The following is a 288,358-nucleotide window of genomic DNA, read 5'->3' as shown; positions in this document are numbered from 1 at the left end:
GCTTTGCCCCACTATTAGTCTTCCTGTGAAGGAGAGTTGCTTTCCTTTCCACTTGTCAAATTTTTGCTCTTATCTTCTGGAGGGTCCACTCAAATTTGCTTTTTAGTGAGGTCCCTACCCTAAAGGGCACTCCAAGTATCTGATAATCTGTCCAGGTGGCATGCAATTTGACAACACTCTATTTGTCCAATCCAGTCCCCGGTCTTGGCCCCCATGCAAGCCACAGTGCTTTAGTTGGCCCCCAGGCAAAAGCCACAGTTCTTCAGTTTTGCTGTTGTTGACTCTTGAGTTTGATAAGATTGCGAATTCATTGAAGGTCTCGATAAACCTGCTTACATTTGTTTCAGAAGATTTTAAGAAGCTTGTGTCATCGTCCCCAAAGAACTGGGTGCAAAACTTAGAGTTCTCCGACAAACTCATGCCCTTGATCTATCCTCTGTTCATTCCTCTGTTCATTTGATAATCCAACTAACAGAGCAGGGGTGCCATGGTGACAACAAACAATAGGGGGGCTAGAGGGCATCTATCTCAGGGGTCGCACTACTAAGAAACCCTATGTATCATGTGTGTTCAAGGGGTATTTAAAAAACTCAGCTAAAATTTTTCTTCCCACTAAAATCACTACTCTTTACTTATGGACTAAGTGATTTTTTTTGAAAGTTAAATTTAAAAATCCCTCCTGTTATTGTAATTCTCTTAAAAATTTTTGAAAATTTGAATTAAAATATCCCTCCTTTTGAATGCACGTGGTACACTAAAATTTTGTGAGCTGAACCCCCCGAGGCATCCCTACCTTATAGATCTCTGTAGTTTGAACTTCTAATAGTGGTAGCCATTGACTGAGATGGTTGCCCATGCCTTTGTTAAAAGCATTTTGGTAAGTTTGCAAAATCTTGCCCCAAACCCGAGTGCGTGCATTGTTTGGAGTATGAAGTCCCAGCTTACTATGTCATATGGCTCCTCAAGGTTCATGTTTAGCAGAACATATCTTTCTCCATTTCCCATTGCGTAGTCCAGTGCCAGCGTGGCATTTAGTACTGCATCTTTGATTTTTCTTCCTGCCACAAATTCGTATTAAGATGGGTGGATTAGTCTACTCAAGAGGTGTTTGATCCGGTTTGCAAGCAATTTCACTAGGATCTTGTATATGTTGTTTAACATTGTCAGTGGCCTCCATTGACTGGGGTGGAGCTTGTTGTGGCCTTTAAGAATTAGTTTGATAACTCCTGTATTTATACTGCATGGCATTTCCTCCAATTGATAGACCCATTGTATTAGCTTAACTATTTCATGCCTACATGTGTCCCAATAGAGTTGGAAGAATTCTACCGATATCCTGTTCGGCCCGGGAGCTTTGTCTCTAGGCATCTACATCACTGTATATTTGATCTCATCCTCAGAGAAGGGTCTCTACAACATTGACTCCTCATGCTCACCTATACGCCTTTACAGGCTAGATAGAAAGGCATCCATTCTCCCCTCGTAATTGCCTGGAAGTGCAAGCTTGGAGCCAGCTTCTTTGGCAAGGTGTGATGTAAAGACACCTCCTATTTCTGCCTCCCCATGTACCATGGAGTTGTTCTCGTCTACTATTGTTGTTATGCATTCCCTTTGTTTTTTATCCCTGATGGCATTAAAGAAGGAGGATGGTTTGTCCCCTTCCTCTATCCACTTCATTCTTAATTGGATTCTAGCAGCCTTTAGTCTCTTGTGCTCTTGGGCTCTTAGGTGGTGCTATGTTGCATAGAGAAGCACTGCCAGACTTGCATCTTCAAGCGACTCCTATAGAGCCTACAGAAGGAAAATTTTGGCTTGGGCCATAATCCCATTCAACCTCCTTGCAATCCTTGCTTTGTTTCTGCCAAAGTGTTTTGTTGCTTGGGTGACTGCCCTTATGCAGTTTTTCCATCTCCTAAGCGGGTTAGTAGGCTTGGCTACTTCCATGCCCCAAGCACTTTTCATCCTCTTGTCAAATCCCTTAGCTCCCAGCATAGAAACATTTAATTTAAATGGCAAAGGGCCCTTGGTCGTCGAATGCATGCCCAACAGTTCGACTCTGATGATCAGAGGGAAATGGTCTGATGCAAACAATTCGAACATGACTTTTTCTTGCATGCAGGGGGAAACCCAGTCTCCTTCCTTACTCAGGTAAATCCTGTCTAGGCGTGTAGCAGGCCAAGAGTTATCTCCATGCTTATTGTGCCATGTGAATACCCTCAAGTGTTGCAATGTGTCAAAGACCACCCAATCTACTATTTTGTTGAATGTCTCTAGCTATTTCCAAGCAAGCTTCTCCTACTAAGGCATATCTGTGCTGACATGTGATCTATCCTAGATACTAGTTACACTATTCCAATCACCCAAAAGTATTGCATTATTACTTGCAGTTGCTACCTTCAATCTATCCCAAAGCTCGGCTCTTTGGGGGCCTGCATTGGGAGCATATACTGACATAGCAGCAAAATCTATGTCCTGACTTATGACTTCTTCCATCACAAACTCTCCTCTCGAATCTGCAAAGGTGGATTGAATCTGCAACACATCCTTGATTAGGAGTGCTGTGCTTGCTTTACCCGTGCGGCAGGGCAATTGCTGACAGTGTAATATCCTTGAATCTTCATGCTTTCTAGCCCTTTGGCTCCAACTTTGAGTTCTTGCAATGCAACTACATGAGGTCTATGGTCTCTTATCACTCGATAAACTTCTACTTGCTTCCATGAGGCACAGATGCCTCTCACGTTCCAAGAGATGAGGCTATTCTAGGCCTTCGTGGGGGTTCATTCCCCTTGGGCACCAACTCAATATGTAATATGTTACTACCCTCATCCAAAATCCAAGATATGGGGGGGCAAGGTCCATATATTATATGCATGGATTTTTCCTTAAAATTTTTCAAATATGCAAGGGAAAAATATGAAAATTTCATGTCACCCTTCCCACAAAATATAAGGTATATACCTTGAAAAATATACAAGATTTTAAGATTTTTACATATTTTTCATAATATGTGAGGCCCAAGGGGGGGGGTATTTTGGATGAGGGGGGGGTAAAACAAAAATTACACTAAAATATCAAACCCATCTCCTTTCAAATTAATGTAACTTTTTCATATGTTACCCAAATTTCAAGGTGTAAAGACATATTTGAAGCTCTTTTAGTGTAGCACACAAACATGTTAATTTGAATAATTTCTACTCATGGCATATTGTTAAATTCATCTCATACTCAAGATTTTGATAGTTTTCTTAATAAAGGGAGTTGGCGCCCTAGGTTCATTCCACTCCTCATCATCTTCAGAGTCTTGATCCATCTCGTCTACCAGTGGGGCATACAGATTGATGAAAGGGGTTCCTTTCCCTTGATTGACCTGAGGGAGTCCATTCTCCTTGGTGCTTTCTCCGCATTTTTGTGTTGAGCAGTGTTAGCGAGTGCTCACACCGCTCTTGCTAGTGACTGCGACTTGAGGGAGTCCATTCTCCTTGGCGCTTTCTCCGCGTTTTTGTGTTGAGCAGTGTTAGTGAGTGCTCACACCGCTCTTGCTAGTGACTGGTCTGCTTCCCCCCTTAGGGGGCTTCTTTTGCTTGCCATGTGTGTCCTCCTTGTTCGAAATGAGGTTTTGAGCCTGGTCCAAAGTTGCGCCTTCAGTTGGGGCCGGTTCCTCCCGCCAAGGGAGCTAGGAAGGGTTCTGCTGATTGTCCTTGTGCTTGCTTGTCGTAGGTGATTTCACTCTTGTTCCCTTTGGGGGGTTCTGTACTATGTGCTTTTCCCATTTCCTCCTTCTCTGTAGTAGCCTTTTCGAGGCATTCCTGTGCGAAGTGCTTGCTCTGCTTGTAGAAATAGCAAGCATCCGAGAAGATGCCAAAGCGGACTTCAATGAACAACTTCCAACCATTCAGGAGTGATAGGTCCAATGCCTCTGGAACTTCTTTCCTCTTATCCCAGAGGATGCATGCTTTCGGGGAGGCCCGTTTCGGTTGTATCAGTGGAAGGTATAATATCTTCCACAGGGCTCCGGCGATTGAGCTAAGTTCGAGTAGTAGGAGCTCGTTAAGGCTCGATAAGTGAATCCAGACTAGGCATTCGTGCTAACACCTCCTCTGAGGTAAACCCTGCGCTCCAGGGAATGGCATAGACCAGGTTCCCTCTAAAGCCAAGCCACTCCCTCTCACCTGCAGAGAGAACTATGGCTTGGAAAAAGCCCCTGTCGACAAATTAGAAATCCACCAGAGCTTTCCCTTGGTAAGTTGCTTGAAACCATTTGGGGAACTCGTCCTCTGAGAAGAGGATGAGGGGGCAATCTTGGTGACCTTGTTCAATTCAGGCTTTGATTGGAGGATGCTCACCATGGCATTTGTGAACCAGCTTGTTCCTCCTTCCACGCACTTCCACTCCACTCCATTCTTGTTATCGGAAGGTGAATGAAAATCAAAACTGTCCATGACTACCTCACTGAAAGCATCATCGTATTGATCGGTTCCGCTGTCCATAGTCTCCAGGTAGTCAATCAACTCAGGAGGGTAAGTGAGATTATCTCTCAAATAAGCCCAGACAAAGAAGTGATCCAGCTTCATCATCATAAGAAAGCCTTTATTGAAGTCCTCTTTCATTATGTTCTTCACCTTGTCAAAGGTGGGTTCTAGCCACTTTGAGTACACCTCTTCCACATACTTGTCCTCTAGACCGCCTCCCTTAGATTTCACAAAGTGGAGTGGATCAAGCTACACCATTTCACCATTTCTCTTTTTAGTGGAGTTGTAGTAGTTGATATTATTGACTTCGGATAGGCGATACTCTAAGAGATTGATTCGAAGGTTGCTGTGGTGCATTAATGTGACTGAATTGGGATAGTTGGTGAGAGACCAATCTTGTGGGCCCATAACTCGATCCATGATCTTAAGGGAAGGGAAGTGCATAGCACCAAAGTCGATGTAGTTCCACTTGTTATTTGGCCCGCCATCAACGCTATTAAAGTATCGGGTATATACTCGACCGCCCACCCTGTTAGGGTTCGCTTCCAGTATTTCGTAGTTAGTAAAGCCCAAACTATCCAGTATGAGGGCTGCATACAGACCAGCCATACCAGCGCCGATGATGCCTATCTTCTAATCAGTAAAATTGGATGAAGGTCCGATACACGTTCTACAAGATACATAGACAGTGTCAATGTCATTCGCCCAAAACATGAATTTTGTCAACTTTGTAGAATTCTATATGGATAGCTTCCAAATTTTAAAGATGCATTATATGAAACGGGTCGATTCATGATCAATAGTTCAAATGAATGATATCTTTTAAAATAATATGAAACTCAAACCTAGAGGCTCGACTTTTTCTGGCTATTGAGACTCCTTGTGTATCTCACTATTTTCTTGACGAACGTTGCTCGACTGAATGTGGTATCTTGGGCAGTACCAATAGCAGCCATAGCAGCCATAGCAACCATAGCAGACTAGGTCCTAAGGGCAGAGGGAGAGAAATGGAAACCCAAAAAACGATCGGCCATATGGGACGTTGGCAATGGCTAGCTCCTGGAGTTAGATCAGACTCAGTCAAGGAAGTGGATGATGATCTCATCCTTGCGGGCTCAGTTGATGGATTCGGTGAATCATCACGTTTCCTACAAAGACCATCCATGGCTTTAGGGAGGGTAGAGTGCACTATCCACAACACTAGACTAGATAGGCCTAAGGCAAGTATATAATGAAGGCAAGTAGAAAGGATGTGCTGAGCCAATTGAAAGTAAAGCTTTGAAATTCAAGTTCAAAGTGAGGTGTATTTATTGGTGAGTGCACGTTCCGCAATGACTCACTAGGCTGCCTGTAGTCTATGACACACCGTCACACGGTCCAATGTGAACAATATGAAGATAAGGCTTAGAAGTGACAAGTGAGTCTCTTTATTGATGAGATTGATGCTCTACAAAGACGTAGCAATGATATGCACTGTTATGCAATGTGAATGAAATGAAGATCAAGCATAGAAAGTGAGTTGCTCTCCAACCATTCAGTAAGGTAGTACACACCAGTGGCAGTGGCACTCAATGCCACTACCACTAGTGTGTATTGAGTGCCACTGCCAGTGGTGTGTACTACCTTACTGAATGGTTGCTAATAGTGATGCTTAGTGACACCACTTGAAATTGAGGTGAAAATATCACATTGTGTGCCCAAGGCGATTGCACAACCTCACCCTTAGATCACGAAAACCTTTACTGTCCTACCCTTACTGAAACAATCACCATCAACTTCCGTGGGATATAATTCCAAGACAAATCTTACATTGAAGATGACAATGCCTCCCAAAAGCGACAAAGATCTACATGGGGAATACATGGTCTACCTTCAATCTAATCCCCCCTATCTTGCCACCTTCTCTTCTAATCTTCTCACATCTCTCCCTAACTACTGTAAGATCCTCCGTACCTTTCTTGAAATCCATGCTAACCCATATTCATCTAATCTCCCCTATCTTGCCACTTTCTCTTCTAATCTTCTCACATCTCTCCCTAACTCCAGTAACATCCTCCGTACCTTTCTTGGAATCCATGCTAACCCATATTCCTTGCCATGCCTCTTCACCCATGCCTCTCAACGCTACCTCCTAAACCAAGAATCTAACTCCTACCATCCAAAAACATCCAAAATTTTCCCATCACTTGAAAACCTTTCCCTAGAGGACTATCAAGTGCTAAATCCATTTGCCCTTCTCTTCCTCCACTTTTCACCAACAACCCTGCTTTCCCCTTCTCTAACTCACTACTACTTCCACCTCATGTTTGTCCCCCATAACCTCTTCCTCTCCCCCAAGACCACATATATCTCATATCTGAATTGAATTTCCAATGGAAGGTGCCATCAATGAGCTTCACGAATTGGATAATCCAAATTGAACACCCACATGAGGGTTGAATAAGGATACAATCAAGATTCCAATGCTTGGTAATCCCATACGTGATTTTTAAAAGCAATTCCCAAATATGCAATCAAGAGGGGGATGGGATATGCACGTTTGCTAAGCGCATATCACTCTAGACATAAGTACCAAATTGGAGCCACAACCAGATTGGCATAGACCAAAACTGCTCAAAGAAAAGTACCTCCTTGAGTATTTACAAGCTCCATCTTCCTTTTGAACACATCCCACATTTGATGTGGTACCCCATCACTATCGATGGGATGCCAATCAACATGATCTAGACAAGGAAGATGCTCCTCACAATTAGCCCCTGATCAATAGATACTCCAAGGTCAAATGGACAAGCCAAGAAACATGCATAAGAGCCTTGGACAAACATGCATCATAGATGCAAGGTATTTATGACAAATCACTAAAGGAGAAGTAATCTTGGAGGTGTCCCTCATGATTGATAATCATCTACCCACGCTCAATTTCAACCTAAATCAACAAATAGATGCTCAAACAACCAGTTGCCTCTTTCAAAGAGCCATATCTCTTGAAAGGTGGTATTTGTGTTTGTTTGAAGAAATGGTTGACACTGGCTATTTAAAAATTGAGCAAACAAATCTATGGTGTTCGTGGGTTACAAGGAGAAGATCAACAACAAGCTCGATCCATCTCTCATCGACGCGATCTTTACCATACTCATTGGGTAAAAACTACCGTAGCACAACATCATCTATAGACTCAACCATAATCTAAGGATGGGTAATCAAATTGGTCCGAGGGAGTTGTTAACCCTATGGCAACAAAAACCAAAAGTGCAGTCTAGAGCAATGACGATGAGATCATTGTGTGTGTAGAGTAGGGCAAAGCTCCAGTTGTAATATCTTGAGCTTGAAAGATGGTATGATGAATCTTAAAGAATGACGATAGCCGAAATCCTCTCTAGAAATATTCAATCATACTTGCAAAATCATGATCTAGAGAGAGAAATACTAAAACTAGATAGAGAAAGACTAAAAGCCTACACTTTTTGAGGGCCCCCACTTTGTGGAGGGACTCAAAAGGTCCCCCCACTTTGTGTAGGGTCTCATGAGGGTCCCCCACTTTGTATGGAGACTCATGAGGCTTCCCCACTTTGTGTAGAGACCCAAGAGGTCCCCCAAAAAAGTGGAGGGACTCTTGTCTTAGAGGTTCCCTACAGAAGAGGTCCCACCCTAAAGGTACCTACGGATTATGTAGACACCAACATGTATAAATCTCTCTCAATGGAATGAATCTCCCACTCTTTGGGGTTCATTGTTCAAGCTCACTATTGTGTTCATGTGATTGATCTCCATTCCATCCATGCTCCCTTACACTTCTGTGTTCTAGTACGCCCTTACCCTTGCACTTGCTACCCTTTTACTTCTTGTTCCCATCCCCTTCTTGCTCCTCCCTCCTCCTCCTCCTCCTCCTCCTCTCTTTCTCATCCCTCATCCTCCTCCTCTCTTCTTCCTCCCCCTTCTCCTCCTCCCTTCTGCCTCCTTCCTCCTCCTCCTCCTCCTCCCTCCTTCCTTGTCCCTCCTCCTCAACCCTTACCCCTTGAAATTGCAAAGCAGACTAGCTCTCCACTCCTCAACCCTAGACTCCTCCTAAACCCTACAACCCTCTCTAAACCCTGAAACTCCTAGATACCTCTCTCAACACTATCCCCATTCTTAACCTTGCAATCCCCTTCTAAACCCTTGAACTCGCGTGGAGGTGAGAGCCTCCATCCATCATTGTGATCAAGCCCTCTTTCCCACCCACGCGCGTATGAAAACTACTTTCCATGCTTTAGCCAACACCTCTTATCGGAATATGACCCGAGGACCTATGCTACACTTGTGAACACCTATGCTACATTAGCAACGACATGAATGTAGTTGACCAACAACCTCAAAACTTAGACTTAAGAGAGACAGTGAAAACTCCTCTATTTTAAAATTTACATATTTGTTAACCTCTCCTCTATAAATGTACATGTTTTAATGTTAAATTTAAATATTCCGTTTGTATATTCACATAAATTAGTCATATTTGATAAATATTTTTTTCAACTCTCAATTATGTATATGACATGTAAGTCATTGAATTAAAAAATTCCCAAAGGGTTAGTGTAGATCGAGAGTGGAAGAGAAGGACTATGAAAGTACAATGAGGTTTGAAGCTAAGGGGAGGGGTAGATCTGAGGAAGGGAGAAAAGGGTAAGAGGGGGTAAGATGAGAGGTTGCAAGGTTAGATCATGTTATGACACATTGATAGCATTGAGGGAGCATGGACATAAGGATCAAGAATGTGAACACAAAAGTGAACTGCACATTGAAGCCAAGAGTGTGAGCTTCTTTCCATTGAGAGACATATATACATGTTCTTGAGTTTGGTCTCTACACAAAGTGTAGGAGACTTCTCAATATTCTCTACACAAATGAATGGGACTTCTCAATAGTCTCTACACACAATGTAGGGGACTTTTCAATAGTCTCTACACAAAATTGGACTACCGATTGTCTCTATATAAAATGCAAGGAACTTCTCAAAGTGTAGGATTCTAGTCTTTCTCTTACATGATTTTGCAAGTATGTCTATACCTTTTCTAGATAATATTTTGGCTATCCCTATCCTATTAGATCCATAAAATTACTTTTGAGATCTATTTATTCGAAGTAGAGATGTGCTGCCATTTCACACACTCAATGATCTCACATTAGTTGCTCTTGACTATGCTTTTGACACTCTCCCAAATTGATTTGATTACCCATCCTTGGGTATGCAATGCAGTCCTTGTACTCTCAAAGAAGGAAAATTAAAGTATTCTCCTCGTTGGGGGTGAGGTCATCTACTATGAACTCTCTCCTGATTTCGTGGCAATTCTTCCACCTGAAATTGTTTTTGTGCCAAACCTGTCTCCATGCTTGTAGGACTTTTAAGAAAAAAACCCATGCTTTAATTATATATGTATCACTAAGAGGATTTTGTTTTAAAAAAACAAAAAACCCATATTGATCTTGTAGCCCCATAAAAGTTCCCTTTCTAGAGAATAGAATTTGACCCTTTATTTGTTCGTAGACATACCATAGAGATTTCCAAAGATGACTCACAGGGCTCAGGATTGCAAATAGCAGAGAGTTGTGGATAATTTTTCTATTTGGGAACTCTCAAGGGTCTGACATAGTTGAAATTCATAAGAAGGAGATTTGCCCAATCCAAATAAGGTTGTAGAATTGCTTTGATCACCCAGCTAGTTTGTACTCTAGTTGTTGGATGCCCCAGTCCTCCCTTAGTTTTTGGTCTTGTATAAAAAGACCATAGGATCATAAAAGACATTTGTACAACCTAATAAATTTTTCCAAACTAGTTTCTGATGGGCACCAGCAGGATAGATTAAAAATAGATAAAGGGTAAATAGGACGATTCAATACAACCCTTCTTCCAGCTAGCTTGGCACTTGTGATTTTGACACTTGTTACCAAAGCATTAATGAACGTAAACCATTTGGCATGCTTTTTGAGAAAAGTCTTCTGTCTACATTTTTCGTCCTTCTCCATTAACAAATAAGATATTCCATGACTCCCCTAATTAGATCTCCTCCCTTGGCTTTTCGGGCTAGCTGCATGGGAACCTCAAAACATCTAGCATGTTCTTGTAAAAAATTCTCCCTTTCCTATGTCAGGTTGACTTCCACATGGGGACGAGAGAGCTTGGATCTTGTGGGATCAAGCTAGTAAGAAGCTAGGTCTTATGGAATTTCACCTCCCAAATGGCTCCATTCACATGCAAATGATTCATTTTGGTTTGGTTTTTTAATGCTTGCTTCTAATCTTAACTAGAGGAGCCATTAGGTGAGGGTAATTCATTTATGACATCTCTCCCAATCACTCTACCCTTGACGTGGGAATCATGAGGATTCTTAGTGATTGTGGATGCTTTTGAATTATCTCTTTAATAACTACGTTGGATTGAGTTGAGACGACCTAGGGATTAAAATAGAGTCAATTGGTGTACATCAATTGCTCTCGTCAATTTGTTAGAATAGGGAGAATGTGCTCCACTTCCTTATTGTCTACTTGAATTCTAAAAATGCTTATGGAATGCACATGAGTTGAGTGTAAGTAGGATGTATGCTTGTTAGGGGGATACAAGGATATGCTAAAGTGGCAATGAGCTATCATCATGGCGCATTGGTTCTACATATGGATTAGAGATAAGTTCAATTTGGTGGCTCACGACAAGAATGAGTTAGCCAAAATCTAGGCTGGCTAGTAGAATGGGTTGAGGACATAGAGCTGACAAAGAAGTTCTGCAATCCAATCTAAATCACACCCTAGATTTGTAGCTATATGTAGGATTTAGATCGATCATGGATGCTCTTGTGTTCAAGACAATTGTATTGATTGATAGCAGGGATCTCAACTTTGCTATTCTACCTACGACAAAGCTTTATATATATTGATAGATGATATAAAGAAAGTTATTTTTTTCAAAGGGGAAACAATCATGGGTTCTGCAAGCTATAAGCTCCAATTGATACTTATATATTTACATAAGCAGAGGTAGATGCTTGCATAATCATTTCCATTCATTTAGATATGCTTGATCTCAAAATGTTTGCACATGCCCTGTCAATATACGATATCATTTCCCATAAGTACATAACATTGCAAAATATGTTCACACATGTTTTCATAGAAGTAAAGCGATTTACTTCTATGAAAACATGACTAAACCTAGCTTGATGGTTCCATATGTAGATATGTTTATTTTCCAATTGTGCGAGCACATATTCTTTTACTTGATTATCTTGTTGTATGCACAAAATAATTGAATATTTTACAATCTTAAGGTCACACGCAGTTTTATGTGTAAGTAGCTAGTTTATACTTTAAAATACAATTGATATACCTAATTTCAAGAAAATATTTGATTTGAACCTTTGGGACATTGACGAGTGGCTACATCCTTTGCCTAAAATCCTTATGATCACATCATTCTTCAAAATTCCACAATAAAAGTATCTCTACTCCTACACCCTTGTTACGCTAGTGGGCAAAAAAAAGAGTGGCAAGCAAGGTAGGCTCTCAAATAAGGGTGTTATGAGATGCATTGTAGCAGGAGGGGGAAGGGGAAGTTAGGAGTAGCAATGTGAAGCTGAACTAGGTGAGGGTGGTTCATTTGACCTAGATTTTAAAAAATCTCTCCTTAATGGCTCTATCCTTGACTTGGGGAATCATGTGGATTCTTAGCACTTGTGGATGCTTTTGAATAACTATCTTGGGTTAGGTAAGTTGAGAAGACCTAGGGGTAAAAAGGGAGTCGATTATGTACATCTATTGCTCTGTTTAGTTTGTTAGAAAGAGTTGCTATCGTAGTTTGTATCATATTAAGAGGTAGGCGAATAATAAGCATCAAAGAACACAAAAGTGATAAAGTTCTTTTTTCATCACTCTCTCCACATCAATCTTCCCCTTCACTGTTACTTTCTCTCAGGGAAATTCACACTGTATGATTCGGCCCCTAGCATCAAGACTCACTCATCCTCACTAATACCCTTTATGCCTAGGTGAATACGTGGGAACAAGCCAAAAACGTGTGAGGTGGATCAAAATTTGGATTTGGAATCACAATTCTCATGGGGTTTTTCATGGTTGGCCACCTGCATCATAACTTACTCCATCTCTTATGAATACACTATGCCTTTCTCAAGGCAAGCATCATTTCTAGCGAGCATCTAGCATTGTGGATGCCCCGCTCTTGCATATAATTTCTTATGACAAATGTGAGCTAATATTATGGTTAAGTGTAGGCTGCAACACATGCACGCACGTACGCGTGCATATAATTTGTTAAGACAAATGTGAGCATTATGGTTAAGTGTAGGCTGCAATAGGGAGGTCAAAGGCTAGCATTAGTAGTGATGGATAAGGTCACACACACACACACACATGCACGCATGCATGCACATGCACATGTACGCACGCATGCACACACACACATGTGCGCACGCGCACGCGCATAAACATAGATATGGAGATACAGATAGAGACAAAGACAGAGATAGATATAGATATAGATATAGATATAGGTATAGATAGATAGATAGGTAGATGGATGGATGGATGGATATATATATATATATATATATATATAAATATATAAATGAGAGAGAGAGAGAGAGAGAGAGAGAGAGAGAGGTACGCACCCATGCACACACACAGTAGTACCACCTTGTTGTAAGTTCTATCGTTCCTTACTAAGAGCATTTTATGATATAGGACATACCCATCACATCTCCATAACCTTTGAATTCCTAAACAAAGTGTTAGTGCCACTTAGTTGTAGGTCCCTTTCTCATTCTTGAGATGAGCCACATCTACATAACGAACATGAGTTATGGTAAGAGCATTTATAGGTCCAAAATATGTACCCATCACATCCTCTACCAACTAAATCTTAAGATGAGATTGAAAAAATCTATTTTTGAACACTATAATATTGTTCACTTGAATCAACAAGAGGGCACGAAAGGGAAGGTGGAGCCATCTTGTGAATTGCTACACTTTTTGAATGTATGGTGTATAGGTGGGTACTTCTTGTATCTATATAAAATTAGAGTGTGGAACTTAAAAGTCATGGTTGATGCTAAAACATTCTCTAGTTGTTAAAGATGTATCGCTGTAGAGCATGGGTCGTAACTTTAGAGTATGGGGAAATCGTTGCTTATGTTTACCTTGAAAGTCTTCGAAAAAGGCAAGTGGAGGGGATAGGCAAGATGTGGGCAAAGAAGAGGTTACCATGGAGGCAAAATTCTCTGTGGCTTGAGTATGAATCTTGTTGTATAGGGTGCCTCTCCTTTTCGGGTTAGGGTGTGTACAGACTTGAGCATTGTCGGCACAGCCCACAGATCATGGATGGGCCCGAAGAGCTCCAAGCGACGTGTGAAAAATTGGGTGGAGGGTGAGAATGTGCAAATGCGCAAGGCGAGAAAGTGGACGTAGAAAGGCAACGGTGGAAGTGTTGGACAAGAGACAAATCTTAAAAGGAGAATTCCTCTTTTCAAGGTTTGGACAAAAAAACATGAATTCATTCTTACTACTTTTTCGAACTCAACAAGAAAATCAAGGTAGCTCTTACCTAGAAGAAGCATACGTGGCAGTCTTCCTCTTCATTCTGTGCTTGTCCTCTTCTTCTTCGACCTTTCCATGTCCTCTTCCCTTCTATCGCATTCCACCTTTCTTGCTCGCTCCTCCTGCTCTTCCCAACAATCATCTCCCTCTTCCTCCTCCTGCTCTTCATTCTCCTTCCTTTCTTCGTTCCCCAAGAAAGATTTCAGAGAGCATCAGCTTCTCTCCCCTGCAAACCGTCGCGTCTTGATCTTGCCGGCCATGACTCGCGCTTGGAGCACTGCAGCATCAAGAACAATGGCACTTTCAGAGCGAACAAGCTAGCAAGCAAGCCAGTCTAAAGAGTTTTGGAAAATTTCGTGTGTCTGACCGGAAGATGAAGGAGATGGTCGTTCGATGAATCACACAATTTGACACTGATTTCTAGAGATACTTTACAGGAACGCTGTCGCCTCTTCGCAGCGGTTCTTTGCCAGCGGATGAGAGGTATTGAAGAGAAACACACAGCTTACACAAGCAATTTATTCAAAAGTATCGCGCCTCCTTTTCCTCATGTGTCTCTTCTCGCTCTCGTTCCATTTCTGTCTTCCCCGCTGGGGAGTCTACAGATTGTGCTTTCGCAGCGTCTATGGATGCATTTGAGTTATGTTCATGGATGGAGCTTCGCGCCTCCTCTGCTGCAGTCTCCCCGTTTCTTCTGAGCCCACTCAAATCCACAAGTTTGCATCCTTGCCCGCGGCTTCGCCCCACGGTGGCTATTTCCATCGAATCGAACCTTTTAATGCTACACTACTTTCTACATATCAAATTCATCGGCCGCTCGTCAGGAAATCGATTAGCTGCAAATATATGGGCGAATCGAGGAAACAGAAATTTGCAATGGTCCACCATTTACTGTGTTCGACTAAACGCGTTACAATCTGGCCCCTGCCGAAAGTTTGCGATTATTCAGGATGCCTCAACAGAAATCAGAAGCGTCTTTACGCCGATCGTAAGGATCTTTCGTTTCAACAAGAAGGGTCCGCAGACTTGGAATTTGAGATTTTGAAGTTCATGGAAAATTCTGATAAGCCCGTCTCCTTTCCTACGAAATCGGAGCTGCTTAGGGCAGGTCGCACAGACCTAGTTAATGCTATTCTTGCAAAGGGGGGTTGGCTCACAGCGGGATGGGACTTGGAGTGTGACAGCGAGGAAAAGACGGCTATTGTTCAGCCTGAGGTTGGCATTTCCTTTGAGATGTGGACTATATTTTTTTCCCCTCATTTAGTTTGAAGAGGTTCATGATAATGTGCTGCTTCTTGGCTGTGTAGGATGCGTCGATAGTGGGGAGTGTTGCCAAACAAACCCCAAACAATCTTGTGGGAGCACCGAAATTAATCAACGGAGATGGCAAAAGCATGCTTACCGATCAGGATAGACAAGTTTCCAAAGAGTACTGCCAGTCACGAACGCATCTGTCTGTTTGGTTGTATGGTTGAAATTCTATATAAATTTTCTAAGAGTGTCAAACTTTAATAACTTTGTTGGCACGTAAGCCATTGTAGGTGCTGTTTTGAATATAACGTTTTCGTTCAATTTCCTGGGGCAGAAGAAAAGATGCGTGCGAACTTTCAGCAAATGAAGCTAGCGGATCTTTTTATCCCACTACAGCCATGCTGCGAGAGGAGCAAGATTCGATTTCAGGCAATTTGGGATCAGAACCTCAAGGCGGTCCTCCTCATGGATTGGCATTAGTAGACAGAAAGAGAGGGTGGGAACAGTTTGCAAAGTTGTTTGGTCTGGCAAAGTCCTTGAGAAAGGTATGCAATTAATATAAGTTGTACTGATCCGTCATTTGAATAGGAGACGTGATTTCTTGCTGAGAAGTTTTGGTACTTGTAAGAGACGACGTAAGAATATCTGCTCATTTCTGTTCGGGTTAAATGCTCCATGTGTGTGAAGCCAGAGCATGGTGGGGAAACAGCTATTTCAGATAACCATGCAATTGAAGAGGAAGGTGTGTACAGAAGGAACCCTATCCTAAAAGGAAAGAACACACCTGATTCATTTCTTTTGAGAAATGGCTGTGGGTCACATAAGCGACCAAGAGGTGAATGCACCCGGCAGTGCGTAGGACATTTCCAGCATGAATGACGTTGCAATAAATGCTTTCATTAAAGACACTATCCACTCTCACAGTCATGATTGACAATGCAGGAGGAAGGAAAAACTCAGACGCTTCAACACCTGTAAAGAGCAGAAGTAAGAAAAAGAAGAGGAGGAAAACGTTGGAGGATGAAGGCACAGTCTTCAACACGAACCAAGCATTTGACAGGATAAACGAGAAAGTTGATAGAAGGAAGGAATGGTTGCTGAAGGTCAAATCTAGCTCTCAGGAGGCACCATATGGGTTGCAGTATGAGGAAACTAGTGTTCCCATCACTACGCGTATTCATGGTCTGGAATCCAAGCTAATTGAAACCCTAAGTATGCTTCAGTATGGAAGGCGAGCTTTAACTCACAATGACAGGGTGAACCAGGTATAGCAGACAATGCAATGGCCCCAGAGCAGTCTTGATTCCTGAATTCAGCCTATGTAGTCCTCCTTAGTTCTGATTACAGACATATATGTTATGTTTTCAAAGAGTCAAGCTGTTTTGACAAAATTCATTAATTTGGTTACTTTTTTAAAGTTCGTTGCACTAGATTAAAATTTGTTGCAAGATATGCATGCATTGTTTTCCTTGTTGCTTAGACATGCACTGGTTAGGGTCTTAGCATTTGATGTTGGACCTCTTTAAAGAGGTTATGGGCAGTAGTGTCCCACACGACTGGTACCTTACTGGAAGAACTCTAAGACTCCCACCTTAGGTCCTGTAAATGGGACCAACCAAATACACGGACCGTAGACCGATCAAATGACTACTTAACATACAATGTCCTTAGTGCCTTGGGTTTGGGCATATGACGTGATAGATATCAAAAGCTGCTCGATCTGTCTAAGGTTGTGCTCCATCCTCTCGAAGGCTTCTCGATCCTCTCCACAATCTTCTCTATGGCTGCTCTCAGCTTTCTTTTGCTGGCCCGCCCACACGCTGCTTCCTTTATGCTAGTTGCATTTTCGTGGAGTCTCTTGTTACTAATACCTTCTCTTGGAGTTCAACGCAGTTTTAAGCGTTGGTGAGGCCAGTGGAGATGTCATAGTACTAGTCCGCACCATACTTGATAAGAGTTTATGGTTAAAAAAAAAAAAAAAGCCTTGTAGATGACACCATAGCTGTTTTTAGAGAATGAGTTCAGACATGTTTCTGGAGTCATCTGTTAGAAAATCGGGCATGTATCACTCTTGACCTTGATAGCATGCTAACTAATAGTCGGGTGCCTATGCAGTGGAACAAATGCAAACCAAAGGAAGAACTTTGAACCAAAGGTGAGTCTTAAGTAGATCCAATTTGTAGAGACATGTGTCACTCTCAAAGACACTCAGATCTGAGACACTGAACAGTCAATCTCATGCACAGTACCTCACAGAAGTACTCATAATGTGTAGTAAACCTGCTGCCAAAAGACCTCAGTTTGAAGCCTGAAGATACCTTCCAAATCTGCCTTACACCTGCTCAGCTGCGTGCTCTCAGTGGCGTCTGCGAAAGTACAGCAATCCCCCCAATGGAGGCTGTATTTATAGGAGAGAGGAGGGCTGAATTGCGAGCTGCTATCCTTGTGATTTGATCTCGCTTAGATCTTCCCAAGCTTCTGCTAAAGGAAACACAACTCATCAGCTGATGGTAATGATTTCCCTTTCAAATTCTAGAACGAGAGTCCCATCACAATCCAATGGTGGCAAGATTTTCTGAATCATAACCCTTTCAAGTAGTTCACATGAAACACGTTGTGCATCTTGGATGTAGAAGGAAGGTCCAAACTTGAAGGCCATGTTACCAATCCTTTTTAGAATAAGAAAAGGCCCGTATTACCACGGTGCCAGCTCTCACTCTCGATCTTCGAGGATTGAATAACAATAGGGGTTAAGCCATAGGTAAACATACCCTCCCTCTTGAACTTCTTCTCCTATCAGCCAGAATTTCATTTTTTGCTGTGCCTCCCTTGTGTGCTCTTTATATATCCCTCATCTATCCAATCTTACAGATTTAAATTAGTATCCCTCGTGTTTTAGTTGAAAGGCTACAACTGCGACTGCTATATCCCTCAGGTCCACCATCACTGGTTGAAGTGATTCATACACATACAATGCAACGGTTCTGTTAGAAACATGACATCAGATGTAGGTAGTCTATCCACTTAGTTTGCTGATCTGATACATGGTCTCTTAGATAACCTTCAACCCATTGGTTAATCTGTTCTGTTTGTCCATGGCAAAAAGCTTTACTCAAGCTTAACTTTGGAGTGAAGTTTGTCCATCAACTTGGTCCGAAGTTTGTCCATCAATTCCCGCCAAAAGTGGGATACAAATGTGTTGTCCTTTGCATCTCACTGGGTAGACCATGAAGTTGGAACAGTTCTTCGGGAAAATCTCCGCTATTTGAGCAGCTCCATGGGTGGTTTATATGGCATGAATTGGGCATATTTAGTGAGAGGTCTACAACCATAAAAATACCATTATACTCCCCAAGCTAGTAGGTAATGAAGGAATAAAGTCCATACTGATTCTGCTCCATTTGTGTTTAGGGATTGATAAATACTGAAATTATACGCTTAGACATGTGAAACCATTTCTTTTACTTGTCAATTAACTGTTTTTGACTAATAAAATACTTCAGAATGTGGTTATATAAATGTGCTATCCTAATAGCCTACATACTTTGGTCATTAAAGGCCACTGTTTAGTAGCATTAAATACTTACTCATGTCCATGCCTCACCATTTGAACAATTTAGGTTAATAAGCCCATGACATGTTACAATGGTAAGGCCTTCCTTAAAAACTCTAATTTCTAGGATACTTACCCAAATCTTATGCTTAGGGATTCATTTTCAAACTGTGGAAGATCTCTACCAATTAGGGTGCATGACATGAAACTCCTCGTTAGATTTTTGAAGCATTTCCCTTCGGAACCCCTCAAAAGCATTTCTAGAAGCGTCTCTGGTGACTATGCTTACATTTTGGGTATCATCAGGTTAGGATCCATCTCGATCATGTGTCCAAGATGCTGAAAGATTCATTACCAATTTAGAGTAATCCCCTTCGGGCTAACAAGTGCTTCCACTACGTTCAAGATATGTATGGATCCAGAGAAAGTTAAAGCTATTCTAGAGTGGTCTCATCCTACAAAAGCTTTAAAAGTAAATGATCCAAATAAATCTTTTGTACTTGAAACTTATACAAGTAATAGAACTGTGGGAGCCCTTTTGATCCAAGGTGGACAACTGGTGTCTTGTGAAAGCAAGAAACTAGGCCCAGCTCAGGAAAATTATTCAATGACCTGCGAGCTTCGAGTGACAGGCTAGGGCAAACTTTGATTTTGCTCCTGAGTTATCGCAAACCCCCTAGCTGAGACCATGGAGCTCAGCTCAGCCAGGAGTAGGAAAGGATAGGCTAGGGCGAAAGAGGAGAGGCAGCAAAGCAGCTGAGAGGGATGGCTGAGAGAGGAGAGCCAGCAGCACGCACACACACAAAGAGAGAGAGAGAGAGAGAGAGAGAGAGAGAGAGAGAGACGCTGGCTACACTTCCAAACAGCAAAGGGATCTCCTAAGGTCACTCAAACAAATGTAAAGTTTGTACCAACCTCCAAACTCACCCTTGAGCTGGGGGATTAGGGTAGCTACAGAAGCCTTGGCATCCCATACCACCAAGACATACCCCTCAGGTGCACCTACATTCACAATCCTTGGGCTATAGAGTACTGCTTAGGTTTAATGATCATTAGCCTCAAGTGAGTGCCGGCCTAGGTTATATAACCTCAACCCCTTGCTTTAATTAGCCAAGCTTACCCTAACTCATCTCCCACTTGACATCGTCAATATATACCAGCAATTGAGCTGATGTGGTACCTTTCTAGCTAACTGGGGTAAGCTTAGCCAACCAGAGGGTTAACATTTACCTCTAGGGAGATATTCTTTTCATCTCCAGGAGGAGACAGATACTCAGCAGTTTCCATTTTCTTCCCCCTCCAAACTCTCCGTATTTATCCATTGAGGATGAGATGTGCATGAAGGTGAGTTTGAGAGGCTGATGTAGAGGCAAGGAGAAGAGAAGGGCAAGCTAAGCAGTATGCGACTTTTACCCAGCAGTGCTTGGAACAGTAAACACCAATGTGGGCTCTTTTGAGCGACGGAGTGAGCCATGATGTCGAAGAAATAGCTTTCACTTATTACAACGGCAAACCTGATCTGGTAGCCATTCTCTCATCGTGGATAGGTCAGCTTAACTGCTATACCAAATGGGATGCACGCGCGCGCGCGTGTGTGTGTGATGAATAGGGCATTGGCTCTTTTCTGGAGTCCTTCCCTTTTGTAAAATGATTGTTACATAATGTGATGTTCATAGTTTCACAAAAAAAAAAGTGTGTGTGTATAGAGTTTGGCAATGTTTTGTTGTTTCAGGCCTTTGGTTATTTGACTGATCCTGTAGTATCAATATATACTGCTTTTCAATGGACATATAAATGCCTTGGTGCCACCTTATATTGTATCTGGTTGTTTGTTCAATTGTGGACTTGTACTGGATTAAGACCTTAATAAAATTCTGAGGATAGAGGTGAGTTTTTAGAAAGGTGGCACTTCTGTTACTTTGGCTTTGGTTGGCCTTTGTGCATGACATTTGCTGTGTTCACATTGATGTTAGTCAACTCCATCTGCTAGGAGGGTGGTGCTGGCTTCATTCACTTTATGCAGTCATAAATGCTCTTATGTGTTTTCTTACTTGCTCCATATGAGTTGTGCATTGACTGTATGCTGGATTTGCTAAGAAGAAATGTAAAGCTGAGTAGTCACATGGGTTCGGTTCTCATTGGTACTTGAAAATGGTAGGCAAGTATTATCCTTGCACTAGAGCAGGTGTTTGAAGGATAACCTTGCTGGTAAACTGTTGGTACTTGATGTCACGAAATCGCAGGTACATGACCTAACACTTATTGAGCTCGAAAAAGCTTCAGATGCATTGGAGTTTCGTGAAACTGAGCTTATGTGCATACGCAAAGAGCTTCGTACCACGCGTGCCCAACTAGCTGCATTGGAGGGGAAGTTTGCTCTTGAGCTAATGTATGGAAGACTCCTGTTTGCAAAATTTTTGATTTCTGCTCTGTATTCATATTTTGAGGTGTCCAAAGTTCCTCTGTGTAAGAATAATTGTCTTGTACTAATCTGTTCAATTGGTATATGTGTCATAGAGAGGCTCAAAAAATAATAGAGGAGAAGGATCAGAGGCTCGCTGAAACTACTAGTGTTTTAAAAAATATGCGTACTGCCCGTATTGTTTGGCCAAGGCCTGCTTCAGAAGTTCTTTTGGCTGGCTCTTTTGATGGATGGACCAGTCAGGTAAAGTGGCTAATTTCCTTCTTTTCAATATTCTGGATTTTAGCTTTCTATATTTACAGTGTGTGTACAATTTTCATCCTTTCGCCTGCTGCACTGCCAGATATTTTCCCGCTCGAAGGTTTCAGAATAGTTTTGCTGTTTTGAAAAGCCTTTTTTTTTGGTGTGGAACAAAGAGTAAGGGTCCAGTTTGGGGTCTTGTTTTCAGCCTCTCTCTCTCTCTCTCTCTCTCTCTCTCTCTCTCTCTCTTCACCACATGTGCACGTGCTCCCTTGGCAACTACGTCCCTTCATTTCATGGTGGTTGAAGGAAACTTCGTGAAGGTGCTTGTTTGCTGAAGATCTTTTCTGGCTTACAACCTCTTGATGGACATATCTCAAACATCATCAATTCTAAGGGATTAGTCTTATCCTTTAAGGAAAGGCACCCAGAATTACTTTAGGGGGCTGTTTATTCCAACAGAGCATTGGTATTCTCACGGGCACCAACTTTGCTCTATCTTAGCAAACAGAAGAGATGGGAGAGCGCTCTCCGTTGCAAGCCTCCGACAAAAAACCCCAACAACTGAGGCACAGAAAATCTCAATCCATGACCTCTCATAATCATGCCGATGAGGTGGGAGATGAAAGTCAATCCCAAACCCTCATTACAGTATAATAAACAACCCTTCCCCTTTCTTCTTTCCCCAACACACACACTCAAAAAAGAAGAAAAAAATCTGCTCAGACCTGCATAGGGGGAACCATGATTTCTTCCGTCGAGACGTGCCTAAGGAGCCGAAATTTCCCTCCAGCATGCAAACTATGAAGTGAAAGCTTAAACAGTCAAACTGCTTGGAGGGAGAAAAGGGAGGGCGAAAACTGTTCCTTGAAGTTCTGCAGGCAAACTGGCTCCGATTGAAGCGCTCTTCAGACACCCCTATCCAATGCATTGACAGGAGTGGCAGCGCCCTCTGTTGTCGGTAGCCAGGGGGCTGATTGGTGAGAAGATGAGAGAAGCTGCTTCAAAAACACCTGACGAGCAGGCAGGGCAGAATGAAGAAAGGACAAAAAGTGGGGGAGGGGGGGGGGGGGACTGAACAGGTAGCTCAGTACCACACCAGTTCGAATGCCAAGGAGTGGCACGATGGAGCAAGGTTAGGGTTGTCGAACATACATTTCATGAAGCTTCTATCGTTTTACGTGTGAATTTGACTTTATGCAATGATGATCTCTTCTGAGACTTGGTTTTAATAAAGAATCCAACATAATGAACTCTCTCTCTCTCTCTCGGGGGTGACCGCGATCAATTATCAAACTATAGAACCATTATGGTATGTTCCACTCTAGCCAAGCTATATAGTACAATAGCAGAGGCAAAGTTGAGTATTTGGGCAGAAAAGGAAAAGAAGAGGGCAGTGGGACAAGCGGGTTTCAGGCCCAAACACTCTACGGTGGATCACCTAGTCACCCTCCGAGTTTTGATGGAGGAAAGCCGCCTCAAGGGGAAGCCACTCTTTTGTTGTTTTATTGACTTTAAAAAGGCATTTGATACAGTGCCCAGAGACGTGCTATGGGAGAGAATGCAATGCATAGAAGTGCCCGAGGAGATAAGGTTCGCTGTCTTTAGACTTTATGAGAAAGTAAAATGCCAGCTGAAATGTAAGGATGGGATGTCACAAGAATTCTACAGTGATATGGGGGTCAAACAAGGATGCCCGCTCTCACCCACCTTGTTTGGATTGTGCATTGATAGACTTGAGAAATTGGTGCACAAAGAAGCATGTAAAAGAGAATTGTCCAGTCTTAACCTAGTAGGTTTTGGGATTTGGTTGCTTCTTTATGCAGATGATGTGGTTGTTTTCATTGATAGTGAGAGCAAGATGCAACAAATGATGGATATACTCGGCATATTCTGTTCGGAAAGTGGGCTGGCTGTTAATGTTACCAAAACTAAACTCATGACAGTCAAAACTATACAGCCAAGCAACCCCCCCTCAATCTCATACATGGGTCAACCAGTTGATACAGTGCACTCATTCAAATACCTAGGCATTGAAATTCCAGCCAATAATAAATGGAGCAGCTGTGTGCAACGGAGACTTGATGCAGGATGGGGAAAGTATTACCAATTTGAAAATGACTGCAGTAATAGCAATACAAGAAGATGGCATGTACGAAACATGACTTTTGGGGCATATGTGATACAGACAGTGCTCTATGGAGTGTAGAGGTGTGGGGTGGGAGTATATCATCCTCGAAATGGAATGATTTGGAAAAAATGCAGAAATCTTTTATTAGGAGACACCTTGGCATCAAGGCTACTACACCCTACTCTCTGCTACCTCTAGAGACAGGATGCTTACCCATAGAGTTACATGCTTTAAAGAAGGTACTTAGATACATTACAAAGGTCAAAGGCATGGATGCTGAAAGCCTGCCAAAGAGGGCATGGGGAGAAAGTCAAAAGCCCCAAAAGACAAACAAGAGCAAGATTTTGACATCTGGATGGGCACTAGATCTGAGAAATTGGTTCAGGAAGTGGGAGGTAGAGGAGTACTTGAACTACTCACCAGAGGAGGTAGATGAAGATGCTTTTCATCGTGACCTGTTGAATGCACTACACAGGAAATGGCAAACAGCTAAAAATAGAGATAAGTTCGAGTACTACTGCACATTTATCAACCCCCAATATTGGCCCACTTATACGGCAGAGGAGTCAGCCACACAGAAGTACATTTGCACACCTATGGCAATGCATAAGCGGAGGGCTTTGGCTTCACTTCGCACCCAATCACACCAGCTGCAAATTGAAATAGGAGGATGGAAAGACATGCCAAGAGAGAGCAGAATATGCCAATTATGTGACCAGGGTATGCCAGAAACATAAGAACACATGGTAATGATATGCCCTTACTATGCACACATTAGGAAAAAGTTCAGCTCTCTTCTTGAGGGACATAACAGATTGGCTGATTTGCTACATAAGGCGTCACCCTCAGCTTTAGGAACATTTGTATCTAAGCTTTTCAAGCACAGAAACTCACCTAGACATAAAGGTAGTTTCTCTTATTACCCTCCCCTTTGAGGGAGGAGTCTTTATGTATGTAAGGTTTTGTATTGTTTCAGGTCCCATAGGCCGATTTTTGGTCTTCAGAGGACTTTTGCAATTGAGGGGTATCTGAACCATAGTTCTCCCACCAAGCAATGGGAGAAAGACACTCTCTATCTGAAGCAGCAGAGGGCTCACCAAATGCACCCACTTGGCCAAGATACATTGACAATTGATCCTTCATCAAAGTCCTCTCTGCAGCATCCTTTCCCACTCTATCTAGAGTCTGCCTCCAACCTCTCATCACTTCAGCATCTTGTTGTGGATTCTTACCAAACCATTTCGGATTAAGAAGAAAGGCTGTGGCATGGAGAGGAGAATGAGCATATCCCATCTCAACTCTGCAATTTCTCATATTTCTTAATACGCATTGTCTCCATTGCTTTCTTCGGCTAGGACCTCTTTTATATTCCCAAGCATTTGATCAATACCTTCATAGATCACACCAAGACATGCATCATCCTTGTCCAGCAATTGTAACATGTGCATGATAGGCCAGCACACCCTCATATACTTCTCCACTTCATCCCAAAACGAGGTTGACAGTGTGGTGTTTTGAATCTTCAAGGCTTCATTGCATATGAAGTTTAATGCAAATCTAGTATCACCGGGCTTCAACAACTTCAATTTTGAAAATTTGGACAGCATACCCCTTGGTGCCTCATAAATGGAGTTGAATCGCTGCACCTCCTTGCCATGACAGATTGCCAGCTCATGATCCATCCATGCCAGGGCTTAGAGGTCCTTCAGCAACAAGTTCAAACAATGGGCAGCACACGGGGTCCAAAAGACATGTTTGAGCTCTTGCTCCACAAGGCGACCAACTAGCTTGTAGTTCGAGGCATTATCAGTAACAACTTGAACTACATGTTCAACACCCACCTCCAAGATAGTCTCTTTTAATGCAGCTGCAATGTATTCTCCTATTTTTGCATCTCCACTGGTATCTATGAATACAATTCCTCGTGCACTGCAAATCATAATGTTTAGAAGAGGTCTCCTTGCAGTGGTGGTCCAGCCATTAGAAACAATAGAGTATCCATAGTATGGCCAAGTAGATTCAACCGTGGATAGGCTCCTTGACACTCTTGCTCCTTGTTCAAAAGAGACGTACGGAGCTTCTCAAGTTGGAGGCTTATATCCCCTTCTAAATGAAGCAATTGCTCTTACCATGCCTGTGAAATATGGTGACCGTGCAAGAGCAAATGGCAATCCATTGGCATATAAGCAACGAGCCATAGAGTCATCAACCTCCTCCCTTGAATCATTGTTGAATACAATGGGCATGATAATGCCTTTGGATCGGCACTCGAATTGGGACTAGCAGGACCCTTGTGCTTCCTACTAGAAGATTCATGATCTTCACGTGCCATTGCTACCTTCTCATCTAGTGGCACCTTGTTGCAAACTTGGGACACCCATGTTCTTTATTCCTAGAAGATGGGCACGCACACGAGAGTATGAGCCGCAAGTTTTTTCACATCCATTTGCACGATCACTTCTTGCTGCCTCCTTCGCCAAAGCTGCCCTTTAATGTAACATATTTCCAAAGTGGCTCGGGATCTTGTGCAAACCGTGGTATCATGGCACTTGAAAAACACCTTACTGTGATGAATCTGGCAAACACCTTCTTTGCCTCTTACCTTAAGCCCAAGGTCTTGCTAGCCTGGATCCAAGACCTCGAGTATTTCTTTTAGGGGGACGAGTACGAAGACAAGGCGAAGATCCGGTTTGCCGTCCTGCACATGCAAGACTGTGCTTTACTCTTGTGGGCAGCTATGGTCAACACTGGACAGCAAGCCCACACCTGGAAGCGCTTCAAGAAGAACTTGATGAGGCACTTCCTGCCTAAGGAGTTTAAGAGAGATACAATGGTGCAGTGGGACATCCTCTGCCAACGCCAAGAAGAGAAAGTCAGTGAGTATGTTGATCATTTTTGGGATACTTTGTTAAAAGTTCAAGCATTCAGTAGGAAGGATAATAAAGAGCAGCAAAGGAAGTTCTTTGCTGGCCTACGGTATGTCGTTCAGCATGAGGTGGACATTGCCACTCCTACTTCTCTCGAAGACACCATCAACATCGCCTTGAAGGTGGAGAAGAAACAGTCTTTCTCCAACAAGCGGAATGGCAACAACAACAAGCGGAAGTCCCAGGGAACCTCTTCCAAGGAACAAAAGGGTAAGGAGACAGCAAAGGACGCACCAAAAGAGCAAAAGTCAGCCAGCCAGCCTCCTTCGAAGAAAGCAGCCCACACTTTCAGCTCATTGTCTTCACAACAGAAGCAAAAGTATTACTCCGAAGGGCGGTGTTTCAAGTGTGGTGAGCGAGGCCACAACTTCTACGAATGCCCTCAAGCTGCCAAAAACAGCAGCAACAAAGAAGCAGCCCCCAAAAAGCCAGTTTTGGTAGTTAACAAGGTGGAAGCACCTCCAAACGACACCCATAGTTTGTTGAAAACATGGGGTCAGGTAAAGGATCAATCCGCTTTGTTTTTGTTCGATAGTGGAGCTACTCATAACTTTATTTCTCATGAGATGGCACTGCAAGCTTCGGGTACACATCCAGGGGTACTTGGATCATCTACCCTTCATGGTGGCACCACTTCAAGGATCAGATGTAATTCTCGGCATGCCCTCACTACAGCTCTTGTACTTATCATTCCTGACTTAAGGAAACCATTCCTAGTAGCAGCTGATGCTAGTGGCGATTGCCTTGGGGCTTCTCTTACCCAGGATGGTCATGCTTTGGCCTTTGAAAGCCGACGGCTAAGGGATGCTGAACTTCAATATGATATCTATGAAAAAGAACTCTTAGCTGTAATTCATGCTCTCAAACTTTGGAAACATTATCTTTTAATGATAGATTTTCTTGTAAAAACTGATCATGAAAGTCTTAAATATTTTCTAACTCAACCTCTGATCAGAGAGAGACATATGAAATGGTCTACCTTTCTGCAATCATTTCATTTTCAGATACAATATACTCCTGGAAAAGAGAATGTAATGGCTGATGCCCTTTCTCATAGACCACGGCTTCACCATATTTCAGTTCCCTATCATGATGAGCTAACAGCCCTTAAAGAATTTTGAGGGAGATGCTGATTTTGCTCAGCCATGGGCACATTTGAAAGATGGAGGCACCCATCATGCCTACCACATCAGGGATGGCTATTTATTCATGGAGAACAAACTATGTATCACAAAGTAGCTTAGATCTAAAGTGATGGAGGAAAGCCATAACCCACCCTATGCTGGTCATAGGGGTATTGTGGCCACTTTTTCAGCCATGGATAAATTTTTCTACTGGCCTAACATGAAAAAGGACACTGCTGCCTACATTTCAGCTTGTCTCGCATGTCAAAAAGCTAAGTATGAGAGAGGAAAACCCAAGGGTTTCCTTCAGCCCCTACCCATTCCTGAGAGACCATGGGAACACATCACCATGGACTTCATTACAGGAATTCCCAGGACCAATCAAAATCATGACATGATTTGGGTGATAGTAGATCGATTCAGCAAGCAAGCTTACTTTATTGCTTGCAGAAAGAATCTGAAGCTGCCCATTTATTTATTAGACACATCTTTAGACACCACGGCATGCCCAAGTCTATAGTATCAGATAGAGACTCAAAGTTCACTAGTAACTTCTAGCAGGCTTTGTTTGAGAACCTTGGAACTCTTCTAAGTTTCTCCTTAGGTTTTCATCCTCAAACGGATGGCCAAACTGAAGTTACGAATAGTACACTCTTGGATTTGCTGAAATTTTATGTGCATGACCAGCAAACCTTTTGGGAGAAATCCCTTCCTCTTGTGGAGTTTGCTTATAACAACACAATTCATTCCTCGACTGGAAAAGCTCCTTTCGAAATTGTATATGGTAGATCTTTACCAACTCCACTCATGCAAACAAAAGAGAAAATTTTTGCCGTTGATCAATTCGTGGAGGATTATGACTCTGCTTATGCCACGGTTCAAGCAGCCATTCAAAAGGCACAGGAGAAACAAAGAGCAGCTGCAAATAAAAGACGGAGGGCGTTTGCAGTGAAAGAAGACCAATGGGTCTTATTGAAATTTGAGAAAGCCCGGTTAAAAACCAAAGTAGGCAAAAAGCGCATCTACTTCAAGCTATCCTTTCGATATTATGGTCCTTTTCAGGTGTTGCAGGTAATAAATGATGTCTCAGTCCGATTGAGACTTCCAGAGCATTGGAAGATCCACGATGTCTTCCACGTAAGCTTGGTGAAACCCTTCATTGGGGAACCACCTCAAGAGCCCACACTGGACGATGCACCTGAAGTAGAGGACACTGAGATCTTGTTGATCCCATAGCAAATTATTCTGCATAACCTCACTACGGGACGTCGAGGCACGACTCGCAAGATGTACCTTTCGAAGTTCATAGGGCTCCCATCCACCGATGCCCAATGGGTGGACAGAGCTACATTTCAGGAGTGTCCTGAAATCCTGGATGCTTATGAGGAAGCATTTCAGTTGAGGACAACCGAATGAAAGACGGAGGGAATGTCATCCTGCTTCAACATGTATCCACTTGCTTGGTACTATTTCTTTTTGTTTTTCAATAGTATGCTTATTAAGAAATGAAATGTTTTCCTACTGTTCAGTTACGGACAATGGGGACTAGGTCTAGCATTTGAGGGTGGACCCCCTTGCTTGGGGTTATGGGCATTAGTGACCCACAAGAGTGATGGCCTCTCTTTGAGAGGGACATTTGGAAACCACACCCCACCTGAGGACCCAAACATGGGACCAATCAAATGCACAGATTGCATACTAACCTAGGAACCATTCAAGAGAATGTTCCCTGAGCTTTGGGTGTGGGCCTGGCAGCATGCCAAGAGTAATGGAGATACAAGATAAGACGACAAACAAATGAGTTCAGTATGGCTCAATTATGACCTTAGAGTACGTCAATAGATAGTCCAAGCTGTTAGGAACCCGTGGGTGCGATCAGAATTGAAATCTGACAACTTTGAAATTTTAGGGTTTTTGGGAGTGACACGTGGCAGACTGCCATGTGGAATCTGAGCTGGCAGGTCAGTCCACCTGTCCCACACATGTAACAGCATGCATGGCAAGTGGCAGGGCATGCAAGCCAAGTGTCTGGCCCCAAATTTGGTAGATTTGGGGCAGGTTGTGGGCTGTCCTCTTTGGGACTGCAGCCCACCAAAAATCTGGGACAAGTGTCCACCTTCCACTCTAAGCCGGGGGGGGGGCTGAGCCTATAAAAGAAGGCCTCTCCCCTTCATTCCCTACATGAAAAATTCGTCACTTTTCTTCTCTCTCCTTTTGGTTGATGCAGCAGAACCTCTCGAGCTCCTTGGGTGCAGCCAGCTTCTCCCCAGGCCATTCTCTCACCTCAGCAGCACTTTCTCTCTGTACAGCAGCACATTCTCTCTCTACAGTTCCAGCCCTTCCTCTCCAGAAATCTGCCCCCTCTCAGCTCTTTTGGAACAGCAGCAGCATCCTCTCTCCTTCTCCTAGCTTGGAGCAGCCACAGCCCCTTTCTCTCTCCTGCTGCAGTCTTTCTCTCTACTGCAGAATTTCTCTCTCTACTGTTCCAGCCCATTCCCCTTGCAGAAATCTGCCTTTCTGTGCACCTCTGGAACAGCAGCAGCTTTTCTCTTACATCCCCTCCCTTGGGATCAGCATTGGCACTCTCTCTCTACAGCTATCACTCCATAAAGGCTTTCTCTCTCTAGCCTACAGGCTGTTTTTCTAAGCAGCCCCATTTCCACACTCTCCTCACCCAAGGTAGCTTCAGCGGCATCAAGGACTTCATCTACAAAAGGGTCAAGTCACGAAGGGAGCCTGTATTGTCAAGTTTATCTCATTTGCAGCACTATTTCATGTTGTTTCTACTATCTTTCTAGAAACTAGTGCTTGCCTCTAATGTTGGATGTAAGTGGTGATTGTTGCAGGCTTCTTCCTTGTGGATTGGGCAAGCCAAGAGTTGAAACCTGAGCTTGGAGTCCTCCTTTTTGTTGTCTACCTTGCACATATGCTCTTGAGTCTTGTATCTAGGTCCTAGGTTTTCACTGAGTTCATCAGTTTGGAAGGTGCATAGCACCTTGGTCTTGTATCTCCATTTTCTAGAATAAAGTGAGCCTGGATAAGGGGGGGGGCCGTCTTGGCCCCTCAATCATATTGCAATTTCCAATGATGTCACTTAGTGTTTAAGCTGTTTAAGTCTTAATTCCAGCTTTATTGCAAACTCTTAAGTTCAAGTATATGTGTTTGGCAACTCGCAATCATTTCATTCAAATGCCTCTGCAAAATCCGTTGTCTGAATTGATAGAAAGCACCGAGTACTTTACAGAAAATATCACTTCTCTTGGCACACAATGCATACACAAGCATTGTAGATTATCATCATTGGTGCCATCGTTCATGTAGAGGGGGGAAAGAAAGAGCAGAAAGAAGAATTCTGTAGAGAGAGAGAGAGAGAGAGAGAGAGAGAGAGAGAGAGAGAGAGAGAGAGAGAAGACTGGTATTCTAAGAGATAGAGTGCTCTAGCGAGATAAAGACCTGCACTTGCACAACGACAGAAGCCAACGTCAATCCACAGTCATTGAACGAAATAGAAGCCTGCGCCACTAATAGCAATTGTTAGACTCCACAAGCACATTGAACGTCTGTCGAAACCCAATAGTGGCTTGACCATGGAATGTAGAATTGCATCGCTCATCGAATGAAGCAAGGGCATGTAAACTACGAAGCAAGCACATGATCAGGTACGATACTTGAGTGGATTCATACTCGGTGATGGAGTGCGGCACATTGCTAAACAAAGGCGCTTATAAAGATGCTTGCATGCATTCGAATTGTCTACACACGCATGCAAACCATCAAAATCTTGGTGGATTGTTTCGTTAGAACAACATAGGGTGGTGGGCGATTGTTCATCGTTAGCGTCTCTACTGATTCTATTGCTCGTCACCACAAGCTTTATATGCAATAGATCAATACCATCATTCATCACCACAAGGTCCGTCTAAAGATCTATGTTGTGTCTTCAGGCTTCTTCATCTCCACAAGAGCATTGTCAGAGAGTGATGGCCACAGACGAGCCACCGACCAATCCTTGGTGGAGACCACTAGCCAGGTTTGGGTAGACCAGTGCTACACGTAAGAGCTGGCAAACTTTCCAAGGCGTTTCCACGTTTCGGAAACGTCAAGATTTAGGAAACATAGGGAAACGGTGTTCCCCTATTTGTCGTAACGTTTCTTGCAACTTTGGTGCGTGCGCACACACACACACTCACACACGTTTTTTCTTCTTCTTCTTCCTTTTTTTTTTCATTCTTTTTATTTTTTGGGCTTGGCATTTTATGGCTTAGTAAGCACTGGGTTTACTCTTGAATGTGAAACTAGATAGCGGCTTATGCTTGGGTACTGATGAGATGAGAACGTAGGAACTTAGTCTTCTTTCTTACTCTCTACTTTTTTATGTATGTTCTAACCCCCGCCTTCCATGTATATATACAAAATGCCGTACCTTGTAAATATAAAAGATACACGAATCAGAATAACTCAAATGAAAGTGTCCTAGTTTAGGAACTGAGAGCCCTTCCCTCACATGCCCAACTTGCTAAATATCCTTGCCCCAGTGGATGTCTCTTATTTTCTGTCTTTGCATGTAATGCAATTTCACTGAAGCTCTTCAATTCAGCAATTCTAAGGTTTCTAGAAGTATTGCATCCAAATGCTTAAAGGCACTTCATAGGCTGCTCCGTTCACAAGTTTGGGAAGGGCCTTTGTCGAACATGATTTTACTGTGGTGGAAGCAATTGACTGTGTTTTTAGTCAACTCAAGTGGCCAGGCTGGTTTAGATGTTTCTTGTCAGATGGCAGGCCTTTATGCTCTGCTGTTTGTTTATTCGCCTTGTCTTTTGTCTTTTTCTAGCTATCCAACTTGTGCCAGGTTCAGTGCTAGCTACATCAGATATAAGGTGTCAAAAGGTTTTGCTGCTGGTAGTTTCTAATTCAAATATTGATGTCTTAGCTTGCTTGGAGTTCTAAAAAATTCAAACGGTGAATGATTACTGGCTCATAGATCTTATTTAACCTGCTTTATTTATTGATATTATCAGATAAGCACATTGAAAGTGTTTAGGATCTAGACTCTGGTTGTCGTGTGTTTTGACTTTTTTACAGATAAAGATGCAGAAGTCAAGTGCTGGTGTGTTTGTGACAGCTTTGCAATTGTACCCTGGCCGCTATGAGGTGAGCTAGTTTGATCAGGTTGAATGTTTTTGTTTACTTCATCACGAGAAAATTTGAGATGTTGAGTATGTAACAGATCAAGTTTATTGTAAATGGCGAATGGAGAGTGGATCCAAGTCGGCCGATCATCCATGCTAATGGCTTTGAGAACAATGTGCTCACAATAGTTTGAAAGGTGATTGGAAAGCGTGCATGGTTTATACATCTAATTATCATCTTACCTTATATCGAAAGCAAGTGTTTGTACACTTTGAGAACAGTATACTGACAGTGTTCTCATTTGAACAGGTGGCTACAATGTGCTTCCAGATAAGATGGTGAACTGTCATAGTTGCTGTATAGACTATAATTCTATTTATAAATCAAGATTGTCATTTTGATGGAGCTAATCAGTCAGTAAATTTGAATGAATGTGAATTTTTATCTTGAATATGAACTACTTTCTCTTTTCCCTTTTGATGGAAATAATATCAATAAACCTGTTTGAAACCTCTCCATAATATAGACGCCTGTGTGTGACCTGTCTAATAATTCAAAGGTGTTCTTTATTACGGGAAATGCAACATTTTATGTAATTGATGGATCAAGGAACCTTAGAGAATCTTTCTTAGTTGATGACACATTGAGCGCCTATGTTCTCCAATCCTCTTAAGTATTGTAAATGGTCTACAATACCTAGGAGATAACTTTGGACATTCACTTGTCTTTAGAGATTCTGAAGATCCAAGTACCTTGAGGTAGACTTTCTCATTTACTTCAAACTCCAACTTTCTACGGTGGGGGTTTGCATAACTTCATATTCTGTCTTGAGCTCTTCTTATGCTATCTTTAGCTAACTTAAGCGTTTGATTCATATCTTCAAGAAAGTCTTTGGCTGCTTGAATCTTCTCTTTTTCGAGTCCCATTGTCATTGGGGCTCTTGGTTGAAATCCATACATCATCATGAATGGCCTAAAACCTGTAGCTGAATGTTTGGCACTGTTATATGCAAATTCTAATATGGGCAGATATTGTTCCCAATTAGTTTGCCGTTTACTTACATATGCTCGAAGCATATCCTCAATGATCTGATTGACCCTTTCAGTTTGACCATCACTCTAATCCGCGGAGCTCATATTCAATGAAGTCTCTAACTTCTTAAACATAGCCCTCCAAAAATGGCTGTTAAATTTGCTATCCCGATCGCTAACAATACCGGATGGTAGCCCATACAATCTATAGATATGCTCCACAAATAGCCTAGCTAATTCTAGAGTTTTAACATCTTTACTCTGCTGACAGGAATAAAATGAGCCATCTTAGTCAATCGATCCACAATTACCCACATAGAGTTGTGCCTCCTCTTACAAAGTGTTTGATATTAAGCTCTCAGGTGCAGATTTTTTATAGTCATGAGTCAGGTGGTTTTATTTGAGCTTTTGTCTTAGGATCCCCTGATTCTTGTGGATGGAAGGAAATACCTATGTGGTGTCTGTTGTCATATTGCATGCTTTGTTAGACACTTGTTCATGCTCTTAGCTTCTGATTTTGCTTCATTATATATAGAGTTTTTTAAAATTCAGCAGGTTTTCCTAATATGGTTTAAAGGCATTATTGTGCCCTACCATGAATAAAAGTAGACATTCATCTGCGGGGGTGATAGAGGGGTTGGCAATGGGTTTGCCTTGCTGTCTACCTATGGGTAGTTAAAAAGCATTTCAAAGTTCTATTCCCCTTATTTGTCGGCTTGCTATGGGTGATATGGGTGTCCCTTGGTTGCTAAGGGCGAGGCACTTTGCATAAGGGTTGTTGAGTTTGGTAGTGTCTTGTAGTGCCTCTTTGTACCTTGCATGTGCCCATTCGCGTACTCCCTTTTGAATCTTGGCTTGAGAAAAGGTAAAAGAGGAAGAGGGAGTTTCAACACCTAGCAACTTGGAATGTTTTAAACTTCATACTTTGAAAAACTAAATTAATTGAAGTGCTAGAAATGCCAATGAATGTGGATGCGACTAGTTTGGACTTCAGACAGTTAATTGGATGACATTGACCAAGAAGGGGCGGCACAAGTCATTTTAAAATGGCCTTGGAGAAAGCTCTCAAGGCATTGCAATTGAAAGGAAGACAACTCCTAAACTCTTCTACTTTAAGGATGTAGGGCATAGGCTATACAAGCTAGAAGAGATGTTCAGAATGAGCCAGGTAGTTTCATTAACAGTTTGCATGTTGGGGTCAAGTGAGCCATGTTATGCCACCAATTGCATAGAAGTCATAGTTCTAGTTATGGTGGGGGACAAAGCTCAATGCAATATGTGATGCACGATTATTGTTGGAAAAAATGAGATTACAGGGTAATTGATATTTTTCAAGATGAAATGCCCAAATAAGGTGATTGATCTTACATTGCTAATTGCTAGGTCTAAATGATCTCACAACAGATGCTTGCTAGTACTTCTATAAATGAGACTTACATTAAGCATTGATGCTACCAAACTGAATAGCCAATCTAATTCAACTATAGAAACTCAACAGAGTTTTTTTTGCAATGCTAAGCCTCACATCCGTTTGATGAAAATTGCTAAAATGTGGTGGATTGCTTATGTAGTATAATTAGTTATAACAAGTCAACAATTTCCAAGTAAAGGCTAATTTGTTGATCCTTGACATGCTTCATCAATGGTCTTATGTGCTTAACATTGGAAGAATTTGTTGACAATAGGAGCTATACAAGGTGGAATCCATTGCCACTCAATTTTTTCTAGAGACAAATGTGGGGTATGGTATGAAGTGGTGAAACGCATGCATGATGGAATGTATAGATTGGTTGCATCCCAAGAATAATGCATACGTCCAACTTTAATTAGTAAAGGTCAACCAAAACTTATAGAGGAACAGCTTTCATAACAATGTCTCTTTTATTCTCCAAAGGTGTAATTAATGCCCATGTTCTCCAAAGATGGAATAGTTACATCCCAAGATAACATAATGGGAAGGAGAGCTATAAGTTTCGTGTCGAATCAAACCTCATGCAAATGCTATGTTATATTATACAAACCACAATGTGGCTTCCTATATCTTGGGTAAAGTTTTATATTTGTCTCTCGCCACCTTTGGGAATCTCTAGAAATGTAGTCTTGGCCGCACTATAGATGGGAACTCATTTCTAGCAAAATTCATGGTATGAGCTTTCTACTTGGTTAACTTGGTCATTGCCTATAACATAATCAAGCACCATCTAAAATACAACAAGCACATGCTCTTCTAAGTATCTACTATGTCACACACTAAAACTTAAATGGTCCATCATATAAATAATCCTTGTGAAAACTGATCTGATTAGCCTTGAAAAAGCACCACATGTCCTATGCAAGCCCTATAATGAAGAATGGCTACTTGGTCATTGCCTATAACATAATTGAGAACCGTCTAAAATGCAACAAGCACATGGTCTTCTAAGTATCTACTATGTCACACGCTAAAACTTAAATTATCCATCATGTAAATACTCCTTGTGAAAGATGATTAGCCTCGAAAAAGCACCACAGGTCCTATGCAAGCCCTATAATGAATAATGTCTACTTGGTCAACTTGGTCATTGCCTATAACATAATCGAACACCATTTAAAATGCAACAAGCACAAGGTCTTCTAAGTATCTACTATGTCACACGCTCAAATTTAAATGATCCATCATATAAATAATCCTTGTGAGAGAAAATTAATCTGATTAGCCTTGAAAAAGCACTGCATGTCCTATGCAAGCCCTATAATGAATATTCCAATTCTAAAGAGAATACTTTGCAGTCTCCACTTAAGATACACAACGCTAGCAAAGTGGAGACGTACCTTTTCAATCTAAATATGTGTCTATTGCAATGTTAGGATGCTAAAGGAAGAAGGAAGCTTCTCTCTTTTGCTAGTCCTTAAATGATACATCATGCCTTGCTGGTGTACATGTGTGTTATGAGCTAGGTGGTGGTGAATCTAAGCATCATATATACAATCTTGATGGAGTGCATGAAGAACCCAATACTCTTTGGGATAGCCTTTGTAGAAGTCTAACCTTAATTAGTACTTTTAGAGAACCAAAGTTTCCACCTCGTCTTCGTGATTGAACCCTACCAAGAGAATAGATCACCAAGGTTTCTAGATCTATATGTAAAGATAAAGCCTAAGTTCATCAATCTACTTGAAAATTATGATGTGAAATGCTCTCTAAGTGATGGTTCTTTTCCATTGAACTTCTCTCTCTCTCTCTCTCTCTCTCTCTCATGCCCCTATTACCCCTCTTTACAACTATGCGCATTGTGCAATTTACATTGCACTCTATAAGATGCAAGTAGAGTTTGTAGGAGCATTTGAGCCAAGTAGTAGGTTGATAGAAGCAGATAATGATTGTGAATCTTGAAGGATATGTGTCACCATAGCATTATAGATGATAACAGTGTTGGATTAATTTTCATGTTGAATCTATCTTAGAAGCGTTCTGTGATTGGACACTGTGATTGGACATTCAAAAAGTAATAAACTACATAATCACCTACATGTGAGTTAAACTCGTGCTAAGTGTGAACCAAGGATTGAACACCATGATCTGGTTGAGATCTATCATGTGGGTGAATGGTAAAGCTCTTCACTAGTACAAGAGAGTGTGTAATTCCATTGAGCATCACTTAGGTATGAGTTGAGTGTGTTGTATTTGAGTAAGGTGTCCTTATGAAAGAGCCATGCAGAGACACTGTAGGGACAGTGTAGTCTTGGCCCTGTAGTCTTGGTCCAACTCCTGCGACTCTCAAATCTCATGCTCGATCTATACATTTCTTTAGAGCAATAGTTGATGCTTTTGAAAATTCTTTGGTTACAAAGAGTAGGGAATTAGTGGAGGAAGCTTGAGAGCTTGGACTGCGTGCATGACATCCATGAGGGGGATCCTCGGGGAGAGAGCTCCAATGTGAACCATAAGAGATGTCGATGTGTTGATGTTTTTGAGTGTGAGGTGGGTTTCTCAATGAACAGAGGGTTCGTCGAGTAAGTGGGGTTGTATGCAAGGTTTTGGTGAGGGATTTGCTAGCGGGGGCTAATGAGAGGCTGTATACATCCTGTGAGGGCAGGAGGTGAGTTCACTCCGCTAGAAGGTCCTCGGTCTGAGCCGCCTGCTAGGACGTATGCGGACCCAGTCACAAGGAAGCTTACAGTATCCTTCTGGAAGATGTGGCAAGGTGTGAAGCTAAACCGACAAAGCAAGACGGGACCTAAGCACCATACGGTGTGTAGATTGGCATTTGGGGCTATCAAGCTTGAGGTCGAATAGTAGGCGAGTGCAAGGGTCAACCTTTTGTGGGTGAGCTTCATGAGCTTATTGCTTATGCGTGATATTCCTGAGGAGGGATATTCCGTTAGATTCATGGGTAAGGATTTTTGCTACTTCGTTGTGTTTCTGAAGAGGTTCATAATGGTATCTTGCGGATATCTTTCCTGTTTGCAGAGGCAACTATCTTGGTTATCCCTTGGAGTCTGGCGTTTAGTGTTGAAGAGTTTCTGTATAGGGATTGTTTGTGTGGATTGAATTTCTGAGAATGCTTGCATGGCTTGGAAAGTCTATGGATATCGTGGCAAATGCCTAGGATAGGGTTCTGGTGGTGTGTCTATGAAGAAGGACTTTGGACTGAAAAGAGTCTGGATACTGTGGGATTGCAGCCAAGAAATTCCTGATTTTGTTGAGGTTCAGTTGTTGGATGATGTTACAGTCACCTAGAATTTTATTTATGGACCTTTTTTGGATGCTTGTTACCTAAGCCAAAAAATTGGTCATTATGCACGTTCTTGTCAGAAAAAATTGGTGCATGGAGATGATATGCTTGAAGGATAGTCGGATGGTCAGATTAAGCACGCAAAGGATTCTGAGGACTCTCAGGTGGGAAAGGATAATCATGCTAAGGAAATTGATGTCCGGCACAATGGTGCCAGTAGGCAGCAGGCAGGGTGACGAAGGCTAGACAAAGGGTATGGGAGCTGATAAGGTCAGGAGTGATAACATACATGTCGATGTGAATCTATCAGTCTCCCTCACCACATGATGAAGTACTTTCAGTGGTGGATTTTCCTATGTTAGGGGGACAAAGTGTGAGGGCGCAAATCTAGAAAGGAGGAGGACTCTCAGACAGGACAGACGAGAAGGTGGTCTGTAGATGAGGGAAGACACTGAAAGAAGGCTAAGAGGATGGCTTGCTCGAAGGTTGGTGGGAAATTTCATAGGCAAGCAGCTCTCGTTCGAAACCAAAGCAAGGAGATTCAGATGAAGGTGATTAGTGGTGGTGTGATCGGATGATGGAATGGAGGAGAGTTGCCGGATGCTAACCACAAGAAGCGCCTCTTGGAGGAGAGAGCTCCGAATATCCAAGTGCAGGACACGTCAGTGCAAGGACTAGAACGGATTCAGCTCCACTTTGAATCAAGTGAGGACCATTCTCACTCAAATTGGGGGTTGGGTCAAAATTGTGGGAAGACTTGTGCTTAATAAGGGCCTTGTTGATTGTGTTGAGGTGGATGCTGACTAGGGTACTTTACTTGGAATAATAAGAAAAAGGGTGAAGAGTACAAAGCCAGGAGGTTAGATACATTCTATGTTTCTGTCACTCTGCTTCAACAACATGTACCCACTTGTTGGGTAACTTTTCTTTTAGATTTAGATTTGATATGTTTTGCAAAAGAATAAAAATGTTTTTCCTACTGTTCAGTTAGGTACATGGGGGCAAGGTCGAGCATTTGAAGGTGGATCCCCTTTGTTCGGGTTACGGGCATTAGTGTCCCACAGAGTTATGACCTCCTTTAGGAGGGACATTGGAAATCACACTCCACCTAAGTACCCAATTTATGGGACCAATCAAATGTAGAGATTGTATATTAACCTAGCAACAATTTAGGACAATGTCTCTAGGCTTTGGGTGTGAGCCTGGAAGCATGCCAAAGAGACATGGGGATACAAGATGAGACGACAAACTAATGAGCTCAGTTATGGCTCTTTTGTGACTTAAGAGTATATCATTCGATAGTACAAGCTGTTAGGTATCCGATCGTGAAATCAGAATTGAATTCTGACCACTTTGTATTTTTAGGGTCTTTGGGTGACGTGGCATGTTGATGTGGCATGCTGACATGGCAGCCTTGACATGTGGCATAGCCATATGCCAGCACATGGGACACATGGCAGCCTATGGGACAAGTGGAGAGCCATGCATGGAGCATGGCACCACTTGTCACTGCAACCCCATGCAGCCCACCAAAATCTGCTGCCAAGTGTCCCTCCTTCTATCCTTGGCGGAGAGCGAGGGGGGGCTTAGCCTATAAAAGAGGGCCTTCCCCCTCCCATTCTTGCATAGAAATTTTTAGCCTCTCTCCCTCTCTCCCTTCATGCAGCAGTCCCTCCTGCACCCTTTGGGACCAGCCAACTCCTCTCCAGGCCTTTCTCTCTCTTGCTGTAGGCTTCATCTCTCCTCTGCTAGTCTTTTTCTCTCTACTATGCAAAAATTCTCTCTCTATAGTTTAGGCTCTTTCCCTTTGTAGAAGTCAACCTCTTCTCTGCACTTTTGAGACAACAACATCTCTTTCCCATATGCTAGCTTGGGAGCAGCCATGACACTCTCTTTCTAAAAGCATCACTCCTTTTAGATTTTCTCTCTCTAGCTTAAAGGCCTCTTTTCTGAGCTCTTCTCACTCTAGCCTCTTGTTCTCACTCTTCCCATCCAAGGGGGTTGCAAAAGCATGAAAGACTCCATCTCAGAAGGAGTCAAGTCATGAGGGGAGTCTGTAATTTCAAGTTTGTCTCATTTGCAGCACATTTTCATGTTGGTATTACTCTCTTTCTGGATAACTAGTCTTGCAACTAATGTTGAATGGAAGTGGTAATTGTTGCAAGCTTCTTCCTTGAGGATTGGGATGTCTAGGAGCTGAATCCGTTCTAGTCTCAGCCATGGAGTCATTCTCTCTACTGTTTATCTCTTTCTACAGTGTTCCTAAGTCTTCCGTCTAGATCAAAGTCATCAATTGAGTTCAAAGTTTGGGAGGTGCATTGCACCTTGGTCTTGTATCTCTTTTTCAAGAAATAAAGTGGCCTGGATGGGGGGGCATCTTAGCCCCTTAACCCACGTGTACTGTTTGCAAGTTTTGCAAATTTCAATTGTGTATATATCTTTATTGCTATTCATATTCAGCAAATTGTCAAGCTTTGCAAGATCTCACATTCTCATGCAATCTCTTCCAGTATGCATCCATGAGTACCTTATAAAAATCTAAATAAAAAGATTGTAACTCCCTATCTCCAAGTTGTTAGAAAGCACTGAGTAGTTTACAGTTTCAGAAGAGGGTAAGTGGTTGAGAGCTCCAATGATAGTAGGGTGATGCTTGATTTTGTATTATCGGATCATTGCTTGGTTTCTTGGTCATTCTTAGTTCTTAGGGAAATAGGCAGGTCGTTCGGATGTTCCCTATAAGTTCAATAAAAGATTTTGAAGAGGAAAGACTTTAGTGATGAGGTGACTAGGGTGTGAAGGGAGGCCTCTAGCGATTAGGATGACCTATGTATCCGATAGGATAAGGCCATCTGAGTTGCTATGTATCGCCTCTGTATTCAGGGAAGACTTGGCTTGTATTATGGGATCCGAGGGTGTGTAGGATGAACAATGGAGGAATGACATGAATGATCTTTTGAGGATTTTATTTGCGAGAGTGGATACGGGGCAAAGGATGGGGTTGTCAAGAGCTTTCTCTGATCCACAGCTTTGGGAAGCATTAGGCTCATTGGAGTGTGACAAATCCATGTTTTATGTTGAGTTTTGGGAGATTATGAAATGAGATTGTGTGGTGGCGATGGCCAAATGTGCTATGGCAAGGGCCATCTTTTTGAAGATGTTAATGTGGTCTAGTCAAGCTATTCACTAAGAGACAAAATAGGCTCAAAGTAGGAGCCTAGAGACCTATTACCATGCTGAACACTTCTTACAAAATAATTGCTAAGGCCTTGGCTTGCAAGATTAGAGATATATGCATGAAGGTGGTGGACAGAGAACAAAATGGGTTTGGGAAAGCTAGAGATATCTTTGAGAATGTCTTTAATGTCTTCTTGAACTTGGACTATATTGCCAAGACTGGTTAGAGATGTATACTGTTTGGTTTTGATTTTGATCAAGCATATGATAGGATCCATTGGGATTATATCTTGGCTATTTTAGATACTCAAGGATTCGGTGAAGTTTTTTGCAGAATGGTTAAGACCTTGTTTTTGAATGCTGTTGCTGTTCTATGCTTGAATGGTGGGGTGGTTGGGAGGTTTGGTAATTTCCTTCCATTGGCACCCCTATTATTTTCCCTTTGTACTGTGCCCTTAATTCATCTGAGTAAGCAAGGGGTATCCAACTATGAGATTCAAGGGGTAATGCTCCCATCTGGTAGTCATTTCTATCCTCAATTATTTGCTGATGATATGGTTTCTCTATCCTTGGAGGAGTAGCGCAGTGTGACCAAGCTATGCGATGCCTTGGATAAGTTCTTCCATGCATCAGGTTCTATTTGTAGCTGGGAGGAAACTTTTGGTCTCAAGACCAATTATGGTGGTGTTGGTCTCACTTTGAGACACATATTTTTTAGGTTCAAGGAGAGAACATGGAAAAAAATTCATGCTTGGTATGGGGTAGCCATGAGATGGAAGGCCTAGGTATTATAGTCAAGCATGTGTTATCAGCCACCACAACCACATGTTTGGCCTCTATATGAAGATTCAGACAGAGTCACTAGGAGGATATTGAAAAAATTCTTCAAGGCTTTGTATGGGCTGAAGAGGGGGAGAAAAGGAAATGGCACTAAAGCCTTTGGAAGGCCATGAAGGCCCCCAAAGTAATAGTGCATTAAGTGTCCTTGATGTGAATAAGAGCGTTGAGATATTGAGTGAGCTAACTGTGAATTCACCACTGTCATCTTTGTCATTATAAAGGGCATATCATAAACTATCAAAAAGCATTTGAGATTTCAAATTTAGGGTTGCTAATAACTTTATTTTGATCTTGTCGTCGCCGATTTGAGCTATAGCAATAGTGTCAATTGATCCCTTTTGTCATTAATGGGATTTCATAATCCATATCCTGGATGTGTTTACCGATTGAACTCCATATTTGTCCACTTTGATAGTGACATTTCTGCATGCTAGCTAGGCCTTAAATTGTTATGTTGTACGAAAGTTGTTAAATAGGATTCAAAGTCAAGCTCCAAAATCTTTTGAACGCATCCAAGGAGCAAGAATTCTATGATTTGATCAATTCAAATTGTAGAAAGGAGCATGTGGCTATGTGCGTGCACATGCACGCATGCGCGCTCGTGCGTGTGAGAGAGAGAGAGAGAGAGAGAGAGAGAGAGAGAGAGAGAGAGAGAGAGAGAGAGAGAGAGAGAGAATGTGTGTATGTATGTATGTATGCATGTGCGTGCATGCGCACGTGCACACATGCAAGTTTATGTGTATGCATGTGCACGTGTGTGTTTGCATGCGTGCGTGCATGCATGTGTGTGTGTGTACATACATACATACGTCGTAGCAGCCAAGGGAAGGAGCGGGTCCTAAAGTCATGGTGCTAAAAGTAGGCCTGAAACCCAATCAAATCAAGTATATCCATTAATCACAAGATTTTTGTTATCTTACAATGGATATACAAGTGTGTGTTTGACCTAGCAACAATCTATCCTACTATACTACTGGATCAATTTCCAATGTATAAGTAAACCAAATGCAGATATATGCTATTTCCCTTTACACATCACCAAGGAGAGTAAACCATTACTATTCAACCCCTTCTTACAAAGTGTCAACTTGAATACTCACATTCATATTAATAAACTCTAAAATATACAACAATAATCACGACTAGTCTCCAACAATCAATTCAATCCTAGTTTACAACAGTTGGAGATAATCTGCCATAAAGTATGTCCCGAAGTTGCCAATGCCGTATCTTCATTTTCCAAAACCATGCTAAAGATTTATCAATGCAAATCTGATGGAGAGGTATGCCAACTCACTTGGCGCTATCACAATCCTAGATAAACTTTTGATCCTCTTAAAAAACTTCAAATTTCTCATCTTTTAAAGGAAAATTCTTCATTCTCTAAAGGAAAAAAGTGGGGGGCTCTAAAAGATTCCGATGAAAGGCTATTAAACACTGCAATATGCATGTGATTTATCTCTTTCTACCCTCCATTAACTCTTTGTCACACCAAGATTACAATAAGGTAATAAAGTTCTAATAGTAAATAACCCAAGATCATCTTAAGTGTAAAACAATGTTATAATGATCTAGATGGCAATTTCCCTTTATAGTAAAGTTTCAGAGTTTAAACCACAAAAGTAGGGGAGTTTAAACAAAATTTCAAAGGAAAATCTGTTGTTACCTAGTGCAAAAATCCTTTGGACTTAGCAATCCGCACCATGTACCGTGTTACTAGGATGTTCTCTTGCCAAGACCAATTAGTAGTATGCTGGGCAATCATCAATGCCAAGACTTCTAGCTTCAGTCTATGAAATCATAGCGGTTACAAAGACTTAATCGTTTGAGCTTATTAAACTGAAGATGATCTATCAATGCCATAGCTTAAGGAGAGTCACACAAAAGAATCCGTCCCCCATCCAGAAGAACCTACTACACTTCTTGAAAGTTCACTGAGCAGCTGCAAAGTAGTTATGAAACGTATATATCCTATCCTGCGAGCTAACATGGGGAACCATAAATTGTTAGGAACTAGGACTGATCAGGCGGGTCCTAAAGATGTGCAAGTAGATCCTAGGGCGCCAACTCCCTTTAGTAAGAAAACCCATCAAAATCTTGAGTATGAGATGAATTTAACAATATGCTACAAGTAGAAATTATTCAAATTCACGTGGTTGTGTTCTACATGAAAAGAGCTTCAAATATGTCTTTACACCTTGAAATTTGGGTAACACATGAAAAAGTTACATTAATTTGAAAGGAGATGGGTTTTCATATTTTAGTGTATTTTTTGTTTTACCCCCCCCATCCAAAAGACCCCCCCCGGTATATACCTTATATTTTGAGGGTGGGGGGACATGAAAATTTCATATTTTTCCCTTGCATTTGAAATTTTTAAAGGAAATCCATGCATATTATATATGGACCTTGTCCCCCCATAACCTAGATTTTGGACGAGGGTAAGTAGCATATTACATATTGAGTTGGCGCCCCACGAAGTAGATACACTGGTAGTGTCCTCATTAGAACCGCTCTGAATGATGACCCTATGTGATCCCTTCCCTAGTTTGATCGCATCCGTATGGCCTTTGTCTTTAAATTGAGATTGTTAAGGATGGTGTAAATTGCACCACACCTATAGGGCATTAGGGGAAAACCCTAACCCTAAGGGATTCACATGTATATATTCATGTTTATGTTCAATACAACATAGTGTACATGTACCTAGATCGTGTGCACTCCTCTCTCTCTCTCTCTCTTTCTGTCCCCCCCTCTCTCACTTCTGGTATCATGGTTTCAGAGCTATAAAAATGAATGCCCAACTCCATGAACTGAGAAGACCCCTCTACGGATGGAATCTTCCTCGATTTCAAAGCATCTTGGAGACTCGATGGAATCTCACTGATTTTGAGGAATCTTTTTCTCCCCACATGAGCTACATGTGGCATCACCATATTTGGACATGTGGCTTGTCTTATCTTCTAGGGTCACCTTACCTTTGGTTGATCACACTTGTACCACGTGATATGCCATCCACCATGTCACCACGTAAGCAGCCAGATCAACTGACCCCAGAGACTGCCACATCAACAATCTGATAACTACCACATCATCATGCAATGCCATGTCATCAATTGATTGTGTAGTGTCACATCATCAATTAAAATCAACAAGTCCACATCATCACTTTTGCCACATCAATAGTGGCTTCCAATTGCCACATCATCATGACACGTGGTAATGCCACATCATCTACCCAATCAACATACCACCTCAGCATGCCATGTGGCAGAGTGCCAATTAAGCACAGTTGCATCTTCACAAACATAGTGCATTTTTGCATGTGACCTTAGCCTGCCACCTCACCATAGGGCACCTCATCATTTTGACCACCCTCTTGTGATCAAAGTTTGGCCTATTCTTTCGGGAGCCATAACTTTTCATCCAGGTGGAATTTGGAGGTGATCCAAAAAGCAAAAATGATCGCCAGATTGGGCTTTACGCATTGAGCACCTCAAATCCCCTTAGATCTACCATCTAAAATTTCCACAGGTCATCATCATCAAATCCTCATCATCGAAACCACCTCCTTATCCATTGTAGCACACCCAACACATAAAATGAACGAATTAAAATTCATTTTGCTAAATTTGATGCTTTGACATGTAGTCTAGCTATAGACTAGTACTGTAATAGAGGAGATCCAACTCCACCAAGCCAAGTAAGACATTTCCATATTACCCAAGTAGTTCCCCCCAACGTTAGTCTCTTCAGTTTTATCATCGGTGTATACACTCACACATTTGACAACAATTTAGTTCTCTTGGGATTCGGTAGTTCATCGTGATTGGTGGTGCTTGGTAGAGTTATCCCTTTCTTAGATTCAGGATTGTTGCATTCTTCTTACACACACAAGCCACCCATGTAAAGTCACACATTGTTGACTATTTTCTGGCATTGGTTCCCATACACATACACATCAGCCTTGTATAGCCTCTTGGCTACTCCTGACACTCAGTTGACATCATCATTTCACTATAGGTTTGAGCCTTGGCACACAGTTATTCTTTTAACATGACTTGGTTTTGATAGATTTAGCATAATCCCCCAGTGGCAGCTTTCATATAGTGTTCTCATGGGTAGACACTCTCACAAGTACACAGGTAAGCCTCTTGGATAGAGCACCGGACCACCTCTAGCATGGAGTTATTCACATCATGTAGTTGATGATACAACAGCCATGACTCTAGACAAGATTTGTGAGGGAAAAGAGATTTGACCATTCATTGCCATAGGGTATCTATCAGTCTACGACAATGACTCTAGCGTGATTGTTCTTGAGACATCAGATGTACATGTTCCACATGTTACCATGGATCAGCCCACACATTTTAATCATGCACATTTCTTGGTAAGCCCTCAGCACAAGGCACATCTGGTAGTATGCCCTCAGCACAAGACATACTTGATGGTAAGCCCTCAACATGAGGCAATCCCATCTACATCAGTGCAAATTGATTGTAGTGATGTATAGCCATTACATTCATGCATGGATATGACTCCATATACTATCACATCAGATGCATATACATAGCAGGAGTTTAGCTATGATCATGCAGTTTTACAGTAGGTAAGTCCTTCAGTACAAGGCACTCACATCTCCAGTTGCATGCGAAGATATATGCCACACCTCATTCAGGTCTTTAGGTGATTTCATTATAGCATCGATCACTAATGCTTTCACCTTTGAATGGAGCATATCACATCCTTGGATACAATTTTCACGAGTAGTTCAGATCAGTAGATCAGTCTATAGGACATTTTGGCATCAACTCAGACATGCCACATTGTACCACCCTTTGATCTAGTTACCACCACCTCTTTCAATCAGTAGATCATTCCTTTGCCTGAGGATATTTATGTATCAATGCAATCCTACCCTAGTGCAATAGACATCATTAGGTTCAACCATAACGCAACTTGGAGAACCTCAGTGTTTCAGTGTGCACTTATGGTTGTAGTATACAGTTCATACTTGGTGCAGATAAGAGGGGGTGTTAAGAATGGTGTAAATTGCACCATACTGATAGGGCATTAGGGGCAAATCCTAACCCTAACCCTAAGGGGTTCACATGTATATATTCATATTTATGTTCAATACAACATAGTGTATAGGTAGCTATATTGTGTGCACTCCTCTCTCTCTCTCTCTCGCTCCCTTTCTCAGTTCCACTATCAGAGATGTGGTTCCTTTTTCTCTCTTGGCCTATTTATGGAGTTCCTTGCCTATATCCCTAGCATGGGCCCTCGTGATCACATTCAATGATACTGAGGACACACCCTGTGTCTTAATACTCAGTAAATTATGCTAGTCTTAGGAGCAGGGGCCATTCTATGTTCCCTTCTCATGGGTCAGTCCTTGTATAGATGGTCCACCCCGTAGTTTGAACATAAAGGAGCATTTGAGTTAGTAGCGAATGTTCTAGGCATGGGTTGGTCATCCTTATAGGGATAGTCCTTAAGGAAGTAAGGTCCTTGGCACTTGTAACAAGCTATTGGTTGGTTGATTGTTGCCTTGTAAGGACACTTACTTGCTCTTGATGTGAGCCTTGATAGGTATAGCATTGAATGGTAGGCCTGTGGTTGATGGTGTTCATATCCCTGGCTCGTTGCATGGTGGAGCCGTTTGTTGATACACCAAAATATATTGTATGTCTTGCATAATATAGTGGCTTATCTGGCTAGACTAATACACAAAACTCTCATACGGCAAGGAATCGGATGCTAAGATGGAATAATCTAGATCTTCCTACTCACTAAATGGCTCATCAATAATCACCTGATTTACAAGTCTAACCCAAGGTGGTGGTGGTTAATAGCCTAGGATGGGTGGTGGAAATGGGAGGTTTTGATGTTCTAAGCCCTAGTGGGCCTTGGTTGGCCAAGTAGCTCCTTTTATAGCTACTTGTACATGATTATATTGGTTTGGTAGTGTAACCAAGGTTAAGGGTTAACTTTGTTGATACATGGGCTGGGGGATAGCCTTAGGTTACTGACATTGCTATGCCTCATGATTTCCCCATCTTGCACACTAGGCATATTAAAGTGCTGGCCTAACCCTAAGGCCAGGGAACTCATTCATAGGGTGATTGCCCGTGTAGGGTGATTGCCCGTGCAGAGGCCACACCACACATTGTCTCATCTTGGGAACAAGTGAGGATTACTGGGACCTTCTCTTGCCAACCCTTTTTTAAGGTGTTGGGGCACTTGGTTCAATAGATCGGTGGCCACTTCATCTATGCTTGCACCCTTGGCAAGTGGAGTTGCCTCCTATGGTCCCCTGCTCCTGTCTCCTCAATCTGATGAGAGGATCTCTATGCCGGACTACCTTGTGAATAAAAACTACCAGGCATCTCTGATCTGGGTATAGGAGTCTAGAGAGGGCCTCGAATCCGTCTCTGAAAAGGGAATGGTATCGTCCACAAATCTCATAGTAGACTGAGCAACGAAAGAAAAAGTGCTCCTCTGACTCCACCTTATGGCACTCACACAATGTGCAGATACGACTCTCCCTAGGTATCCCCTCTACTCATCTGCTCTCAATACGAAATCGGTGCAATGACACACGTAACTGTCCAAGGATAATCCTGAGTGAATGTAATAGGTGGATCTGGGTGTATCTCGGTGGACCCTCCGTTGAAATGTGCAAGCAGTGGTCCTAATAGAAACAGAGCTTCACAGGGAGCTCTGCCAGTGCTAGCCAGGTCCTTCACATCCAACCTATGGATTGCAAAACCAAATTGGCTTCATAGCTTCCACTACATCAGATACCCTCCTCCAAAATGCCAGGTTATTAACCAACGCCTTCACGTCTCCAAATTCACTAGGCCCTTCCTCACCTTCCATCATGTCCAATACAGTCTTAATTTGTAGTTAATGATTCTAAAAACACAATTTCTTGTTTATCCCCATTGGTGGGTGACCCTAGGATTTGGGTTTCCCCCCATTTTAGCATCATCCGAGATCGAGGACTCCATGTGTATGGGACCATGAATTGAATAAGAGCACAAGGTCAAGATCCCAGATGGAATTGACAATGTGGTATGTGATGGGCTGGTTAAAATATTATTTGAAGCACTCTCTTCCAGATGTAGGTCAACTCCTATCACCCTACTAGACCTCAGGTGCATGTGTTGCTCACTTAATCTGGTTGTTTCAATCAGAATCAATCATTGAGTCTTCCTAGCCCTAAAGCAGCACTCATTGCTACATTGGCCTTAAAGCGGTAACTTCTTGATTCCTTGCATTATCAGGTCACTGCATTGCATTATAATGGAGTGACTTCTTAACACAATGATTTCTTATAGCCATGACTCTTAGCATAGTGACTTAAATAACGTGAGCAGTGACTAGTAAAGTGGCAACATCTTAATGCAATGGGTTTGTAATGTAATGGATGAATATATCAGCAACTCCTTCATTAGATGAATATGGTAGTGACTCCTTATTGCAGCCACTTCAGAGTTGCTACATCAACCATAAAGCAGTGGGTTGACTTTTGATGTGATAGTTATGAGCTCATTTAATTCCACGTGTTAATTAGGTGAGGTTCATGGGGCTAGCTGGCCAGTTCTCAAATAATGCGATCAGCCACACTGCTTTATAACTTAGCGACTCTTGCAATCGCTACGTTAAGCTTAACATAGCAACACACTTTGGCTATGTCATTGACTAGTTTTTGGTGCTCCATGTGAAATTTTAAGTTTTTATGCTAGGTTTGTGAGCATGAGGGGTGCTATCCTACCTAATCTACCTACTCAAATTTAAAAAAACATAAAAAACAACTACTCAAAAACAACAAATGAGGGATTTTCAAGGGGGTGGTTGTGAACTCACTCACACCTCATCAAAATCTGATTCAAACTCCATATTTTAGTGTTTTTAGTGAGGTTTGACACTACACACACCTTAGCAATCACTCAAAGAAACAACTCATATGATTTGACAACAAAAAATGCTCTAAAACAAGCTCAAATTGTGTACCATTCTTTATCTCTTCGGAGCTAACCTTGTATACCATTCTACATTTGTAGACTTGAAAATGCATGAAGCTTGCATTCATGACTTACATACATCAACAAAAAATTGCATGGATCCTTAGGTCTTTAATGCCAATTGCATGGGTTACATCCATTTGAGTTTTGTAGAAGTTCTTTGCCACCAGTATCCCAAACCGTGGATGGGCAATTTGACTAAAGTATTGACTTGATAGAGACCACTGCTTAAAGGTATCAAAGGAGAGATTCATCAATCCACCAACCTATGTATGGATCCACCTCCCCCACCTTATTTGAGAATCTCATTGGACAATTCCATGTTTCATCACACTGGCTACGTATTAAGAGTGTTTGAGTTGTGGGCATACCTTGAGAGGGTTGCATTTGTACTTTTTGTGATAAATAGGAGATATAGTCAAAGAAACATTTTGCTTTGAAATGGATCTATACTATAATATCAGTGGTTCTTAACATTGTCTATCTAGGGATGGGTTTTGGCCCATCTCCAGCCTCTTGTCTTACCTAGATCAACCATGTTTGGCATCTTTTATTTATGAGAATATACAACATATACACCACCTACTTTGGGCGCATAGCTGAGGTTAGGGCACTCATCTAGACTCCACCCAAAGTGTGATTATTGTGTATCTCTAATCAAATAACACAAACCAACATACCTTAAGGAGGTGATGTAGTCGAGGCTCGGAGTGAGAGACACAAGAAAGCATCGATACACATATCAGGCTTGCGGATAGTCCCTCCATGTTCACCAAACTAGATGCATGACTTATAGGAGTGACAGTGGCACTTATCCACACAAGGCCATAGCTAGGAGACCCACATTAAACCATATGTATTTGATTATCACAACACTCTATCATGGGCTTTATGTCACCTTAACTCCACACATCATCAAGTTCTCCCACAGGCTTGACTCTTCCACTAACATCCCAAGGACCTCTTGTTGAGATATCGTGCTCCACTCATGATATGCCAGGGTGACCGTTGTGCATTTATGTCACCGACTTATTAGCTGCAGATGTGGTTGTACACCGCCCATGAATAATAGCTGGATGACAACTATCTTTATGTACTCTAGTTAGTGGCTTAGTTAGTATGCCACCTTAGTTAGCTGAGTTTGGTTTGAGACCCACATATAGGGTTCACCTATTCTTTTGTACTTAGAGCTCTTTTGGCTTTCACAACTAAGAAGAGGAAAACTATTTTTAGCCTCCACCTTTGTGTATATTCCCCCATTATGTATGTGAGAAAGCTGCAAGTGAGACTCCTTCCTTCTCTCCCACTCTCTTCACATGGTGTCAGAGCTCGGTTCATGGTAAGGAGCTTAAGAAAGCAAACCAAGTTTGCGGTGTCCTAGTAAGAGGATCAGTGTTGCTTTCCTTTTTCTTCAAGTTTGGGAGCAAATCTCTACAGGTAGCACAGTTGGAAAGTGCAAGAGTGCACTATCTGAGATTGATTGGGACGCCCTTTGCGGTGTGGCGAGAGGGCAATATATGCTATTTTGGGGCCCGTTTTAGTAGCGGAAGTTTTCTACAGGCACTCGAGAAAGTTTCCTGTTTTTGCTGTGCGACCATTGTTCTACAGGTCAGTGAAAAGTTATCATAGAAATTACATCGTATGCATGTGCGCAGAGATATTAGGAGTGACAGAATCATTCTTATTGCCTGTTGATGCATAATCGTCATTAGGAAGTGACTGTGTGGTCAAATACCACTCTCGTCAGTTTTGCAGATTTGCCCTTGTGAGACAGAAGTGTTTCTTTGCAGTGATAGAATATTTTGTAGTGTTCTGTAATGGCGTATTGTCACTAAAAAGCTTGACAAGAACAACTTCCAAGCATGGAAGTTTAGAATGACGAATTTCCTTAAGGGAAAGGGCTATCGGGAGTTCATTACTGGAGCTGAACAAGAACCAGTTATTCCTAATGTTCCCAATCAACAAGAGTTGCAGGCATTTAAAGGATGGCATGAGAGAGCCAGAAAAGTTATGTATTGGCTGTTTATTAGTATTTTAGATTCTATGATTGTGCATATTCAGGATGCAAGCATGCCGAAGGAGGCATGGGATACTTTGACAAAAATGTATAGCACAAATATGCAAGCTAGGAAAATGCAGCTCAAGTAGGAGTTGCATAATGTGCAGAGAGAAAATATGAGCATCAATGACTACCACATGAAGGTGAAGAAGATTGCAGTTGCACTTGCTTCTATTGGGTCGCCAATGGAAGATGGTGATTTAGTTTCTGTGACCTTGAATGGTCAAGGAAAGGATTATGCACAATTCCAGACATCCATTGCCGTCTGTGAGAATTTTCTTGATTTTGAGGAGTTGATTGCTCTTTTAATTTCTGAAGAGCAGAGAATGGTGGTGCATCTTCTTTCGGAGAAACTTCAAAAGAAGCTATCTTCTACTCAAATGCTAGAAGAGGTAGAGGCAGAGGAAGAGTAGGCTGATTTGGAGGCCATGGCAAAAATCAGAATATGTAGCCAATTTAAGAAAACCAGTCCTATCGAGGAGGATGTGGTAACTTTAGAGGCAGGGGGAGCCAAAGAGGTCGTGGTGGATGGCAAAGAGGCCAAAATGCAAACAACAATGTTGAATGCTACTACTGTGGTAAAATGGGTCATATGGTTAAAGACTGCTATAAAAAGTAGAATGACATCATGATTGGAAAATTGCAGCAAGGCGATTATGCATCCTCTTGATAAAGCTCAATTATGGAGGCTCACAAGGAGAAAATCGAAGAGGTGAAGGCATGGTTGAAGATGGAGATCGACATGACCAACCTTCGCCTACTTCACTAATTTCTTGGCATCAAAATTTGGAAAGAGTAGAATGGGACATTCATGTTGTAGGAGTAAATACTGCCTGGAGATATTGAGAGATATCAAGTGGAGAATTGCAAGGTGGCAATCACTTTAACAAAGATTAGGGTAAAGTTGAGCACTAAAGATGATGCTCAACCAGTAGACTTGCCCCATTGTTTTTTCTTGACTACTCATCAAGAGTTTACTGTACTAGCCAATGCTCATCCCAACATCACCTTTCAAGTTAGGTTGCTCTATGAGTTTGCATCTATACCAAGGAAGATGCGTTGGAGGCATGCCTTTGTGTGCTCTAATAGTTGAAGGGAACCATAGGAGATGGGATCAACTTGTGAGTGGGAATAGACTTACTATGCCTGTGTTGTGATTCAGGTTAGCTCGAAGATGTGGACACATGGTGATCCACTTTTGTAAACTGCTTTGTGCTAGAAATTTGGGGATATCTCTTGGCTCAATCAAAAGAAAACTATAGTGACTATGTCTTTGATGGAAGAAGATTACCAATCGATGTATATGGTGCATTTGCAAGTCTTTATGGCTTAGATGGATTCTGCAAAACATGAAGGTCTTCAAAATTGATGAAGCAATTAATATCTATTGCGACAATTGAAGTTGCATAGCAATCACTACTGAAATGATTTTAAGGGCCTATGGAAGCCTTCACTTTTCAACAGACTTGGAAAGCGAAATATACTGATGCATAATGCTCCCTAGTGAAATTCCTTTCTAACTTCTTGAAATTGCCCTGAATGCCTAAATGTTTGCCAATGAAGCTACATGCAATAACACTATCGATTCAGTCATCCAACACTACTTTATACCAAACTGTTTGAACTCTAGAGAGGCATGGTACTTGTTCTTCATATTGAGGAGGTTGGGCTCTTCAATAGTCAATATCGTAGCAACCATGCCCTTCATAGCTTAGTTTTATCTAATAAAAATTATTAAGGTCCCAAGGGCCAAGTTAAGTGTTGGCCATGCAATGGTGTCCTCACTTTCCAAGTGTTTGGGAATAGAGCACACTTGCACTTTTCGTACTGTGTTAAGGCTGTGAGTTGTCTCACTTGGGATAAACTAAGGGGCCTTTCCTACCAACAATTAGGTTATGTAATGTGTTAAACTAAAGATAACCTTAATAAGGGAATTCCATTCCCATTGGTACCCACTATGTTATGTATACTAAGTGGTCTCGAGTAAAACTTTCTAGCGTTTTCCCATACAAAATGGTTTATTTCATCGTTCGAAACTCCGTTTTCTAAGATTAAGGTCACAATGGATTCCTTTTTTCAAGGCCTTTCAAACTAGTACCCATGCTTACAGATTCTCAAGATTAATGGAAACCAAGGGCGGGTTCACACCACCCGTCGAGTTATCATCCAAAAAGGAAATGTGCGCTTGTAATCCTACGTGGTCCAATAGGCAACGAGGGGCCGTACATGGAGAGGACAAAAAGAGATGATTGGCCTTGAGAGGCTGCCCAACTACTTGGGTGACGGGAGAGAAAACCAGGGAGGTCGTACATGGAGAACAATAGGCGATGAGGGGCCGTACATGGAGAGGACAAAAAGAGATGATTGGCCTTGAGAGGCTGCCCAACTGCTTGGGCGACGGGAGAGAAAACCACGGAGATGCGCTGGTTGGGGATTGATCCCCTTACGCCAGGCAAAATGTGGGGTTGATGCAAAAATTAATAGGAAGTCTTTATTTAAATGATGTCCAAGTGGTGTGAGCGATATCACTCAGTGCCATCTTCCTCTACATGTTCTTTCTCCTGGCCGGGCACATGGTGTGAGCCCACTGCTGGAGCCATGTGAATGTGCTTCAAAAGCAAGCAAGGAAGCAAGATGTCGCTTTGGACAGATTTTGGGGAAAGAGAAGAGCATTGGATTGGGAGCAAGATTTTTGTCTCGCAGCACACACGTCCACTTGGCATGAGTGACACGTGTCCAGTAGCAATAATCAAGCCGGATTAGGCGGGTTACTTATAGTTTGTTGCCGTGTTTTCACTTGCATTGCGAGCAAAATTTGCAGGTTTGTTTCCTTCCTTTCCCTTATTCCCGTTCACTTTTTGCTTTCTTAGATCTTGCACAGGCGGGCAGTACAGAATTTTGGGGGTGCAAGTTGGAAACTGGAGGAAAGAGAGGACTGTACCTTTCAAGACTCTTGTTCAAAGTTGTTTTTGGCTGGAATGAAGGTGGCAACTACCTGAAGCAACAGGGGAAGACGAGAGAGAAAGAGAGAGAGAGAGAGAGGGGGGGAGGAGAGGGGGGAGGGGGGCGAGGGAGGGATTGAGAAAGGGAGAGGGAAGGGGAAGAGATTCCGTCTGAGCTCAGGCCACAGCAAATTTTGACTGCATGATTGTGGCGATCCTGCCAATTTTCCCCAGGTACGCTCCCATGGCTGCAGGTGGAGGTGGAAGAGGCAAGCCAAAGGATGCTAAGTCTGTCTCCCGCTCGCAGAAGGCTGGCCTTCAGTTTCCAGTCGGCCGGATTGCAAGATTTTTAAAGAAAGGCAGATATTCTGAGCGTGTTGGAGCTGGAGCTCCTGTATACATGGCTGCTGTGATGGAATATCTGGCTGCAGAGGTAGCATTTCGAATTTGAAACTTCCCTGCTGACTTCCTATAAGCTTAAATGCTTGTGATTGCTTGCTACCTTGTCTGCAAGAAGGCTTTACCAAGTCTCGCGCTCACAACACGCTTGCTGGCGACCGTTTAGAGTGAAAGTTTCACGTGTAAGGGTGCGCTGCAGATCTTGGAGCTTGCTGGGAATGCTGCACGAGACAACAAGAAGAATAGGATTATTCCTCGCCATATTCAGCTTGCAGTGAGAAACGATGAGGAGCTTAGCAAGCTGCTTGGCAATGTGGTCATTGCAAATGGGGGAGTATTACCGAACATTCATGCAACTCTATTACCCAAGAAGTCTGGAAAGGCCAAGGGGGAAGCTGGAGGTGCCTCTCAGGAATTTTGAGCTCAGTATACTTGTGTGATGAGTGGCTTTGAGCTCCCTATCAATATCCTGGGATTGCTAACCTTCCTTTTTTTGGGCTTGTGTCAGCGATCTGTTCACTTCAAACTTTTTCGGTGATATTCTGTGCCTCCAATGGAATGATTTGAAAAGTGCTTAGATATTGTTCGTTTTCTGTTCTCTTGTTTGGGATTAGGCTGACACTCAGCTTGTCTCCAACTGTTGCAGGGCCCTGGGTGGCAAGCACAGTGTAAGTCAAATTAATCACTAAGCTCTCTGTTGCCTTGTTTATAATAAGTTAACCTTTGCTTTTTGTATCTCTATGTCTATGTGGAGGTTTTTTGTAGTGTAGTTGTTTTTGCCATGCAGACTTTTGTGAAGGTTAATTCCAACAACGTTTGATTTCACCCTTACCATGCAATTGTCGCATGTCAAGCTACTCGTCTTGATAGCCTGTTTCGATTTTAGAGGCATGTTATGGAACTGATGCTGTGTGGCCCACTCCAAAGGATACCCTGGTGTGGTGAAGAATACCATTTAATAAACTAGCTTTAAGGAGAAGAATGGTGTGGTGAAGAACTACCATTTTAGTTTCAAAAGAGAGTTTAATCGAGTTTGCATGTGCTTTCTAAGTTGGGAATGTAATTTGCATCTATGTAGGAAGCGGTACATGAGTGAGTGAGAGAGGTTTTTCCAATGTTTTTTGGTCGATTTTGTTTCTTGGCTCGTTTGTTTATTTTTTGCTTAGTCACCTTCTTTTCTTCTTTGTTTCTTGTTATCTTTGATTGATGTATTTTAGGAAGCATTGGTTTGCCCAAGAAACTCCACGGGTCTTTAGAGACCTAGTATAGCTGCGTATGGTTGGGCACTGATGATGACATAAGCCTTGCTGTGCTTGCTAACTATGGCTACCTTTTGTTTTTAAAGAAAATTTGTAACTCATTTTTCTTCTCGCTTTCTCTTTTATTTTCTTAAAATTTGTTAACTCATTTTTCTTCTCGCTTTCTCTTTTATTTTCTTTGTAAAATTTTGGACTGTAGAAAGACAAAGTTTGAATTTGTACGATTGGATATATTCTAGTCTTACAAAGGTGTATATAGCTCTAAGGATATAGCGTGAAGGAAAGGGGCTCAACTCAAAATGATTATACTCAACCAAACATTGACCTATAGCCATGCAAGAAGTTGGACCATCTTATGTTTGGCAAACTTATGATTTTTTTTAAAAAGCAATATTTATATCTTCATGTGCACCCGTAACTAAATTTCAAAATTGCACAAGTAATTCCTCATTTCAAATTGAGCCTCTAGTCCTCTAGGAAGCCTAAGGAGAGTCTATAGTCATATCGGCTTTGCTACCATGTTCACAAGTAGGGCCAAGGAATAAGTTTCTTAATGTTGAATTTTTTTTTATTGAGTAATGAACGAGTTGGAGCTATAGTATGATTTTGATAGACTACTTAAGATGCTTTAAAATAGGCCATGGATTGTCCCTTGGATGTGGCGAGTGGGGATGTAGAATTGCTTAGTACTCCCTATGATATCTAGAGGGCTTATTCCCAAACTTAAGATTATTTCTTCCTATGTTGTATGCAATGTGGTTTGCATGGTCATTGTCTTTGTGTATGCTAAATGAATTGTTACATTTGTAAGTTGTGTTTTTATTCAGCAAAATATCAAATAGGGACACGGGCATCTAAGCTTTTGATTTTTGATTCATAGCCAATTCAATAAGAGAAAATGGGCACACAAATTTCGGTCGTAGACATAGAGGGATGTACGTGGATATTCAACTTGATATTGCAAGACACGTCCAATACAATCTTGTGAGGGCTATAAAATGAAGGGTAATTAGCTCATGGTAGATTGCACAAGGAAAAGCTTGAAGGTGCCGATGATGTTAGAAAGAAAGAGCGATGATAGAGGGGATGCACAGAAAATTGATATAAGAGACAGAGGGCAAAAACATTGGAAGAAATGCCTTATCTACAATTGGAAGGTTAATCGCTTTGTCTATGTCCCATTTTTGGCTTCGACCTTTGATTTGTCTTGTATGCAGTTAGAAACATGTATGGTGTTTGCTTTTGTTGTTGATTTTGTGCTTTGGAGCAAATATTTGATATGTCAGTAGTGTTTCGAGCACTCATAGGTCTACGTTATTGTGATGCTTACACAAAATTTGCCACTCATTGAAATGTTGATTTATCTTGAGAGGAATAAATTTGCTTTGATAGTCGAAAGGCCTCATTATCTTTATGGTGGTGTCTAAAAAGACACTTTTTGAGCTTTTCAATGCTTTTGAATTTCTTCCTTGCAAGTGGGAAAAACGCGCATGCTTTTAAAAGAAGAGAGTGGTATGCATAGGATGGGTCTTGTCTATCGTTAAACTTATCCATAAGTCTATATTTTCTTTATGTATCACCCTTATGACTTCATCTAAACAATAGAGGGAAGACAAGATTCCCCCAAAAAAATGTGGATGCTTTTAAAAGAAGAGCATGGTATGAGTAGGAGGGTCTTGGCATCCATGAAACTTATCCATAAGTCTATATTTTCTTTATGTATTACCCTTGTGACTTCATCAAAACAATAGAGAGAAGACATCATTCCCCAATGAATGAGAACCAACTATTAGCAACCCTAAGAATCCTTGTGGTGGAAACCTCAAAAAGGTTAATGGGGCTAATGCATTTATAAAATACTAAGCCGCCCAATAGAAAAGGGACCAAGTAGAAGAACATCAACCATTTCAGATGTGTTTGATCCAAGGATCACATGAATCTAAAAGAAGCAATAGTCCAAGAAGAAGAGAATAAGGTAGAAAAGAACAACACGCGGTCTAGAAACAGATTACATCTCCTCAATCCATCAATGCCTTCACAATCTAATCTTACACCTTTTCCTCCATGGATTGACCCCTGAAAAAGAAAAAAAACTAATTAGGCAATTGGTGGACTGTTATAGCCCAATTTCCATTGACATATTTGACCTTGGTAACTTGGTCAACTTTGCATTGATGGTCGATGATTGTTCGCTGGTTTGAATGCTTAGGGGATGATGATGTGTTAGGTGTTGATGAGGTATTGATATGGTACTATGGATCAATTGGAGATGTTGTACATGATGTGTGTCATTTAGTGCAGCTTGCCTTATTTAGTCATGTAGCTTCATTAGGGAAATGATGATGTGGAATAGTTCTATGCCATGCGGCCTTTTTCTTTCGAGAATTTTAGGGCTCACGGATCTTTCAAATGCCTCGAAGCCTTTTGCTCTATGCTTTAGTTATAAGCTTTAAGAGTGGCCCCAAAAGATCAAGACAAGCATTGAAGTTACACAAAGGAGCCATTTGGATGGCTATTTGACCTCTATGATGAAGTTGCATGGGTGATGATGTTGGCTTTGATATTATTCTTTAGGGTACAAGTTGGAGCATTTATAGTCATGGGTCTATTGGATTTGAGGTGTCAAACTATTTCCAGGTTCACAATAATGTTTGAATGACATGGAATAGTAGAGGTAATAGGCTTGGTCTCATTGAGAAAAGAAAATGTTCAAGTTTAGTTGAAATGTCTTTGCAGTTGATTTATGGGTCTACTTAATGTGATCTAACTAGTCTAGGCTCCCATTTGTCTCATCCCTAACAAGTGCTTGCTACTGGGCTAAGTCGGGTTGGCATTTGTCTCCTATACATGTAGCAAATCCATGAAAAATAGTAGAAAGAATATCTATGTAGAAGTTGATGTGCTCTGAGCCCAAAGCACAAGATCTTTTCCTTAACTTGTTCAAGGCTTTAGTCTTGATTAAAGTGAGTTAGGAAATGAGGCATATAGTTGCATCTTGCATCTCCCTAAATGATGAAGGTCCTTGGAGTTGGTTGCCTTATAAAGAGGCATAAATCTTTGAACCTCCACTATTGATAGGAGTGTCCTTGAGCACTTTGGGTACAAATCAAAGTACAGCAAGTGACTCTCTTTTTTGATTTTGTCTTTCATAGATCCCTTACAAAGTTGAAAATTGAGGATTACATATACAAAAGCTATATATATCACTTAAATGAGCAAGGAATGAGCATAGCTATGTGGAGCAAAATCATGAACTTCTCGAGCCAAAACTTCTATCACATCTTCCTCTTCAACATGGGAGTGAAATATACAAACTCAAAGCTCTTCAAAAGCTTAACAATATACAAGAATGAAGATGGCATTCCTAAGAAACAAATGGGGATGGAGATGGCCTCTCAAACCACCAACATTCTAATTATTAATTAGTCTTTTGGGACGGTTTGAAGGATGTAGCATCTTGGAAGAGTGCTCGCCCAAGGCTCTAATACCATGATAGAATAAAGGAGAGATGGGGGAGAATAACAAAGGATGTCACCTTATAACATGTAATATAGCACCTTACACAATAAATATTTGGATGTCACCTTATAAACATGTAATATAGCACCTTAGACAATAAACATTTTTTATAAGAACATTGGGGACTTACATGACATGTCACCTTATAACATGTAATATAGCACCTTACACAATAAATATTTGGATGTCACCTTATAAACATGTAATATAGCACCTTAGACAATAAACATTTTTTATAAGAACACTGGAGACTTACATGATGAATTCTAGAGAATACTTATTTAAAGTATAAATTTCAATAGAGAGGGAACCCTAAATTCAATATTCAAATATGTATACATCTAGAAGAAGAGAAACAATTTTGTTCAAAGGAAATTTTAATATATAGGGGCATTTAAATACATGTTTTCTCCCTCGTTCTATATGGGTTTGTAAAGAGTGAAGCCCCTAGGGTTGAGGACGATATTACACCCAAGAATGAACAATTTTCTATATTTACATAATTTTGATCTAGAGAAAGGACTATTTTTAGAGCATGGATATTCTACACTATGTTTCGAGTAAGAACGCTCTCTAATCAAGACTCTCATTTCAATTCTGGTAGTTGGAGACAATACTTTACGACAAAAGCTAGACTTTTGCTGACAAGACTTACTTTGGACTAGAGAGGTGCTATACTCTATAAGAGAGAGAGAACACTCTATAAGAAAGAGAGAATACTCTATAAGATAGAGGCTAGACTCTAAGAGAGAGAGGACTTCAACCTCATGTATACATACAACATGAAGGACTGAAGCCCCTCATTGGGCATTGTGTTCACTCAGTTGTTGTATCCTTAGTGCACTCTCTTCAAGTATCCTTGCTCCCCTTAAAATATTGATGTATAATAGCAAAGCTCTAATCTCTCTTTCCTCCTACCCCATACTATCACCCCTCTACTTGATCACTCTCACCCCCCGTTCCATACTCTCTACCACCTCTTTTACCCTCTCATCTTCACGCCTTTCCCTCCCAAATTTATCTACTCCTATCCTTACTCCCAAATTTATCTACTCCTATCCTTACTTCCCCATCTTGAATCCACACTCTCAATCCTTTTGCCACACCCAAATCGCTCTCTTAACCAACTCCCCCTCTTCCTCCCTTTACCCCCTATGATGATTGATCTTTAATAGATTTTTTTTGTAGTCATTTTGGTAGTGGCTACTTGCCTTACAAGCTAACGCTCTTGTTATTCCAATTTTGGAATTTCAATTTTGAGCAGTGTCTTGCCAGCTCTTGACTAGGGTAACCTACCCCAAGAGTGAACATCAAAGACCAAGGCGACCACGTCTGACCCTCATCCTAACCATGTGTCCCTAGAGTGAAACTTGTCATCCAAAAGAATCCAATCCAAGGCTATGGCTCCAAGAGCCTATAGCGAAAGCATGACCACTCTCCCATGAAGACCACTACATATAGTCAGAAGTACTTAGTAGTGTGCCATGCTCATCAAGAGGGGAGGAAGAAACTTTGAGATGGACTGATGTAAAGATCCATCCGGTACTATCTTTCCAATCTCTACCAGTGGAAGGAGTGCAAGGCTATATGCATCTCATGAAAAAATCATTCAACGATTCATGTCCTGAAAAGAGTACTTTGGCCACCTTATTGCATAACAAAGCTCTGCTCTACAAGTGTGGATCTAAAATATTGAGGCCATCTTCCCACTTGAGTAGGTCTCAAGTGTCTCAAGCCACCCTAGCTCTGATATCTTCTAAACCATTTAGACTACTTCCTTGTCAATTAGAATTGAGCTGAGTGATGCAATCCCTAGAATGGCACCAACAAGAACAAATAAACCAAGCCGTGGCCAACAATACCAAGGTTGACCACCCCTACCCTAGAAGTAAGGTCAGGTTTGAATGAGCTCCAAAAAAAGCTTCCTTCTGCTTATCTCCAACACAACAACGAATTGTTACGAAGGGGAGATGCACAAACCGACCTGGTAACCCAAGTACCTGACAAGGACACCCTTTAGATCCAAGTAAAACCAAGATGAGCCCCCTAAGCTAAAGTATCCTAATCACTAATCCATAATCCATTCAATTTGTTCCAATTAATGTGTGCAAGTGGTGCAATGCAAAACAAATCCAAGCTTGCTCTAAAGGATGTGAGGTCCTGTGTGTTAGCATCCAAAAAAATAGCAGTATCATCAATCAACTCACTATACAAGATCTCATCTGGTCTAAGAGAAAGTCTCAACCCAATAATGTCCACCTGGGATATCAAAATTTCGCTCATTGCTTCAGTATGTAAGAGAGGGAATCCATGCATCAAAGAATCCAAAGCATGGAAGGATACACTTTAAAAAACTCTTGTCTACTCTGTCATATGCCTTTTCAAAACCCGAGTAGAATGGCAAGGCATCGGCAACTTTGTAGAACCCAATTTGAAGCTTCCCAGAAAGACAAAATATGATTAAAAATGCTTCTACCATGCACAAAGCCAATCTACATATCATGTGAATAAGATCAAGAAGAATGATTTGCAAACGCTAAGTGATTGCTTTGGTCAAAATCTTGTAAAATGTTCGTAATAAAGTGATGGGTCTCCATTAGGAGATGAGATTTTTGCAACCACCTTGTAGGATAAGATGAAATAGACGCTCTATAAGTGAATTGAGCATCATACTAGAGTCCCAAACGCCTTGCAGGGCTGAGGTAACCTGGTCCCCAATCATATCACCTATCTACACATTGACATCTATCCTCGTGGAGAACAAGTGCAATCCTGAATTCCGTATTGGTGAAAGAAACATGAGGTAGATTTGTAATATGACGAACAAGTGCAATCCTGAATTCCATTTTGGTGAAAGAAACATCAGGTAGATTTGTAATATGGCGTTTCACCAAATTTCAAATATTCTACTAAACCATATGCTTGGCATCATCTCTAACAGACAAATCAATATATGCTAGAAGAAGGGAGGCATAAAAGTCTGTAGCAATGCACATAACAACATTAAGATATTTGCCAGCAAAATCCCGCTAGAGTCAATAACCTGAGATACACTCTACCATGTTTCAGGCCGAGTAGAGAAAATGTGTTTATTGACTCTTCCTCCCATCTGGATCCAAAAGGATTCATGTACGTGAAAGACATAGTCTGCTCTCTGATGATCTGCATATAAGCCCTTGTTGCTGCAACAAGGCACTTCTGATTCCAAGCATCTGTAGGCCTTTCTTCTCTTTTAAGGGCTACTAACTCTTGACGGAGGCCCCTCTCCTACCTGAGAATCTCATATCGCCTAGTGTTAGCAATAGTATGATAAAAATCATTGACACCAAAGAGGACTGCTTTCACGTATGGAGGGAAATATATACTCCATCTTACAAATGAGAAACTCATATCTACAAAACATCTTTTGTGAGGCCATTCTTTATATACAATGCATCTAGAATCCTAATAGTAGCAAGGCGACACCTCTCATGACTCTCATGAGGCTCAAAAATCAAAAGAGGAAAGCTTGAGAATGGACAACAAACTTATTGACCCTAATAAAAACGAATTGGAGGAGATTGAAGGCACCAAAATTAGATCAATTTTTGAACGACTTAAAATTTCAAATTGTAGCTATCAAAATTGCTACCCTTGGAGCTGAGAAGACTTGAAAACAAGAGCTAGACCCTACAACATTCCTTGCATTCAAACTCTGAGCAAAATAAGGAGTCGAAGTATAGATTGGAAATTTAGGATAGATTAATCATATGGTTTGAAGCTATCTTAGATCATTTTTTAGTAGGTCCATGTAGCTTCCCAAGTTTTTAGAAAACTGAGCGGAGCAAGGGAAAGGAGGCGACTTGCAACCAACAAATGTCTCTATCCAACAATCGCACAAAAGGTCCTATCCAACAGTGAGTTGACAGAAAGAGAAATGAGGAAGAAAGGAGACTAGAACCTGAGGCTAGAAGACTGAGGGGACGAGCAAGGGACCAAGGGGAGAGGTAACACCAATGAGCCACCCGTAGGACCAATTCATTGATATGCCTTAAGGTTGAAATTTTGAAAGGCTTACAATGGAGAAATAAATCTCCTTACAATGGAGAAATAAATCTCCACCACTAACTAGAGGGGATAAAGGTTTACAAATGCTAATCTAGGAGTTTAGGTTCAGAGAAAATTAGGCAGTGAAAAACTTTAGGAATTAAAAATGCCACATCTTAGAATGTTGATTTTTTGTTTACATGTCTCATCTCAAAAACATCATATCAATAAGTGATCTTCTTGACTTCCAACTCCATTGGGGTGTGTTCAAGATGTAGACATGCTCATTGAGTAACCTTGTCTCCCAACTTTAAAAATGACGTCAATATTTGGCTTCTAGATTGCCACCTTTTGTTTAATTGTCTTCAAATCTTATCCATATATTTTCAAGTCACCAATGGCTCTATCTTTACCAAGAAATATATGGTTCAAATATTCTAACCAATCAAGCACAAATCCTTTTACTTGGTTGCATCCATTGGCTTGTTGGAAATTTATTCGTACCCATATGTTCAAGTGTGTTACATTATGGATGTATCGACCTTGTTCCCTTCCAAAGCACCTCCACCTTGGTCACTAATATTGGTAGGGAAAATATTAGGGAATGACCTCTATAAGATGAACCTTCTTTCACCCATTCTTATCCAACACTTTGGCAAGTCCCATTGCACAAGCTTAGCAAATCTATACAAAACTAAACTTTGTACCAACATAATTTTCTTTTTCTCATAGTTGCAAAGATGCACACTTCTGCACTTTTCTTAGAAGCTCAAAACTACTTCATACCTCACAAGGAATTTTCTCATGCAGGTATTGAAAATATAATTGTATGCAAACTCCAATCCCAAATATATATGGCTTAATTAGCTGTAATTAATTTCCCTTGAAGGCCAAGTGGTTAGCGCATCTAAATCTCTTTCAAGGCCTGGCTAATCTTTTGCTATGAGGACTCTGTGTGTGTGTGTGCGCGCGCACGCACACACGTGCACACACAACACACGCATGTACGCACGCGCACGCGCGCACACACACACACAAGATGAGCATATTGTGGGTGAAAATATTGTTGCTTTCATATTACAAGATGAGCATCCCAAAGCCGGATATGCTCAAAACACATCAAGCAAACAATCACAGACAATTTTTTTTTTCAGTGAAATCTTTCACTTCTATGTGGGAAACCCCAAAAAGAGGTAAAAACCACACAGACACGCACATACACACACACAGTCCTCCGCATCTAAATCTCTTTCAAGGCCTGGCTAATCTTTTGCTATGAGGACTGTGTGTGTGTGTGTGCGCTCTCGCGCGCATGTGCGTGCACGCACACACAACACACACACACACACACACACACACACACACAACACACGCACACACACACACACAGCAGCTGATGCTGTCTACCAAAGAGTGTACAGTACAATGTGTAAGATGCCAAACAGGAGAGCCTGTGTGATTCTGCAGAAAAATAAAAGCAACTTACAAGGTACAAAAGAAGAGCGGAAGTGTTATATCAGATGTTACATGGTTGACAGGGCATACAGTATAATGTGTAGAGAGCCTGTGTGATCCCCCACAACAATAAAAGCAACAACATCCAAGGTAAAGGTACAAAAGTAGAGCTGACGTGCAATGTCAGATGGTACAATGTGAAAGGAAATCATACTAGCGAGGTGCACATTATCAACTGATCTGTTATGGCAAGATGTCAAATGGAGAGGGTGAATGCAATAAAAGTGCCTACATTAACTCCCAATAACATACAAGATCACAGCATATGAACAATGCCGATTCTATTTTCATAAGGCTGCGTGAAATAGCTTCAAAAATTTTGTTGATTCTAAAATCTTGTATAGGATCCGTCCCCTGCCCCCCCCCCCCCCGCGGCTTTCCCCCTCTGCCTGGCTCTGTCCTCTACCTTTCTTTGTTATTTTTTAGGTGAGCTAACAAAATCCTCAGATTTGTGCAGCGCCAAAAGAAATATGGCCTTGGCACTGTAAGTAGAAAACCAGATGAGGCACACGCAAGCGACACTTATGCTCAGGTGATACAAAACGTCTGTGTGCTGCACTTTGGCAAGGCACCCAGAAAAACTGCATAAGAGCTCATTATACTATGTGCATTGGCATTCTGGATTGAGTTTCAGAAGATAGGACAAATCCCGATTTTCATTGCAAACAAGTCATCAGGTAGATTTCTTTTGCACCAAAGAGGCCACATCACCCGTATCTGTCTCCATCTGCAAGACAATTCAGATCAGAACCTAAATGACTGAAGGATATGATAGCAAACAAAATTTTGCAAGGGGGACTAGCATGCATTCAAGTGGCACTCCAATCCCATTCTCCCCTTTCTTAACAAGTACCAAATCTTATGTCAGCACCATGTCAAGCCATCTGGTATTTTAAAAAAACTCGAAAATGGTATGCATGACAACTGATGCAGCGTACATTTAGACCAGGATGCTACAATACCTGTTCAAAATGCTTTTGCAAAGCATCACTAAGCAAGTTCTCAAGGCTTCCAAATTGGCCGGACTTCCTGGCCTCTGCAAGTTCCAATTTGAGGCGATCGACCAATGTGTATGGGAACCATACTGCACACATTTTCTTGCGCTTGATCACATCAACAGGCCTCTGCACGACAGTCTGATCACTAATGAGCATATCAAACAAACTACAACAGTGACATCACCCACAAACTTTGTAGTTTCTGGGAGGTGTGCTAGACATCCCCAGTTTTATATATAGATATAGATATATAGCTAGCACGCACGCACACTTTTTTTGGGTGAAATCTTTGATTGATTATATTATATGAGTAGCAACCTCAAAACAAGGTGCTGCAATTACATCAATTGAAAATTTCAGTATATGCCAAAAAGACCTCATGATCCATGCAGCGGATCTGCAAGCAATCAAAGAAAGATTGCTACAAAGAACGCCTAAAAAAGCCAAACAGAGAGAAAGTAGGATCACCAAAGACTTTACAATTCCTATATGTCCATAAAGTCCATAGTGCCCAGTAGCTAACTATATATAGATATAGATATATAGTTAGCGTGCACACAATACACACACACACACACACACACACACACACACACAAAAACTTCGTAGTTTCTAGGAGGTGCGCTAGACATCCCTGGTTTTATATATAGATATAGATATATAGTTAGCGCACACACGCACGCGCACACTTTTTTTTTTTGGTGAAATCTTTGATTGATTATATTATATGAGTAGCAACCTCAAAATAAGGTGCTACAATTACATCAACTGAAAATTTCAGTATATGCCAAAAAGACCTCACGATCTATGCAGCAGATCTGCAAGCAATTAAAGAAAGATTGCTGCAGAGAACACATCTGTGGCAAAGTGCAGGAGCAATGTGTCGATGAGCTAATAGCTGTCCAGATGGAAACACTCCCAAAAGAGCTCGCCAAAAGAAAACCTGTTGCCGAAGCGGTACTTTATAGGCCCAAAGTAGGCACTACACACACACACACACACACACATTTTTTTTTGGTAATAACACACACACACACACACTTTTTTTTTTTTGGGTAAAATCCAGTGCATTGTATTTATAATCTCATAACTTTACAAGATGGGAGTCTCCAAAATGAAGAGTATCCCAAAGATCAGAAGCATAAAAAGAAAAGCTCTATGCAAGAAGCATGTATATCACCCTCATGGTAGGCATCATATAAAGATTGCCGCAATGAGGCTTTGAAAGATTCATATGACTTGTGAATCTGGCGGCCCAAGAATGCCAAATTATGCTCATTCCAGATTGTCCAAAGAGCCCAATATCTCACCCATGAGAGAAATAGTGAGTATTGAGATAAAGACCTCATAAATCTGCCAAATAATCAAAAATGTTTCCCAAATCTATGACTCGGGAAACGGAGGCGAAGATGATCTGAAATTCTCCGAAGGAGGTTCCGAGAAGACAGGCTGCCAAAGCAAATGAGGGACAGTCTCTGAAGGAGCCTGACACCGTAAACATGTGGATGGTGCAATGTGACCTTTGGCAAGTGTGATTCCCACTGACGATGTGCCGGTCTTTGTTTCAAAGGCATTTTACATCTCCATAATATTCGGAGATTCTTCCGCCACCATGAGAGGGGCTGCCTGATATGCCGCAGAGTATTAGCATATTGATGAATCCATGGGGCAGGCTAAAGAAGCTTGTAGGCTTTGATGGAGGTCAAAGCAGGCAGAGGAACAGGATGAGAGCATGTAGCAGAGGGGTGCAATTGCCAATCGATTAGCCTGTCTGTGTCAGCCACAAGAGGAATAGGTAGAAAAGGATGTAAGAGATCAATAATTTCCTTCCATATCAACCTATGATGCATTCCCAATGCATAGGAGGCAGTGGCCTGAGGAAAAGATAAGACATAGCCCTAATCATATACCATATCATTGATGTATCTAATTCCCAATTTCATGAGATTATATGCCCGAACAGGTTCCTGTAAAGCAAGTGGAATGTCAAAGATGGCACTCCAATGAATACTTTCTTTCCTCATTGAGTTTGTCCCCGAGCGATTATCAGGAGCCCATTTGACCTTGGAAAGTACTTGTTTCCCGTCAAGTATCAAAGCAGTAGAGAAAGGGCAGCCAGGAATCTTCCCTACAAATCTCCCAATGACAATGATCAGTAGTCCAATGGCCATAAGCAGATGTCCTCATGTTGACACACATGGATGCTATCATACAAGTCCATGGCTGTTGTTGACACAAAAAAGTATGGAGCATAGTCACCTTCCTTGCAAGTACATGATATCTGATATTGAGAACATTAAGTCCCCCATGCATCCTAGGAGAGCACACCATTTCCATCTTCAGCAGTCTCAATGCTTTCACAGCACCTTTTGTCCTCCATAACAGCTCCATAGCTTGAGACATAAAGGCTGAAATATCTCTAGAGGACCAATGTAGCAAAGGCAAAAAGAACTGAACATAAGACATTACAACAGACTGTACTATTCTGAGCCTGACATGAAGTGGCCAAGTGGAAATTTTCCAATATTCCAATTTATGTTGAAGTCTTTGGAAGATTTGTTTTAGCTGCTGCTTCCTGGTGATATGCCATCCTATAGGATATCCCAAATGCCTGACTACATCTTTGGAATGCACTACCTGACCTGGCCAGAGAATAGAATGCCATTCACATTGTTTCAGGGGAAGTAATTTGGATTTGTCAAAGTTGACATGCAATCCCGCTGCTAATCCATACAATGATAATGTGGTCATAAGCATGCGGACTTCCCGGGGAGAGTTCTGTGTCATAAAGAAGGAATCATCAGCATATGCCTGTGCCAAAAAAGATGCAGCCCCAGAGATTTTAAGACTAGTCATCTGTCCTGTGTTTGTAAGATGATCAAGATACATCAAGCGGGGATGGGTCGCAATGGCATAGAAGAGAGCACTAAGAGGGCAGCCCAGTCTGACTGATCTACCCAATGTCCATGACCGAGATAGATGACTCCCAAGAATGCACTAAGAGGTAGAGCCAGAATAAAGCCAATAAATTGCATTTGCTATCTTGGGACCAAAGCCCAACTTTGTCATGGTTTGAGAGATAAAATCCCATTGAACAGTGTCAAATGCCTTAGTGATATCTACCTGCAATATGAGCACATCTTGATGCGAGTACTTAGCATATTCAATTGCAGTCAATGCATTGGAGATATTGTCATGGATTTGTCTTCGCGGCACAAACCCATACTGATGAGGATGAAGGCCCGCATTCAGTATCCCATGAAGCCTATACACAATCATTTTGGCAATGAGTTTGTAAACTACATGTAGAGTTTGTGGCCCATCGACCGTTTTTAATTGGATGAGAGGCCTTCGAGAAGCTCACATACGCCTACCTTCCTCCTCTTCATTCGTGAGGGGAATGACAAATGCTACCATCCAAAAACCGCCGTTTACTTCACAAGATAGGACCTATAAATGGACAAATAACTCCACATCAAGTCATCCAATCAAACATATCTCCCAATCTTGACTTGTGCCTCCATCTACAATTCTATTTTGCGTAAAGTTCTATCGGGTTCATCTTCAAGTGCCGAAGTATAGCTTTATCTAAAGAACATCATTATCTCATATCACATCGATAGAGGAGATCGTGGAGTCAACAAAGAGTTTCATTATGCAAATTTAGCAGTTGGCAAGTCTTGCTGACACTAATCTCTTGATGTGTCAATGTGGACTCCTATAGTAAGATGGCACGTGATGATGGAAGAGATTTGGTAAATGAAAGAAGAGATGGTATGTGTTGGTACATGTCATGTGCACAGATTGGAATCTGACATGTACTGGGATACACAAGACTAGCTCAGGTAGCCTAGGGAGGCTTAGGGCTGGGCAGGCTTGATTTTCGAGTTGAGTGGCAAGGGTATGGACCAAATAGAGGTCTCCGTGCAGCTAGGGCACAACTCACACAAGGATAGTGTGCTTTGGCTCGACAAGAGAGATAGTGGTTTCAGGTGCGCTTTCAGGTGCACTTTCAAGATCCACCGACAAAGAGGCTGGCTTTTTGACACCCTAGTGAGACCAACTGCCATGTATAAAGCACCTTTTTTTTGGGAGGGGGCGTGATGTCTCGGCAATAGACTAGAGAAGATTTGAGCGGCTACAGGTGATTATGGCATCTAGGATGATTCAAAGTACAAGCAGAGTTCACCATGAAACTACTCCACATTGATGCCATCTTGTAGACAGTGACATTCCTCCACAGTGTTTAGGCCTTACCGCACTGGAAACTAGAGAGGCTGGCACTAGAATCATCGAGGCGGTTAGTAGAGAGTAGGGTAAGCTCAACATTGTATACACGTGTATCCACATGGTTTGCCAGTCAAGGTATCACATGGGCCGGCTTTCCCGCTTTCAACAGCATGGGTGCACCGCCGAAGTCGCTCCCATTAGATGAGATTAACCGCATCATACGGTTAGATGTCCTCCAGCTCTATAGGTCTTGGACTTGGGGGGGTGGACCAGGAGTTCCCACCAAGATCTAGTTCTATCACAACCACCATTTGAGAGTTTTGGCGGATGGACTCATGATCATAGTATAGAGGAGTCGCACATGCATTGAGGATTGTCATTGGACAAATGCGGGTCTCGTCCCATCAACTGAGGATTGAGGTAGGGAGAGCTGCAGGCACATCCTAGGAGCAACAGATCTATAGGTTATGCATGCTGGGAGAGATCAAGATAAAGGAACACTTCTTGTGTGCTTACCCAATATACTATAGGGTCTAGGGACAACACCACTACCTCTTTCAAGAGGGACACGGCTTTGGTACACTCTCACGCTTAATCAACTTAAATGACCAAGTCTACGTTTGGCTCTCCCTGATTGAGATGCGACAGCACAGAGAGACTATTGAGACACATCAGACAGCAACAAGATGTGGCCGTGCCACAAGAGGCTGAGGTAGACCGCGCACTACGACATGTCATGGACTTCTATGCCTTTGAGTTAGCTCCAGGATAGTGTGGGATGTAGGAAGAGGAGCTAGCTGACATGAGGGCAGCATTGATCAACGAGGAGAGACGACATGACGCTCCCGAGCCACGTATACACAGACCACGCATGACACAGAGAGCGACCAGAGTTTTGTCTCAGCTCTCCTCAGACACTTCTAGAGACGAGCCGTCACCGCCAGGGTTCGGATCTTGAGTTTCAATTTTCAACTTCAATTTTGAATTTTGAGTTTGAGCTCTTTAGCTCTTTAGCTTATCATAGCACTCAACAAGGGCCCTAGCATGCCCTTTGCTTGAGCCTACAGAGGCTTGCATGTGTTTTCTTCTTTTTATTATACTTTGTCCCACATGTCCATGAGGCCTTCCGAGGATGTTAATATCTCTCTCTCTCTCTCTCTCTCTCTCTCCAAAGTTGGATGCCACCAGATCCTTTCCCACGACAAGGGCCTTGGATGCCCTTGTCTCAATGGTACAAGACGCTACCACCAGAACCTTTCCCACGACCCAACCCATGCGAGTCCTACATGGGAAGATGCCTCAAAACCCTTGGTTCGATACCGAGTGTAGAGAGGCGAGAGCCTACCTCATATGGGAGCAGACCTTAGGGCATCTGACGTCATCTGAGACAAAGGATTTTTCGACGACTCACACCCCGCAAGAGGCGAGCCTTTCTCACACACAGGATGGATGAGATTGTTAGATCTTTTCGAGGAGGAGACCCGACCACTAGATGGGGGTTCCTAGCGGAGGGGAAGCCACCTATTTCCATCATTGACCCAGATGTCTAGCACACGTATGCATGTTCCCTCTATGATGTTCAGATGCAGACACCACAGGACATGTCCTCTATGCCCATGCCTACCACTTGTCACTTGTTTACCACACAGAATGTGCGGGCTGCACTCCGCGGGCTGCACTCCGTCCACTACACAACCGGAAAGCACAAGATCATGAGGGTACGAACACAACACTTTCCGCATGGGCAAGATGTCTTAGATCCGGTCCTAGCACACATGTTCAACCCGGCTGTTTGTCATGGCTTCCCACTCGCTTGAAGCACCACCAATATTGTACCAATACACAAAGCCGGTGACTCTATGGAGACTAGGAATTACCGCACCCTCATGATTGGTCATACTCTGGCCAAGGTCTATGGATTGGTTCTAAAGAGGGAGCTCAATAGTCACACAAAGGCTCAGGGCCAGAGGGCACTAGGATAGGCAGGATTCCGAAGGCAGCATTCTACCTTAGATCACATATTCACTCTGAGAGGTTATCATTGAGGAGGCGAAATCCAGACACCAGAAAGTTTGCACATGCTTTGTAGACTTTCCGAAGGCCTTTGACACGGTCTCGCATTCCCGCATGATCAGGAGACTACAGGAGATGCAAATCCCAACGACGTTGATTTGGGGTGTGGTGAGCTTATATGAGACAGTCAGAGGCAGAGTACGTGTTCAAGGCAGTCTATCGGACTAGGTCGAGAGCACGATTGGAGTGAAGCAGGGTTGTCACTCTCACTGACTCTCTTCGGACTCTACATTGATGAGATCACATCTTTTATAGATCGCCTAGGAGGCGAGGGTTCACTATTGCGTGACCTCACGATACAAATATTGCTATACACTGATGACATAGTCCTCATAACATCCTCAGCGGAAGGGCTGCAGAGACATCTCCAGGCCCTAAAGGCATTTTGTAGAGAGAGAGAGACTTGACAGTCAAACTTGGGAAGACCAAGGTTATGGTTTTCAACATCTCACATGCAATGACTTGCCCACTCTGCTTCACCTATCGTCGTGATGAGATAATCTGAGAGCAGTCTTCACAGGACCCCTTTTCACGATGACCCATGCAGCCCAGGCACGACTCACACGATGATGGGGTGCTTTGGCTCGACTACAGAGATAGTGCTTCCAAGTAAACTTTCAGGACCCACCAACGAAGAGCTGGATCTTCAACACGCTAGTGCGACCGACGGCCATATATGCAGCACCCTTCTAGGGGTGTGACTTACCGAAGACCGAGTGGAGGAAATTTCAGGAGCTACAAGTAACTATGGGGCCCAGGATGATTTAGGGTAAGCCCTTAGTTCCACATGAGATAGTACAAGCAGAGTTCGCTATGACTCCCCTACAGATTTCTTTCAGACAATGACTTTCATCCACAGAGTCTGGGACTTTCCTCAATAGAGATTAGTGAGACTGGCCTTGGAGTCGTCCATACGACTAGCAGAAAGTGGAGCAAACACATGGTATGCATGGATATTCACATGGTTTACCAAGCACGGTATCCAGATGGACAGGCTCCCCCCTTTTCAGTACAACATGGACGCACCCCTTGAGTCGATTCCGCGAGATGAGATCAACAGTATCATACGGTTAGATCTCCTTCAGCTCCATACGTCTCGAACTTGGGGGGGGATCAGGAGCTCCCCACCAAGTCCCGGTTCTATCGCGACCACTTCCTGAGAGTATAGAAGGAGGGATTCATCATCAGACCCCAGTACCTCAACGACAGAGAGGTCTCACATGCGCTGAGGATTGCCATTGGACAGATGCACGTTTCATCTCATCAGTTGAGGATCGAGATGGAGAGAGCAGCAGGCATACCCAGGGAGCATCGGATATGTATGCTTTGCACAATAGGAGTGACTGAGACAGAGGAGCATTTCCTATGTGCCTGCCCATCCTATTATGAGATCAAGGGATGATACCATTGCCTCTACCAGGAGGCGAGCGGCTTCGGTCCACTCTCACGATCCGCTTCCAGGACCAGGTTTGCATTGGCCTATATCTACTTGAGATGCGCCGACGAAGGAAGACCCTACTACGACAGATTAGAGAGCAACAGGAGGGGATTGGACCACAGGACAGAGAGGCTAATAGAGCATAGCAACACGTCGCAGACCTCTATGCATTTGAGTCAGCTTCAAGACACAATGAGATGGAGGTGGAGGAGATAGCTGACATGCAAGCAGCTTGGATTATTGAGAGGGGGATGCAGAGACCAACTGCAGCACGGAGAGTGACCAAGGCACACTCTATTGAGGTCCGTCCTATCACAGCTTTCCTCAAGGGAGACCACTCGAGGCGAGGGGTCACTCTGAACATACCACGTCCCCCTCCGCCGCCAGAACATGATACAGCCGGACAGACACAGATTTGAGACATTTTCGCTGCTCACAGACGAACCACCACGGTGGCGGGCTTTGGATCCTGAGCTTGAGTCTCAGCTCTCAGCATGCTAAAACTCTCCGATAGTTGCTAGTCTCTGGGTTATATCCGATTTTGCTCGAGCTATTGAGCTCTGTAGAGTTATCAATTTATCAGTTTATCAATCTTAGAACTCAGCAAGGGCCTTAGCGTGCCCTTTGCTCCAGCCCACTGAGGCTTGTGTGAGATCATCCTTTTTGGTGTACTTTGTACCTTGTCCCATAGCTACAGACGTTAACACATCTCTCTCCCTCTCTCTCTCTCTCTCTCTCTCGGCGTGGTAGTCACACAATATGGAGGGATTCCCTACATATATGCCTTACACATGAGCTAATCTTCTACCAAAGATTGCAAAAATGCCTCAGTTACACATGCCCCCCACTTCCAGACGGACACAACAAGGTGACTACATCTTGGGATATCTTGCCTTCACCTCACAAATTTTCTTACTTCCTCTTATATGACAAGATCCAATCATTCGCATCTATCCTTCCACCAGGATTTGAGCAATCTACAAATTTTGAACTCTTGGCCTTTGACAACATAACCTTCTGGCTATAGCATGTAGATTTCTTCATCTAGAAAACCATTCAAGAATGCATTTTTCACATCCATATGATGTGTGGGCCAATCAAAGTGCGATGCTAAACCAATAATTATTCTGACAACTTGTCCTTTTTGCTACTGGTACAAATGTTTCCTCATAATCGGCACCAGGCAGGAGGGGAGTCGGGGACTGAGCAGGGAAGCTGGAAGCTGAGAGAGGGGGAAGGATAAGATAATGCAGGCACGCACGGGGCATATGTGAAGACAGAAAGAAGCAGAAAAGCAAGAGGGAAAGAAATAATAACCAAACAGGATAAAGGGCAGAGAGAAAACAGTTAAAACAGAGAAGAAGGACATCCACAAATAGATTGAGAGGAAATATTAAAAAGGGGTGCTATGAGCAGCTGAAAGGAGAGGATACAGTGAAAGGGAGTTCCGATGAGAACAAGAGAGAATCGCATATATATGAGAGAATCAAAGACAGTGCAGAACTCAAAGGGAATAAAAGCAGAGACACAGCGTAAAGGAGGGGAAAAGAGGCTACGAAGGAAGGTAGAGATGGGATAATAGGCAGGCAGAGGTGGGAGGGAAACCAGGAAGACGAGGTGAGGGAATCAGGCTCACAGATGGAGGACAGCTGTTTATCTTCAGATATATCTTGGTTCAATAATATCAAGAAGCTCTTTGCTGACATGATTCTTATGATGTTACTGAGCAAGCATAGCTACATTTTTTGGTCGACTTCAGATATGTGATTTTACTCAAGATGACTTTAGCTATCTCACGATACAATTATTATGATGTTACTGAGCAACCATATCGACATATTTCATGCAACTTAAGATTCAGAATTCTGATAGCACTACTTAATGAAGTAATTTTCTTGAAAAAAAAAAAAAAGAATTCTGATAGCACTACTTTCGTCCTTATCCCAACCCTTCAGAGGAACATTACCAGACTGGCCCATGCCTTCACGTAGTCCAGTAAAAGAATGGTGGCCTCAGACACACGACCAAATTCCACGTAAATACGAAGCAAAGCTGCTGGGTCTGCCCCATGGCCACCCATGCCATCAGCCCCTGCATGCCTTCCGCCCTGTCATAAAATTTATCCATCAGAGAAGAGATCATAATAAAGTAATAACATCCAACCCACAAGTAATACGTCCAGCTTCCATATCTCATAGATTTGTTTAGGACTTTGAGAAGAAATATAATGTTAAATGATTGGAATTACTGTCTGATCTGTCAAAACTACTTATGTATGCCAAAGGTGCAAACACGGACTATTTAGATGGCTACAGAGAAAAGTTAGTCCCCTTATCGTTTCTAAGATAACCAGAAAGGTTTGATGCATTTAAATATTTCAGGTATCGAAAAGTAACTAACAGGTAAAATTTAGCAATACCAAAACCTGACTAATTTTGAACAATGTGGTGGTAAGCTACGCAAACCCAGAACTTTTATAATATCCCAAATTAATAGCCCACACACACAGACGATATAGCTTAGAAGGCAACGAACCAAAATGGATGAAAACTTCACAAGGTGAAACTTGCATGTCCGCTAATAAGGTACAACCATATATCTCAATGAATAGAGGAACATGCCCAAACTCATCCTCTAAAAAAACACATGGTATAATTTCAATCTCATGATAATCTCTCTGGTGGTGCTTTGTCTTAGCAAGACGACCAACTTGATAGAGCCAATTGCTCTTTATGGAGCGTCAAGGTTAAGAATGTGTTGGTTGCCAAAGATTCATGCGGTCTGGTGCACGGGGATGAACCCTGTCCCATAAATGTTGCACGTAATGCACCAACCACACCAAGTAGAACACAAGCCGCAGTGGTGGCCGCACCGACACCTACAAACAATTGCAATTCTAACAGCTGAGCAAAGGAGATGGGATGCCAGTATGGTGCCAAGGTCTTGCCTTGATTTCTTTGTTAATTAAAAGGTTTATTAGTCCACACATTAGTACTTGTAGGACCTCTGCGTGCATGGCATGTCTTACAAACCATGTATCAGGCAAAGAATGAGGCAAGGGTCTCATTTCTCATGAATGAGCTTAAAACTTTTCAATATGCATGAGGGTGATAGTATGTTAGAGCATCTAACTAGGATCCAAGATCTTAGAGAACAACTGCTGAATATTGCTGAATATTCATAAGATTATCTCTGAAAAAGATTTCATCTTGTCATGTGCACAGATTGGTATCTCACGTGTACAGGGATACACAAGACTAGCTTAGGTAGCCTGGGGAGGCTGAGGGCTAGGCAGGCTTGATTCTCGGGTAGAGTGGCAAGGGTACGAACCAATTAGAGGTCTTCGCTATTTTTGGCGTATTGGGCCCGAGTCTATATAAGGGGCCCAGAGGTTCCATTCTCAGAGAGCCAATGGAAGCAAGTCTCGTTCCCAAGTGCTAGGTCTGATCCTGGATTGAGTCGCAGATGCACGCCTGCATCTTAGCGTAGCGCAAGGCCGAACAGCATACCCCAGGCCTCTAGGTGCCACCTGGTGGTATGGGACACCAGGCTAGTTAGCATCTTGTTGGGAGTTCATGTCGGTAGCTCAACTCATGGCTAGGAGGGGACATCTCCTGATTTGAGATCGCATCCCGTAGATGTCATGGTTGGGTGGTGAACTGCCTGCTCAGTTTCATCACGTTGGGTATGTTCTTGTGTTTGCTTGCAGATCAGAGATTTCGGGAGTGCTGGGGACGTGTCAGTTGGTATCAGAGCCAACTCCTAAGGTACGAATCTTTGTTACGAGTAGTTATGGACGTCATTTTCTCCAGATATGCCTCAATTCTGAAATTCATGTTCATGCCCTGCAAGTGCTTGTTGGTTCATCGTTGTTAAGAGTTGTGGTTCTAGATTAAGAAAGAAGGAAGAAGAGAGAGTAAGAAGTGTGGATTCGTTGTTGCAAGATGTAAAGGGCTGAGACAGAGAGCGAGAGAGGTGTAGATAGGAGGAGGTAGTGAGGCTTGGGTAGATAAGTGCCAAGGGAGTCGTGATGCGAGCATAGAGCTGACGCGAACCAAGGGGATCCCGCGTACAGCTGGCTGCTCAAGGAACGTGTTGGCAGGTAGAAGAGGAGCACAGGAAGGTGCAGCACACTAGGGCCAGATTGCGATCCAAGCCAGGTGCTTTTTGGGGGGGCCTGAAGGCTTAAAAAAGCACCATCGCCTCCAAGTTTGGAGGGTGGGCTTTTGAAAAGCAGGGCTTTCCTTAAAGCCTGCTTACCCGCCTATAAACTCGGCCACTTCGTCTCCTACTCTTGCCTGTGGACTCTGCATGCTCCAAGCTCCTCTATGCCATCAAGTTCGGGAGCCGAACTTGCTCTACGGCCTGCTGCAGATGTTCGTACAGCACAACCAAGAGCGGGAGTTCTGGGTCAATAGATCTGAGCTGATCGGTAGCTCGTACCAGCCTAACTTCTCCATTGGCCAACCTTTCCCTTCTTCCGTCATCTCCTATCTGGCCAGCTCTCACTTCGTTCTTGCCTCCTAGCTCCAAGCCCACCTGATTGCTTCTCTTCTCTAGTCTACCTTCTTCATCAGATCAGATTTCAGTCATGGCTGATTCTGTAGACCCCATGCTTGCGATGGGAGACCAAGATATGAATTATCAGCCAGATAATGACCAGAGCCTCTACGATGATCTAATTACAAAGACTGCCTTCAGTGAAATCACCACTACTCTCGATGAAAAGTTTAAGCAAGTTAATGCGAATCAAACGGGGTTGACACAACAACTCCAAGGGATTCAGACTTCACTCTCACTTTTGACTAGCATTGTTCAAACGCTCACGTACGTGGATGCTTTGGCTTCAGTGTTAGGTCCGAATATCACTCCAGATCCTTATCCCGCTGATCAAAAATCATGTACCAAGGAGGTGGTTGACACTTAGTTGCACAAGTGGCAAGTTGTCTTCCAATTTCACTCTTACCCAGATGAAAAGAAATTGCATCTTGCAGCAGGGTATATGTCAGGGAAGGCTTTATTGTGGTGGAAGGAACTCCGACCAAAGCCTGCAACATGGATCGAATTCGAAGAGGTCTTCATGAAAGAGTTTCTAAAGAGGGAGGAAGATTATGATATGGTAGGCAAGCTTAAGGCCCTCGATATGTCCAAGCTGAATCTGACTTCAGAGGTTTCGCAATTTGCAGACCAGAGCTACAAAGATGAATCCAATTACCTTGTTAGGTTCCTGTGGATGGTTTGCCTAACTCATACAAGCTACAGATTAAGAATAACAAGTGTACCACTTTGCAAGAGGCCATGAACTATGCGCACATCTATGATCATACCATGGCCAGCGCAAAGGGAACCACCATTACCGACACGAGTATGAAGAACAAGAGGAAGTTCTTCCAATCTACAACTAGTACTATGGAGTCAAAGTCCATGGACAACGCCTCCAAGAAGAACTCGACTCATACGAAGAATGGTCGTGCCCGTTTCATACGCACCTTGAAGTTAAGGAAAGAAGGACGTTGCTTCATATGCGAGGAGCGGGGCCACACTCGGAATGATTGTCCTAAGCGCAAGAACTAAATGCAAGCGCAAGGACTGAAGCTCCAAGCGGAACAGGGTACCAAAGCTAAGGGAGCTAACCAAGTTTCGATGACAGGTATTTCTCTAAATGTCATTACCTACCCACTTTCTTGTAATTGCACTTTAATAATTCGTTATTTGGCCCCCATGACCTTTTCTGAGTTTATGGAGAAGGGACCAAAGAGTTCACGTTCTCTTTGACCCGGGCAGCTCTCACAATTTTATTAATTACAAACTTAGAGGATGGGGCTGTCCACGATACCTAGCGATCACACCTACAAGGTGCAGCTTCCAACTGGGAAGCAATTTTGGGATTGCAAGGTCTACGTACTTTCTATTCGGATTCAAGACTACACATCTGCTCTTACGTGCTATGTCATGCATTTGGAACATGTGGACTTGTTAATCGGAATAGAGTTGTTAAAAACCCACGATATTCGGATTGGATGGAAAGAGCATACGCTCTCTTTTTTGGAGAAGGACACCCAATTTTGTATCCAATGTGATAAGATTCCCTCTTCTCAAGGACCTATTGTATCTGCGATGCAGCTTCAGAATATAATAAGCACTTCTCATTATGATGTGTATCAGTGAGTTTTGATTCCGCTTTCTTCATTTGTTGTTTCTGTTAATAACAAAAATGATTTAAGCATGTTTGAACAGCGTGAATTGAGAACGTTGTTGGATGATTTCATGGATGTATTTCCTGCTCAACTGCCAGAAGGTTTACCTCCAAAACAAGCAGTAGATCATCGCATAGATTTAGTATCTGGGACTCAACCTATTAGTACTCCACCTTATAGGATGAGCCAGCTTGAGAAGGATGTGTTAGCTTCACAACTACAAGATTTTCTAAATATGGGCTATATTCGCCCAAGTAAATCACCTTGGGGAGCACCTAGAAAGAATAAAGATGGTTCGTGGGGAATGTGTTTAGATTATCAACGATTGAATAAAGTGACAATCAAGAATCGATACCCTCTTCCTCATTCTCATGATTAATAGACCGGTTGGCCGGGGAGCGAAGTATTTCACTAAGATTGATTTGCGTACGGGTTATCACCAAATTTGTATCTATGCTAAACAGATAGATAGAACCGCATTCCGATCCAATGCTCCTGCTACCTTCCAACAAATGATGAACGATTTGATCCGACATTTTTTGGACAAATTCGTTGTCATGTTCTTAGAAGACATCTTGGTATATTAGCCAAACGCTAGAGGATCACAATGGACACCTCCGAATTGTCTTAGTTATTCTAAGACAGCATAAGCTCTATGCCAAGATGAGTAAATGCGACTTCTTTATGAAGGAGATCATTTACTTAGAACACAAGATTTCTTTTGAAGATATTGGCATTGATCTAGATCGTATCGAGAAGGTTTTGAAATGGCCCATCCCTCAGACAATGAAACAACTTCGTTCTTCCCTAGGATTTACGGTTTTTCTACGGAAGTTTGTGCGTGATTATTCGAACATCACGGCACCCTTGACCAACATATTAAAAGGTCGTGGACATAGGTCTACCCAGCCGATCTCTTGGAATGATGCATTGAATAAGGCTTTTGAAACCTTGAAGGTAACTATCAAGGAAGCACCTGTCCTTGCATTACCTGATCCTACCTGGCCTTATGTTTTAGAGGCCGATGTGAGTGATTTTGTGAATGGGGCAGCTTTATTTTAAGAGGGCAGACCTATGGCTTTTGAGAGTAAAAAGCTTGACAACGCCCAATATCGTTGGCCCACACAAGAAAAAGAACTATATGCAGTTGTGTATGCTCTAAAGGTTTGGAGGCACTACTTATATGGTTCGAATTTTCTTGTATTAATAGATCTATTTTCTTGTATTTACTTTGTCATTTACGGAAATATCTTGAGACCTATTTCAATCCTTGAGAGGGCTTTATGAAACTGATAGTCATTTCAATTCTTATTGGCAAAAATTCCAGGATGGGAGCTCCATGGTTGACCAGGACTCAAGGATTGTGCCACCTACGGTACAGGCAGCGGGAGGTCAGTGGATAATTAGGAACGGCTTGTTGTTCCGGAATGGAAAGATATGTGTACCATATGTTTCGGATCTTCCATCCAAGATTCTTTGGGAGTGTCATGATGCTCCTAGTGATGGACATCCAAGTATACATCAGACTCTGTCTCTTTTGAAACATATCTTTTCTTGGCCTAAGATGCATGCGTTTATTGAAAACTATGTAGTAGGTTGCCGGGTTTGTCAGGTTACTAAGGCAGAACACCTTAAAAGCGCGGGTTTATTGCAATCATTCCAAATCCCGGGTAATAAATGGGAAAGTATTTCCATGGATTTTATTACCAGTTTGCCTAGAACGCGCAAGGGTCATGACTCGATTTTGGTTATAGTGCACCATCTGACAAAAATGGATAGATTCTTACCTACTAGATCCAGCATATCAGCTGCTCAGTTGGCTCACGAGTTTATGGACCACTAGACCACTTATTTAAGCTATATGGTTTGACTTCTGACATAGTCAGCGACAGGGACTCGAAGTTTACAAGTAACTTCTGGAAACTTGTTTTTGAGAAGTTGGAAACTACTCTAAGTATGAGTTCCTCAGATCATGCACAATCTGATGGCGTTACAAAGAAGGTCAACCAATTGGTTGAAGATATGCTCCAGACATATGTTTCTAAGAGACGGTCTTCATGGGAAGATTATCTCCCCATGATCGAATTTGCTTATAACAGTGCAGAGCACTCAAGCACTGGTTACAGTCCTTTTATGCTTATGTACAGGTTTCAACCTAAGTCACCAGTTATGGTTGGGTTCAAGGGAATTCAAAATGATGCTGCAAGACATGCAAGAAATGTTGTTGTTTGCCAAGGAGTCTATTAGGAGTACCTAAGATCGAGACACATTTTATACTAATAGACATTGTTCACCCAGAGAGCTCTGAAGGGACGATGTTATATTTACGTATTCCTAAGGAATCCAAGAGCCTAAGTACTGGTTTGGTTCCGAAGTTATCCCCCACATATTGTGGTCCTTTCAAGATTATTAAAAGAATTGGACCAGTTACATATAAACTAGAATTGGCTCCTCATGTTAAAGTACATCCAGTATTTCATGTCAGGAGATTGAAAGAGTGACTGGGTGCAGATGATCAACTTGTTTCTCCTCAAGAAATAATAGAAATTAAAGATTTGACTTTTATTCCACACGAACCTGAGAGTATTCTTGAATTTCGTGAAAAACATATTCGTTATAGAGCTATCACGGAATACAAGATCAAGTGGAAGGATCGTGTTAAGGAGGATGCAACATGGGAGACATTACAGAACCTCCAGAGGACATTTCCGAGTTTTTTAGCGAACTCACGAGTGAGTTCTTAGAGGAGGGGAAGTATGCCATGTGCACGGATTGGTATCTGACTTGTATTGGGGTACACAAGACTAGCTTAGGTAGCCTAGGGAGGCTTAGGGCTAGGTAGGCTTGATTCTCGGGTTGAGTGGCAAGGGTACGAACCATTTAGAGGTCTTCACCATTTTGGGCGCATTGTGGGCCCGAGTCTATATAAGGGGCCTAGAGGTTCGGTTCTCAGGGAGCTGATGGGAGCAAGTCTCCTTCCAAGGTGCTAGGTCTGATCTTGGATCGAGTCCCGGATGCGCGCCTGGATCTTAGCGTAGGCCTAGCAGCAGATCCCAAGCCTCTAGGCACCACCTGGTGGTATGGGACACCGGGGTGGTTAGGATCTTGTTGGGAGTTCGTGCCAGTAGCTCAGCTCGTGGCTCAGAAGGAACATCTCCTAATTCGAGATCGCATCCCGTAGATGTCATGGTTGGGTGGTGAGCAACCTGCTCAGTTTCCTCACGTTGGGTGCGCTCTTGTGTTTGCTTGCAGATCAGAGGTTTCAAGAGTGCTATGGACGTGTCACATCTCCAAAGCATTGTAGTGATTGCTAGAGTCCTACCTAAGTTTCCACACTTCCCTCACTTTCTTTTAGAGGGGCAATGCTCAACCTCTTCAATGCCTTTTAGAGATAGCTTTGACTCCCTGCCCAGTTTCCTATCTTACCCAAACTAGAGATGTTTGGCATCATTCATTCATGAGGCCGTACGACACAGGGAGCCGGTGCTCAGAGCACATAGGGGAGACCATGACACACATCCAGACTCCACCTAGAGCATGATCATCGAGTTTTTCCAGTTAGACAGTACTGAAGTCTGACCAGCAGACCTCATGGAGATGGCAGTCGTGAGGACCTAAGCGAGAGACAGAGACTCGTCGAACCTATTAGCGTACTGAGGCACATTTCCATTCAGTGGCTCCACCTATCAAATTCATTGTATCAGCTTCTTTCAGTCTCATAGACCCTTTTTGGTCTTCTGAAGACCTAAATAGACTCTCTCTCTCTCTCTCTCTACACTTGTACAAACTAAGAAAAGAAGTTGGATTTGAGATCAGCATTGTGTGATTCATGGACACTATCTCTTTGTTTATCTTCCGCTGCAAATGGAGTGGATGATACGGAATGGTTTCCAGATGATATGGACCATGCCATGAAAGAGTGGTTGCTAGAGGATGTTTGATGGGTGTTTGGACCAAACATGGTGGATTCTTTCGATCTGTTCATGAGCACTCTTCCCAGGGAGCAGATGGAGTGCATTCTCTGAGGCACCATGTAATTATCATGTGACTTTGAAGCCATGCAATTCTCTTAGTCACTCTACTCTTGAAGTCTCCACTTAACATCTTCGCCCTAAGCATCTGAAAACCAATAGGCTGACTCACATACACTTCTTCTTCTTGCGGGTTTATATCCAACTGTACTTTCACCAGGCGGCTGCAGTTTTGGCCCTTTTTGAGGTCGAGCTGTTTTTTGCAGTCTCACCTCCTGCAAAGCTTCCATAGAGGGGCAACTCTTCCTGGAGGAGATTAGCTTGCTATTTTGACAGTTTTGGAACAGCAGCAGCACTTTCTGAGCAAGTCAACTACATCTGAAGGCATTCTAAAGCTGGTCGACCACTTTTGAGAAACTTTACCTACTGCAGCATCAGTTCCAAGGCTGGTTGAGCCTATTTTGCGCACAACACCTGTTTCGAGGTCAATTTTGGAAGAATTTTACTGTTTCCCAATTAATCAACTCATTTAGGGACAAATTTTGAGCTTTTGTAGCTGTCTACTTGCTGTTTTCAACCTTTTTAAAACAGTTTTGTGAAGGGACAGCTTGTTTTTCTGCAACCCTGAGTGCATAAACAGCCCGTGGAATTCTGCAATTTGATGTTTGGTTCAAAACAGAGGTGATTTCCTGTCATTTGATGCTTGGCCAATCAAGATTTGACTGAGGGGAAGATTGTGATTTGATCAAAGCAAATTTCAGTCATTATTTAGACTATTTCCAGAAGCATTTTGCTGCCCATTTCTGAGTACATACAGGTGTCAACGGGATATGCTTTGTTAAACCAAGCATTGGCCAGAACAGACAGAGATCCATAGTGTACAATACACTTCCCAGAAAGGGAGTCTTGTGGACTATTGTAAAGAGCATCCTCAAGCCATGTATTGGTTTTAAAAGTAGTCATATCTTTGGTTTTGCAAGATGTTCACAACATGTGAACTTTAAGGTTTTTGCCTTTGTGCATTTGCTTGAAATGGCTCAAAACAACCCCAATGATATTTTCAGCGTGCTTGCTTAGGAGGAAAGTTGGATGGCACCAACTATTCTCTCTTGAGTTTTATGGTAATAAATCCAAAAGTCTTTCGGATATGCAATGAATCCCATCCCTATTGCGCCAAGGGCGGGTCATGGTTGTGCCGTAGGGTTTAGGGGAACAAGCACAAGTGCAAGCACCTGCAGAAAACACTCTTGAGCAAAGGAGATGGGATACACCTGATGCATAGGTATTATCTTTGATCTCATTTCAGTGAAGAGGTCAATTATTCCTCATATTCTGTCCTTCCGTACTTTAAAAGCTGCTTAAATATTTCGGAAGCTATGTATCAAGCTCATAAGGACCAAGGGAAAAGCTCATATATGATGCAAGTCATAGTTTTTGACATACTTCTAGGCATGCTTGCGGCAAGGATGCGAAAAATGCTGGTAGGCCTCAAAAGAAAGGAAAATGCCACTATTGCAAAAAGCCGGGTCATTGCATCAGTGTGTCACATGCACCCTAGCACTTGGGTGCAAAGTGACGCACTGGCTACGTCGACAACTGCGTAATAGTTCCCTAATAGGAGATTTTGTCGTATGATGTGACCCCTTTTGTGAGCCCTTGTCCAAGGATAGTTAGATATAAGCTACGTAAGTCAGTCTCTCAGCCTTAGGTCAAGTTGGAAGATCAGTCCTTGTTCACTAGTTTCCACTAGAGAAATGTAGGGTAGTGTTTCCGTCTTAGGTTTAGGGATAGGTTTAGGTCCAACCTAGGATAGGAGCCCTTCTGGGCCCCCTCAGGGCTGGAACAAGTGAAGAGAATGGTAGGGCAAGGGCTGCCTTTATAGGCTACCCTGCACCCCTCCCTAGACTACCATTTATGGGGCCAAGGGACCAGCAAACCAGCCCCAAAAGCCCTATAAATAGGGGGCCTCTACGCCCTCTTTCCTCATTCAATTCTCCCAGCACTTCAGCCTCCTACAGCTCCTCCTCAGCCCACTCTGAACAGCCTGACACTCCCCCTAGTGGCCCTCTGACCAGCCTCAGCCTTTGGCATCAGTTCAGCCCTCTGGGAAGGTGTTCACGCAGCGCATCAAACAGGGAGTCGAGACAGCGAACGGAATGAGTTTTGGGGTCTGTTTCAGCAGCTCTTTTCAGTTATCTTTTACGGTTTTACACAGCTCATTCTCAGCTCTTCATTTCAGTCATCTCTCAGCTCTCGTATAGGATCTATCACTCCTAGCTTTCACTCTCTCACTCACACAGTAAGCCTGCATTCCGGTGGACAGCACAAGCCTCTCCCTTGCCTTGCAGAAGCGTCCTACATCATGAGTGTGGATAGCATTAAGGTCTTGGTATTGGTCGACGTTGCCTCTCAGGTCTTTGGGTCTGCTCTACGTGTGCACAATGAGCTCTTCAGAAGCGCGTTCCGTGCTCTCTCAAAGAGTGTTCTTTGTATTTCTCAGTTCTCCAACTATAAAGCAAATTCTCCCCTGATTGGAAGAGGGGGCCCTCAGTGGGTACACGGACCCAATCGGATGTCGACTCTACTCTCTCTCTCTACCCTCATCTCCTTTCTCTCTCTATGGTGTGCAACGCTAATCCTCGCTAAAAATTTAAAGAAGTTCTTGTTGTGAATCACACGATCAGATTACCGTTGCATGTTACACAGTGAGTGTTTGAAGAGCATTGCAAAGGAGAAAAGAAAAGAGTCTAGTATGGCTATTTCAGGATCAGCCACTAATGCAGGAAAAGATCTGCCACTTGCTGCTTTCAATAAAAACCAGGGTTCATCTGATGCCTTTGACGGACTGCTGCGCATCTCGTTTGATGCCCAGCTGAGATGCCTATGGAAAATCAGAATCCCTATGTACATTAAATCTACTTAAAAATGGAGTTTAATCTGCCATTCCTACTATCATGAATATATGCGTGTTGGATCTCGGACGACCGCTACGAGGCAAACGTATTTCTACAATGCTTGGCCTGTAGATGTCTTCTATGCATTCACTGAGGAGGTATTTGCTAGATATATATCATCCATTGTTCTTGGCCTTTTTCAGAGATTCCCTACGCAGTGACCTGAGCATTAAATATATGTTGGTTAGCAACCAGTCCTTTTTCTTGTGTTTTACAGCACGATCAGCACCTCACAGTTGACTGATCTGGATGGTTGGTTATTTTTTTTCAAGCATAAATAGAAAGTTCTTTTCTCTTGGGGGGGGAAATTTTAGAATTTCGTATATATTTGTGTTTCTCATTCGCCTACTGCAATTTTCAAAAGCACTACCAAGCAGACTTGGAAACCGTTTTTTTTGTAGTAATCAGATTCTGACATTATTTGCAAGCCAAAAACCTCACTAAAGACATACCTTAAACATGTCCACAAGCCAAACAGGAAGTTCCATCAGTCTATCAATAGAAAGCATTGTCTCCGCAACAACAGCAAGAAGCCGTGAATGTATTTTCGAATACTTTTCCTACAATGAAGGCATATAAATAGTCAACAAAATAACAAACCAATCTTTATTGCACAAAAAATGCACCGGCTAATAAATGCTTGAAGTTGAGCAAGCCCAGAGAACAGAACACAGCCCATAAATCTACACATTTACAAGAAAGAAATATGCATATGTTCTTCAAAATATGTCAAGTATATGTTTCAAACAGAACGCAGACATAAAAATAAGAAACCTTATCCGATCCACATGCAAAACCTTATGCAGGCCAGGCTCTCTGCTAGCAATTTCAGCAAGTCAGATAAGCAATACTCGCATTTCAGTTATGAAAGCAAAATAATATTGTGTGGCTATGCAAGAAAAGCAAAAATAAAAGACATTCTACATACTGATTGAGTTGAAATTCCATACAACTTCATAAAAATACTAAAATTTTGGGAAGGGTATCAAATTTTCTTTTTGCAAAAAGAAACTTCTATTAAGTATTAAAGAAACCCGTTAGAGCACGCTCCATACGGGATACACCATGCAATGCATGAAAAGCTCAAGAGCCAAAAAGAAAGGATTGGGGCTGATAGTGCCATCTCAATCCAGTAGAAACCTCCGAGAAAAAGGAAGAACCCCTCCAAACTCGAAGAAATACAGTCTTTCTACAAGAAGCTTCCCGTGAAGGGCCCTGCATGCCAGCCCATATGGCTATCAAAGTGTGAACCGTGTCAGTCCAAATACCCATGAACACCTGTGATGGGTGTATCTGGGTGCCATCCAAGGCCTCTGTACATCTGGCTCTCCAAATGTGCCAAGAGGTAATGCTAGCCAAAATCTCCCAAGAGGTGTCCACTGAAGCATGAGAAGCTCTGAAGGGAGTAAGTGGTACATCTTGAAGAGAGCAGGGCTCTATCACCTGCCGGCGGACCAAGAGTGCCCAAGAAGAAGGCTCACCCTCATAAAACACCTCGGGCCCAATAAGGGATAACCATGCGACCGAGCCCCAAGTCATGAAGAAGGGGAAAGTATGAAAAATGCTGAGTATCCGAGCAACCCCTTTCCAAACAGTCCTCGCCTGACTACAGTCCCAAAGGCAATGTCGCACTGACTCCTCTACAGAATGGCAACGAGGGAAAGTGGGATCAGCCTCAAATCGTGATCTCCACAGGTTCACTCCAATCCCTCCATGAATAGAAAGCCAAAAGAAAAGAGTGATCTTCCTCCAAAAAATCCTATGCAAATCTGCCGTGATGAAGAAGCTGTCCCAATGGGGGGCTCTAGAGGGAATCCAACCCCTACTGCTCAACTGAAATGCTCAACTGAAATCTCCTGGCATTACTAACCGTGAAACGAAAGAAGAGAATCCCCCTCTCTCAATGCCCATAATCTCTATCCACTCCTACTCTCCTAGGTCCCACTACAAGCACCTGATAGGTACACCTGATAGGGCCAAGAGCAAAGGGTCGGGGTCTAAGTACCACTGCAAGCCTGCTCCATGGTCCACAAAACCAGCAATCCTGACAGGCTGAAAGGCAACCTCTAGAAGAATATCATCCGTGGATCTAGAGAGTATACCTCCATCCCCAACGTCAAAGACCAATGCATCTTCCCTGAGACCTCGAAGAGCGATCACCTGTAGAGGAACTGTCCTTAAAAAAGCTCCCATCCAAGTGGTGGAAGTAATAGGCATCTCAACTGTCCATTCCACCGGGATGGCTGCATCTATCTGCTGAATCTTGTGTGCTACCCCTCTAAGGTGACTCACAAACTGTAATCTTTGATCCTCAGGTAGTATGATAAATATCTTCCAAGTGCCTACTGTGTAGGCGGGGCCTCTCTCCCATCTAGACCACTGCATGTAATGGGAAGTGCCCAGTGGTCTGCCATGCTCATCAACTATACTATCGTTCCAAATGATCGGCTGCCTATCAATCTCTTCGAGGATAGAGAATGGAACCCTTCGAAGAGTGTTCCTGAAGCTCTCCCAACTTTCAAGATGGCAGTCATGAGAGGAGAGGCAGGAGATCCGAGAGGGACGGAAGTAAAAATCCAGCGAGGGCTGTCCACCCAATCATCTCCCAAGATAGGTGTGCAAGCCTAAATGCGTCCAAAAAAGAAATCCTTCCAAGGTTCTTGCCCAAGCATGAGTCCCCTCACCACCACCTTACAAAGCAATGCCCTGCACTGCAAGTCCGGGTCAATGATATTAAGGCCCCCTTCACATGTGGGGAGAATAATTGTCTCCCAGGCCACCCTCGTTGCAACATCTGCCGTGCCATCAAGTCCACTCCATAAAAATTCCTAACTGGTCTAATGAGCTAAGTGATGCAATCCCTAGACCGGCACTAGCAAGAACACACAAACCAGGCGGTGGCCAAAAGAACCTGGATCACTACCACAACTCTAGATGCAAGGTCGAGTTTGGCTGAGCTCCAAAAAATGAGATTTTTCCTTATACTCTCCAGTACTGGGGCAAACTCCTGTGTTGGAGAGATGCCCAATCCTACCTGGCATCCCAAATATATGACAGGAACACCCCTCTGAATCCAAGAAAAGCCAATGTCAACTCCCCATCCTGGAGTGTCCTCATCACTGATCCAAAAGCCAAAGGATTTATGCAAAAGCCAAAGGTATCAAATTTCGCGGAGGAATTTAAATTATTTAAACCTCACAAGCAAAAGAAATTGTGGAAAAACACATGCATAAAAACCTTGATGAAATTTTGGAGAGAAGAGAGACGCGTATGAAAACGATGGAGCTTTGAGATATGGTTGTGTATGCAAAAGAAGATCACTCAACAGTGCACAGCATAAACTATTTTCCAGATCGACTTCAATAACTCAGAATTGAAAAAAATTCTTTGACTTGAGAAGTATAATCATATTTATCACACAATTAACAAAAAATTAGAAATGGACTTCATGATAATCATTCACAACCAGCCATACATATAATTCAAGATAATGATAAAATTTTGAAGACTTAGAACAACAAAAGAACCATGTGGCATCAACATCTTATGACACGTGAATGAGGCCGACAATCTTAGTGCCCATCTAGCCTACATTAGACTCATGGTTTAACACTTTCAAGCAGCAATATCCATTTCATGGCCTCAGATCTGCCTCATTGCATTTCCCCCAACACACGAAGTCCTATGGACACAATAGCAACTGATATGCGCATTGGCATATATATAATGTTGAGGTCACATGGCCAGAATCAGCAATTTGAGCTCCCTTTTCCCCGAGTATGGTTCATGGAGCCATTAATTCTCATCAGGTTGGAAATCCATGCAGACCACTCACCTCTGCATAAATGTATCATCGCTTATATTGGACCCTTAAATTGACTTCCTATTAATGTTTTAATTTTTAACAGTCCCTCATTATGTGTAGGGCCTAGGAACTACTATCATTATGCACTCAAGGTGGATGAGAGGTTTAAACATTGTAATTCAGCTCTCCACTTAAAACAACCAATGAATCTAACACACAATTAGAAAAGCCTGTGGTACACAAGTCTACACCTAAAAGCATAAAATTAATGTGTGATCCCTAACTAATAAATTTGCAAAGGGAACTTGCACATAGAAAAGTATGATTTTGTACTTCTAATGAAAATCACCCCATCAAATTCATACCACTTCTATACAAGATTACAAAGTTCAAACAATAGTCACAGAATCAGAAAACTTTCAAATACCTTACTAGTGACCAAGAAGCAATCAGCATAAGCTTTCCTATGCTTTGGTTTCTCATACAAAATGTGCAGGAAAACATTCCTGTGAATATTCAGAGCACAAACAAACTCAATCACAACTAGTCCCACTTCAAGATGAAAAACAAAGCACTGCTAAATTATATCAAAATAGTACTAAAACAATCATAAAAACAGAAACGCTGGCAAGAAGAAAACTCTGTACATCGATTGGAGTTATGTTTTGCAGTTTGCCTGTGATGTGTACTACCACCGAAACAGTGACAGAGGAGCTTTATAGCAGATTGTACGCTACATCATTTGTCTTCTTATTTGAGAAGACCTACTGTTCCACCTTTCCCTTTGTCTGCTGTTCAAATTCTTAGTTCTAAACACTCTGATAGGTAACTAACAAAACTTAGTGCACCAATAATCACACTTTCGTAACCATTGTCCATACTAAGACATATGTACGTTTCTGAAAACCAATGCTGCTTTGTACAACTGCAAGCTGTCCTATTGGCATTTAATTAGCTGAAGATGAAGCAAATTGTCACTACTTACGGAGGCAAACTCCAAATCGTTGGTGCAAACATGAACAATTCCATAAAGAAAGGGTAAAAAATGCATTTAGGCTATACCGAGAGTACTTAAAGAATGACTTTATCTTATACAGTTTTCCCACTTTGCAAATACTAGCAGCAGAGATGCAAATCTCCTAAACTCTTTTCTTATGCAGAATTCAGCTATGTCAATCTCACAATTTAAGAGATCATCCCAATCTGGTGAGTGAACAAATACATCAATAAGGTTGGTGAATATATCATCCTATGTCCACAAGAGCAAAGACCATCATAGGCAATAAAAGTCTGAGGACTTTCACGGTACCTACATCTCTACATTCATAAATTGCCAAACGAATAGACAAGTCCTTGAGACAGAAACAACATGTAACAATCATAAACCCTTCTCTCTAGAGCATCGAGAAAAGTTTAGAGAAGCCATGACGAAGACCAACCCAAATTGTAAAGACTACTTACAAGATATTCTTGCAAGGAGCGCCATGTAGCATCCCTAACAACATCTTTCGTGACCTTTAGATCAACAGAACTGTCAGCCTGATTCAGCACACCATCCAGCTCGGAAGAAGATGAGAGCACCAGTGATCTCTTGTCAGTAGCCTCCAACAAAGCCCTTCATTCAAATTTCACAACCACAAACACAAATTACAATTCAGACTTTCCAAAAGCAGTCTCCCACTTCCCCACACCCAAAAAAGAGTGGAAAAAGAGTAACAAAAAGGAAACTCCAAACTTGCTTAAACAATAGGAAGCCCAGAAATCCAGTGCTTCCTTAGGGAATGTACCAAGATGTTAGAAAAGTAGAGGTAGGTTTCTTCCTTAAGGGCAACACTACTCTGCAACAGAAGATGCAACCCGAGATCTCCAGATACTAATGCAGAACATAACTCATATACATGTGCTTTTCTTAAATCTAAGAGGGCTAGATGAATCTTAAGTACAAAAACTTGCCCACATATGTACCAACACCTCTGGAAACAACCCCTGAGGTAAGGTACCAAAACAGGGCTCTGTTGTGCTGCACCCTCTCTAGGAAACGCCTCTCTGCCAGACCCCTCTGTAGTAGGCTTACGTAGTTGCTGAAGGCTCAAAAATCTGCTCTGAAGGTCTACTATAGTCAAAGCTCGCTTTGCTGCACCCTTATGCTCTCCTACAGTGTGTAAGCATGCTGCAGACATTCTCCACTTCTGCCCTACAAGAAAACTCTGTGCTGATGTAGGTCTCTATGCTTGCTGCTCCATTCCTGTACTCCACAACACTCTCCAGCAGCAAGGTGCTACTCCACAATACTCTCCAGCAGTAAGGTGCTACTCTGCATGCTAGAGTGTGTTGGAGATGCTCAGTTCTGCCACCAGTGAATGCATGAAATGACTCCAAGTAAGGGCTTTATGTAGCCCCTGATCTAACCAACCCAAACCAGACAAACTGACCAACCCAGACCAGACAAAGCGGCCGCCTCAGATCTGATAGACTGGCACTGCCCCACCTGCCGACCTGGCAGGTATTCTGCTGTCCTGCAAATATAAATAGGCATTTTGCCAGGCCCCTTTGCTGGGCCTGGCCTGCTGTCAAACTTCCTCTGCTTCGACCTGTACCTGCTGTCAATCTTCCACTCCCTACTGCTGTACCAGCTCCTGTACCAGATGAACCACTACAGTACTCTCTGTACTTGCTGACCAGGTATTGTCGCAGTCTTCTGCCCCAAATAAACACTACCAAGGACTATGGTTTGAATTCCATGTGGCATCCATGTTGCTGCCCACATGGCAGACTCACCCCTTCCACCTACAGGTTCATCTACCCATATACATGCTGAGGTGTCAATCCCCGGAGCTCTCCTCATTTGGGGGCATTTAGGTAGGTCATTGACCCTATTTCTCAAACGAGAGGTTGTGTTATTATTATTGTGTTTCCAAACGAGACGTGACTAGCTTCTACGGTTGTGTCTGGGTTTAATCACAAACCCATATATAGCACTGAATTAAATGTCGTTTTTGAAATATCAGGTTAGCTTAAAGTATCTAGCTTCTCATCATCCCTATCATGTTTTCATAATCTTCATTAAAACAAGGTTTTCAGTTTCCAAGTGCCACGAGATGATTTCACTCTCATAGCATACCCATTGATCACCTGTGCCCATACTAGTACCCCTGGATGCCCATAGGACATCCACAAGTTCAATGCAGACATTCTATGGCAGCTGTACATTCAATGACCTTGGGTATCCCCATCACAACCATATGCCATCAAAATGGCAATCCATAGAGAGCACTTCTCCACCTAACTCATGATAGTCTCATTCAGACACCTGCAGATCCACCTCACACTAGTACAGCTAGCCATGAGCCAACTCTGAACATCATGTCACTGATTTCAGAACAAGGCAAGGCACGAGGTTCAGGCAATATACACCGCTGTGACTTGTGGTTGTGCACTCTAGGTGACATGCATGAAATGGCCTTAGAGGACCATGTATTGATGAGATGCCCAGATACTATCAGAACCAAGACCAATACCATCACTCGTACGACATCGTATTTCATTCTAGACATGAGTCTGATCATTGCTTACCCAGAACAAGACTCTATTGCTCTCCTTGTAACAAAGATCAATAGACACAGACCTAGACTCATAAGAGCCATTCTCCAAATAAAGAGTTTTTCATATAAGAAGAGGCCAAGTTGAGTTTGTCCTTAAAAGCACACGATCCAAAGCCCATCCTCCAGAGACGCATGTCTGGCAAGAGATTGGCTTTGGGACCAACATTCTCTCATACCATCCAAGCGAGTCCTCATTGTATTGTCATAATGCCAAGCCGCCTCATGCCGTGAACAAGTGCAAACTGTGGTTCTCTATAGATGCCCAACCTAGGCACCCGGGCTCTCTAGAGCATATTCGAAAAGAATAGAAAGAGTGCAAAAATGCTTTCATATGAGAACAAGGCGTTAAGGCACAGACACCATATCCCATCCATCTGGCTGAGACCAGTATGATAGCACTCGAGGGATAATAGTTATGCAAATACATGGGGTACCTCAACAAGCTTAGGAAGATGGATGCAAGTCGGACACCACATAAAACAATGGATGCCACAAACACCACTGGCTAGTACAGAGACGGGGAGGAATGCATGGAGCTATAGGGTATAAAGGGTACTGATATACCAAAAGCTCAAGTGAAAACATAGAATTAGTAATGCAGAAAATGCTATAGAAATTATGGCTAGACCCAGGAACAAAAAATGCAGTTTTACAAGAGGAAAATTAACCCGATGGACACACATAAAATATCTTGGGGATGACATATCAATATTCAAAAGGCATTTAATCTGCCAAACAAGAACCAGCTCACATGAGCTGGAGTAGAGAGTAGGTGGGCACGACCCATGATCCCAAGAGAGGAAAGAATCTGTAAAATCTGCACCATGGGGGAGGTAGAAGATGAGGCATACGTGCTCCGAAAATGCTGAACCTATGCACACACAAGACAAAAGAACAGTAGCTGTAGAGGTAACCGGAAAAATCTACTAGAACAGCCAGCCCAACAGCTTGGAAGCTACAAAATAAGAACCAGCTCACATGAGCTAGATGGGAGAAGGGTAGGTGGGCAAGACCCAAGATCCCAAGAGAGGAAAGAATCTGTAAAATCTGTCTCATGCGGGAGGTAGAAGATGAGCAACACGTGTTCCGAAAATGCTGAACCTATGCACACATAAGACAAGAGAACAGTAGCATTAGAGGTAACCTGAAAAATCTACTAGAATGGCCAGCCCAACAGCTTGGAAGCTACCTAAAGGAAGTCTTGAAACACCGCAACAAAGTTGTTTGGGTGGCCATGCAAGTACTCACATCATAGTAAGTTTGTAAAGACTTTTTTTCACTGGATGTAGAAGACCACTATCAGTTAATAGTGGTCACCAGTCCCTCAGATCTTGAGGGTATCAAGAGGACTTAAATACTATCATATCATCTCTCTCTCTCTCTCTCTCTCTCTCTCTCTCTCTCTCTCTCTCTAGCCTTAGGCCATCTAACATCAGCTGAGGCAGAGCGGATCTCACGAAGACTGACCATTGTAACGATACACGAAGCAGGGGACCTAATGGAAACACTTTGGGCACACTTTTGGCCAAGATTTATGGATCGGTACTAGAGAGAGAGATCAGCGGCAGCCACACAGAGGCTCGTGGGCAGCGGGCACTAAGGCAGGCAAGATTTCAGAGAAAACGCTCTACCCTAGACCACATCTTCACCTTGAGGGCTATCATTGAGGAGGTGAGGTCGAGACGTTAGAAAGCTTACGCTGGCTTTGTAGACTTTCGGAAGGCCTTCGACACTGTTCCACGATCCTGCCTGATCAGAAGGCTACACGAGATGCAGATTCAAGAGATTATGATTTGGGGAAAGATGGGCCTCTACCACGAGTCCGTCAGAATGAAAGTCTGCGCCCCAAGAGGCCTATCGGATGGGGTTGAGAGCATGATTGGGGTGAAGCAAGGATGTCCCCTCTCACCGCCTCTCTTCAGGCTCTACATTATTGAGATCACATCTTTTATAGAGAGCCTCAGGGGCGAGCAATCACTATTGGCTGACTTAATGATGCAGATAGTACTATATGCAAACGACATAGTCCTCATATCATCCTCAACAGAGGGATTGCAGAGACATCTACAAGCCCTAGAGGTGTCCTGCAGAGAAGAAAGAAGAAGAAGAAATTACCGGGTTTTGGAATTACAGCAAATGCACTTCAAGTCTGCAAGCTTAATAAAGCTTTATATGGGCTGAAACAGGCCCCTCGTGCATGGTATGCCAAGATACATGCCTTTTTGACCAGCAAGGGGCTGCACAATAGTCCTACTGAGAGCACCCTCTACATCAAGATGGATGGGGGGGAAATATTAGTCATCCTTCTTTATGTTGATGACTTACTGCTCACAGGGTCCAATGACGACAAAATTGCAGATTTCAAAACTGATTTGCAGACCCACTTTGATATGTCAGATTTGGGGCTGCTTCACTTTTATTTGGGGATCCAGTTCTCTCATGAGAGACGTGGCACTGTTATGTCTCAGTCCAAGTATGTTCAGAAACTTTTGGACAGATTTAACATGCAAGAGTGTAAGCCCATATCTACTCCTATGGAACCGGGGCTGAAACTCACAATGCATGATGCAGGAGAATCAGTTGATGCCACACTTTACAGTCAAGCTGTTGGATGCCTCATATATCTCTGCAATACTAGGCCTGATATTCAGTTTGCAGTATCTCAGGTGAGCAGGTACATGCACAGCCCCAAAACTATGCATTGGCAGGCAGTTAAGCGCATCTTCCGTTATTTGCAAGGCACCAAGTCTTTTGGCTTACTATTTCCCAGGGGGGGTGACTTGCAGATGCATGCCTACAGTGATTCAGATTGGGCTGGTGATTATGACACTAGGCAGTCCACTAGTGGCAATTGTTTCTTTTTGGGAAAATCTTGCATTTCATGGCTGAGCAAGACACAATCTACAGTGGCTACCTCATCATGTGAAGCTGAGTACAGGGCAGCTTTCACAGCAACAGTTGAATGTGTCTGGCTGAGACGTTTATTTGCTGATCTTCATCTGTCTTTGGAGGGTCCTTCTCCAATTCTCACTGATAGTCAGAGTGCCATTGCAGTGGCAAAGAATCCAGTGTTTCATGCTCGCACGAAGCACATTGAGGTTCACTATCACTACGTCAGAGAGAAGTTGCATGCAGGAGAGATCAGTATGATCTTTGTGTCCACACATGACAACGTTGCAGATATTTTCACCAAAGCACTACCACGTGAGAAGTTCGAGGCATTTCGCAGTGCCCTGAACTTATATCCGTTTGGTGATTGATCAGCCTTGTACATGACATTGGCACTGCAGGGGGGTGTTGGAATTATAGATATAATTCAGCAGTGACCAATGTAATATAATAAGTTAGTTAGGGGCACTTTTCCCTCATTTAGAGGTTTTTCCCCCTAACTGCAGTTAGTTCACTAACTATGGTTAGTGACTACTAAGGTTTTGTCACTATGACAAAACCTTATCAACTCTACTTTGTGTTGTACTCTTTCACACTCTATTTTGCAACTACAGCTTCCAAGCTTTCGACTCTCTCACTCTCTCTAGCTCTCACTCTCTCCATCTCCTTCAGGTATAAATGGGAAGGGCCTACATATGAGGCCTTGCGCACAAGAGAGCTAAGAAGACAAAGGGAATGTGTGCAAGACCAAATGAAGCCCTTGAAAGAGACTCGGAAAAAATATGGATGCAGAATCTTATGTGATGGATGGTCAAATAAACGCAAGAGGAATGTGTATAATATTTTAGTGTCTTCTTGCAAGGGGACTATGTTCTTGAGAGCCATAGACGCTTCCACTGCAGGTACACTCATTACAAGGTTGGAGCATATGGGGACAGTCGTTTTGGAGGTGCTAAGAATGTGGTGCAGGTGGTGACAGACCATGGCACCAATTGTGTGTCAATGGGTGCCACGCTAGAAGACAAGTTCCCTAAGATTTTGTGGACACCACATACCTCACATTGCCTTGATCTTTTGATCCAGGACCTAAGGAAGACACCTTGGATTGATGCCATCTTCACCAGACCCCGCAGTATCGTGAAGTTTGTCACAAAGAGACCCAAAGTCCTCAGCATCTATCGGGCTTGCAGTGACCTTGAGCTACTGAAACCTCCAGCCACAAGATTTGCTTACATGTTCATAGTGATGGAGAGCCTCGCGTGAGTGCGCCAGGGATTGTTGTGCACGATTGTGTCTCGGGAGTGGGAAGATTGGGATGATAGAGACCAAGAAAAGTCTATCAAATTTGTCCGCATGATCATGAATGAGTCTTGGTGGAATAGGCAGAGGCATTGGCTAGAGGACCTCGCCCCTGTGTGAGTCGTGCATGGGTTGCATGAGTAATAGTGAAAAGGGTCCCTATGAAGACTGCTCCCAAATAGGTGTAGGACTGCACTATCTCCACTGACTCGTCTCGATAAGTGAAGCTAAGTCCACAGAGCACTGCATGTGAGGTGTTGAAGACCATAACCTTGGTCAAAGTGGACTGTCAGGTCTCTCTCTCTACAGAATACTTCTAGGGCCTCCCAATGTTTCTATAGTCCCTCCGCTGAGGATAAGATAAGGACTATGTCGTCAGCGTATAGCAGTATCTGTATCATGAGGTCGGCCAGTGGTGATCCTTCGCCTCCTAGGCGGTCTATGAAGTGCGTGCTCTTATCAAAGTAGAGCCCAAAGAGGATCGGTGAGAGGAGACAGCCCTACTTCACTCCAATCGTACTCTCGACCCAATCGGATAGGCCACCTGGGGCACGAACTCTGCCTCTGACTGACTCATACAGGCTCATCACCCATATCAATGTCTCTGAAATCTGTAGCTCTGTAGCCTCCTGATCATGCGGGATCATGGGACAGTGTCAAAAGCCTTCTCAAAGTCTACAAAGCATGTGCAGACCTTCTGATGTCTGGACCTCGCCTCCTTAATGATAGCCCTGAGAGTGAAAATGTGATCTAGTGTTGAATGTTGTCTCCGGAATCATGTCTGCCCTAGTGCCGAGCCTCTGTATGACTGTTGAGCTCCCTCCTCGCTCTCTAAAACTGATCCATAAATCTTGGCCAGAGTGTGGCCAATCATGAGGGTACAGTAGTTCCCAGTCTCCATAGGGTCTCCAGCCTTGTCTATCGCTAAAATAGTGGTAGTGCTTTTCAAGCCAGTGGAAAGCCGTGGCACACCCGGTTGAACAACTGTGCTAGGACCTCCTCGCCATGCGCAAAGCCCATGCAGGACACCTTCGTTGATGCGGCGGCAGCCCAAGGGGTGCCACGTGTCAAAGTGGCAGTCCTAGATCCGCAGAGTATCCCCTCGGACTTTGAGATTGAGACGGACACAGATGTGGTGACACAGTGCATTATGGTCACTGGTCGCCCAGATCAGTGTCTAAGATGCCACGGCTTCGGGCACCAGGCGCGCTCCTGCCCTCGCTTCACGAGGACAGAACCTCAGAAGGCCCCCATCCAAGAAACTCAGGATCCCCCCCGCCAGGCATCGACACCCCCTCCCGAAGGGAAAGGCTGGACTGAGGTCAAAAGAAAACGGAAAGGAAACAAAGCAGGACCAAAAAAGCCTTCCCATCTACAGCAAGAGCCTCCCCCTGTGGTCATCAATCAGCAACAGCCCGGTAAGGGGAAGGAGAAAGGGAAGGAGAAGATCAGCCAACCTCCCCCTCATCCTTCACCCCGCCCTCCCTCCCCTCCCCCCTCCTCGACCCCCCTACCTCCACCCCCTCCAGGATCCCCCCCAGCACCGGTGGTTTCTGCTCCCCTCTCTCCCTCGAGCATGATCCAGAGGGAATCCCCCTCTCCGCCTGCGCCACCTGCGGCCCCGAAACCAGCATAGACCTCCCCCGCGCCTATCCCTCCTGCCCCGACGGAGGGGAGAGGCCCTTCCCCGCATATGGCCAGTACTACTCCAGCTTGTTCGACAGCCAGCACCCCTCTCTCTGATTCAAACTCCTCATCCTCGTCCCCACACCCAAGGGCTACTCCTAGAGCTCTACCTTTGGAGTTTTACCGAGCACGACCTTGGGATCATTTCGATGCAGCAGGTATTGGCTCCTTCCCTGCATGCCTAGACATCAGCATCTTCTTCCTCCGTAAGGGGGCGGAGGGTAAGGTGTCTGTCCTTGCCTCTCACGATGGTCCTAGCTATTCCTTCACTATCACCAGTGACAGGAATGAGCAATGGACGAATAAAAATGTTTGGGAGACGATTCGAGATCAGTCCCAGGAGCAGGTGCAGGACTGGATCGGTAGCAGAGCTGCGGAGCTTCTTCAGCAGCAGTGGAAGAAGGGTGACGTTCGTCTGAGATGGCGCCACAGCGCCAAACGATTCTGCCTTTTGGTCATTATTCGACTGCCTCTGGAGTGGGTCTACGCGGAAGGGCTCCGCCCGTGGAGGACCTCAGAGGTAGCGGGCTTCTACAGTATTTCCCTGGCAGAGGCGTCGAGTTGGTTAGAGAGAGCTTACCACCATGAGACAAAGGGCCTCTCCCCTCTGTTAAAGGTTTTAGAGGATGGGTCCGATGATCCAGCCTCTCCTTCGAAACCCTCACAGAAGCACCTTCGTCTGCACACTGGACATCCTCCGACCACCTCAACATCAACCGCAAGCAGACAGCTGTTTGTGGCCCATCTCTCCTCTTCATGAGTATATGCATTATCTCTTGGAACGTCAATGGGTTCCACTCATCAAGAACCCGCGGCCCCAGGAAGATGGTGCTCAGACAGGAGCTCCAGCCAGCCTTGGTGGGAAGGGTAGATGTGCTCCTATTGCAGGAACACAAGCTTTTGGCTTCTCAGACCAGTAATTGTGGGAAGGTCCTCACAGGACGCTCCCACACCTACTGGGAGCCTTCGATTGGCGAGCAGGGGAGGAGCGGGGGTGTCTGTTCCTCCATCAACGCTTCTCTAGTTCAGCATGTGTGTGGTTTTGGCACCCTAATCCCAGGACGAGCGCTTTGGGTGGGCTTGAATATTGAGGGATCCCATATCGGCATCCTCAATATCTATGCCCCGACCGACCTCAGACGGAGAGCCGCTTTTTGGAGCTCTTTGACAGACTTATTGCCAGAGATGGATTCTTGGATTGTAAGAGAGGACTTCAATAACCTTGAAACCTTAGAAAGAAAGAAAGAAAGAAAGAAAGTTTATTAAAGTCTTCGGGAGACCGTGAAGGTCTATGAGACTAAAGATAACCGATACAATGAGCATAACGGTGGCGGTCTCAAAACGGGCCAGCCAACCGTTTCTACAAAAAAGAGGTTCTGAAGGACGGTGTGTCTAGTCCTGATACAAAAAATATGTGTCTACCTCCAGATGATACAAAAAAGGAGAGGGGGCACCAAAAATGGGGAAGAGGGGGGAGATACAATATATATGTGCAGGTGGTGATCGTCAGAGACCAATCATAGAGGGGCCGTGAAATGGGAGGCCGGAAAAAAACCTGCGATAGATGATTGGCCTCTGACGTCACGCGGCCTAGTCGAGCTCGATCGTCGGGGGCAGCGGGTGGCCCTGTGGATGAGGGCAACGGTAACCCCCGTGGGACGGGCAGAGAGCAGAGACGAGATGTCATGGACCCGGATGTGTGAGTCTGTCCGCTGGCACAGCTGTCGTGGCTCTGGCTCTCACGTCCGCGTCGTCGGCTAGACTGAGGAGAGGTATCGTGTGACTGAAAGAAATCAATGATGGGCCGCTGTGTGTGCTGCGCGTGTCGCGGTGCTCAGAGAGAGGTATCTCGGTGGCGAGTCATCTCATGTAAGAAAGCGGCTAGGCATCACTGATCCAAGAACTGCAGCATGTGTGGGAGGGGGCCAAATCCGTCACGAAAGAGGCAGTGGTACCGGCCTCGAATGGCATAATAGATAGGTCATCTGAAAGCGAAGTGCTCCTCCGACTCAATCTCCTGCAAGTCGCAAAGTGGGCAAAGGTGGCCCTCTCGTGGGATACCCTCTGCGCGTCCGCTCTCGTAATCGGTGTAACGAAACCCTAAACTGACCGAGGGAGATGAAGCTGTGTGTAACCCGGAGAGTGGGTGATAAGGGTGGCTCGGTGATCTAGAGAGGGTATGGTGTCTATGTGTCTGAGAAGGGAGGCTAGGTGGGCTAAGTAATCAAGTGAGAGGTTATGATCAAAGTGTATATCATGATAGGTAGTGTAGTGCGGGGTGTGGCTGGAAGGGGCTCGGGGCGCAAGGATATGAAAGAACAGGTAAGTGTGGTCGGCTCCTGGGGGTAAGGGTGCAATGCGGAAGTCAGTGATCTGTGGGGCTAAAGCAGGAGATCCCAGAATGTAGTCGACGACACTGGCTCCTCCGCCATGTGGAAAACATGTGAAACCAGAGGAGGCAGGCCACCAGTCTAGTCCATTGTAGATGACCAAATCATGTATACATCCAAGGTCCAAAAGAGCTTGCATCATCGTATGGATTGGCAGCGGGATTGGTGATGACGGCTGATCTATACATATACCCGTACGGAAGATCGTACGGAGAGTAGGTATCTTGTACGGAATCTGTATGGTGCATGTGGCCTATACGGAAGACATGTACACCTGTACGTATAATTGTACAGAACTATGTACTTCTGTAAGTACGCCTGTAAGGAACAACTGTTGTGCAAGTACTATTGTACAACGTAGGTACGACGGAGGTGCTTTGTACGTAGATACTTTGTACGGCACAGGTACATAAGAAGATGCGACAGGCAGAACAGCAAGGAGCGTAGCTGGAAAGTAGGACGCGGGATCTATACGTGATCCATACGGACGTCTGTACAGTCGTACGGACTGTACGGATGGAGCGCAACTGGAGTTGTTGAAGGCTGTGAGCAATGCAGATCCGGAGGCAGGGGAACAAGTCCAGTTAGCTCTGATACCACTGTAGGTGCGGTGCACGTGGGAGCAAGTACAAGAGTCGAGTGTGATAAACCGTCACGTCAACTAGATTGAAAAGAAACAAAAGTACAAGGTACTTGAAGGTAGACCCTAGGACTAAGTGTCCTAGGTGTCACATAGGACTAAATGTCCTATGTAGCATAAAAGTCCTAGGTGTCACATAGGACTAAATGTCCTATGTCCCAAATATTCGGTGTCGCTTTCTCCAACAAACGTTGGTTGCATTTCTTTATGTTATTCGTGCCAGTAACCGGATTATGGATGAGTGCTATCGGAGTAGTTGGTCTCGCTTTGAATTCGCGTGTCACATAGGACTAAATGTCCTATGTAGCATAAAAGGCACTAAAACAGTAAAGTGCCTATAACTATGCCTACAAGGCACATACTAGGGCCCATAGGGCATCACTAGAACCGGGAGAAGATGGCCTACAAGTGGTGGACGGGTGGAGCGGGTGGTGTGGGGGAAAGCGTGAAGGACAGCCTCATGTAGCAAGCAGGTGACAAGGGCAGCACGATCCTCTAAAAGGGGTGTGAAGTCAATATAAGCGAGAAGTATGTACAGATGACCAGAATAAGTAGGTGTGTGATCCCGATCAAAGCGTACATCGTGGTAGGTGGAGTAAGAACTCAATGAGGTGGAAGGTCCTATGCGAAGGGGAGTGGAGATGCTAAAGAAAAAATAGGTATGATCAGCCGCTGGAGGGAGAGGTGCTACAATGAAGTCAGTGATGCGAGATGTGAAGGCAGGGGATCCCATGATGTAATCAACAATGTTGGAGCCTCCCCCATGTGGGAAGCACATGAAACCACCTGAAGCGGGTCATCTGTCAAGACCATTATAGATAATGAGATCATGCATCCTGCCAAGGTCTAATAGGGCATGCCCATAAGATGTGAATTGGCCTCGTCTGTCAGCTAAAACCCATAGCATACCTGCCTCCTCAAGGTCAATGTTTGGCAATAGAGTGGAATATCTCTGAAGTCAAGGAGTAGTACTTGACGGGCGCTTGTCGTCGCGTTGAAGTCCCCCACTAGGAGAACTCCGTGGCTAGAGATATCAACAATGGACTGATAAAGAGCAGCAAATGGAAATGTCTCATCCTTACCTCGGATATCTCTAACAAAGTGGGAGGTCTCACGGGGGAAGTAGCAAACTGCAACAAGCAGATCCTGGCTATCCATGTGCTGAATCCGGATCCAAAGAAACCTAGAATCTGCATCTCTCTGCTCTACTGAAATGGTCCCCAAAAGTGTGGATCTAAAAAAGACTGCAACTCCACCTGAACCACGAACTCCCCCAGAGTCCAGAGCGCCCACTTCCAGTAGTCAGCGGATATATACATGGGAGTCTGCCTACAGAGATGAGACGAGGGATACAGATGTGTCTCTGTATAAAAGACTGTGTCGTGACCTATATAGGATTCCGAGAAGTTCCCTGGTTCTAACCATAAGGTACCATTACAGTTCCAAATGGTATAGGATAGGGTCTTGGATATGAGTCTCATAGACCGCTTCCTTATGCAGGAGAGGGAGCAAGTGCCCTACGAGGGTCTGTAAGGTAGAGACAAACAACTTCGTCTTGAGAAACTCCATATTGGCCTGCATCAATCTGAGAAAACCCCCTTGTTGAAGCTAACCCCTAAGCTGGGCTAGGGGTTCAGCCCATCCTAGGGTTGTGTGAAAAGAAGGCGAGCTGCTCCTCGAACCGCTGCTGCTGCTACGAAAGAGGACGAGCGAGGGTGGAGCGGAGGTTGACGGAGGGCTAGCAGGGAGCTAGCGAAGGGCCTAGCGGGGAGCGATGGAGGGCTAATGGAGGTGGAGCGGGGGCTGACGGAGAGAGAGGTGGAGAGGCTAAGCCGCTGAGAGAGGCTGAGAGAGAGAGAGAGAGAGAGAGAGAGAGAGAGAGAGAGAGATTAACGTCTTCGAAAGCCCTCGCGGGACTATGATATAAAGTCTTCGGGAGACCAAAGGATCTATGAAAAAGAAAGAAAGCAAGATAGTTCATTATTAATGTCCACGGGAAACCATCAGTCTATGGGACAACAAAAAACCCCCAAACTAATACATCTGACTAGGGAGGGCACAAGCAGCTTCCAAGGAGTGCAAAAGCAACTCCAAGCTATTTAGATTACCCAAATTGTAAACTCAAATGAAAGAGATAGGATCGGCCATACATCAGTTTAAGACTAAGAGTCTTTTCATTTTGATTTAAACTCCTTGATGAGGGCTATCCCGTCACAATATAGGGCCCATTTTCCTTCCTTCTTTGCAGCCTTGACCTTGGCTAGTTCAGTTGCTTTTTGTGTTGAGCTCGTGTGAGTTCTTCCACCGTCCAAATCTTAGTACCTTTCAGCTTGTATAATTGGTGTAGGAGCTTGAGTCGTAGAGCCCTTGAGCTAAGCGTGAGTACTGCATGTCCATTGGAATCACAAATATTAGTCAAGGAATCATCATCATCGTCTCCCACCCATTTAATGCTAGGAGTGGCTGCTTTGATGTTTTCTAAAGTCTCACTGTACGAGTCCCCAGCCTTAAACCATCCTTCCGGCAGCCCCCCAATCCTGATCTTCAATGTATTATCTCATTTGGCTTCATGCACCTTGATTTTTGCTTGAATCTCAGTCTTGCTTACCTTTGAGTCTACCTCTACAATCACTTCTTTTTAACATTTTGTACCTCAACTTGTACAAGATCCTTGACTGTACAAACTAATTGAGGGTTAGGAGGGGAAGCCTTGTATGTCTACTTTACCTCAATAATCACAGCTTGTTTGTCAGGCCCTTCGAGAGCTTGGGCCTCGAGCTGTGAGAGTATCCACTTGTCATTGTAGATCTCTCACGTGTTGTTGTAGGAAATAAAATTGATCGTGCTGTCCAAGGATGGGTCGGTCAAATCAACCCCAATAATATGAGGAATAAAGAGGTTTCCTGGTAGAAGTTGCTAGTGTTTGGGTTACAATAGAGGGACATTTCGGAGAGAGGTGAGGCCATTCCATTTGAGCCATATCTAAACCTGGCTGAGACTAACTCCCGAGCTGGGCTAAGGTTTAAACCCAGCTTGGGGTTAAGGAATGGAAAAGGGAGCTGTTGTCTAAGATCTGCGCTGAGTGGCAAAGCTTGGGGCTAAGCCAAGAAACTCATACAATGAGCTCAGGGGTGGAGCCACTAAGCGAGGATCAACAACCTAGCTTGGGGTTAAGGAATGGAAAAGGGAGCTGTTGTCTAAGATCTGCGCTGAGCGGCAAAGCTTGGGGCTAAGCCAAGAAACTCATACAATGAGCTCAGGGGTGGAGCCACTAAGTGAGGATCAACACCCATGATGAATACAAAAGAAAACACATAATTACGATCATAACTGCATTGATACATAGGGAGAAACTCTCCAAGCTCATGGAGAGGATGGGAGTTGGCAAGGATGTCAACGCTAAGAGGGGATCGTCGATGTGTGAGTCTGCTATGGTGGCATAAAACCTATGATGGAGCGCTATCAACCGTCGACATGTGTGGTCCATTGTCGCCCCTTGGACCACAATGTTATATGGACAATCATGGCCTTATATAAGAGGGTTACTGGCAAAGTGTGCACCATAGAGGGAGTATCCAAGGCAGTGAGCAGCACCATCAGGGTGAAGCAAGGATGCCCACTCTCCCCCACATTGGGCTATATATAGACAAGCTAGCCTACACACTGGGAGGTCGGGGGTCGCCTTTGGCACAACGCATCGTACCCACTTTGGCACAACACCTCATACCACATCAATCTAATGCTAATATCAAAAACACAGGCATGGGACTACAGAGGCACCTTATATCCTTGCATGCCTCTTACAAGAGCCAGGATATTAAGGTCAACCTAGGTAAAACAAAGGTTATTATCTTCAACACTAATTAGGCTCAGGTTCAACAGGAGGGCTTCACAGTTGCAAGGGAGATGCTTGAGACACTTAGATCATATGTATACTTAGGCTTCACCTTTATTACAAGTCTTGCGGCGGCAACACACGCATGATTGACCAAAGGACATGCTTCCTTGTCGAGACTAGAGAGACAAAGCTTCCAAGCACACTTCGAGCATGTGAACACAAAATCTCTTCTCTTTGACTCTCTAGTTAGACCAGCTACCTTCTATGTAGGGGCGATATGGTCCATAGACCTCACAGAGGAAGAGTGGATGGGCTTTGAGAGACAACAATGATGATGTAATCTCGCATGATCCGTGGGAAGAGATCCACACTACATTATATCATTCTATCAAAGTTTGCAACAAGACCCCTACACAAATATATTTTACCATATTATCACCTACCTTGACAAAGTCAAACAGTTTGGTTGGACAAGAACCAAGATAGCTTTCTACAGGAGTATTTCCTTCATCTGGATGGGGAGGCTGCTTACATGAGTCTGGTCATTGACTACCCAAATAAACAGTGTGCTAATCTCTTTGTACACAAGGTCACTCCACCCAGGTCCAGGCCCATGAGGCATACTACGCCAAACAACCTCGGACAACAAGAGATAGTAGACTTTTTCTCCATAGGAGAAGAAATGACTAGGAGATAGGCCAATAACAACAATCTCATCAGTAGATCTTCTCAAAGGCCCCCCTCATAGGGAAGGGCTCAACCCTGATGAGGATTCTTCATAGAGTTTGGCAGTCTTTTTTTGGGGGACTTATTTGGTCCAAGCGAGTGCCGTGAGGAGTTTGAAACCAAGGGGCCAAAATCCATCAAGAGAAACATCGGGGGGAACTAGAGGTGTCTAGCCCACTCCATAGAAAAAACTGTCGATGAACTGCTACATGAAAGCTAAGAGTGAATAACACGGACTCAAAGAGAGCCCTCTATAAGTCAAGGGTACATCTTATCATGTCATGTCATGGCTTGCCCATTGTTTCAGGTATGTGATCTAAGCTCTATGTGGGCCTGACTAGGAAGCCCAGGGCGATGTGATGTTGCCTGACATTGAGAGGGTGCTATAATGGTACTCCAATGCAACAGGTGCTCGCGAGGTCTGTATCAAACCTCTTGCTAACTTGACGTGTTTGAAAGTTGAGGTTGCGGTTCTACTCTATGGGGGTTTTCATGCGAAGTCCTCTTTGGACAAAACATGTCTGATTGTCAAGAACCACGTCAGCCAAATAGGGTCGCAGCCAAAGAGTCAAGACCTTGGCTAAGATCTTGTAGGAAGTAACCAGCAGGGTCATCAAGCACCACTATCGAGTGTTTTTCAGGTTATTACCTTGCGGATTGCACTTCAAGAGACCCTTGTCTTTGATGTTCAGTCAAGAGGTAGACTTCTGAGATCTTCAGATGATATTCTTTTAGAGATTGCCTTTCAGCCTGTTAGGATTGCAGGTTACATGGAGTGGGGCAAGGACTCACAGTGGTATCTTGATCCTGACCTCGTTCTGCTGGCACTTGGGTCCTCGAGACTTTATTTATATAGTGGTTCCCCCATTAGGTTCTTGCAATGGGACCCAGGGGAGTGGGAGTGGATTGATGAAGGGCACCAAGAAGAGCCTCCCCTTCTTTCGTTCCTCAGTCAGAAATGCCAGGAGATTTTAACTTAGCAGTAGAGATTGGAGGCCCTCCAGAGCTCCTCATTGGGATAGTTTTCAGATTTCTGCAGAGGTCCAAAAAAACTTTTTGAAGGAGGCTCTGGAAATCCCTCGGGAATAGAAAGATCACTCTTTTCTTTTCACTTTCTATGCATGGAGGGATTGCAATGAACTTGTGAAGATCCAGGTTCGGGGTTGACCCTACTTGTCCTCAATGCCACGCAGCAGTTAAGTCAGTTCAGCATTGCCCCTGGGAGTGCAGACAGGAGAGGACGAACTGGAAGGGTGTTGCTAGGATTTTTAGCATATTTCATAGAGCACCCTTCTTCAAGACTTGAGGATAAGTGGCATGGTTATCTCTTACTAGCCCTCGAGTGTTTTTCGAGGAACATGACTCAGACTCAACCTTCATTATATGACAACACTTTGTGGAGTCTTATTCTCTCTAGGATGTTCCCTTCCTAGTTCAATGAAACGTTTCAGAACGTTGAAACGTTTCAAAAAAATAGGTGAAATTTCAAAAAACCAGATTGTATTTTTTTGGTCTAAAAAATATAAATTTTATGCCTGCATACATTTAGTATGCCAAAACTGTGCAAAACTAGCTAAAAACATAGAAAAAGACTTGACAGAAAGCCTATAATGGCCAATGGTAGAATAGATTATAGACTCCAGAGTAGAAAGCTCAATCAAGCTTTCAACTTTATCAATCAAGCCTATAACAGCTAATGCTAGAAATTAGAATAGAGTCTAGATTACAAAGCTCAATTAAGCCTTTAAATTTTAGATTTCAGTTGAGTAGATACTAGAATCTAGATACGTCGCAAAAAATCAGATTTCAGATTACAATTTACAAGCTCAAGCCTTAAACTTTATCATATTTCAGTTTTCACAAGTTCACGAATCACAACCATGGAGTCTGGACATAAATCAAGTTCTCAGTTTCACTCTTGTAAATAGTCTGCTAGTCTATAGACTAGAACCTAGATTACATAACTCAAGAGTCAAGAGTGAAGGCATCAACTTTAAATTTCAAACAAAACTAAAGTTCGAACTCTACTGAAATCTGAAAGAAAGTAGCAAGTTAATCAGCAAGATCTGTAGGTGCTTGGGCATCTTCTCCCTGGCCCTCAGCCCCCTCCTCCTCCTCCTCCCCATCATCACCATCAGAATCTGCAGAAGTGGATGAATCCTCTTCTGATGATGAAGAGGTCTCCTGCTCTTCTGCAGCAACTGCTATTAAAGTTGGTTCTGTTCTCCCTGCTCGTCTGCGTGCCTGAGATCCTGTGGCACATGCCAATGATGCCCACTCCTCAGCAATGAATGCATATGCATCATCATCCTCTTACACAGGATGAAGCATTTCATCCTCAGGGACCTACACACATATCTTATCAGGATCCACCTCCTGTGGACCTTCAATGGTCTTCATTCGTCGAATAAGTCATAGATTGGCATGGACATATACAAGCCTACCATACACCAAATGAATTAACAGTAAATACATGTAGGTTGTAGCATAACTATAATTCAAATGCCAATAATGAACTGTGTGCTGAGTGCATATAAAAGAAAATAAATATGCCGAGTGCTCACACACAAAATTATCAATGCGAATATGAATTACCTGTCAAGTTGTCCAGTGCCTAGTCTATTCCTTTTTTTAGTGTGTATAAGTCAAAACACACTCCAATTCCTTTCACAGGCGCTAGATGAGCAATCTTGTGAAAGGACTAGGAGGGCAATGCGCTTCAACTCCGGCATGCCCCGACCATACTTCTCCCACAAGGTAACAGGCCTCAACTGAGCATCACAGAGACATGCACGAGCTGAGCCAAACTCCCCAAAGGAGTTCCTAAATAAGAGGAGTTGGTCCTCCAAAGCATCTTGCAATATTGCATGTTGATATGCACGTTCAAGGAAACCTATCCACCCTGCAGTCAACTCAGCATCATCCGATTGGTCCTCCCTCCTCCATAGAGGATGCAAAATGTGTGCTACTGCATGAATAGGCCTATGGAACCATGTCCATCTTTTTTCCCACAAGGCCATAATCTCTTGCTCTTTGTAGGGTGCAAATGAAATATATTTAGGTTGCTGCAAATCTAGAATCTAGATTCTAGATTCTAAATACAAATGTAACATCATACATGCAAAGACTTAAAGTTGCAAATAAGAAAATTAATTGCAGCCAACAGTGAATTGAAAAGTCAAGATTCCTGATTTGCATTTACCTTGTTGCATCAAGGCATGTGCACCCTTTCAATGCCTCTCCAACCTTCTCCATGAACTCATACACGAGTCCAATTGTGCATCCTTCTCTATCAACAAGTCGAAGGGTACTGAAAAGGGGCTGCACAATCCCCACAATCTCCTCAGCTGCATGCCAAAAATCACCATCAAACACAATGTCCTCAAAGGCATGTGCCTTTGGTTTGCTGGACTTATCCCAGCTCAACCATTCCTCACTGACTATCATGCGCCTTAAGTTAGGCTTCAACTTTACCAAGCATGACAAGACTATAAAGAGATAGGCAAAGCCGGTCTTTGAGGGCTTTAGAATCTCATGGGAGCTATGCTGCTGAAAAATTGCAAGGGCTCTATGCTTCCTTGTCAAGAAAGTCACCATGCTCCGTGCCTTGTCAACCATCGAGGAAATCCAAGGAAGCTTCCCTATGTCCTCTATAAGAAGATCCAAACTGTGTGCAGCACAGGGAGTCCAAAAGATATGCGGATAGTCACTCTCAAGTAGCGCACCCATGCACTGACAGTTACTTGCATTATCTATACCCACCTGTACTACATTCTGAGGCCCCACATCCTCTACTGCCTTCTTAATGTGGCTGTAAATGTACTCACTTGTATGAGATTCATTTGATGCATCTATGGATCTCAAAAACATAGTACCCACGCAAGATGATACAAGAATGTTAATGAGTGGGCGCCTCCTAGTATCTGACCACCCATCACACAAAATGGAGCACCCGTATCTACCCCACGATGCCTTAATAGGCTGCAGCTCCTTCTCAACTTGCAAGACCTCTGCTTTCAGCTCCCGAGTGCGTAAAGTCTCTAGAGATGGAGCCCTAAATGAAGGGCCAGCCTCGGCCACTGCCTGAACAAACTCTTGAAAAGCTGGAGTACGAGCAAGGTTAAAGGAAGGTCACACTCATAAAAGAGCTTGCGAGTTGCCCGACGAGCAGATGCAAGCAAAGTTGTCACCCAACTGGCTCATAAAGTCCCTGGCCTAGGTGGTAACCTGGTTGAATTTGGAAACCTTGGAGGCTTCACAACTCGCATTGATGCCCGTCTAGTGGAAGCACTACCAATAGAAAAAGAAGCCCCTTGTGTAGGCGGTGAAAGTGGAGGAGGGGGTCCAAATGTCACAGATATAATGGGACTCCTGGGAGGAGATCCAGGACCTACTAGTGTTGATGAGGCCTCAACTCATGCCCTCTTTGACGGGCCACCTGGTGTGCCTCCCAAGGAAAGAATTACATCATCTGGAACTTCTACACATGGATTGACACCCTTTCCAGTGATACCAAGAAGATGTGCCCTTACACGAGGTGCTCTACCATGAAATGAGCCACCACAATGCTTACACTTCCATTGTTTCGAGCCCGAAGCACCATACTGTTACTCCACATGCACTTGCTCCCAAACAGCGTCCTTTGCTCGCCCCATCTCTAAGCTATACTATCCTAAGTCCTTAGAAGTTGGAACTGGTTACAGGTTACTCTATAGCCCTCTGACACTTCGAGTCTTTGACCTGCGAGACAACCAATAATCCCTTTGATTACATGTTGCTTCAAGCTTGCAAGACAGCAAATTTTTTATTGTGAATCGTGAATGTAGTAGTAAGTAATAAGTATACTAATGAACATGACCAGCCAGCTGCTTCGAATGCTCACAGCAGCTAGCTAGCTGGCAATTAGCAGCATCATGCATGCAGCAACCTACCTGCCAGGCTCCAATGCAACGACACATGGCAAAAAGGGGCACGTAGATATTCTACCAACGTTGAACGTTCGTTGAACGGTGCATGATAGAAAAACAAACAAAAGGCTAGCGAGCTATATACGAACAAAAGGGGCTAGTGAATCCACTAACAAGAGGGGCTAGTATCGTCATGCACTAACGAACCTGTGTCCACGATGCACTTGCGCTCATGTTCATCATTCAATTGGCGCTAGAGTAGCTGTCCATGCAATCGATTATTGCTCGTGGTAATTGCTTGCTAGCTTGCACGTATTGCATAGGGCGCTTGAGCCTTGCAATCTGCCGACGCTTGGAGATAGCTAGCCGCGCAAGTGTCGTCAAAAAGCATGAAGACCATGCATGGCTGGTTGTTCTGCGCAAGGGATGGCCTAGTCAAGGCTAGGGGGCTTGGATTTGTAGATAATCGAAGAACAGGGCTGTCACCTGCGCATGCACGCCGCCGTACGGGAGACTTGCTCTTGCGGTTTTCATTCATACTTAATGAAGTAATCTTTTTCAAGAAAAAAAACTTCAAAACATTCATGGCTTCGGTGACAATGTCTTTTTTATGTGCCAAAAATAGCATAGCCCTAGGTCGACTGAAATTTCCATATTTATTCAACCAATGATCGTTCTAAAAATAAATAATTAACAATGAAGACAGTTTCATTCAAACAGTATTGCCCTCTTCGTTGTAAGTTTCTCTTTTTCTTCCATTCAATGGATCAAGGGCCATGCTCTCTAGCTATCTTTGATCACACCTACAGCTTTCACAATTCTTTTGAATTCATTCATTCTATGTCAAGCAGGTTTATGTTATTGATATATCTTTACTCTCTAAAAACAACATCCATTGTTAAAAAATGAGTAAGAAAGATTTTGTGCTACAACCAAAAAAAAAATGAGTAAGAAAGATTTTGTGCTACAACCAAAAAAAAAATGAGTAAGAAAGATTTTGTGCTACAACCAAAAAAAAAATGGTATCAATTGGAATCAAGGAAACTATAAGGTTTGCATTATTTTGTTTGTACACGTTTCAACAATACAATCTTAAAATAGATAGATTCACAAAGCATTTCAGTGGTTTGATTTTGAACTTGGAGGGTTCATGGGCACCTTGTCGACGAGCTCTGAAGTGCATTGTCCAACTGCGATGACGAGCACCTTTCTGCCATGATTCGAAAGATCTGCTCCAACTTGCTGGAAAAGGCATTCATTGGCAATAAAGTTGCACAAGGTGATTTGTAAGAAGCATGTCAAAAGCTTGAAGCCTGCTTCATTTGGGAAAAGGGGAAACAGAAAGACGAGCAAAGCACAAGGCCATGGTAAGGGCAAGGTCATGGTAAGGATTTTACATTGTCTCCTTCCTTTCCAATGTAGGGGTGGGTAGTGCATTTTTCTTTCATCTTTTTCTTTTTGGGCCATAGAGGTGGAAACAAGGAAAGAAATGCCAGGATAGCAGATACTCCATGGAATGTTCAGAATGGTCAATTCCAAAAACCAAGACACACCTCTTTAAAGATGAATCTTCCCAAAAGTGGAAAAGGACAGTGAAAGCCATCTCATAAAGGCCAGATTGCACGAGCAGTGAGAGTACATCCGATGGTGACAAGTCACCTCCTGTCCCCAAGTCAAGTGTAGAAACATTGTTTTGTCAGCACAAAGCAGCACAAAAGGGCATCCACAAGACTTTAGAAACATAATTTCCAGTATACCTTGAAGATTTATTCGCACATTTGACTCAATGAGAAGCAGCTGGGCCGATGTCATTGTATAATCCTTTTCTAATTCCTGAAGATCGACAGGTTTAAACCTGCTTTTCTGTGCCAAACAGCTAGCTGATATACAAGACATACCAGTTAAACATTAATGGGGAACCCAGATTGAGCGCACGTCTCTCTTTAAAATTTTACTTTTCAAATATAATTTCAATTTTAAAGATAATTACTTTTAAACCATAATAAGCATGCAGCATACCATCATTCTCTGCATAGACTCGTAAACGTTTTGAAGATGATCTATAGCTGAGACTTCCAAATATGTCAGACTGAGTATCAAGCCATGCATACATAGGGTCCACAAGGTGTAAAGCGTTGATTGCAGCGGCCAGTCCATAGAGCTGTTCTTGCAGCACAAACTTTACCGGTAAATGAGCTTTTGATAGACCCGTATCTCTCATCCGAAGAGCATATAGATACATGTACAAGGCTGAACGTCGCCAATTGTTACGTTGCATGTGAAAGGAATAGAGAAGCTTGAATGGGTTTGGGTTTGCAGAGATGTCAGAGTAGTCCGCCTGTTCAGTGTTAACACAGGCATTGAAATTTTTCAACTGCGATAAAAGGGGTAAAGTTAAACAGAAAACAAGGAAATAAAGGAGACTGAAGTGCAATTCAATCAAGCAGCCACCTTTTGAAATCAATATTTCCACATATTTGATATTGAATCAAGCACATAGATACCACATCATAATTTTAGCATCCGCAACCATTATCGACCCAAGTTGTGTAGCAGACCTAAAGTCATTCCTTCTTGCACAATGTTTCAGATGTAGAATGACAATCAAGCAATTCAGAGAGCCACAGATATATGGATCCTGACACTCAAGAGGCCTACATACCTTCAATACTAGCTCTTGTTCTACTCTCTCCAACATCCCTGCATAAGGTAGTTCAGACCCACACAAAACCTGTGTACACAGTTTTGCATATTTAACAGCTATATAAGAGATGTGGCAGAAGTATGCAACATAATTCAAACCCTACTGAATGCATGAGTTCAGTGAAAACAATTAACATACCTCAGTAGCCCTATGTTCACAAAGAACAATCAGGAACCTGCGTAGACATATGTACTTGCTTTCACTATCAGGGTTTGAAGTGATAGCACAGTATGCCTCCCTGTACAACTTCAGGTCTAAAGAGAACTTAAAAATATTGGCCCACAATCTGCCTTTGATCACTAATGCGACAGAATCTGTACTTGATGCTTCAAGAACCTCTGGACCAAGTATTTTGACAGCTTCATCCACTTCCCCAAGAGCAGCATGAGCAAACTGACAAGCACCTTCGCTTATGTTATTTTGCTCAAAGATCTGCATAACCCATTCATAATACTGAAGTTTCCAAGAAGCAGCTGATCCATGAACTGAAAAGGATAGGTGCACATCAGGAAAATCAAGTGTCAGAAAATTGAATAAACAAGACCCACGGAAAAAAACACCTTAACCTCTACATATGAATATGAACCAGTTAGTATGCTGACAAGCTACTTTCATTCCTTAACTATGAGGAAACTCAAATCCCCTGGAATAAGAAAAACCCACTGAAATTTTGACATGCTACCTGTTGGGGAATGGGAGAGTAGAAGTGCATCATGGAAAGAGGGAGTGGGAACCAAAAAGTGCATTCCTTTGATTTGAGAGGGAAGCCTATCATTTTATAGAAAGAGAGAGAGGGTGGCCTAAGTCATAGCCACCTCTCTTACATCAAAGGAGATAATCAGTGGCACCTCCTCAAGAGGGAAACTTGTACTGCATCATCACCTATGTCATGGTCCAGAACACCTCATAGCACTAAGTGTGCTTCACACAATCTCTCTCTCTCTCTCACACACACACATGATCATATGACTGCTACTAGAGCAAGCCCTTGATCACACAATTCCCAACATACCCCCCTCAAGGGTTTGCCTCATGCTATGTCAAGGATACATCTAGTCACATAGTTTCACAGGCCATCTCATGGTGGTCAAGGATAAATCTATGGCTAGGAATTAGGATCTCATGCTAGCAAAGGTGCCCAAGGGTCAAGGCTTACAAAATGGGATAGATCCCCCCCCCCCCCCCGGGCCCCAAATGGTTACCTCTCTTGCATGTACAAGGATTAATCTTAGGCCTTTTTGTGGACCTAGTTTCTCATGTCTGCAAGAGGCATCATGGAGGCAAACACATATCACATGGCCTACATCATATGGTGACTAGAGGTGATTTACAAAGACTATAAGGACAAAACACATAACATTTTTTTTGGAGTACTACTCCAGGCAGAGAACCTCAAAATTGACTACATGACCAAGTGATGATAAAAGCTCTAAGATATTGAACCTTAAAGGATAAAATCTTTATTTTCTTCTACCACAAAGTTTGTTACTTCATTTGCTGATGGAGTTCTTTCTTTCAACCAGATTTGCCATGTCTTTCTTCTTTTCATTGCAAAACTTCTCAGAGTAATTGTTTTTACTACAATAAGTGCAAGGATTGATCTAATGGCAATCTTTTTCAAGATGATTGGTCTTTCCACAATGCTTGCTTGCTTTGTACTTGCCCTTTGATGAAAACTTTACTGCAAGTACTTGAGTTTGATCTTCTACCTTCCTTGAAGTTTTGTTTCTCTCTTCTTCTTATAGAGCACTGATGATGCCCTCTAGTGTTAGTTGGGGAAGATTCTTCAAAGTAGTCACAACATAGTCAAAATCCTGAGGCATACTCGTCAAGAGCACAACCATTGCATCATCTTCAGTGACTGGAGAGTTGATTGAGACAAATCGTGTCATAAGACTCCTCATAGTGTTAACATGAGCTGCAACAATGTCTTCATCCATCTTAAGTTCAAAGAACTTAATTTTCAAATTCAACTTATAAGTATGAGAAAGAAAGAAAGAAAGAAAGATGTCTTAACATCTTCAGGAGACCTTGCAGTCTATGAGACAAGGTACAAAATATACGTTAACCCATACAAAATATATGTAACATCTTCAAGAGACCTTGCAGTCTATGAGACAAGGTACAAGCCACTGTGGGCTGAAGCAAAGGGCTCACTAAGGCCCTTGCTGAGTGCTAATTGCTAAAAATGCAAAAAGCTAGAACAAAATAGTAGGAAAAGAGCAATCAAGTACTGCTCAGAACCAAAGCTCCAAGTACATGTGCAAGCTCTATATAACCCAGCTTCCTGATGGTTTGTCTCCCGCGGTGGCGGGACGCGCGCTCTCGTGGATCTCTGTATCCGAGGCCGGGTAGTTATCTTGTCAGCACGCGTAATAGAGGCAAGCATTCCTTAACCACCGGGCCAGAGATTCTCCCCAAGACGAGGAAGCTTCAGCTCATAGGGCTTGGCAAATGGTCGTGTGAGGACGGAGAATGGAGCTATGCAAGTTCTGGAGAGAAAGAGGGCAGAAATGAAGAAGAGAGTGGAGAGTGAAGAAGAAGATGATGAGGTGGCATTTTGAGCTAGAATGGACTAGAGCCTCAAGGAGGCTCTGATGCCACATGTTAGGGAATGGGAGAGTAGAAGTGCATCATGGAAAGAGGGAGTGGAAACCAAAGAGTGCATTCCTTTGATTTGAGAGAGAGGGTGGCCTGAATCATAGGCACCTCTCCTACATCAGAGGAGAGAACTCCTAAATCAGTGGCCCCTCCTCAAGAGGGAACCTTGTACTACATCATCACCTGTATCATGGGCCAAACACCTCATAGCACTAAGTGCGCCTCACACAATCACACATACGCATGATCATATGACTGTTACTAGAGCAAGCCCTTGATCACACAATTCCCAACACTAGCCTAAGACTCCATAGCATTCTAACTGCATACTGTTTATAAAATTTATTTTGGCATCGGTACGTTTAACCCTATATTAAATTCCATATATACAGTTTGCAACATTCTCGTTGTGGCCATAGCAAACGATAGACAGTGCATATTTGTCCTGTAGTCTGGGAAGTAGTTCCATAAACAGAAATCAGGATACCAAGCCTAAGCCAAAAGCAAGACATGTCCACTAGGAGTCTGTGAGAACATATGATAGGGTAATGAAAGGGCCTCTGGTTGAAGGCTCTAGCTAATCCAAACTTCTTGACTCCTGGGAATCTGCAATTTATAATGCTAGAACTGTGCTATGCGCATTATACATACCAACGTTAGTTCATCAGCATTCACAGATACTCGGGCAACGTAAGCAAAAGAACAGTCATCATATGAATCACCTAGGTCCTCAGATCCATCTTTTCATATACTTTGTTTACTTGCAGTATAACCATGTAATACTGAAATACGACTAAGCAACAAGCTCTAACCCAGCCTTATGAGAGAAATTTGTCTTCCTGTTAGTTGAGCCTTTCAAATTTCAAAGCTGGATCCTTCAAATCAAGTAGCATCCATGAGAGAGAAAATTTGAGCATCATGCGCACAGTTACATCCTTAACCCACAGCATTAAGGCTCTACTACTTCACAATGCTTATGTTGTCACTTCAACCATCTGCATGCTCGCGACACACAGACCTACCTATGATCTCCCTCATTGCTCCAAGAAAGATACTGCAAATACCATTAACCCATTAACACATGACCCTGTAGATTGTCCTTTCCTCTTTGGGCTCATTGTGCGAGACCTTGCATGAAGCCTCTGTAAGCTCATGATAACTAAGCAACAGTGTTAGCCCAGCCTCATCAAGAACTAGAGCAGGCTTTTCCTTCCTGCTTATTTGAGCCTTAAACATTTAAAGATGGACACTTTACATCAAGCTAATCCATTGAGATGGCCACCCACGGTGAGGGATACCTAGGCCCAAGCCTGGGTGTATTCCACTCCCTACACTAATGCCAAATCTTGAAAAACACCCATAAATTAGGAACAGCGAATTAGGGGACTCGGTGAGCTGACCACCCAGCCACACATCCAGTATAAAGAATCCATAGCCACAAACCCCATGTCCCATACACAGGTCCAGGTGTTAGTTCAAACTAAGCATATGCCTGCTCTCGGTCCCAAAGGTCTAACCCAAGGAATCCCCATAAATGAGCCAACGCCTCATATATCCGGTGTCCTTCCCGTAAGGGCATCCATACACTGACCCCTGTTAAAGTTGAACCTACCCCAACAGTAATGCCAGCTCATGCTATGACGTTGTGGTCATAACATTCCTCCCACCATTAAAAAACTTATACAGGGAAGTAAATTGTCGCTACACAGATGAGACACTCTCCCAAGAGTTGTCATGACTAGATCTGTCCTTCATTTTATAAGAAATTCACAGACCACCCTATTTCTGAGGGTCCCTCCCTTACTCCAGACTGGTTCTGGTTCATGGGAAATATATAGTAACAGATCTTGTAATCAGACAGTTGTGAGCTACCCTTTAGGAGATCTACATGAGGAAACAGCTGTACCTTCATATCAGGGGGTAATTCCAGCTCATAAGCTGTGTTGAATCTTTAAAGGTACCCAATAACAAGCCGATGTCTTTTAAACTTCACAAAGTTCGTGCAGCTCCAAAACCTTCTTCTTCTCTTTTGCGTGAAACAGACTTCTATTTAGTATGAGAGAAACAGCCGGGAGACAAGAAACTCAAGGCAAAGATATATCATGCAAAGCATGAAAAGCCGACGGTAAAGTACCACGCAAAGAGACTAAACAAATGACAAAGTAGATAAAAACCAGGATTGTGGCTGTAATTACCACGTCATACATGTGATGGTCCCAGAAAAGAAAAGGCAGTCTCTCCACTCCAAATGATGGCCAATATATGAGCTGGGTGGACTTGAGTGCCATCAATAGCCTCTATGCATCTGGATTTCCAAACATGTTAGGCAGTGATGCTCCCTAAAACGTCCCAGTAAGTGTGATGAGAAGAAGGAATTATATAGCCTCTATGCATGTGTACCGAGAAGAAGGAATCATATGAAGTGGAAAACCTATTTGAGGCCGAGTCAGTAAGAGCTAGGCCATGGAACCCCAAGTAATGATGAAAGGGGAGGAGAAAAACCTGCTAAGCAATTCTACTCTCTTCCATCCAAGTGATCATGGCCTATCTACACTCCCAAAGTGTTGAATAGGCCATGATCACTATCTCAATCGAAACGATCATGGCCTATCTACACTCCCAAAGGTAGCGAGAGCTAGGCCACAGAGCCCCAAGTAATGAAGAAAGGGGAAGAAAGAAAGAAAGAAAAGAAAGATATATTAACGTCCACGGGAGACCTCGCGAGCCTATGGGACAAAGCGCACAGAAAAGCGAACTCATACAAGCCTCAATGGGCTGAAGCAAAGGGTACGCTAGGACCCTTGCTGACTACTAATCTATGCTAACAGAATCATAATCATAATAATCATAATCATATTATATCAATCAATCAATCTATCCAGGCGCTGGGACGAGACCAAGTAATCATGGCCTATCTACACTCCCAAAGGTAGCGCAAGAGAAGTCCTAATTCTCATAAAAGATATGAGGCCCACTAAAGTCGGAGCCATGAAACGGAACCCCAAGTAATGAAGAAAGAAAGAAAGTTTACTAAAGACCGATGGGTCTATGAGACTGATAGAAAATCTGATACAATGGACCAAAAGGGTGAAGGTACTAACGAGCATCCTAACCCATGGTAGAGAACTATGCAAGACATAGTCAATGTCATGATCATCAATGTCACCATAATAGATACAATACAATATAGCACACATGCAGCGTGAAGCATCAAGGCAATCCTAGTGATGGACAGGTTGTGCAGGTAAAAACCATGTGCTAATCGTTTGGAAGTGTGACCGGTCGTGATCAGAAATCAGTGACTCTACGCTTGACAAGTGTCATAGTAATCCCAGTCGGTTGTATCCCAAGTCTAAACATAGATGAGATGTCAGTGAGCGTGATATGTGCATCTGTCCTTTGTCAAGTATGTCGCGTCTCAGTCTCGAGGTCTCTGTCTCGCCTGCTATCTGTGAGCGTGGGGTCAGTGTGCTCAAGCTGGAAGAAATCCGTGATCACACTCTGAGATGGGTCTAATATGGTCTCCCGTCCCTGTCTCTGTGATCTTATGAGATGCTCTCTATGTCAGAGAGCCTCACGAACAAAAGCCGTGAGGGAACTCTGGTCTGGGTATGAGAGGAGTCTGGAAGAGGCAGTGATACCATCAACGAATCCATGAAGGGGAAGGGAAAAACCAGCATAGCAATTTCACTATGTCAATGCAAGTGATAATTGGCCTATCTACACTCCCAAAGGCAGTGTTGAATAGACTCAAAAGTTAAAAAACACCAAGGGCAGAGGGATCAGCTCCAAAGATGCTCCTCCACTCATTCACTCCAATCCCTCCATGAATAGTAACCCCAAAAAAAAAAAAAAGAGTGGCTTTTCTATTCCTCGGGGTTTTCCAAAGCCTCTATATACCTAGATGAATCCAGGAACGTTCCCAAACTCATCCTCTAAAAACACAACATAGTGCAATTTCAATCTCATGATAGTCACTCACAAGGTTGAAAACCATAAACGCCATCATGCATAGCAGGGACTAGCTACTATGACATCCCCACTGACGTCATCAGCGCCCAACAGTGGGTGTAGACCATAGTATAAAAATATGCTCTCACACATACAAATCCACACACCCACACATACTTGAGCATCCATTTATACAAAGTCTTCGTACTGAGTTTTTGACGGCATTCCGAAGGTGAAGGGCAGACTCAGCCATGACGAAGGCTAGCACTAAAGGAGATAAGAAAATTGTCCCAATGATGAGCTCTGGAAAGTCTCCAACCTCTTGCAGTAATCTGAAATCTCCTAGCAATACTTGTTGTAGGCCAAATAGGGAAGACCCGTGATGTGGTTGTCTACCACAATGCATTCCCACTCGCCTAGATCCAATTGAAGAAACAGGGAGCACCCCCAAAAGCCAAAGTCTCGAAGGAACAATAGGGATATCCTCTACACAAGGGTCTACATACTAGCCAAAAGAAAAATACCACTACTCAACAAAGCCCATGACTCTGGCTTTAGGTCTGCATTAAAAACCACATCCAAATGAGGGGATCCGCCCAAGTTGTCTCAAGACTGGACACCAAAGACCAGAGTATCCTCTCCCAAAGAGACCTATTACCTAAAGATGGACCCATGCGCTTGGAAACCACCCATCGATCTGATACATCTATGTTGTCTCCATCAATATAGGCCCAGTCTAGAGGCATGGCTGCATTTTCTAGGCAATCCTCCTACCATTCCCTCTACGGTGACTAGATCTTTGAAAACCTTCCAAGAGGCCAAAGAAGAAGCAGAACCTCCCCCCACCTCAACCATTACATATATGCCAAGGAACCAAGAGGTCTACCACTCTCATCCACAATGGAATCATTCCACATAATTATCTGCCTATCAATCTCATCTTGAAAAACGAGGGGGAATCTCTAGCCAACGAGGTCTGCCTGAGAGCTGAGCAAAAGTCTCGTAGCCTCTATCAATAGATATAATAAAGGAGCATCCCTCTGGAAATCTGAAATCTTTCTTCTCTAATATTTCTGCTAGAAGTTGGCTGTGGACTGATCTGTCAAGAGAGGACAGACCTCTTATTACGATTAGGAAAAGCAGCGTACTTTGTCGTATGCTTTCTTGAAATCTAAATAGAAGAATAGCACGATCCTGGCCACTCTGTCTAGCCCACTCCAAGGCCTCCCAAAATGAAGAGATATTATCAAAGATGATTGGCCAACGCACAAAACTAGTCTCTATGTCATGCACCGAGTCAAGAAGTAGAGACTGTAAACCAAGGCTGATTGCTTTTTCTACAATTTAATATGGAATGCCCAAAAGTGTGATTGGCCTCCACCGATTTATTAGGTTCCCGTACTCCCCCTGAGCTCGTGAAAGGGGCTCTACAATAGTTGCATTTCCACTCCTTTGTACCTGACCCACTTAAAGGATTTGGGTAAATGAAAGTGATGTAGGCTGTCGAAAGAAAATTTCAGGCATGCTGCTCAGTGTTCACTTTATCTGCAATACAAAAGTGGAAACTAGAGCCAAGTTCCATAGTTACCAGGGAATGGCATTCGGTCTTCCTAGAACGTCTTAATGTCGTTCCCAGGTGGATGGCAATGCGGGAACGTCTCGGAACATCTACGAACGTTTCTAGAAGTAGGAACGCCTGGGAAACGTTCCCAAACGTTACGGGAATGCGGCCAAAACGTGTTACGGGCTGGGTCTCTGGAGTTCCGGGTTAAGGGCTGCGCGGGAGCGCCGTTTTGGCGCCGACGGGGGGCTCTAAGCCCTCTCCAACCACTCTCCACCCCTTTCCACTCAGACTCTCAGCCCCCTCTCTCAAGCACTCAGCTCACTCAGCCCCCTCTCTAAGATCTCGGGCCTCAGCCTCTTCCACTCCCTTCTAAGCTCTCTACTCACCCACTCAGCCCCTTCCTCTCCTCTCAGCCCCTTCTCTCCATCTCCTCTCTCAAGTCTCAGCCCCTTCTCTCCATCTTCTCTCTCATCCCCTTCCTCTCCTCTCAGCCCCTGCTGAGTGCTCTCCATCTCCTCTCTCAGCCCATTTTCTCCATCTCCTCATCCACTCAGGCCCTTCCTACCCTCTCAGCCCACTCAATGGCTCCTCCAAGAGGCATTGACTTGGATTCAAAATCTGAGTGGTAAAATGAGGTGGATGACATTGTCAAGTACCCCTTGGATTTCGACCAGATGGGGACTCCAAATCCAATAGTGATGAAGCAAAGGATGCTCCTAAGCCTGAGGATGATAGCTCCCAGGTCCACGATGATGAGGCTCAACATGATGAGGGAGAGGCCTCTGATATTATGCCACCTTCAGACCATTAGGTGGCAGGCATGACACTCATTTTTTTTATACCATGTCCTTGACTCGAGAGTCTCGAGTCCTATTTTGTATTAAGGTATGGCCTCCTTTTCTTGTATTTTGCATTTTATATGCTCTAGCCTCTATGACCTATAGTGATCTGTAATTCTTTGGGTCAGAGCTTTAAAGTTTATATATACCTTTGTAAGACCAAAATAAGTCCAATCATACAAATTTAGAAATTTTGTCGTTCTAAAGATCAAAAATCTACAAAAGAAAAAAAAAAAAAAGAGAGAGAAAATGAAAGAGAAGAAAAAAGAGGTAAACAAAAACTTTTATGAAAAGCAAAAGGAAGACATACTAAGCAAGCAAAGCAACACTTATGTCGTCATCAGTGCCCAAGCATAAGCAGCTATACTGGGTTTCTAAAGACCCGCAGAGTCTCTTGGGCAAACACAGTGCTTACTAAAATACGTCAAATAAACAATAGAGAATGAAAACAAGAAATAAAGAAGAAACGAAGCAGGTGACTTAAGCAAAAATAAACAAGCAAGTCAAGAAACAAAAACTTCCAAAAAACTAGAAACTCTCTCTCTCTCTCTCTCTCTCTCTCTCTCTTATTTAAAACATAAAAAGTTAAATGGCACTTTACACTTATGTCTCGTTTCTGCAAAGAGGCAAAAATAAATTTCTAACTTAGAAAGCACAAGTATACTCAAACAAACTCTCTTTAGAAACTAAAAGAAAAACGGGCTATTCAGCTCCCCGCTTTTTGTTTTCAGCTTATGTTCAATCATTCTAAACAAGCCTAAGGCCGAAACACCATAGAAAAAAGACTTCATATCTAAGAATGTGCGAACTTTTTTCATTATTTTCCTTGGATTATACCTCTTGTGTAATAGTAAAGTGATCAAATTACTACATTGAGTGATAAAAGCCTCCTTAGTTGTACAAAGGCGGGAAAATCTATGGAATTGGGAAGAAATGACTCCATATTTTGCCAAATCAGAAATGTTTGAGTCAATGTGAGGCATTTTTATAATGTGTAAACCACTATATTCAGGTTGTTCACGTTTATCGTATATATCAACCTCTAATCCTATGGTAGATTGAGAAATTCTAAGATCTAAGAAAATATAAGAATCCCCTCTTGAAGTGCAGTTCAGTTCACAAGAGTCACCAGGATAGATTCCTTCTCCAAAAGCTCTAGCGTCTTTGTACATAAAGACTTGAAAGTTAGGAACATAAGGTACAAATAAATCATCTATAAAACGCCTAACTTGACTAAGCTTATGTAAAATGATAGGGCAGGTATTGATAGAAATAAGACGTTGCATAAACTCAATTTCATAAGTGAAAAGATAAAAGTTTGCTAAAAAGACGGCACAATTAGTGCCCATGGGGATTCCTATAACTTGTTGAAACAAAGAATCACCTATTGTGATGTAAAGATTATCTAAAAGAAAATCTATCCAAGAGCAAACATCTTCTACACTTACTACCTTTGTGTATCTTTTCTTTTTAGAACCTATGTCATGATCTTTATTTTTTAGCCACAAAAAGTCAAAGCATAAGGCTGTTTACTCAACTTTTAGCACTTTGCATCTATCTTTGTCAAATCTCAGCTTGAAAACTTCAGCCACTAGCTTTTTAATTCTAAACTTCAGGTCTTCCAGCTCAATCTTTGTGTAAAGCATCGTAAAATCATAGGTTTATTGCACCAAGAATAATAATATATGTGAGTAATATACTTGCACGTTGGGACAGTGAGTAAAATAATATATGTGCACCAAGAAATCCTTCGCACCCTGAACAATCAGTGGCAACCTTGCTTTATCAAGGTATAATCAACTATAATTCAGTAAATTGCAATAAACCACTGTAAGAGGGTGTTGCCTAACTATTAGTTGAAAGTCTTATCAACTAATATTCGATTGGTTACCAATGCAGCCAAGGAAGTGCAGCTATGTTGCAAGCGCATGCTCAATGGCACCAACTCATCTCAAACAATAAGCTTGTCCTGGTAATGAATTGGTATTTTTAATGACTTCGTCTTATACTACCAGAGTGACATACTCACACACTTAAATAACCATGACAATTTGATTATCCACCTGAACAAGTACGTACAAAAATCTTCGATCTGAGAAAAGACAAAAGGCCATCAATGAATGGCTTCCTCTATTGAATAGGCCTCCGAAATAATACCCAAACCTTTTGGTCAAAGACAAACAGTAAAAACAACCGTATATAGTGAAGCAGGCATTTCTCTTCATCAAATATGCAAGCTGAAAATGACAAAGAATGCAAGAACAGAATGCTATACTCTCAATGTATGATGAAAGGGCAGGTACAGACAAAACCAATTTTCCCCGTAAACAACAGAAATACAGAATCAGCCACAGTCAAATCAGCATTTTCATCATTTCCAAGTTCCAACATCTTTGTAGAATAACGTTCAACAGAGACAAGTTATCACCTGTCAAATGCACCCAACATTATCATAAGACACAAAGATAGTTGAGAAGGAAATGCTACAATTGTTGGCTTTGATTCCACCAAAGGTCTACACATTATGGAGAGAAAACATGTTTGGAACTTGATATTTGTTCATATATATATATATATATATATAGTCCATCCACACAAAGCCAGTATGCAAAAAGAGAGAAACAACCAACAACTGTAAATTTAGCAGTACAATGACATGATGTTGGACCAAACAATACGCCTTTCTAAAACACTAAAATTTCAAGTGTGTAAATCTCTGATTCCAATTCGTGCAGTTGTCTTCATACTGTCCAAGGAAAAGAAAGCCACCAATTGTTTTAGTCAACAGCTTAATCTTCACATTGTCTTACCTGGAAAACTTGTCTGCATTCCAGTCTGCAAGAGGAGTGTCTGCACGGATTCCCTTTCCTGCCCAACTGCAGAGGCTACTCTGCGGTAGAGAGGCATAGCTTAGGGACATGCCAAAGATTGAAAAAGGAAAATCATGTCTACAATCACTGCAAAAACCTCAAGGAAATAGCAGCAGATGTGTGGAATACTGAAGATACGTAGACTACACATAAGACAGACAATTTTGCCATGGGTGTCATTCTGTTACAGCCTTTCTGGGCCAGAGGCTATTCATTAGAGAAAGGGTTCCTTGGCTACAAACCATGGTTGATTCAAAGCACACACCTCATCATAAGGTGCCATTCACAGCATTCAAAGCCTTCCAAAACACATCATATGGTACGAAGTGTCCTTCAGCACCTTTTTTGTTAATCCTTAAAAACCAACTTGACCCTTCTAAGGCGCGTCGAATGCTACGTACCTAAAGACTTGTACAACCATGCTAAAAATTGTACCCAGAAGTTATGGCCCGACTACCTTTCACATGTCTAATCTTCATAGAACAAACCAAATATGTTTGTTGTGCAAGATTCAACCAAACCAAAATGCATTTACTCATTAGTCAATCTAGTCTTGGTGACAGTTAAATGGGTCTAATGTGGCTGCCCTTGTTAAGCCTTGATGGGAATATATAGTCCACAAGTAAGGATAAAGCCTTCTCTTCATGAAAGAATAACTCCTTACATGCTAGTCTTGCTTAGCTCTTCCAGATTGCAAAATAAACATCATTTACAGCCATGTCAAACACTAACCTGATGATATAACACAGAAGACATCAAAAATTATGTTGCTTATGATGAACTCTTATCAAATTACATGAACAATGCTTTTGTATTTTACTTCACTCCTGAAGTCCAAACATTCAAAAATCAAGCATGCAGCCATGGCTATAAAAGTATCTAAACTGCTAATTTCACTTTTGTACAGCACTGAGTAAATGCTATATCCCTATCCATGTCATAGTTGCCACGGAACACTGTTCCCCCTTCCGGAAGGTCTAGAATGGCGTATGTGTTTTGGAAGGCAATTCAAAATTCTTGGAACATTTTTTGGGCCCGAAACTCCAGAGAGCCCCATTTCCTGACGATCTGGATTATGTGCCTACCTGATGCCCCCAGACTGCCGCAAAGTGCTACCGTTTTTTGTTGCTCCAGCCCTCCTCTCTATTGCTGACCTCATGCCTCCACTACCTCATCCATTCTGATGTCCTGCTGATGATGATGATGATTATGATTATGATGATGTTGATGATGATGCTGAGATTGATATATAGTTGACTATCGACATGACTATGTTGTATTATGTTGTACTTAGGACTTAGTAGTACCATTTTGCATTTCTTGCATTCTGCATTGGTGTGGATGCTCGTTTAGTAGCTCCACTACCACAGCTCATTGTATCAGGTTTTTCACAGTCTCATAGACCCATCGGGCTTCCGAAGACTTTATTAAACTTTCTTTCTTTCTACCTTGAAATCCTCTCAGCCTCTGTCACCAATCCTGGTCCCTTACTCCTCTCAGCCCCCTCCTGTCAGCCTTTCCTCTTCGTCTCCTCTTCTCAGCCCCCTTATCACAGCCTCTACTCTCAGCCCCTGCACTCCGCCCACCCTTACTCCGATCAGCCTCCTTCTCAGCCCCTCCTCTCTGCCCTAGTGCCCACTGCTCTAAGTTTTCGCTACTCAGCGCCCCCCGCCTTGACCCCAACCCTCCCTCCTTTTTGCTGCAAATTTTGCAGAAATTTTGCTGCATTTTGCACCTCTATGGCATCATGCACATTGCAAACATCTTCATCAATGTACCATTCAGTTTCCTATGGATTTTTGTGTTTTTAAAGGTTTGAGATCAACTGAAAGTTTAGAGCTGCGAAAAATGATTCTCTTTTCGAGTTCTGGTATATTTCCATGCAATTTCATGATGTGACATAGGACATGGCGTTCCCATTCCCCCTTCCACATTCCCGAATCCTGAAACACTTTTGTTCTTGCATGGGAAGTTCCCTTCCCTGGTAACCATGATCCATGCTAATGAAAACTACATGTAATCAAAGTTGCTGCTTCTCGCCATCATTTGAAGTACACCTGCAATCCTACCTGTACTCCTTCCTTTTGCCCTCTGATCCTCCCTGATCCTGTCCGCCTACCCATAATGTTCTTCACCCTTGTCCTCCCAATTTTCATGCTCATACTGTCCCGTCTGCACTGTGAACCTGACGTACATTCTCTGCCCTGCCCAACTGCCATTGACTTCTGTTCCTCCCATTCTTCTCTCCATTTCCGCTTGTCCCTTGCCCATACTGCTTTTCACCGCTGTTCCTAGATTCCTCTTTGCATTTTCTCTCAGCAGACATCCTCTTCCCTGCCCTTGAGGCTATTTGCCTTCCCATAATCCTCCTGCTCGCCCTCACTCACACACACACTCGCACTCTCCCTCACCCTCACCCTCACGAGGTTGTTGGTATACAAAGGCTACCAACATCTTGGCCTCCCATCTCACCTTGGGAAGCCCCTCTCTCCTTATCACAGCAGGTCCTCACTCCTAATTGAGAACCTAGGGTGCCCCCCCCACCCCCCTCCCCCCAAAAAAACCCACTCCCTTCATCACTTCTTTGCAGGCAGGGATGTGACAGACTTCGCCTCCATGTCAGCTTCTTCAAAATAATTATTTTCTGCCTTTGGCTAATTATGGAAACCTGATAGAGTTCATGGCCTCCAGCTTTGTCAATGTTGCTCCTCTAGCTCATGTTGATTCAGTGTCGACCTTCACTGGTCTTTAGCTAAGTAATGTCATTGTCTTTTGTCTTGAAGTATCCATGTACTACAAGATCTTCCTTGCATATGTAGCATTTCGATTCTTTCTCTAGTTCTTTTGCCAACAAGACCAACCGTCATCCAATTTTATGAGCTTCTCTTTTTACCACTTCAAGAGGTTATCACATCTTAATCCCACTCTCGTGTAGAATATCTACAAATAGACTCAATGAGCTGAAATCAAGCTTACTAAGATTTCCTATCCGGCAACACTTGCAGACTATTTTTGGCCACTGAAGCACAGTAGGAAGAAGAATCTGTCTGACTTACAGAGTAGCAAATGAGATGCAGCACCACTTTCTCGTAAGAGGCAATAGGCCAAATGGGCAGCAACCTGCTTGGCCTACATACCTGAGCCAAGCATCAATGAACAGCAAGCTAGGCACCAAAGAGATTAATCCACCAAATAAGAAAATAGATCACAATTAGTCGCACATGCAGCATTGGAAGACCACATCAGATAGGAAAGAGGTGGCGATCAGCAAAAGATGGATGGCAGACAGCAGAAGGAACATTGCGAGAGATGGCTGAGTATTAACAGCAAATGGATTGCAGTCAGCAGAGAAGTGTAGCCATCAGAAGGGATTTGTGACAGGCTTTGATAATCTTGATAGTTGGACCTAGTGTCTGCCAATGTCTAAACTGGAACATAAGAAGTCGCTTGTTGAGCCCAAGTGAAGCAATGTTATCCGCACATTTTAAACCCCAACTGACTTCAATGACTAAGCCCTGGGCATGATTAAAGACTGACACAAATACGAAGGGTGGACAGAGCCGGACACTCTAACACATATGTTGAATAAGAGTAAAACAGACAAAAGAGTACAACATCCAATTACAGGGCAGACAACTGAATAGCAGCTGGTTTTAAAATATAAGAGAGCCCCAAAAATGTATAAATACTAATAATAAAAAACACTAAAGAAGGGGATGCATAGGAAACAAAAAGGGTATCCAAACACACACCTGTAAAAATAGTGAATGGCTTCCCTCACTTGATGCTCTTTTGAAAAAATTTTAACACTAGTCCTAGCTTGACCGAGTAGACTGCAGCCCAAAATATGCAGGCAGGCACACCACTCTCCACGTGAGCTTTGGCAACGCTGCATAACATGCATCTCGTTGCAAATGTTCTTAACCATATTTTGGAAACCCTGCATATGATTATTATATCAGTATATATACGATTGACTTTTTTTTTTTTAATGATAACAATTGCTGTTGTAAACTCTTCACGCATAGAAAGTCATATATCTATAACTTGCACCTCGTATTATACATCACTACAGACAATAGTTGTAGCATGTGCTCTCTACCTAACTACCTCCTTTACTTTGTCTCTGCAATGTACAATTGGTCGATTTAAATAGTTGCATTTGGGCCATGGCTACCCCTAACTTAATCTATGACATCGGAGACGGAGGGGGACCAGAGGAGTTGGTATGCTCAGGCACATAGATCGTTTGCAGACCAATGGCTACAGATGGACAGATTGCCACCATTTCAGTATACTCTTTAAGGCTCAATCCATTCCGCTTGCACGTCAGGAAGTGAACCAGGTCATAAAAGGAGATCTCTTGCAGCTATACACATTCAAAACCTGGTTAGCACTAACTGAGCTTTCGGTGAGACTCAGCTTCTACACAGATCAATGATAATGGATCTCAAAGGGGGTGTTCCTCGAACCGTTGGGCTACACCCAAATCATCTCCCACATGCATTGAGGACACGATGGGTCAGTTTCAAGTATCTTCACATAGGCCACAGGTTGAGACAAGACAAGAAGAGGGCATCCCCCGTGAAAGACGGATCTGCATTTTATGTGATATGCAAGACACTGAGATAGAGGATCACCAGGCTTTCAAATGCCTTGTATACTACGAGATCCGTGGACTGGACCAGTCTTTTCAGTACCGGTTATGGCCTACTCAGAGAGTTCCTGGCACATACATATCTAAGGTGGGTGGATGTTTTCCTTCTTGAGGCCTATAGATACAAAGATCAGCTCATATGAGCATACAGGAGAGCACGTGAGGGACTTGCCGAGCAAATCAAAGCAACATCGTGGATTTTTTCTCCGGTGACCCAAGCCAGGCACAGCTTGGGATCAGGTGCACACAGATACACAATAGAGCCAGAGGACACAAATCCCCTAATCCGACTCCGAAAGGACACTCACATGAGGGCCGCAAACAAATCCTCTCTTTCGACATGGGGAAACAGACCACCAGACTGATGATAGCACTTGACAGATAGCGGGCCACATCACAGAGACTGCAGAGGAGGAGGCATGGACCGGGACAAGCTGAGCAACACCAGCATTCTCTCTCTCTCTCTCTCTCTCTCTCTCTCCCCCGCCTGCGCCTAGCTCCTAGCTCCTCATGTCTCTTCTCCTGCTCCCTTTCTTTGCCTGGGCCTATTTGCTCCCCCTTTGTGGATTTCTCTCACAGCGATAGCCAAATGCACTACTTTTATTTCTTGTCATAAGCATCAGCCTTGGGTAGGGGTGCCCATTTCACAGGTATCACCCTTAGGTTTCATTATATCTGGTTTCTTTTCAGACTCATAGACCTTTTGGTCTTTTGTAGATGTTGATAAACAAATCTCTCTCTCTCTCTCTCTCTCTCTCTCTCTCTCCCCCGCCGGCGCCTAGCTCCTAGCTCCTCATGTCTCTTCTCCTACTCCCTTTCTCCGCCTGGGCCTACACCTAGCTCCTCCCATCTCTTCTCCTGCTCCTGCCCCTCCGGGCTGCTGTAGTCACAGCAGCACAGCACAAAGCAGCAGTACACCAGCAAGGGGCGGCCCCCCAAAACCAGTTCACGGCCGTGGAAGCATCAGCAGCAGCAGCTCAAGTCGCGCAAGAGGGGGCAGTCTTCTTTTCGCATATCATCAGCCTAAGAGAGCTACAAGAGCAACCTATCTTCAGGCCCCAGGCTGAGCTGAGCCCTAGGCCAGTCTGGCGTGTTAGAGATAGCAAGAGGGCCCCCAGTTATTCACAGGCCATCATGGAGCCCCCAAAGGTGAAGACCTTTATTTCAACCCCTATCAGTAAACCCTCCTACTCTGACATCACAGCAACACCCAGTCCATACACATTGCATTACAAGCAGAGATTTACTCAGACCCACAGGAGTAGATATACTTTCTCAGCAGGAAGTAAGGGATATTAGACTTATGGTTGCAGCTCTCAGGAAAAAAATGAAGGAGACGGAGAACAATGGCAAGCAAGACATCATACAAGAAGTACTACAGATACACAGGGAAGCAGTGCCTGCACCACAGTTGGTAACCAAAGTCCATGACATGGTTACCAATGAGGTCAAATCAATCAAAGAGGAAATCTCAGCAACAATGGACAACAAAATCAAGATGCAAGAACAAGAAAAAAGGGCGACTAATCCTCGATGTCTATGCATTGGAGGATTACCTGAAGATTGGCATGAAGGGAGCCTTGCAAAAAAAATTATTAATATCATAGCAGCAACCTCTCAGATTGAGTGGGACTTAAAAGATATAACCATTGTGGCTCCTATTGGGACACAAGCTAAAGTGGTACTCAATCACAGGAAAGCAAGAATCTAGATTCTCATGCAAACAAATAAGTTGCGAGGCACAAGGTATGAATATCCAAGGAGCTCACCCCGATTCAGCTCAAGATGAAGTCCACAGAACTAAACAAAGTGAAGGACACTCGCAAAGAAGTCCTCATGGGACCACAGACATCACTATGTATGAGCTGAAATTTGCCAGTAGCTTGCACTGCATCATCCTTTTTATAATGATATCTATGCATCTTACAGAGGATGCATCCTTCATAGGCATGAGAAGGAGATGACTCCAAGGGAGGGAATGCATCAACCATAGCATGCTTCTGAAATATCATCAAGCTCCCATAGCTCATGTGCCCATATCTGGCATGCCATAACTCCGCATTCTGCATGGCAACAGTGGGAGTGTTTACTGCAACTGCAACATTGGGTCTTTTATAAACATCAAGCTGAAAAAGACCACGATACAAAGTGCCAGACAACATCAAAGCATAATCATTTTCTTTGTCTCGGACTGCACACTTAGCATCAACAAAGATAACCTGAAATCCTCCACGACTGAGAGAGGACACTGAAAGTAAATTCTTCTTTATACCAGGCACTTAAAGAACATCAATAATTCTGAAATCTGTGCCATCCGTGGAGGTAAGTATAATATCACCTACTCCACACACTAAATAATAAGAATTGTTTGCACATGTCACCTTCTTTTTAGCAAGTGGTGCATGCAGAGATGCAAAAAGACTCTTCCTTGGAGTGATGTGCTTGGATTTACCACTATCAAAATACCATGTGTTCAATGTCTCATTGACACTGAAAGTGCATGCATCCTTCGAAGGGTCATAGCTACAAGTCAAGAAAGCATAAGAGTCATCCTCAAGAGTAGCTGTAGTATCTGGACCGGCCACTTGAAAATCTGAAATGCAAGACAAAAAGGCATAATCCTCTTCCACAAAGTTGGCTGTAACATCCGCTCCTTCATGTGCATTAGGGGCTGATGCATCTAAGACAGCCATACCCGAATCCTTTTTCTTCTCCTTTGCTATTCTCTTCTTGCATTCACCAATGTAGTGAACCGGCTTCTTGCAGTAGTGACAAATACCCTTCCTCTTTGGCTTCTCTGCATCACCTTTAGCCTTGTGAGAGGGCTGTCCAGAATCAGCTTTATGCTGATGTGTAGGCTGATTTGCATGTTGCTTTTGCTGCCCTTTCCCTTTGGCCCTGAATTTTGAAAGCATGGCATGCTCACCAGCCCGTAAGGCCATGTTCTTTCTTGTTTCCTCTTCCTGCAACAAGAGTCCTACCAACTCGTGAAAGGAGAGAGGATTGGCACCCCCCCTCAATGATAAATTCAGCAAGGTATGAAAACTGAGATACGACTCAAGAAGAGAATTCAGAGTGGTCGTAATCATCTCTGAATCAGGAATGATCTCATCTATATTCAGCAATTGTTCCCTCAAACCATGAAGCTTGGTAAGGTGAGCATTCATGAGATCACCCTCATCCATGTGTGTGAGATAGCTTTCTCTTCAGGAAAGAGACCCGGGCATCATTTCTAGCTGCAAACATGCTCTCTAAAATATCCCAAGCTGCCTTCAAGGTCTTCCATGACCGAATGTGAGGAATGATAAACCTTTTGACAGAAAGGAAAATGACTGAAAGAGCTTGTGAATCACATGAATTCCACCTTTTATGTTCCTATGTGGGAGCCACCAAGGCAGCAGCAGCTGCACCTATCACTTGTCCTGCACCTTGACCTCTACCCCGTCCACCACCTTGCTAAGGAGGAGTTTGAGGTGCAACCACAATTTCTGGCCTTGTCTCATCTCTGTTGACATAATCCCATAGATGTTTGCCAACTAAGATGTTGCGAACCATAAAACTCCATGAGTAGTTGGTGCCATCCAACTTATCCTCCTGAGTGAGGACACCAATAACCTCATTGGGGTTGCTCTGAGCCATATTTGCCAGATAACACAAAAAAATGCAGCAAACCTGACAAGTGAAATCCCTTCTTGGGATCAAAGATGCACAACAAAGTCTGCAAAAAACTTGCCCAAATTGACAACTTGCTATCACAGCCTATCAAAGGCTTAAAATGCACCAAAACTCTCTACAAATGCCCAAAATCTGCAAAATCTATATGCAAAAATTGGCAAATGTCTGCAATGTGACTCAAACTGAGTCCAAAATAGCTTGCAAAACTCCCAAATTCTCTGTCCACTGCCAAATTGCATCCAAAATGCAAAAGCCCCAAATTCCTGCAAGAAATTGCAACTAAAAGAGGGCAACTTGACTAAAAGCCCCAAATGTTGCCAAAATTGGGATTTGCCTATAAAAGCCCCAAGTTCTGGAAGACACCTGCAAAATGATTCAGCAAGGAGACACTGCAAGGAAAACCTGCAAAGGTACGGACGGCAGTGTACGGACAGCACGGTCGGAACATGTATACGGATATTCGTTGTACAGACACACACAGTACAGCTGCACAGTATGGATGTGTACGGCGCCTGGCAGTACGGAGTACGGATGTACATCCATGTGCGAAAGTATGTTGCAGAGTTATACGGATGAACGGTGCAGAGTTGTACGAATGTGCAGACGGCGCTGTACGGCTTGCATGGAATCTGCAGAACAATACAGGCAAAAGTGTCGTACATTGTACAGACGTATGGACCTGCAGATATGTACGACGCTCAACGACTACTGTCCGGACGGTGAGCTTATACGGAACAGTACGGAAGGTCGAGCCACCTTCCTGGAGGTCGATTTATAACTAGAGCACCCCAAAAGGGCAGTAAATCCACACAGCAAGAAGACAACAACAGCAAAAATCGGCAGCTTGGAAGACAGAGGAGCAGAAACAAGACGTGGAAATGATCACGGGGCAGGTGAGAATAGCCACTCAACTATCAGAGACCCTCGAAATGCGTGAGACAGAGAGAGAGTGCATGCAAGCACATACAAGCACCTAGGCTGCCATGTGGCGAGTTGCCTTGCCACCTCGTTAATGCCTCTAACCCACTCTTTTTTATCATACTTATTCCTTGCCTTGGGCATACAATTTGGGCCTAGTAAATGAACCTAGAACTAGAACCCACTTTTACATTGATTCCTAGGAACTTTTCCCCTTCGAAGTGTCCTCCTAATGGACCCGAGTGAGCTTCCTATAACACAATAGCTCACTCGTGTGGCAACACCCATCGACGAATAATTCCATCTACACACTGTCGGTACATTTGTCCACCGATCAAGGTGTATTTCCAAGCCTTTAAAGCTAGTTGCCTACGTTTATCTCAAGGCATTGGTTCAAGAAATGGGCCCTTATATAAATAATCCATCAACTCTTGTCACAATCGTCCACTGCAAACAGTTCAGCATCCGGCAATTCCATATTAAATCCTTGTGTAACATGAGTTGACCAAATGAGGGTTTATGGTTAGCCTTCATAGGCTTTACCTTGTTGCACTCCTTTTTCACTTAGCTTGTTGCAATACACTTTCAATTCAACTTCAAATCTACTCTCTTGCTGTTGCACTTCTACTCCCTTGCTCTCACACATCCCTTCAGTGGTATCAAAGCAGGTTTCCAACCCTTCCCTATGCTCTTCCAAGCTTTGGGATGCATTTCTATCACAAGAAAGTTAGAACTGCGGCCTCTGTCGGATTACTTTGTAGTGACCGTTACCCTCAGCAACCCTCCTACACCTAAGCGGGGCTCATTTCTGAGCAATCCAGGAGCTATCCTGTTGCCCGCGACCTCTGCTAGAGCTTTCTAGTTGATAAGATAGTTCGGAGTTTGGAATTTCCTTGAGACGCAAAATGTCATTGTATTTTTGTTTTAGTAAACATCTTGCAGGAAATTCTTGGACTTGTGGAGTTCTCGGACTGCCATCATCCATGATCTATGGTGCTCGTAATACCTGATTTTGTGTCGACTTGCTTCCATGTTAATACTAAAATGTCTCTAGAAAGACAGTTGGTTTTTTAGTGTCAATAATATGTGACGAGGAAACAAGACAATCCTTCACAACTCAATGAAAGAAAGAGAGCTTGTATTCCAAAACAACAATTGAACACCAAAGTCGAACTTCTGGTCTTATATACATCTCACATTTTGAAGGAAGGACCAACCCTTTTCATCCTTGCTCTCCCTCTATTCTCTCTTTTTACAACTTGCTTGGGCCTACGCGGCTCCAAGACATGGTGCTACTCTCTTTCTTTTGTCTCAACTTCTGTGGCTCTGCTTTTGTTGTTGCTTTCCCACGTTTTGTAAATGGCACTGATGTGATCCGATTATGACCAAGCAAAGTAATCATGGCGTTACCGAGCAGTTGGGAGGCTACATAAAAGGCAATTTTGGGACATTGCAACAAAGAACTCAGGCTAGCAGAACAACTAGCTAGGCGTATACTCGAAACATGACAAGCTATGTCAAGATTTCTTCTGAAATAGAAGTAAAAGAACCGCTATCAATTAATAGTGTTTACCAATAGATTTTAAGGCTCTATGAGACTCAGAGGACCAAGACCCTAACCTACACCATTCGGAACTATAATATGGAGCTTCTCGGACCTACAGATATGTACGGCACTCAACAACTACTCCTAGGCAGTACCCTGGTGGTGGGAGGTTCCCTTATGCAGCAGTGGATGGAGCAGGTTCAGTAGAGTACAGCAACAATGACTGCGACGACTACAACAACATCAGTGGCAGTCTCTGATGCGGCGAGAGTGTCAACCGCAAAAGTGTTAACGGCCACGATCTCGGAGTCTACAAGTGTATCTCCAGTGTCTTCTACCAAGTTCAATTTTCGATCGCAGCCTATGCACGTACAATCAGCTTGTGCAGAATAGTACAGAAGGCAGGCGCTCAACTGTACGGCTGAATGGCAACAAGATTGCAGGGTTGTACGACGACTACACTTGCAGGTATAGATTTCCTCACAGTGGTATGGACTGTACGGACGAGCTGGTACGGGTTGGAGTTTCGGGATGCATGAGCACGAAAGAGCAAAAGGTAGGTGCAGGAGCTTGTACTCTGACACCAAATGTTGAAATGAGAGCAAGAGAAGATGCAAGGGAGCAGAGAGCCAAACGTAGTGTAATAGATAAGATAAGAGAACTACAAGTGTGGACGTGGTTTTGTCTAAGTGACAAAACCACACTAACCCACAAACTGTGATTAGGGGGAAAAAACTCTAGTGAGGGAAAAGTGCCCATAACTCACTTATAGATTAGAATATTCGGCATGCCAATAATTCTAACATTAACACCCACAGGAGGCCTCACGGGCCTATGGGACAAAGTGCGCAAAAGAAAGTAGACTCATACAAGCCTCCGTGGGCTTGAGCAAAGGGCACACTAGGGCCCTTGCTGAGTACTAACCTATGCTAGCAAAATCATAAACATAACCAGTCAAGCACAAGCTAAATAAAATAAAACGGCGGGGAGGCATTGAGATTGCAGGATATGTGGTTTTATTCCTTATGTGTATAGATCATGTGGTCTTTTTTACCAAAAATACAGCTCATCTTCAAAAACACCTTAATGTTCTCTCACATTTCCGAGAAACACGTGTGATTGTAAACAAGACCAAGGTGATAATAATTGGGGGAAACGATAAGTCTAATTCTATTTTGTTTGACAGACGTGGTGAAATCCTACAAGTATCTAAGAGGACAACCACAAATGGAACAAGTGTGTAGAAAAGATGATAGTTGGAGGCCTAAAAGCTTTGGTCAGCTTACAAAATAAATGTAGGAAATCAAACATTTGGAAATTTGGAGTATGAGGAAATTCCTTTTCCAGACTCTAGTTTAGCCAGTGGTCTTTTATGGCTGTCAAGTATGGGGCACAAATCTAGCAACAGAAATGTGGAAAATAATAGAAAGAATTCAGAAAAGGTTCCAAAAGAAGAGCTAGGGGTAAGAGTGCACACACCCTATCCCCTATGATTTTGGCAGAAATTGGAATGCTACCCCTTGAGGGTGAAGCAATACATATGTTGATCTTTTATATGGTCAAACTGAAAAAATTGGACAGCAACAAAACCCCTTACAAAGGAACCCACAAGAGAAAAACGACGGTTCAAAGAGGCACAAAACTGGTTGACAAGGCGGGATATCTCAATCCAATTTTAGGGCCATAAGGGAACTTGAGTAGGAGAAAGAGGTGGACACAAAGTGTATGCAAGGGGAAAATGGAGTTCTACAGGAAAGAGGACCCCATGCTAACCTACACTGAGCAATGTTACCTCAAAGCCAATATCTCCATGTACAAGAGACATGCTATTTGCAGATTTGGAGTCAGCTCCCATGACCTGGAGGTAGAGACCGGTAGATGAACAGACACCCCCAAAGACAAGCATCACTTTACAGCAAGAATGAGAGCTCCAGAGGTTGCCAAACAGCTTGGGAAAGCTGTCAATGGCTGAGGGAATGGACCTACTGTTGGGTGTTGGAAGCAATGGAAGCTCAAAAATGGAAGCACAATGGAGAAAAACGAGATGCTGTAATAGATTGCTGCAAAATTGAAGTGTGGAGGCTCAAGGGAGAGCCAACATAACAAAACCCCAGGGCTAATTGCCCTAATTGGACCAAGTGTCCTAACTGACCTAGATGGTACATAAACTAATTGTACCAATAGTCCTAACTGACTATAACTAGGCCTACAAGGCTCATACCAAGGTATAAGTGGCATCTATGGATAGCCCATGAGATAGCCTACATAGGTCATGTATAGCTTCCAACTCGAGTAGATGCCTCCAATATGCTGTCACTGGTGCATCTGCATCTGTCGATTGCCTTACGATCCCTAGCTCTACTGCATCCATCTTCGGTACTATGAGGGAATTCTCATCGAAATCTAACAGGCCCACCTATTTGTTTCCAGTACATGCATTGAAGTCATCAAGGAGGAGAGTGTCCCCGTGTCTAGAGAACTCTGTGATGTCATCATGGATAGTCTCATATGGGTTGTGTCCGTCAGTGCTAATCTCTCGCGCATAAGATGATGTGTCATGGGGAAAGAACACATTGTAATGAAGATCGGCCGTGCGTCTGGTAACCACTCATGAATCCACATGTGCCATGCATGCTCCTCCCTTCTTATCACAGAGAGGAGTGGCCTCAGATGGGATTTGAAGAGAACAGCCACACCTCCTGATCCTCGTACCCCACTATCCCTCTTCAGTTCCCTCCTATGAGTAGACTCCCATGTGTATCCTGACACTATGGGTAGCCCTCTCTCTGGGCTCTCATGTGTCTCGGTGTAGAAGATCATATCTCTATTATTGTATGTCTCCAAGAATCCCCCTTGGTCGGACCAGAGGGTGCCATTACAATTCCACACTGCCATCCTCAATCTGTTTGCCATCTCTGTAAACTTGGGCGGGCCTGCATCGCTGGTCTCGTTGTGAAGATAGGTCTTGAAAATAGAAATGATCTCAACCAGTGCCCTGCCAAAAGTAAAGTGCTCTGTGTGTGCAGCTGCTTTGGAGGTGTTGAAGATCATAACCTTGGTTTTACCCAGGTTGATCTTTAAGTCATGAGACTCGCAAAAAGCCAGTAGTGCATCTAGATGTCTCTGGAGCCCCTCAACGGACGAGGATAAGAGCACCACATCATCAGTGTAGAAAAGGATCTGCAGCAAGTAACTGGCAAGAGAACAACCAACACCTCCTAGTGTCCTCATAAAATATGCAAGCTCGTCTATGTAGGAGTCAAACAAGGTCGGTGAGAGTGGACAACCTTGTTTGACCCCAATGGTGCTTAGGATCTCATCTATTAGTTTGTGAATCTATTCTTCTCTCTATTCATGCGCGCGCGCGCACACACACACACACACTCTTGTACAGGTACATGCTTACAGGTGTTGTACATACAAAGACATGCTTACAACTGAGAGAGAGAGAGAGAGAGAGAGAGAGAGAGAGAGAGAGATGTTTATTGTGTTGCAGTCTGGGGTCAAACTGCATTTGATTGGAAGTGCATAGAATAGTGATATGAAGTTTCTAAGGGCTTTCTTGTTCGCCTTCAAGGGGATTGACCCTGTTTTGAAAGGGGGGAGAGAGAGAGAGAGAGAGAGAGAGAGAGAGAGATTTTATTAGAGTCTTCGGAACACCGATGGGTCTTTGAGATTAAAAGAAAACCTGATACAAATCACAGTAAGCGTGGAGCTACTAAAACGAGCATCATCACTTATGCTGAATCCTAAGTGTGATCATACATAATCAAATACATTTGAGTGTGACAATGAAAAGAAAAAAGACTGAAGCGGAGTAGAATCCTCCATATGTCATGTCGCCTTGGCTGGTGCATAGCCGATGATGAGACATTGGCGTTCGTCAAGGGGTGCCGTGCGTCTCGATCTCTTAGAGGAGGCTCGACGCAAGACCAGAGCCACCGTGACTCCTGTGGGACGTATCCTGGGTCTAAACAATGACAGGAGGTCCCCCAGAGTGATCTGTGTGTCCCCTTGATGTCTCGTGTGTCGTGCTGCGATCGTCGAGTCGAGGTCTCTGTCATGTCTGCGGCTAGAGACTGGACGATTAATGTCACTCGGTGGGAAGAACTCTGTGATCTTGCTCTGAGAGGGGTCTGATGGTGTGGCCAAGCCCCATCGCCTGAGTAAGTACTCTCTGTGTCGGACCCCCTCGTGAATGAAGGCCGCGAGGCATCTCTAATCTGGGTAGGCAAGAAATCTGGAAAGGAGCCCGGAGCCCTCTCTGAAGAGACAGTGGTAGCGACCTCGGATCTCGTAGTACATTGGGCACCTGAAAATAAAATGCTCCTCCGACTCAACCTCCTGACAGTCGCACAATATGCATATGCGATGCATCCCTAGGGATACCCTCTGCTCTGCCGCTCTCTATGCGGAGGCGGTGTGATGATACCTGAAACTGTCCGATGGAGATCCGTAGTGAGTGAGGCATATGAAGCTCAGTGTACCCCGGTGGTGTGATGAATCCCTCCTCCGAATACGAAGACAATAATCTCTATAGAAACTCAGCTTCATTGGAAGCTCCCTCGGCTCCAACCAGGTCCTAAAGGTGTGTAGCTGCAGGAGATCCTCTCGAATGACCTGGTTGGTGTGTGGCCCGATGGGATGGTGGGTGGGAGTACTGGGGGGGCATCTAAACTGTACTGAGAAGGAGGTATCCTATCGATGTGAAACCCTAGTCTCACAAAGCATTTGTGAGTCCGTGCATACCAGCATCGCTTGTCTCCCTCTACTGCCAACCTCATGGAGGAATCGAGAGCCAACCATGGCAACCTCTGTCTCCCTGATGTGCAGTCCCCATGTAGATATGTGATGGTATGAAAGGATGCATCTAGCTTAAGTGGAAAAGCACCAAACTCGGCCTGAATGATGTGATGTGGTACAGATGGTTTCACCCCGATCATCCGTGAGAGCATGAGGATCTACAGGTGCTCCACCCGTGTCCACTCCATCTGACATGTCAGGTCCCCAACAAGGGCTGCCATACATACCGGTTGGCCGGACAAAGGAGTCGAAGAGAAGAGCCTTGGTCCGAGGGTCCTGGAAGTGGAAGTGGAAGCACTGTCTCTCTAGCCAAGCCAGTGAGGCGTATCCCCTACTCAGTCTGGCCTGCATCGCTGGTCTCATCGTGAAGATCGGGCCGGAGAAGATGACCCCAAGTAAGTGTATGAGGATATGATCTCAACTGGTGACCCACCAAAAGTGAACTGCTTGCGTTGCATGTTTGCTCGAGAGGTGTTAAAGATCATGACCTTGGTTTTGCCGGGATAGACAAAAAGCCGGCAGTGCATCTAGGTGTTGCTAGAGCCCCTCGGGTGTGGACGACAAGAGTGCCACGTCATCTACATAAAGAAGAATCCTGATGATGATCCCGGCAAGTGAGCAACTGGTCCCTCCGGAAGCCCCCATGAAAGTCTCAAGCTCATCGATGTAGAGGCCAAACAGGGTTGGTGATAAGGGACAACCCTGTTTGATCCCTATGGTACTCAAGATCTCATCTGTCCAACCTGCGCCTGTCCGAACTCGGCCTAAGACTCTCATAAAGTGCCATGACTGCCCAGATGATCTCCTGATCAAATCCTGGTGTCTGTAGGCGTGTGATGAGACGAGCTCGAGGTACTGTGTCAAAGGCTTTGCGGAAATCCACAAAGCAGTAATATACCCTCTCCTTCTGTGATCTGGCCTCCTCAATGACACTCCTGAGTGTGAGTATGTGATCCATATGTTGGAAAGGTCACCTCCCCATCTGTAAGCCCCCATATGAGGAGAGCGTGGGGGAGGGAGACCTAGGCCAAGATGTGCCCAAGAGAAAAAGAGAGGGGGCTGCCACATGGGCAGCACCTCACATCAAAGAGACCAGCATGGCTCCAACGGACGGAACTTGTGGAAGGAGCAGATGGCGGGTACAGCAAGTCCTGGATCTAATCTGGCAGGAGTTCAGTCAGGGGCAGCAGACATGGCACGGGATTGCACAGACAAAGGCGCCTATGTGGAGGGCATCTGTGTGCAGATGGACAGCCTGCGATAGAGCCCACAGGTGGCGCAACCATGGAAGGGAGCAGCAGCACCTGGGTCGGCCATTGGCTGAGGCTGGTGGGTCTGGTTGGAGCCAGCAAATCAGGCCTGGAGATGGGCTGGCCAGGGGGGCTGAATCCCTGGAACAAAGGCTGAAAAAGGGCCTAGAAAAGACCCTTATATAGGGCCCTGGTTGGGCTGGTAGGGGCAGCCAACCAGGTCGGTTTTTAGGGCAGACAAAAGTCGGCCAGGAGGGGTCTGCCAGTCGGTTTTTGCAGCAGGCCTTGGGGCCTATAAAAGGGGAGGGCCTAGGCCTCACAATTCATTCAACAGCTCAGCCATCAGAGGAGCAGCATGAGCAGTTACACTCTCACCCTCAGGCCTACATCTAGGAGGCAGAGGAGACTAGGAGTTGCTGCAGATAGAGTTCTTCTAGGGCTGGACCTTGGCTGTCTTCTAGGGCAGTAAGGTGTTTGAATCTGGACGGAAAGTCTACTTACGCTCGAGGTGGAGCATGCAGGCTCGAGTTTAGAGATAGCCAGCAAATAGGAGAAGTACCTTGTGGTAAGATCAGAGGACCATACCATTGGTGGGACTCTGGATCTCTCTCTTTTGTATTGTGTCCATAGTTTTGGACGGAAATATATTATTTTGGTGGTTTCTCTATTTGGCTGGTTCATTGTCTATTGATGAGTCTGCACATCTATTTTATGCACATAAGTTAAGAAGTTTGTGATTCCACATCCCACACCACACTGTGTGAGCTCCTGGGTCATTACTATTAGTCTTCCGCTGTGCGTACCCTCTGTTGGGTATTTTCTAACACCATAGTCCCATGGTCTGGCCTGAAACCAGCCTGACCCTTTGCTCTGAGCCCTCTCATCTCTGCGAACAGGCTAACTGACGCATCCAATCCTGCTGCATAGATCTTGGACATCACATGTCCATTTATGATAGTCCTATAGTTACTCGGGTCCATGGGATCCCCTGTCTTGTGGATGGGGGTGATGGTGTTGAGTGTCCAAGTGCGGGGGAAGCCAAGGCAAACAGTGTCATTGAATAGCTTTGCTAGGATTGGGGCTAACGTGTCGATCCCATATGCGATAAACTCAGTGCATAGCCCCTCATGATCGTTAGCTTGGCCATTGTGCAATTTCAATGTCGCGTCCTTGACTCCCTCTTTGGTGAACAATGTGCAAGTGGTGGGGCGAGGTGTGTGTATGAGATCTGGAGTATGCTGGTGTGGGACATCAAAAAGATGGTGTGTATACGCGTGCCAAACTCTCGTGTCGGTGAGTGGTGATGGAGACCTACGCTCAAGGAATCTCTGCCAAAAATCCTTAGAGTTGCTGTTGTACAAGATGTTCAGCAGCTCCTCCTCATTTCGACGAAGAAATGCCTGCTTCTTCCGACGTACGAGACGTTGGTACTTGCGTACCGTGTTTGTTGTGTTCGGGAGGTAACATCTGGTTTCAAGTCGGAGTTGTCGGCGATAAGCGTTGCACTCCGCATTGTACCAGTTGTTGCAAGGTACAGAACCAAGAGGTGGTGGTCTAGGACCGTGTGGTGTGGGAGATTTGGAGGGCAGCCTCGTGGAGTGTGCGACTAATCAGGGCAGCACGGTCCTCTATGAGTGGTATGTGGTCGATGTAGATTAGGAGTCTGTTTAGGCGTCCAGAGTAGGTAGGGGAGAGGCTGTGATCAAAGTGTATGTTGTGGTAGGTGTCGTGCTTCCTATGTGGTGTGTGTGGTGTGGCTAAGCGTGGGGTGGCGATAGTGAAGAATAGGTATGTGTGATCAGCTCCTGGAGGGAGTGGTGCTATGGTAAAGTCGGTGATACATGAGGTGAAGGTAGGGGATCCCATGATATAATCTACTACACTAGTGCCCCCCCCCCCCCCCCCCCCCGTGTGGAAAACAAGTAAAACCACCTGAGGAGGACCATAGGTCAAGCCCGTTGTAGATGATGAGATCATGCATCCTACCCAGATTAAGGAGCGCGTGTCCATATGATGTAACATGCCCGTGTCGCTCCGATGAGATCTTGGTCATACCTGCTCCGTCTAGGTCCATGTTTGGTAGCATGATAGAGTTGTCTTGGAAGTCCAGGAGTGGTGCCTGGCGTGTGTGTAGGCCATCTCTTGGTGGTTCTAGTGATGCCCTATAGGCCATGGTATGTGCCTTGTAGGCATAAGTATAGGCACTTATAGTGTTAGTGCCTTTTAGGCCACATAGGACACTTAGTCCTATGTGACACCTAGGACACTTAGTCCTAGGTACAAGCACTTTGTATGCTTCATTATTCTATCTATCCTAGTTGACGTGATGGCTAAGACTCAGGCGACTCTTTGCTACTTGCACTCTCTCTTTCAGTCGATCCTATAGTGGTATCAGAGCTAGGCTCAACTTGTCTTCTTGCCCTCGGACTCCCTGTTGTACCTATCCGTACTGGGTTTCGTACTTGCGTCGTCGTATAGATCCGTACTTGCCATTGCACTTGCGTAGTACAATTCTCGTATGTGTGCCACCGTATGTTGGACTCCGTACGCAGTACTTGTTACGTACCTGCACCGTACTTGTTCGTTTCGTACCAGAGCCACCGTACTTGCATCGTCGTACAGATCAGTACATGCATCGTCGTATTGTCCAACTGACCGTCGTACTACACTACGTAGATCTTCTGTAACTTTTTCGTACATGCACGTGGGAGCCTCCATACAACTGCCATACTCCAGGGTTTTGTACAACGTACACTGTATTTCTTCTGTACAACCGTACACCGTACATCGTACGGTTGACTTGATCCGCACAGTCACTATACATTGTATTTGACCTGCTCGTACAGCTAGTACTTATTTCGAGATCTCCATATAGGTTTTGCACGTACAAGGTCATAGTCAGGACATTGGTATTTCTTGGGGCTTCCACTTCTTTTCACCTTCTTTGGTTGCAATTTCTTGCAAGAACATTGGGACTTTGGAGTTTGGTCTGCAATCTCTTGTTTGTTTGTAGTACATTGGGTCAGATTGCAGGACATTGAGTCACTTTTGCAGGACATTGAGTCACTTGTGCAGGACATTGAGTCAGATTATCATACATTGGGTCACATTTGCCAAAATTTCAGCAAATTTTGGGGCTTTTCTGCATTTGTCCTCTTTTTGGCCTATTTGCCCTCATTAAATTTGGGGCTTTTGCCAGATTTGTTGTTTTTGCAGTGAACATTGCCTGCCACAGTCACTTTTGGGTCAGATCTGCATTTGCCCTTTGATTTGGGTTGAAAATTTGCAGATATTTGCTGTCATTTTTGGACAGCCCGCTCTTTGCAGTGATAGTGTTGAGGTTTTTGGGTTTTCAGGTCTCTTTCAGGGTATCACATTTGCTATGGCTGGGAATAATCAAGATCTATTTGGTGTTCTTCGTGAAGATGATAAGTTGGATGGCACTAACTATCCGATGTGGTCTTATCTCAGGAAACATATTCTTGTTGCAAAGCATATGTGGAATATTGTTTCTGGGGTTGATCTGAGGCCAGCCAATGCTACAGTGGTTGCCTCTACTGCTGGTCCCTCTGCAGGGGGTACTCCTCTTGATGCCTCATCCTCTAGCACTCCTGCTGCTGCTCTTCCAACTCAAGAACAGTCAAGATGGGATGCAAGAGATGCAAATGCACATTCATGTATTGCTTTATCATGCAAGAGAATCATTATTCCACACATCCGGTCTTGCAGGACAACAAAGGATGCTTGGGATAAATTGGCTTCTCTCTATCAAATTCACAATGAAGCTTGTGTTGCATATTTGAGAAGGCAATTACAGGAAGTCAGTATGAATGAAGGTGACTCTATGGATGCATACCTAACAAAGGTCAAGGACCTCATGGAACAATTTGCCAACATTGATGAGGTGGTGCCAAATTCATAGCTTGTCAGTACCACATTGAATGGACTGCCAGATACATATCAAGGGTTTGCTACAACCCTTCGCCCTTCGATTAGTGGCGCTGGGTAATCCAGACCACTATTCTTTTGATCAGCTAGCTACTTTGCTTTTGCAGGAAGAGCAAAGTCGAGCTAATAGACAAGCCATTATTCCTGATCATGCATTTTCTTCACAGCAGACATGAAGAGGCAAGGCTTCCAAGCCTAAATTTGCGCATAGCAGTTGTAATTCCTCCTATGCATCTAAAAATACAGCAGATAAGTCAAAGAAGAAAAGATGGAACTATTGTCACAAGCCTGGACATGACATTTCGGAATGCAGGAAGCGCATTGCTTCGGAGAAAAAGAAAGCAGGATTGACAGTTAATGCCTCGCATGCTATTGAATATCATGAACCAGCAGATGCTTCACATGCACATGCTCTTCAAGATGATTGCGCATGTGGCAGTGTAAGGGACACTCAGGGATCAGATTGGCACAGGATATGTAGATGGTGGTACCACAAGATCTATTGGCCTTTCTCTCCCTCCCAGCACGACAGGTTGGAGCTACAGTGATCCAGACGGCGACGCATAGGAAGACACACCTAGCATCTAGGAGCGAGCACTGACCGATGTTTGTAATTTTGTTTCATCACCTCAGTAACCATAGAATTGAGTTGGGCAGGTTCACTTACCCTAGAGCAATTTGTTGTCGTTTTTTCTTGTCCAGCAATATCTGGAACTCCCTGGACCTTGTATTTTGTACTCATCTTTCTTCCAGTCCCATAGATCCTTACAGGTCTCCCGCAGACTATAATAAAGCACTTCATTTCTCTCTCACACATATACATACACCTCTACACAAAGCACTTCATTTCTCTCTCACACATATACATACACCTCTACACACTGAAGCCTCGGTTCTACCCATAATATAGCTCGACCGAGCTAGATAGCGTGGCTTGACAAACATGGGTATGCATCAGCCAGCAGATGGTTCCATTCACATGGCATGTCTATTGACCAACTGGAGGTCCACATTTATCGAACATAGGTATCCCCAAAACAACCAGGTGAAATAAACATCTCAATTAATAGATCAAACTCGTGCAAAAAAAACATTTTATTAGCTTTCGACATCATTGACAATATATTTCTGCTAGCATCCACCAGTAGCTGGTATTACCTCCACAGCACTGTACTGTCCATAATGTAGGAGACTTGTACACAGTGTAACAGAGCGGCTAGACAGCAATGGCTGCTGATCAGCACTATCACCCCAGATGATCCAGGAAGTGAAAGCCTTTGTAGAGAATAAAAGTGCATCAGAGGCAATCATCCCTTTGGTCTTCGCAGAAATCTTGGGAAATGCAGACATCAGAACCTCCGCTATAGTTACTTCTCGAGTCCCAAGCTGTTTGTCAACAGAAGCATTATCTGTTGCATATCAAAAGCATTTTTCAAGAACGTCAATCACACATAAACTATTAAATTGGTAGATAAGAAACATAAAGATCATCAAGTCTTCCAATACTATATCAAAATATTTAATGTTAAACATTCATGTCATGACTTCCAACATGTGTCCACTTTTTTGGCAAATTATTAATTCATTTAATTTTTATACATTTTATCAAGCTAGATTAAAATTTCATTTAAAGATACATATGCAATGTTTCCTCGGTGCTCAGACAGGTACTAGTTGTTTGGGTCTAGCATTAGAGGGTGGATCTCTATGAAGAGGTTATCTTGCTATTGCCCTCTCTTGGATTCCTATTTGCATCCAACAGAACCCTAAGCTTCAGTAACGGATAGCAGTTCATTTCTACAACTACCATCATATTATTTCAGGGGGTTTTCTGAGTAGCTCTATCAGTCGTATCCCCCCTAATTATAAAGCTATTCTCTGTTTTGGAACAGCAAAATAGATGTTGCAAACATGTTGAAGTTACAGTCATTAACCTATGCCACAGTAGGTCTATATTTGCAAGCATTTTCCATTGGGACGGGAGAGCTCATGAAAGACAAAGCCGAGTAGGCTTGTTGTGGACCTAAGACACCTAACTACCACACCTATTGAGTCTCAAACCCTTGCAATATCTCAAGTATATACCTAGATGAATCCAGGAACATTCCCAAACTCATCCTTTAAAAACACAACATAGTGCAGTTTCAATCTCATGATAGTCACTCACAAGGTTGAAAACCATAAACTCCATCATGCATAGCAGGGACTAGCTACTATGACATCCCCACTGACGTCATCAGCGCCCAACAGTGGGTGTAGACCATAGTATAAAAATATGCTCTCACATATACAAATCCACACACCCACACATACTTGAGCATCCATTTATACAAAGTCTTCGTACTGAGTTTCTGTCAGCACTCCGGAGGTGAAGGGCAGACTCAGTCTTGATGAAGGCTAGCACTAAAGGAGAAGGCTAATCAAAAGGTAGTCCAAAATCTCTTCATTCAAGCTACAACTACTTGTGAAGTCTAAACATTTTCATTTTAGTCTCTCCCCAACGAGCATCTAAATCTAAATCTAGCTGATAGGGCAACGCACCATTTAAGATAGAAAGAATTATCACAATACCAGCAGGCCGCAACTTGGACGAAAACTTCACAAGGTAAAATTTGCATGTCCGCTAATACGGCAGAAGCATATACCTAGATGAATCCAAGAACATTCCCAAACTCATCCTCTAAAAACACAACATAGTGCAGTTTCAATCTCATGATAGTCACTCACAAGGTTGAAAACCATAAACTCCATCATGCATAGCAGGGACTAGCTACTATGACATCCCCACTGACATCATCAGCGCCCAACAGTGAGTGTAGACCATAGTATAAAAATATGCTCTCACACATACAAATCCACACACCCACACATACTTGAGCATCCATTTATACAAAGTCTTCGTACTGAGTTTCTGTCGCCACTCCGCAGGTGAAGGGCAAACTCAGCCATGATGAAGGCTAGCACTAAAGGAGAAGGCTAATCAAAAGGTAGTCCAAAATCTCTTCATTCAAGCTACAACTGCTTGTGAAGTCTAAACATTTTCATTTTAGTCTCTCCCCAACGAGCATCTAAATCTAAATCTAGCTGATAGGGCAACGCACCATTTAAGATAGAAAGAATTATCACAATACCAGCAGGCCGCAACTTGGACGAAAACTTCACAAGGTGAAATTTGCATGTCTGCCAATACGGCAGAAGCATATACCTAGATGAATCCAAGAACATAGCATATACCTTGCAATATCTCAAGTAGTTTGGTAACATAGCCTGTAGGTACTCTATATAACTGGAGTTGTGTTTTGCACTCCTTGGGAGCTACCATGTGCCCTCCCTAAGCGGATGTATTACCTGGTTTCTTGCTGTCCTACAGACTTGTCGGTATCCCATGGACACTACTCGACTAGGGCTCCACATGGACAAACTACCTCCTTTCCAGTACAGCATGGATGCTCCTTTCTCTCCCCTCCTATCACACGAGGTCAACCAGGTTATCCGTAGGATCTACTACAACTACACACATTCCGGACTTGGTTCGGCCCGAGTGATCTTCCAGTGAAGTTGGGCTTCTACAAAGATCACTTCTTACATATCACAGCAGAGGGTTTCGTTGATCCACCAAGATACACGTAGATTCACCTACCCCACTCGCTGAGGATCTCTCTTGGGCAATTCCAGATCTCTTCTCATAGACTTCGTATTGAGAGCGACAGAGCAAAGCGGTTACCCAGGGAGAGGCACATATGCACACTATGTGACATGCAAGAGGTTGAGACAAAGGAGCATTTCATATTCAGATGTCCTATTTACTACGAGATCCGAGGGCGTTTCTACTACCTCTACAGAGATAGTTATAGGATTTTGGCCCGTTTCCTCTCCTATCCAAACCAGCAATGTTTGGCTGGTTTCACTCATGAGGTGCTCAGACACTGAGATAGGATACTCCGAGCACGGAGATAGGAAACTTCTCTCTCGACTGATACCTCTCAAAGCTCTATCATGGAGTTCAACCAGATCACATAGACCCCCATGAGGTGAGACCTCAACGTGACCGTGCCCAACAGCTCAGACAGAGGGTTGACTCACAGATCATACTTGGGGACATCCCCTCTTTGTTTAGGGTCGGAGCCCGACCAACGGGGATCACAGTGGCCTTGGTTAGACGCAGAGCTACGACCAGCAGAAGTACCAGGACTGCACCCTTGGGGGAGCGACAGCGCTCTATTGCTGACCTCATGCCTCCACTTCCACAACCTCATCCATCCTAATGTCCTGTTGATGATGATGATGATGATGTCGACAATGATGCTGAGATTGATTGATTGATATATACAGTCGAGATATAACTATGTTGTACTTAGGATTTAGTACTACCATTTTGCTTTTTTGCATTCTGCATTGGTGTGGATTTGCTCGTTTAGAAGCTCCACTACCACAGCTCATTGTATCAGGTTTTTCACAGTCTCATAGACCCATCGGTCTTCCGAAGACTTTAATAAACTTTCTTTCTTTCTTCTTTCTTTCTTTGGTCTTGTATCCTTCATACAATAGGATATTCTTCGACCCCTTCCATACTCTGGCTTGCCTTAATCCGGTCCCACCAACCATTCACCTCTTGCTCGCCTAATTGGATACAGGTCACTGTAGGAATAGGGAGAGAGCAAAGTGTGAGAGCAAGAGCAGGAGCAGGAGCAGGAGAGAGACAGAGAGCTGAAAACGATAGTTGCAATTAGATGAGTGTGTTACAACTCAATAGAGTGATAGGTTTTATCTAAGTGACAAAACCTTATCCTTCACTAACCATAGTTAGTGAACTAACTGTGCTTAGGGGGAAAAACCTCTAAGTGAGGGAAAAGTGCCCCTAACCTACTTATTACATTACATTGGTCACTGCTAAATTATAACAATAATTCTAACACCCCCCTGCAGTGCCAGTGTCATGTATAAGGAAATGATCAATCACCAAAAGGAGATAAGTTCAGGGCACTGCGAAATGCCTCAAACTTTTCACATGGAAGTGCTTTGGTGAAAATGTCTACAACATTGTCATGTGTTGACACATAGATCATACTGATCTCTCCTGCATGCAACTTCTCTCTGACGTAGTGATAGTGAACCTCAATGTGCTTCATGCGACCATGAAACACAGGATTCTTTGCCACTGCAATAGCACTCTGACTATCAGTGAGAATTGAAGAAGGACCCTCCAATGAAAGATGAAGATCAGCAAATAAACGACGCAACCAAACACATTCAACTGTCGCTGTGAAAGCTGCCCTGTACTCAACTTCACATGAAGAGGTAACCACTGTAGATTGTTTCTTGCTCAACCAAGAAATACAAGCTTTGCCCAAAAAGAAACAATTGCCACTTGTGGACTGCCTAGTGTCATAGTCTCCAGCCCAATCTGAGTCACTGTAGGCATGCATCTGCAAGTCACCCCCCCTGGGAAACATCAAGCCAAAAGACTTGGTACCTTGCAAATAACGGAAGATGCGTTTTACAGCCTGCCAATGCATAGTCTTTGGGCTGTGCATATATCTGCTCATCTGAGAAACTGCAAACTGAATATCAGGTCGTGTATTGCAAAGATAAATGAGGCATCCAACAGCCTGACTGTAGAGTGTGACATCATATGATTCACCTGCTTCATGCATTGTAAGCTTCAGCCCCGGCTCCATGGGAGTAGCTATGGGCTTACAATCCTGCATGTTGAATCTGTCCAAGAGTTTTTGCACATACTTGGATTGAGACATACCGATGCCACTTTTCTCTTGAGTGAACTGGATCCCCAAATAAAAGTGTAGCAGCCCCAAATCTGACATGTCAAAAGTGGTCTGCAATTCATCTTTAAAATCTGCAATATTATCTTCATTTGACCCTGTGAGCAGTAAGTCATCTACATAAAGAATGATGACTAAAATATCCCCCCCATCCTTCTTGATGTAGAGGGTGCTCTCAGTTGGACTGTTGTGCAGCCCCTTGCTGGTCAGAAAGGCATGAATTTTGGCATACCATGCATGTGGGGCTTGTTTCAGCCCATACAAAGCTTTATTCAGCTTGCATACTTGAAGTGCATTTCCTGAAATTTCAAAGCCTGGAGGTTGTTTGACATAAACCTCTTCCAACAAGTCTCCATTAAGGAAGGCTGTTTTTATGTCCAACTGATGAACATTCCATTGAAAATTTGCAGCCATTGCTATAACTGACCGGATGGTTCTCATTCTGGATGTAGGAGCAAAAGTTTCCTCATAGTCTATGCCCTTTTTCTGAGCATATCCTCTTGCAACCAGCCTTGCCTTGTACCGATCAATGGTGCCATCTGGCTTTCTTTTAACTTTGAAAACCCACCGTGTACCTATGGCATGTTTACCTGGTGGCAAATCGACAACTTCCCATGTATGATTTTTCTGAATGGACTGCAACTCATCGTGCATGGCATTCATCCAATGCACATTATCATGTGCCTCTTCAAATGTCTCAGGTTCCTCCTCATCAAGAAGAGTACCTACATAAGCTGATTCAACTGAAAGAGCACCTCCCCCATGCCTTACTGCACTCCGAGTTCTGCCAGGTAATGGAGCATCAATTTTACTCTCCCTGAGAGTTTGTAACAGCCAATTTGGGACTGTTTTTGCTGCATGTATATCTGCAATTTCTTGCTGAACAACCTCTTCCACGGCTTGTGGAGGTGGTAAGACATCCTGTGGCTGAATCAGAGCATGTGGAGGTATCTGAAAATTCTGATTTGCATCAGATATATCAGCAGGGGAACCCAAGGCAATGGGTAGTAACCCCTCAAAGACATCATCAGAAGAAGAAGGCAAATCAAATTCAGCTGAGTGTGAGCAGAATTTTCTGAAAATATAACATCTCTACTGACAATAATCTTGCGTGTGATAGGATTGTAGAGACGGTAGCCCTTGCTCTCTGCACTGTACCCAACAAAAATGCATTTGATTGCCTTATCAGACAACTTATGCCGAAACTCAACGAGCACATGAGCATATGCAAGGCATCCAAAGACACGGAAATGATCCACAGAAGGCTTTCTCCCTTGCCAAACGTCATAGGGAGTCTTGGTCTTCAAAGCTTTTGTGGGTGCCCGATTCAAAACATAATTGGCACACATGAGACCTTCAAGCCAAAATTTGTGAGGCAATTTTTTGCTTTTTAGCATACATCTATCCATCTCCATAAGAGTACGATTTTTCCTCTACGCTTTGCCATTTTACTGAGGAGTTAGCCTCACTGTAAGCTGATGTACAATGCCCTTGTCTTTCAAAAAAGCATCAAAATCTGCAGACAAGTACTCCCCTCCTCTATCCGTGCGTAATGTCTGTATCTTGAGTCCAGATTCATTCTCAACCATGGCTACAAAGTGTTTGAAAACCATAAACACTTCTGATTTGCGTTTCAGCCCATAAACCCAAGTGTAGTTAGAGTAGTCATCTATAAAAGTGACAAAGTAAAGATGACCACCCAATGATGGAGTCCTCATGGGACCACAGACATCACTATGGATAAGCTGTAATTTTCGAACAGCTTTTACTGATCCATCCTTCTTAAAAGGAGATCTGTGCATTTTACCAAGAATGCATCCTTCAAAGGCATGTGGAGGAGGTGTTTCAAGAGGAGGCAATGCATCAACCATGGCATGTTTTTGAAGCGTCATCAAGCTGCCATAATGCATGTGTCCATATTTGGCATGCCATAACTCCGCATTCTGCATAGCAACAGTAGGAGTAGAAACTGCAAGAGCATGTGCTGGTCTTTTCTCATACATGTCAAGCTGAAAAAGACCACGTAACAAAGTGCCAGACAATCTCAAGGCATAGTCATGCTCTCTGTCACGGACTGCACACTTATCATCTTCAAAAATGACCTGAAATCCACCTCTGTTAAGAGTGGACACTGAAAGTAGATTTTTTGTGATACCAGGCACATACAAGACATCAGAAATTCTGAATGTTGAGCCATCAATGGCTGTAAGTTCAACTTCTCCTGTACCACGAACTGAATAGGAGGAGTTGTTGGCACATGTGACCTTTTTACCAACGGATGGTGGATGCAGAGATGTGAAAAGACACTTCCTAGAAGTGATATGTTTTGAGGCACCGCTGTCAAAATACCATGTATTTTGTGTCTCATTGACACTGAAAGCTGATGCATCCTTGGAAGAATCATAACTGCATGTCAGAAAAGCATAAGAGTCATCATTACAAGTGGCTGTACTATCCAGAGCAGCCAACTGAGAGTCTTAAATGCAAGAAAAGAAGGCATAGTCGTGCTCCACAAAGTTGGCTGTAGCTTGCTCATTGTCAGATGCATGAGGAGCTGAATCTGAAACAGCCATACCGGAGCTGTTTTTCTTTTCTTTCGCAAGCCTTTTCTTGCATTCTCCAATGTAGTGACCTGGCTTTTTGCAGTAATGGCATATTCCCTTCTTCTTGGGCTTACCTACATCACCCTTAGCCTTTTGAGAAGGCTGTCCTGAACCTCTAGAAGGCTGATTTGCTGAAGTCTTTGCCTGTCCCTTTACTTTAGGCTTGAATTTTAAAAGCATGGCATGTTCACCTGCTCGTGAAGCCATGTTTTTCCTGGTCTACTCTTCCTGCAGCAGAAGTCCTATCGACTCGTGAAAATTGAGAGGATTTGCACCCCCCCTCAATGACAAATTCAGCGAGGTATGGAAACTGAGATAAGACTCAGGAAGAGAATTCAGAGTAGTGGTAATCATCTCTGAATCAGGAATGATCTCATCAATATTCAGCAACTGCTCTCGTAAATCCTGTAGCTTTGTGAGGTGCACTAACATGGAGTCACCCTCTTCCATATGTGTATGAGACAATCCTCTTTTCAAAAAAGACACCCTGGCATCATTCCGAGCTGCATACATGCTCTCCAAAATATCCCATGCTACCTTTGAGGTCTTACACGACCGGATATGCGGAATGATGAATCTTTTCACTGAAAGAGAAATACACGACAAAGCTAAAGCATCACGTGAATCCCATCTCTTCTGCTCTGGAGTTGTGGTACAACTGCACCAATAACTTGTGCTGCAGCTGTACCCTGTGCACGACCTCTGCCTCCTCCTTGTTGGAGAGGGGTATTAGGTGCCACATTTGCTGGCCGGAACTCATCCCCATTTACATAGTCCCACAAATTACGAGAAATCAGAATATTGTGTACCATAAAACTCCAGAGGGAGTAGTTGGTACCATCCAACTTATCCTCTTGTGAGAGACCACTGAAACCGAAATCATTCTGATTTTGCTGGGCCATGTCTGAGAAAGAAAATACAGCAAATGCAAATCTGAATTCCCTTGTTGGGAATGGAGTGCACAAATCCCAAAAAAACACAACCAAAAACTGGCTAAAAATGCAACTCAAATCTCTATAATGTCTCTATCAGAAATCTGCCAGAGCATCCAATCTCTCCCAAAACCAGCCAAAAGTGCTTCAAAACACTCACAGAAAGGCAGTGTGAACTGAAACCTGCAAAATTGCTCTCCCAACACAAAAGCCCCAATTTGTGGCTTGACATTGCAACCAGAAAGGGGCAAATGGTCTGGAAGCCCCAAATGTTGCACAAATTGCTCTCTATCTGCAAAAGCCCAATTTGTCTGCCAAAGCTCCAAATGTGCTCCCAAAAATACAGCCAAACAATGGTTGTATGCACAAGAGCCTGACAAAAACCTTTCCAATATCCTTCTGCAAAGAAAATCCTGCAAAAATGCAACTTTCCAAGCCCACCTTCAAACTGTACGGACTAACAGTACGGAACTGACAGTCCGGTTGAATGCAGTTGTACGGAACTGTACAGCTCAGCCTATATAGTCAAAATCTGTACACTTGTACGGATCTGTACATCGAGCTGTACGGCACTTTGTACGGACGATACGGGAGCTGTACGACTGGCGGTGACGAACTGTACGGATTGTACGGACGGCGCTGTCAACGAGCTGGTACGGGCGTACGGAACTGTACGACGAACCGTACAGTCTGGCGACGGGCTATACGGCTGACGACGAGCTGTACGGATAGGATGGCGAACTGTGTACGGAAGGGGTTGTACGGCATTCTGTACGGGCAGCCTGGTACGGACGTACGGAACAGCCTAGAATGGCTGTACGAAGTGATGCGAAATGGTACGAAAGCTGCACTGGTTGGGGTTGTACAGCGACGATGCACGAGAAGCTTGGGCAAGGAGCTGGGAGCACGTCCGGGAAGGAACACTGCTCTGATACCAAATGTGGTAATAGGAAGACAGCAAAGTGTGAGAGCAGGAGCAGGAGAGAGAGAGAGCTGAAAACGATAGTTGCAATTAGATGAGTGTGTTACAACTGAATAGAGTGATAGGTTTTGTCTAAGTGACAAAACCTTATCCTTCACTAATCGCATTTGAAATCCATAAACACTTTTGATTTTGCCTTAAGACCATAGACCCAAGTGTAATTGGTGAAGTCATGTATGAATGTAACATAATAGAGATAACCACCAAAAGCAGGCATCACTGTGTATGAGCTGTAATTTACGTGTAGCTCTCACTGCACCATGCTTCTTAAAAGGAAATCTATGCATCTTGCCAAGAATGCAACCCTCACATGCATGAGGAGGAGGTGACTCCAAAGGCGGCAATGCATCAACCATAGCATGCTTCTGAAGTGTCATTAAGCTGCCATAGCTCATGTGCCCATACCTGGCATGCCATAACTCCGCATTCTGCATCGCAATAGTAGGAGTGCTCAATGAAAGTGCAAGATCGGATCTTTTCTCATATATGTCAAGCTGAAAAAGGCCCCGCTACAAAGTGCCTGACAACATCAAAGCATAGTCATTCTCTTTGTCTCTGACTGCACACTTAGCATCATCGAATATAAACTGAAATCCTCCTCTTCTTTATACCTGGCACATAGAGAACATCTGAAATTCTGAAATCTGTGCCATCATTGGATGCGAGGATGATGTCCCCCACTCCACACACTGAATAAGAAGAATTATTTGCACAAGTCAACTTCTTTTTAGTAGGTGGAGGATGCAGAGATGCAAAAAGACTATTGTTACAAGTGATGTGCTTGGAAGCACCACTATCAAAATACCAAGTATTCAGTGTCTCATTGACACTGAGAGAGCATGCATCCTTTGAAGGATCATAACTGCAAGTCAAAAAAGCATATGGATCATCATCAATAGTGGCTGTAGTATTTAAACTACCCACCACTGAAGAATCTGAAATGCAAGACAAAAAAGGCATAGTGCTCTTCCAGAAAGTTGGCTGTAACATCTCCCCCATCATGTGCATAAGGAGCTGATGCATCTAACAGCCATACCTGAATCCCTTTTCTTTTCTTTAGATATGCGCTTCTTGCATTCACCAATATAATGACCTGGCTTCTTGCAGTAGTGACAAATGCCCTTCTTTTTAGGCTTGTCTGCATCACCCGTAGCCTTATAAGAGGGCTGTCCTGAATCAGCTTTATGCTGATGTGCGGGCTGTTTGGCATGTTGCTTTTGCTGCCCTTTTCCTTTGGGCTTAAACTTAGAAAGCATGGCATGCTCGCCAGCCCGTGTTGCCATATTTCTTCTGGTCTGCTCTTCCTACAACAGAATTCCTACCAACTCGTGAAAAGGGAGAGGATTGCTGCCCTCCCTCAATGACAAATTCAAGGAGGTGTGGAAACCAAGATAAGGCTCAAGAAGAAAATTCAGAGTGGTGGTAATCATTTCTGAATCCGGAATAGCTTCATCAATATTCAGCAACTGCTCCCTCAAATCCTGAAGCTTTGTGAGGTGAGCATTCATGGAATCTCTACTATCTCCCAAGCTACCTTTGAGGTCTTGCACGACCGAATATGTGAGGAATAATGAACCTCTTGACCAAAAGAGAAATCACTAATAGAGCTTGTGCATCCCTAGAATCCCATCTTTTCTGCTCTGCTATGGGAGCCACTGGAGCAGTAGCTGCTCCAATTACTTGTGCTGCATTTTGACCTCTACCCCTACCTCCAGCTGTAGGAGTGACAGGTGTAGCCACAAAATCTGGCCTTGCCTCATCTCCATTGACATAATCCCAAAGATGTCTGCCAACCAAGATGTTGCGAATCATAAAACTCCACAAGGAGTAGTTGGTACCATCCAACTTATCCTCCTGTGTGAGGACTCCAAACACCTTCTTGACCCAAACCCCCGGCTTCTCTCCACTAGATCTTGGAGACTTTGGCTCTACAGGGGAGTTTCCATTAGGTATTTGCAGTGGGACCCTGGAGAGTGGGAGTGGATTGACGCAGGGCATCGAGAGAAGAGCATCCCCTTCTTTCACTACACAGTCAGTAATGCCAGGAGATTCCAACTCAGTAATAGAGGTTGGAGACCTTCTAGAGTTACCTCATTGGGAGGCATTTGATATCACTGCAGATTTGCAAAGGTGCTTCTGGAGGAGACTCTGAAAATCCCACAAGAATAGAAAAATCACTCTTTTCTTTTGGCTTTCTATCCATGGTAGGATTGCAATGAACCTTTAGAGATCCAGATTCGGAGCCGACCCTACTTGCCCTCGTTGCCTCTCTGCTTTGGAGACGATTCAACATTGCTTATGGGATTGTGGACAGGCGAGGATGATTTGAATGGAGGATAGCCAAGATTTTCAATCACTTTGTGCACTTCCCATTCTTTATGACATGGGGCTCAGTGGCTTGGCTTTCTCTTACTGGGCCTCGGGTCTTTTCTGAGAGACATGACTCTTCTCGGGCCATTTCAATTCAACATCATCAGGTTGAGTTATGTTCTTTGGATGTGGTACCACACCTTCCTTTTGCAGCTGTACATGCCTCTGTGGATACCTCTTGGGAGATACTGGTGAGCATAGCAGCCTGGCATATCTAGAGAGCCAGATGCACAGAGGCATTGAAGGGAACTCGGGTTCATCCCTCGCACACATTGGCTAGTATCTGGACATACATATCTGGACATACACCATACATACTTTGATGGCCGTATGGACGAGCATGCAGGGGGAGTCCCGTGTCGCCTCAGCTAGGAGGGCTTCTTTCTTCAGGGAATGGAAGGATTCTCCTTTCTTCTCTGAGACTCTTACAGGGTTGAGGTGGCACTTTCAGCCTCAACCTTGGTTGTTTTCCACCTCATTTTGAGGAAGTTTATTTATCCTCATGGTTACATGATGTATTCCGCTTTGAGCTTGCCCTCGCAGGTTTTTTCTCTTACTTAATAGACGTCTCTTTCTTGAAAAAAAAAAAACACCTCATTGGGGTTGTTCTCAGCCATTTTTGCCAAATAAACTCAAAAAACACAGCAAACGGAACAAGTAGAATCCCTTCCTGGGATGTAAAATGCACAGCCAGAGTCTACCAAAGAAAATCTACCCACAGTGACAAAAACTGTCACAGTCTATCAAAGGCTTGAAATGCACCGCAATGCCCTGCAAATGCCCAAAAATATGAAAAATGAATCTGCAAAAAGTGGCAAAAGTCTGCAAATTGACTCACACTTAGTCCAAAACTGCTTGCAAACCTCCAAAATGGTCTTTCAACTGCCAAATTGCATCAGAATGCCAAAAGCCCCAAATTTCTGCAAGAAATTGCACCTGAAAAGGGCAAATGAACTAAAAACCCCAAATTTGTGCAATTCTCTGCAACAAATGCAAAAGCCCCAAATTTGTTCCCAAAATGCAGGCCAAACAATGGCTCTCTGCACCAATGCCTGACAAAAAAACTCCTTCCGATGTCCACCTGCAATGAAAGCTCTACTAACAACCACCTTTCTAGAGTACCCTGTAAAGGCACCCTGATCTGAACAGTTGCAACAGTCCATACAGTACGGACTGTATGGCTGTACGGACAGAGTGCGGAATGGCGGTATACGGAATGGCGTACAGAACCACACGTGTGGTACAGTACAGTACAGAGCTCTGACGAGTACGACGACTGTACGGAATGCAATACGGGCAGTACAACGCTGATGCAGCAGGAGTACGGTCCGCACGTGCGATGCTGATGTGCAGCTGTACGGATGTACGGCTGAGCAAAGTGGTACGGATGGTGGCGGCAAACAGTAAAGACGGCCATACTATTGTACGGACTGGTAGCATGCAGTACAGCGGCGCTGGTGCAGTACGAAACTGTATGGATAAATGGTGCGGGAGCTGCGGTACGAACTTGGCGCGGTACGGACGGGCCTACATTATTGGCAAATGTACGAACGGGCTGGCCGAACTTGAAGATGGAGCTTGCAGGCTGGAGGCAAAAGGTCAGGCAGGAAGGACCTGCTCTGATACCAAATGTGAGCAAAATGAAAGCAATGAGCAAGAGTGAGCAAACGTAAGTGTTATAAATAGTAGAGTGAAATGAAGTGTGTCCAAAGGAGTGAGGGGTTTTGTCTAAGTGACAAAACCATATCCTATCCACTAACCATAGTTAGGAATTGGACTGTGGTTAGGGGGGAAAAACCTCAATGAGGAAAAAGTGCCCCGAACCTACTTATTACAATACATTGGCCACTGCCTAGAATATGATAATAATTCTAACAAATTCCATAACGCTAGCCGCATTATGTCCATGGATGGACATAATAATGTGCCCCCTCAATTAAAAATCGCAGCTATGTGCCACGGCCCACATCATCAACCCAATGGACAGCTTGGACCTGTCCTGGACAGCCGGACGCTGTCCTCAACATGCAGCCCCTCCCATCATGGTGATGGATGGATGCTGAATGATGCATCTATATCTCGTCTTATCCTATGCTATTGCACTCATGACTGTCCTAATATAAGGGCCTTATTGGTGAGCAAGAGGGAGGGGAGGAGTGTACAGCATATGGAGCCTGTTTTGGTGCCTTACATCAGCAATAGTATGCTGTACGTGTCGGTACATGTACTGTCAGGCTATGTACCTGGTTTCTACATCAATACATATTCTTTGGCTGCACATTTGAGAAAGTCACATTCCCAAAGCATCATTTACAAGCTCTCCTATAAAGTGCATGCTTGCATAAAATTAAAATTGAATATAAGGTTCAAGAATTTCTTACATCGAAGAAGAGATTGGTGAAATCTTCCTCTCTCTTGCTTTGTAAGCTAAAGAAGAAACCAATCATGACAACAAGAGAAAGCTGAAGGTGCCATAAAGCCATGATCAAAGCAATAGGCTCAACTACTCGGCCTTTGATTACAAGCTCAATACAAAGTTAGAACCAATCTTGCACTTATTCATTGTGTGCTTATTGAAACTATTTGTTAGCAGAGTGTGGAATTTCTCATGAAATTTAAAAAATGAAAACCCATCAGGTCAAGGATTACATACCCCTTGACCCCACACTCAAAAGTGTAAGCTGTTAGTCCACATTGTACATAGAACTATGAGAAAACAAATCCTGAAACACACTGGCTGAAATCTTACCACCCCTAGACTTAGTACACCAAGCCACACCCTGTCAAAATCTAGACCATCCAGAGCTAGTTACTCCATAAAAGGACATGCATTCCATATCAAATGAGCTCAAGGATGGCAATAGCAATCAGATTAGATTTGAGGCTAGACTTCCATTAAGCAATGGCATCCAAGTCTTGCCTGCTAGGCAAGATCCTCCCTAAGGTAAGACCAAACAAAGCCCAAACACCTTCATATAGCGCCAAATTTCATAACCCTAGGACACCAAGTGTTCTAGGACAACTTTTACTATATGAAATACGACATCTACGACGTTAAACCTAACTTGGGTTTATGGCTAGCCAGAGTTTTATAATATGCTTTTAAGTTGAACTAGCTAAATTGTAAATTTCATTCAAAAATATCATACTAAAGATGTTTTACAATCTTTTCTAATCGAAATTCAAGAACACCCGATCTTGAGCTAGCATGTCTCCCTAACAATAAAAAAAGTAAGGCACTTAGGTCTGCAAGCTACACTAGGTATGATTTGTTCATGGAAAGAAAAGTTAGGTTCTGCCAACACGAGCTGCAAAAGCATATACCTAGATGAATCCAGGAACATTCCCAAACTCATTCTCTAAAAACACAACATAGTGCAGTTTCAATCTCGTGACAGTCACTCATAAGGTTGAAAACCATAAACTCCATCACGCATAGCAAGGACTAGCTACTATGACATCCCCACTAAAGTCATCAGCGCCCAACATTGGGTGTAGACCATAGTATAAAAATCTGCTCTCACACATACAAATCCACACACCCACACATACTTGAGCATCCATTTATACAAAGTCTTCATACTGAGTTTCTGTTGGCACTCCGGAGGTGAAGGGCAGACTCAGGCATGACGAAGGCTAGCACTAAAGCAGAAGGCTAATCAAAAAGTAGTCCAAAATCTCTTCATTCGAGCTCCAACTGCTTGTGAAGTCTAAACGATTTCATTTTAGTCTCTCCCAACTCCATTTTGTGAAAGGACACATGCATTAACCTTGGTATTGTAAAACTTTCAAGTCATATGTAAGATCTAGAATTGTACAACAATGACAAATCTCGCAACTAAATAGATATGGTTGTGATGATATGTAAACATACTTTGTGCATCTCGGAAAACCTATTTCACTTCAATTCCTAGTCAACCATTAACATACAGGTCACTCTAATTCTACGTATAACCACACAACTCTAATTCGCACTACTTCTTTAATTCGCCACATAAGGACGGCCTTTGAGGTCTAATATACCTATTTGCAATGATGATAGGTGTAGACTGAAGTCCTCAGGCGGTGCCAACTCTGCAAACGTGACAGTAAGCCAATGCACAAGGAGACTAATCAAGAGTGTTTCTCGCACTTGCAAAAGAATCTGCTGTTGTATCCTTGAGACTTCTTTCGAGCTAATGCCCACCTAGCATCATTCCCAATCACAGGCATCATGTGTTATGTATGACAGGAGCAGTAGAAGCATTGTATCAGCTCAATGAAAATACTAGTCTGGGAAATAAGAGAAAGGAGGAGGGATACTTTGTATAATTGAGAATTGGATTATTTTAGAGCCAAAAATAAAAGAAGAGTTGTAACTCTTTTGAAAACTTAAGTGTAGAGAGCATCCACAACATCACTGTTTGCTTAAATGTCCTCGCCTAGTTATATTATGTGAACAAAAAAACAGCCCTGTTTCACAGGAAATGCTTGCGCCAAAACATTTACTTTCAAAAGTACAATAAAAAATTGTGCAGGAAGAAATTCAATATCCTAACCTGCCCCCTGACACTGACTATGTAGCCGAGCAGAAGAATAAGACCTCGAGCAGCCTCAAAATGTGTCCAAGAAACCTGAGACATTGCTTTCAAAACCAACCTTTTACTCATGATTCCGTATTCCAGCCCTTCAAAAGGTGGGCTAGATATCGAAACCCTCATATCTTGCTGGAGTGAATTTGCATACTTCTCAACTATATCCAAGGCTGTACCCCAACTCCCTGCAGAATCTTGCAGATGCTGCAAGTAGAGAAGTATTTGCAATTCAAATAGCCTTTGTTGCCGACGATATTCAAGCTTCTTCTTCCTAGCAGTGTCAACCCCCAAGTGAGAAGTTCCACCGGCAAAAACAGATTGATCATATCCCACATTCAACAGATTCAAGAAAATTGCAGAGATGTGTGACACTGAAACATGTTTCCTCGCCAATAAAGCTTGGCTAAAAGCTGAAAGTGGCATCCTTCCCAACTGTTTGGAGAGTGTTGCTGTGCACTTAAGAAGTATACCCAGGACATCTGGTTCATTGCCATTTCCTTCCAGATCAGATTTGGGTGTAGCCGAAACAGGTTTGGTCCCTCCATCTGCAAGGACAAAAGGTTGATCGAAAAACAATGTCATGCAAAAAGTTTTGCATGTCAGTTCACATTTCATCAATAACACTTCAGCTACTATAGGAAAGCAGACAATGCTAGCAACAACCCCCCCCCCCGCCCCCCCCAAAAAAAAGTACACAACAAAGCGAACCACCCCAAAAAAAGGAACTTAAAAACTTAAAAACTTAAACAAAAAACAACTTAAAATCTATATTCTTGGTGATTTGTTACCTGATTTTACACTATTTACAATGGTGGCACTCAGCTATTGGTGGACCCTTTCACAGGACTACATTGCAACCACTTGGGGGGACTTTACCACACCAGCTCATTGTTGGACAGAGACATGAAGCGGGCGGGGGGGGAGGGGCAGGGGGTTGGGGGGAAGGGTTGGGTGCTGGGGGAACTCACCACCGGAAAGAGAGACTAATATTTGCACATTGCAGTCTTAGATTTACAGTGTTTCAAAACTTAAAACAAGCATGCAAGGGAACCCTCAAGAGGTTGACACTGGGAAAACATAAAGCATATGGATGCTCCCAAGAAGAACAATGCTCACCCTCACACCAATAGGCATATGAGCATAGGTAGAAATCCTAACAGTCAGAGTAACAAGGGAGAAATGTCCAAGGGGGAGGAGATCAGGGACATTGCTCCTAGAAATTGGGGCTTAGGGAGCTGTTGATATTCAGCCTATTATATTTCTGGACTTCTAAGACCCAACAGTGCAGATTCAGAGGTTATCCCACATTGGTCTTTGGAGGCTTTGGCTTTTTACGGGTGTTCGCACAAAGTTTCTTTGATCGGATCTGGGTGACTGGGACTGGATTGTAGCATACCACCACGCAAAGGGTCTTCCTTTCTTTGACTTAATAGTGAGTAATGCCAAAAAAATTATGATTAGTGCCAAAAGTTGGAGACCTTGCAAAGCTCGCCATTAGGAGAGCTTCATATCACCTTAGAGATTCAAAGATCATTTTGGAGGAAGCTCTACAAATCCCTCAGGAATAGAAAGTCACACTCTTCTTTTGGATTGCAATAAATCCGTGGTAGATGATTTTTTAATCTGATCCCTCTTGTCCTCGGAGTTTATCAGCTGATAGTTTATTTAGCATTGCCTATACCTAGATGAATCCAGGAACATTCCCAAACTCATCCTCTAAAAGCACAACATAGTGCAGGTTCAATCTCACGATAGTCACTCATAAGATTGAAAACCATAAACTCCATCATGCATAGCAAGGACTAGCTACTATGACATCCCCACTGACGTCATCAGCGCCCAACTGTGGGCGTAGACCATAGTATAAAAATATGCTCTCACACATACAAATCCACACACCCACACATACTTGAGCATCCATTTATACAAAGTCTTCATACTGAGTTTCTGTCGGCACTCCGGAGGTAAAGGGCAAACTCAGCCATGACGAAGGCTAGCACGAAAGGAGAAGGCTAATCAAAAAAGTAGTCCAAATCTCTTCATTCAAGCTACAACTGCTTGTGAAGTCTAAATGATTTCATTTTAGTCTGCCTCTATGAGTGTAGACTAGCAAGATCATTTGGACCGGGATAGCAAAACTTTTGCACGGGTTTTTCCCCTCCACTTTCTTCATTGCTTGGGGTTCAATGGCCTCGCTTTCTCTTACTAGGCCTCACGTATTCTATGAGAGTAAGCACTCCTGTTCGGCTATCACGGTTCGGTGACTTCATGACATCCCTATCTCTTAGTAAAACCGGCACATGCATTAGTGGACACTTGTTGGGAGATTGTCGAGCATCATTGCCTAGCAGATTTGGAAACCTAGCTGCCAAGTGAGTATTGAGGGCACCCAGATCCACCCAGCTCATACATTGCCCAATATCTCGACGGATAATGTACACACTCTTATGGCTATTTGAACGAGGATGCAAAGATCTTCTAGATCTGCTTCAGCCGAGAAAATAATTCTTCTTAAAGAGTAGAGAGGCTGTTTTTCCTTTATGAAACCTCATAGGCATGGGGTGGCATTTCCCACCACAGTCCTAGTTCTTATCACTTTCTTCATTTGCTCAAACCTTCACGGGCTTTTCATGCTCTATATGATCTCTTTTTTTTCCAAAGAAAGGAACCATCTATTAATGCTTGAAAGATTTCATACAAGACAGCAGCCCCGAAGGTGCTGAGTATGGAAAAAACAAAAAAGGCTGGAAGAAGAACCGGCCTGTTCCGGAGAAACCCAACTCACTGCCTAGGGGATCTCTGGAACTCGGGCTAACAGCCAAGTGGGGGGACTATACAGCCAGCGAATCCCTCACGGAGTAAGGATGTAGAATACACCTGCAGGCCAAGCCTTGCAGAAGCAAGCACGCCTCTCGATAGTCGCCTTGGAGCCTGGAGTCCCACACTCCCAGGTGGACCGTAGGGTGTAAATGATATCTTGCCAGATGGCAACTATGGTAGCCGAGGGTGGAACCGGGTGCTCACCCATCACAAGACTGCAATGGGCCACCCAAATGTTCCAAACCGTGATGCTGGCTACCACCTCCCAAACACTATCCTCCCTAGGAGGAGGAGGAGCTAGAATGTCAGGAGGCACTGCCTCATGGAGTGCAATCCTCTGAATGCTCTGACCCTGTATCCGATAGGCTAGGGAGATCTCATCAATCTGAAACGTGTGTCTTCCCTCTGTCAACCAAGCCACCATCCCCCAAGTGTAGTCTCTATGAAGACTCTGCAATTGTGTCATGATTCTGAGGGCTCTCATCCAAATCCTTGCTGCGCTACGGCAGCTCCACAAGCAATGCGAAATAGTCTCTAGGACACCCTCAGAGAAGCAATGGCACTGCCCCTCCACTCGCATCTGCTCCAACCACGGTCCAATGGGCAAGCCTCCATGGGCGGCCAGCCAGAAGAAGTATGAGATCTTCCTCCGCCGCAAGCTAGACCACAACCGCATCCAGAACCTGGAGCACACCTCCCGAGGCACTCTCTAGGTCACCCAATGTCTCTCCCTCCAAGGGGTCCACCTCGACGAATCCATATGAAGCCTCCTGGCAATCCGGGTGGTGTAGGGAAAGAAGAGCACCTCATCCACTTGCTCAGCTAGGCTACCCTTGGATGGCCAGAACCACTCTCTCGGGTCTCACTGGACCTCCCTAAGGCGTCCACCTTCCCACAGCCAAAGGCGCCATCTAGAGGCATCCTGCTCTAAGATACTGGGAGGGTCAATGTGCCACTCCTTCCCCAAACGTCCTACCACTCTGATCATCTGCCAGTGTATCCCATCAAGACTCCCATCCATCTCGGGGTTCCTCTCAGTGAGTGGCTGAAGAAGGCCTCCAGGTCCTACACGGAAGAAGCCGGGGTGCGTGATGCCGCGCTGCATCAACATCCTCAAGGGAACACCAGTACGGGAAAACTGCCCCAACCATCTACTGTCTCTCCAAACGTGAAGTCCTTCCCACTAGGACTCCGGAATGGCTAAGTCAATCTCGCCCATCCGTTGCCCTGCCCCTCGCAGATGCGCGAGGGAGTCAAGCCTCGCCTCTATCTCCATAGGTAGTCTCCTCCAACGGCCAAAGGACCTTGCTAGACCACTGTCCCATTCTGCCCAACCAATGTGAGTCCGCTATCTGGGCATACGGCCCTCCTGATCTCTGATCTCTGGGTGCCACATAAGGAGCTGGCGCTCAAACTCCTCTCTGCATCTAAGGGGAGCACGGATGAGACCCCCTGCCAGTCTCTACCATACCCTGTGAAGACTCCTCATCAAGGGGGAGCCCTTCCCCGTAAGGGGGGCCTCTGAGAAGATCCATCGATGTGAAGGCTACCAATGCCCCCCCATGCGTGGGGTGTTCCTCAGAAGCCCTCTTTGAAAGAAAAGCTTCCAAGCCTCTGCACTTGGGGTGAGGCCACGAACCACCAACTTGCCCGGGATGACCTTGCTCTGCATCTCCAGATCAATGACACCCAAGCCTCCTAGTGCCTACGGCATGATCATTGTCTGCCAAGCTACTCAGGCCCTAGTGGTCCTCGTGCCGTCTAAACCTGTCCAAAGGAAGTTCTGTACCAACCGTCGAAGCTGCCCAATGCATCCTCTGTGAAAGCACCAGCATGAGGCGATATACCAAGCCGTGGCAAGGACCTGGTTTGCCACTAAGCCGCGACCTGCTAGGGAGAGTTTGACGAGCTTCAATAGAGAAGCTTGCACCGAACACTCTCAAGGACCGAGGCAATCTACTGCTTTGTTGTAATGTCAATAGGCATCCAAGGTATCTCGCTGTATGGCCCCTCGGTATCCATCTAAAGCCAAAGTCACTCCCCCACTCACGGATCTCATGTGTCTCCTCAAAACCTGTGAAGAAACCTACGGATTTCATCTAGTTGATCCGTGCCCCCGAGGCCTCACAATAAATAGCCAAGGCGTCCCTAACTCTCTCCAGACTCGCTGTGGTGCCCTCAACATACAAGGCCGTGTCATCTGCAAACTCCGAGTCAAGAAGATCCTCCTCTTGTCTGATGGGGAGCGTCAACCCTGTGAGCCCCGCCACCTGTGATCTCAAATAGTGGCCCAAAGCCTCCGCCACAAACAAGAAGAGGAAGGGAGCAAGTGGGCAGCCCTGGCAAACTGAGCGAGAGAGAGAAAAGGCCTCGCCTGTGTGTCCTCCGATAAGCATCTGGCTAAAGCTCCCTCAATATAACCCTGAAACTCCTCTGACCCATCTGTTCGAGACACCCAATCTCCTCATAGTGCCCTCCAACAAAGACCACTCCACCCTATCGTAGGCCTTCTCAAAGTCCAAGAGAAGGACGGCCAACGGCTGTGACTCCTCCCTGGACCAATCCACTGCCTCCCAAAACGTGAAGATGTTTTCTAGGACGCTACGCTCCTGGACAAACCCAGTCTGTGTGTCATGGATGATGTCGATAAGATGGGGCCGCACCCGCAAACTCAAGACCTTGGCGAGGATCTGTATGCAGTATCAAGCGAGTGATCGGCCTCCACTGTCGGATGTCTGACTATCTCCCCCTTTCGGGATCAAACAAATCCACCCCCTGCTCAAAGACTGAGGGAGAAAGCCTGTGTCGAAAATCTCCTAGCAAGCTAGACAGAAAGGGGTGGAGATAATCTCCTAGAAGTTCTGGAAGAAGGCCGGAGTCAAGCCATCCTCACCCAGGCACTTCTAGGTCGGGAGAGCCTTGAGGGCTTCCTAGAGTTCCTCATCTGTGAAAGGCTCCTCAACTCTGCTACATAAGTCCTACGAGACTACTGGTGGAACGTGATCCCAAACTAGCTCTCTGGCCGCAAGACCAGCTAGGGTCATCCTCTCCGTCTGAAAGAGCTGGCTGTAAAAACCGATAGTCATGTCCAGAATCTCCTGCGGGTCAGTATGCATGATGCCCTGCGATCCCGAAGACGTAGCTATGTGATTGCCGATCGGAGCCCAGTGGTCTGAAAGAACTGCTTCGTCATCTTGTCTCCCTGCTGCACCCATCGAGCCCAAGAGAAATGACAGGAGAACTCAGCCCGCCGTACCTCCGTGTCTTGAAGCTCGAGACGTGCGCTCTCGAATCTGTCACTAAGCCACTAAGACACTGGGTCCTGCTCCCTGAGCCTCTCAATGGAGGCGAGGTCTCTCTTCAACACCCGCTCTCGCTCCTGAAGGGTCCTCCGCCGCCTAAGGACGTGAGCCCGCAACTCCTCACTGCTCCTTTGAATCGCATCGGCCACCCATGCAACCCAACCCTCACACGGTGCCATCTCTGACTGCTCCCAAATCCCTGCCATGACCTGCTGCATCTCGATTCTCCTCGCCCTGCACAAGGTCCTCTAGAATGCAGACCCCCCCTTCTGGGGGAGACCTCAGCAAGGCTGATCCAAGTGAAGTACCACTGGAGAGTGGTCTAACATCGTGGTACCTGCCAGAATCCCGGTAGATCTGCCTCTGTGTAGTGCCCAGTCCCCAACATAGAAACGGTCTAATCTCTCTAGCAATCCATCGTGTCTCCTCTATCCAAAGGAGAAGAGAAGCCTGCCAGGTGTCTTATTAAAACCTGGCTCTCTCCACGGATCTCTGCCACTGATCATGAAAATGAACTGCTCCCAGGTGCTACGCTCTGCTGTTGGCATCTCAGAGAACGAGGCTCCGCCTAGCTTGTCTTCCCAAACTCCAGGTTGTTGAAGTCACCTCCAACAATCCAGGAGTCTACATCCGGAAGACACTCTGACAGCCTCCTCCAAAAGGCCGGGCGGTGCTGTCTACACACTGAGGCATACACGTTCAGGATCCCGATCTTAGACTCTCCCGTCCAAACTCCCATCCAAACTGCCCGTGAGCTCACCCTGATCGTAGACCTCTAGAGCCAAAGTCTGTGAGACTGAGATGCGTCGTCTCATGTCTGAAGCTGAAAACATGTGCTCTTGAATCATAAGGATGTCCATTGCCCGCCCTACCACTGCCCTCTGCAACTCCTGCCGAGTATCACGTACTGCGACTGGCTACAAACACGGTCGTGGAGCCTGTGTACATTCCAACTCACTATGGTCCAGCTCATCAGGACGAGGGGTCGAGAACAAGCCTCTCCTATGAGTGGGTGCTTGTCCCAGAAACACTGCTTTGTGTGATTTTGCCAGGGGTTTAGAGGACGTGCCCACTTCATCATGAAGGAGGCTTCTACCCCGAACAGCTCCGTACACTTCTAGAGGGGCCACAAGTGTGCCTGCTCCACCTTTGCCTCCAGCGGCAATCTGATAACTCCTGTCGCCAACCCACACACTGGCTCCTCGCGCGTGAAGCTCAACTAAAAGTTCACCTCCCCACCATGGGCATACCAAAGGTCTAGTCCATGTGGCCCCATCCACTCATCCATCATGAGTGTAATCTGATTCCCCAAAATAGCATCGAGCACCTCCGGGGACCATTTCTCCAACCCTGTGAAGGCAAACGAAAATCTCCAAACGGGATGTGTCGGAGATCCCACTGCACCAATCAAACCCCCCCTTTCAGGGCTGAAGGACCATGAGCATTACCTCCAATGATAGAGGATAAGAGTCCGAAATCTCCAGATAGTTCCAGGGTCCTAACCTCCAAAAGTCTTGCGGTAAGGGACACCCAGGCTAGAGGTTAGGAGCTGCTGACTGGGAAGACGAGCCTCGTCCCTTAAGATCCCTCCCTGAACGGACCTGCTGCTGCGATGAGGAGGCACAAGGGGATGTCATCGTTCCCTTGCCAACTGATAGGGGTGTCGAAGCGGAAGAACCTGCTGCTAAAGTGGAGAGGGGGACAGCAGGGGAGGGAGCGGTAGGGACGCGAGGGATAGAGAGAGGGGGACGGGTGGTGAGGGTGACTACAGGAGAGGGGGCTAAGGAGGGGGGAGGGGGCGAGGGAAACCCTAGAGGGAGGGGAAGTGAAGAGGAAGAGGAGGAAGGTCGGAGGGGGAGGGGGAGAAGGGGGAGGAGGGGGGACAAGGACCATAGGGCCCCCCTGCTGATCAGGCTCTCCGAGGCTCTCGATCGGCTCCTCCACAGCCAGTGTCTACGGCTTCCGCCATCGTCTTATTTTACCAGTAGATTTTTAGGCTCTATGAGACTCGGAGGACCAATACCCTAACCTACACCATTCGGAACTATAATAAGGAGCCTCTCAAAGTCATACACAGGAGGAGTCTTGAGACATTGTCTTCTACACACAGACTACTAACCAAAGCCCAGAGCATCCACTACCAAAAGTTTCTAGATATACAAAAAAGACTAGAGAAATAGGCGGGGTATGGGTATCACGCGGCATCGGAAGGATCTCAGTGTGCTGCCCACATGGCAGCCAATCTGCTGCCCATGTGGCAACCCGTTCATCCCCCCCCCCCCCCCCCTATCTGACTACAGGTGTCACAAACCATGCTCTCCTCATTTGGGAACTTACAGACCATTATAGCTATCAGAATCCTGTAACATAAACGTCACACGGCTTCAAATGCCTCCAAAAGGAATTTCCTACCAAACATTTAATAGAACATTCTCAATGCAATTAATAAAAGACCTCTATTGCATAACGATCTTTACAGCCAAATTCTTTGGCATATGCTGCAGAATAACAGGGTGGCATAGATAGCTTGCAAAAATAGCAAAGTACAAACCAAGCTGCAGCAATACCCATTAGATGCCTTCACACAGTCCATCACATCTCAAACATTGTCACAGTGAAAGTTCTGTCAATGTGTCAAAAAGATTGCAAACAAATTTCACCCGCAAGCACGTAATTTGCAACTTCAGACAGACGCAGTTCCCCTCTGGACTCTGCATGTAATATCAGCTATACCAGGCAATACTTGACTGCTGATATATACTACATTGCTCTTCCACAAATCTATCGCTTTTTACAACCGCCAACCTTCAAAGAGCGACCACTTAGTTTACAAGTGGAGGTTGTAGGCACTGCCAGAACAGTACCATCTTTCATGTCTCAAGAACCACTTTTCTCTAACGTTTTCTGAGCTTCAATGTACACCACTAAATCTCTGACTCGTTCCTCTACCTAGCTCGGTAGTTGAGGCGGGTGTGTGTGTGTGTGTGATAGTGTGAGTGTGAATGAGTTCAACACCTGGCTAGGCCCTGGCGGCACCGCATTAAAAGATATATACTTGAATGCTGATCAATTTTCTAAAACCCAGACATGTTAAGGAGTTGTGAGCTTTAAGACAGTCTAGACGATACGAGTGAAGAATGTCAACCAGCTCCACATCAAGACCTCCATGCTTTTCGGAAAGCAAACAGACTGATGCACATGGCTGTTTATCTACTGAGATCCCCAAGCCAAATTCACTCCCTCAAATGTAGGGTAAACTTCTAATTTGAGGATTTGGAGTTACCCCAGAGAATAAGAAAAGCATGAAATAAAGTTTGTGGGAAAACCAGAAAATGGCTTTACCGCTATATAGTTTCTCAAAATCACTTAATGATCGTATGACAGAAAGTGATTGTCGCCTGATCAAGCCTACACTTCCTGTCGAAGAATCCAGCAGCAGGTTATATGGGACATTGCTTTCTTTCCATAAAACAAAGTAATCGTTACAAAATGCCTTCCATTTGTAGAGCTGTTCAAAATCTTCCCCCATGTTCTGTAAAGAAGAAATTTACATCAGCGTTGTGAGCTAGAAGAATTTACAGAATAAAAGCATGGGTCTTCAAACTCAGATTAAATTACTTCGGATTCCACAGCTGCCAAAATCTCCTTGCGCACCCCATCTCTTGTGAGAGTAAGAAAATCTGACTCAGAAATTCTTCTTTTATGGTTTTCTAAGACTTTTCTTACAACATGATGTTGAAAAACGCCAGGTTGCAGAATTCTTGAAAGGAACATCTCTGCAACTGGAAATCGTAGTTCAGTCTGACATGTTTCCAGAGAAAACAATAAAGCAAAGTTAAATGTCAAAAAAATTCATCAGCATCATTAGTCAATTGTATAGTCAGCAGTAATTCATTTTATATAAGAGAAAGAATGAATTAATATAAGATATTTTTGATAGAATGAAATTTCCTGCATTCAAGACTTTGAAGAACAAAACCCCATTGGCATGAGCCGGAATACCTTAGCATTGCCACTCCTGCTCTTTAAAAAAAGAATGAAATCCTCAAAATCATCACCAGGGTGTTGAAAAAGCTGACCCTCCAATTCTGCCTCCAGAAGTTGACAATGTCCTGGAGGTTCCTCCCTGCTAAGAAAACACTGACCTAGTAAAAATGTTGAACGTCATTATATCTCCCTACTTGTAGATTTTTTCCAAAACAAGGCATCACTATAAGAATCTAAATCAACTTTCATAATTCGCATAACCCTCTCTCTCAGAGCTTGTTGAAATTGGCACCGTATGGTCAGATCCAGGGAAGTCTCAGAAACACACATACAACAGGAGATTAATCTCTACACAGAAACTCACCAAAGGCTTGAGAGAGAGGTGTTCAAGGTGGAAGGTTATTCATGAGAATCTGTGTAGAAATGAGACAAGATGACTCAAGATGTCAGAGCATCTAGGGTAGAAAGAAAGTTCTTTCGCTCCACCTACAGTGGTACAAAGAGAAGAGAACATATGCTTCATATGGTTAAGATTATGACTTAGCCAATCACATGCGGTGCATGTAGTAGCGTGCTTCTTCCTACCTAGGACATCTTCAAATGCCCATGACACCAGAGACCTGACTCTGCAGTGTACTGCTCTTCACCCTGACGGTAATCTGCATCCTCAACTACTTGATTCGTGGCCTCCCCTGCTGCTCCAAACTGCAGCCCCATCAGAGGCACATTCTCAATTACTCCTGACCTCCCCGCTGAGCTGCAATGCAGCCTGTTGTGAGGCACAACAAATGAGTGAAAGAGCCAAAGGCTACGGCCCTCTATATAGGGCTGGATGCCCCCAAAATAACCTGATCTGAGGTCTGCACCAGAATGCCGACCAAACCCTGCTCCAGATTGCTGCATGACTGCCAGGAAGCAGTCAGCTGTTGGCCTGACTTGTGGTACTGCCTTCTGGTCCTCTGTCCTATCCCAGCGCAGACCTGTCCTGCCTGCCAACCTGCTCCAGGCACTTCCCCAACCTGCTCCTCTGTCCCAGATCTGCCGCAACCAGTGTTGCTGCTCCTGCCCTGCTCCAATCCTGTCACTGGCTCCCACAGCAGTCCTTGCATTCTTCTTTGTGCTACTACTGCTACCAGCACCCTAGTCCATGTCCAGGACATTTGCAGTCATATATGCTACTCACATAGCAGCCAGCATGCTGCCCAAGTGGCAGCCCTGCTACCCCTGTCAAATCTGCCCCTATGGCAGCCTTACTTGCTGCCCACGTGGCATCTCTCTGTCCCAAAGATGACGTTGGTACACCTTCCCTATGCCCTCCCCGTTTGGGCCCTGGGAGTTGCAAGTGGGGAGGTGACCATAATAATCCCAACACCCACTCTTCACAGATCAACCATGGGCCAACACCCAGACATCAATGTACATGCTCCATTGGCTCCCACTAAGAAGCTCTCAAGAACAAGTCAGAGAAGCTTGATCATCAGTCTTTCAACCCGCAGCTCTTGCTCCTCTAGGTCTGGCCTATATATGCGTATGTATAAACACACTTTTTTTTTTGTGAGAAGAAATATTTTATTCCTATGAAATAATTACATTCATAGTTACTTCCAAAGTGGAGTAACTACTACTCAACTGAAAATCTCAGTATAAGCTAGATATACCTCATGATCAATCAAACAAGTCTGAAAGCAATCATAGAATGATTGCCACAGAGATCGTTTTAAAAAAGCAAAAGATGGAAAAGTAGGATCACCAAAGACTCTATGATTTCTGTCTATCCATAGAGTCCACAGTGCCTAGTAGCGCACCCAAACAAAAAATAAATCAAAACCCTGTCTAGCTAGATGAAAACCAAATATCCAGAAAAACCTGCCAAAAGTAACAGTAGGAAATCTCACTCGAAGCCGCTGTCAGATGAGAGCGAGGAAATCACAAGTGTGGGGACAGTGCCAAAAGATGTGAAGCACAGATTCGGCAGAATGTAGACATCTGTGGCAAACAGCCGGAGCAATATATCTATGCGCGAGTAATTGCCCAGATGGAAAAATGCCAAGTAGGACTCTCCAAAGGAAAAGCTGCTGCCGAAGAGAGACTTTGTATTGCCAAAAGAGACGCAGCCCCTTTCTCCACCACTTTAGTGGGCGATCCATATGCCAAACAGAATTTGTTCTGTCAGAAATCCAAGGCGGAAGTAATAACACTTTATACACAGAAGGCACTGTGATATGTGAGAGCTTCAAAGGACAGGCTGAAGAGGAAGAAGAATGTAGAGTCCAATCCTCAAGCCTATTTTGAAGTTTCAATCGAGGTACCGGCAAGAATGGTTGAAGCATTTCTGAAATTTGATGCCATAAAGGACGATAATGAGCTCCTAAACCATATTTGCTAGCAGCCATAAAAAAAGATAAAAGAGCGCCATCATCCTGAAGTACATCTGCCACAGAGGAAATGCCTTTGAAAGATAGAAAGTAAGAACGCCTAGGTTCTTATATAGCCAAAGGAGGGTGAAATACTTTGGACCAATAAAGATTATCAGCCCTCAATGAATTTCCCGACAAAGAATCCCTGCCATTCCATTCCAGGTGGGATAAAATATGCTTCCAATCAAGAAGCAAACGAGAGACAAAAGGACAGCCTCAAATCTTGCCTTGAATAGAACCAAATAGGAAATCCCACTGTGTAGGCTGCCAATGCCCAAAAGCAGAAGTATCAATATGCAACAAAAGAGAGCGGATCATGAAAGCCCAAGGCTGATCCCCTTGCATGAACTGCAACAGCATTTTTTCCCTGTGAGCAAGTATATGCATTTGAATATTGAGTATGTTCAGACCCCCGTGCATCTTTGGAGAGCAGAGACGATGCATAAAGAGTAATCTGAGACTTTTCTTGCCATTTGTTGAACGCCAGAAAATCTGCATGATAACAGACATAAACGAAACAAGATCTATCTTAGTGAACATGATGAAAGGCAGATAGAATTGTATGTATGCTATCAAAATGGATTGCGTGATTCGCAAACAAACATGTAATGGCCAAGTTGCAAGCTTCCAATATTCAAGTTTTTCTCTTAACTTTGTAAGAACCCAATCAGTTTGTTGAGAATGAGTAAGCCCCCAACCTAGAGGATAGCCAAGATGTCGAATCAGTTGAGAAGTTGGAACAATTTCCCCAGGCCACAAAAGACTATGCTAGTCTTTAGCATGCAACGGCAATAATTTTGATTTCTGGAAATTAACACGGAGACCAACAGCCAAACCATATGTAGAAAGAGCTTGCATAATCATAGAGAGATCGCTCCGAGTATTTTTCAGGGTGAAGAAAGAATCATCAGCATATGCTTGGGCGATCATGCTACGTCTGCCAGGAATTTCCAATCCATGCAACATGTCAGTGTCCAAAAGGTGGTCCATATATTGAAGCATTGGATGAGTGGCTATGGCAAAAAGTAAAGCACTGAGGGGACAGCCTTGCCCAACAGAACAACCAAGAGTCCAGGTTGTAGAAATATCCCCTGAAAGTATGCAGGCAGCTTTACTATCTTGATATAGCCAATTGATAACTTGCTACATTTTTGGGCCAAATCCCAAGGCCTGCATAGTTGATGAAATAAAATCCCACTAAATAGTATCAAACGCTTTGGCAATATCAACTTACAATAGCAAAACATCATGCTCTATATATTTGGCATATTCGATTCCAACATAAGCATTAGCGATGTTATCTATGATATGCCTACGAGGAACAAAACCATATTGCGCAGGATGCAACCCATCATGTAAATAGCCTTTCAAACGATCAACAATCATTTTGATAGTAAATTTGTAAATGACCGGCATAAGCATGATAGGTCTCCAATCAGCCAAAGATGCATAAATTTGCTTTTTTTGAAGGAGTTTAACAAGACCTCGCTTCCAGGTGTCTAGCATTTTCTGATTTTGCCAAGTAGAGTTCACCATATGCAGCAATGTATACTTTAAAAGAGGCCAATATTCTAGAAAAAACTCAACTGTAAGACCATCCCAGCTTGGAGATTTCCATCTACCACAGGATTTGATTGCATCAGACAATTCCCTCTCAGTAAAAGGTTCCTCCAATTCCAAAGGTTGAGTAGTGGAGATAATAGGAGAAACATGCTGTAAAAGTAAATTTCTGGCAGACAAAACCTGCTGCGAGGGAGGATCTGCAGAACCAAACTGCTGAGAGAAATGATGTACACAAACAGAAGCAAGCTGTGACCGTGATGTAGTCCATGAACCATCAGGCAGAAGCACCCTGCAAATGTTTGTTTTTAATCTCTTCTGCTGCAAGCTTTTAAAAAATTGTTTGGAAGAGCATCCTTTATCTGTAAAAGCTCTTTGTCTTGCTCGAGTCTCCCATTTAGCCAGTTTCCTTTGATCATTTATTTGAAGACAATGTTTAGCTTGACATAGTGTTGTTTGCTCATGCAAGGACAACTGACGAAGATGACTGAGTTCAATGAGGTCTTGACAAGTCAATTTCGCATGAGCAACAATTTCCCTCAGAGTCTTCATGTAAGACTTGCCATATTCTCGAATTACAACTTGCATTTTAGAAACAAAAGAATCCCGTGCATTATCAATATCAAAGTGGCTCTGAGAAGACAGAGAGTGAGATGCTTCAGTAACCATGGCCTTGAAAGCAGCATGCTGCAACTAGCTATTGTTCACAATTAGATGTCGCCTTTGAGGCAGTCTATCATCTGGCATATCATAAAAAGATAGCCTCAACCATAAAGATGCATGATCTGAATGCACAAAGGCATAGTCAATCCACATTTTGCATGTAAAATCATCATTCTGTTGTGGAGCTACACTATACCAATGATCCAGACATGCCTGATAGGAGGAAGGGGCATTATGTTGGAAAGTGTATCCTGGTGACAAAGGCTGCAATTCCTTCCAAAGATCAACCAAATCAAGGTGCATCAGAAATTGAGACCATGCATGCCTTTCAAGGGTTAACATATGAGTATGCCCTGATGTATTGTCACCCTGTTGCGGAGCATTATTGAAATCCCCACAGATAAAGGCATGATATCTCCATGGATATTGCTGCATGGCATCCCAAATTACATATCTATTCCAAGAAGATTGGGATGCATAAACAGAAGCAAATTCAAACACCTCGCCTTGAATGATGCATTGAAGAATAATCCATCTGCCTTGATTGTCATTAAAGCAATAGCTGGCTGAAGCTCATGCTTGATCAAAAAGACTACTCCTGAGAAAGAGTGCTCCCCAGCATAGACGATATCATAGCCACAGTAATGACCTGTCTTTCCTACATAGACATGTTGATTGTGTTCTTGTAGTGCCACTATATCAGGCTGAAATCTATTGATATACAGCCACACAGATTTCCATTTCCTACTGTCACACATCCCCTGAACATTAAGTGTAAAGCATTTGATATGAGTAGTCATATTTATAGATATTTATAGGAGAATAACAGCTATGTACAGCAGCAATCTTCAGGATATCAACCCTGCATTTCTACCTCAGGGTCAGGGCCTCTTCCCTGAGAAGAAACATCCGCCTGAGGAGTAGACAGCAAAGCAGCAACCTCTTCTTCAGGGAAGAGAGTTCCGCTAGCTATTACTGCAGCCCAGGTGGTCCCAATTCCTGAATTGACCTCTGGAGAGTTTGCACTAGAAGATGCACCATTCCAAGTGCGAGGGAGTGGAGGTCGTCGAACAGAAATAACTTTTCTTGGACTTTGCCATCCATCAGTTGGAGGTTTTGGTCCTTTTGTTGAGGGTTGAATAGCAGGAAGCGAAGGGGAAGAAACATTCCCATTTGAGATCAGTGGAGCTTTGCCTTTATCCTGATTCACAAAAAGCGGTCTATTACCTTTCTTATTATTCCCAATAGAGGCAGGAGCATCCTTAATGGACAGCTGAAGGGGTAAAGTGGCAGGAGGCATTTTATGCTGACTCATTGGACACTGCGAAGCCATGTGCCCAAATTTTTTACAGGCAAAGCAAGCCCCTACAAATAAATCCCATTTCAATTTATAAAAAGCACTTCCCATGTCAACATTGTTCACCATGACTGAATAAGACTCTGGTGTTGGATTATCAGTATCCCAGAGAATACAAAAACGATTTGAGTTGCCATTAGGCCATGGTGGGCAAACCACTTTGCCTAAATTCACTGCAACTTTAGGCAAGAGTGAAGCCATACATTGCGGAAAGTGGCGGGCTGTACGGCTGTTAATAAATGCTCCAAAACACCGCATTTTTGACACTGATGAGGCGCAGCAGGTAGCTGAAGCAGAAGGGCTGGTCTGGAAAGGCTAGGGAGCTGATGGGAGGACTGGAGCAAGTTCTCTCTCTCTCTCTCTCTCTCTCTCTCTCTCTCTCTCTCTCCCCACACACACACTTTTTTTTTTTTGTGAAACCAAGAAAATTATATTATGAAACATTCATTTACATCAGGGCAGTGCTCAAAAAGAGAGCCAAAGCCCTATCCATCAGAAGCAGTAAAAGAAAAGCTGAATACAAGAAACACACACACACACACACAAAGGTTGTATGTACATACACTTTTTTTTTTTTTTTGTGAAACCAGTAACTATAAAATTAACATGAAATCAATGTACATGACATTAGACTCCAAAAGAGAGCCTAATGAAAGAACTCAAAAACAATGAGAAAACACTTCAAGGCTAGTAGCATCCAAGTCCCTCGCAGCATAACTATCATATAAAGATTGCTTGAGGGACATTCTGAAGAAAGCATATGCCTGAGGAAACTGTTGTCCCATCCTAAAATGCAATCTCTGTGTCCAAATAGTCCATAGTACCCAAAAGCGAGCCCAGTGAAAGAGAAGGAGAAATGGAGACATCTGAGATGAGAAGCATCCAAACATCCAGAAAAGTTTCCCGAATTTGATAGAGGGAAACCGAAGCCGCAGCAAATGAGAGACATGAGTGATCAATATTCGAGAGTGCGGGCAAGATTGTATGTACACACACACACATTTTTTTGTGAAACCAGTAACTATATTATTAAATCAATGTACATGACATTAGACTCCAAAAGAGAGCCTAATGGAAGAACTCAAAAACAGTCAGAAAACACTTCAAGGCTAGTAGCATCCAAGTCCCTCGCAGCATAACTATCATATAAAGATTGCTTGAGGGACATTCTGAAGAAAGCATATGCCTGAGGAAACTGTTGTCCCATCCTAAAATGCAATCTCTGTGTCCAAATAGTCCATGGTTTCCAAGCGAAAAGAATTACCATGATGGGAAGAAGCACCTGACCATTTAGCATAAGAGAGAATTCTCTTCCAATCATGAATAAAAGTAGTAGAAACAGGACAACTAGGAATTTTCCCTGAAATGTGGTCATGACTGCTTCCCAGTGATCTGTAATCCAATGCCCATATGCATGGAACGTCATGTTTCCACACGTAGCTACTAACATAATAGCCCATGGCTGTTTTTGCTGAAAAAAATCAGCAATCATAGTGCTCTTTCTTGCCAACATATGAAACTGAAGATTGAGAATATTCAGTCCCCCATGAGTCTAAGGAGAACAAACAGACTGCATGGGAAGTAGTCGCAAAGCCTTTTTGTGAGATTTGCTTTTCCAAAATATCTCCATAGCCTGGGACATATAGGAAGCCAAATGCTTAAAAGACCAGGGAAGAAGAGGCAAATAAAATTGCACATATGCCATAATGATAGACTATACTATTCGAGGTCGAACATGTAGAGGCCAAGTGGACAAATGCCAGTATTCCAGCTTCTTGTTAATCTTTTGAAGCACCCATTTGAGCTGTTGTTGAGGGCATATTCCAGCCAATGGGATACCCTAAATGCCTCACAATAGTATGGGAAGAAATAATGTGGCCTGGCTCGAGAAGTGCATGCCAATCAGCTTCTTTCAATGCTAGAAGATTCGATTTTTGAAAGTTAATATGCAGTCCAGCAGCTATGCCAAAATCATTCAGAGTATGCATCAAATGAGAGAGGTCACTTTGGGAATTCCTGGGCATGAAATATGAATCATCAGCATATGCTTGTGCAAGAAACGGCTGTGCCTCTGGAATTTGCAAGCCATGAAGCTGCCCTGTATCTGCAAGATGGTCCATATGCAACAATAACGGATGAGTAGCAATGGCATACAGTAGCGAACTAAGGGGGCAACCCTGTCTCACTGAGCGGGCCATAGTCCATGTTCTTGACAACCCACCACTAAGCGAACACTACGCAATGGTATGAGAATAGAACCAGTAAATAATATGGACCAGCCGAGGGCCAAATCCCAATTTATGCATAGTCTGAGAAATAAAATCCCACTGGACAGTATCAAATGCTTTCGCAATGTCCACTTGCAGAATGAGAACATCTTGTTTAGAATATTTGGCATACTCAATTGCAAGCAAAACATTGGAGATATTGTCAATAATCTGCCTTCTGGGAACAAACCCATACTGCCTGGGATGAAGTCTTGCTTGCAAGATAAATCAAACCCTAAGGACAATCATTTTGGCAATGAGTTTGTAAATGACTGGCATAAGAGATATGGGCCGCCAATCAGCCATTGTCTCACACAACCTTTTTTTGGGGATCAATTTGACAAGGCCATGTTTCCAAGAAGGAGGAAGAGATTGTTCTGCCCAAGCATGATTGATCATAAGAAAAAGAGTGTTCTTGAGATCACCCCAAAATGCAGGGAAAAATTCAACAGTCAATCCATCCCAACCAGGAGAACTGCTTTTACGTAAATGACTCAAAGCATCATCCAGTTCATTAAGCATAAAGGGCTGCTCCAATCCATGAGCCTGTTCCCGTATACACACACACACACACACACACATACATACATACATACATACATACATATGTACTTATGTATGTATGTATGTATGGATGGATGGATGGATGGATGGATGCATGCACGCGCACACGTATTTTTTTTTTAGTGAAAGCTTTGATTGATTATATTACAAGAATAGTCACCTCAGAAAAGAGGCGCTGGAAAATACATCAACTGAAGATCTCAGTATAAGCCAAATATACATCCTAATCTATCTGGCGAGTCCGCAAGCAATCAAAGAAAGATTGCTACAGAGAACACTTAAAGAAAGCAAACAAAGAAAATTTGGGATCACTAAACACTTTACAATTGCAGTCTGTCCATAAAGTCCAAAGTGCCCAATAGCGAGTCCAAACAAAGAAAAGATGAAAGCCCGGTCGTTGTGGATGAAAACCAAAGAGAAAATTTCCCGAAGAGAAGAGTCGGGAATCTCGCTCGTAGCCTCTGTCGAAGAGAATCCAGAAACTGCCGAGAAGACTAGCAATGCCAGAATAAATGAGGCACAGTCTCCTGAAAATTCAGACACCGATGACATAAAGCAGGAGCAATGTATGTACCTACAAGCCAGCAACTGTCCAAATGGAAAAATTCCAAGAAGCACTCGCCATAAAAAAACCTCTTGCCGAAGTGGAACCTTGTATGCCCAAAGTTGCCACAATCTTTTTTTCCACCACTTAGGTGGCCGATGCATTTGCCAAAGAGAATTACCTCTTTCTGAAACCCAGGGTTGAGGCAAGAGGATTTTGTATAACGCAGGCACAGTAATCTGAGATAGCCTCAAACGACGAGAGGAGGACCCAAGGGAAGTCAATGTCCAATCCTCTAATCGATCCTGAAGTTCCAAAGGGGGAATCGGAAGCAAAGGGGAAAGCATACAAGTGACTTGCTGCCGCAAAGTACGATAATGAAAACCCATACCATACTGTGTGGCTACCAGAGAAAAGGGAAGCATAGAGACATCATCATAAATAACATCAGCAACAGTATTGATCCCTTTAAAAGAAATAAAGTAAGAACGGCGAGGTTCCTGTAAAGCAAGCACAGGCTGAAAAACTTTTGACCAGTGAATGCTTTCAGCCCGCAAAGAATTACCCACCAGAGACTGTCGGCCATGCCATTCCAGGTGAGACAGGGAGACCATAGGTCAACCATGGCGCGCGCGCACACAGAAACAAAAACAGGTGATGGATTCATATGATTCCCGTCATGCCTTTTGAGGCTCAGCTTGTTTATGAGGTTATGCATGAAGGGTTTGAAGACACCCACAAGGGTTGGAAAGATCCACTTCCCACCACTGGCATTATGGTGGAAGTGGATGATATCTTTGATCCAGTTAAGGAGTATGCAAAGCATGCCATTATAATTTTCTTCCCAAGACGGATGCATGCTGCAGCAGATGTTGGGAATCGGTTGACTCGAACCCTGGGTGGTTCTTATGTCAAAAAAGTTCATTATGCAGCAAGCAGTTTTTTTGAGATCATCATGGTTGATGAGGAGCACCGTCAGGTTTTGCTCGAGCACTCTCCTCTCATCTATAGCCATCAAATGGTCCATGTCTTGCCCTGGTCTCCCACCCGAGATTATCAGGCATTGATTTGGCATCGTTGCCCTGTTTGGGTAGAAGTTGTGGATTTTCCTCAATGCTTGTCTTCTCTTCTATCTTAAATTGCAGCTTCCCTCGGTAAGGTGGTATGTCCACCGCGAAGTGCAATCCATCCTTGTGGCATATATTCAATTTTACTTGCCATTGATCATATTCACTAAGGCAGATCTTACATCTTTCATGTCTGTCTTTATGGAAATCTTCTAGCAATCCAAACATGGCAAAAAAAATCTTAGGCTGCTTTCGATGCATCACATTTGTTCTCCCAAGATGCACAGTGGATTGAACATCACGGATATTCAAGTGCATATCCTTGCCCACAGGGGAAAATGTTGCTGCAATTTCTGCAAGGTGATCAGCCTTGGGCTCTTATGATTAAATCTCTAGTCACTCATATCGGTATTTCTGTGTTTAGTCATTGGCAACTCGATCAATAGGATTTCTTTTTTGGCTGCACTGATGGCACTTTGCCTAGCTGCCCTTTTGTCTCCCGCGTGCTTCTTGACTGGAAGCATGTTCTTTCTCATCTGGAATGGAATGGTCGGCAATCTTTGCTTGGAAATTCTTTGAGAGCTGAAAGCATTCATTGGTTGAAAGTCTTTCAGCCTCCCTTGGCTTTAGAGAAACCTCGACGTTCCTACTTTGTCATGTTTAAAGGCATCACCTCAGTTGCTGATGTTATTGATGATGCCGGTACTGTGCTCCCTTTTTCTCTGACAGCCACCAGATATGGACTGGGCTCTCATTATTTTGCTTTGTGGCAACAAATTACTTCTATGCTTTCGCCTTTTGTTCCGATTCCTCCTTTGGAACTCCATGACCAGCTGGAAGATTGGACTTTGACTACTCCAGGGTCCTCTTCTCGTCCTTTGAGGCTATCTCCGATTACTGTGCCTGCATTGTATAAAATGCTTTTGCCTCAACCTTGGGTTTCAGAGAGAGGTGATTCTGTTTGGCGAATGCATCACCCAGCCAAGTGGTGGAGGAAAAGATTAAAGCAACTTTGGGCCTATAAAGTACCGCTTCGGCAATAGGTTTTCTTTTGGCAAGTTCTTTTAGGAGTGTTTCCATCTGGACAGCTATTGGCTCATCGACACATTGCTCCTGCACTTTGCCACAGATGTTCTGCTTCTTCGCAGACTATGCCTCACTTGTTTTGGCATTGTCCGTGCTCTCGTGAGTTTTTTGATCTGCTTCGACAACACCTGCAAGCAAGATTCCCATCTGTTCCGTTTGGGAAGTTCTTCTGGCTATTTGAGTTTCATCCAGGAGTTTCTTCTTTTCTTCATTTGGGTTCGCTACTGGGCACTATGGACTTTATGGACATGTAGGAATTGTAAAGTCTTTGGTGATCCTACTTTCTCTCTGTTTGGCTTTTTTAGGCGTTCTCTGCAGCAATCTTTCTTTGATTGCTTGCAGACCCGCTGCATAGATCATGAGGTCTTTTTGGCATATATTGAAAATTTCAGTTGATGTAATTGTAGCACCTTGTTTTGAAGTTACTACTCATGTAATATGATGAATCAAAGATTTCACCCAATAAAAAAAAGAGAGAGTGTGTGTGTGTGTGTATGTGTATATTTGGGTTTGCTATTGGGCGCTCTGGACTTTATGGACAGATAGACACTGTGAAGCCTTTGGTGATCCCATATTTTCCTTGTTTGGTTTTTTTAAGCATTCTCTGCAACAATCCTTCTTCGATTGCTTGCAGACACACTACATAGATCATGATGTATATTTAGCATACACTGAGATTTTTAGTTAATGTACTTTCGGCTGTCTCGTTTTGAGGTCGCTACTCTTGTAATATAATCAATCAAAAGTTCCACTAAAAAAAAAGTATGTGTGTGTGTGTACAAACATATACATACATACATACATACACATACACATACACACTTTTTTTAAAGTGAAAATACAAATACAAATACACACACACAATTTTTTTTAGTGAAAACTTTTGATTGATTATATTACAAGAGTAGCGACCTCAAAACGAGGCAGCTGAAATTACATCAGCTAAAAATCTTAGTGTATGCTAGATGTACATCATGATCTATGCAACGTGTCTGCAAGCAATCAAAGAAGGATTGCTGCAAAAAACGCTTAAAAAAGCCACACACACACACACTTTTTTTTTTTTTTGTAAAACCACAGCTTAAATTATCAAAGACTATGTAATACAGAAGGTGAACTCCGTGATGGAGTCAACCTTTGAAAGTCAAAAGCAGTGGAAAAAAACATCCAAGACCAAAGTATCCAGATCTCCCTGTTGAATACAATCATAGAGTGACTGACGAAGGGATCCTTGAAAGAAATAAAATGGATCAAAGGAACCAGAGCCAAATGATAGATGAGTCCTCTGCAACCAAATGCTCCATAATGACCAAAAACGGACCCAGGCGAGGAACAAGGCAAAGAGCGAAGTCGGGAAGGGGTGCAACCAAAGATCCAATAGAAGCGGCCAAAAACCACCGAAGGAAATCGGAGCCGAAGACAGTGCGAAATCCGATGAATAAGATCCCTGGAGGTGGAGCACGACCATAATAAATGTGGGATGGTCTCCAATGAAGAAGCACAGCGCTGACATCGAGAAGAAGCAATGCCGCGACGAGCCAAAGAGGTGCCCACCGGTAGAGCTCCAACCAAACAACGCCAGAGGAAAAGGCGTTTGAGCGGCAAAGAACTTTTCCAAAGAGATTCGAGAGTTCGTTGCCACCAAATCAAAGGCTTTGAAAGATGCCAGAGTCGATTACCATGATCATGAATCCATGGCACCGAACAGAGCCCATGATAGACCCTGTGAGAAGTAAGATCCTGTAGAGAGATAGGAGCTCCAGAAGGGGAGCGCGGAAGGAGACACCAATCCTGTAGCCGATGAAGAGGCTGCAAAGAAGGGGCCGGCAAAAAAGGGGCAAGCATGAGACCAATAGCATGCCAGAGAGCGCGATGATGTAAACGGAGAGCATAAGTTTGGCAAGCGACAGGAAAGGAAAGGATATGTGCAGTTTTATTTGACACTTCTTCCGTGGTCCAAGAAGGATACTTCCACATTCATGTCCTATGCCATGGAGATACTTTGGAAAACAAAGAACCATTGTAAAGCCAAGCGCTTACTCAAAATGCACTTGGTTTGTTCGCCCAAGTCGCATGGGGGGCTTAACATTTTGAATATTCATCTGCATCTCTTAGCGCGAAAGGCTACCCTCCTCTCCACTTTCTTTATGCAGGATCAGCCTTGGGCTATTATGCTCGCTACCATGTGTACTACTATGCGATCGCATGTTTACGGACATTGGATTATAGATCATTGGGAAGCAGTTTTAGGCCACTTCTCTGGTAGCATTCCAGGTGCTCCATGTGCTACGGCGCTCATTCGCAATTGGAAAACTGTACTTTCCACTGCTTCTTGGACAGGTCAGCCTTCTCCATAGGGGAATTCCTTTCGCCTTGAAAGTCTACATTGGAGTGCAGTTTTTTCTCCTCCCTTAGCCTTGCGGTATCCCATCAAGGCTTATAATCTAATGAAGACAGGTATTCGTTTTGTGGGAGATGTGGTCGACCAGCAGGGTTATTTCCTTTCCTTTCCTGTCACACACACACACACACACACACACACACACACACATACATATATACATACATATATATATGTATAATACATGCAACCAAACCATCTTGGAACACAGGTACCATCTAGGTAGCACCAAAGGTCCATGGCGCGACCATACTCAATCACAGTGCTCTTGAGCAATCCTAGCACAATCATCAACCTTATACAGCTGTCCCCCTCAAAATCCAAGGACAACCTGGATCTTGCTAAGCACCATGCTCTCAGGTCTGTTTCAACACGTCATCAACCTAGCTCCTTCCGTAACCAAATAATAAACTCAAGTAATGAGATCCCTATGGCTGATCCACATAGATCTGCACCACCAAGTAGCTCTCCAAAACTTCTGGATGACCTAGGTAACCCATCGCAAGTCCATTTCTGGATAGCCGAGTCCTGAGAAACACACTGCAAACACCATGTGATTCAATCATACAACTGCTTGCTTTGAAAACAAGCCAAGTACCTTCAAGAGAGACCCACTACTACCATGTTTAGTATCCTTGTACCCCTCTAACTCTGATTCTTGAAGTCTCCACAAAGACACCTCCCTTATGCCAGTGGTGTCATCTTTGTTCTCAAAACATCCTAAGCATACACTGTCCACCCTCACAAATGCCTCTGCTCCCTCTGACTCACTAGACCATCCCTCAATGTCAAACATAAAAACACGTTCACCTAGATCTGCATAACTAATCTCGGCAACACTCGGAGTCGTCTCCAAGAAAATTTCTCATGTTTTTGTTGTTGGCTTTGACTCCTCTAAACCTTGATTAAACTGCTTCTTTCTCTTTTGATCAGCCTTCTTCTTTCGACAATCCCTCGTAAAATGTCATGGCTGGTCGCAGCAAAAGCATTTGTTAATTTTCCTACTTCGACTACTAGAAGAGTCCTCTTCGATATCAGATTTGTCATTTCCTTTCTTCTTTTTGGACTTGCCATTGCCAAGCTTGTCCCCTTGCTCTTGTCTTGTGGAACAAAGGCTTTGTCCGTGCCATTCTCCTTGTCATATATCCTTTCCCTTGCTTCCTCTTGTACCAACATGGCTCCTGTTGAGAGATCACGCTCAACATCATGTTATCATATGTGCATAGCACTAACCCAATAGAGTGCTATCAAGGAAAGGGTTAGATGCCCTAACCCTAACCCTAAATGGGTTGTATATATTCTACATTTTCAACTAAATCTAGTGTACAGTTAGTCATTTGTAGTGTGTTCTCTAGCTGTGCCCTCTCTCCTCATCTCCACTCTTCTCCTCTCCCCTCTTCATATTTTGTGATGGTATCAGAGCTCCCTTGCCTTTCGCTGAAACATTGCAACCCTTGAGAGTGAGAGTGATCGAGACATCGAGATTGAGTGTTCTTTCACTTCCATTGAGTGATAAAGAGAAAATTTCCGTCCACTTTGAGAGAATTTTCCGTCCATAGGATTTTCGTTCATCTCTTTCGAGAGTTCGTGAGAGATCTATTGAAAGAGAGAGAGGTTTCACTCATTCCGTTCATTTGAGAGAGAGAGAGAGAGAGAGAGTTCTTAGTATTCTGTTTCGTAGTATTTTGAAAGAGAGAGAGCTTGTGAGAAAGAGAGACATCTGTTTTTGCAGTGGCACAACCAAAATGCGAGACAAAGCATAGCTTTTGATGCTCCAATAGCATCTACAACTAAGGCCAAGACTTCATCAATCGAGCTTGAAGAGGATGGCGTGCAAGGACATATGGGAGCTGGTCAAGCGCCATTAAATCTTCGTAAGTGAAGCAGTATTCTGAGCGTCGCTCCTCACAGCAGCATCGATTGGAGCTCTAATCATTCATCTCAATCTGTCGCCCTGATCCTCGTCCAATCAGAGCCGTAATAATTCATGTCTATGTGTGCCTGTTGATAACGTCTCCGTCTCTCCTAATGAGTAAGCTCCAAAGCCTCTCTACTCTAGCCATCCTATAACACAAGCACTCTACGGGCAACGGGTAATGCCTCCATCATCCATGTGAGCAAGCGGCTCCCAGCAACACGGGACTGTGTAGTAATCCGTCTAGCAGCCTCGACCGACGACTACTGGCACTCGTGACCTGCCCATCTCTGTTGTGCCTTCTACAACGTCGTCGAACTACACTGGACGACAACATAGATAACAACGCAACGCACAACCAAGGAGCTCCTTGCGATCGCATGCATACAAGCTACCAATGCCAACTACACGGCCTCCTTCATCCACACACAGACGCGGATCAAGAGACCAACATAGCATCCATGCTCATGACTCCAAGAGACTTCCAGCGGCTCTTCCAGCCTAGCCGACCAACCGGCTCCAGCAAACAAGAGAGGAGCAAACATCTACCTCCAGCACCACATAGGCCATAGTAGCGACACCGCTTCTCCACCTCCTTCCACGAAACAGACTCCATCAACTCTAAAGCTCCATCGATTCGACCTCCAGCGCCTACCATTAGCAGCAAACTACATCCAACCAAAGTGCCTTCCTCCACCGACGACTCAGAGCATCCATAGCTATAACCGGGAAGACGACGGAATCTTTAAGATTTCGTCGGAATCCTGCAAATTTTGACTGCCCACGTCTCGACATGTGACAGATCATATCTAACCAGGTGAAGATGACCTTGCGTTAAGTGGTCGGTCTAGAAGTGGCCACATGGTAACCTTATCCCCAATGCCACATCAACAGCATTCTACTGCTACCATGTCATCACCCTTATCTCGCCACGTCATCTAGCACAGTGACAGCCACATCATTCCAGTGCCACATCAACACACTGACCTAGACAGCCGCGTCATCAAGTCACATCACCTGCCACCTCAACTGCCACGTCATCCTGCCACCTTAGCAGTGCCACATGCCACTGACCCTCTGCAAGCACACACAGTGCTCCACAAGCACTTCACGTGCACTTGATTGCCACATCACCACATTGCTCCACTAACACACCTCTTACTAAGCACAGTGCCACATCATCACTGCATGTGACTCACAGTGCCACATCATTATTTTGCACATTTCACTCTTTTTTGCCCCTCCACCTAAATCAAGGTGTATCTCTTGATCCAATTTGAGGGTACTACAAAAAGTTGAAACGATCGATTTTTCGTGCTCTACGTGCTCGTCACATCACACGCACATTTTGGCGCAAGTATCACTCACTTTTCAATCAACAAATCCACTTCCTACACGCACATCAGCCTCTACATCGACGCATCTGACCCAACACATAAAAAGAACCAAAGAAAAGAAATTATTTACTGTTTTTTCATCGATCGACGGTTGGTATAGATCTAGATCAGAGTAGACTAGATCCCCATAGAGGAGACGCTTTGAATTTCTCCAAGTTGCCAATTTAAGCCATGCCCGAAATTCCCAACAAGTTCCTACTCGGAGTCAACCCCTACGCTCACATACGGTTTCACATGATCACATTACCTAAAACCTCACGTTCATTAATTCAATGAGCAGACTTCAAAGTGTTCAAAGGCATTGCCGATTGTTCAGTGGACAGATAGCACATGATTTGAATTCACACACACATGCCATCATTGTAAAGGCTATTTAACTATTTCACGACATTGTGCACTTTATTTCAGCCTTGTAAAGCCTCTTGGCTATTCCCAGCATCATTTGCCACAAGCCTTGTAATTCAGATCGGATTATATATTGCAGTTCTACCTTCACCGACAGTTCAGATTTCACTTGCCACAGTCAATGTTTTGCAATTAATTCAGACAGTGATTTTCACGACCCTTTGAGTACATTTCTTGCACCATGTCTACGACTAGGAACCTCAATCTAGAGGCATCTGCTAAGTTAGACAACTCATCTGCTAAGCTAGATAACTCATTTGCTAAGCTAGACAACTCTAATTACAGCACATGGAAATACCGAATGAAGACCATTCTTGTACTTCAAGACAAATGGGAGTATGTCGATGGATCTATACCTAGACCATTCGACGCTCCAACGAGCAGTAGCTCTACTCCACCTATTATCACAGCACCAACAGCGGGATCTACAACAGAATCTACAGCGAGATCTCCAGCTACACCAACAGTTTCCACACCTATAGCAAATCCTGCCATTGCCTGAGCACAAGCAAAATGAGATAAGAAAGATCAGTATGCATATCATCTGATCAAGCAGAATGTGCAAGATGTCATGCTAGGATAGCTCAACACCGTCAAGACATCAAAAGAAGCATGGGATATGTTCGCAGCTCTCTACGAGTCCAAGAACACTTCCACGATTCTCACACTGAGAAACCAAATCAACCAGAGTTTTCGCAACAGCAGCAAAACCGGTCATGCTTACGTACTCAGGATCAAAGACTACAACAATCAACTCGCAGCAGTAGGAGAGACCATGAATCCAGCAGAAATGGTTCAAGTCATTCTGAATGGACTAGGAGAGGGATACGAGAATCTAGTCCAGAGTATTGCCATTCAATGCAAATTCTGACACTGGAATAACTTCAATCGGTCTTACTTGGTGAAAAACTCAGGACTCAAGCCATTCATGCAAGCAAGGGTCATTCTAATGATCAGGCATTCACAGCTTCAGACAAAAGTAGAGGTAGAGGCAGAGGTAGATCATTCCAAAGAAGTGGTCATCATCAGCAACAAAGTCATCAACAAAGTCAGCATCAACATCAGAATCGGCAAAGAGGAAATCATTCAAATCGAGGAAGATTCCAAGGACGAGGGAATGCATCCACCAATGTGTCAAACATCCAGTGCAACTACTGTCATAAGATTGCCACAAGAAGCAGTATGACCAAGGTGATCAATCCAGTAGCAATGGAGGGAATTTTCGCGGCAAAGGAAATCATCGTGGTGGACATTCTAGTCACAATCATTTTGCAAATGAACATGGAAATATGTTTCTTGCAAACGAGAAAATGCAGAAGACTGATACAGTGTACCTCGACACTGATTGCAATCCAAAAAAGGATTTCAGCTATCAAGTCGACCAAGCAGACCAAGATCCTTGATACATCCACAGCGACGGATCATCTCATATTACAAATCATCAAATAATACACCGAATCCAATTCAAGGGACAGGCATTATCCCTATGAACAATTTCACTCATACGAAAGAATTGGTAAAAGATGTACTCTATGTTCCGAAGCTCAACAAGAACCTCTTGTCAGTAGGTCAAAAATGACAGAACACGATTACCGAGTCATCATGACGGAGATAAATGCACTATAAGAAGATTTCAACTAGTAGGAAAAGGTGTCAAGAAAGGACGCTTGTACAAAATGCTAGCTACAGTACCAAAAAAGCATGCCATGTCAACTCAACCGCAACAGATGCCACTATCTGCAAAATGACACAAGACATATGGTCATGTCTATTTCAAGAGCTTGCTAGATCTCAGGAATCAGAATATGGCAATTGGGATTCCTAAGCTACAGTTTCTTGGAAAAGTTTACAAAGCATGCTGCTTCAGCAAACAAAAGCAAACCAACTTCGACAGAAGCACTTCTCGAGAACCAGGTATTCTTGATTTGATACATACATATGTGTAGGGTTATGCCCAGACCCACAGCATCAATGGTTCACTTTACTACTTGACTTTCATCGACGACTAGAGCAGATATTGTTGGGTCTACTTTCTGAAAGAGAGATCTGAAGTGTTTTTCAGATTTCAAGAATTCAAAGCCATGGTAGAAAACCAGACAGGCAAAAAGATCAAAGGCATGAGATCAGACAGAGGAGGTGAATACGTGTCTTCAGCATTCACGCACTTTTGCAGAAGTCACGGCATTCAAAGACAATTCACTTGTATACATACTCCTCGATAGAATACAAGAGCTGAAAGGAACAATGGTACATTAGCAGACAGTGCTAGAGAAATGCTTAGTGAGAAGCATCTTCCAAATCAATATTGGGCAAAAGCAATAGCCATTGCGAACTACTTGCTTAATCGGCTTCCGACCAAACCGATTCAGGATATGACACCTTATGAAGCATTCACTGGACATAAGCCACACTTTGGGCATCTCCGCATATTTGGTTGAATAGCATATGTCCACATACATGATGATCATCACAGAAAATTGAATGCGAAGTCACGAAAATGCATCATGGTTGGCAACAGTAAAGAAAGCAAACCATACAAGTTGTATGATCGCATCAACCACAAGATCATTATCTCTTGAGATGTAATCTTTGATGAGGAATCAAAATAAAAGACCTCAAACACACAAGAGATAGGCACACCGATTTCACAGTCATCTACAGAAAAGGTTGATGAAGAAGAGCTAGAATTGCCACAAACACCCCAAGCAGAGCCACAGCAGCTCAGACGGTCTACTAGGGAAAGCAGACCTCCAACCAGATTGACATATGCTCAGAAAGGCAAAGCAACTCAAGTTGAAACCACCAACTATGCTCTTATGACTACCATCATGGCTACAGAAGAGCCAGTGTACTTCGAAGACGCAATAGACAAACCAGAATGGCAAACTGCTATGAATGAAGAAATGGATGCTTTGTACAAAAATAATACTTGGGAATTATGCGACCTTCCACCAAGAAAGAAGGCCATAACAAACAAATGGGTATACAAAGTAAAGTAGATGGAAGTATTCAAAGATACAAAGCCAGATTGTTGCAAAAGGATTTGTACAGCAATATGGTCAGGACTATGATGAGACTTATGCTCGCAAAGATGGATTCTTGATATCACTAGCGACACTCAGCAGATGGAATGTGTATCAGCTCAATGTCAAGAATGCATTTCTCAATGGTTATCTAGACGAGGAAGTCTACATGCAACAACCAGCAGGTTATATAGCCATCTTAAGAAAAGTCTCTACGACTTAAAGCAAGCACCCAGAAGTTGGTACAGCAGAATTGACAAGTATTTTGTTGATCTGGGATACATGAAGTCCAATGCAGATCATACTGTCTACTACAAAGTTCAAGGGGAAGACATCACTATTGCATTTTGTACATAGATGATCTGATTGTGACTGGAAGCAAGGATAGCTTCATTTGAATGCTAAAACAAGACTTATCTGCAGAGTTCGACATGAAAGATCTTGGACTTATGCACTATTGTCTTAGTATTGAGTTCTAGAGAGATTCAGACAGCACCTTCATGAGTTAGCTCAAATATGTTGACAATCTCCTGAAGAAGTTTCATATGGCAGATTGCAAGATTGCAACCACTCCCATGAAACACAGTTTGAAACTTACAAAAGATTCACAAAAGCCTACAGTCAATGACAAGTACTACAGGTAGCTCATTGGATCTCTTATATATTTGACTATCACACAGCCAGATATTTGTTATGCAATAAGTTCACTTACACAATTTATGGAAAATCCAAAACAGTCTCTTTGAAATGCAGCCAAAAGAGTCTTGAGATACATCAGAGGTACAAGACAGTTAGGGATAGAATACAGAGAAAGTCATCCACGGTTGCATGGATACTATGACAGTGACTATGCCGGAGATCGTGAGACCTAAAGATCCACACATGTTAATCTTGAGGGAAGGTGTTGAGAGATCACGCTCAACATCATGTTATCATATGTGCATAGTACTAACCCAATAGAGTGCTATAAAGGAAAGAGTTAGATGCCCTAACCCTAACCCTAAATAGGTTTATATATATTCTACATTTTCAACTAAATCTAGTGTACAGTTAGTCATTTGTGGTGTGCTCTCTAGCTGTGCCCTCTCTCCTCATCTCCACTGTTCTCCTCTCCCCTCTTCATATTTTGTCAGCTCCCAGCTTCTCAAAGGTGAGCAGCCTTGACCTCCCGAGTTATGAATGTCATGAAGCTCCTTCCTATAGCATCTTTGATGTCTTCAGGCTTTGGATCTTTTCCCTTTATCACCTTCCACAACTTCCTTGTAACCTTCCACACAGGACAGTTACCCTCATCCGAGTTGCCCGCTTCTCCACGTTCCTAGAATAGACTTAACACACATGCAATAGAAGACAACCACCATCAATCCCTCACTAAGACACATCTCTCTAAATCTTGATCACCCTCCTTCTCACACCGGTACTTGTCCTTCCCATAGGAGATGATTTCTACAATCTTGAACTGAGATCTCCTTCCAAGGGTTCTCACCTTCAAACTTCACGCATTTGTGAGTCTTCCTCAGGGCTTTGATAGCATGTTAGAAAATAGAGATGCAAGTTGCTTGATGTTGCCAACATACTCTCGGACCGGCAGAAGATTGCGTAACCACTGCTAAGAAATCGTACATCGCTAACTCATATCTCACTCTCAGCCAAAGGTGAGGTACTATTGTGTACGATTCCTTGACCTCCTTGCTACTTCTATCCGCAGCCAATGGAGACGCAGGAGGCTCATTGATTCCTAGTTCTTTGGACCTTCTTGTTGCTTGTACTACAGCCCAAACCTAAGATGCCAAAGACCTAACTCTACAATGCACTGCCCTTCACCCTGAATAAGATATATTCTTTTGTAAGACTAGAATATTTTCAATCGTACAAATTCATATTTTTGTTGTTCTAAAGTCCAAAATAATTTTTAGTTGTTGGGGCTTCTGCACCAGCATAAAATATTTCAATATAGTTGAACTACTAGAAAATGGAAGCGAGAGAACACGAAAGAATGGAACTGAAGCAAGTTGGAATGAAATTGCAGCAACACAAAATGAACTACAAAGCTAGCGTGGTCATAGAGACAAAATCCTAGAATGAATCCTAAACAGGGTCCATAGTTCCCACAAGTTTCGGAAACTGGGAAACAAAAACGGGCGGGAAACGGTGTTCCAAAGTTTCAATCACCAAAAGAAACAGTGGAAACGGAGTTTCGGTTTTTTAGGTTAATAAAATATACTCTATATATATATATATATATATATAATAATACGTATGTCATACAACAAGGCCTGACAGGACAACAAGGAGGAGAGGAGAGGGCAAGGGCAGTACTCACCTATTCGAGCTACCATACACAAGACTGAAATGTCCGTCTTCCACATGTTCCAGTTTCCAGAAACTATCTTTGAATAACTTCAGATCCAAAACCATTCCCTGCAAATCACAATATCCAGAATACGTAAAGCTATGCGGCCAAACTACCACAATCAAACACCACTTCACATTAAAACCATCTTAACTTGCCAAAGTTGTTTGATGTAAGCATAAATATATAGCACCTGGCTGTCAGGAACTCTTTGCTGATATGCCATGCTGACTTGACCAATACCTCCATCCACGTGACCAAAATGCAAATTATATATGTGAATTGTGTCCTTAACAGTCCCCTTCAAGAAAATGAGGAAGAGAAAGTAAACAACAACGGGCCCTCAGCATTGTAATTAGTCATACTTAAAAGATAAAAGATTAAAAACCATACCAGCATACTCCTAAAGAGGAATGCTATCTGTTGGGATCCACTTCTTAGCCCATGTTCTTGCATCCACATCATTTTGGGTGTATATCCTGTGCAAAGTCACAAAATTCCAAATAAACTAATGTTAGTGCCAAGCATCCCACGATTAACTCTATGCACCAGAATTTCAATCAGAATTTCAATTAGAATTTGATTGAGGATCACCAGGAAAACGAAGGCCTCAGTACAACCACGGATTGTTCAAGCTCTATGCCTCCTTGAATCCATGTAATGCATTCAAGACGCAAAAACAAATAAGAATAGAATATTCAAGTAGGTGGGTGACCCAGTAAATACTTGTGTATTTATGTGTACGAAACTGTAATAGGAAATCAATACCAAAAGAGGCCCTCTAGGTCACTGATAATTGGATATGCTTCCGTCGACTTATCCATGAACCTCTCCGTGCACAAGCCACCATTAGGACAAGGGACCAGGGGCACCATGACAATCTTTGCCATGGAGCAATCACATGGTCGAACATTTTGTATAACTTCCGAAAATGGAGACTCTTTTGACAGACATAAGAAAAGAAAGTGCTACTGTGATATGCCTGGACATCTCGCAAGAGGAAAAGTCCAATGGAGACAAGTTTTTTTTTTTTTTTGGCAAAAAGAGACTTCTGTTAAGTATTAAAGAAAAACCGTTAGAGCAAGCTCCATACGGGATAGAAATAGAGTGGTTTAAAACCCACGATATTTGGATTGGATGGAAAGAGCATACACTCTCTTTTTTAGATAAGGACACACAATTTTGTATTCAATGTGATAATATCCCCTCTTCTCAAGGACCTATTGTATATGCGATGCAACTTCAGAATATAATAAACACTTCACATTATGATGTGTATCAGGGTGTTTTGATTCCGCTTTCTTCATTTGTTGTCTCCGTTAATAATAATAATGATTTAACAGTGTTTGAACACCATGAATTGAGAACGTTGTTGGATGATTTCATGGATGTATCCCTTGCTCAACTATCGGAAGGTTTACCTCCAGAATGGGCAGTAGATCATCGCATAGATTTAGTACCTGGGGCTCAACTTATTAGTATTCCACCTTATAGGATGAGCCAACTTGAGGAGGATGAGTTAGCTTCACAGCTACAAAATTATCTTAATATGGGCTATATTCGCCCAAGTAAATCACCTTGGGGAGCACATGTCCTCTTAAGAAAGAAGAAAGATAGTTCGTGGAGAATGTGTGTAGATTATAAACGATTGAATAAAGTGACAATTAAGAATCGATACCCTCTTTCTCATTCCGATGATTTGATAGACCGTTTGGCCGGAGCGAAGTATTTCATGAGATTGATTTGCGTACGGGTTATCACCAAATCTGTATCTATGCTAAACACATAGATAGAACCGCATTAAGAAAAGGTATGGCCACAATGAGTTTCTTGTATTACCTTTTGGTTTGACCAATGCTCCTGCTACCTTCTAGCAAATGATGAACGATTTGTTCCGAGATTTTCTGGGTAAATTCATTGTTGTGTTCTTAGATGACATCTTGTTATATAGCCGAACGCTAGAGGATCACATCGGACACCTCCAGATTGTCTTAGTTATACTAAGACAGCATAAGCTCCATGCCAAGATGAGTAAATGTGACTTCTTTATGAAGGAGATCATTTACTTAGGACACAAGATTTCTTTTGAAGGTATTAGCATTGATCTAGATCGTATCCAAAAGGTTTTGGAATGGCCCATTCCTCAGACAGTAAAACAACTTCGTTCTTTCCTAGGATTCACAGTTTTTTTACGGAAGTCTATGCGTGATTACTCGAACATGACGGCACCCTTGACCAACATATTGAAAGGTCGTGGACGCACGTCTACCCAGTCGATCTCTTGGAATGATGCATTGAACAAGGCTTTTGAAACCTTGAAGTTAACTATCAAGGAAGCACTCATTCTTGCATTACCCGATCCTACCCGGCCTTATGTTTTAGAGGCCGATGCGAGTAATTTTGCGATTGGGGCAGCTTTATTCCAAGAGGGAAAACCTGTAGCCTTTGAGAGTAAGAAGCTAGACAACACCCACTATCGTTGGCCCACACTAGAAAAAGAACTCCATGCACTTGTGTATGCTCTAAAGGTTTGGAGACACTACTTGTATAATTTGAAGTTTCTTGTATTGACTAATCATCAATCAATCAAGTATGTGTGTGATGGGTCTGAATTGAGGGGAAGAAAGGCTAGATGGACACAGTTAATGCAGGATTTTGATTTTGAAATACGTTATCGAAAGGTTTCCATGAATAGTGTGGTGGATGACTTAAGTCAAGTCAAGTTTGTAAATGCTATGTCATTTACGAAAATATCCTACAACCTATTTCAATCCTTGAGAGGGCTTTGTGCAACTGATAGTCATTTCAATTCTTATTGGCAGAAAGTCAAGGATGGGAGCTCCATGGTTGACCACGACTCGGGGATTGTACCACCTACAGTACAAGCGGTGGGAGGTCAGTGGATGATTAGGAACAGCTTGTTGTTCCGGAATGGAAAGATATGTGTGCCAGATGTTTCGGATCTTCGATCCAAGATTTTCTAGCAATGTCATGATGCTCCTACTGCTGGACATCCAAGTATACATCGGACTCTGTCACCTTTTATTGGCCTAAGTTGCGTGCATTTATTAAAAACTGTGTGGTAGGTTGTCGGCTTTGTCAGGTTACTAAGGTAGAATGCCTTAGATAGAAGCGCGGGTTTATTACAACCATTGCAAATCCCGGGTGATAAATGGAAAAGTATTTCCATGGATTTCATTATCGGTTTGCCTAGAACGCGCAAGGGTCATGACTCTATATGGGTCATAGTGGACCGTTTGACAAAAATGGCTACATTCTTACCTACTAGAGCAACCATCTCAACTGTTCAACTAACTCACGAGTTTTGGACCACTTGTTTAAGCTGTATGGTTTGCCGTCTGACATAGTCAGTGACAGGGACTCAAAGTTTACAAGTAACTTCTGGACACTTGTTTTTGAGAAGTTGGAAACTACTCTAAGTATGAGTTCCTCAGATCATGCACAATCTGATGGCAGTACAGAGAAGGTCAACCAATTGGTTGAAGATATGCTTCAAGCATATGTTTCTAAGAGGCAATCTTCATGGGAAGATTATCTCCCCATGATAGAATTTGCTTAAAATAGTCCAAAGCATTCAAGTATTGGTTACAGTCTTTTTATGCTTATGTACGGGTTTCAACTTAAGTCACTAGTTATGGTTGGGTTCAAGGGAATTCAAAATGATGCTGCAAAGACATTGTTGCAAGACATGCAAGAAATGTTGATGTTTGCCAAGGAGTCTATTAGAAGTACCCAAGATCAAGACAGATTTTATGCTAATAGACATCGTTCACCTAGAGAATTCTCTGAAGGAACGATGGTATATTTGCATATTCCCAAGGAATCCAAGAGCCTAAGTACTGGTCTGGTGTGAAATTATCCCCCAGATATTGTGGTCCGTTCAAGGTTATTAAAAGAATTGGACCAATTGCATATAAACTAGAATTGCCTCCTCATGTTAAAATACATCCAGTGTTTCATGTCAATAGATCGAAAGAGTTACTGGGTGCGAATGATCAACTTGATTCTCCTCAAGAAATAATAGAAGTTATAGATTTGACTTTTTTCCCACACATACCTGAGAGTGTTCTTAAATTTCGTGAAAGACAAATTCATGATAGAACTATCACGGAATACAAGATCAAGTGGAAGGATCGTGTAAGGAGGATGCAACATAGGAGACATTACAAAACCTCCAGAGGATATTCTCAGGATTTTTAGCGAACTCAGGAGTGAGTTCTTAGAGGAGGGGAAGTATGTCATGTGCACGGATTGGTATCTGAAGTGTACTGGGGTACACAAGACTAGCTCAAGTAGCCTGGGGAGGCTTAGGGCTAGGCAGGCTTCATTCTCGGGTTGAGTGACAAGGTTACGAACCACTTAGAAGTCTTCACTATTTTTGGCGCATTGGGCCCGAGTCTATAAAAGGGACCCAGAGGTTCAGTTCTCAGAGAGCCGATGGGAGCAAGTCTCGTTCCCAAGTGCTAGGTCTGATCTTGGATTGAGTCGCGGACACACGCCTACATCTTAGCGTAGCCCAAGGCCCAGCAGCAGATCCCAAGCCTCTAGGCACCACCTCATGGTATGGGACACCAGGCTGGTTAGGATTTGGTTGGGAGTTCGTGCCAGTAGCTCAGCTCGCGGCTTGGAAGTGACATCTCCTAATTCGGGATCGCATCCCGTAGATGTCATGGTTGGGTGGTGAGCAGCCTGATCAGAAAATGCAAGCCTTTTTAATAGATCGTCGAAGGCAATGTCCAACTGCAAAGTAGCAATATCCATATGTTTGAACATAAAAACAGATGCTTTAATGGTGTCAAAGTATCATCCTCTAAAATTAAAGCAAATCTAGAAAGATCCATTTTATCTTAAGCTTTCTCCAACTGAAAAGAAAACCAACATCAATGAAAGAAAGACATTTCCACAGCAAAAATCAAAAACCAACATGGTAACTTGCTTGATGATTAATTTTGAAAACACTCAATGAGCATGGACAATACTGGCATCCTACAATAGCATTATAAAAGGGCATAGAGGAGAAGAATAAAACGACAGTTAAAATTATCAAATACTAGCCAAAAAACAAGTTGTTCAAAAAGATAGATTTAGCAAAACCTGCCTGATAGATCTTCTCTATACAGATTTAAATTCAACAACCGGCAACGATCACAAAGATCCCATATCCTGAATGTCCCATCTTCGTAGAGAGCAAAAAGCGTTAATCTCTCTTGAATAAACCACAACCTTAGGTTCTGAAGAGGACCAGCTGTTTTGACCCTGTTGGCAGTTTTTGTGGGATGGTAAAAAAGTGATATTTGCTGAACCCAACAAAGCAATCAAATAATAGATCAATGCTGCAAAGTTTGCAAGTTACCTGGTCACTAGTCCCCACAAACGCCCAAATCTGGCATCACCATCTTTCAACTCGAAGCACGTGTCTGACAACCAAGGAAGGTCATCATATCACTACCAACAGAAAAATCAATTAGGCATGCATTTACCACTTCCCTAATATATGATTAGTAACAAGAAGCAAGATTTCTTGACCTTCAAAACTGGGTCAGTTCCCTTGAAGGCGAACAGGAAGGCCCTTACAAATTTCATATCACATTTCTATGCGCTTCCAATCAAATGCAGTTTGACCCCACACGCAAAGCAATAAACATACTCGAAGGATGCTTCTCTCTCTCTCTCTCTCTCTCTCTCTCTCTCTCTCTCTCTCCAATCTCCCTTCGTCATAGTACAGCCCGTACAGCAGAGGCCGTACAGCAGCAGAGCAGCCTTTCGTCCAGGTCGTCACATATCAGCAGAGCAAAGGGAGGAGACCTAATACACCTCAAACTGGGCTGATCCACTGGCCCAGTTTGAGGGGTTAGCTTCAGCTAAGGGGTCCATATGCATAGGCTACTATATTGGAGTCCCCCTCTTTCACTAAGATGAAGCAGTTCACCACCACACCAGTCAGCAAGCCCTCGTACTCTGACATTGTAGCCTCATCAACGACACCCAGCCCATATGCACTATACTTTAAGCGGAGGTTTAAGCGGAGGATTGGATCGGACCCGCAGGAGCAAATCTACTATCTACAGCAGGAAGTAAGAGAGCTCACGCTTATGGTAACAGCTCTCGGGAAGAAAGTGAAGGAGATGGAAAATAATGGTAAGCAGGATATCATTGCTGAAATTCTACAAAATTCCAGCTCATCTGCACCAGCACCAACGCTTGTGTCCGCGGTCGAAGAGATGATCACCACTCACGTCAGCTCAGCCAACAAAAAGGTGGCTATTATAGCCAACAACAAAATCAGCGAAGCAGATCTTTATACAGAGGTAAAAGAGCAGGACAACATAGCAAAAATTAAGAAAATATTGTGCATTGGGGGGCTGCCAGAATATTGCCTTGGCTGTCCTCTTGATGATTTTACTAAGGGATACACAGAAGAAGAAAAGTTCATGTGTCTCAAGAAGGAGATACCACCACAGATAGAATGGGATGAAACTGACATCAATTGTATCTCTCAGAAGGGAACACAAGTACAAGTTTATTTCACAGAGAGGACAGGAAGAACCAAGATTCTCCGACAGACAAACAAGCTGATAGGTACACGGGTATGGATATCTGAGGAGCTCACTCCGACTCAGCTCAAACAAAGGAATGCTGAACTTGCAAAAGTGAAGGATGCACGCAAAGTTGGAAAATGGGCAGTCTATCGTGATGAACAAGCCCTGATTTGTGATTTCAAAACTAAACCCAAAGACTCTCAGTCTTGAACCGATGTTATTCAAGCCATTTTTCTAAGATAGAATTAGTAGCTAGTTATGCATCTAAATAATTGGGGCTGAGTTGCCTTGAGCACTCTCTCAACTCTCTGGATACCTAGATGTATTTGCAACTTTTTGGGTGTGTACCTTGTCCCATAGACCTGTGAGGTCTCCGGACGTAATAGATTCTCTCTCTCTCTCTCTCTCTCTCTCTCTCTCTCTCTCCCTGACCCGACCCGACGATCGGAGCACGACACACGAGACATCGAGGGGACACACTGATCACTATGGGGGACCTCCCGTCATTGTTTAGACCCGGGATACGTCCCACGGGAGTCACGGTGGCTCTGGTCTTGCGTTGAGCCTCGTCCAGGAGACCGAGACGCACGGCACCCCTTGACGAGCACTAGCGTCCCATCACCGGCTATGCACCAACCAGGGCGACATGACATACGGAGGATTCCGCTCCGCTATAGTCCTTTTCTTTTCATTGTTATATCCAGATGTATTTGATTATGTATGATCAGACTTAGGATTCAGCACGGGTGATGATGCTCGTCTCAGTAGCTCCACCCTTACTGTGATTTGTATCAGATTTTCTTTCAGTCTCATAGACCCATCGGTCTTCCGAAGACTCTAATAAAATCTGTCTCTCTCTCTCTCTCTCTCTCTCTCTCTCTCTCTCTCTCTCTCTCTCTCTCTCTCCCGATAGTCAGTGGCTACACATGGGAGTCAGCCTTCAGGGATGAGACGAGGGATACAGGAGGAGTTTGAGGATCACGCGGGGTCACAGTATTGTATAGGTCCTCCCTCGCTAGAGGCATCTCCATTGAGAGGAAGGACGCACACTCCCAATTCATGTGGATCCGGATCCGACGCACAGCCACTCGTGACCTTTTCATAGCAATATGCTACTTCTCGCCAGACACATCCCACTTCACCAGAGTGGCACCAGAGGAGGGTGAGACATCGCCATATGCACCCTTACATCAGGATATCCCAGACCTTTCAGCCCGCGTGGAAGTTCTCCTTATTGGGGACTTCAGCGCCCGGACGAGCACGCTGTAGGATCGAATGAAAGAAAGAGTGCAAGTAGCAAAGAGTCGCACGAGTCTTAGCCGTCACGTCAACTAGGATAGATAGAAAAATGAAGCCTACAAAGTACTTGTACCTAGACCTAGGACTAAGTGTCCTAGGTGTCACATAGGACTCAGTGTCCTATGTGGCCTAAAAGACACTTACACTATAAGTGCCTATATTTATGCCTACAAGGCACATACCATGGCCTATAGGGCATCACTAGAACCACCAAGAGATGGCCTACAAACCCCCCCTCCATGGGATGGGCTGAAGTATTCTGAAAACGTCTCAGAATACCTGGTATTTTTTTATCATGGTGACACATGTTCATTCAAAAGGATATAGCCACCTATGAATGTACAAGGGATGACAAATCATGTAACAAAGGGAACCAAGTGTAAAGCCTGTCGGAAGACTTCGAACTTGGGACGAGGAAGTGCCTTTGTAAACATATCTGCTATGTTGTCCTTTGTGGGAAGATAGGACAACTCTATGTCTCCTACTGACAACCGCTCCCGAACATAATGATAGTGAACTTCAATATGCTTGGTACGCACATGAAACACTGGGTTACGCACAATGGCCAAAGCACTCTGGCTGTCAGTGTAGACCATAGTGGAGTATGTCTTGCGAATACCAAGATCTGTAAGTAACCGTCGAAGCCAAACACTCTACTGTAGCGGTGAAAGCTGCCCTGTACTCAGCCTCACAACTAGATGTGGCAACTGTTGGTTGCTTCTTGCTAAGCCAAGAGATACATGAATTACCAAGCAAAAAACAATTGCCGGTATGTGACACTCTGGTGTCAAAACATCCTGCCCAGTCACTATCCATGTAAGCATGCATGGTAAGTGAACCCTGATCACCATAGAAGAGGGCTAAATCCTGAGTGCCTCTGAGATATCTGAAGATCTCTTCACTGCCTGCCAATGCTGTGAACTGGGCATGTGCATGAATCTACTAAGCTGAGATACTGCATACTATAAGTCAAGGCTGGTGTGACATAAATAAATAAGGCATCCAACAGCCTGCTGATAAAGAGTGATATCACATGGTGGGCTCCCATCATGAGCTGAGAATTTGAAGCCAGAGTCCGGGAGTAGAGATTGGCTTGCAATCATCGAACTGAAAACGATCAAGGAGCTGTCCAATATACTTGGACTGTGACATCATGATACCCCCCTCAACATGAGCAAACTGAATGCCCAAATAATAGTGGACCTGTCCCATGTCTGACATTTCAAAACCTGCTGCAAATCAGCCTTGAAAGCTGCAATATGCTGAGTATCTGGGCCCATGATGAGCATATCATCCACATATAAAATCAGCACTAAAAAATCAGATCCACTCCCACGGACATAAAGAGTGGGTTCTGTGGGGCTATTCTGAAAACCAAGAGATAGTAAGTGTGCATGAATTTTGGCATACCATGCCCTGGGTGCCTGCTTCAAACCATAAAGGGCTTTTCTAAGCCCGCATACCTTGTTTTCAGAATTAACAACCTCAAAGCCAGGAGGTTGTGTGACATAGACTTCTTCCTGCAGATCCCCATGAAGAAAAGCAGTTTTGATGTCAAGCTGGTGCACTTGCTAATGATGATGGGCTGCAATGGCAATGACACATCTAATGGTAGTAATCCTTGATGTGGGAGCAAAGGTCTCCTCAAAGTCAATGCCTTGTTGTTGGGCATACCCTTTTGCAACAAGACGAGCTTTGTGGCGATCTATACTGCCGTCAGATTTTCATTTTTATTTATAGACCCACCGGGTACCAATGGCATGCTTGCCGGGAGGGAGATCTACTAATTCCCATGTGTCATTTTTGGCAATGGATTCTAACTCAGCTCTCATTACATCCATCCACTCTTTGCTGTCAAAAGTGTCTTTATGGCACAAAGGCTCTTCACTGCAAGCTGTAGCAAGGAGTGCAAACTCAAGAAAGTGACCATGCATCTGTCTATTCCCTGATCTTGTCCGGGCAGCAAGAGGTTGATCTTGTTTGCTGTCCCTCAATGTATCAAGAAGCCATCTGGGAACTTGCCTTTGATGTCTATTGACAGCTCTTTCTTCAATCACTGCATCATGAATAGTGGGATCGTTTTGTGCTGGAAGAGAAACCTGCAAATCAGCATGGGGTACTGGCTGATTATCGCTTGTTGGAGGGCCTACAAAAGGCTCATGTTGCTGGTCAAAGTCCCCCTCTGAGGGAGGCAGAGGTAACCAAGAGTCAAAGGCATCAAACATGTCAACTTCTGGCTTAGCTTTGCAGTCCACAAGAGGAGAAGCCGAATGTTCAGCAAAGATTACATCTCTACTAACAATAATCTTCCCAGTATTTGGTTGGTATAACCGATACCCTCTACTCTCCTGACTGTAACCAATAAATATGCATTTGATTGCCTTGTCATCAAGCTGATGTCTCAGCTGAGATGGTACATGAACATATGCAAGAGACCCAAAAACTCTCGTGTGTGAAAGTGAAGGCTTCCTGCCTTTCCATGCGTCATAAGGTGTAACAGTCCTCAATGCCCTTGTAGGTGATCTATTCAGTACATAGTTGGCACACATCACTGCATCAAGCCAAAATTTATTGGGCAAGGACTTGGCCTTAAGCATGCATCTGGCCATCTCCATAGTGGACCTATTCTTCCTTTCAGGAACAAGATTATGCTGAGGAGTGTAAGGAGTAGTGCATGAGTGAATAATGCCCCGTGAAGACACAAATGCATCAAACTCCTTTGACATATACTCTCCCCCCCTATCTGTGTTGAGGATGAGAAGCTTGCATCCTGATTCATTATCAACCATATTCAGCCACCTCTGAAAGCATGAGAAAACTTCAGATTTGGCTTTTAAAGCATATATCCATCAATATCTTGTGAAATCATCAATGAGAGTCATGAAATATTTATACCCCCCAATGGCATTTGTCCTCATTGGGCCATAGACATCACTGTGCACTAGCTGCAATTTCCTTTGTGAGAGTTTTGGACAATTCTTTTGAAAAGGAAACTGATGCATCTTACCCAAAAGACAACCCTCACACACATGTTTGGAAACTGTGCGAGTTTGAGGTACATCATTTGCCATCTGCTGTGAATGTAGCTTTGCAAGAGCTCTATAATTGAGATGACCCATTCTCTCATGCCAAAGATGAGTTTCAGCAAGCTGTGAATCTGAAATAGCAAATGCTTCAATAGAAAGTGCAGCTGAGTGATGATCAAGGTGATAAAGCCCCTTTTGCAAAGTGCCAATGAGAACTATGGCATTATCATCACGAAGATCATAAACTAGGCATCTGTAGCCATCAAAAATCACTCTGAAACCTGAAGTAGCAATTGCTGAAATTGAGATCAAGTTGACTTCAATTCCAGGCACAAAGAGAACATTTGTCAAAGTGACAGGATGACTTGAAACAGATGTGAGCTGCACATCTCCAATTCCTTTTACAGCATATGAAGCATTATTAGCATATGTGACAGTCCCCCCTCGAGGTGCATCTGCTAAAGAATGAAACAACTGTCTGCAACATGTGACGTGCTTGGAGGCACCACTATCAAAATACAAAGATTGAGCATCATTAGCAATAAAGAGTGCATCAGCTTTGGAGGGATCAAATGAGCAATGGACAGCCTGGTTTTGCTGGTTTCAACACTCCAACAAGTGTTTGAAACCTTTCCAAGCACTTCTGTCACGAAAAACCGCATTTTGTCGCGAGAAGACCGCACTTTGGAGCAACTCTCGTGAAGGAAACTGTTTTTCAGTGCATTTTTCAGCCTGCTACAGCAAAAAACAACCACACGCAAGCATTTACAGCATCTGTACAGAATTCTGAACCTGTCAACAACCTTTTTATTAAAAATCCGTACATGCGTCACATGGTTGTGATGCCAAAGCACATGCCTTGATTGCTCTTTCAGTGAAATGGGTTATTATCCCTCATATTCGGTCTTGCAAGACAGCTAAACAAGCATGGGATCAACTTGCATATACCTAGATGAATCCAGGAACATTCCCAAACTCATCCTCTAAAAACACAACATAGTGCAGTTTCAATCTCATGAGAGTCACTCACAAGGTTGAAAACCATAAACTCCATCATGCATAGCAGGGACTAGCTACTATGACATCCCCACTGACATCATCGGCGCCCAACAGTGGGTGTAGACCATAGTATAAAAATATGCTCTCACACATACCAATCCACACACCCACACATACTTGAGCATCCATTTATACAAAGTCTTCGTACTGAGTTTCTGTCGGCACTCCGGAGGTGAAGGGCAGACTCAGCCATGATGAAGGCTAGCACTAAAGGAGAAGGCTAATCAAAAGGTAGTCCAAAATCAACTTGCATCTTTGTATCAGGTGCAGAATGAGGCGAGGGTTGCCTATCTCTGCAGGCAGTTGATGCCTGATTCTCAGCTGGTTTCTAATACCCTTGATGGGTTGCTTGATTCATATCAAGGCTTTGCTAGAGGTTGGTTGCAAGGGGTGATGCCAATCATTTCTCATTTGACCAGCTTGTTGCTCTTCTTCTTCAGGAGAAGCAAAGTCGTGTGAATCGCAATGCTACTATGGCTAATGATCAAGCATTTGTTGCCCATCATAAACACAAAGGTAAAGGCAAGGTTTCAGCTGGAAAGCCCTCTCATTCCCATGCTGATCATTCACATGGTGCCTCTTTTTCAGGGGATAACAAAAAAAAGAAGAGATGTAACTATTGCAGGAAACCTGGGCATGATATTTTTGAATGCAGGAAGCGCATAGCATCTGAAAAGAAAAAGAAAGAGCCTGGTCTTACAGTATCTGGTTCTTCTAGTGCAAAAGATCGACATGAGTCCGCTAATTTCGCACAAGACCACCATTGGGCTTTCTTGGTTACATGTCAATATAATCCTGATGTTCATGATGCTTGTATGGCAGTTTTAGATGTTCGTGATGCTTACATCTAAGGGGGGCAGTGTCACATGTGCCAATAATGCATCATATACCATGAAAGGTATTGGGCAAGTTACTCTTACTTCTGTCTCTGGTGGTATTGTCACTCTAGAGCATGTGCTTTATGTTCCAGGCATTCGTAAGAACCTCATTTCTATTTCAGCCATTGCTACATGTGGCTTTCAAGTTATTTTTTATGGTGTGAGGTGTGCAATGTATGATGTTACACATGCCTCTACCCTGGTTTTGACTAGCACATTGTCTAGCCGTCTTTACAGACTTGATGCTTATGACAGATGTTCAGATGATGATGCTGCACTTGCCGATGCACATGCCTTTGCTATTGATTCTACCATGGCAGATACTCATTTGTGGCATGAGAGGTTTGGACACCTCAATTTTGGAGCCCTGGTGAAGTTATATAAGGAAGATATGGTTGTGGATCTTCCCCAAATGCATATGCCTACCAAACATGTTTGTGAACCATGCTTACTTGGTAAGATGCACCGTGCCGCGTTTCCCAAGGATGGGAGAGTTGGTGCTTCACGTAAGCTTTATCTCGTTCATAGTGATGTTTGTGGACCCATGAGAGTTGTAACTCTTGGGGGGTTCTACTATTTTATTACTTTTATTGATAATTTCACCAGGTACACTTGGATTTTTGCATTGAAATCCAAGTCTGATGTTTCTTCATGCTTCAAGCACTTTATTGCCTTGGCTGAGAATGAAAGTGGGCTGCACATTGCTCACATTAATACAGACAAGAGGGGTGAACACATGTCGAAGGAGTTTGCTGTTTTTTTGGCTTCCCGTGGCATTAATCATCGATGCACGGTGCCTTATACTCCTCAACATAATCCCGTGGCTGAGCGGAAGAATAGATCAACGATGGAAATTGCCAGATGCATGTTGAAAGGAAAACATTTTCCTAATAAGTTGGCTAAGATATATGGATCAGTACTAGAGAGGGAGATCAATAGCCACACAGAGGGTCACGAGCAACGGGCACTTGGGCAGGCAGGTTTTCGGAGATAGCACTCCACCCTCGACCACATTTTCACCCTAAGGGCTATTATTCAGGAGGTGAAGTCGAGGCATCAGAAAGTCTACACTTGCTTCGTAGACTTTGGTAAGGCATTTAATACTGTCCCACGCTCTCATCTGATCAGAAGGTTATAGGAGTTGCAGCTCCCAGAGATCATGATTTGGGGCGTCATGAGTCTGTATGAGTCCATCAGAGGGAGGGTACGTGCAATAGAAGGCCTATCATTTTGGGTTCAGAGCACTATCGAAGTAAAACAAGGGTGCCCCCTATCACAGACTCTTTTTGGCCTCTATATCGATGAGATCACTTCTTTTGTCGATCGCCTAGGTGGAGAGGGTTCACTTTTGGCTGACCTGATGATGCATATATTGATGTACGCCGATGACATAATCCTCATATCATCCTCAGTAGAGGGACTGCAGAAACATCTAGAGGCTCTAGAGATGTTCTACAAAGATAGGGAGACTTGACAGTTAACCTTGGGAAAACCAAGGTTATGATCTTCAATACCTCACAAGCAGTGTCACATTGCCATAGCTTTACATACCGTGATGAGCTTGTGGAGATAGTGCAGTCTTACCCATATTTGGGGATAGAGTTCACCGCACCAAGTTTCACGATGATCCATGCGAGTACGGCACAACTCACACGAGGACGAGATGCTCTGACCAGACTAGAGAGGCGATGCTTCCAGGCGCACTTCCAGGACCCTCTGATGAAGGGTTGGCTTTTTCACACGTTGGTGAGACCGATTGCCATGTATGCATCGCCTTTCTGGGGGAGTGATATTTCAGTGACAGAGTGGAGGAGATTCGAGAGGCTACAGGTGACTATGGAATCCAAGATGATCCGAAGTAAACCCTCAGTTCCCCATCAGATTTTACAGGCAGAGTTCACAATGACGTTCCTCCACAGAGTCTGGGCCTTACCCCAGTGGAGATTACCGAGATGAGAGGGACCAGAGCACACACGATCTAGGTTCGGTCTATCTCAACCCTCCTCAGAAGTGACCGCTAGAGACGAGGCATCACCCTTGACATAGCCCACCGGATCCAAAGATCGAGGAGACCACACCCTCCCCCACTTCAAGCGACAGATACAGATATGAGAGCTCCTCACATCTCATCAGAGAGCCACTAGGTTACCTGGATATACGGAACCTGAGCATGTACTAGGAGTGCTAGCTCTGAGCACCCGATGTTGAAGATGGAGCAAGAAAGGATGCAAGAGAGTAGAAAACAAAACGTAGGGTGCAATAGATAAGATAGCAAAACTACAAGTATGGAGGTGGTTTTGTCTAAGTGACAGAACCACACTAACCCACTAACTGTGGTGAGGGAGGAAAACCTCTAGTGAGGGAAAAGTGCCCCTAACTCAGTTACGGATTACATTGATCATTGCCTAGAATATGCCAATAATTCTAACACCCCCTTGCAGTGCCAATGTGATGATGTACAAGGAAGTAATCAATCACAAAAAGGAGATAACTTCAGGGCACTGCGAAATGCCTCAAACTTCTCACGTGGAGATGCTTTGGTAAAAATGTATGCAACATTGTCACGTGTTGACAAATAGATCATACTGATCTCCCCTGCATGCAACTTCTCTCCGACATAATGATAATGAACCTCAATGTGCTTCGTGCGAGCATGAACCATAGGATTCTTTGCCATTGCTATAGCACTCTAACTATCAGTGAGAATTAGAGAAGGACCCTCCAATAAGAGACAACGATCAGCAAACAAACGATGCAGCCAAACACATTCAATTGTCATTGTGAAAGCTGCCTTGTACTCAGCTTCACATGAGGAAGTAGCCACAGTAGATTGTTTCTTTGCTCAGCCAAGAAATGCAAGCTTTGCCCAAAAAGAAACAATTACCACTTGTGGACTACCTAGTGTCATAGTCTCCAGCCCAATCTGAGTCACTGTAAGCATGCATCTGCAAGTCACTCCCCTTGGGAAACATCAAGACATAAGACTTTGTGCCTTGCAAGTAATATAAGATGCATTTTACAGCCTATCAATGTGTCGTCTTTGAGCTGTGCGTATACCTGCTCACCTAAGATAATACAAAATATCAGGCCATATATTGCACAAATAAATAAGAAATCCAACAACCTGGCTGTAAAGTGTGGTATCCACTGATTCACATGCATCATACATAGTAAGCTTCAGCCCTGGTTCGATGGGAGTGGTTGTAGGCTTACAGTCTTGCATGTTGAATCTATCCAAGAGCTTTTGCACGTACTTGGATTGAGACATAACAATGCCACACTTGTCTTGTATGAATTGGATCCCCAAATAGAAATTCAACATGCCTAAATCTGTCATGTCAAATTCAGCTTTCAATTTAGCTTTGAAATCTGCAATTATTTACTCATTTAACCCTGTGTGCAGCATGTCATCTACATAAAGAATGATGGCCAAAATATCCCCCCCATTCCTTCTTGATGTAGAGGGTGCATTCAGTGGGACATATACTCCCGCCCTCTGTGGTGAGGGGGGAAAACCTCTAGTGAGGGAAAAGTGCCCCTAACTCACTCACGGATTACATTGATCACTGCCTAGAATATGCCAATAATTCTAACACCCCCCTGCAGTGCCAATGTGATGATGTACAAGGAAGTGATCAATCACAAAAAGGAGATAACTTCAGGGCACTGCGAAATGCCTCAAACTTCTCACGTGGAGGTGCTTTGGTAAAAATGTATGCAACATTGTCACGTGTTGACAATAGATCATACTGATCTCCCCTGCATGCAACTTCTCTCTGACATAATGATAATGAACCTCAATGTGCTTCGTGTGAGCATGAAACATAGGATTCTTTGCCACTGCTATAGCACTCTCACTATCAGTGAGAATTAGAGAAGGACCCTCCAATAAGAGACGAAGATCACCGAACAAACGACGCAACCAAACACATTCAACTGTCGCTGTGAAAGCTACCCTGTACTCAACTTCACATGAGGAAGTAGCCACTGTAGATTGCTTCTTGCTCAGCCAAGAAATGCAAGCTTTGCCCAAAAAGAACCAATCACCACTAGTGTACTGCATGGTATCTTACTCTCTAACCCAATCTGAATCACTATAAGCATGCATCTACAAGTCACCCCTCTGGGAAACATCAAGCCATAAGAGTTTGTGCCTTGCAAATAACGGAAGATGCCTTTTACAGCCTGCCAATGTGTTGTCTTTGGGCTGTGCATATACCTGCTCACCTGAGATACTGCATACTGAATATCGGTCCGTGTATTGCACAAATAAATGAGACATCCAACAGCCTAGCTGTAAAGTGTGACATCCACGATCCACCTGCATCATACATAGTACGCTTCAGCCCTAGCTCGATGGGAGTGGCTGTAGGCTTACAATCTTGCATATTGAATATATCCAAGAGCTTTTGCACGTACTTGGATTGAGACATAACAATGCCACGCTTGTCTTGTACGAACTGGATCCCCAAATAGAAATTTAACATGCCCAAATCTGTCATGTCAAATTCAGCTTTCAATTTAGCTTTGAAATATGCAATTATTTACTCATTTAACCCTGTGCGCAGCCTGTCATCTACATAAAGAATGATGACCAAAATATCCCCCCCATCCTTCTTGATGTAGAGGGTGCTTTCAGTGGGACTATTGTGTATCCCCTTACTTGCCAAGAAGGCATGAATCTTCGCATAACATGCACGTGGGGCTTGTTTCAGCCCATATAAAGATTTATTCAGCTTGCAAACTTGAAGTGCATTGCCCGAAAGTTCAAAGCCAGGAGGTTGTTTGACATAAACCTCTTCCTGCAAGTCCCCATTAAGGAAAGCTGTTTTTATGTCCAACTGATGGTGGACATTCCAAACAAAAGTTACAGCCATGACAATAACTGATCCGATGATAGTCATCCGAGTTGTAGGAGCAAAAGTCTCCTCATAATCTATGCCCTTTTTCTGAGCATAGCCTTTGGCAACCAGCCATGCCTTGTACCTATCAATAGACCCATCTCGCTTCCTTTTCACTTTGAAAATCCATTTGGTACCAATTGCATGTTTTCCTGGTGGTAAAGGACATCCCAAGTCTGATTTTTCTCAATGGACTGCAATTCATCCAGTGCACATTATCCTTGGCTTATTCAAAAGTTTCAGGTTCTCCTTCATTAAGAAGAGTACCTACATAAGCTGATTCAATAGAAAGAGCCCCCCCTACGTGCCTTGCTGCACTATGAGTCCTGCCAGGCAAAGGTGCCTCAAGTCTACTCTCCCTGAAAGTCTGTAGCAACCAGTTCGGAACTGTTTTTCCTACATGTATCTCTTGAATCTCTTGCCTGACAACATCATCCACTGCATGTGGAGGAACAAAATCAGCATGTGGCTGAATCGGGGCATGTGGAGCAGCTGGAGGCTGCTGTAAATGCTGATTTTCAGCATGAGCGTCAGCTGGGGAACCAAAAGCACTAGGAAGCAACCCCTTAAAAAACATCATCTGAAGAAGCTGGAATAGTGCTCTCTCTCAACTTACGACTTGAAGCTACCAGATCTTTGGACGATTCATAATGCTTGAAATGTGAATCTTCTCAAACCTTTTCAGGGAGATGTGCCAGAACTTATGCCTTCTATGTATAGCCAGAAGTTGGGCAATCATCAATACCATGAGAAAGTGATCTGAAGTGGATACCCCAATGGAAATGCATACTAACCCACCTCTATGTAGAGCCCAACCATCAACATAAAATCTATAAATCCGTGCATGAATAGGCATCTGCGGCCTCCTGTTTAACCACACAAATAGGAGTGACTGGCTGAGTGTGAAAGGCATCATCAAAATTGATGATATCTAGTTCCAGAGCAGAAATTGGCACAAAAGGGAAGGAAAGTCAGAGGTAAAGTTTCTCTGGTTTGTATGCAAAGTGGCTGGAAGAGGGTGATCTAGCAGATACACCTCAGTTGTTTCAGCTTTACTTGGAAGCTTTTTGGCTTGAGCCAACTTCGGTTGTGGCTCCTTCAGGCTCAACAGAGCGTAGGTCTGGAGCATTGCCTGATGCTCAAGAGAGGGGTAGTACCTCTATCTCTTTGTTGCAGACAGGCTCGTATATCTAGAGGTCGCTTGGTGACATTGTGTTTCACCTAAGGTACTGTTTGCTGCCAGTACATCTACCTTGGGACTTCTATGATCAATATACTAGTCACTATGAGGTTTTTGCATGTATATGGATTGCTACCCTAGGCTCCTACAATCATATATGCTATGACAGTTTGTAATACAAGCTTTAATAATGGTATATTCACATGTATTTTAGATTCAATTAAGGACGCTTGCCATGTTTCAAGAGAGGGACATGTCACGAGAGCGTGATTTTTGGCACATGCATGTTGGCCTGCATGTGGGCAGGACCCACAGAAAAAAAGGAGCGAGAGCATGGGTTGCTTTATGTGCTAGAACCCCTAGCAAATTGTGCCTTGGGGGTGAATTTGGGGGTTTGGGCCCAAGAGGGGGCAAATAACCCTTAGGATCCTCAAGTTTGTCATTGGTTTGGTCCCACTAGACAGGGCAAGGGGCAGCTGAAGCTTTAAAGTTGACCAACTAGGGCTTAGGGGCAAATTAAAGCCCAAGGGCCAAATGAAGACGTGGGCTGCCATGTGGCAAGCCCATGCAAATGCAAATAGTAAGGATAGTGTTGGAAGGCTCCAGGAAAAAAAAAAGGCGAACGTAGACGATGGCGACGGGACATGGACTGGGGGAAAGAAAAGAAAGAGAAGGCGTTCGCACGTCGCATATAATGTTTGCGTACGGATCAGTCAGTGGTTGCACAACGCAATTGATAGTTGCGTACAAACCAGTACGGTAAATGCAAGGAGTAATTAATGGCCACGTACGAAACACGAACGACTGTGTACAATGCGGCTGTGCGGATCTGAGCAGCTAGTGTAAGGCACAATTAATGCCTGTGAACGCAACGTACGATTGTGTAAGGCTGAACGGTGCCTTTGGGTCAATTGTATAGGCTACTGCTGAAGGACTGTACGAACTGTTAACAACGGGCTAGCAACTACTTGAATTGCAGGTTTGCGAGCTGGTGCATAGGCCTTAGGAGACGCCACCTGGCTGCCAGAGAGTGATTGGTTGTGTACGTTGGCATTGCTACTTGTCTGGAGAAGGTTTCCACATGCAAGGTGTGTATTGGCTCATGAATGAGCTTGGATGAGCTCCAAGATGGAGAAGAGAATCACACATGCTTTATTGTGCTTGCTATTTTGCTAAGGATTGTTTTGGAGAAGGCTAGTTGACAGGGTGGTCTACATGGGATGCTTGCAGTTCAGGATTTGATCTCATAAGTTATGGGCAGTTCATTTATGCTTTCACCCATGCCCCAGATGTAAGAAGGAATGTATCCTTTACGTAGCTTGGAATTTGGGTCTCTCAATTAATTAAAGAAATACCGAAAGGGGCGCCAAGGATTGGGACCACTCTGTGTCTTTGTCTTGGTGCAGGGGCACTCTAGCTCTCAGTCTACTGGTAATACTTTTGCTGAATTGTAAATGTAACAGTGTTGACTGGTTACTTGTTAGTATTACTGCCCTTTAATTTATTGGAGGCCGGCATGCCCTAGAGGTGAAGCGGGGATACCTGATGGATTCTATGGATACTAAATCGAGATCCACCCAGCTATGAATAGCAAACACACATAAAATATAAGATCGCCTCACATATGATATGAAATCCAGAACTCAAACAGAAACGCATGAAGAAAGATGCGACCAGTTTATTCACACAAAATATTTCTGTATGCAGCTCGACTTGGACACAGTTCGACTTGAACACAGGACTTTGCCGCACCTCTACTGAGTTTGTTGGCAATACAAAGATAGGATGTGACTCTCTGTGGACTCTACAGCAAACTGGCTGCAAGAGAAGACATCTACATATAATGACGACGACTAGAGCTCACTGCCGACTCTCATCAGAGCTCTCTAGACAAAAAGACATAAATCTTAATCTCCATGCACATACATAGCTTCGTTGCCGCCTTGATCACCACCACGATCAATCTCGAGAAACCGCCATGCATGCATGAGTCCACCAATCATAGTAGAAACTTTGCCACGTAAATGACCATGCATTGGTCATACAAGAGAATACCATGTGAACCAATCATTGTTTCTTTGCCACGCCTTTGAACCAATCATCTTGTACCTTTGGAGCCATCCACTTCATCACACCAACCAAATGTGACCAGCACACAACCTTAGAGTAGCTGAATCCCCCATGAGGGCGTGCCCTAAGCAGAGAAACTTCCTACAATCCCCCACGACTGAATGGGGGAACCAGAGAATTGAGCCACGTACTTACCCGAAAATCTGAAGAGGATCTACCCACTAAGGGCCGAGATCACCAAACAATTGCATGCTTACTAAAAGCCACAGCAATTCTGACACTATGTCCGAGTACAAAAGCGCTCAATCAATTCACCAGCAACAACAAAAAAGCATGCTTGAATTCAAATATTACCGCAAGCTCTAAGAATTGCTTGTCGATGAAAACTGGACCAAGTGTCCATAACAGTAAATACAGAGCACCTTTATCGTATGTTCAAGCAAAAAACTCACGGCAAATTCAACTTTCTGCTCAGGTTCTCCAGTACTTGGAATTCAACTCCATTGAACACAATTCAAACGGCAAAGTCACTGCAGACCCAAATTCCCTCAAAACCGAAGCTTTGCATGCGAGCGCGACATCAAGGGTAGTAGGTTATGCACTTATCCTAAAGTATTACTTAGAGCTCAAGGGAGTGTGTGAATGAAGGGGTTTTGGCTCGAAGCAACATGTAAGTATGCATCAATGAGGGGTAATAATTTCAAGTGTAAGGAGCAAGACCTAATTAGTGCGATGTGCTAGTGAAGTTGGGAACATGAAGTACGTGTTTTTTAAGGAGCTACTTGTGATATCACAATTAATAAGGAATGGGAAAGGAGCTACATGTGATGTCACAATTAACTTATCCGTCCTTTCATTTAAGTGATTTACCAAGGTAAACACTAGGTCCTAAAGGGTACACACTAGTTGCTGTTTAAGGGTTCACAAGTTTAAAGTATACCAATATTGTGCTTTACCTCACATATAACATAATGCAAGGATTGCTAGTGCATGATACATACCTTAGCCTTCAGTATGCACAATGGATGAGGTGGAGACAGAGGAGCATTTCCTATGTACTTGCCCAGTTTATCATGAGATCCGAGGATGACACCACTATCTCTTTTAGGGACACGGTTTAGGGCCACTATTCTGGCTGATTCACTTCCACGATCAGCTCCGTGTTGGTCTCTATATGACAGAGATGCAACAATATAGAGAGATCATACTACGCCAAATTAGACAGCATGAGGAGATAGTACCTCGAGAGACAGGGATGAATCATGCTAAGCGACACGTCACAAATTACTTCGCATTTGAGTCTGCCCCTGAACATGGCGGAGTTAAGAATGAGGAAATAGATGACATGAGGACAGCATGGATCTGTGGGAGGAGACAAAGAAGAGGAGAGATGCAGGGGTCAAATGATGCAGAGACGGACCAAAGCATGCACGATGGAGGTCCAGCCCATCACATCTCTACTCAGAAGGGATCGCCTAGCAGAGGCGTCACTCTCGATATGGCCCACCACATACAGAGATTATGGAGACCGCACCCCCCACCATAGCAAGAGATGACCCAACAGACACAAATACGAGATATTTTTTGCAGCTCATAGGAGAGCTACCATGGCTCCTAGTTATGTATCTTGATTATGAGATTGAGCATTGGCTTTGAGTATTAGCTTCCAGCTTTGAGTTTTAAGCTTAGTTTAGTATAGTACCCTTTGCCTCAGCCCGCAGAGGCTTGTATGAGTTACTCTGATTTTTTACTGTCTCATAGGTCCGCGAGGCCTCCCGAAGACAGTAATACATCTCTCTCTCTCTCTCTCTCTCTCTCTCTCTCTCTCTCTCTCTCTCTAGTTATATCGACATCTACAATCATATCTATATCTATCTCTATTTACCTCTCTACAACAATATTGATATCTAGCCTTATCTATTTATCAACACATGCACGCACACTTGTGTATACACAAGCACATGAAAACCAAACAGTGATGATACTACCCTTAAAAGGTGGCTTCTGAAAGAAGACAATTACCTCTGACTTCTCCATTGATTTCTTCAAAAGAATAACAAACAATAGAACCACTTTTGCCACCAACACATAAAGTGCCTGCAGCTGCTGTAAATGCTGTAATCTGATCAAGCCGTACAAGATCACTCACGAGAGATAGCTGAACTGTTTTTGACTTTGAAAGGGTAGAAGCATTTTTGTACTTCTGAAATGCTCTTATTTTGGCAAAGCACACATTGCCAGAGATGCTGACCACACATACACATAAGGTCCCCTCCTCAGAATCCACCTGAAAGCAACAAAAGCATGAAAATACGACTCGTCAAAGCAAACATAAAGAGTCTCAATCTGGCATACAGTCTTGTCACAATATTCCACAAACGAGGTTGAATTTACATTTCAACCATCCCTAGCCATACAAAGTACGTTCCCCATAGCAGCAGAATAACACCAGCGCAATCACACATTCAGCAACCCATACCTGAAAGCATCGGCATGTCAAGAGGAGATGTAGACCTAATTAATAATCGTTACAAATCGAGTGCCATGGTATGACCACACTTTACATGCTGTATGGTCAAAAAAATCCTATTTTCAAAGGAGCACTCGAGGAAATCAAATGTTCAAGGTGATCATACTAAGAATATTGGACATTATGAGCCCCCAGGTGAGGACATGGAGGAGTTGTAAAGGCGGCGTAGGATGGGGTTACAGAGATGCCACATGGGCAGACAAGCAGGTTGCCATGCAGGCAGATCTAAGCGAGAAGAAGCTGATCAGTCTAATACTGGAAAAGGGAAGACTGGGGGATGTGCCAGAGGCCTGGAGCAATAGCAGCAAGAACAGGTCTGCAGCAGCCTCTGCAGACGGCTGAAGCAGACAGGTACAGGTGCATGGTACAGCAGCAAGTATGGCCTATTTACAGATCGGCTTTACCGCACGGAAAGTTGGTTGACATCAGCATGTTCACAGACTGGGTCAGCCCACTCTGTCCTGGTTGGCCAGATCTTGAAATGCTTGTGGTCTACATTAAGGCCCCATTTCTGGAGGTTTTGGTATCATCTCGTGCCTCTGCTTTGGGCTGCATCCAGAGCAGCAGGGAGGCCAGGGATATGTCAGGGAAATACCCTCTGCAGCAGCAAATGGCTGCAGCATGTGCAGCAGCATTTGGAGCAGGAGCAGCAGCAGATTGGGGCCCGTAGCATGTCATCTGGAGGCTCTCCCTGTTAGAATTAGTGTATCTACCATGTACTTCTAGCTCAAGTACCGTGTCAGAAAATGCAGCAGAAAATTGAATCGCCCACAAGATCACACCTAAGAAGTCCAGATCCTACTCAGGATGTACACACATACATGTATATGTCAACCATGCTCAGATCTGGAACAGAAAGCAAGATATGACAACCAATACTTTGATAAAACGTCCAAGAGAAGACTCAAAACGTATCAGAAAATAGTGCACTCACAAACCACAATCTGTGGACAGCAGGGTGCTGCCCACTAGTGCTGGATCTGAAGCGTCTTGGTGCACTTCTGAGGGCTGGTTATGGTGCCTACATGTTGCTGTCTATCTCTGCCTTCTCTAGTTCCTCTGTGCACTTCTGGAGGCCAGATCTGCAGCCTACAAATACCAAGACTGTATGTGTTATTCCCCTCTAATGGGAGCTCTTTACAGGGGCTCAAACGCCCCCATGCACTGGCTGATCCATTCTGTAAAAGACCGACTGGTCTGTAAATCTGGCTGCCAGGACTGGCTGACCAGGGCAGGCTTTGAGGGCCTATAAAACCACATCAGGCCTGCTCCATTTCTACCCATCTCCAAGGTTGACAGCAGCCCCTTGAGCCCCTTCAATGCGGCCCTGATTAAGCTGCAGACCTGCAAGTAATCAAAGCCCATGTGTGGCCCAAACAATGGCCAACACCATGGCTGTCCCTTCCAGCACAGATCTGCCCTAAAAGGTAACCCTAAAACGATATGTGGCAGCCTGTGTGCTGCCCACATGGCAGCCTCTCCATCCCTCCCCCCTATTTCAGTAGAAGTGTCACTCCCCCATGCTCTCCTCATTTGGGCTTATAAATGGCTATCCTCTAACGAAGGCACAGGGCACACGCGGGAGGGAGGCTCCACATCATGCGATCGAAGGCGTCTTCTATGTCAATCAAACACCAACATAGTCTCTCTGATGGCATCACCCACGTCATCTGGAAACCACTCCGCATCATCCACATGTTGGAATGGTCACCTCTCCATCTGTAAGCCCCCATATGAGGAGAGCGTGGGGGAGGGAGACCTAGGGCAGGATGTGCCCAAGAGAGAAGAAAGAGAGGGGACTGCCACATGGGCAGCACCTCACAACCAAGAGTGAAAGAGATGGCTGCCACATGGTAAGGTGGAGAAGAACACACTGGACGGAAAGTCTACTTACGCTCGAGGTGGAGCACGCGGGCTCGATTCTAGAGATAATTCTGCCATTAATTTGTGCAATATTATGATCCAGTGAGGGAGCAGATACCTAGGATGTTGAGGCTACCTCTACGAGAAGGACCTTGTGGTTAGATCAGAGGACCACACCATTGGTGGGACTCTGGATCTATCTCTTTTGTATTGTGTCCATAGTTTTCGACGGAAATATATAAGTTTTGGTGTCTTCTATATCTGGCTGGTTCATTGTCTATTGATGAGTCTGCACATCTGTGTGATGCACATTAAGTAAAGAAGTTTGTGATTCCACATCCCACACGCACACTGTGTGAGCTCCTGGGCATTACTATAAGTCTTCCGCTGTGCGTACCCTCTGTTGGGTCATTTCTAACATGGTATCAGAGCCCAAGTAGGAGGCTCATAGGCGTGGGAGCCTGAAGACAGGGACCTTGCTGAAGGACGACCCTGATTCAGAAGCTCTTGGGAATCGACTTCCACGACTGTAGGATTGTGCCCTTGCGAGAAGGAGGGTGACTCACGTTCAATCAGGGGCGTTTAAAGTTCGCGGTCCAGGTTATCTCGAGATGTACTTTTGTTGCAAACCTTGCCAAAGGAAGGACGGGTTGAAACAGACCCTCGGAGCATGGTGCCTGGCAAGCAATCCTCCCTCTAGATCTGGAAAGCCTGCTAGCAGCACCTGCCAAGTGCTACTAAAAGGCTGGAGTATACGTGATCACAGCAGTCACATTATTGGCCACCTGGTTAATGGACCCCTCTATGTTCCGTTGGGGACACTAACGCCAATAATGACCACATCGGTTACACGCACGGGATGCCTTGAGAGCTTCTCGTTCCTCAACTGTCAACCGCTTTCTCGCTTTCTGATCAATTGTCAAAGCCTCAGGCTGACTGTGATAGTATGATCGATGGGAACTGCTCAATAATAGCAACTTCCTCACATACATATTTGTCATCTGGCATATCAACATCAAAAACATTATGAACTGAAATAGCATCTTCATCATTGGCATCAATATCTGGAATCATTTCTGATTTGCGTTGTTGATTCATTTGTCCATCCTCAATAGGAAAAAGACTCACACATGAGCTTATTGCATACTCTTCAAGATCATCCTCATCCATATGCATGAAAGATGCAATCTTTGCATAATCAATAGCCACAAATAGTGCATAGATATTGGAAACATCATTCACTCCATTACTTTGACATGCTTTAGAATCATTGACTTGAATCAGATCAGAGATATACCCCAAATCTTGCTTCTTGTATGGATTCCTGTAGTGAGGTTCCTCAAAGACTGCATTCGGATAAAAATTCTCTTGCTTCTACATAACATCAATGGCAAATGATGGTGCAAATGCATAGCATGCATAGTTATCAAATGACTCTTCATCATCTTCTATTGGAGAGTAATCATTTTTCAACTCTTTATCATCATTTGATAGATCATTCTCTTGTTGCTCCATTTGTCGATGAAGAAAACCAGAACTTATAGGCATTGGATAGTATTCATATACATCTACCATGCTTTCAAACTTTGAAGAACTTTCCAATTGGTCAGAATTACTGTCCAACTGTGTGGGCTGCTTGCTGTCTTACTCCAGTCTGACTGCAGTTGGACTCTTGTCTGACTCCAATCGGACTGCTATCGGGCTATTGTCTGACTGTTTGAACTGAATGTCCAATTGGTTTTTATCTGAAACATTTGCATCCATTTGATTATGAACAAAAATCAGGAATTATCATTGCAAATCTTACATCATCTTTGAAATATGAGTTGGAATTGGAGTCGAAATCGAAATCATTGTCCTCTTCATGCCCATATTCGGACTGTAGAATCTAAACTCTTTGTTGAAGCTCATAGATGTCATTAATATGCTTATTAGATCTCCAATTGCCTCTGTGGAATTTTGTATGCAAGCTTTTGCCTTCTCAAGTAAAACTGAATACTCCATGAGCGTATCCAATAACTTCCTGACCTTCCGATCAGACTTTGTCTCACAAATTGCCGAAAAGATCTCATAAAACTGGTCATCCAAAAGCAAAGGACAATATTTCCTCCGGTGACCATGTTGCTTGCAATGCTTGCACAAATGCAGATAACAATCCTTTTCCTTATGATCAGAATTTGGAGACAACAAACAATGCATCCTCCGACACTTCTTGTGCTTTGACTTTGCCATGATGTCAACACAAGTTGGACACTTTTTTGTTAAGGAAATTCAGAAAATATTTTGTTCCGACTTTGGGTTTTGCATTCAAAACTGTGTCGAACTCTTCCAACAACTTTACTCAAGTCGAACCTCTATCCAAGAAGTAAATCATCTCCATGAGTCCAAAAACATATACTGAAAGCTGGCCACACAAATCATCATAATTCTCCGGCTAATTCTTCATGAACCCAATTTGTCCATCTTCTCTTCACAATCGGACCACAACCGACAAACCATGCAACAACCTTCTTTCTTGGAAGCATTCTACATTGTACCATGCTGTTGGAAGGGTGTTGGAGGCATTCAAGCCCTCTTTCTTTAATTATGAACTTCAGCTTCTTTCGGATAGTAATTCTCTTCCGGATCTTTGTCAACACTTGATATTTCATCATTTTGCTGCTTCACTCTATGAAACCATTTGGAACTGATTGGCATAGAATAGTCTCAAAAACACCTGAACTATCTGACATCTCAAAATCCTATTCTGGCTCTTTGGAATTGCTTTTTGACTGAACAGAGCTGCTATCTGATCGTCTAAGATAGCTTTCTTTACAACCAGCAATGCAAAAAAATCATGAAGGAATTGAGCATAGCTAGTTGCTCTTATATAGAGCCGAATCTCTGCTTGTCTATTCTATAGTCGGTAGTTGTGGGCTACCTACGTCAAAAGTAGGTTGCCATCCTCTCTTGTTATGGCCTGGTTTCTCATGCACAGGTCGTCATCATGTCATTATCTCTATGTGCATCTCTTTTTCCGGTTTGGTTACCTTTCTAGAATGCTTCACCTTCAACGTTAGCTTAAACATACTTAAGCTAAGGCCAATGGCATCTCTTGGTTGTTGCACGATCCTTTTTCTTCAATTCTCAAACGCTTTGTGCATTTTGCCTTTGGGGTGCTTCAATCCTCTAGGCTTGGTTCGCAATTGGCTCGACATCCTTGATTCAAACCACTTCTGATGTAGCTCCTTCTCTTGATTCAGCTTTGGATTCAACACATAGCAAATAGTCCATAAAGTCTCACCAAACGGGTCTCAAACAGACATCTTTGAGAACTTGCAACTATACGCCAAATCCATCAATCCTGAAACCTTCACAGTAGTCTCTTCACTTCGTATACACAGAGATCTGCTTCAATATAAGGTCTACATTTCATGGCAACGCAGAAAATGGACGAAATTAAGGAGAAAATGGATGTTCTTACCTATCCCAGAGCCAATGTACCTTCTTAGTCACTTCTCTACCCAGGACTGGAGAGCAAAGGATTGGAGAACCAATGTACCTGCTCAGTCTCGCTTCTCTACCCGGAACTGGAGCGCTACGCCCTTCTTGAGTGGCTGTTTTTCAAGCTCCTTGGGGAGAAGTCACATTTTACACAATAAAGTTTGAATGGTGATAGCATCGAGAGAGATGAAGCAGCTTCCCGGATCCAATGTTTAGCGGCAACTACAAAAATTTTAGGCTCAACTCCCACAATCGATACAAAGGCTATGATCAATTGAAAATGATGCTCAACTAGATATAACAATACTTCATGCTGCCACTCCTATTGTTGCTCATCATCATTGCACGAGGACCGAAATGCAAGATCACCTTAATAGGCTTTTGCAAAACTTGATCAAATAGAGCATTGAAAGCCAACCTTTGAATCCGATGATTAAATCTTGCCATGCTTGTCTTCTCTCCAGAGTGCTGAATGCTCGAACCCAGTGCAGGATCACCAATGTGTTGGTGGTTGCTCCACCAACATGAAAACTACCATTCATTTAGAAGAGGAGAACACAAAAGAGACATGATGCAAATTCTGCAATTCTGTAATTCTCTAATTCAGTACGTACTATGCATGAACAATACATCAAGAATGATCATGTTGGGGTAGTTACTAACTCCCACATGACCCATGACCTCCTAACTACTACTTATACCTAGATGAATCTGAGAACATTCCCAAACTCATCCTTTAAAAACACAACATAGTGCACTTTCAATCTCATGATAGTCACAAGGTTGAAAACCATAAACTCCATCATGCATAGCAGGGACTAGCTATTATGACATCCCCACTGACGTCATCAGCGCCCAACAGTGGGTGTAGACCATAGTATAAAAATATGCTCTCACACATACAAATCCACACACCCACACATACTTGAGCATCCATTTATACAAAGTCTTCGTACTGAGTTTCTGTCAGCACTCCGGAGGTGAAGGGTAGACTCAGCCATGACGAAGGCTAGCACTAAAGGAGAAGGCTAATCAAAAGCTAGTCCAAAATCTCTTCAATCAAGCTACAACTGCTTGTGAAGTCTAAACGTTTTCATTTTAGTCTCTCCCCAACGAGCATCTTATTAAAATGGCAGCGGAAGATGCAAACAAACTGAAATTATAGAGCCACACAGAGAACACTAGAGATAACAAAATATACCACCACTGATCTGCTGTAAATCAGCCCTTAAACCAGGGCAGCAACTGAAATACAAGATATCTTGAATAAGATAGAAAACAGGAGCTGCTGGAGAGGCTGAACTGAAGCAGAGAAAAAGGGGGGAATACAAGAAAGCTGAAGCCTGAGAGCACGGAGGCAGGAGAAGCCTGAAACGAAGAGGCAGAGGCCTGGAGCGGGGAGGCAAGGGCCCTGAAGAGGCAAGATCTGCTGCGGGAGTGTGGGCAGCCAACTGAGCAGCTGAGAGGGGGCTCTGAGGGGATGGTCAGGAGCAGGCTGTATGCTGGAGCCTTGAGGAGCTGCGAGAAGTGATCGAGGAAATGAAGGGAAGGAGGCCCTTTTATAGGGCAGGCCAAGGGGGGGAGTCGGCCAGTTTGGCTGGACCGACCAGCCTGGTCGGTCAGGCCAACTGGGCCGACCAGCTGGTCGGCCAGCCTACCCCCTCTGGCCCCCCTTGCTGCATGGGGGCTGGTCGGCTGGTCACGCCTGGAGATGCGGAATCTCAACACCCCCTCTCAGCTCCAGGGTGTGGCACAAGACCCAGAGAGCTGGTATGACGTTGGAGAAGGGGAGAAGAAACAGATTTGGTAAATATGTCGGCGACGTTGTCGGAAGTGGTGCTGAAGAGGAGCACAATGGTACCGTCAAGAACCTTCTCTCGCGTGTAGTGGTACTGAATTTCAATGTGTTTTGTCCGAGCATGAAAAACCGGATTGCGAGCAAGGGCAATACAGCTTTGATTGTCACAAAAAAGTGTGGTAGAAGTGGATTGCTGAAAACCACAATCGAGAAGAAGGCGCCGAAGCCACACAGCCTCACAGGTGGCACTACACATAGCCCGATACTCAGCCTCGGTGGAAGATAGGGCGACCGTGGGTTGGCGTTTACTGGACCAGGAGATAGCCGCAGAGCCAAAGGAGAAAACATAGCCCGTGGTAGAGCGGCGAGAATCGGGGTCACCAGCCCAATCGGAGTCACTCCAACCTCGGAGAGTGAGCGGGGAAGGAGAGGAACCACCGGCAGCATAAAAGAGCCCGAAAGTAGAGGTCCCCTGAAGATAGCGGAGGAGACGTCGAGCAGCTTGCCAATGAGAAAGCGAAGGGGTTTGCATGAAGGTACTGAGGGTGCCGACAGAGAAGCCGAGATCCAGTCGAGTGTTAAGTAGCCAAAGAAGAGATCCAACAAGCTGGCGGTAGAGGGAGGCATCAGGATAAGCAGTGGACCCAGAAGCAGAGAGTTTAGCGTTGGGATCCATGGGAGAGGTGATGGGCCGACAGTCAGCCATGTGGAAAGTTTCGAGGAGCTCTTGAACATAGCGTTGCTGAGAGACAAAATACCCCCTCTTAGTCTGCCAAATCTCAAGACCCAAGAAAAAATGAAGAAGGCCCATATCCGTCATCTCAAATTCAGTTTGAAGAGCAACTTTAATGGCAAGGATATGATTGGTATGACTCCCGGTGAGGATTAAATCATCCACATAAAGAATGATGAAGGTATGAAGCTGTCCTTCATGAAAAAAATAAAGATTGGGATCAGCCAGAGAGCGAAGAAGTCCTTGGCGGCAGAAGAAGGTATCAATACGCTGATTCCAGGCCCGAGGAGCTTGCTTGAGACCGTAGAGAGCCTTGCGAAGGCGACAGACCATGAAAGGAGAACGAGAATCAATGAAGCCGGGCGGCTGATCCACATATACCTCTTCATGAAGATCACCATTCAAAAATGCAGATTTGACGTCCATTTGAAAGATGGGCCACTGATGGTGGGCGGCAAGAGCGAGGATCGTGCGGATGGTGCTCATCCGGGCGGTAGGTGCAAAGGTCTCCCCATAGTCGATGCCGGGTCGTTGGGCATAGCCTTTAGCCACTAGCCGAGCTTTATACTTGTCGACAGAACCATCAGAGGCGTATTTTGTTTTGAAAATCCACCGGACACCAATGACGGAACGATGTGAGGGACGAGGGACAAGGTCCCAGGTGTGGTTCCGAAGAAGAGCATGAATTTCCGCTTCCATAGCCTGTTTCCAATGAGGCTGGGCCAGAGCCTGAGGAACGGTAGTGGGCTCACGAGTGGCGAGGATGCGAGACATAAGGGCATAATTGACATGAAGGGGATCAGAAGAGGACGGTGGAAGATGGCGATGAGAGCGACGAGGCCCATCATCAGGGGGTGGTTCGGAGTAGGGATCCTCAAGACCGGAGGAGCGGAGAGTATCAATGAGCCATCGCGGAACACGTACCGAGCGGGGTTCCAAAGGAGGAGCAGACGAGGATGGAGCCGGAGAAGGAGGTGGAGGAGAGAGAATAGGAGGTGATGTACCGGGGGACGAGGCAGGTGGAGGGAGAGAGGGCTCCGGGGCATCGGACGGATCTCCAAGAACAGGAGGAGAGTCGGAGGATGTCGGAAGGACCTGCTCGTCGAAAAGAACATCCCTGCTCACGGAGATAATGCGGCGGCGAGGATCATAGAGGCGATAGCCAGTGGAGACGGAGTTGTAGCCTACGAACAAGAGCTTGTGGGACTTAGGATCAAGCTTTCCACGATCAGATTTAGGAATATGAACATAAGCATCACAGCCAAATACTCGAAAATGGGAAACATCGGGCTTAGATCCATAGTAAGCCTGATAAGGGGTCATGCCTGGGACTGCTGATGTCGGAGAGCGGTTAAGAGTATGGATGGCGGTCATCATGGCCTCGGCCCAAAGAGACTGAGGGAGTTGACTGTGAGTGAGCATGGTCCGAGCCATTTCAACACCGGTACGATGTTTACGTTCAACCACACCATTATCAGAAGGGGTACCTGTGTTGGCAAATTCCCGTTTGACACCATGACTACTCAAGAACCGATCAAACTCGAGAGAGGTGAATTCACCACCTTTATCAGCACGAAGAATTTTGAGGGAGTGATTGGATTCTTTTTCCACCATGGCTAGCCAGGTCTGGAAACGACTGAAAGCCAGATCCTTGTGGGAAAGAAAATAGATCCAAGAGTAGCGACTGAAATCATCAACAAGGAGCATGTAGTACGAGGCTCCCCCAAGGGACAGAATCTGCATAGGGCCACATAGGTCAAGGTGAACAAGACCAAGCGGAACAGTGGCACGGCGAGAGGCATGATGAGCGAACGGCTCGCGATGTTGTTTGCCCAATATGCAAGAGGGACAGAGACCTTGGCGAGTGCCGACGTTAGGGAGGCCGAGGACAAGCTGATCACGGAAAGCACGATGAAGAGCATCAATGTGTAAATGACCAAACCGATAATGCCAAAGGTCGCCAAGAGAGGTTCCTGTAAGGGAGGGAAGGGCAACAAGCTTGTAGATACCATTAGTAGAATGGCCGGTCCAAACCGGCTGTCCGGTGGCACGATCGCGGATGGTGACAGAGGCTGCTTCAAACTCAACTTTCATATTGTTTTGACAAATCTGATGAACCGAAAGGAGATGAAAGCCGAGAGACGGAACATAAAGAACACGAGAAGAGTGTTTACCCCCTTTGCCATCAGGAATAATATCAAGAGAGCCCTCTGAATGAACAGGAATAGAGTGCTTATCGCCGATGCAGACACGACCAGAATGAGGAGTGAGATCCTGGAGCAGTGAGGAGGAGGGGGTCATATGCCGAGAGGCCCCACTATCAACAATCCATTCACGAGCATCGGAGCTATGGAGAGCCAATGACTCTGCTGCAGGAAGGGGGACCGAATTCAAGAGCTCAAGGTGAACAAATGCAGGAGTAGGGGTAAGGGAAGCATCAGCCGCAGCGGCCAGAGGTGCGTCAGCTCGTTTGTGTTTGCGGTATGGACAATTGCGCCAATAATGGCCAGGAGTGCCACAGTGATTGCAATTACCTTTGGGAGCAGGACGGTCACTGGAGGGATCTGAAGGAGATGAGTTATTGGCAGAGGACGGGGCATTCTTGGATCGTGATTTGGGACGATGGGCCACAAGAGCCTCAGAAGAACCATCAGAGGTTTTAGTGAACTGTTCCTCCTGATCCATCATCATGGGGACAAGTTCCTCCCAAGTGATGGTGCTGAGGCGGCCAGAGGTAATAAGAGAAGAATAGAATGCTGCATATCGACTGTCAGTAATAACATGAGATAAGAGAGTAATAGCCATATCTTCGGAGGAGATAGCCTTGCCTGCATGGAGGATGTCCTGATGCATGCTCTGCATTTTGTTGATGTGGTCCCGTATGGAAGGAGAAGTAGTTGGATCGAGGCGACGAAGCTGAACTTCCAAGGAAATACGTTTCATGGGAGTGACGCGAAGATACATGCCATCAAGAAATTCCCAAATAGCACGTGCAGAAGTAAAATGCTTGATATGATTGAGAACCCCTGGTTGACAATTGAGAAAGATGAACGAGCGTACACGAGCATTCAATTTATCCCAGATAAGAGAAGCATGTGGCTCCTCCTCAGGTGACGGACGAGGGATCCCGGGATCAACAAACTCAGCAAGATCATAAGATTCCAATACAGACGCCATCTGAATTTTCCAAAGAGAATAATTGGTCCCATCTAACTGCCGAGCATCTGGAAATGTAGGAAGAGTGGGAATACGTACAGGCTTGTCAGACTCTTGAAAGAAACTGGACATAGGGGATACGCGAAGATCCGGAGTAGAATCCTTTGTTTCATCAGCCATAACTGAAAACAGGGAATGGACAGCAACAAGGGGCTGAAGAGAACGGGGCTGGTGAAAAGATCAAGGTCTAGAACAGGGCCACTCTCAACAATCGAACCCAAAGATCAAGAGCCAATAAGTTCTGCCAGAAACCCCTGAATAAAGTCGTACGGGTGAAGACGGGAGCCGACCCGATGCGCGATGAAGGAAGGGGGGGAGAGGCTCTTGATGAAGCAGTAGGCTGCTATTGATAGCCCGGGGTACGGGAGGAAAAATATATATATAGGGAGGGGAGAAGGGAGGGCAGAAGAAAGCTCTGTAGTCAGTGGAGGACAAACTTCTTCAACTTCATCAATATAGAAGTTCCCAGATCAGAGAGTAACCTGGTGCTCTGATACCATATTAAAATGGCAGCGGAAGATGCAAACAAACTGAAATTATAGAGCCACACAGAGAACACTAGAGATAACAAAATATACCACCACTGATCTGCTGTAAATCAGCCCTTAAACCAGGGCAGCAACTGAAATACAAGATATCTTGAATAAGATAGAAAACAGGAGCTGCTGGAGAGGCTGAACTGAAGCAGAGAAAAAGGGGGGAATACAAGAAAGCTGAAGCCTGAGAGCACGGAGGCAGGAGAAGCCTGAAACGAAGAGGCAGAGGCCTGGAGCGGGGAGGCAAGGGCCCTGAAGAGGCAAGATCTGCTGCGGGAGTGTGGGCAGCCAACTGAGCAGCTGAGAGGGGGCTCTGAGGGGATGGTCAGGAGCAGGCTGTATGCTGGAGCCTTGAGGAGCTGCGAGAAGTGATCGAGGAAATGAAGGGAAGGAGGCCCTTTTATAGGGCAGGCCAAGGGGGGGAGTCGGCCAGTTTGGCTGGACCGACCAGCCTGGTCGGTCAGGCCAACTGGGCCGACCAGCTGGTCGGCCAGCCTACCCCCTCTGGCCCCCCTTGCTGCATGGGGGCTGGTCGGCTGGTCACGCCTGGAGATGCGGAATCTCAACACATCTAAATCTAAATCTAGCTGATAGGGCAACACACCATTTAAGATAGAAAGAATTATCACAATACCAGCAGGCCGCAACTTGGATGAAAACTTCACAAGGTGAAATTTGCATGTCCACTAATACGGCAGAAGCATACTTATAACTTAGCTTAAGACTTAGCCTAACTTCACAAGGTGAAATTTGCATGTCCTAACTACTACTTATAACCATACTTAGCTTAAGACTTACCCTAGGTTCCTAGTTAACCCTCAACACTAGACCAAGGGTCACTGTCAAGGTGCAATCCACATAAAAGAACAAGCTTAAATCCACGCTGTCAAGTGGAAGGAAAAAGTGGCTGGAAAATGAAAGAAAGAGGAAAAGGAAGGGAAGGAGCCCTCCCAAAAGACTGGCTGGACCAGCCTGCCAAAAGCGCCTTTGAGAACACCTGAAGGGCAGCCTTTCCAAAGAGGTCTTTCAAGGTGGGCTCTCAAGAAAGAGCTCTACAAAGCTACTTGTGGGGGCTGTTCCAGCTAAAGGAACAGCTCACAAAGGCCTCCCGCTGAAGCTTCAAACAGTTCACAATGAGGGGGCTGGCCGGGCCCAAAAAACTCAGACCACCTTCAACACTATGAACAGCCGGCACCTTCCATGTCTTGGTGGGCTGTCAAAGAGCCAAGAAAGTCCTCTCCAACAGCTCCACAAGAACCGTGACCTACACACTACACAGCCAGTTGCTCCAAGCTGTGCGAACAGCCAGCATGGCTCTTGCTTGCGAAGGAACAGAGCGGGCCAAAGGGGCTCGACATGGGGCTCTTGACTTGAAACGGCTGTAACCAGCCACCAGGCGAAGCTCCAAAGGAGCCACAGCAGACCAGCTTCCAGGCGGGCTGGAAGTCGGCCTCCAGCTCAAACAGCACGGCGAAAAAGCTGCCCAAAGAGACAGCAAAGAGGCGGGGGAGAAGGCGGGAAGGAGTAGAAGGCAGGCGGGGAGGGGAAGAACGAGGAAATGCGAAGAAAGGAGGCAAAGTGAAGAGCAGCGGGGACAAGCAGCATGGAGTTTGTTGGTCACTTGTATCCTGCATATTTTCAGGTGACCCCCCCATAGATGAGACCTATTTTGGCTGTACATCTGTGTATTCTCTCTCTGATCTGAAAGTGCTTCCTAGATCTTTTTATACCTACACAAGTCTTGAAGCAAGATAATTGGGTACTATACTGTAGCATATTTCCCACACTTGATGTCTCGCTTTCTTGTTTGGTGATTGCAAGGACTTATCATTCTACACATTGCTATGGTACAGCAAGTGTGGTGTGTTTTCCAACAGTCGAACAAAGTCGGTTACCACATTCAATACTTTGTATTGGAGACCAAGGAGGGAGTGGTTATTTGATCCACGTGGGCTGTGGAAAAGTCAGCAATAGTGGTGAGATTTATAGCCCATTGGATGACAAGATAGAGCCCAACAAAAGGACCTATAAAACGGGTGGAAAGTTGGTCGGCCAGCCACCAAACCGCCAGGCTGGCCAGACAAATGGGCAATGTATGGTCTAACACATAGGCCATTGGGCAAGATTAATGTAGCTGAGCAAAGGTGATGCTGAGTTAGGAGCGTAGAATTGGCACTCCACTAAGTATCAGACAGTGGCAAGCTGCAAGTTTTTAGAAGCACCTGGCTAAGGTTTTGCAATGTGTTTCGAGGGAAAATAGTCCGCATTATTTTGGCTGTAGTAACCTGACATACAACTTGTACATCACCGCTCATCCATCTTTGGACATGGCCATCTAGTCAAGTGAAGCTTCAAATGATTCTTGACATGCATTCTCTCGAACTTGGTGTTCATCCACCCGATCATCCATAGCCAACCTGCATGTATCCTGTCAATGAGCTCAAACTACCCTCGTGCTTTGCAACAAGTGCTAAGAGATGTATCAAACGTGATGGCATCCATCTCATCTATTTCCTCATCTTCAATAGCTTACTCCGCTTCAGCACTTTCAAAGAAAAGGCACTCCCTAGGTGCAACTTGAATCACATACCACCACTTATCGTTGATGCAAACCGGTTGTAAAACAATTTGAGAAGTTAAAAATGACAAATCCATGATAAGCTAACGGCTTGCCTGCTCGTGATGCATGTGTCGAACGAATGCATCCATAAAAGAGAGCTACCTACTCAAAATGCTTGTTGTCTTTTACTCTCAAACCTGAGTGTGCTTGGAATGGTTCTTGTGTACATGTTTGTTGAAGTTGGATCTCAGTGTTTCCATTTGGTCCAAAGCTTCTTCCTTTCATTTTATGTTTTGCTATTGTGTGGAAGATCTAGCACGATATTAAGGATTATTAAGGTACAAGCCTAGAAGCTCTTCATATAGAGCTTCTATAAAAGCTTTAGTTCCATAATGAAAAGATAGCACAATCATTGTTTAAGCCATCACTTACAGATATTATTTATCCACATATCAAGAGAAATGCTGAATGCCTCATAAGAGTTACCCAAGAGTTACAAACCCATCACATCATCGTGGATATGTGAGGCATGCCAATGACCGGGTAACAAACCCGACACATCTTCGTGGACATGTAAGGCATGCCATTGACATTATCTCGTGGCATTTCTAATTTATTGTTTGGTATTCTCTCTTAAGTCGTTGCATTTAATAAATATAAGATGCAGTCGATATTCTTAGTTTGTTCCACGTGTCTTGGATCCATTATCGCAAAAACGACAATATGACGTCTATAGAGCTCCGTTACAGGCCAGAATACACGAAAAGACAATCTGAAGGGACGGAAAAGAAAAGATGACTTGCCTGATCGACATAAACGGTGAAAAATGAAGACAAAGCCTCCTCAAAAACAAGTTGTAATCCGATGCTCTGTGCCTCGTGATCATTCAGCTCTAGGAGCTCCAACGTTGAGGGGGAAGACGCATGTACTCGCCTACACACAAAATTTAAGAGAGGTAAAGTAGAGTAAAATGCGTGCATTATATTCACAATCCTGGAACGAACTGAGTAAAACTACAACAGGTCTCTGAGAAGGATGAGCCAATGAAAATGTTGCAGTAAGAGGGGGGATTAACAACCAGGCAACGTGACGAAACGAAGGGGGACCGAAAGAAGTCATCCCGGCAAAATCACGAGCAGGGGGGCAGCAGGGAACACCAGCATCGAATTGAGAAGGGACCTTCAACTGAGTCCATCTGATAGTATCGCCGCCTGCGACGGGGACCTCCATTGCTGCCGAGTAGCGGGAAAGGAACTACTTTCAGGTCTCGCAAGTGCAATTCATCTCCCTTTGAAAACACCCGGGTTGGCTTCTAACCTAACCCGCCTCCCGTGAGTTGAGTTCGAGGAAAACTTTTTTTGGCCCTGCCTTAGGGTCTTTACAAACCAATCCCTTGCCCGCCCAAGTTGCTATTTTTCCCTCCATGGCGTGCGGGGATCATTACACACTGCCATCAAGATATGGCAAGGTATGGGAGGTTCAAGCCCCACCAGCCCCTAAGCAATAAATGCTTTCAACAATGTAAACCCCCACCCATGCCCTTGGGTGGGGGGTCTTGGCTGCCCAACTTGTCCAACCTCCGTATTTTAAGGATCCAATAAGCTTTTTGAATGTGGTAGCACGTCCCTGCAACAAAGGCTTGGCGGGCAGGACTTGGGGGGGCTGTAAAGACCCTTAGCTGTAAGGTTAGATATTTACATTGATTTATATCACAAAGATCCTCACCACCACCACGATTTCCCTCCATACTTCATTGAGATTTTACTTTGGCACTTTGCGAAAGGACTCATGGTAGATTTCTCCTCATAACTTCACTCTATGAAACGAGAATTCTCCTCATTCAGTGACAAATGTGTAAGGCCTTGCATGCATGACAAGACTTGATTCAACTTATGTAACGTATGCATACTTGACTCTTCAAATACTATTATGTTGCATGCAACAAGCAAACCCATTGAAGTAACCCACAAAATGTGAAGCAACAAGCACATCCATTGAAGCAACCCATATAAGATTTTCCAATCAAATTTCGTGTGTGTGTTTTAACCTATTCCAATCTACATTACTATTCCTAAGCAATCCAAAATCCTTCCAATCCAAATAACTCTGAATTTTATTCACTTTTTTGTGATACAATATCCATCCAAGGCTAATGATAAGTGGGGCCAACTTAAATCTTTCAGTAATAAAAGTTTTTTGGTGTGTTACAATCCCAATGGATCAATGCATAAAGTAGAAAACTAAGCATTAGATATCCCTATTATAAAGGCTTCCTTGTAACAATATAAAGCTGAAAAGTTACCATAGTTTCCTTACCAAACAAAAATGATGGTGTTACTAAGAACACTGCTTTAATTTGTAAATGGATCCCAAAAAAGTTTGAGAGTATGCCAGTATCAGCTAGCTTAGCTTAATGGTTTGTGGTGAATGCTAAGGTCAAGGGTGTTGCCCAATGGAAGGACATCTATCATGGTATGATAGGATTATTTCTTATTTCCCCCTAAAAGTTATATCTAGTTCTAACATGATTGAGGGGCTGGTTATAGCCTAGAAGAAATTTGGGTCTTGTATCAATTAGAAGGGGAGGATTGGACTTAGAGGTGATGCTAGCCTCTTGGAAAAAAATTGGTGGCGTTGGGTTATGAGAAGAGATGGGAAACCATTGGCTTTTGTCTTGATTTGAGGAATATGTGTAAGCTACATAAGAAAGGTGTTTTGTCTTGGTTGCAGCTATGGAGTGTAAAGGATGCCTTTTGGAAACCCGCTTGGAATGTTAAGAGTCAATATGGCTTGAATGACAAGGAGATGGTATAACTTTCACTAGTGATTCTTGTTGATTAGCTAGAGAGCAGCCCCACTAAATCAAATCCCTTCTAGGGACTAGAGAGGTAATCAATGGAGGCTTGGTAAGACATATTTGAGAAAAGCAACTACTAGGATGACCGTTCGAGAGCTTAATGCCAAATGGGATCTAACGCACACTCACAAGTGGTGGGGTGACAGGTTTAGAGATGTGTGGAAGGGTGGTCGGGTGGGTAAGGCATGGTTTATGCTTTGGAAGGTCATTATAGGATGCTTTTTTGTGAGAAGTAAGCATGCCAAATGGTTTAGTTGCAATTCGATCTGCCCTTTGTGCAATTGTATAGTGGAGGATTTGAGGCATCTACTGTGGAGATGTTCAACTATCGTCCTACATCCTTGTCCATGATCTTCTAAATTTGTCAATAAACAATATTACGAAGGAATGAGTTCCTTATAGCAAAGATTAAGGTATGTTCCTTCTTAGTATTGGTTGAAATACTTGCCTGAGGTGCAGTAGAATACATTATTCAAATTGAAAGATGTCCCCAAGTCTTTTTCTTAGTATATAGCCCATACTTTACCAACTAAAGACTAGAATAGGCGAGTGTTTTTATAACTAAACAAAAATGGCAATGGAATAGAAGTCATGCCGCCGCCACGAGACAAAAACCATATCATGCTAAGACAAAAATTCACTAAAGATAGTTTGTAAAAAGCACTTAGGTCCAACCCTAGCTTCTCAAGAGGGAATCATGCAAACCTTGTAGAAAAGTAGACCAACTCACTTGCCAGCATCCAACACAAACAATAGGAGTCCTGGAAAGATAAGATTCACAGCTAGTTGTACACTTTCCTCCTACAATAATTTGCAAGATATTATCCTAAGGGGTACATGTTGGATCAAGGTTTTCCAATATAGCTAAGTGTGGTAATTAACTAAGTGGTCGAGACCATTGTAGGTGGAATATAACCAGCTCTCAGGCCACGGAGCAATCCTTAAGCATGTAATGCTCTGTCATGAAAAATCAGATAGTAACTACCATTATGCAATGCGAGAAATTGCATCTCCCATTAAAATATGTTAGCGGTATGGGAAACATCACATGGAACAAGAGTAAAATATTAAAGAGACATCCTTTAAAAAACCATTATTCATGTATCCCGAGAATAATACATCCATGTCTCTTAAAGCTTAACTATTGTCCAAGGGGACACCTCTCTTTCCCCCTTATATTCAAACCTTATGTTCAGAAAGGTGTCTATCATGTTACTGATCCAGAACCTGCAATCGTACTTAAGGACTTCTCAAAAAACTTTTATTAAAAATTGTGGTAGATCTATTTAAAGAAGTATCTCTTGGCACATATAAACATGTCTTGTTTTTTCTACATGAGCATAGAATGCTTAGATGGATTATCTTCAAGGCAAGTAACTACATCGTTACACCAAGTTCTATCCAAGGAGCTATCTCCCCTTCTACTTCAATAAACCTGCACTCAGTAATTCAATAAGGATACCATGCTCTATCCTTGTGGGGTACTGAGCAAGGACAAAAAGTCATCCATAGCTTCACTACGGAGGGGGAGTTGCGGGGAGGAGGGGGAGGAGAGTAGCTCTAAAATGGTTCAACGCATGAAACTCCCTATTCACAAATTTAACTTGTGAATGTTCTTTTGCATCTTCTTGACATGTACCTGCGTGTATTCCATCTTCCTAGAAGGTCTTGGGGTTTTCGTCAAGTAGCACGTTCCAATGCATGTCCTCCTAGCGTAACCCCTTGTGCGAGATTGTGAATGCCGCCTATTGGGTTTGTAAGTCTCCTCAGAGTAGTAATGGCCCGTTTGGTGTTTGTGTGATGAACTACGATGATGGAGGATTCCGCATCCAACATGCCTCGAGTATTGTGTGAAGGTATGGAAGTATGCTTTTCAATACTAACTCCCACACCAAAATGAGCTCATTCAGAGCTTGAACCATGATGTGAGTTTCTTGTGAACGTCGAAATCCGGCTTGTACAATCCCCAAGGTTTTAAAGTCCTTTGCTAGTGTTATAATGGCCCAATTACCGTCAAGGTGGGACTATTGCCACATAAAATCTCATAAAGATATCTACCCACTCATAATTGGGGTGAAGCCCATGTACAACATTTTTTCCAGCATGTACATGGGTTCTCTTCGCAGTCCATTGTGGGTAACAGTCAATCCTTATCCACCATTTTCCCATATTCCCCTAAGGGGATAATGTAATCCTCCCCTTATTCCTACTTGGGTATTATAGATCCATGCAATTATAAACTTTGCACACACGTGCTCGCGAACATTTGGGGGTTATACTCTGTGAAGTTGCCCTTATAAATCACCATACATGCCAAAAATCATAATATATATAACGTACATACAGATATATATGTCTATATGCATATCTTCGTTTGTCAATATCCTCGTGTCAAACGTGTTCGAACACATATATCTCAAGACATCCAATGGAGTGTGTCTAGTGGCTACCTCAAGGCAAAATTAGGATGGACTTTAATAAAGGAAATGAAAGCCCAAAAGTATTCAAATATCATCCCAAGCATGTACCACTGCTCCATCACTGAGGGTCTCATGTTATGACTCCGGGGTCAACATCTAGTCTACACCTAGCCACGATCAATCAAGTGCTAAGTGTTGTTTTCTAATACTACAAGCTCTCTTTAAGAAGAGAACACACATATATAAAAAACTTGCCTACAAAAGAGCCGATGAGGTAGAAGCCATATCCTTCCCTTGATCGATGAAGGGTGTCTGAAGAGCTAACGGGGAAGGTGGCTGCTCTAATGAAATGCCAATACCTAGAAGAGGATCCAAAAGAGCATCATCACTGGCATGGGTTAGAGCCGGCTAAGGGGTATCACTGGCCACGATCTTAATTGGGTTAGGAGCATGACTAGCCACAACCAAAACCCATATATCACTGGCCTTGACCAAAGCATAGACTGAGGCAAGAGAAGAGGCCTCCTAATCTGGAAGTGATGGGTGCTAGGCATGCAGGATGCACCAAAGGAAAAACACGGTCCTAGGTGTGTTAATCAAACAAGTACTTATCAGATGGGGGCTCCACTTTGCACGCAAGTCCATTTCAACTAGGTTGAGATGCGTGCAAAGTATTATCGCCATCCGATATGCTTTGCATGGTTGATTACACATTATATAGCGTTTTTCCAATAGTGATATGCACATCCACAAAAAAACAGGCCCTTAGGTATGTTATCTGACCAAGTACTTATTGGATGGGTGTGCCTCTTTGAGAACATTTCAATACCACCTAGGTTAAGGAGTAGGAAAAGTATTGTGCCCATCGGATATGCTTTGCATGGTCGATCGAGCATTAAATAACATTTTTGCCTTAGTGTCATGCACATCCGTAAAAAAACACGCTGCTAGGTGTGTTATCCAATCAATTCTACCTCTATATATATATATATATATATATAAAGCTCTGTAGGTGGCGGCAACCCTATCTCCTCTACCATTGCTAGAGGAGGTCATTTTGCTTTTTGTGGCTGCTTCCTCTTTGCAAAAGCGTTGCCCATCCTATGTATGTATATGCTGTTCTAGAGACACATACATACCTACATATATATATATATATATATATATATATATGTATGTATGTATGTATATATATATATATATATATATACAATATATATATATATGTGTGTGTGTGTGTGTGTGTGTGTGTGTGTGTGTGTGTGTGTGTGTGTGTGTGTGTGTATGTATGTATGTATCTCTAGAACAGCATATACATGCATAGGATGGGCAACACTTTTGCAAAGAGGAAGCAGCCACGAAAAGCGAAATGACCTCCTCTAGCAATGGTAGAGAAGATAGGGTTGCCACCACCAACAAAGCTTACCCGTCTGAAGTCGCCAAAGATAGCAGCTCCACCAACAAAGTTATAGGTCCGCTCAAGAGAAGGCCCCCAATCATGAGATGGTCACTACCAGGGAGCAAGATGTAGACATGCAAGAGATGCCACGAGACAAGACGGCGGATCTATCCAACTTACTGAGTTTCACCTTACACTTGGAGTAAAAGGACATGCAAAGCATGTAGAAAGGCACAGCTGACAGGGGCCTCATGAGATTGTTGGCGGACTTCAGACCCTCACCAAATAGTTTTTCACTTTTCTAGTATGATACGAATAGATTACAAAACGCAAAAGCAGTTTTGCCAAGCTCAAAAACGTCCTACTCATGGAGCCCCCCAAACATGCGGTGCAACAGATCGAGAAAGGGCAAGCCCTATCAAAGATGCAAAGAGAAAGTTATGTGGGTGCCATCCAAGGTGGTGGCCGAAGCTTGTTTAATTCCCAGCGACCTTGAAACAATTGGCAAGGGAACAACTCTCACCAAGAACAAGAAAGATCTTCCATGATCCTCCCTCCAACACCTCCATAGAAGGAGTGGGAGATCCTTGAAAGGCTCGAGCAAATAATAGCTCTTTCAAAGGTAAACTCCCTACGATAAAGCTACATAATGGTATTCTGAATGAAACCATAAAGTGGCTTTGTTCTTATGCAGTGGTAGGTTACATTCACGGCCCCCGACCACCTATGCGGTTCCTCGAAGGTTGGGTTATAAATTTTTGGTCTCGTACAGGTTTGAATATTACTAGCATTTGCTTCCTATCTCATAAAGGTCTAAATGTTACAAGCGTTTGCTTCCTCTCAAATGGATATACTGTTTTCCTATTGGAAAAGCCGAAAACGGCTTCAGAGGTAGTTCAAAAGGGTTCATGGATGATTGGAAGCATATTCCAAACATATTCCAAATTGTTAATATTGAAATATCACACAACGTATGCATACTTGACTCTTCAAATACTATTATGTTGCGTGCAACAAGCAAACCCATTCAAGTAACCCACCAAATGCAAAGCAACAAGCAAATCCATTGAAGCAACCCATATAAGATTTTGCAATCAAATTGTGTGTGTGTGTTTTAACCTATTCCAATCTACATTACTATTCCTAAGCAATCCAAAATCCTTCCAATCCAAATAACTCTGAATTTTAATCACTTTTTTGTGATAAAATATCCATCCAAGGCTAATGACCAGCGGGACCAACTTAAATCTTTCAGTAATAAAAGTATTTTGGTGTGTTACAATCCCAATGGATCAATGCATAAAGTAGAAAACTAAGCGTTTGACATCCCAATTATAAAGGCTTCCTTATAACAATATAAAGCTGAAAAGTTACCATAGTTTCCTTACCAAACAAAAATGACGGTGTTACTAAGAACACTGCTTTAATTTGTAAATGGATCCCAAAAAAGTTTGAGAGTATGCCAGTATGGGCCAGCTTGGTTCAATGGTTTGTGGTGAATGCTAAGGTCAAGGGTGTTGCCCAGTGGAAGGATCTATCATGGTATGATAGGATTATTTCTTATTTCCCCGTGAAAGTTATAATTGGTTCCAACATGATTGAGGGGCTGGTTACAGCTTGGAAGAAATGTGGGTCTTGTATCAATTGCAAGGGGAGGATTAGACTTAGAGGTGATGCTAGCCTCTTGGAAAGAAATTGGTGGGGTTGGTCTATGAGGAGAGATGGGAAACCACTGGCTTTTGTCTTGATTTGAGGAATATGTGTAAGCTACATAAGAAAGGTGTTTTGTCTTGGTTGCAGCTATGGAGTGTAAAGGATGCCTTTTGGAAACCTACTTGGAATGTTAAGAGTCAATATGGCTTGAATGATAGGGAGATGGTATAACTTTCACTAGTGATTCTTGTTGATTAGCTAGAGAGCAGGCCCACTAAATCAAATCCCTTATAGGGACTAGAGAGATAATCAATGGAGGCTTGGTAAGACATATTTGAGAAAAGCAACTACTAGGATGACTGTTCGAGAGCTTAATGCCAAATGGGATCTAACGCGCACTCACAAGTGGTGGGGTGACAGGTTTAGAGATGTGTGGAAGGGTGGTTGGGTGGGTAAGGCATGGTTTATGCTTTGTAAGGTCATTATAGGATGCTTTCTTGTGAGAAGTAAGCATGCCAAATGGTTTAGTTGCAACCCGATCTGCCCTTTGTGCAATTGTATAGTGGAGGATTTGAGGCATCTACTGTGGAGATGTTCAACCATCGTCCTACATCCTTGTCCATGATCTTCCAAATTTGTCAATAAACAATATTACGAAGGAATGAGTTCCTTATAGCAAAGATTAAGGTATGTTCCTTCTTAGTATTGGTTGAAATAATTGCCTGAGGTGCAGTAGAATACATTATTCAAATCGAAAGATGTCCCCAAGTCTTTTTCTTAGTATATAGCCCATACTTTACCAACTAAAGACTAGAACAGGCGAGTGTTTTTATAACTAAACAAAAATGGCAATGGAATAGAAGTCATGCCACCCCCACGAGACAAAAACCATATCATGCTAAGACAAAAATCCACTAAAGATAGTTTGTAAGAAGCACTTGGAGCAGCACTTAGGTCCAACCCTAGCTTCTCAAGAGGGAATCATGCATATATATATATGTATGTATATACATATACATATACATATACATATATATCCAAGCATGTACCACTGCTCCATCACCAAGGGTCTCATGTTATGACTCGAGGGTCAACATCTAGTCTATACCTAGCCACGGTCAATCAAGTGCTAAGTGTTGTTTTCCAATACTACAAACTCTCTTTAAGAAGAGAACACACATATATAAAAATGTATATATATATATAAAGCTTTGTTGGTGGCGGCAACCTTATCTCCTCTACCGTTGCTAGAGGAGGTCATTTCACTTTTTGTGGCTGCTTCCTCTTTGCAAAAGTGTTGCCCATCCTATATATATATATATATATATATATATATATATATATAAAGCATTGTTGGTGGCGGCAACCCTATCTCCGCTACCGTTGCTAGAGGACGTCATTTTGCTTTTTGTGGCTGCTTCCTCTTTGCAAAAGTGTTGCCCATCCTCTGTATGTATATGCTATTCTAGAGATACATACATACATACCTACATACATACATACATACATACATATATATATATATATATATATATATATGCTTTTTGTGGCTGCTTCCTCTTTGCAAAAGTGTTGCCCATCCTATGTATGTATATGCTATTCTAGAGATACATACATACATATATATACATACATACATACATACATACATACATACATACATACATACATATATATATATATATGTATGTATGTATGTATGTATGTATGTATGTATGTATGTATATACATATAAGGGTGAGAATCCTGGATGTGTTCTTGGACTCGTAGAGAGCTGCGAACATATCCCATGCTTCTTTTGATGTCTTGACTGTGTTGAGCTGTCCTAGCATGACATCTTGCACATTCTGCTTGATCAGGTGATAGGCATACATGTCTTTCTTATCCCATTCTGCTTGAGCTCAAGCAATGGCAGGATCTGCTACTGGTGCGAAAACTGTTTGTGTAGATGTAGATCCCGTTGCTGGTGCTGTGACAACAGATGGAGTAGAGCTACTAGTGGCTAGATCGGCCAATGATCTAGGTATAGATCCATCGACATACTCCCATTTGTCCTAAAGCACAAGAATGGTCTCCATTCGGTAGTTCCATGTACCGTAATTGCAGTTGTCTAACATAGCAGATGCCTCCAGATTGAGGTTTCTAGTCAACATGGTGCAAACAACGTACTCAAAAAGTGTCCTGAAAAACTCTGTGTGAATCAACTGCAAATACACTGAAGATGCCAAGTGAATACTCTGTACCGTCGGTGAAGATAGAACTGCAATATATAAAGTCTGATATGTGTTACAAGGCTTGTGGCAATGATGCCGGGAATAGCCAAGAGGCTTTACAAGGCTGAAAAATGATGTGCACAATGCCGTGAGATAGCCGAATAGGCTTTACAATGGTGGCATGTGTGTGTGAAATCAAATGCTATCTGCCCACTAAACCAATCTGCAATGCCTCTGTACTCTGAAGTTTGTTCATTGAATTGATGAACGTAAGGTTTCAGGTAATGTAATGATGTGAAATCGGATGTGAGCGTATGGACTGACTCCGAGTAGGTACTAGTCGGGAATTTCAGGCATGGCTTAGATTGGCAACTTGGGGAAATTCAAAGCGTCCCCTCTATGGCAATCTAGTCTACTCTGATCTAGATCTAAACCAACCGTCAATCAATGAAAGAGTAGCAAATAATTCCTTTTCTTTTGTTCTTTTTAAGTGCTGGGTCAGATGCGTCGATGGAGAGGCAAATGTACGTGAAGGAAGTGGTTTTGTCGGCGAGGCTCAAATGTGAGTGTAACTTGCGCCAAAGTGTGCACGTGCTGTGACAAGCGCGTAGAGCACAAAAAAATGAGCGACTTTCCTTTTTGGAGCACCCTCAAATTCTTCCTGGATCAAGAGATACGACTTGATCTAGATGGAGGGGCAAAAGGAGTGCAAATGGTGCTCAATGATGATGTGTCACTGTGAGTCACATGCAGTGATGATGTGGCACTGTGCTTAGCAAGAGGTGTGCCAGTGAAGCTCTATGCTGAGGTGGCAGGAGTGTGCACATGCAGTGTGTGCACAGTGTGCCTGGCAAGGGATTGTGCCTTCAAGGGTAAGTGCTGAGGTGGCACTACTGATGTGGCAGAGGTGATGTGGCAGTGATGATGTGGCCTGGTGATGTGTCACTGATGATGTGGCAGGTGATACGACAGGATGATGTGGCCTACTTACATGGTGCTGATGATGTGGCAGATAGGATTGGATGATGATGTGGATTGCTGACGTAACATATGACGTGGCACTTGGAGATAAGTTTGCCATGTGGCACACTGGAGACCTAGCCTACGTGCTATCTTATCTTGCCACGTGTCGCTATCTGAATTGTGTTGGCCGTGATTGGAGGATTTGTTGCAGGGTCGCCTTGGTGAGCCGTCGGTGGGCTGGCCCGTACGAACCGTAGGCCGCCTTGCCGTGGGCTGTCGTAGAAGAGGCTGCTGACTAGTGAGCAGTCCGCGAAGGAGCACTGGCTTTTTTTGGAGCTGCACTATGAGAGCTAATGGCAGCCATTTGGGGCTATCGGGGTGTGACTATGGAGTAGAAGGCTCATGTGCAAGGAGCTTTCGGTGGGCTGCACTGGCCTTCGATGGAGCCATCGGTGGGCTGTAGCATCCAGGTGTAGCTCAAATGGAAGAGCGCTCGTTTTGCATGTAGGGCATCTTGTCATTTGGAGAAGCAGGGGCTGCTCGGGCACCGTGTTGGAGAGGGCGGAGTTGTGCTTGCTAGTGCACGGAGCGGCTATTAAAGATGATGCAGCTTCGAAGTGCTGCAGTTGTCGTCTGGCTAGATATGTTGAAGCCTTAGGTGAAGCCCAGTATTGGAACAGAGTCGATTGGGAGCTGTTGGAATGTAGCTAGAGCTCGATGAAGTAGAACTCTTTCACACTAGAGCTCAATGGAGAACTCTTTCACAATAGAACACTCTCAAGAAGAAACTTATCTCTCAAAGAAACCTCTTCTCTCCAAGATCGTTGTAGAGAATAGATCTCTCTATCTCTCTCATAAACAAGGAATACTCTCTTTCTCAAGAAATGAAATCTTTCAAAGGAATGGACACTCAATGAACGGAAGTGGGCAGAATTTCTTCCAAAATGAACAGAAATTTTCTCTCAACGGAAGTGAATGGAAGAATCTCACAATCACTCAAGAGAACTCTCAATCTCACAATCTCTCTCGCACTCTTAAGAATCTCAATGTCTCAGCGGAAGACAAGGAAGCTCTGATACCATGACAAAATATGAAGAGGGAGAGGAGAAGAGTGGAGATGAGGAGAGAGGGCACAGCTAGAGAGCACACCACAAATGACTAACTGTACACTAGATTTAGTTGAAAAAATAGAATATATACAAACCCTTTTAGGGTTAGGGTTAGGGGATCTAACCCTTTCCTTTATAGCACTCTATAAGGTTAGTGCTATGCACATATGATCACATGATGGTGCTATGCACACATGATCACATGATGTTGAGCGTGAACTCTCAACACCTTCCCTTAAGATCAACATCATGAAGTAGGCCTTCCCTCAAGATGATGATTCTGGGGAATCGAAGAAGGACTGAGCATTACATTCCATCACTACTATCCACATGCCTTGCATAGTGTGAATCTGTCTACCCAAGTACACGCATGTCTCCTTTACCAAAGCAGATGCACATCTCCTTGGTACCATTCATGTACCTCATAATGCACTTAACTACCTCCCAATGCCTCTTTCCTGGATTAGCCATATACCGGCTTACAACTCCCACTGCAATTGCAATGTCTGGTCTAGTAGCTATCATAGCATACATAAGACTCCCAACTGCTGATGCATAAGGAACCTTGGCCATCATGGCCCTTTCCTCATCTGATTTGGGACTATTTGTATGACTCAGTTTCACATATGGAGGCAATGGAGTACTCACTGCCTTCCTCCCCTCCATATTGAAATGCTGCAATACTTTTATAACATACTCTTTTTGTGAAAGCCAAAGGAGTTTCCTACTCTGATCACGCCTGATGCGCATACCAAGAATATGACCTGCAAATCCCAAATCCTTCATATCAAAGGCCTCATGCAACTTGGCCTTTAATGCATCTAGCTCATAAGTATTCTTGCTAGCCAATAGCATATCATCCACATATAGTGCCAGGACTATCATGCTATTATCCTTAGCCCTTTTAGTGTAGAGGCAGTGATCAATTTCACTCCTTCTAAAACCCTGGGACCGAATGAAAGCATCAAACTTCTGATACCATTCTCTAGGCACTTGCTTAAGACCATAGAGACTCTTCTTCAGCTTGCAAACGAAATGCTCTTTGCCCTTTTCTTCAAAGCCTTCCGGCTGCACCATGTAAATTTCCTCATGCAAATCCCCATGCAAGAAAGCTGTCTTGACATCCATGTGCATAAGCTCCATATCCTCTAATGCCACTAGTCCAAGCATGCATCTAAGTGTGGTCATCTTCACAACCGGAGAGAATATCTCATCAAAGTCCACACCCTTCTCTTGCTTAAACCCTTTAGCGACCAAATGGGCCTTGTACTTAGCCACATCATCACCTGTGACCTTCATTTTGTAGACCCATTTACATGGCAATGCTTTCTTTCTATGTGGCAAAGAAACCAAGTCCCAAGTCTTATTCTTCATAAGTGAACTCATCTCTGATTGCATAGCATACTCCCACTTGCGTTGATCCTTGCGCATCATAGCCTCTCTGTAGCAAGAAGGCTCCCCGCAATCAGTAAGCATCACATAGTCTACCCCTAGAACAAACCTATCAGGCGGTTTAGACACTCTAGATGATCTTCTCAAGGGCCTTTCAGCTTGTTGTCCCACCTGCATATCAGCCACATTTGTCTCATCATTTCCACCAATAGATGATCCATCATCTACCCTTGATTGTATACCTATGGGAGTACATTGGTGGTACCATTTCTTACACATTTGGTGCATGGACAGCTTGCTGTCTATCAACATATATAGGTGGATTCACATTCTGGAAAGTGATTCTGCTCATTTCCACATCCCTCGTGGGTGCCTTATGCATCTTCTTCTCATTGAAGACTACATCATGGATGCGTATGATCTTCTTTGCTTTTGGATTCCAGAGATGATAGCCCATCTCTCCACTTTCACCATAACCCAGAAAGATGCATTTCCTAGACTTAGGATCTAGCTTCTTTCGAAGCTCTTTTGGCACATGTTCATATGCCTCACACCAAAATATACGCAAATGAGAGTAAGAGGGCTTCTTGCCACTCCATGCCTCTTCAGGAATACCACCATCCAAACTCTTACTAGGTGATCTATTGATCACATGCACTGCAGTCTTCATTGCCTCAGCCCAAAAACCACCAGAAAGACTTGCATTGGAAAGCATGCATTGCAACCTTTCTTGAATGGTACGGTTCATCTTTTCTGCAATTGGATTTTGCACCGGAGTACGAGGGGATGTGAGCTCCCTCTTAATCCCACATGTATCACAGAAATGCTGAAAGTCATGAGAGAGATACTCTCCACCATTGTCAGTCCGTAGCCATTTAAGCATTCTACCTGACTGATTCTCAACCAAGGCCAGCCATTTCTGAAATACCTGGAACACATCACTCTTTCAAGCTATAGCATAAGCCCACACTTTCCTAGTTGCATCATCAATGAATGTCACATAGTATTCAGCCCCGCCTAATGACCGTGTAGGCATGGGACCACATATGTCTGAATGCACCAAATCAAGCTTTTCAAACTCTTTCTTTCCCCTTCTTTTATGGGCTGATTTAGTCTACTTCCCATAGAGATAGTGCTCACAAAATTCAAAATTAGAGAAACTCAAATGCGGTACATAACCCAAATGGCATAAGAGTTTCATTCCATTCTGGCTCATGTGCCCCAACTTGCAATCCCACAAAGAAGTGCTTGGTTGCTCGATTATTGCAACAACATGATCAAATACCCCTGATACATGTAAGGGATACAAAGTCCCACACTTGGCACCTGTGGCCAAAAGCATAGAGCCCTTCTGAATTTTCCAACTTTGAAAGCCAAAAGTGGTGTGAAAACCAGCATCATCTAGTTGACCCACTGAAATAAGACTCTTGGTCAACTTAGGCACATGTCTCACATGTTTCAAAACAAATGCAGACCCATTTGCAAAAGAAAACTTTATGTCACCTTCTCCCACTATGTCACATGCACAGTCATTTCCAAGATGCACACAACCTGTCTTTCCACTGTCATAAGTGGAGAACCATTCCCTATGGGGAGTAACATGGAATGAAGCACCAGAATCCAAAATCCAATCCTGGGAATATGCATCATCTGAAGTAGTAAGCAACTCTGCAGATAAAGTAGACATGAAGAGTACATCATTGTCACTGTCATGTGTGACTACATTGATCTCCTTGATCTTCACTTTTCCTTTGTCCTCCCTTGGACTCTCTTCCTTCTGATTTGCACCCCAATTTGCATTTTTTTTCTTATCCTTTTGCTCTCTTTTCAGCTTGTAGCAATCCTTTTTCATATGGCCCTTCTTGCCACAGGGGTAACCCTCAATGTTCCGTGCCCTGGATTTGCTACGAGACTTCCCTCTTTCTTGGGACTTCCCCTTGAATTGTGATCTATTCCTTTGCACATTTAAGGCTGCATCTTGCTTGTTGTCGTCCATAAACTTCCATCTAGTCTCCTCGGCCAACAAGCTACCCACAACATCATCAAATTTTAGTACTCCACTAGGTGCAGAGTTACTGACAGTTGTACGAAAGGTATCCCATGAGGATGGCAATGAACATAAGAGAAATATTGCCTTAGTCTCCGCATCAAAATTCATCTTCTGAGTCTGAAGTTGGCTGAAAATAATATTGAATTCATTCAAGCAAGAAGCAATGGAGACCCCTTCCTTCATCTGCAGCTCAAACAACCTCTTCATGAGGTAAACTTTATTAGAGGCAGTTTCCTTCTCATAAGTAGCACACGGTTTCTTCCATAAATCTTCCGTAGTCTGCTCATTTACTACTCTGAAATAAACTGACTCTACAAGATGAAGTCTAATAGTAGACTTTGCTAATGCATCCAACTCATTCCAATCATTCTCAAACATATTTGCAGGCTTAGCTTCAATCCCTGCCAAGGGTTTCATCTGCTTCTTTTGAATAAGCACATCCCTTATCTGTTCTTTCCACAAAGAAAAGTTTGCCCCATCAAACTTTTTAATGCTAAAAAATTCCTTTTCAGATATGGAAGAGGATGCCATGATGCAAATAAAGCAAAATCCCAAATGCTAGTGCCTGCAAGAGAGAATCACACCAATTACTAGGTGCACCCAAATGTGTATGTCACAATAGAGTGAAATATCACCAAAACTCATGTCTCAAAGCATCTGACTCATGTGCATATACTATGCATCCATATGAGCAAATCTGGCCCAAAAGAAAATGCCAACTGCAATGGCAATCCAAAATGCCAATAAGTGCCAAATGACTCAAGCATAAACACCGTCCACTGGCATATGCATTAATAATATCTCATCCAAGAGAGCATAGCACTATCAGTGCATCACCTGCAATGTGTCAAAGCTGTCCCTCGGCATAAAATAGCATCCATGTGCAAAGCGTCCATAAAAATAGCATCCCACAAGGCAATTTGGACCTATCAGCGCATCGAATGCATCCAAATGGCCTATAAATCATCCACTGCAACCCAATGCACACCACAAATGAGTGCACACTATTCAAACTGCAACCAGAGTGATCTGCATAAGGTATGCTCAATAAATCGTAGTCCCATGGTAATGATCGCTATTGAAAATAGAACGTGAGATGCCTCAAAACATGGGCGCCATTGCATAATTGGACTCAACAAGAAAATCTACAAATATCTCTCTTCTGAACTCCAAAATTCCAACCGATGAGTGAGTAATGGGAGTCAACACTTATCCACTGCCATGTGGCATAAATCTAAGGTTTCAAAACCTTAGAATGAAAAATGCATAACAAAGAGACGAAATCGAATACACAGAGATCTATAACTCTGAAAATCCTCCACCAAATCGTGCAAGAACTGACAAGTAGGGGTTTTTGGGCATTTGGAATGCAATGGGACAAACGGTTTTGGAAATCGTGGTCTCAATCACTGGGTCCAACACACAGACTGAAAAACGTTTTTGGAAACAAAGCTGTTTGTAAAGTGCGAATGATGAGCAACATAGAAGTTTTAGGACCTCTTGAGTCCACTAGAACTGATAGATCTGCAAATGGTTGCTTAAAACTTGAGTTCCAACACCCGGGCAAAAAAACGCAGAAACTGACACAGTGAGTCAAAAATCCAATGAAATGATCCCAGATTCAAGAATGAAGGTGTTTCCAAGCTCCTGAAGTGAAGTGGACACCAAAAGCAAGCAATAGTTTCCTCTACAAGTCAATACGGAGTCTCTATCATCGAACGGAATAGGGAAAAGCTCAAAAAACGACTTTTTCTTTGAAAACACTTAACAGCTCTCAAAACCACTTCGCAAAACCAAAGTGACTTTTCCAAAGATTCCTCCAAGGTCTCTGCACACTTGGATGCAAGTAAAGTCACCCACAGAGCTTCTCCTTCCTCCCACAAAGCTGCTGAGCTTCGAAGCATTCACGCATGCTCAACTAGATCACCCGAGCTCTGATTGGCCAAGGACATTCTAGCCTTCCAAATTTGTCCACTCATTGAGAAGCTCTCACTACCCTACTTAATGTGCACATACAAAGCACATAAGAGCTCCTTTAGGTGGATAACAAATGCCCATGTGTGTGTCTTCTCGGAGATAGCAGAATTCATTTCTTCATCATTACAGGCGTGCTTAGAACCCCTCATGAATGCGAGTGTGAGGCTACAAGAATCAATCATGGATGATCTTGGAGTCCCATTGAAAGCCTTTTGGATAGTCAAGTCAGTTTATGACACAACGATAAACTTACCCGAATCAATAACATGTGCATTCACGGCAGACATTGGCAAGTGTTTTGAAAACGTCCCCCTTCAGGGGGAGACGGGCTTAATTCACGTAATGAAACAAGTGATCTCACTTGCCTTCTCCTTTAGGTGGATAACAAATGCCCATGTGTGTGTCTTCTCGGAGATAGCAGAATTCATTTCTTCATCATTACAAGCGTGCTTAGAACCCCTCATGAATGCGAGTGTGAGGCTAAAAGAATCAATCATGGATGATCTTGGAGTCCCATTGAAAGCATTTTGGATAGTCAAGTCTGTTTATGACACAACGATAAACTTACCCGAATCAATAACATGTGCATTCATGGCAGACATTGGCAAGTGTTTTGAAAACGTCCCCCTTCAGGGGGAGATGGGCTTAATTCACGTAATGAAACAAGTGATCTCACTTGCCTTCTCCTATTTGGAGAAAGGGTTTATTGACCCCCAAAGATGAGGTGGGGTAGAATGGCGATGGGTGAAACCACGGCATATCCCCTCAGCATCAAAACAAGAATTGATTGAACTAAATACTTGGCTTTTATGTAATATGCACCTCTATTTAGGAGGGATGACCTATATGAGAGTGCTCTCAATGGAAGCGGAACGGAAGAGGGAGAGAGAGAAACAGAGAGCCACACAAGTTTTTGGTGGGTGCAGAACACCCTAATCTTCTTTTTCATTCATTTATATATGTGTTTGAGTATTGTACATAACCGGGGTAAAGGCACTGTGACCTTTAACCCCCACAACCTCCCACTTAAGGGACAATGTGCCTTTAAGGGAGAACAAGCAGTGAGCATACTATCCAATGCCCATCAATACACAACAATACTTAAACCCCTGACTAGGTAGACTCTTCCTCAGCATATCTTCAAGGTTATCATCTGTATGAACCTTGACAAGCTCTATGCGCTTGTCCTCAAGTACCTCCCTGATGAAATGGTACCTGACCTCAATGTGTTTGGTCTTTGCATGAAAGACCGGATTTCATGCTAGCTGAATAGCACTCATGGAATCACTATGCAATGTCGGTACACCTGTATGAATCCCCAAATCTCCCACTAGCTGATCAAGCCATATAGCCTCCTTGCAACCCTCTGTGGCTGCAACATACTCAGCCTCTGTGGTAGACAAAGCAACGCACTTCTGTGCATGAGACATCCACGACACTGCACCACCTGCAAAGGTGAACACATAACTAGAAGTGGATCTCGTACTATCCACATGCCTTGCATAGTTTGAATTTGTGTCATCATGGCCCTCTCCTCATCTGATTTGGGACTATCTATATGACTCAGTTTCACATATGGAGGCAATGGAGTACTCACTGCCTTCCCCCCCTCCATATTGAAACGCTGCAATACTTTTGTAACATACTCCTTCTGTGAAAGCCAAAGGAGTTTCCTACTCCGATCACGCGTGATGCACATACCAAGAATATGACCTGCAAGTCCCAAATCCTTCATATCAAAGGCCTCATGCAACTTGGCCTTTAATGCATCTAGCTCATAAGTATTCTTGCTAGCCAATAGCATATCATCCACATATAGTGCCAAGATTATCAGGCTATTATCCTTAGCCCTTTTAGTGTAGAGGCAATGATCAATTTCACTCCTTCTAAAACCCTGGGACCGAATGAAAGCATCAAACTTCTGATACCATTCTGTAGGTGCTTGCTTAAGACCATAGAGACTCTTCTTTAGCTTGCAAAAACTAAATGCTCTTTGCCCTTTTCTTCAAAGCCTTCCGGCTGCACCATGTAAATTTCCTCATGCAAATCCCCATGCAAGAAAGCTGTCTTGACATCCATCTGCATAAGCTCCATATCCTCTGCTGCCACTAGTCCATGTTGAGATATCAAGCTCTATCCTCGACATATCTCCTGGATGACTATCATTTATGTCACCGCCTATGTTAGTTGTACTCGTGGTGTAGTTAGACTACCACGTATGTTTTTGGTTTGGGTTCACATATGAACCACGTATTCTAGGTTTTGACATATAGGGTATTTCCCTCTTCTATTGTATCGTTGTTGTGTGCAAAAGTGAAGAAAGGCTTCACCCTCCAACCTTGTGTCCTCTCTCTTTTGTATGTTGTGAAGAAAGCTAAACTTGAGTCTCCTATCTCTCTCCCTTATTCTTTACATGGTATCAGAGCCTTGTTCGTGGTAAGGAGCTCAAGAAAGCTAGCCAAGTTTGTGGTGTCCTGGTAAGAGGACCAGTGTAGCTTTCCTATTTCGAGTTTGGGAGCAAATCTCTGCAGGTAGCACAGCCAGAAGTGCAGGAGTGCACTGCTTCAGATTGAGAGGCCCTTCGTGGTGCGGCGAGAGCGCAGTATATGCTGCGGGCAAGGGCGAAGCCCTTGGTGACTTTAATTTTCTGATTTGAGGCCGTTTCGGGGCCCGTTTTGAAGGCGGAAGTTCTTCGCAGGCACTCAGAAAAAGGCCCTGTTTTTGCTGTGCGACCACCGCGCGGCTAGTCGGTGGAAAGGTGCCACAGAAATTGCATTGTATGCCTATGTGCAGAGATATTGGGAGTTGCAGATTCATGCTTGTTGCCTGTTGATGCAAAATCGTCACGAGGAAGTGACTGTGTGGTGAAATACCACTTTCGTCAGTGTTGCAGATCTGCCCCTGTGAGGCTCTTTGCAGAAGTTTTGCTATTTGCCCTTCTGGCATTTGCTGTGTTTACAGGTTGCTGTTGCAATTCGTGATTTGTAAAATGTCTGAGAATCTGTCTACCATTGTCAGTGAGAAGCTTGACAAGAACAACTTCCAAGCATGGAAGTTCAGGATGACAAACTTCTTTATGGGAAAGGGAGTTTGGGATTACATCAGTGGTGAAACTGCAGAACCAGTTTTGGGTGCTGCTCCCACTCCTGCTGAATTGAAGGCCTTTAAAGAATGGCATGAAAAAACCAGAAAATGCCTGTATTGGCTGTCCCGTTAGCATTTCAGATTCTATGATTGTGCATATACAGGATCTAGAGACGCCTAAGGAGGCATGGGATACATTGGTGAAGCTGTATAGCACAAATACCAAAGCACGAAAGATGCAGCTAAAGCAGGAGTTGCACAATGTGCAAAGGAAAAATATGAATATAAATGAGTATTCCTTGAAGGTGAAAGGCCTTGCAGATTCTCTTGCCTCCATTGGAGCACCTGTTGATGATGAGGACTTAGTGTCCGTGACCTTGAATGGTCTTGGGAAAGATTATGCACAATTTCGGACATCCATTGGAGTCCGTGAAACATTTCCTGATTTTCAGGAACTTATTGCTCTCTTGCTGAGTGAAGAGCAAAGGAATGGTGGTTCAGCCACCTCAACTTCTCAAGAGACTGCTTTCTACTCGAATACAGGTAGAGGCAGGGGTAGAGGAAGAGGCCGTTCTGGTGGCCGTGCAGGAAATCAGAACCAACAGCAACAACAGGAAAACCAGTCCTATGGAGGAGGACGTGGTAGTTCTAGAGGCAGGGGGAGCCAAAGAGGCCGTGGTTCATGGCAAAGGAACCAGCAAGTAAATAGCAGCACAGAATGCTATTATTGTGGAAAGCCTGGACACAAGGAGAATACATGCTATAAAAAGCAGAATGACATCAAAAGTGGAAAGTTGCAGCAAAGCAACTATGCATCATCAAGTGGGCATGGTGACGACAGAAATGAGCACCTTTTTGTGATGCAGCATATGGTTAACTCCATGTCAGGAGATGCTGTAGCTTGCAATGATGTTTGGTATGTTGATTCAGGTGCCTCTAACCACATGACCAGTCATGGTGAGTGGTTTCATGATGTCAGAAATTTGGATAAGCCAGGTTATGTTGAAACAGGTGATGATACTGCGCACCCAATTACGCAGGTTGGTAAAGTGCCATTGGCTATGCAGGATGGCAAAACAAAGTACTTGGCAGATGTACTTCATGTTCCAAAAATCACTAAGAACCTGGTTTCAGTTGGCCAGATGGTTGAGCAAGGTCTGCAGGTTAGATTTAATCCTGATGGATGCTTTGTTGAGGACTTGAAAAATAAATGCCGCTTGGTTGCGAAAGGCAACAAAAATGGAAGAATGTTCACCTTGGATGTTGATATGCCTGAGGTGAAAGCTGCTATGTTTGCGCATGGAAGAGGTGTCATTGCAGATATTGAGATATGGCACAAGCGCATTGGGCACGTGAATATACAAAGGCTGAAATCTATGCAAACGAAAAACATTGTTGCAGGTTTGCCTAAATTCAGAGTTGAGGGAATGCAAAAGGTATGTGAAGCATGCCAAATGGGTAAGCAGGCCAGACATGCATTTCCCAAAAATGCTAAGGTGAGCAGAAGACCTTTGGAAGTGATCCATTCAGATGTTTGGACAACCAAAGCTGCTTCTATTGGTGGATGCCATTATTATGTCACGTTTATTGATGACTACACTAGGAAGGTGTGGATTTATTTTATGAAGCACAAAAGTGAAGTGTTCAGCCATTTCAAGGCTTTTAAGGCCATGGTTGAAAAAGAGAAAGGTGTGCATATTAAAGTGCTAAGATCTGATGGAGGGGGAGAGTACTTTTCAGAAGAATTTTGTGAATATCTGAAAGAACAGGGAATTCAAAGGAAGTACTCATGCAGGTCTACCCCTCAGCAGAATGGGGTTGCAGAAAGGAAGAACAGGCATATTGCAAAAGTAGGACGGGCGATCCTAAATGAGAAAAACATGCCTGATTATTTTTGGGCTGAAGCAGTAGCAACTGCTGTTTATATTATGAACAGAACCCCCACTGCAGCTGTCCATGGCATGACGCCTGAAGAAATGTATACAGGTCAAAAACCAGATATTTCTCACTTGAAGGTATTTGGCTGCATAGCTTATGTTCATGTTCCTGATGAGAAGAGAACAAAGCTGGATCCAAAGGCAGAAAAATGCATCTTTATTGGATATGCTCAGCACCAGAAAGGGTATCGCTGTTATAACCCTTCCACCCGCAAAATGCAAGTGAGCAGAGATGTTGTTTTTGATGAAGTGAGCAGCTGGTATGCACCAACTGTTATGGTAGGAGATGCAGATGCAGGAAATGGGAATGCTGCAATAAATGCAGAGCAGCAATCTCAAGCCTTGAGTGGACCCAGAGAGTCCTCTACTAGTGGATCTAATGCATGGACAGGGAGATTGAGATCTAGTGAATCGTCACATGGCAGTCCAGATAGTGCAGGTATCACATAAGGGAAAAGAAAAAGTGGACCATACTCCAGTGTTTGATGTGTCTGCTGGTAGCTCTCATGTTGATGGAGAGTCAAGCGGCTCTAAAATGAGCCTTGATGAGGAACTTGGGATTCCTTCAGTTGTTACACCTGGTGCAAGGAAAAGCAGGCATGATTTAAAGACGCCTGCAACTGATCCAGTTGTACGGAGGTCCACTCGTATTAAGTATCCAGTTGATAGGCTGAGATATGATGGGTATACAGCACATCACTATGCTTATATGGTCAAGGTTCTAGAGGAGCCAGAGCCCACATGTTTTGAGGATGTAGCAGGGCATAAAAATTGGGAAGCAGCTATGGATGAAGAGATGGCTGCCTTGGATGCAAACCACACTTGGGATTTGATGCCTTTGCCTCATGATAAGAAGGCTATTGGCTGCAAGTGGGTTTACAAAGTAAAACACAATGCTGATGGGTCTGTTAGCAGGTACAAGGCAAGATTGGTTGCCAAAGGTTTTGCACAGACATATGGAATTGACTATGAGGAAACTTTCAGCCCAGTTGCAAGGATGGCAACCATGAGAGCAGTAATTGCTATGGCTGCTGCAAAGGGATGGTCTTTGCATCAGATGGATGTGAAAAATGCCTTCTTGCATGGTGACTTGCAGGAAGAGGTTTATATGATGCAGCCAGAAGGTTATGAGGATAAAGCACACCCCGATTTTGTATGCAGGTTGCGCAAAGCCTTGTATGGCTTAAAACAGGCGCCGAGGGCATGGTCAGACAAGATAGGGCAATATCTTGTCACTATTGGATTTTAGATTTCCAATTCAGATTTTTCACTTTATGTGAAAAGGACAAACAGAGGGATTGTGCTTATAGTCATCTATGTTGATGACTTGATTATTACAGGTGATAGTGATGCAGACATTAATGAAGTGAAGCTGCTGTTGAAGCAGAAATTTGAGATGAAGGATTTGGGAGAGCTGCGTTACTTCTTGGGCATTGAGGTTATTAGATCCCCGAGTGGGATATGGCTATTGCAAAGGCAATACGGTTTGGACATGCTGTCCAAATATGGGATGACAGGCTGTAAGCCTATCTCTGTTCCATTGGAGCAGAATGTGAAGCTCAATGCAGAGTCAGGTGAGCTTCTTGAAGATATTACTATGTACAGGCGCATAGTAGGTAGCTTGATTTACATGACTATAACCCGACCAGACTTGAGCTATGCTGTGGGGCTGGTGAGTCAGTTTATGCAGGCACCGAGGAAGCCACATTTGGATGCGGCTAGGCGCATACTGCGGTATGTGAAGTCCACATTGCATTATGGACTGTTTTATGAAGCTGGGTGTGCATTACAGGTACATGGATACACAGATGCTGACTGGGCTGGTAGTGTCTCAGACAGGAGATCTACTAGTGGTTTTATGTTTTCCCTTGGGAGTGGTGCCATCAGTTGGAGCAGCAAGAAGCAGCCAACAGTTGCCTTGTCGAGCACAGAGGCTGAGTACAGGGGTGCAGCAATGGCTGCATGTGAGGTAGCTTGGTTACGGAAGCTACTTGCAGATATGGGACAGTCAGTTCATGCAGCAGTTGTCATTCATTGTGACAACATTAGCAGCATCATGCTTGCTAATAACCCAGTTTATCATGCTAGAATGAAGCACATTGAGGTGCATTATCACTTTGTGAGAGAGAAGGTTCTAGCTGGTGAGATTGATCTTGTCTATGTCAGCACTGAGGAGCAGGTGGCTGATATCTTTACGAAGGCATTGGGTACCGAGAAGCTTCGCAGATTTAGGAGCTTGCTTGGTGTACGTGAGATGGATTTGAGCTTGAGGGGGAGTGTTGAGATATCAAGCTCTATCCCCGACATATCTCCTGGATGACTATCATTTATGTCACCGCCTATGTTAGTTGTACTCGTGGTGTAGTTAGACTACCACGTATGTTTTTGGTTTGGGTTCACATATGAACCACGTATTCTAGGTTTTGACATATAGGGTATTTCCCTCTTCTATTGTATCGTTGTTGTGTGCAAAAGTGAAGAAAGGCTTCACCCTCCAACCTTGTGTCCTCTCTCTTTTGTATGTTGTGAAGAAAGCTAAACTTGAGTCTCCTATCTCTCTCCCTTATTCTTTACAGTCCAAGCATGCATCTAAGTGTGGTCATCTTCACAACCGAAGAGAATATCTCATCAAAGTCCACACCCTTCTCTTGCTTGAATCCTTTAGCGACCAAACGGGCCTTGTACCTAGGCACATCATCACCTGTGACCTTCATTTTGTAGACCCATTTACATGGCAATGCTTTCTTTCCATGTGGCAAAGAAACCAAGTCCCAAGTCTTATTCTTCATAAGTGAACTGATCTCTGATTGCATAGCATACTCCCACTTACATTGATCCTCGTGCATCATAGCCTCTCTGTAGCAAGAAGGCTCCCCGCAATCAATAAGCATCACATAGTCTACCCCTAGAACAAATCTATGAGGTGGTCTAGACACTCTAGATGATCTTCTCAAGGGCATTTCAGCTTGTTGTCCCACCTGCATATCAGCCAATTTGGCTCATCATTTCCACCAATAGATGATCCATCATCTACCCTTGATTGTATACCTGTGGGAGTACTTGGTGGTATCATTTCTTGCACATTTGGTGCATGGACAACTTGTTGTCTATCAACATATGTAGGCGGATTCACAACCTGGAAAGTGATTCTTCTCATTTCCACATCCCTCATGGGTGCCTTATGCATCTTCTTCTCATTGAAGGCTACATCATGGCTGCATATGATCTTCTTTGCTTCTGGATCCTAGAGACGATAGCCCATCTCTCCACTTTCACCATAACCCAGAAAGATGCATTTCCTAGACTTAGGATCTAGCTTCTTTCGAAGCTCTTTTGGCACATGTGCATCCTCATGAGTTGGACCATAGTGAGTTGGAACGTACACGAGCTCCACGACTGTGTTCAGCCAACCGTAGTACCTGATACTCCGGCAGGAGTTGCAGAGGGCAGTGGTAGGATAGACAATGGACATCGTTTTGATTCAGGAGCACATGTTGTCAACTTCAAATATCAGACACCGCCATCACCTTCTCCTAGGGAGAGGTCTAGAGGAGTGGTCCCCTGCGGTAGGACCGAGTGAAGGGCTTTGCATCTCAGTCTCACAGACATTGGCCCCAGAGGTCTACCATATATTGACTACTCGCCCTCTAAACCCCCGGCAAAATCACACAAAGCAATCATTTCAGGACGGGCAGTTTGGATGGGAGTTTGGATAGGAGAGTCCAGGATCGGGATCCTGAATGTGTATGCCCCAGTGTGCAGAGAGCACTACTTGGTGTTTTGGAGGAGGCTGTCAGAGTGTCTTTTGGATGTAGACTCCTGGATTGTTGGAGGTGACTTCAACAACTTGGAGTTTGGGGAAGACAAGTAGGGCAGAGCCCCTTTTTTTGAGATGCCAATAGTAGAGCATAGCACCTAGGAGCAGTTCATTTTCATGATCAGTAGAGACCCATGGAGAGAGCCAGATTTTAGCAGGACACCTGGCAGCCTTCTCTTCTCCTTTAGATAGAGGAGACACGATGGATTGCTAGAGAGACTAGACCGTTTCTATATTGGGGACTAGGCACTACATAGAGGCGGATCTACCGGGATCTTGGCAAGTACCACGATGTCAGACCACTCTCTAGTCGTACTTCACTTGGATCAGCCCCGCCGAGGTCTCCCGCAGAAGGGGTCTGCATTCTAGAGGACCTCCTGCAGGACAAGGAGATTTAGCAGGTCATGGCAAGGATTTGGGAGTAGTCACCATGTGAGGGTTGGGCTATGTGGGTGGTCGATGCAATTCAAAGGAGCAGTGAGGGGTTGCAGGCTCATGCCCTTCGACAGAGAAGTACCCATCAAGAGCGAGAGTGGGCTTTGAGGAGAGACCTTGCCTCCATCGAGAGGCTCAAGGAGCAAGACCCAGTGTCTCAGTGGCTTAGTGATAGATTTGAGAGAGCTCCCGTCTTGAGCTCTAGGACACGGAGGTGCGGTGGGCTAAGTTCTCCTATTATTCCTCCTGCACCCGATGGGTGCAGCAGGGGATAGGATGATGAAGCAATTCTTTCAAACCATTGGGCCCCAATCAATAGGCACACAGCTACAGTGTCTCTAGGACTCATAGGGCATCATGCACACTAACCCGCAGGAGATTTTGGACATGACCACAAGTTTCTACAGCCAGCTCTTTCAGATGGAGAGGATGATGCCAGTTGGTCTTGTGGCCCGAGAGCTAGTTTGGGATCACGTTCTGCCAGTAGTCTCGCAAGACTTATGCAGCACACTTGAGGAGCCTTTCATAGATGAGGAGCTCTGGGAAGCCCTCAAGGCTCTCCTAACCCAGAAGTGCCCGAGTGAGGATGGCTTGACTCTAGCCTTCTTTCAAAACTTCTAGGAGATTATCTCCGCCCCTTTTTGTCTAGCTTGCTAGGAGATTTTTGACACAGGCCTTCTCCTGCAGTCTTTAAGCAGGGAGTGGATTTGTTTGATCCTGAAAGGGAGAGATAGGTTAGACATCCAACAGTGGAGGCTAATCACTCTTCTTGATACTACATACAAGATCCTCGCCAAGGTCTTGAGTTTGCAGGGTTACGGCCCCATCTTATCGACATCATCCATGACACACAGATTGGGTTTGTCCAAGAGCATAGCATCCTAGCATAGCATCCTGGACAACATTTTCACATTCTGGGAGGCAGTGGATTGGTCTAGAGAAGAGTCACAACCATTGGCCATCCTTCTCTTGGACTTTGAGAAGGCCTACGACAGGGTGGAGTGGTCTTTCTTGGAGGGCACTATGAGGAGATTGGGTTTCTCTATCAGAAGGGTCAGAGGAGTTTCATCGCTATATGCATGGAGCTCTAGCCAAATGCTTATTGGAGGACACACAGGCGAGGCCTTTCCTCTCTCTTAGTCCACTAAGCCTACCCACTTGCTCCCTTCCTCTTCTTTTTTGTGGTGGAGGCTTTGGGCTACTATTTGAGATCACAAGTGGCAAGTCTCATAGGTTGAAGCTCCCAATCAAACAGGAGGAGGAGCTACTTGACTCAAAGTTTGTAGACGACACAGCCTTGTATGTTGAGGGCACCACAGCTAGTCTGGAGAGATTTAGGGGCACCCTGGCTATTTATTATGAGGCCTAAGGGGCACGGATCAACTGGACAAAATCTATAGGTCTCTTAACAAGCTTTGAGGAGACACAGGAGATTTGGGAGTGGAGGAGTGACTTTGGCTTCAGATGGATACTGCAGAGCTAGACAATGAGATACCTCAATTGCCAAGTGGGTATTGACATTACAACAAAGTAGCAGATTGCCTTAGTCCTTGAGAGTGTTCAGTGCAAGCTTCTCTATTGGAGCTCGGCCAAACTCTCCTTAGTAGGTCGTGCCTAAGTGGCAAACCGGGTCCTTCTTGCCACGGCCTGGTATATCGCCTCTTGTTGGTGCTTTCATAGAGTTTGCATTGGGCAGCTACGATGATTGATACGGAACTTCCTGTGGGTAAGTTCAGATGGCATGAGGAACAGTAGGGCCCAAGTAGCTTGGTAGACGGTGATCATGCTGCGTGCATTGGGAGGCTTGGGTGTCATTGCTCTGGAGATGCAGACTAGGGCCCTTTTGGGCAAGTTGGTGGTTCGTGTGGCCTCACCCCAGGTGCAGAGCCTTGGAAGCTCCTCTTACAATGAGGGCTTCTAAGGAACACCCCACACATTGGGGACATTGGCAACCTTCACATCGATGGATCTTCTCAAAGGCCCCCCTTACGGGGGAGGGCTCCCACTTGATGAGGAGTCTTCATAGGGTATGGGAATGACGACTGGCAGGGGGTCTCATCCATGCTTCGCCTAGATGCAAAGAGGAGTTTTAGCGTTAACCCCTTATGTGGCACCTAGAGATCAGATATCAGCAGGGCCGTATGCTCAGACAGTGGACTCACATTGGTTGGGCACATTGGGACAATGGTCCAGCAGGGTCCTTTGGCTGTTGGAGGACACTACCTATGGAGACAAAGGCAAGGCTTGATGCCCTAGCACATCTACCAGGGGCAGGGCAGCAGATGGACGAGATTGACTTAGCCATTCCGGAGTCGTGGTGGGAAGGACTTCACGTTTGGAGAGACAACTGATGGTTGGGGCAGTTTTCTTGTACTTGTGTTCCCTTAAGGTTGTTGATGTAGTGTGGTAGTACACAACCTGGCTTCTTCCATGTAGGACCTAGAGGCCTACTTCAACCACTCACCAAGAGTGACCTCGAGATGGATGGAAATCTTGATGGGATACACTAATAGATGATGAGAATGGTGCTCCGTTTGGGGAAGGAGTAGCACATTGACCCTCCCAGTATTTCAAATCAGAATGGCTCTAGATGGCACCTTTGGTTGTGGGAGGGTAGACCCCTGCCAGTGGGATTCGAGAGAGTGGTTCTGGCCCTCTAGGGGTGGCCTAGTTGAGCAAGTGGATAAGGTGCCTTTCTTTTCCTACACCACACGGATTGGTAGGAAACCACTCCGTAAAGAGCTATTCGAGAAACACCGACTAGCTCTTGGTTTGACACAGAGGAAGGACATTCAGATGGACTCGTCGAGGTGGACCCCTTCAAGGAAGAGACATTGGGTGACCCAAAGAGTGCCCCGAGATGTGCGCTCTAGATTCTGGATGCGGTTGTGGTCCAGCTTGCGGCCAAGGAAGATCTCTTACTTCTTCTGGCTGGCCACCCACTGAGGCTTGCCCATCGAACCATGGTTGGAGCAGATGTGAGTGGACGAGTAGTGCCATTGTTGCTCTGATGGTGCCCTAGAGACTATCCTGCATCGCCTGTGGAGCTGTCATAGCACAGTGAGGATCTAGATGGGAGCCCTCAGGATCATGACACATATGCAGAGGCTTTGTAGAGACTACACCTACGGGATGGTGGCTTGGTTGATAGAGGGAGGACATGCATTTTAGATTGATGAGATCTCCCCAGCATACTAGATATAGGGTCAGAGCATCCAAAGGATTGCACTCCACGAGGCATTCCCCCCTTATAGTCTAGCTCCTCCTTCTCCTCAGGAGGACAGTGTCTAGGAGGTGGTAGCCAGCATCACGGCTTGAAAGATTTGGGTGGCTCACTGCAGTCTTGTGATAAGTGAGCACCCAATTCCACCCGCGACTACCCTAGTTGCCATATGGCAGGATATCATTTACACTCTACGGATTTGTAGGAAGAAATGGCTATTTTTTGAAATTTTCCTTTGGTGGAAACTTTAATCACAACCCTAACTTTTATAGAGTGGCATATAATTTTTTCCTTTCATTGTGCATGGCACTTTGGGTCGTCCCCATTGAAGCTAAACAAGATCAGCATGGGAGGTTAGTTTGACACTACTTCTATCTCAATTTCTTCTTCTCATAGTTCTAGTGGCACTTCTATTGCTACAATGGATGTATCTTGTACTCGTGTTGAAGGTTGGAACCTCTTTTGTGACCTTGGATGTGTCTCCTACTCCCTCACCTAAGCATGATGATCATGGACATACAGGCCCAAAGTCTCATATCCATGCCCCGGACGTCCCCATTAAAGAGAATGAAATAATGGATGTCATTGCTTCAAACACCACCCAGCAAGCACAAGAGGTCAAAAAGTGCCATCAGCTATGTGGTCCATGTGTAATACATTTAATGATTCTCTTTATTTTAGTTATGAAGATAGCAATTGTTTCCAATAATGGAAATCTAACCCAAATGATCCACAACTATCTCAATTATCACAACATGGAAGTGGAATTCAATCTCGTTTATTGAGGATAGACCTATGGGAAGACAAATGAGTGTCTACCTTTAAAATTCTAGTTACACAAGAGAGATAGCTCATACATTGGTGGACACTGAACATCTTAAAGAGACCTCCAATACTCTTTGTTGTAGCAGAATGTGCTTGGTAACATTTGGGGTTGCAAAATTAAGAGAGTTATGTCAAAAATATGCTCAAATGAATAAAGATGATCAAAACTTCTATTTTCGTAAGACCTAAGGCAAACAAGATGAACAAAGCTGTGTTTGAGTACTCATTCAGTTCAAGGATAGTTTGGTGCAAAGCATACAGACTGACACATTTTCTTGGCAATGAGAGGTTGAGAAGATTACAGGCCTACCTCCATAAAGACCCCCACATTTGTAAGGTAGGACAAATGAGAGTACCTGGACCACATGGCAACATGGTATGTTTTTGGCTACAAGAATTTGTACAAAAATATGCTAAGGCTCTTACCAATAGTGACCAATTGCACTTACAAGATAATTTCTCCAAGCGCAAGATCCATTCCATGTATAATGAGGCCATGGTTCAAGCCGGTGATGAGTACCTGACCTACCAACACTTCTGTAGGACTTGGAAGAATGAGCTCAACATTGTGAAGATACCAAAGCTTTTTGCTTTGGTGTGTGTGCCACATGCACAGACTGGAAAGCCTTACATATCAAAGCCAAGGGTAGGAGAGAGGTGCATATAATAATATCGTGAAATTTTCTTCTTTTGTCAAAAGTAGTTTTCTTGCAACATCTAACATTATTACATATTTGCAAAAGAAGCAATTGTAGCATTGCAAAAGCATCAAGAAATGAAAGCTTTAGAAAGAAAGAAGTTAGCAAACCATCGCAAGAAGAGCTACCAAGAGCCTCATATATACCTAACCATCATCATTGATGGGATGGATCAAAAGAAGACCAATCATCCTCACTTTAAGAAAGTGCCCAACTATTTGAAAAAGGAGAACATCACATACCAGGTGGTTAGTTGCATGATCTACCATGGTGAACTAATTCCCAAGGTTTATTTGAAAACACCAAATGTAAGAAATGATCCTAATCTCACAGTTTTAGTTTTAAATGATGCATTCAAGAATCACACACAACCTCTTTTGAAGGTGTTGTATGTCTAGATTGACAATATTATATATGTGGATGTGCCTAGTTTCCAAGCAAAGCCTATAAGTAGGAAAGGATAGTAAAATCCCACTGCCCCTTCCTCATGAGTTTAAGGAATAAACCAAGATCCCTTATCAATCGATGATAAGGGGTGCAAAAACTTTGCTTACATATGGCATGCTTTTAGAGGCGCTTAGCACATGTCTTTACACATGTATCTTTGTATTCTCGACTCAAAAATCCCAAATGTATTATGCCAATGTTTTGCCATTAGAGTTTTTTTCATATTTAGAGAAATCTTGGGCTAGTTCGCCTTTGATATTTTATTGCATTAGTTCATGGTCATTAGATTGGATTACTCTTTGGTCTATTTCTGGATTCCTAAGTGATTTCTACAATGATTTGGCATATAAACATTGATAAAAGCAGACATTCCCTAGAAAAAAATTTAATAGATGGAAATGTTCAACATAATTTATACCAGAGGAGTTTAGGTATTATCGAAAAAAATATTCCATGGTATTATCAATGAAATAAAGGAGGTAATTTGTCTATTAAAAACCTAATTTGTTACGTGGGGAGTTAGCCCTAAGTAATTCTTCATGGAACATGGATAAGTATCCATGCCATAAGTAGTCCTTATATAGACAATGATAGAATGTATAGGATTGAGCGACGCAGCATAAGGATTTTTTTTTTAATGATAATATTATTAGTACTAATAATAAGAAATTGGACACAAGGACTACTTGCCTTGGAATTTTTTAATATGTTTGGCATATTCCTTGATCTAGTTGGAGCACCCACATGTATGATGATTTTTTCACTATGACATGGTGTGACGTGCATGATCTAATGATCTAATGATGCAAGAATTGGAGACTTTTTATCAATTTTAAGATTATTGTGTTATTGATAAAAGGATTAAAGGAGCCCCTTTGAAATTTGTTTAAGAGTTCTCTATAGTTGGATGATTGACATCGATCCTTAGAGTCCTTGGTTTTCTCACTCTATGTGGTAATTTATGGAGGTAAGTACAATTATTTAAAGGAGAAAAGGTGTTTCCATTTGAATTCTTCCTAAGTACCCTTATTATTATTGTTGGAGTATGGTAACAGGTACTTGTATTCAAGTACTACTTCGTTACTTTCCTTAGACTTGAGACTCATTTTGTTCTTTTTTTGAGCTTGAGGTTAACATTGATTTTTTCTAGTTGCCAACCTGAAATCGCCATTGAAATTCGAGAATGCCAAGATTTTTTTGCTGCTAATTTATATAGAGTGACATGGATAACAACTGTGTGCTAGCATTGAAGCTTGGCTTCCACATCATGAATGAATTGTTCTAACTTTCATTGTGTTGTGATGGCACAAGGTGAGTCGGCATACCTCTCCATTAGTATTGCATTGATGAATCTAGAGAATGAGGATATGGCGTGGGAAACTTTGGGGAGTACTCTATGGCACGTCATCCCAACTACTGATAATTGGAGACCAGTCATGAGTATTGTTGTACTTTTAACATTTTATGGATAGGAATGTGAGTATTTAAATGGACTTCTACTTTGACACTTTATTAGAAGGGGTGGTATAGTAAGGAATTATTCTCACTTATGTAAAGTTAAGGGCAATGGTATATGGTTGCTTTTGGTGTACTTGTACAATGAAAATTAATCTAGCCACACTGTAGTTGATACGGCAACCACACATAGGTATATCCATTGTAAGGTAGCTTCATGTAGGGAGGGCTACCTTGGGGCTCCTCTCAACTCACCACCACACACACACACTCACTTACTATCCCTTCCTCCATTGGTTTTGCCACTTGCTGATGAGAGCTCCCCTCGACAACCCCCCTTAATTTCCCTAATTTCTTTTCCCTCAAACTCCCTTATTCTCCCCTTAATTTCTCCCTAATATCTCCCCTTTTTAAATAAATTTCCCTAATATTTTCCTTTTTTGATTTTAATCATTTCTCCTATTACCTTTTTTCCTTAATTTCCCTAATTATTTCTTGTTTTCCTTAATTATCTCTTATTTTTCCTTATTTTCCTTATTCCTTATTTTTTTCTCATTTTCCTTAGCTTTCCTTAAATTTTCCTTATTTTTCTTTATTTTTTCTTAACTAATAGAGATCCTTTCATGACACTCTTCTCTTAAATTCCTTGATTTTATGATAAAATTTCCCTTTATCTTTAATTATTCCCCCCTTTTTTTCCCTAAACTATCTACACCTTTCTAATAAATTTCCTTATAAATTTATAATTTCTCGTATATTAAATTGGTTAATTCTACCTACATTGGTTAAATCTTAAAACTATTAGATTAGGTAGAACTAAAGCCTGTTAGAATGGGTAAATCTAAAGCCTACTATAGTGATCAAATCTACCTTTACTATTGACCCTCCCTGCACTTTCTGCCCAACTGCAGCCCCATTATTCTATACCCATCATAGGTTGTTGCACTAACACTTATATTCAACTTACCCACTTCTCGAGCCTTTGTAATCCACTCATGATATGCCAGGGTGACCGTTGTGCATTTATGTCACCGACTTGTTAGCTGCAGATGCGGTTGGTACACCGCCCATGAATAATAGCTGGATGACAACTATCTTTATGTACTCTAGTTAGTAGCTCAGTTAATCTGCCACCTAGGTTAGCTGAGTTTGGTTTGAGACCCACATATAGGGTTCATCTATTCCTTTTGTACTAAGAGAGAGCGTTCTTTTAGCTTTCACAACTAAGAAGAGAAAAAATGTTCCTAGCCTCCACCTTTGTGTGTATTCCCCCATTGTGTATGTGAGAAAGCTGCAAGTGAGACTCCTTACCTCTCTCCCACTCTCTTCACATGGTATCACAGCTCAGTTCATGGTAAGGAGCTCAAGGAAGCAAACCAAGTTCACAGTGTCTTGGTAAGAGGATCAGTGTTACTTTCTTTTTTCGAGTTTGGGAGTAAATCTCTAGAGGTAGCACAGCTGGAAAGTGCAAGAGTGCATTGTCTCAGATTGGGACACCCTTCACAGTGTGGCAAGAGGGTAGTATATGCTACGGTAAGGGCGAATCCCATGGTGACATTATTTTTCTGATTCGAGGCCGTTTTGGGGCTCGTTTTGGTGGCGGAATTTTTCTGCAGGCACTCAAAAAAGTGCCCTGTTTTGGCTATGCGACCATTGTTCTACAGGTCAGTGAAAAGTTGCCACAAAAATTGCATCGTATGCCTATGCGCAGAGATATTGGGAGTGATAGAATCATTCTTATTACCTGTTGATGGAAAATCGTCACTAGGAAGTGACTGTGTGGTCAAATACCACTTTCGTCAGTTTTGCAGATCTGCCCTTATGAGACGGAAGTTGTGCTTTTTGCAGTGATAGAATATTTTTGTAGTGTTCTGTAATGGCGTCTGATGCTCTTTCACAGATAGTCACTGAAAAGCTTGACAAGAACAACTTCTAAGCATGGAAGTTTAGAATGACGAATTTCCTTAAGGGAAATGGCTATTGGGAGTTCATTACTGGAGCTGAACAAGAACCAGTTATTCCCAATGTTCCAAATCAATAGGAGTTGCAAGCATTTAAAGGATGGCATGAGAGAGCCAGAAAAGTTATGTACTAGCTGTCTATCAGTATTTCAGATTCTATGATTGTGCATATTTAGGATGTAAGCACACTGAAGGAGGCATGGGATACTTTGACAAAAATGTACAGCACAAATACACAAGCCAAGGAAATGCAGCTCAAGCAGGAGTTGCATAATGTGCAGAGAGAAAAATGAGCATCAATGACTACCACATGAAGGTGAGAAGATTGCAGATGCACTTGCTTCCATTGGGTCGCCAGTGGAAGATAATGATTTAGTTTCTGTGACCTTGAATGGTCTAGGAAAGGATTATGCACAGTTCTGGACATCCATTGCCGTTCGTGAAAAATTTCCTGATTTTGAGGGGTTGATTGCTCTTCTAATATCTGAAGAGCAGAGAAATGGTGGTGCATCTTCTTCAAGAGGAACTTCAAAAGAAACTATCTTCTACTCAAATGCTGGAAGAGGTAGAGGTAGAGGTAGAGCAAGCTGATTTGGAGGCCATGGCAGAAATCAGAATATGCAGCAAATTCAAGAAAACCAGTCCTATGGAGGAGGACCTGGTAACCTTAGAGGTAGTGGGAGCCAAAGAGATCGTGGTGGATGGCAGAGAGGCCAAAATGCAAATAGAATTGTTGAATGCTACTATTGTGGTAAAATGGATCATATGGCTAAAGATTGCTATAAAAAGCAGAATGACATTATGAACGGAAAATTGCAGCAAGACAATTATGCATCCTCTAGTAGACAGTGTGATGACAGAAATGAGCATTTTTTTATGGTGCAGCACATGACCAATTCTGTGACAAGTGCAGAAGAAAGCAATGATGTGTGGTATGTTGACTCAGGTGCATCAAACCACATGACAAGTCATGCAGAATGGATGCAGGATGTAAGGAAAATGGAAAAACCAGGAGAGTGGTGATGATACTGCACATCCTAATGTCCAGATTGGTAAAATTCCTTTGTCTATGCAGGATGGGAAAAAGAAATACCTGTCTAATGTATTTCATGTCCCGAACATCACCAAGAACCTAGTTTCTATTGGTCAAATGGTTGAGCAGGGCTTGGAGGTCAAATTTAATCCTCATGGATGCTTTAATGAGGATATGAAAAATAAAGGTTGCTTGATGGCAAAAGGGAAGAAGAAGGGCAGGATGTTCACGTTGGATGTGGACATTCCTTAATTGAGTGCATCAATGTTTGCACATGGGACCGGTGTAGTTGCAAATATTGATATCTAGCATAAACGCATCGGTCATGTTAATGTAAAGTGACTTAAATTAATGCAGGCCCAAAATATTATTGCCGGATTGCCTAAGTTCAAGGTTGCAGAAATGCATAAGGTATGTGAAGCCTGTCAATTTGGAAAACATGCAAGGAAACCATTTTCTAGACATGTTCAAGAGAGTAAGAGGCCATTGGAATTAATCCACTCTGATGTGTGGACTACTAAAGCTGCATCTATTGGAGGCTGTCATTATTTTGTCACTTTTATTGATGACTACATCAGAAAAGTTTGGGTGTATTTTATGAAAAAGAAAAGTGAGGTGCTTGGGCATTTTAAAGCTTTTAAAGCTATGGCTAAAAAAGAAATAGGCTTGCAAATAAAATGCCTAAGGTCAGATGGAGGGGGAGAGTACCTCTCAAATGAGTTTGCAAGGTCCCTGCAGGAGCATGGCATGAAGCAGCAATATTCATGCAGTCATACCCCACAGCAAAATGGACTTGCAGAAACAAAAAACAAGCATATTGGAGAGGTAGCTCATGCCATGCTCAACGAAAAAGACCTGCCAGATTTTTATTGGGCTGAAGCAGTTGCTACAGCAGTCTACATAATGAACAAGACTCCCACTATAGCAATACATGGCATGACGCCAAAGGAGAGGTATATTGGTAGGAAACCAGATATTTCTCATTTGAAAGTTTTTGGTTGCATTGCCTATGTTCATGTGCCAGATGAGTTGAGATCCAAGTTGGATCCAAAAGCTAAGAAGTGCATCTTTATTGGATATTCTCTGCAACAGAAAGGGTATAGATGCTATAATCCTTCTACTCATAAGTTTACAATAAGTAGAGATGTTGTTTTTGATGAGATGAGCAGCTGGTATAAACCAGTAAATGTGATTGATGATGTAGATGCACAAAATGGTAATGCTGCACAAAATTCACAGCAACAATCACAAAATATTAGTGGACCTGTAGTGTCCTCTAGCAGTGCTGTCCTCTAGCAGTGCTTCACATACTTCGCCATGGATAGGCAGATTGAGACTAGGGCAATCTCCTCAAAGCAATGTACATAGTGGTATGCAAGTATCACAAAAGGGAAAACAGAAAGTAGATCAGCCCATGGTTGATGTGAATGCAGGTCATTCTTATGTGGATGGTGAATCCTGTCGCTCTATACAGACCCTTGATGATGAGTTGGGTATTCCTTCTCTTTTTACACCTGGAGTAAGGAAGACAAGGGATGTTTTGAGAGCACCTTGTAGTGAGCCTATTTTGTGCAGGTCTACCAGAGTCAAGTATCATGTGGATAGGCTGAAATATGATGGATTTATAGCCATTCACTATGCCTATATGGTCAAAGTGATACCAGAATGAGAACCCACTTTTTTTGAGCAAGCCATGGGAAAAGAAAAATGGAAGAAAGCCATGGATGAAGAAATGGATGCCTTGGAAGAAAATGCTACATGGGAATTGATGCCTTTGCCTAAAGACAAGAATGCAATTAGCTGCAAGTGGGTTTATAAGGTGAAGCACAATGCAAATGGTTCTGTGAGTAGATACAAGGCAAGATTAGTTGTCAAGGGGTATGCACAGACATATGGCATTGATTATGAAGAAACATTCACTCGGTTGCAAGGATGTTACTGTAAGAGCAATCATTGCTATGGCTACATCGAAGGGATGGTCTTTACATCAGATGGATGTAAAGAATGCCTTCTTGTATGGTGATTTGCAAGAACAGGTCTATATGGAGCAGCCACCAGGTTATGTGCATGCTGTTCATCCTGAATTTGTTTGCAGGTTGAAGAAAGCCTTGTATGGCTTGAAGCAAGCACCCAGAGCATGGTCTGACAAGATAGGACAATACCTTGTCACTATTGGTTTTCAGATTTCCACAGCAGATTTCTCACTTTATGTGAGAAAAACAGAGAAAGGTATTATGTTGCTTGTCATTTATGTTGATGATTTGATCATCACAGGTTAGAGTGATGAAGATATCCTTCATGTGAAAATGCTATTGAAGCAAAAGTTTGAGATGAAGGATTTGGGAGAGCTGTGTTACTTCTTGGGCACTAAGGTGATTAGATCCACAAGTGGGATATGGCTTTTGTAGAGGCAGTATGGATTGGACATGTTGTCCAAATATGGGATTACAGGCTGTAAGCCTATTTCAGTTCCTTTGGAGCAGAATGTGAAGCTGAGTTTAGATGCAGGTGAGCTTTTGGAAGACCCTACTATGTACAGACGCATAGTAGGAAGTTTTATTTATATGACTATTACCAGGCCAGATTTGAGCTATGATGTTGGGTTGGTAAGTCAGTTTATGTAGGCTCCAAGGAAACTGCATTTGGATGCGGCTAGATGCATTTTGAGGTATGTGAAGTCCACATTACAGTATGAACTATTTTATGAGACTGGGGTTCAGATACAGTTGCATGGATAAACTGATGCTGACTGGGCTAGTAGTATTTCTGATAGACGATCTACCAATGGATATGTGTTTTCTTTTGGGAGTGCTACAGTCACTTGGAGCAGTAAGAAATAGCTTACAAGTTCCTTGTCAAGCACAGAGGCTAAATACAAGGGTGCAGCAATGGCTGCATGTGAAGCAGCTTGGTTGCATAAGCTGCTTTATGATATGCATCAATCTACAGATGGGCTAGTTGTCATTTATTGTGACAAATGAGCAGTATATAGTTGGCAAATAACCCAGTCTATCATGCTAGAACAAAGCACATTGAGGTGCATTACCACTATGTGCGGGAGAAGGTTCTAGTAGATTTTATTGATCTAGTTTATGTCAATAGAGAGGATCAAGTAGCTGACATATTCACAAAGGCATTGGGCGCAGAGAAGCTGCGCAAGTTCAGAGACCTGCTTGGTGTGCAAGAATTGGGATTGAGCTCGAGGGGGAGTGTTGAGATATCGAGCTCCACTCGTGATATGCCAGGGTGACCTTTGTGCATTTATGTCACCGAGCTGCAGATGCGGTTGGTACAGCGCCCATGAATAATAGCTGGATGATAGCTATCTTTATGTACTCTAGTTAGTGGCTCAATTAGTATGCCACCTAGGTTAGCCGAGTTTGGTTTGAGACCCACATATAGGGTTCATCTATTTCTTTTGTACTAAGAGAGAGAGTTCTTTTGGCTTTCACAATTAAGAAGAGAAAAACTGTTTTCAGCCTCCACCTTTCTGTGTATTCCCCCATTGTGTATGTGAGAAAGCTGCAAGTAAGAGTCCTTACCTCTCTCCCACTCTCTTCACATGTACTCCTCGACTGTTTACTTGGCTAGCCTATTTAAGAAGACCTAGTGGCTACACTACAATGCAATTCCTATGGTCTCATTAGAGCGTACGCCTCTCCTTTCTATGCACACTTCTCCAAACACTGGTGACCACTGACTAGCCCCTACCCATTACTGTGGCATTGCACTAACTACAGTCACTTCATGCCAAAGTCACCACAAGAACCCGACCATTGTGTACTTCCACACATAGCTTTGAGCTTTGAACCATGTGTCGCCTCTCACACTAGCATGACTCATAGGTCCCTTTGGTTTTCATTATGTTTTTTTGCACGTGGGGCGTTATTTCCTTAGCACTACTATCTAAAGTATTTCTCTATCCCTAATTTCCAAAATCTCATTTACTCTCGTTAAACCACCACTGTTAAAACTATGCTTAAACCCCCCCCCCCTCCTCTCTACTTCATTCATTAAACTACAATTTTCATTAGATTCAAACCCCCTCTCCCTCTCCCTCTCCCTCTCCCTCTAGTATATATAGTCCCTTTTTATATTCCCCTCCTAAGTCCCCCCCCCTTTTATAACTCCTTTATAATTCATTTATTAAATCTTTTTTTACCCTTGCCACCCCCCTCGCCCCCTTTTTCCCCTTCTTTTCTAAACCTTTATCTAATTTCTTAAAATGTATATAACTTATATACTACCTATTACTATTATTTTCAGTACTTTAACCATTTCTTTTTGTTGGTCTCTTTTGTGACTTCCCCCCTTTTTCTCTTTCATATGAAAAAAAGTTCTATGTTTCATAGGTTTTTAGTAAAACTAGCTTCGTACACTACCTTAGCAATTAATTTTCTAGTTAATGTTTAATTTTATTTAGAATTTTAATTAGTATCTACTTTTATTTTTTTAAGGCTTTTCTATGCTTTGTATGTATTCATTGATTTCCCATTTGCCTCTTTTGCATTCTCCTCCTTTATAAATTACATGTACAAGGTCCAAGCTAATTTACGTTTATTCAACACTCTTCTCATAGGCACATGCTCACTCCATTTATTTTTACACCTACTGATCTACATCAAGCTTGATAAGTTCATGTCTTAGCTTTCATTTTTATTGTGACCCCAATAACAAGGGAGGGGTGTTTATGACACCTACCTTCCCAACTAAGGTTAAAGCTAGTTCTCACCAATTTTCTTGTTGGATGATGGAAGGTAGGCAAACTCCCCTCTTCAATAAAAGTGATGCTTGCCAGGACTTATCCAAGCTCTCAACTTCCATAAAGTTTCCACAAAGTCATTTCTACAAAAGTGCCCACTGCTAGTTTCCTTTATAAACGGGACTCACCAACTTGTACAAACTTTTTCGTTAATGCAATTAGTCCTATTTCATTGTCTAGCTTTGCTCTTTTGTCTTTTCACTATGCAAAGGGGTGTTGTAAAGTCTTCCACACACACACTTTCCCATGAGAGTGCAATATATGCTGCGGGAGAGGGCAAAGCCCTTAGAGACTTTATTTTTCTGATTCGAGGCCATTTCGGGGCCCGTTTTGAAGGCGGAAGTTCTTTGCAGGCACTCAAAAAAAGGCCCTATTTTTGCTGTGCGACCACTGCTCGGCTAGTCGATGAAAAGTTGCCATAGAAATTGCATCGTATGCTTGTGTGCAGAGATATTGGGAGTTGCAGAATCATGATTATTGCCTGTTGATGCAAAATCGTCACTAGGAATTGACTGTGTGGTGAAATACCACTTTCGTTAGTTTTGCAGATCTGCCCGTGTGAGGCAAAAGCTGTGTTTTTTGCAATGACAGAATATTTTGCAGTGTTTTGAAATGGCATCTGATTCTCTTTCTCAGATTGTCACTGAAAAGCTTGACAAGAACAACTTCCAGGCATGGAAGTTTAGAATGACGAATTTCCTTATGGGAAAAGGCTATTGGGAGTTCATTACAGGAAATGAAGAAGAACCTGTTCTTCCTAATGTTCCCAATCAACAGGAAATGCAGGCATTTAAAGGGCAGAGATGTTGTTTTTGATGAGATGAGCAGCTGGTATAAACCAGTAAATGTAATGATTGATGTAGATGCACAAAATGGTAATGCTGCACAGAATTCATAGCAGCAATCACAAAATATTAGTGGACCTGTAGTGTCCTCTAGCAGTGGTTCACATACTTCGCCATGGACAGGCAGATTGAGATCAGGAGAATCTCCTCAAAGCAATGCAGAGAGTGGTATGCAGGTATCACAAAAAGGAAAAGAGAAGGTAGATCAGCCCATGTTTGATGTGAATGCAGGTCACTCTTATATGGATGGTGAATCCAGTGGCTCAGAACAGAGCATTGATGATGAGTTGGGTATTCCTTCTGTTGTTACACGTGGAGTAAGGAAGACCAGGGATGTTTTGAGAGCACCTGGAAGTGAGCCTATTTCGCGCAGGTCTACCAGGGTTAGGTATCCTATGGATAGGCTGAAATATGATGGATTTACAGCCATTCACTATGCCTATATGGTCAAAGTGATACAGGAACCAGAACCCACTTCTTTTGAGCAAGCCATGGGAAATGAAAAATGGGAGAAAGCCATGGATGAAGAAATGGATGCCTTGGATGCAAATGCTACATGGGAATTGGTGCCTTTGCCTAAAGACAAGAATGCAATTGGCTGCAAGTGGGTTTATAAGGTGAAGCACAATGCAGATGGTTCTGTGAGCAGATACAAGGCAAGATTAGTTGTCAAGGGGTATGCACAGACATATGGCATTGATTATGAAGAAACTTTCAGTCCGGTTGCAAGGATGGCAACCGTAAGAGCAGCCTTAGCTATGGCCGCATCAAAGGGATGGTCTTTACATCAGATGGATGTAAAGAATGCCTTCTTGCATGGTGATTTGCAAGAAGAGGTCTTTATGGAGCAGCCAGCAGGTTATGTTCATGCTATTCATCCTGAGTTTGTTTGCAAGTTGAAGAAAGCCTTGTATGGCTTGAAGCAAGCACCTAGAGCATGGTCTGACAAGATAGGACAATATCTTGTCACTATTGGCTTTCAGATTTCCAAGGCAGATTTCTCACTCTATGTGAGAAAAACAGAGAAAGGGATTATGCTGCTTGTCATTTATGTTGATGATTTGATCATCACAGGTGATAGTGATGAAGATATCCTTCATGTGAAAATGCTATTGAGGCAGAAGTTTGAGATGAAGGATTTGGGAGAGCTGCGTTATTTCTTGGGCATTGAGGTGATTAGATCACCAAGTGGGATACAGCTCTTGCAGAGGCAGTATGGATCGGACATGCTGTCCAAATATGGGATGACAGGTTGTAAGCCTATTTCAGTTCCTTTGGAGCAGAATGTGAAGCTGAGCACAGATGCAGGTGAGCTTTTGGAAGACCCTACTATGTACAGACGCATAGTAGGAAGTTTGATTTATATGACTATTACCAGGCCAGATCTAAGCTATGCTGTTGGATTGGTAAGTCAGTTTATGCAGGCTCCAAGGAAACCGCATTTGGATGCGGCTAGACGCATACTCAGGTATGTGAAGTCCACATTGCAATATGGACTATTTTATGAGGCTGGGGTTCAGATACAGTTGCATGGATACACTGATGCTGATTGGGCTGGTAGTATTTCTGATAGATGATCTACCAGTGGATATGTGTTCTGTTTTGGGAGTGCTGCAGTCACTTGGAGCAGCAAGAAACAGCCTACAGTTGCCTTGTCGAGCACAGAGGCTGAGTATAGGGGTGCAGCAATGGCTGCATGTGAGGTAGCTTGGTTGCATAAGCTACTCTATGATATGCATCAGTCTACAGATGGGCCAGTTGTCATTTATTGTGACAACATGAGCAGCATACACTTGGCAAAGAACCCAGTCTTTCATGCTAGAACAAAGCACATTGAGGTGCATTATCACTATGTGCGGGAGAAGGTTTTACTAGGTCTTATTGATCTAGTTTATGTTAGCACAGAGGATCAGGTAGCTGACATATTCACGAAAGCATTGGGCGCAGAGAAGCTGCGCAAGTTCAGAGACCTGCTTGGTGTGCAGGAATTGGGATTGAGCTCGAGGGGGAGTGTTGAGATATCGAGCTCCACTCGCGATATGCCAGGGTGACCGTTGTGTATTATGTCACCGACTTGTTAGCTGGAGATGCAGTTGGTACACCGCCCACGAATAATAGCTGGATGATAGCTATCCTTATCTACTCTAGTTTGTTGCTCAGTTAGTATGCCACCTTAGTTAGTTGAGTTTGGTTTGAGACCCACATATAGGGTTCTTCTATTTTCTTTGTACTAGAGTTCTTTTGGCTTTCACAACTAAGAAGAAGAAAACTATTTTTCAGCCTCCACCTTTGTGTGTATTCCCCCATTGTGCATGTGAGAAAGCCGCAAGTGAGACTCCTTCCCTCTCTCCCACTATCTTCACATTGGGTGCCATGTATGAGTTATATCATCATTACAAAGCCACATCCATGATTTTGGTCCTCCTACCCCTAGATGCCATGTATGAGTTATATCATCATTACAAAACCATATGTGCTTTTGGTCCTATGATTTTGGTCCTCCTACCCCTAGATGCCGCCGTTCAGAGTAGAAACAGGGTGCCACCACTCCTTGTGAACTGCTTTGTATATATCGATTACACTTAACCTTTCCATCTATGAATCCAAGACACTTCACTTTAGAGTTTTTGGAGGTCCTTTGAATTACCCAAAAGGTACGGTGGATAGGCACCTCAATAATAGAGAGGCCACTTGGAAGGCCTCCTTGTCTCATAGGTGGGGAGCCATTGGGGCTTGTTCTCTTGTGGGCATAATTTCATTCTAAGCTCCTTCAGCTTCCCCTATACTACCATTTTTCCCCATGATTTTTTTGTAGACTCCTCTTGAACTCCACCTTGCTCCATTGTGGAATCCCTAACATCCACTTGTTGGGTATTACCTTGTGGTTTTATTGAATGCCAATCTCCACCTTCTGTCTCGAACCTAATTTTTCTCGGCCGCCCTCTTTGCTTATGATCTCTGGTCTCCATCACATACCCTGGCTTATGTGAGGTGTTTTCTAAATGTATACTTGATGACTTGCTTCTCTTTCTTTGGATTGTTACCTTATCCCCATGTAATGGTCTTGGTTCTTCATACATTGGTGTCCCTGCAACTGTTTCATGCACCATTTGTGCAACTTGTGCTGGTGAAGGTGTACTCCTTGAGGCCACTCTTTGCATCAAGGCTTCCAAGTTAGGACCATCCCCAACATGCTTGCCAATCATATATGCATATTGTTTGGCACTTTGTAATAGGGCATTTGCCATGTTCGAGATGCAACAATCATATAATTGTATCTTTGTCTTAAACCCTTCTCTTGCTAGCCAACTACCATGCATGCTTTCAGCTAGATTTGACGTTGGAGTGTGTGCCTCCTCCAAGGAACTCTTTGTTACCTGTGGTAAAAAAGGAGGTAATTAGAATTGACTTATTACATTTATTTAGCTTACTACATTTATCTACAAAATACATACTGTGCTCATGCGATTCCCCCAATGAGCAATCTGCACATCCCACCAACTAAACCATATGTCCATTGAAGGAATGTCGGCCTCACAGACGTGTCCTGCATGCCACCACTTCCGAATGAGCTTTGCTTGGTTGGTAGCTTCTTGCTTTGTCTTACATAATCTCCAATTCTCACACATGGTGATATGCTCATTCCTCATATCCTCTTTGACGAATTTCCTTGTATGCTTATGCAAGCTTTGTTCCCAATGGAAGAGACATAAGCACTCTTTCCCAACAATTATATTGTTTGGACCCCCATTGAAAATAGTTCTCATAGCTATCCAATTTGCTCCAACTTCATCAGACATGAAACCATGAAAATCTGCAGGGGGATACCCACATTGCTTCATTGTGGCATTCAACATCTCCCAAAATAGGATTTGGCTTTCAGCATCTTCATTTTTCATCTCACATGTGGCGATGGTCATTAATTCCTACACACTGGTAGACAAAGCCAACATTATTAAATATTATACAACTCTCTTGATGATAGCAACATGGATACATAAGGATGGAGGGAAGTTATACCTAGGATCATAAACATGACATGCCATTGTGCTCCACCCAATCACTCGATGGGTGTGATCAAATTGTACCCATGAATTCCTCAAATCACCATTTCCTCCTCTTCTCATGCGATTGACAAGATCCACACCAGATGCTGGACCATTGGTTGACATTTTAAAAACAAAACATTTTTGATCTGGCAAGCCTTGCCCTAGAAAACAACTTCCATGGAAGAATGAATACATCGGCCTTTTCTTTAGTAAACGAAGGCTATCATAGCCTTCCCCAACAGGTAACCTTGCCTTCTTCTCTTATGCAACAATACGTTTGAACTTGTAACATCACAAGTCAACTATTTAGAAGGTCCCTATGCCATTCTAAAGTTAAGTAAACTAAAAATCACTTAGCTACAAACAAACATACTGTTGATTCTAAACTAGTGGTACCAATTGCTTAAGAAAGTTGGTCAACTCTATATCTCCCACACTTGCCCCTTTGTTATTGTCTCCTCTCATCAAGGATGGATTCAAGAGCTCTTTGGCAACACTTATTTGAGCTTTGCGTGGTCTAGCATTTTTATCCACCTTCAAAACATTTGCAACAAGCTTCTTTGTTTTCTCTATCATTGCCTTAGATGTTCCTGGCTCCACGGGGTGCTGATGTTCACCAACATGGACCATCAATCTAGTCATTGTTTCATCAAATGGCATTACATAATATACCATGCAATTACAAGTATCAATGCAATAAGCAGGCTTACAACAATAGTGACAAACAATCTTGTTCCTCTCCTCTTCAGTCAAGAGCCCAAGAGCAATCTTCTTTTGTAGGTAGCCTCTAAAGAAGGATGTATTAAACTTTTTATTGTTTGCAAAATAAGGGCAAGTAATCCTATGGCATTCTAATGAGCCAACACAGTAGCTAAGCCTTACCGTACATGAGATAGCCATGTTTGTGGTTGATGGTTTGGTCCATATGTGGCCATCAAATTTTTGCTCCATGCCATTCATGCCATTGATGTTTCCGAAAGTTGGAGGAAATTCCAATAGCATACTTCCATTGTATACCCTTGGTAACTTAGTGACTTGCTTCCTTTGCTTTATATTTGCAATCCACGTTTTGAGTATATTGGCTTGCTTGTCCTCCATGATCCAAGGTATGATGCTTTTGCTAATCTGACATTCATCTTTTGACTAGTCCTCATTTGATCCTTTAAGGTCAATGTGTGAAGTCTGCATCATCTCAATGTCAACATCAATAGTCCTTGACTTATAAGAATTGTGGTACATACCAGGCTTCTCAATGGGACTTAACTCTTCAAGATCCACATAAGGAGATGGTTGAGAGGTTTTCTTTCCTTCTTTGCTAAACTCTTCGGAGTAAACTCTACTAGCAACACAATGCGATGAACCAGGCTCTTCAAGATCACTAATAGTACTTGCTGCCATGATTGTATTATGGATGAGAGCATACCTTTTTGTCAAGGAGGCATCTAGTATGTAATGCTCTTGATCATCAATATCCCACTCAAATGAAACCTTTACCTTCATTGTTGCTTCACCTTCAATGACTGCCTTAAGGCAAATGAGCTTGTGCATATGGGGAAGAAGGCTTTAAAGGAAATGTGCACTAACAATCCTTCTTCCATCCTTGAGCGGGATAGAGTGTGATAGATTCCCTCCTTCAATAAGCCATTCAATAGAAGCCTCTTCTGTAGCCATTTTGGATGACACAACAAAAGGTACCAAAGACAGATATATGTTAAGTCTTGCTTCAGTGAAACTGGTTATTAGAGGAGCTTAGAGAATACAAACAATCTTGAGAGCAGAGGGATGGTAATCCAACATGGCATTGAGAGCAGAGGGATGATAACCCAACACGGATCATGAAATTAAGAAGGGATGAAAGAGAGAAATGCAATGTGATGCAAAGCTAGAAGGCAACCAAAGAGACTCAGAAAGTAATGGTGGGAGAGAATGAAGAGGAGAAAATGATAAGAGAGTAGTATTAGGATGCAAGGTATGTGGTCACAAGAAAGCAGAGTACAAATATTGAAAATGGGTAGAGGATTGTGAAACAGGTGGTGTTTGAGGGGCATTTGAGCTAATTCTGATGTCGATTATGCCCTGACACCACAATCAGAAGTAGCCATGTGACCGTCATTACAACCCATTGAGCTGGAATGATGGTGAGAAAGGTGACAGCCGAGATTCTTTCAGAAACTTGGATTATGCCAAGATGCCACAATCTTAAGCATTAAAAGCAACATGCTATTATAGGGACGATTAATCGGGTAGAGAAGATTGATGCTGATTATGCCTTGCCACCACAATCTGACACTAGTTAGTCACCTTATCCTTCGCCCCCTCTCTTGGCTTTTTGTGGTTTTTGTGGTCACCTTATCCTTCACCCCGTCTCTCGGCTCTCTCCTCCCTCTCTAGCTTGAATGGTATCGTCGTTAGCAGGTCATGATTTGATGCAACAATTTTCTCCCCTGTGTTGAGTAGGATGAAGCACCCTGTTTCATAGGTGCTCTTTCCACGGCCTTTCTTGCTCCGTTGGTTGAGCATTGCAGCATGTTGGTCTCCCAGACAACCAGTGAGAGGACCTTCGCCCCCTCTTTCCTCCCTCCTTCCACCTTTTCCCCTCCTCCTCCTTAGCACTCACACAGCTCCCCTTTCCTCTCTCGGCAATCCCTCTCTCAACTCTCTCCTCCCTCTCTCCTCCCTCCTTCGCCCCCTCTCTCAGCTCTCTCCTCCCTCCTTCCACCTTTCCACCTCCTCCTCCTTAGCACTCACCACTCACACAGCTCCCCTTTCCTCTCATCTCACTCCCTTAGCCATGCCTTTACAAAGCTTCCTCGGCTCTTCTAAAAACTCACACGACTGCCAAAGCAACTTATATGAAAGGTAAAGCTTTGTTCAAGCAAATTTTTCTAAGCCGAATCCGTATGCAATGCAACATGCATTATATTATTTTCAATTGGTCTACTGTGAAGGTCAGGAGAGTGCAAAGGAAGGAGAGAAATAAGGACAGCACAAATGAATCTACATCAATCATGATTTTTGGGCATTTCTTGCACTCAGCACAATAGGTTTGCAATCCATTTTAGTCCAATCCATAGAATCTGCGCTAGCACAGACTCTAGGGAGACGCTGAGCCCCCCTAATTTTTTGTTTCATATACACTCTTCAAAAATTGATTGCATTCAAAAATTCCTAGGTGAGTTCAAAAATTGATTGCATTAGATAGGTTTGCTTCAAGAATTTTTGAATGGGCCTTGCACTCAGACAAGAGATGAATTCTCTCTGAATTCTCTCAGCAACTTGTATGAAAAAAAAGGGGGGGCTCAGCAGCCCCCTAGAGTCTGTGTTAGCGCAGACTCTGGGGGGCTGCTGAGCCCTAGCACAGACTCTGGGGGGATGCTGAGGCCCCCCCTTGTTTTGATTTCATAAATGCCAGAGATTGCACTATCGCATGATCTATTTGGGGATTTACTTAAAAGAATATAAGAAAATTGATTGTACTCAGACAGGTTTGCTTCAAGAATTTTCAAATGGGCCTTGCACTCAGACAAGAGATGAATTCTCTCTTAATTCTCTCAGCAACTTGTATGAAAAAAAAGGGGGAGGCTCAATAGCCCCCCAGAGTTTGCGCTAGCCGCTGGGGGGTTCAGCAACCCCCCACAGCAGCTAGCGCAGACTCTCGGGGCCTTCTGAGCCTCCCCCTTTTTTTTCATACGAGCGTAGACTCTGGGGGGTTGCTGAGTCCCTAGCACAGACTCTGGGGGGCTACTGAACCCCCCCTTTTTTTGGTTTCATAGATGCCAGAGATTGCACTATCACGTGATCTATTTGGTGATTTACTCCAAAGAATATAAGAAAATTGATTGCACTCAAACAAGTTTGCTTCAATAATTTTCAAATGGGCCTTGCACTTAGAAAAGAGATGAATTCTCTCTAAATTCTCTCAGCAACTTGTATGAAAAAAAAGGGGGTAGCTCAGCAGCCCCCCAGAGTCTGCGCTAGCATAGACTCTGGGGGGCTGCTGAGCCCCCTCCTTTTTTTGGTTTGATAGATGCCAGAGATCGCACTATCGCATGATCGATTTGGGGATTTACTCCAAAGAATATAAGAAAATTGATTGCACTCAAATAGGTTTGCTTCAAGAATTTTCAAATGGGCCTTGCACTCAGACAAGAGATGGATTCTCTCTGAATTCTCTCAGCAACTTGTATGAAAAAAAAGGGGGGGACTGCTGAGCCCCCCCCTTTTTTTGGTTTCATAGATGCCAAAGATCGAAAGAATATAAGAAGTATTTGAGCGGAGTCCAAGCAAGGTTGTTTGATTATGGTCCTCAATGGATTTCAGAAGAGGTCGAAGGTTTTTGTGCATTCTGCATTTACTGAGACTATTAAGTCAGTAAGGGATTGGACT

The 288,358-nt window shown here is 43.5% G+C and overlaps 3 protein-coding genes and 4 pseudogenes across 5 annotated transcripts; 2 read left to right on the top strand and 5 right to left on the bottom strand.

Moving 5' to 3' along the window:
* Positions 1-4,181: 4,181 nt before the first annotated feature.
* On the bottom strand, positions 4,182-4,913 carry LOC147901310 (uncharacterized; annotated as a pseudogene).
* Positions 4,914-14,102: 9,189 nt separating this feature from the next.
* Positions 14,103-33,239, top strand: LOC147901308 (5'-AMP-activated protein kinase-like protein). The gene is made up of 10 exons (XM_087375374.1): positions 14,103-15,260; positions 15,353-15,474; positions 15,631-15,841; positions 15,984-16,131; positions 16,239-16,561; positions 21,093-21,238; positions 21,367-21,514; positions 32,776-32,844; positions 32,921-33,019; positions 33,133-33,239. The coding sequence occupies exons 1-9, from the start codon at positions 14,688-14,690 to the stop codon at positions 33,014-33,016; spliced, it is 1,836 nt and encodes a 611-aa protein (XP_087231500.1). The 5' UTR covers positions 14,103-14,687; the 3' UTR covers positions 33,017-33,019; positions 33,133-33,239.
* LOC147901309 (uncharacterized) lies at positions 24,615-26,118 on the bottom strand (annotated as a pseudogene).
* Positions 33,240-55,771: 22,532 nt separating the features above from the next.
* LOC147901307 (histone H2AX-like) lies at positions 55,772-56,739 on the top strand. 2 transcript variants are annotated; one of them, XR_015541225.1, is made up of 3 exons: positions 55,772-56,053; positions 56,219-56,553; positions 56,666-56,739. XR_015541225.1 is itself a non-coding variant. In XM_087376353.1 (2 exons), the coding sequence occupies exons 1-2, from the start codon at positions 55,823-55,825 to the stop codon at positions 56,438-56,440; spliced, it is 453 nt and encodes a 150-aa protein (XP_087232479.1). In that variant the 5' UTR covers positions 55,772-55,822; the 3' UTR covers positions 56,441-56,739. The 2 variants fall into 2 exon arrangements, 1 of the variants encoding a protein (XP_087232479.1); XM_087376353.1 differs by having other exon boundaries at positions 56,219-56,739.
* A 9,990-nt stretch (positions 56,740-66,729) lies between these two features.
* On the bottom strand, positions 66,730-238,607 carry SAR1 (SUPPRESSOR OF AUXIN RESISTANCE1). 2 transcript variants are annotated; one of them, XM_087375403.1, is made up of 27 exons: positions 238,447-238,607; positions 238,172-238,301; positions 222,672-222,936; positions 205,051-205,114; positions 204,796-204,953; positions 200,070-200,155; positions 199,870-199,977; positions 199,647-199,744; positions 176,673-176,796; positions 176,289-176,471; positions 176,013-176,202; positions 166,513-167,093; positions 165,998-166,160; positions 150,466-150,716; positions 132,263-132,450; positions 128,451-128,530; positions 116,824-117,170; positions 116,644-116,712; positions 116,001-116,355; positions 115,739-115,861; positions 115,535-115,643; positions 115,140-115,223; positions 93,466-93,619; positions 88,652-88,759; positions 77,044-77,184; positions 67,301-67,462; positions 66,730-67,065 (listed from the first exon to the last, which is right to left on the bottom strand). In XM_087375403.1, exons 1-27 carry the CDS (start codon positions 238,596-238,598, stop codon positions 67,012-67,014), a joined length of 4,527 nt encoding a protein of 1,508 aa, XP_087231529.1. In that variant the 5' UTR covers positions 238,599-238,607; the 3' UTR covers positions 66,730-67,011. The 2 variants fall into 2 exon arrangements, with proteins under 2 accessions (XP_087231529.1, XP_087231530.1); XM_087375404.1 differs by having other exon boundaries at positions 116,001-116,319.
* On the bottom strand, positions 111,127-114,032 carry LOC147901306 (uncharacterized; annotated as a pseudogene).
* A 44,756-nt stretch (positions 238,608-283,363) lies between the features above and the next one.
* On the bottom strand, positions 283,364-284,167 carry LOC147901304 (uncharacterized; annotated as a pseudogene).
* Positions 284,168-288,358: the final 4,191 nt, after the last annotated feature.

Source organism: Dipteris shenzhenensis, chromosome 6 (genome assembly GCF_047967505.1).
Source record: "Dipteris shenzhenensis isolate YYH24624 ecotype China chromosome 6, Dip_SZ_1.0, whole genome shotgun sequence".
NCBI lineage: Eukaryota > Viridiplantae > Streptophyta > Polypodiopsida > Gleicheniales > Dipteridaceae > Dipteris > Dipteris shenzhenensis.
The sequence above is the reverse complement of the archived record's forward strand: the minus strand, read 5'-3'. Positions and strand labels throughout refer to the sequence as shown.

Bases quoted from the DNA above. Each gene is read 5' to 3' on its own strand.
- LOC147901308 (XM_087375374.1), top strand. From the start codon at position 14,688: ATGTTCATGGATGGAGCTTCGCGCCTCCTCTGCTGCAGTCTCCCCGTT. The intron at 15,475-15,630 runs GTACTGCCAGTC...TTCCTGGGGCAG, and splicing joins GATAGACAAGTTTCCAAAGA to AAGAAAAGATGCGTGCGAAC. The intron at 16,132-16,238 runs GTGAATGCACCC...TTGACAATGCAG, and splicing joins GTCACATAAGCGACCAAGAG to GAGGAAGGAAAAACTCAGAC.
- SAR1 (XM_087375403.1), bottom strand. From the start codon at position 238,598: ATGGAGGTCCCCGTCGCAGGCGGCGATACTATCAGATGGACTCAGTTG. The intron at 128,531-132,262 runs GTGTGTGTTTGG...TCTCTACCGCAG, and splicing joins GCCATTCACTATTTTTACAG to AGTAGCCTCTGCAGTTGGGC. The intron at 88,760-93,465 runs GTAAGTAGTCTT...CCTTCATTGTAG, and splicing joins GCTCCTTGCAAGAATATCTT to GAAAAGTATTCGAAAATACA.
- LOC147901307 (XM_087376353.1), top strand. From the start codon at position 55,823: ATGATTGTGGCGATCCTGCCAATTTTCCCCAGGTACGCTCCCATGGCT. The intron at 56,054-56,218 runs GTAGCATTTCGA...GGTGCGCTGCAG, and splicing joins TGGAATATCTGGCTGCAGAG to ATCTTGGAGCTTGCTGGGAA.